Raw genomic sequence first — 202,787 nt, forward strand, 5'->3', positions numbered from 1 at the left:
ACCAAAAGATCAGCATAGTGTTTATGTAATGGGTTTTTTGACAGCACTGTATTTCATTCTGGAGTTTCATCACTTAAAAAAACCTACAGGCTCATAGCACATAGCACACCTGCCCTGAGAACCACTTCCTTCTCCAAAATAGGTCTTCCTAGATCCCACTGGACTCCTTTGCTTTGCTGTTCCCACGGAGAGCACATGGCCCTTGGTAGTTCAGGGATGTGTCTGTGCCAATTTGTGACATTTCTCCTTTTTCACTGTCTAGGGGTCCAGCTTCTCTGATGTTAGTGTCCATGGTTAAAATGATCATGAGTGCTCAGACATTTGCCAAACTTGCCTGGTGTGGGTGGCCATGGAGTGGCAGCCCTTCCCAGGGAACAGGAACTCCTCCACAGACCTGGCTGGTCCCTGCCTGCTCTGGTGCAGGTTGCAGACAGACCGTGATTGGATCAGTTGGATATATTTGGGTCCAGAGCTTCCTCTCACATAGAGGAAAGCAGTAAATGTGGACAAACCAAGCTTTTTGGCCTAGGAAGGAGCCCAAACTGGTGAGAACAGAGGCAGGCAGCACTACTTTCCTCTGTCCCCTTCATCCATCAGGCCCGGCCAAGATTTTAGGCAGAGACTTCCTTGCTCCCACCCTTGCTGAGCTGCTGCAGTTTTGCACTGTGAACTTCAGAGGATTTCTCTGCAGGGATGTCACCGTGCTGGGAATATCTTAGTCCATGCCAGCTGAATGTGGTATGGGGCTCACGGCCCCGGGGGCTGAGCAGGACCTGGGGCACAGGGAAGCTGGGGCACAGCCGATGCTGCTCCTCCCCTGGCCAAGATGGAGAAGAGCTGCAGCTGGAGCGTGTGCCAGAAACAGCTTTGGGAGCCCAGGAACACCATCCCTGGGCTGCACCCCTCGCTGTTTCCCAAGAGCCCTGTGGGGATCAATCACTGCATCTCCAACAGATTGCTCTGCCTGTCTTCGCCTTTGTGCGAAGAGCGAGGCTGGCAGGGCTCTGCAGTGTAAAAGCTGCCCCTAGGAACCAGACAGGCTGGAGGAACGGGCACCAGAGATCTCACCAAATCCAGCCAAGAAGGGGTAGGAAGTGAGAGCAAACGGGGACAGCAGAAGCCAGGGCAGGAGAGACTGGGAAGGTGGCAGAAGGGTGTCTGGGCTGAATGGGAGCCTGCTGAAAGAGGAGGAGAGGGATTTCTCTCAGCCTCTATTTCTCTACTGTTTCTCAAAATGTGAACCAGGAATTAGATGTTGCCAGGGATGGGCCAAATATCCAGTTTACTGCAATTTCCCCAGTTGTGGCTGCTTGGCCATGACAGGGAAGAAGCCCTAAAAAGGGAAAGAGGGGAAAAGCAGAACCTAAACTGCACCCCTTTGGTGGGGCAATTTCTCCCATCCCTTCCTGTTGGTGAGGAAGCTTTGCCACACAGAATGACAGGACAGGGGAGGGGGAAGGGGCGTGTGGACAGGACAGGAGCTCTCAGAGCTGGGTCACAGGGAGGGGGTGGCTCACAGGGCTGCCCAAAGGAGTCTCCGGGCGCACCAACCTCCCCCGAGGCGTGGTGGGCAGATTCTGTGTGACACAGTGTCAGCACATGATGTGACAATGCACTGATGTGACATCACCATGATGTAACAATGCCCTTAATGCCCTTGGCTATATTTAGCAAAGAGGCAGCTGCTGTGTCTCTGGAGCAAGAGTAAGAGTGGGATCACAACACCATGAGAGGTCTTGGCAAGAGCTGTGGAGCACCGTCCCACTGCTGGTGTCCTGCCAAAAGGCAGAGGCACTGCTGAGTGCCCTGGGAATCAGGGGGGAGGGGACCACTGGGCCAATATAGAGGGCTCTGCTGGGGAGCCTGGGACATGGCATGATGCTCTAGGGCTCCAGGACTGCCATGCAGGAGGCTTGTTGGGCAACACCTGAGTGTCTGTGTCTTCCTATCTCAGCCCCAGAAGACCACACCTGGGAGAAGGAGATACCAGGAAAATGGACCCTGAACTGCTGAACCTCCCACTCGCAGTCAAGATCCCTGTGGCACCTGGATCCAAGCCTGTCTTCTGCAGGGGAAAGCTGGGTGAAAAGGCAAAGGAAATAGAAAGGGATAGAAAATCTCTTTCATAGAGTCCCTATCATGCAAAGATTTTCTTGAGGCCACCTGCTCTACAGCAGGAGCTGCAGCCCTTCAACTGGACAGAACTGGGCAAGGGAAACTCCAGGCTCCCTGGAATACAGAGGAGAAAGAACTTGTCCATCTTTGCACTGGTTTCTGGCACTGTGCATGTGTGTGGCCGGGCCCCTGCCTTCAGCAGACAGCTGTGTGTGTCTGGGTGCCAAGGCAGCTCATTCCTCCAGCTCATCCCACAATGTCAGGCCCCCTGGGGCACTTGTGAGGGAGATTCCAACCTTCTGCTTGCCTTCTTGGCACCTTTGGAATAACTTGGCTTCCCTGCCTGGGGTATACACCCACTGTTGTCCTCCAGTTTGCGCTGCAGCTTCCCAAGATAGAGATTTTCTGGAGGTGGAGGTAGCCAACACAGCCCTTGGGCATGCCTAACCCAAGGAGACTGGCTTCATCCACTCTCCACTGGCTGCATTTGAACCTTTGAAGGTTAATTTGTGGATGGGTCTGCAGTTCTTCCTGGTGGCCTAAGATACCTATTTGCTGGTGGGGTTGTTGTGCAGTTTGTCTTTTCTCCCTTAACCCATGACAGCCCAGCCCTGTAGTCTGTCTGTGCAGGTCTCTGTGCCTACAGAAAGATGGAGAAGACCTTTACCTTTTCACAGGTACCATGTGGTACCTCTTCACTCCACTCTCCTGCCTCCTCATCCTCTGGAAACTCTCTTACAGCTCCACCGGCCGCTTCCTTGTTTCACTCTGGATGATCCCTACTGCCACCACCTCAGCCCAGCATACAACTGCCTGCATGACCCTGTCCTTCAGGACTACCACAAGCGCAAGGATGTGCTGCATTTGCTGAAGAAACGGGGCTTTGTCACCAGAGAAAACAAGGTAGGTTTGGACATCAGGCTGATCAAGAACAGCCCTCTTCAAGCAGGGCTCCCACAGCCCTTGCTGCAGCTGCTGCTGCTGCCAGAGGAAAGGGCTGTGCATTGCTGTCCCTGGGAGCAGAAGCAGCACCAACATCCTCCTGGCAAGCCCCAGTCCTGCCCTTCTCAGCCTGCCCCACACTGCCTGTTCAGCCCTGGCTGGGGGGACAGCAGTGGCCCCAACACCAGGGTATGGGGAGAGGGCTTGGGGGCAGCTCCTCTCCCACTGGGCTCGGGTGGTTCTGGGGAAGGCCGACTGCATGGCTTGACAGTTTTGGGGGATTCTGCCCTCGTCCCTCCATAGGTGATTTGCACTGTGAAGGAGTTCAACGAGTACAGGCAGTACCTGACCAGGATCAAGCTACGGTCAGAGCAGATCTTGGCGCAGCAAAAAGTAGGCAAAGCGTTGTGTTCAGGGGCATGGGACTGTGCAGGGCGGTGCTGCTGGGCCGGGCACTGTGGTGGGGAAAGGACTCCAGGGCTGGGAGCTGAGCCAGCACAGGGAGCTGAGCTGGGCACGGGCAGCAGGGCCATGTGCAGGCACACACCGTGTTGAGGGAAACCCTTCTCCCCTGCCCTCGTGCCTGGCTAAAGCAGAGTGCTGGCCTGGGCCCTCAGGAATCCTCAGCATGCAGGGGCCGAGCAACATGACCCACAACCTGGTGTCATTTTTCAGGAAGATGTCACCTTTTTTTTTCACTTTTCACTTTTTTTTCCCTTCTGTCATCCTGGGCCCAATTTAAGCATGGCCCCAGCCTGCCAAGAATCACCAACACTTCCTGTCAGGGGAAGCTGCAGCCTCAAAAGCCTTCCAGCGTACCCAAGAGCCAAAAACTGGGGGCATGCAGAAAAGGGAGAGCAGCTCTGAACAAGGGCCAAACTTACTCCAGAGCTAAGCTGGGGCAGAAGGATGCCAGCACTGCTGCTGACTCCCAGAGGAAGCCAGATGGCACTGACAATGGCCTCTTGAATGCTATGTTTGAGCAACTAACTGCAGCACAAGCCAAGAAGCTTGAAGAGCTGGTTGAGACTGTGGTGTACAGAGTGTTTGAGAGGTTGAAGATTCCTAGGAATCAGCATGGCAGCTTTTTACAGAGGGTTGCCCAGGGAATCAGAGAAAGACTTTTAGGCCGCATGAGAGTAGAACTTTTGGATACTTCTCTAGATCACCATCAGAAAATGGAAGTGATGGCGAAAGAGCTTGTAGCAACAGTGTTGGAGATCTTGGGGGACCGTCTGGCATCCAGCACATCCAAAGCTGCTGAGGCAGGGGTGGCAGCCAAGTGGGATGACCTTGCTGGAAGAGCCACCCAAGCAGACAAATCCAAGGACACTGCAGACAGAGTACTTTCAAAGACCTCCCTTGACACACTCACCAGAGAAGTTGTTGAGAGTGTTCACTACACCTTGGAATCCTCTGTAACTTCTCAGTTTGAACAAGACACTGGTGGTGAGTACACTGAAATCCTGAAGCTTCCTGGGGGAAATGTCTTCAACAGACAAGTGCAGTCATCCCAAACATGTCCAAGGCAGGACATGGAAGCTGGACAAGGATTCCCCAGAGCATCTGAACAGCAGAGCCTGAAAGCAATGGTGAAGGAGAACTTGGAAAGAAAAAGGAGCCTTAAGTCAACAGCCTTAGCCAACACTTTGGAAATAAGGACCATGTCAAATCGGATTGCTGACTCAGTATTAGAGCGGATCAGTCAACCAGGGCCTGCAGCAGCCCTCAACAAGAACTATCAAGGGCCTGTTGCAAACCCACCCACATCCCAAGGTGGAATGGAGAGCTGTGCCACTGAGGACATTCTCCCTACCGTGGACCCATCGCCTTCCCAATAGCCCATCCCTCCAGCCCAGGCCAGAGCACAGCACCAAGCAAAGAGCCCAAAGTTCATCTGATGCAAGTAAGGTGTGTGACTGGAGAGCTGAAGAGCCCTCAGACAGCAAACACAGACCACATCCTTGTGGTGGCAATAAAGAGTTTATTTCCAAGGCCTTGTTTGTGCTTTCTTTAGCTAGACCATACTGTCTCTGGGCATTTTCCTTAGTGTAACCTGTCCTATCTTTCATTCTTCAGCCTCTGTCATGCTGAGACCAAATTTTATAGGGAATTTGAGGTAGGGAGGCCAGAAGTAGCCAGCATTTTTGTCTTGTTTAGCAAGCTTTGCTGTTGAGCAAGTGGAAGGATCAGTTTGGATCTTCTCTGCTTTCTCTGCAAAGGAGTTCAGGTGTCACCTGTAAATCCTTTATTTATGCTCAGCATGAGCAGAGTTGTGCACTCCACGACTCACTGTCAGAGAGCAGCAGGAGCTGTCATAGGACAGCTGAGCAGGAACTGAGCTGGGAGGGCACTGCCCTATCCAGCACAGGACAGGCCAGTGGTACATGGGAGCAAAGCAGGGACAGTGACCAGATGAACACTGGAAAATCCTACAGCGATGAGGCAGCTCAGGGGAGGAGATCCTGGCTTGGACCAGGATCTCTATCATCACAGAAATGGCTGACTTGGCTCAGGCAAGGGCCTGAGGTCCAAGGGCAAAGGTCTGTGTTTAGGCAACATTCCTGAGAAACAGGGAGGAAATTCCCAGTGAGGTGTCCTTCAGCTACTTCCCCTCAAGGGCCTGGCTGTTGTGGTGCTATTGGGAAGCTGGCCCTGAGCTTAGCAGCTCTGCTTTCCTACATTCCAGCCGAGACAATCACACTCGTGGCAGGGCAATGCACCCAAGGAGCAGCCCCAGAGAGCTGTCACGAAGGCCTCAGTGCCTGGCTGAAGCAATTCCCTGCCTGAGACCCTCCACTCCTCCCTGCTTAGCCACTCTGGAGCCTGCATGGCAGTGGAAAGGAGGAGAGTCTGTGCCAACAGGGTCTTTTCCTGTCTCTAGACCTCTGCCAGAGCCCTCAGCTGCCTCAACACAGCCCCCATGAGGGCCCTGCAGTCTGCAGAGCTGCTGCAGCATCCCACTCTGGGGCAGGAGCATTACAGATTCATCTGGACGTGGTCTCCACCCTCCACACCAGTGTGCAGCAGGCCAGGGATGAGCTTTGTGTCCTGCTCTTCCCACTGTGCCTCATCTTGCTTGTACTTGTTTATGTCAGAGTGCTGCTGGAGGTCCCACAGGTCTAGCTGACCTCCAGACTGCTCCCAAGGTGCACACAAGGATGGGAGCTGAGTGACTCACCAGGTCAGTGTGCCACCATCACAGCAGAATTCCACTTCTGGGTACCTTCTACTTTGGGACAGTTTCTCACCCCTTCTTTGTTGACCAGAGCACCAGAGGCTGGGAACTGGCTACATATCTCCAGAGATGGGTGCCCACCCTCACCCTGTGCCCTTGGCCAGAGCAAGCACAGCCCCATCCAGGGAGTGGCTGGGAGGGACACACAGACAAGCAGACGTTTCTACATCACCGCACCCAGACATCCCGATTTAGCTGGGAGAAGGGAGAAGGCTGAAGATTCCTCACCTCCTCATTCTTTACAGGGCTGTCCATTTGCAGAGGAGGCTCTACAGGCCTTTCTGTGGTCCCTGGGGTTATGGGGTCTGATGGACATGTCCCGAGAGCAAGGAATTAACACCCACCAGGGGACACCCTAGCCCAGTATTTGGGGCTGTCTGCACTTGCAGTGCCCTTGTCTTCCCCAGCAGGCACCACGGCCATGTTGTTTCAGGGAAGCCTGTTTCAAGGCAGCTGAGGCAATCCAGCAGCTCACTGAAAAGGAAGAGCCCCACTCCCTCCTCCATTCCACACCCCCTACATCCCTCATGGACCACCTGATCTCCCACCTTACTTGTAATCTGAACAAAAGACCAGATGTGGCACAGACGAGATGGAAGAAATGTGTCTGTGAGCGGAGGTGAACTGATGTAACCCACTAGTTCTTCTTTGGGAGAAGCTGCAGCTTTTAAGAGCCTTCACCTTCCTAACACCTTCATGACTTCGGGCCTCGATCTCTGCCAGCATCCAGCCCTGACAGCAGAGGTCACACAGTCCTCCAGTCCTCAGACACAAGCTCCCTTTATGGTACCTGTAAACACTAAGCACTTCAGACAAAATGGATAGTTTACATGATGAGACAGAGGAAGGTCCAGGCAGAGGCTGGGGCAGGAGATGCAGGTTCAAATCCTTGTGGCCTGGACAGAGTCCTCAGCTGGTGTCCCCTGCTTTGCAAGGAATAGTCAAGAGGATGAGTGAACTCCATATGTCCCAAAAGCTTTCCTGCATGGCTACCTACAAGCACTCAACTCTGGTCAGGTTCCTATGTGGTCCACCTCACTCAGAACACCCATGCTCCTTCCTGTTCCCTCGTCATGGGATGATGAATGCCTGAGCTGGTTTCCCCACCCCACTGCATCCACAACCAGTTCTTGCCACTGTTCACCATGGCTGACAAATGGTATAGGACAACAGGACCTCTAAAAGCAATAACCTCAGCAACTAATTCAACTTTTCCCATGTCTTTTTTTTTGGGTGTCCCGCAGACAGTCCATGGGTGTGGCAGAGCCAGAGCCCTGCTCCACACAGCCCCAGCTTGGCACTGTCTCCATGGGCCAGTCCTGCTCAATCTGCCACTGCTGTGCTGTACCCACATCAAATCAGCACTGGGGCAGAATCAGGACAGGGAGCCTCCCATCTGTGCCTCCTGCCAGTGCCGCAGGGCTCCCAAAGCAGACCTGCCTGCTCCTCTGGTCTCTATCTTCCCACAGGGCTGATTTAGTGCAAAGCTCCATGTAAGGATTGGACTAAAAACCTACATGAGGATTATACTAAAAACTGGCCTCTCATTACCCAGGAGCTTTGAGGAGGTGGCAGAACTTCTGTGCATCTCTGGTGGACAAGGGCAGGAGACCCTTCACATTTTCAATGGAAGGAAAGACAGCGGGGAACTTCTCTATAGAGGGGTAGCCTTGTGGTTGCCCTGTCCTGTAAAACATCAGGCAGCTGCCAAAGCTAAGCCCTTTCTCCACCTCAAGCTGAACCTACAGGCAGGTTGTTCTGGTTTGAAAGCAAAACCAGTGAGAGACTGCAAGTAATACAATTTATTAGGAAAAGGGAAAAAAAACAAAACAAAACATGCAATAATACAAAAGAAAAACCACTGACAGAGTCAGAATACAACCTGACACCCTGTTGGTCAGGGTGTTGGTAGCAGTCCAATTGGAATGGTGGCTGCAGTCTTCCTGGAGTGGCAGATGTGATTATGTTGGAGCAGTGATCCTGTAGAAGAGCGTAGTCTTCCTCTGAAGATCCAGTGGAAAAGGCAGCTGTTCCTCTGAGAATCCAGTGGAAAGGTTGATCTGGTGTCCCAAAAACTCAGATTATATCCAGTTAAGAATCCTTGGCTCCTCCGTCTGGGCGGGGCATCTCACAATGGGATGCTGTAATTTTTATCAGTCATGCAGTGACATTCAACAGCCCATTAACAGCTAATGTCTCCCCAGAGGGAGGATTGGTTTGTGGAAGAGATGAAGAGAACTGCCCAATTAACAGAAGATAACTGTCAGACCTCTAAAAGATGGCAAATAGAATACACATTGCCTTGCAATCTAGGACACAGGTCCAAAATCCACCTGTGATCCACAACATCTGCCCAGCCTTTTCAGGAGCTGAGTTGGCACATGGGCAACAGACATGAGGGCATGGTGTCTATCAGCTGCCATGAGCAGAATTGCTTTCACCATTTCTGTTTGCAGGCATAGCAAAAAGTTCTTGTAAGGATCTGTGAAAAGGAGAGTCAAACCAGCCGGAAATCCAACAGCACAAGCAAGAGCACCCGGCACTGCAGGAGTGCTGGCCCAGTTGGAACACATCAGTCTCTCACAACCAGCAGCAGGTAATGGACAAGCCACTGGTGCCTCCTCTCAAGGAGCTGCGTCCCAGCTGCCCTCTAGCGCTGGCTCCAACTGCATTGCTCATAGAAGCCCAGAACAAACCACAAGCTTGTTCCAAGGCCATCACTTCTTTAACCGATCCAGGTGTCAGGTCATGGTGACTGCAGGAATGAGCCTGAGTCTTGGAGCCTGAGCTGAAGCACTTGGTTTGTGGCCTTTTCTGATTTGGCAAAAATCAGCTCATTTCACAGAAAAGTTTTGGGGAACACTCAGAAATTGGGCTGCAGACATCCCCCTAGGAAAGGGCTGTGTGAGGTTACAATGTTCCTGGTCTTCCTTCTGCGTTCCATTGCCCCACAGCCCACCTACAACACTTCTGCCAGCCAGACTGGTGGGAAAACTCAGTGGTATGGTCAGCATATGTGATCCTTAACTGCTGGTGCGACAGAACAGTCCTCATTGGCTTTGTCTGAAGTGCAGCAGCTTTTCCTAGTCTGACAAGACAGCGACCACCCCCCAGAGCACCAGCAACACAATCCAGAGCCTGGGGTCATTCCTATGTGGCTGAAGTAGCACAGCTGGCATCTGCCCTGCAGCTCCACGACACTGCGCAACCAGCACGAGTCTCGAGCACCAACAGACTGCTCCCAGTGGTTTCTTGGATGACCAGCAAGGAAAGATGAGAGAATGCTCTAGTCTGAACATAAAAATGTCCCCATCAGGTCAGCCTAACAGCCCAATTAATTACATCTGCATCAGCAAAGACCCCGTAGGAGGCCATGCAGAGGATGCCTGTGTGGCCACCTCCTGCAGTCCACCTGCAGCACTCCCAGCTGCTGGAGAAGGGACACAAGCAGAATATCCCTCTTACCCTCCAACTGCCCATAAACTTCTCTCATACCTTTATGACCCTGAAAGGCTCCAGAAGATATGTGTAAAGCAGTATTGTCTCTTACATGTTTCAAACCATTCTCTTCCAAGATTCATTAAGTGTCCTTTGGTAGTTGCCTGAGAATTAAGAACAACAGAAGCAGCCCAAAGCATGGTTTCCAAATGCTTACTTCATGTTGATTCTCAAGTCTTACTCAAGAGCACTGACATTCAGGCTGAAATGTGCAGCCCCACGCATATGTAATCATGCTGCAGAAATTCCCAAAAAAGACAATTCACAAAAGATACAGCCATGAAGATTGTATTTATTACTATTAGAACAGAGGAAAAGCTACTTTACTGATTGATATTTACAAATCTGTTGGCAAAGACAATAATATCCAGTGTCTTTTATGAGCATGTTTTACAACCCTTGCCAGAATCATTCACTTTTACTAGCAGCAAATGCCTATGGTTTGACTGACTGCCACTGGCTAAGTGCAAGAAGTAACATGGATCACCACTGCAGTGGCTGCAGGCAAAGCCTGACACAGACACAGACACCTGCAGCCCAAAGGAGGGCAGGTCCCACGTGGCTGCTCCAGCCCTTGGCAGGCAACAGGACAGCCTGAGCTTGTTCAGCAATTCAAATCTCAGGACAGCATGTCAGAGCTGGTAACCTCTGCCTGTCTCTACACTTCTGGGGGAGTAGCTTCACATGTGAAGAACAAGTTGTTCAGCACTACAGAAGAACAGAACAAGCTGAGAGGCATCAAAGCATGGAGATGGGTGTGCATGTGAAACAAATGCTGGCACATGTCGCAGGCATGCTTGACAAAGCTTATTTTGACACGGGAGCAAGATTTCCTGGACCACAGGGTCATCTGGTATGAGGAACCTTTATTCAGCTGGGCACAAACTGAATTCCTGTTCTGGAGTTCATTCAAACTCATCTGAACATAGGCTCTGGGAACCCTCTTAGAAAGACTCTGCACATGGCACCACACTGGCACTGACTGAGGCATCAGCTCTAAACCTCACTGTGGGCAGGGCTCAGCTCCCCACTGCAGTCTGGAGAGGATGATCCCAGGTGCCCACTGGAAAGGGAGGGGGATGCAGAAACACAAATGCAACCTTGCATGATACTGGCAGACTTTGCACTGCAACAGTAATCCCAAAACACACATTTTTGCAGCAGACCTGCCTCCAGCAAGGAAAACACCTCAAAGGAAGAGCATGGATACCACAGTTGACTACAGGCAGTACCAGCATTTCTCAAGCACACAGCACTGCTGCTGCTCTGCCTGGAAGGGTGTACCTGAGCACAGGAGCACTTCTGACTGTTGTGGGCTTTCTTTAGACCTGGGCTGAGCCTGAAGGGTGGGTCAAACTGGTATTTAGTTCCTGGCAGAGTAGTCTGGGAAGGATGTGGTATTAGGAAGGGGGGTGCAAGGAGCTGGAGCTGTGAAGGCTGCTCTGAGCATAGGCTCAGGAGCTCCTCAGCAAAGCTGGTGTCAGTTCATGCTGTCTGTAGCAAACAGGAGCTGCAAGGCCACTGGGGTCACTGCTCCAGAAGATATGGCCCTCATTAAGAGGATGCCAAAGTGGTTGTTTACCTGTTTGTTGTTAGGTGTGTGGCCTTCCTGTTGTACCCAGCATCATGGTGTGGGTGGGTACTCAGCACAGGGCTGGTCTTACATGCTGCTGCACAGCCCTACAGTTCTTGAACCTCTGCACTTTCACAGCCCTTTACCAACAGCATTGTGGGACGTCAGAACAACTCTGACACCTCCAGCCAACAGTCTGCAGAGGTGAACAAGGCTGGCCCTAGAGTAGTAGGATTATTCCTGATGAGGCAGCACCTTCCCTCAGACCAGATCTTGCCACAGCACAGGAGTGATGTTTTCCTACCTCAAGTCAACTCTGCCTCCAGAAGGAAAATGAAGAGTCTCACTGCCGCATGTAGCAGTTCCTCACACGTGTCACAGTGCTTTCACTGAGCACCCAATCTTGTGGCTCTCAGGAAGAGGACTGCACACTGAAAGGCCAGGAACTGCTAAACCTGACCTGGCATGCCCAAGGATCTCCTGGTGCTGACAGAACCAAGCCTTCCAAAAATGTCCAGTCCTTGTGATCATACATTGGGAGATGCTGAAGGGCTAACCCAGGGCATGACAACAGTAAGGACAATGGAAGAAACCTAAGTGGAGAGGAGAAGACTTAATCTAGCAACTCCTTAGAGCAACGTTTTGCAGTGTGGGGCCAGTGGCTCAAACCAGCCCTTTGATGAAGCTCGTGTCCAGGTGTACTATCAGCATGCGGAGAAAAGACATTTCTTTGCGTGTGTTCTCAAAGATAATGCGAGGGTCGTCGGACTGGCAGCGCAGGCAGTTGGGGGCCATCACCATGGCCAGGTTATTCACATCCATCTTTGTTCTGCCCACATTTGATGGCTGAGCAAAGATCTGCAGATAGCAAGAACACATTCAGATGAAGCAGTGGGAAAGGGCAAGGAAGTCCAAACACATGGCCCAAGAAAAGGTGCAAGGAGAGCAGACGTAAAGCCTGCCTGAAGGACAGTGCCCCAAGTGCCACGCATCCACAGGGAAGAGCACTGTGCTCTGACATAACCAACAGAGCAGCAGCCTTGGCAGACAGGAAACCAACCCCAGGCTCTACAAGATCAGGATCAGGGTTTATTGCTCCCATAAGGAACAAGGCCAGCAAACACCCCTCCATCAATCCCATCTTAATACAGATTAGAGATCTTAAAATTGTGCTGATGGTCCTGCCACAGCTGTCCCACTAACTGAGCCTCACACGCTCCTGGCCCCAGTGCAGGGCTGTGGGGGCTGCCTACCTGCAGGAAGTGTATGAGGTAACACAGCACCAGTCTGTTGAGCTCCGGCAAAAGCTGCACCACAGCCACAGCAGCATCAGGGTTCTCATAGTTGTTGATACACTCTTGGTAGAACTGCTGGGGGATCACAGGCTCCTCCAGCTCCCGATACCACAGCTTGAGGAGAGAGGCTGGGCAGAAAGCAGGTGCATGAGAACAGCTCTGGTCACTTCCCCACCCCCTTCAGGGGCAAACATGGCAGTGAGAGAGATGGCAGAGAAGCGATTTCTGTGCTTGTGCTGCTTCACCTTGATTCAGTATTGGCTCTGAAATGCTCAGGGACCCAAGCAGACCAGTTAGTGGCAAATACTGGCTGCTACCTACCTGCTCCTCTAGGAAGCAGCTCTGGGACTGTCTAAAGAAGAGGACAAGGAGACCTGAAAGACTCCCACCACTCTGCCCAGCTTGCACAGCCTTACTACATCACAGACAGAGATTTCTCCCCACACCCAGTGTTTCCTCTATGGGCAGTGTTTGGAAAGGCAGTGAAAAGACACAGAACAAAATGCAGTGAAAAGACACAGAACAAAATCCCGGTCAGCGCAGATAGCTTGTGTACACCTTCCTAAGCAGCAGCACACACACTGAGCTGCTCTTGCACCTGCCCCTCCACACTGTACCGTGGCTGAGGCTGCAGCAACACACCTGCAACAGTCCTGTACCTGGTATGTTGGGGTCACTGAGACTGTTTGGGATTCTCCACTGATCCACCTGCAATTTCAATGCATTGACTTCATCTATGTCACCTGGTATCCTGCAGAGACACAGAAAAGGTCCTTTTGAGTGAGCCAGGCAATGTGCTTGGTGAGGCAGCAAAGCATGGCTCCGAAGCTGCTTCTGGGGCCTCAGGGAGAAGGGAGCAGGGAGAAGGCCTCAGGCACCAGTGGCAGCTACAGCAGCAATTCCTCAGAGAGAAGGGGGTGCTTATTTTTATACACCATCTTGAAGTGGGGGCTCTAACTAGCTCAGATATCAACTATCTCTGTTCTCAGGAGTGAATATTTTCTGTAACCAGCCTTCTTTGCAGCGTGTTCAGACCAAAGATGAGCAGCATCTCTGGCTCAATATAGTTATATATATACACACATCTATCTATCTGTTATCTATCTACCTATCTATCAAAAAATTTACCCATACAAGGTAAAGTGGGCCTTTTAACAACTATCTTAAGTTTAGGTACTGAAAAACTAATTCAAATCTTAAATGCAATACAAAACCACACACAAAGAAAACAACAAAGAAAACCCAAACCCAAAGCAGAGTCCCCCATGCTCACCACACAGATTCTGTGTCTCTCTTGACTCCTTGTGTCTTGTGCAGCACTGAGATAAAGAGCTCTGCCAGGATGCCAGGGAGGGAACTCCTCCCTCCCCTACACCGGCTAACCACCATTGCCAAATCTGATGAAAGCTCATCACCCTGCCTGGGGATGAGTTGTCCACATAGTTAAGTCACACCTACACCAGTCCCCTCTGTGCTAACACATGCAAACTAGCTAATGACACTACAAGAGGTGATTCTTGAACCTGAGGAAAGTCAGATTTTGTCCAGTCCACAGTGAAGTGCTATTCTTAGGGAAGAGGAAGCTTGTGGAGGTCGATCTTGACTTCTTGGCTATGATGACTGACATGCGGTTTGCTCAAAAGTAGCACAGTACCGCAAAAGCTCACCTGAAAATCCCCTCAGTCTGTTCCCCTCCCAGGGCCAGGACCTGCTGTGATAGCTGTGTCTGCACCCAGGGGAGCTTGTTCCCTGGATACATGTCCTGCTGCCGCAGCATGATTTCCTCCAGGGAGCTGCCAAAGAGCGATGGCGTGAGGATGGCATTCCTGGCATGCGTTATCTCTTCCACTGTTGGCTTACGGAGGCCCTGAGGACAGAGAAAAGCTTTGTGCAGCCATGACACAGCCAGCCCACAGAGAAAGAGTGACCCAGGGATGGGGATGGTGAGTGGACAGAGAAGACTGACCCCCAGTGTGGGCACCTTGTCAGCCTCCTGGCAGCATGGTTCTTGTTCTGCTGCCTAAAATCAGGGGTGGGTCTATTCATCAGGCCCAGGAGGAGCAGAGGAGACCACTTTGGAGAATTTGGGCCGGTTTTGCAGAGATTCTGTTGCTGTGTTTTGCACAGCAAGGGGACTGCTCTGGCTGCAGCTCCACCTGCTGCAGGAGGCAGTATGGAGTGGAGCCCAGCCCAGCCCCAGCTGTGTGAGATCAGCAGAGGGCACCCATACCCCAACCCAGCATCTGGCGAGTGCTTAAGCCACCGACAGGTGTAAAACAGTCCTTTGGAGATGGGAATTCCAGGTATTTCCAACTCCAGGGAAAGCTTTGCTCTCAGAGGTGCTAAAACCTGAAAAGTAGGCATTGGTACCTGTTGCTTCTGACAAATACCAACACTTAAAGGGGGATTTGAATGTCCTCTGGCAGCAGTTTGGAAAAGCACAGAGCTGTCACAGGGGGAACAGGCTGCCCAGCACAGTGGCCTTCAGCAGTGATCCTGCAGCCAAGTGGGGAACACGACAGGGAGAAGCTCCCACTGAGCCCTCTGAGGGTCAGTGGCCAGGGCTGCACTTGTGTGCAATGTGTGTTTGGAGGCTTACTGTCCTACCCCTGGCAGGATGCCAGGAGCCTTCACCCCTCTCAAGGTATTTCAGCTAATTTGTTCACTATGCAAAGTTCAGATGGCAGGGAGTCCCCAAAGGAATTTCCAAAAAAAAACACCCCAATGACCAGATCTGGCTCAGTGACCTAGAACTGACAGGCCATCTACCACTTTTCATGGCCACAGGCAGAACCATGCAGAGGGAAGAAAGGAAGATTACAGACAACACAGAGCACAGACTCCCCTCTGCACCACCCATCTCTGCTGTATGACTGTTTGAACTGGGAATGAACAACTCTGCAGTAAAACAGCTGCAAGACCCAAGCTCTCAGTGCAAAGGGAGACTCTTCTCTCACCTGAAGAAACAAAATTATGAGTATCCCGTGCACAGACAGCTCCTTATACCCTGGAAACAGGTAAGTGTTGGGTTTGTCTTTGTCCCTGAGGCCAGGAAGCAGGCAGCCATGCAGATACCTGCACAGCAGGCACTGCTGTCTGCCAGAAGGACGGCAGGAACTGGACAGCAGCCCTCTCCCACACATTCATGGGGAAATGTACTCTGAGCAAGCCTCCCCTGCTCACTCTATCTCCATTTCCCACCACTGAATCAGTGGTGACCACCAGAGTCCCCCAGGCAGCCCCCAGGCCCCGCAGCCAGGGCAACTGCTCACCTTTTTGCCTCCAGTGACGGCTACTTTATGGAGTTTCCGGTAGCAGTACTTGGCGTAGGTGCTAATGGGTAGACCTGGTGGGACAGAGGAAATGAGTGGTCAGCCCACAGCACCATGCACTGAAGCCCTTCAGAGAGCTCCAGCACAGCAGCTCATTCTGGCACAAGCAGCCCCCTCAATGCACAGCCCACTGCAGCAGGGCGGGACTGCCAAAACTTACATTGAGCACCTTGAAGTCTCCCAGTCCCACGGCAGACAGTGTCAGTGCATGCCAGGGCTTGAGCTTAGAAAGATTAATCTCCAGAGTGAAGGTGCATAGCTCTGCACCTCCCATCCCTGCTCCTGCAAATCTCTGCCTCTCGCACCCGGAGCGCACCTGCCCCACCCTGACTGCACGCGTGGCACCCATTCAGCATTCACAGCCTGGGCACACACACATGCCTAGGCCCTGGCCTGCTGGGCACAGCCAAGGTTGTTTATTATTTGAGAACTTCGGTTCCTTTGCTAGCGAGAGAGGAGCAGCAGAGAAAGGTGTGTGGGGACAGAGTGGCAGCACCAACAGTGACCTCAGGACACAAGAAGAGGCATGGGGAGCTGATGGGATCTTATCTTCCCGGAGATCTGCAGAAGATTTCCTCACATTCCTGCCTGCAACCTTTTCCAACACAAGCCTGTACCAAGCAGCTCAGGCATGCTCTGTGAGACAAGGAAAATGGGACACGCCAAAGCCTGGGAACTGTACCTCAAAAGCTGCTGCCCTCCACAAGAGCACCTGCTCTGTTTGTGCTTGGTTCAGTGTACTCTGAAGGCAAGTGCAAGCCACCATTCACAGAGATAATCCTCCTGTGACACCAAGAGAAATGTTTGCAATGACAGAGCACTGACTGCTGAGAGAGTTTTTCCAAAACCATTGGCCTTTTGTTCTTGTTCAAGTAAAACCCAAAACTGCTCACTGAAAACAGTGAATAGATCTGCCCTATTTGACTCCCTGCCAGGCCCAAAGCTTGCAGCACAGTTCAAATACTTGTGGCAGTGAAAGTCTACATTCTAGTCAGATGCTGGGCATTTCACATCAGCCTTTCACACACCCTATGGCTTAGGTATGCTGACTGGGAGCTTGGACGTTTTCAAATCCTCTTAATGCAGAGGGAGGACAAACTCTTCCTAAGCAGACGTGGGAGATGTGTTATCCTCTCAGCCAGCAGATAAACCACAGTCTTTGGCTCCTCTCGATGAAACAAGCACCTCCTGCCTTCATCAATCTGCCTCACAGCTGGAGCCACACCAGAGCAGGTACAACAGCATTCCCATCCCCCACAGGCAATGGGAAGGAAAGCCAGTTTTGGGAATTTATCTCTAGGGAATATCTAATGCAAAATATTCACTGTAAGCAAAAATCCTGCTAGGCATGACTTACACTGGGAATATCTAAGGATTAAAAGGAAACAAACCAAATGAGATGCCCTGTGATGCTTTACTATCCCAGGTTACAGCTTCTGCTGTCCAATGTGAGACACACCCTGAAGAGAGGTGTCACCCTTCTCAGAGGGGAAGGGGAAGAAGCTGGACTGCGTCTCTGCATCCCAGCAATTTTGCAGGAGACAGCACATTCACAATTAATAATAAGAATTATTTTTTCACACTGTATTTAGACCATGAAACACATAATCACCCTAAAAGCTTAACAATGTTTGCAAATGAAACTGGTGTCCTGCAGATTCTGCATGGCTGATGCATGGGCAGCAGTCAGACACATCTGCTTGAAACCTATTTTGGATTTTCCCAGGAAGCTCCCAGTCTCTGAAAAAGCCTAAAACCTACATCCAGCACTTTCTGCAGCGAGGCCTCCTGCTCCCATGACAACCATGTACAGCCTCTGACCCAATGGGGCCTGCTGGGGTCACCTGTGAAGCTGACCAAATTTAAGTAACTGAAAAATAAACTTGCTACGTGCACAGGAGGATGGAGGAGTTACTGTCCACAGACCTGAATGGCCCAAAAAGAGGCAAAAGCCCTGAGGAACAGGGTAAGCAGCACTCATCCCAGAGGGCACAGACCAATGGCTTCCATGCAGTCTCCCTGCTCCAGAGCAGAAGCCATCTGCCCCAACATAAGTGTTCCTGGCATGTGCAGAGTGGGATGGGCAACAATGGAGAGGCCAGGAAGCACATGCTGAGCTGCAGGAAGGCACATGAGGGAGAGGAGTAGAATTTAGCTTTAGCCTCAGCTTTTCCAAACCAGCAACTTGTCCCAACCATCTGCTGCTTTCAGAACGCTCAGCTAGAGACTGACGACCGGCACTGAGCTCATCACGCACGCTGACATCTCCAGACATGTGGGCCCGGTACTCCCTGCAGCCTCTTGCTGCAGGGCTGGGCAGCTTCATCTGCACTGCCTGGAAAGGGCTAATCCTGAAGGCAATTCTGTGAGCACATAATGAATCTGAGAAATTCAAGACGATCTGTTATTCCCTGTGGTATCACAGAAGCCTCAGGAGCTCTGGAACAGAAGACTACTAACAGCCCACATAGTGAAAAATAGTTTTCAAAGGAAAATATTTCTCCATATTCCAGCCTAGAAACACATGTGGACAGCATCTTAAAGAACATCTCCTTTTAGAAAAAGTTAAAATCCAGACTAGACACATGCAGGAACATACCTTCTGGAACTGACTTAAATGCTTTCCTGCAAAAAAAAAAAGTCCTAAAAATTCACCAAAGAGTGTGGATTTAGGACCTGGCCATAGAATATGTATTTTAGCACTACAGAAAGCTGTTGTCTAGATATTCCTCTGATCTACCACAGCATTTTGGATCTCAGCCTGGCACAGCCAGAGCAGGTTCTCAGACCAGGATCCCATCTCACTGCACTCTATAGCATAGGGGTAGGTGCTCCTGAGCAGGTAAACTGGGCTTCACACCAGCAGTGCTGCTCTCCTGGCTTAGATCTGCCCAGGATCCATTTTACAGCACTGCTTTACCTCCTCTTTTTCACACCACCAGTGTTTCCTTCTACACCCCAACAATGCTTCTGGATCACCATTCCCTATATGGGAAATGCCATGTTCATGAGCCAGACAAGCCAGCAGCCTGCACCTGTCACCAAGATAAGACACAGATACAGGATGTCTTAAAAATTGGTATCTCCCTTCAAAAAACTCCTAGCTAACAGCAGGTGGGCAATACCCTCAGGCAGTGTTGTACCTGGACCATTAACCATCAAGAGACAGACCTCCCCTCTTTGCATTTGTCCCATTTCTTTCTAAGCCTCTTTATGCTCTGAACTGTGGGGGCTGGTGGGCCAACAAGGAAAGAACCCACAATACTCCCCTGGACAGAAAACCCCTCAAGCCACAACCGCCCTTTTTAGGGTAAGGAAAAGAGTTTCTCCCAGCAGGCCTTGCTGTGATGGGCAGACTCAATGCATCCCATTGGCCCTTCCCACTCCCTCCACCCCTGTGTCCTCATGCCATTGGCCCTGGTGTTCTGCTCTGCCCCTCAGGATCCCTATATAAAACCCTGCTTTCGCTGCCAGAGTGGCTGCTCATGCCTGGATCCCTTTGACGAAGCAGCTCAATAAAGGCTCTCCTTGGAACCCCACACAAAGACCCCATCTCTCCTTCTGTATGCCTGGATCACAGCAGAACTGAAATCACCCAGCATGAGCATAGATGTGCCTGTGCCCCTGAGATGTCTTCTTCAAGATGCTTCTTTGGGAAGGTCATGGCAATCTGAACAACGTACTAGCCCTTTGGGATTTCATTCTGTGCTTCAGGACAGACCATTACTGAGCCTGCTGCCCAACACCAAAACCAGGCAGCTTTCAGCTCTGCTATGGCACACAGTGAGAAATTTTCCTCTTGCTTTCCCCAGGTAATCTTAAGTTTCTTTCATCCCATTGACCATCGCCCCTCTTCCCTCCTCCACGTCCAGCTCACATGTCACCTTCCCTGCCTCACTCATCAGCCTGGGAGGGACCCCTGGGCAGGACATACAGAGTAGGCACAGCATGACTACAGCCAAGAGCTGCTTTGCTCTCTGTCCCTTCCCTGCAAGCTCCTGATCTCTCTTTTGGTTTCTGACCACTTCCTAGCAATGTGTATGTGTTTACAGAAATTCATATACTAGCTGGAAAATGTCTTTCCCTCCTCAAAAAGGCTCAACTGGGACCTCCCCCTGCACTTGCAGTTAGAGACCTCTCCCCCATGTAAAAACATTGCTTTTGGTGACACAACATTCTCTGCTGCTTGATCGCTCCATTTGTCACTCTCGCCAGATCCCTCTGCACCCTTCATTTTTATAGCTGTTAACAATTTTCTATCAACACTGAGCTGTCAACTCATTATTCGTCTCCTTGTACAAATCCAAAGACCAGCTCACATTTCTGTGGGATCAGCAGACAATCCTCCTTCTGAAAACACAGCATTTATTCCTACCCATTATTCTTCTGCCTGCCAACAGGTTATTCATGCATGAAAAGACCTTGAACCACATTTATATTTCATTTATTCACAGAGAATTAAGCTAGAAGATGAATACTGCAGAGGTCAAGTGTGGGAAACTTCAGAATTCTTTCTTTGGGTATATGTCAGGTGGTAAATGTTTATTCACCTATGAGCTTCTGGACTGAAAGCAGTATGTGCACATGTGTGGGGATTCACTGCTTCAACTCAACTTTTCACTGAAAGACTTACATAGATGCCTACTTATCTTCTACTCAGTTCTGACCAAAGTCAGTGCATTTGATTTCCTTATGGATTTCCCCACCAAACTGATGCTACAGCATCCGTAAGCATCTTAGTATTTCAGAGCCACTAAGAAACTTCTCACAACAGCCTTGCAGCTTCAGGTGCATCCTACCCACCCCTCACACATCTGGAAAGCAGGGCTGGTCAACCAGAAGTAGGTGCTCCAGGGAAAAACCTGACCTTTCCAGCCAGCAGCAGAGAGAACATGGCATGTTCCTGCAAGATTTCCCCTTACTTCAGGTGCAATTCTAAAGTCAAGTCTCTAGGAAAAGTCCTCAGAGTTTCAGTCACTGCGAAAAAGCTGTTTTGAGTGAGCTGCCACCCCTGCTGCGTCCTCTGTTAAACCCCTGCAGAACAACTCATAGCCTGGTCCCTGCCAGAGCAGCCTCCTGGGCCAGAAAGACAGAAAAGAGTAAACAGCCTCAAGCTGCGCCAGGGCACATTTAGATTGGATATAAGAGAAAATTTCTTCATTGCAGGGGTAATTAGGAACTGGAACACAGGCTGCTCAGGGCAGAGGTGGAACCTCCATCCCTGGAAGTATTAAGAAAATATATCGATGTGGCACCTCGGGACATGATTTGGTGGTGGCCTTGAGAGTGCTGTGGGAACAGCTGGACTCAATTACTTTAGAGGATTTTTCCAACCTTCATGATTCCATGATTCTATGAAAGGTAACAGTGTGTGTGACCTGTCACCAGAGCCCCAGCTGAGGCCACACAGGTACACAGGCACAGCTGACTTTCAAGTGCTTCCTTCTGGAAACTCTATAAAGTTATCTTAGCATGCCTTTTTCATAACATTTTATATATATATATATATATATATATGTATCTAAAAATACGTATCAGAGGCAACATAGAAAATCCTGAATTGGAAGGGACCTACAAAGAGTCTAACTGTTGGTTTTTGTATTTTGTTTTAAATTTTAAATTTAATGTTTGTTTTTAGGTAAAAACTACATCTGTTTTCCTAAGCACATCTCCAGCACACACAATTTAGACACGTTATTGCACAGAACAGCCCACTCAGCCCACATCATGGCCTGCTGAACAGAACAATCTCCATGGAGTTGTCTCATAAGGATGTCTTAGTCCCTCGGAGCACATGCAAAATTAATTTTCAAAGGCTCAGAATGGCCTGAACTCTCCTGGGCCTGAACAGGAAAGAAAAAACACATATTCCTACCAGAAATATAATCCTTCAATGCAATTGCAGGTCTCTGCTCTGAATCCCACCAGAGAGAGAGAAACAATGAACACTGTTAGTGCAGGAGCTACAACCCAGGGCTGTCCTCATCCCTACCCCTTGACTTGCAGCTGCCTCATGAAACAGGGTGACACAGCAGTGACACAGGGAAGCCACCATAGGCAGCAGCTGTCTGCTGGGAGTGCTCAGGAATGCGGGAAGCTGGACTCCAGCTCTCACAGATTAAAAACACGGAAGTCAATTGATATAAACTGCTGCCTGAGAGGAATTCACAGGGCTAACTGAAGTTTCCTGAAAGCAATATAAAAAATATTGAATGGACTTTGCCTAGTAAGGCTTTAGCCAGATAAAGTGTTATCCTGCAGCCAGCAATTAAACTAAGTCTGGAGCAATGTGCGAGCTCTTGTTCATTCCGCACAGATACCAAGGCAAGCCCTGGGCTGCAGAGCCCAGAAAGTGTGGGCAAGGGAAGCCAGTTCTGGAGAGAAAAAGACAGTGTCCTTCACCAAGTACCAGCATCCTCCAGAAAGAGCCTCAGGTTAGGCAGTGATTTACAAAATCCATTAAGACAACTGAGACAGGTTCTTTTCAACACATTGGCTCATATGGCTTCTGGCTTCTAGCACCAGAATATGCTCCAGGAAATGTGGCATGCACAGATCAGAGGAATTACAGCACCAAATCTGCATGCAACTTAAAATCCCTCACACAACTTGCACAATTGTGATGGAAAGGGCCCCCACCTGTCCCAAATGTAGCCCAGCTGCCACTCGCACTGCTGATCCATGCTCTGATCTAATCTTGAACACCAGCCTGCCACCAGATAAATTTTCCCAAACCCAAGTCTCTGTATTTAAAGAAATGGTTTGATTTTCAGCAGAGCTCAGCATTGCTGCCTGCCTAAAGTCAGCGCGGACCTCTCTCTCAGCTTCCTGTGCCTCTCCCTACCTTCATCCTCTGTGTTTTGTTTTCTCTTTTTCCTGGATTTTGTGATCTTCTTGTTTTTCAGATCCACAAGCTCCTTGATGTGCTGGGCAACTGAAAATTCAGAATAGAGTCTCAATTAATAATGTGGTATATACTAAAATAGCAAAACACAGAACTGCCCTGAGATATGGCAGCCAGCCTGACTCCAGCAATAAGAAGCTCCGTCAGGGGAAAGGTCCTGCACCACAGCCAGCTCCCAATGAACCTGAATGAGGGCTCAGAACATTCAGCTTCTCCAAATGGCCAAACAGTTGAAAAGTTTATACCTAATTAAACTTGCTAAATACCAGCAAAAGAACCATCTTCTCAATATCTCAGAATACTCTTCCTTGTTGCCTGCACTCTAGACAAAGCACAGCTGGAGGAAATGTTTTTGGACAGAAGTGACAATGGCTGAAAATCTTTATAAGACTTAAATTAGTGCTGCACAACAGGCAGTTCAGTGAAGAAATCCCACATTAAGGCTAAAATCATAAAAAAAGAAGGCAAATATTGCCAGTGTAGCACTTGCCCCTTGGTCCGACCTCTGCCGCCATGCTCATGAGCAGGGGCAGAACTCCAGTAGCCACCCTGGAGATCTGGGGGGGCTTCAAACACAGCAGGTCCCCAGAGATCAAGAGGAAAAGAGGTGTCTAGTTTCTGGCCTGAGATTGGACAAGATACAGTGCATGTGGCTGAAATAGTGGAAATAAGCCAATAAATACCAGTTAATACTCTCCAAGCTGGTACTTTGCTTTTTTTCTATTCTTCACACCCCATCCCCCCACCCTCTCCAACCAGATGCTATAGCAATTTAAAATTGGGGTAATAGCGGAATATAAGCTGGGCTGGTCCCCAAACTTCTGAAAGACACATAAATTTCATCTCTTCACACTAAAAGCCTGTGTTCTTCAGGATCCCCAAACAGGCAAGGTCTGTTCTCAGTGTCTGCAATGGCTCCCTTAAAAATTTAGATGCTAACAATCCTTTTATTTTGCCAGCTTCAAGGATCTTAAAAGCAAATTATGTCATCAGAGAACACAGAAAAGCTCTGCCTTTGGAGGGATGACATCAGCTCATTTCAGTGCTGACGGGTGAGGTAAGCACAGTCTGGGATTTGCAATTTTTTGCCAGACACGAGCTGGTGGCAGCTTCATCCCACCGATGAAAGATGAACTCAGCCAGTACACTGTGCTCTCACTAACAGAGCCCACAGCACTAGCTGGGGAACTACCTGTACTTTTAAAACCCAGACAACCTTGGCTATGTGGTACAACTCACAAAGATGCTGCTGCATACAGAGGAGGTGCATGAGGCACTTACTCTTTTCATCACTGTCAAGGTGGCGGTAAATGTAACCTTCCAGGTAAGACTGAAATTTGGGTGATGGGGAAAAAAAGGCCAGACTGATGGCCATCAGTTCCCAGCCCCACGCCAGGCTTCGGTAGCACATGTTATCTGTTGTCTGCCGGATCAGCTGTATGTAGAGCTCATCCCGCAAGCCTTGCATGCTCCAGCACTTGGTGACCGTGACCAACGCCACGTGATTGCGGTCCATGCGAGTCTGACGATCTCCCATGTAGCTCTGCACCAGTTTGAACATTTCACATGCCTCTTTTTTGATGGTCCGGTTGCTAGTGATGAGCATTGGCTTTTTAATGGAGCCACCATTCCAGGACAGCATGTTGGAGATGGAGATCCTTCGTCGGAAGATGCCTTGTGTGTGCATGTTCAGGTTTTTGGAAGCCCAATCTGCCATGCTGCTCTGAGAGATGGGCTTCCGTAGGGTGCTGTAAGGGAAATGGCATTCCACACAGCCACCACGCTGGCTGCTGCCCTCCTGCTTGGGCTCCAGCTCTATCGTCTCAGGCTGCAAAGAAGAACAGACATGTTAAAAGCAGCTTAGGTGACTCCTTACCTGGCTAGGAAAATTATCCACAGTGAGACATGAAGCTGCCAGCAACTGCACAGTGGTGAATCTGTACAAACATGACTTGGTACATGTAGAATTGGTGGATAACACCTGTAGTTCTGAAAGAGCCTGGCTGGCACAGCCACACACTAATGCTGTCCCTAAGGGAAGTGCTAGGACATGGAGCAACAGGGCTGAGCATCCCAGCTGTTGCTGAGTTTACAGGGATAGACAGGAGTTGAGTCAATTTCCAGAGCAGCAGCACAGCTCTGTGGCACCAAGGACACATCAAGGAAACAAGTATCTCTGCACTCCTCAGTTTCAATGGAGCTCCAGAAGCCCAGGAGGAGGATAAGACAGTGTTCTACAGTTAACCCCAAAATACACATTAGTTCTTAGAAGTTTAGAGCAAGTCAGTGTTTCCTTCTTAGTATAGAGGAACTCCCGAATTCAGGACAGAGGCTTCTGCAGTCCAACCCTTTCCCATCTCACACCCCACATGTCTCTGTATGCGGATGATGGGATTAGCACACATCACATTCCACCCCTCACTGCCAGCCTGGGGCACAATAATCTCTCCTGGTTTTTTACTTTGTTCTTTTTATCCCTTGAGTTACTCCTCTACCTCCTCACCCTCTGAATTCACTCAACACACTGACTAAAAATCCCCACTTGCAGCTCTCTGCCATCTCAACATCCTCAGTCTCCTTCAAACCACCTTACCTGTCTGGAGTTGGTTTCCCTTCTATCACCCTACCTGCTCCTTCAGCATGTTACTTCTGAGGAGTCACCTCCTCATACTATCTTGAGGTTCAGGAAGCTCTGGGTTCTCTCCTCTGTTCTCTCTGTGGCTTTTCTCTCACATCTCATTCACAGCCACCTCTGCTTAGCCTGTCCCAGAACTTCTGCCCACCCTCCTCCAATACTGAGTTTTCTTATCTCCCAATTTTCCTCTCTATCATACAAGCCCAGCACAAAACATTACTGCTCACTCAAGCCACTGGATGTTATTCTCAGGTGAGGCAGTGATTCTGCTGCCAAATTTTCTGCAACTTCCTCCCTTCTTTACTTGGACTCTTGAGTATTTTTGTGAATATTTTAATTGACTCTTTTTGCCTCTACCACAACATCTGTCTCTTTTAATCTTCTGCTTCTCCATACTACCACATATAAATTATTTTTCTTCACTTTCAAGGATATTCACAGCCTATCCCCAACCCACCATCTCTTGTGCATAATCAAGTTTCAGCTCTCCCTGTCAATGTAACAAGGTGTAATACAGCCAGAAGACTGGAGAGCAGTTTCCTACCAAGTCTAAAGAGGCTATGAAATGAAATTGTTGAACTATTAATAGTAACATGTAAGTCATGTAAACTTGATGTGTCTCTGTGCCTGAAAAGTGGGAACATGATATCAGTTTTCCAAAAGGTTTCAGATGAAAGCAAGGCACTTATTGATCCAAAATAGCAATAAAGAGAACACACACAGATAAATCTGATAGAGCGGAGAGCTGTCAGCCTGGCTTTCAAAGAAAAGTTACACCTCACAGGTCTGCTGGAGCAATCTGGAATAGTCAAGGAGCTTTCCCAAGTTTCTTCATGAAAGACTTTGTACCAGCAAACAGAAGAAAAACTAGAAAAAAGAAGCCACTTTCAGCATGGAGGATGATTGTCAGCTCTGCCTTATCAAATTGATGTAGAGATCCTGCTTGTTCAAAATGGGAACAGAGAGTGAGCAAAGACAAAAAAGGGAAAAAGCTTCAGGAGATATAAAACTATCTACAAAGAACCTAAATCTGAACTAAAACCAGGAAGCAGGACATTCCTTTGAATCCAAGTAGGAAAAAAGATGGCAAAATAATCCTGCAGAAGTGCTGTATTAGAGAGAAAACTACTCCCCTTGTGCAGGCACACTAATGGGGCTTTAAAACAGCTATTTCCAACAAGATGCTAGAGCCACTGACACCAATCTTCTAAATACTGCTATTCCATGTTCAGGAATTGGGAAGGAGAATAGCATTATGAGGAACCATTTGAAAAAGGAGAGAGAGAAAAAGAGGAATTGCTGTCATGTGGCTATGCAAATCTTGATGCCATACCCACCAACTCAGATCATTCCAGTGAAGAAAGTACATACAAGGGAAGACATGAGTGACAGTAACATGATCAGGCAAGCACATTTACCCAAGTAGCAGAGCAGAACTACCCACAGTGCTGAGGCCTTGCTGGACATGAGCCCCATCCCACAATTCTCCTTCCTCTCAAGCCACTGGCCTCAAACAGGGTTTCCACGAGCAAAGATGTGAAGCTTTATGACCTGTTTGCTATTCTGCAGGAACAGATGTGTCTTGCCTGCAGCATACCCCTGGGATTAAACCCCCCAGAAGCAGGCTCTCTATGATGAGTCTAGCAAGTCTAGCAATGAAAAAAAAAAAAATTTAACATGGCACAGATGGGGAGGCACCTGGGAGGAATGGCGTGTAGCACCTGATGAAGTCACGCTTGTCTGGCTGGTGACATTCTTTTCTAAAGAATCTATTTTCTCAAAAGTTCTCTTCTGCCTCATTGTGTCCTGTGGAGTAGCCACACTGCTGGGAAAGAATTCCCTAATCTCCAGGTCCTGTCTGTACAGAGACCTATTGCTGGCTGCGACATCATCCCTGGAGCTCTGGCTGATGGATTTTTTCAAGCGGTCAGACTGAAACCTGACCTTGCTGCTCTCTGCTGGAACACCGTTCTCCAGGCCCTCAGCATCCAGGCTGCCTTTGCTTCCCCTGCAAGCTGCTGACCTACCCACCACAGCACGCATCTCAGCAATCACTTTATCATTCAGAGCTGTGAGCTCACTGCTGCTGCCCACAGAGCCAGGTCTTGCTTGACCTGCTCCTTGCCTCCTTCCCTTCCTTTTTCTCAAGCTTGGAGAAGGACCAGTTGAATAACCAGAATCCTGATGGCCAGTTGGGTACTCCTGAGTCTGCAGGCTGTTTTGCCGACTGTGGTGGAGTTCCATGTTCTTGAGAACATTTGCTTCCAAGATCCTCCAAGACTCCTTGAAGCTGTCCTTTGAAGCAAGCTGACCAGGCAGTTTAGTGGAGGTATCTGTTGTTGCAACAGAAGAGTGGGAGAGTTTGGCAGATTGGTCAACATTAACCATATGTTTTATGTATTCTCTGCCAGCTGGGCTGTATTCAGTGGAAGAGGGATTTCTTGCATGCTTCTTTGCAACTTGCTGTTGTTGAATACTGGGATGCTGCAAAAATTTGGTTGGTTGCACCTGCTTTTTTAAGCTATTGCTTGGTGACCTTGGTGGAGACATCCCACTCACACAAATGCTTTCAGTGTCCATATCTACTGGTGGCTCATCATAAATTGGCAACTCTAAAGATGGCTCATCATATATAGGTGCAGGAGAGGCATATGTGGGGGATGCAGGCTGGGGGGTTCCTGTCCGGCTTCTTGGAGGTGTTTGAGAAGTAGGACCATTCATCATCACCAGGCAAAACCCACCACTCTCGGTCTTTTTGATCTGCATAGACTGCTTTGTTTCTCCAGTAGGCATTTGCTTTGTGGCTCCAGGGCTCTGGGATGTGGATTGAGGCTGAGCATATACAGCTCGTTTCGGAAGAGATTTTGGGCTGTTGGGCTTTGGAGTACCCTGCAGCTGAAGAGAACTGTTTGAAAAGTTCTGCATCTGCCTCAAACTGTTCACTTTGACCAACAAGGCTGCTTTTGTCCCTGACAGAGGCTGCCAGTGGGTAGGAGTCTCCCTAAAAGAAGAAAGATACAAATACACACAATTATTTAAGAATTATATTTACTGAAGTACCTTCTATGTCTACCCAAACTGTTAGTCCCAAAGTGCCTGAATAGTCCCCTGAAGTACCTGCCTTCAGATTATCCAACTATGACAGTCCTTCCAGACCATGCTATTTTTTTATATAAGTTTCTAGATATGCGTTTATTTGTAGAAAAACCTATGAGGTCTATGGGAGGCATATGGGGGTGGCCATTCTCCACTCACAGCTTACATTTCCACGCAACCTGCCACGTCTCCACCCAATCTTGTCCAGATGCACTAGGATCTGGTACCCTTGACCACACCAACCGGCCCTGCTCAGCTCCCATGGCTGTGAAACCCTCCTCTGCTGGGAGTGTCACCTCTGATCTGTGGCGGCACTCGGGATCCACCACAACCCAACATGCCCACTGCAACACCCCAGTTCCCAGGATATATTCTACAGTGTAGCAACAACCACCGGCTGTCAGGCTGTGACCACAGCCAGTCTGTGTTTGTGAGCTCTGAGTAAAAGGGAATAGAAAGGATATTAAACCAGCTGAACTTCCAGGTTTTCCAAGGCATCACAGTCCCCAGGAAGGTCCACTTGAATCTGACCCTACCTCCATTTGAATTGTGCCCTACCTCCATATATCTGCTACCAGCCATCACTGGGTAAGACCTGAGCGTGTACTGCATGTGTTCCATCTGAGACAGGAGATGCTCCCCTAACACCTTCATAGCTATTCTGCTGTTTGTACCTTGACCTTGCTCCCCACTCCACATTGCTGACCTGTCCTCTATGGCCTCTGTGCTGACAGACACACCCACTTCTGCTGCATGTCCAGAGGTGCCCCCACCATGTCTGGCTCTCTTGTGCCTTCCCTACCAAATCCCAAGGTATGTGGACACTAGCCCTCTTGCTACACTCCTGCTCTCTAAAGCACTTTCACCTGGCCAGGTGCCAGCCACCTCCTTCAGCACAGCTTCCCTGGGGTATTCTGCCTGTCCTTCCCCCATGGTTATCCTGCCAGTGCATTTGCGCACCCCCTGCTCTCCCTACACCTGCCCCCCATCACTGTGGGTGTCCTATTTCACCTGGTGCACTCTGGTCACCTTCCCTACATCCTCTGTCCAACAGCTAATGTCTCACATCTGTTCCTTATCACTGCCCTCCTAAAGAAGTGGTGTGCTCCTTCCCTATCCACTGCTTACCATATTTTTGGCAAAACATGCTCTCTGTTGGCAATGTGTCGTGAATCCCATCTTGATACAATGGCATCATGAGTGGCACAGACGAGGCTGGCACTGCCCTGTCATGGGCACAGTGCCTGACCCCTGGCCAGGGTTCAAAGGCCTCATGACACTGATCACACTTGCTGCACCTCTGTCTTTGCAGGGCTGGCTCCTTTCCCGCAGCTCTCTTGTGCAACTACTCAGGTGTGGCCAGAGAAGGCTGAGAAAAGGTCAACCTTCTCTGGTGCTTGTGGCCAGCAAAGGTCCTCTGCTTTGAACCCTGGGGCCCCTCTTGCTCTGGGGCCTCTTATATACCTCCCACAGAGGCACCAAGGATTTTATTTTAAGGGAGCTCCTGACACTACTTCAAGATGGTGATGCAACTGCCATGAGGAAAGCCTGTCTCCGAGCCTCCACCTTCATTCTCTTCACAGCACTGCAGCCCAATGCTGAGCTAAGCCCTATGCCAAGAGCAGCTTGGGAAACACTGACAAATTTGACATTTTCTCTCCATCTGCCCAAGCCACCATCCAGCATAGCCCCTGCTCTCCCATTCCTGTTTAGCCCTCAGTGGCTTGTCCTCCACATGCTTCTTCCTGGGGCACAATGCCTCATGCAGGGGTTGAGCGCCAGCGGTGCCAAGTGAGGACGCACACATGGAACCACCAGCAGTAACAGCACCATGAGAGTGGCATTCAGGATGACACCTAGCTCCACCAAGTATTCCTCCTGGGGACACGGCCTGCTCCTTGCATCAAGGCATCTCCCCTTGGCACACTCAAGCTTCAGTCTCAATCTGAAGACCAGACTCTTTCTCAAAGAGTGCGTGGACTAATAGGAAGAACCAGAACAGCAACACCTTCTAGGCTTTTAAATGAGAATTTCTGACAGCTCCATGGCTGGATCAGTGAGAGACACTTTGCCAGTCTCTCATTTCATGGCACAGAAGAGAGACTGGCAAAGGACAGAACACTCCACAGGCCCCTGACTCAGCAGGCAGGCCACAAGTGTGTGACTGGGACATATTTTAGCTCAACCCTACAGCAACCATCACTGCATCTGGACCAGCATTATCCAGTTGTTGGGTTGCAGAAGGATAGCCCAAAGGTGCAGATGTGTCCCACTGCCTTACAAAACCTCCAGTTATGGCAGGCCTGGAAAATAACCCTGTGCTCTGTGGAAAGGTGCTGGACGCCCACATATCACAAGCCACCTCCTGAAGTTTTTCCTCTCCCAGACATGTAGCACTGCAGGCCCAGCTAGCTGTGCACAGCTGAACCATCCACTCAGCCAAGGCTTGGCAGACCCACCTCAGCCAGATACAGCATGGCCAGACTTGTGCCCTCCATCCAGGCTCATCACACACTGCTACTGTCTGGCACCAGAAAATCACATGACCAGGAACTGAGCCTGAAGCTCTGCCACTTCCTTGCTCAGCTCTGAGACACAGGAAGGAGCCCCTCCCTGTCCATACAGCAGGCACTGGCACCACGTCCTGCCCCATCGGTCCCAATTCACACCCACAGAGCAGCACTGGGAACATCCCTGTCGGTCACTGCTCAGGTGTGGGCCTGGGCATCTGCAGAACATCACCAACCTGCCCATCAGAGATGGGTTCCTGCTCCAGCATGTCATTATAACTTTTAGGGCCCTGTGGGACCTCAACTGGCAAAAACCTCTGCCCCTCCATCTGTGATAAAGAGCACAGCCCAGATTTCAGTCCTCAGATGAGTGATGAGGGATTTGATCTGAAAAAAAAAAGAAGATATTGTGCTCATAGCCTCCTGCAGAGGCAAGCTACCTACCTGTGAGCCCCAGCAAGCCAGAGGGCAAAAGGCACTCCAAAGCACAACAGCTCCTCACTGCCCAGAGTCCCTTCATCAGGGACATCCCTCACCTTGGGCCTGCCCAGGACAGAAGATGCGCTGGGCCTTTAGCACAGACTTGGCCACATGGGTGGGACATGATGGAGAGCAGCAGGAGCTCTGCACTGGTACAGGACTCTCTCTGCACCTACCCTGAGCCCAGATGGCAGGACAGTAAGACAAATTAGACAGCCACAGCAAGGCAATGAAGAAGTGGCTCTGCCTCCCTGCAGCAGGATTTTGGCACTTGTAGTCCATGTCCCAACATGCAGCCCATGCTCCCTTCCTTCAGGCCTAGGCCAAGGCGCACACTGGGAGCCAGCCTGCTCAGGACTGCTGCACCTCCCTGGAGCTGGCAGAGCCACCCACTGACACTGCTTCTTTTTGAGGAAAAGCAGAAACATGTGGGATTGCCACAGCTAGGCTACCATGGACAGTGGTAAGAGGCAAAGCACCTAGATGCCCTGCAGAGGTCAGGGGAAACTGCGAAGCTGTGCTACTCCCATGTCATCAAATTGCCACCATGCTCCCCCACCCAGGAATGTGATGGTGAAGAGAAACTTCTAAATGTGTACAGTACCCCACCTCGCCCATCAGTCTCATCATGGACACATCATGCCATTTACAGCCTCCCTGGCTGCCAGAGATGAGAGGAAAGAAGCACCACCACAGAAAAGACAAAGTTGTCTTGAAAAGGCCATTTCCACAGCCATGAATGATTTCTTGGGGCCATGTCTGGATATAGCTTCCTTCAACCCAATTCCCAGGCTGCTGGGAAGAACCAAGCAGAAGAGAACAGGGACTTCCTGACTTCCCAGCACGAAGCTTCAGTCTTGTCCTTGTGAAAGCCATGACAAAAAGCAAAGCCAGTGGTGGAGAAGTGTCCCAATGCAGCCTCTCAGCCGAGCTCTTCAGCCAATAGCAGCAGAGATTCTGATGGATACCCTGGGACTGTTCCTGTGAGGAATGCTTTCAAGCAGCTCCAATATAAAGGCCTCAACTTGGCACTGATTTTCCCAGCCTGCACCTAGCTCCAACAGCATATCTAGTAGCTCTTCCCAGGCTCCAGATCTTCAGTGTTTGTTTTCCTCCTTCCCAGAAGCCTGGAGAAAAGGCCTTGCACCTTAGCTCTGCTCTTTCTAGTAGTTGTTTTCCTGGTGCTATGACAAAGGTGAGTGAACAGGGATGTTTGTATTGCAGCAGCACTGCTGCTCTGCCCCTAATTCCCACACTGGAGGCAGGGATACAACCTGCCCAAACCAAAAACTCTGCAGAGTTGTGCAAAGAACATTGTGTTTGTATATCCTACCCCAAGGTCAACTGCACAAGCAGGAAACAAGCCTGTATTAGGGATTCTGATGGTCTTTCTTGCTTATGAAAACTTAACAGTTGCATTACTTATGCTGTGCCTTGAGATCCATGAGCCCATGATGAAACAAACCAGAGCTGGAAGAGGCAGAGGTACTCTTACAGCCACCTAATCACACATTCCCTCTCACTGCTCTTCCAGCACATATTCCTGGCACTGTAACACCAAGCCCTTGCTCCTTCCCAGTCAAGGATGCTGAGCTGTGGGAACGGTGGGTGAGGAAGGGATAGGCAGCACAATCTACTGCCCATGGAGAACGGAACCTCACCTTCCTCTTCTGGGGGACAGAATGTTCCTAGAGAAGGTGGCTTTCTTACAGAGGATTTTAAGATAGCCTGTTATTGCAAAGAGAACCTCAGAAACAGCACTCTGAAACTCCAGTTTCAGAGTGCTGACCTTAGGAGAAACAGGGGAAGAGGAGTAAAGGGGCTGGTACTGCATGGATAGCAGGGCTGGGAACAGCAGAGCCTGCTCACAGTCCTGACCTGCAGTGTGCTGAAATGCTGCAGACCAGCACACAGCCTCCCAGAAAGACTGCCTTCTTCAGGCCTTGGCACTCCACCAAGCCCTTTTTCACCCATTACCTTGGAGTTCCAGAAAAGCTCAGCGTGGCTGCAGTGGCTCAGAGTACACTTCCAAAATGCTGCATTCAACCTCAGGCTGGACTGTGAGACCAAGAGAGTATATCCATCCTTTGCAGAGCTTTCCAGTGTGTGAAAAGATAATTTGGCCATCATTTCCCCTGAAGAGAGTCCATTTTGCTTCCTAACGGGATTGTAAGAGCTCAGGATGAGTCTGGAGCTGTGAGGCAAGTGCTGTTTGCTGTCCTTGTCCAGCAAGGGAGAAACAGAGCCAGCACTGGGCTGGGCAGCCCCAGAGAGCACAGAAAGGCATGAGTGGCAGAAAGACAACATGGGAGCAAGAGCATGGGCAGAGGAGCTTCCCCAGAAGGCTCCAGAGATGGTCAATGGCTCCAGTGCCTTACCCTGCTGCAAGAAGCTGCCATTTCCCTAGGAGGTCTACCCTCCTGTACTGCCTGGGGAGGCCAAAGGCTGATGTCTAGAGAAGGTTGCTCCAAGCCACGGCAAGAGCTGGAAGAGTAGCAGCAAGCTGTGGGGCACTGAGGGAGGGGTGGCATGGGCATAGAGACAGAGGGAACAGGTTTGGAGAGCTTCTTTCTTCTTCTCGAGGCTGCTGAGGGTTTCACAGCACTGAGGTGTGGCAGGGGGCACAACAAATTCAGCGGTGCTGATATAAGGCACAAGAGAGGAAAGGTGGTAAAAACCAGTTTACTAAAAGAAAAAACCTCGACCACAAAGTATAACTAAAACCAGAATGAAATCCCTTCCCCCAGATCTTTCTTGGATGGGCTTGCAGGAGACTTCTCTTGGGGACTACACTGGTCTCTGCTGGCCTCTCCATCTATCACAGAATGACAAACATGAAGGAAAGAAAACCACTATTTTTGCACTGGCATTAAGAGACAAAAGTGGAACTGTCTTGGGTGCAAGTAACTATAAAGATGTCAAATACTACCAACAGCACTCAGTGTGTTCACCCTCTGTTTACGCAGCTGCATTTCTCCTGAGCAGAGGAGGACATGCTTGAGGTTGTTTTTGAAGAACAACACAGACAACAGAGCTGAAAACTTTAGTGTGCTCATGCTGTTAGTATACCAGACATCCCAGCAATGGCATTAGATCCCACCTGAGAACATTTGCTTCTGGCTCAGCTCTTTGCTCCCCATTTTACAAGCTAGCAAAAGGCAAGAAATCTCTCCTTGGGTGTCAGGTTCAACTAGGGAAATCAAACTCTGCATTATAACCAGTTAACCTTGCTCACACAGAAGAGAAAACATATGATAGATGTGCAAGGAAACGATGCCCAATCTTCTGCTTCCAAGAAAGCACATTTTGCAGACGTCAGCTTACTGGTATGAGCCTTGTAATCTGAAAGAGTCTTGCATATCCAAGTAGCCTGTTAGCTCTCATGCAAGCTGCTACTCCATGCTTTTCTCAGCACTTGCCCTTTAATTCATTGCAGGCTCAAGGTGCCCCAAGATTGCTACATAAACCTCATCTAGGGATGGATCAATGGAGAACGCCTTCCCACCTCCCCTCCTTGCAGGAGAATCAACAGTGATGGTGGGTGATGCTGCCCTGGGAGATAAGGAAAGGTACAGCAAACTCCTGCCCACATTGCATCACCCCCCTTTCTTCTATAGGAGGGGACCCTGTAGAAGGGTCTTTCCTACTGAGAGGGCTGAAGAACTGAGGGATGGGTCAAAACTGGCATCACTTTTCCCCTGAGGCACAGCAACTTCCAGTACAAAGGCAGAGGAGGCCATGTTCCCTCCTGACAGACTGAGTCAGCATCCTGTTTGCAGACAAGCCCAGAGCTTAGTGCTGCTGTTACTCTATACCATGCACATCATGGTATAGAATAACTTTTTCCCTCCTGAACCACACACAGTTTCAGCAGGGAAAGCCAGGCGCCCCATCTGAAGCGTGGCATTTTGCCTCTTTCTCCAGAGAAGGGACTGTCAGCATCAACCCCTGCAGGACCCTGTCCCTTTGCTCCCCTCCTGCCGGTTCCCCTCCTGCTTTCTCAGTACACAACTATGGAACAGGGCAGGGCGTTGAAAGGGACAGCGGTGAAAATGCAAACTGATCGCAGCTCTGAACCAACAGCACTGGCGAGGAGGAGGCTGCTGGAAGGGAACAGTCCAGCAATGGGAGTGACTCCAATCCCGCTGAACCCATCAAGCCAAGCAGAAAGGAGCCCTGCCAAACTGAGCCTAAAGGAGTGCGTTTGAGCAATATGACAAAAAAGCAGCAGTGATCTGCAGGGCTGACCTCTAGTGAGGTGGGGTGGTTGAAATGGTGGCACGGTTACCTGTGTGGACAGCTGCAGGACCCTACTCAGACGATCCAGCTTTCAGGGGATATGTTACTGGTTTTTGTGGATTCTGGCTGGGAGTAGCAAACATTAGTCACAGAAGTTCTCCCACATCTTGCCTTTGTTCCCAGCGGCCACACAGGCAGCACATGAATGGCCACCACATTGCCTTTGCCCAGGAAAACCATGCAGATGCAGCTTACAAGGAGCATCTGGCATCTTGGTTTTGTTCCCAATAGTGAAAAACTTTTTGTGGGCATAACACCTCCTCTTTTTGTATACTATTGCTATTAACATTGCTGTTGTTATTGTGTGTGTCTTATTCCACTGCTTTATGCTTTCAGTAAATTGTTAATTCAACCCGTAATCTCTGCTTTTGTCTCTCTCTTACTGGAAACAGTGAGGGGAAGAGGAGTGGTTTAATTCCAGCTGGTGTTAAAACTGGCACAGTCATGAATACTTTGGACTCTGTGAAGCTCACAGTATCTTGTGAGCTTCACAGGGCCCTATCAGGGCTCTTACACTCATTTATCTGGAAACATGTAATGTAGTTTTGATGGTGCCCATCCTGGCTGCCCTGGAGTGCCAGACTGTAAACGGACAAAGAAGGAAAGTTGCCTGTCTCATGTCAAATCCCATGTGCCAGTAGCTCAACTGTGTGACCCCCTCCCAAGTCACTGGGGTTGACCTGAGAGAACTGGGAACTACTTAGGTACAGCTTGAGACATTTACTGGATTTCTCCTGGCAGGGCAGGGACCATTCTCTGGATGGACATGCAGCTCAGGGGGCAGGAAGCACAGGGAGCATGATAATCACCAGTAAAGTATTGGGTTCCTTCTGGTGCACTTTATGTGCATCACTAGTGTCTTGCAGCCATTAAGATCTGCACTGAATACAGGGAGCAGCAGACATGTGATAAGCAACCTCACTTCAGGGTGCATATACTTTCCCGAACTGCCATCCTCTGTGGCTTTCATTAACTTGGCATTTTTTTTCTATCCTTGCCTGCACCAGGCACGCAGAGAGGCAGCCTTGATCCAAAAACCAAGGTGCTAGCACTTGCTGCACTGCCCAGAACCAGAACAAGGCATCCCAGCATATATGGCAGGACAGTCAGGCTTACCCAAGAGCTGCTCTAGCTCTCAGGTCAGTTCTCAGTATGACCCAACTTTGCTTGCTGCACAGCCTCCCCAGCTGCCAGTACCACATCCTCCAGGGCAGGATGATGCCCAGACAGAGTAGAAGGGAGGCAGAGCAGCCCCACACAGTATCCCAGGCAGAGGGGCCAACCCAACAGAGATTGGGGAAGGGATACTTTTGTGCAACTGAAGCTGAAATAATAGTTTCAATACGATAAAAAAGTCCCCAATTGCTGTCAGACTAGTTTTAGTGTAAAAAAAAAAAAAATCTCTTAGTCAAACATAAAAATAGCGTCTTGTTATTGGTCTTTTATTTCAGGCTTGATGAGACCACACAACTGTGCCCAGGAGCTCTGTCCCTGCAGCCCCACCTCCTGCCCTGGCTGAAGTTACAAGACATCAGCAACTGAGCAAGGAGGAAAGGAAGGAGCCAGACCAGATGGGTTTACCCGCACCCCACAGCAGCCTGACCCCCTGCACAGGAGCTATGCCATCCCAACAAACCCTGTTGCAAGTTTTTGAGAGCGTTTTCATCACTACATGACACTCCTGCCTGTCCCCTCTCCGTCTGTTATAGCACCCAGAGCAAAGATTACCTTTTGACATGTATTTTTATGGTGACTCACACAAAGATGGCCTGGCCCAAGCTGGGGACATTCAGGTAGTGGTGGCAGCAGACAGCTGTGCCCCAAGAAGAGGAGACACATGGTAGTGACTGGGGGTCTGGCAGTACTTTGCCCCACTGTTGCACCTTCCTGGGGCACCACAGCACCCTCCTGGGAAGCACAGTTCCCAACCTGCCTAACAGGGCCGGCCTGGCAGCTAAATTCACCCCATAGATACAAAGAGAGAAGGCTGAAGCTCTCCCCATACCTGGCAGGATCTTTCCTCTTCTCTGCCACACTGTTCCTCTTGCCCTTCTCCATCTCCTGCAAGACGGCCATTTGGATGGGGGTGCTTCTGCCACCGCTGCCAGTGCTGCCTCGGTGCTCCAGGCCACAGTCAGGCTGGGAGCTGCCCTTCATGGCCTGGAGCTGTGCCAAGGGCACAATGTCACAGCCCTGGGGCCGGTGCCACACTGTCTGCCGCGTGATGGCATTGTAGTAGTAGAAGCGGTTGTTGTTCTGGTCAAAGAGCTCCCACCACTGCTTCTGGTCTGACTGGCGCACCTTCAGGTTGGGAGGGGGCTCCCAGCTGCACTCCCCGGTGGTCAAGTTCACGTACATCCGCTCCTGGGAGCGGGGCTCGATGATCTCCACCCAGTCCGAGCTGCAGGGACACAAGAGCCATATTAGTCTGGACCAGAGGCCCAAAGCAAACAGGTTGTCTGAAGAGTCCTACAAACCTGCTGCCACTGGGCCAGGCAGCCTGCTTGCAGATCAAAGCATTGCTTGGGGCTATTCAGCAATCTAACGATCTTAGGAGAGGCCAGGAAAAGGGTTTGAGATGGGGCTGCTACAAAAGAGCAGTCCTTTGGCACAGGGAAGGGGAGGTCAGTCCCATCAGCCTGGCCCACTCACTTCCCACTCACTAGCCCAGGACTAACCCACAGGGCTGGCGGGCACAGTCTGTTGATGCTGGGATGACTCCCATCAAGGGCTGGCCCAGTCACAGGAGTGCCAGTGCCTGGGAGATGCAGGGTGCAAGATGCAGAAGGGTAGGGGACTTAACTTTCAGGAGCAGGGTGTATCTGCAGAACAGGATCTGCTCCTTTTGAGAGCTGCACATTCCACCTGGGGAGACCAAAGCCCTGGCTCCCAACAATGTGGGCAACCTGCTCCATGCAAGTGCCTGCCTGCAGGCTCCACATGCTGTGGGGCTGGAAGGGACCTCTGGGTCCCATGGACCCGGCTCGAAGCCCACACTTATATGTCCAAAAGATGTATGTGGGGAATGACTGGTGGATGAGACCATCTCCATTGCAGGCTCTTCCCCCTACCCCTTGGCTGATGGGACAGAGCCTTCAGCAGGATGTAAGGTGACCCAAAGGACAGGCCCTGCTGCTGAAGCATAACCCTTTGCAGCCCTAAAGAACCCCTTGAGCCCCAGGGTCCTTTATCAGCACCCATACTGGCCCAGACAGTGAGAGCAAAGCAGGTAGTGCTGAACCACTGCTTTTCAGGCAGATCAGCACAGTGGTTTTCGTGCAGAGGTGTTGGGCTGCACAGCTGTCATACATGGCATATCAACCATACCACTGACACACCAACCCTAAAGAGCTGGCCTGAGGAGTTCAGCAAAGCCAATGCCTCCCCAATGCAGTAGCCCAAATCATTTTGGATAGCCCAGGTAAATGGAGGAAGGGAGTGCAAACTCAGCAAGGTTTCCCTCAGCAAAGGAGAGATGCTACCTAAAGTGATCCTGAACCAAGTTGTAAGCTCAGCATGCTGAAAAACAACATGAGCCCCTCCTGCTCCCACACCCCAAGGCCTGGCCTCCATCCCAATGCTGGTGGAGGCTGCAGGAAGGAGGGCCTTAACTGAAGCTACTTTTGCCATTAATAAAAGCCATATGAAAAGGACAGGTCCAAGGCCCCTCTTGAAACCTGTTTCTGCCAGGGGTTCCCTCTGACACAACCACCAGCTGCTCTTCAGCAAGGGTATGACAGCAGAAGCCATTACCAGAGCAGAAGCGGGAGAAGGGTGATCCCACTGCATCCCTCTCACACCCTCAGCTGCCAGCCTGCACATCCTCAGAAGGGTCAGGAGTGATGGTGGCAGCACTGCAGTGCCTGAAATGGCAGCCCAGGTTCCTGTGCCCAGCCCTGGCTGTCTGAGGAAAGTCAGCATGTCTCCTATCACCAGGCAAGTCGAGGTGAGGGTTTTGTTGCCCACTGCACCTCCCTGCTAGGAAAACTGTGGGTTTGATTGACAACAATCAATGCTGAGCAGTCTGGCATGCAACCATAAAAAGCAGGCCAGTCCTCAAAATTGAGGAAAAGCAAAGAATACATTCTTGAAGCAGGGCCAGCCCCAGGCTGCCACACAAGCCTCAAACATAACATCAAGAATTCTGGAAAGATGCGATAAACCCAGGATTGCAGAGATAAGGCTGTAACTTAAACACACAAAAACCAAAATTAATTCATATTCCACTTTACAAGGTTAAAGAAGTTTCCTGGGGATGGTTTAAATAATTCTTTTCTCTGTCCTTTCAGCTTCAAGTGCTGAGGGATGCAGCAAACAGAGTGGGTGCCCACGCTCACGAGCACTGCAGAGCCTGCTCGCACCAGCAGGATCACGGCAATGGTTTCGCTTCATCTCAGCTCCTGTAACTCAGTGTCCCCAAAACAAGACTTGCCTGCAGGCCCCATCTGCAGTGCGAGACCAAAGCCCTCCACTACCCGAGCACAGGACAACCAGCCTGCTGGCATGGCAATGGCTCCAGGGAACTACCTCAGTCACTAGAGCCTGCAAGGCAGAGGGATTTCAACAAAACCCCCACTCGCTTCCAAAAGCAGTCCACATTCCCAAGGTGCATCCTCCTGTACTGTCAGAAAGTCCAGGAGCTTTCTGTGTGTCCTGAGTAATACCTTCCAGAGCGAATAGCTGGGAAACAGGACACAGCTCCAGCTGCTCATTCTAGCAGGCAAAGGCCCCCAGCTGTGATGGCTTGTGCCTCCAGCATGCTGATGTTTTGGAGGAGTGGCAAGGCCATTGCAGGGGTCAGCCCCCAAGCAGCAGCATGCTGTGAACAGGATGGTGCACCAGGCATGGAAAAAGCAGAAGAAAGTGTAGGGCTTTTTGTGAATAATCACATCTTATGTAGGCAGACAGATTTGGTCCCATCTGAAGGCTTTGCCTCACAGATGGGCAGCTGTTTTTTTAATGAAGTATTGTAATAGACAGTACAGCTAAGAGACAAGCTGCTGTGCTCTGTCCTGCAGCCTCAAGGACACGGGATGGACATGCAACCAACTTTGCTCCTTCAAAACCAGCTCAAGTTCCTCCTGGCTGCCACTCCTGCTTTGTCGCAGACATTTTTTCACAGAAATCCTTTCTTTCAGATTTCTGCGTCTTCTGGAAGGCAGAGGCCTCAGAAGAGAATGTAAACAATTATTATCAGCTGCTGTGGAATGCAACAGGGACACCTTGATTGGCTCATGTTCCCATGTTTATAATTGGAGGCCAATCACGGGTGCAAGCTAGGGACAGAGTCCCTGGACACAACTTTGTTATAGATTCTTTCTTTCTATTCTTAGCTTAGCTAGCAGCTCTGCAACTTCTCTTTTAATTCTATTTAATATAGTTATAATGTATTACATAGCATATATCAATAAATTCAGCCTTCTGGTCAAGAAACAAGATTCACCGTCCATCTCTCACCACCCCCAGCGACCCACTCAGGTCACTGTGATATCTGGTGACCCCTCGTGTCAGAGCAGAAATTAATTTGATAAGACCAGAAGAGCAAAATTGCTGCACTGGGTAAAAATCCTGTATGTGTAGCTTGTGATGGTTGCTTTGAAGTGACCAAAGAAGCGGATTCAAGCCAGGAGCTGAAGAACTGAAGATCCTGATTTGGACAGAGTTCACAGCCAAGGCTGACCACAAAAAGAACCTTCTTCTGGAAAACCTTCAGGAAACATGGTAGGCAAGAGCAGCAGACCCGTGGAGCTGGCCAGAGCAAGCTGGACTTTTGAAAAAGGTACTGTTAACTTTTCTATCCCTGAGGGTTCAGCCACAAGAAAATTATGGCTGCTTATATGGGGGAGATACCCCTTGAAGTATGAGGTTGGTTTTACTCCTTCAGAGGAGAAACTTATTGCCCTCTGGCAACACTGGTGTAGAGAAGATGGATTTTTTTTTTGAAAAAACAGATCTCTATGAGTTCTTTCGATGGGCAAAGCTTTTTGGGCTCTTTACTGATGTCCTGTACGCTTTGGATGTTTTTGTCTGGGAGTGCATGGACTCCATTCTCCAATTCGTCTACAGTCAGGGAGGTCTTCTGCCTTCTATCTACCCAGCATTTATTAAGCTCTTCCCAGTGCTGAAATGCAGAGCAGCCGCTTTTCAATGGATTTCTAACTGCTATGGGCAGGCTCCGTTTCCACCGTCCCTGGGAGAAGACCCTGTGGGTGATGACTTTGGGCTTCCCGGCCCCCCCTGCTTCGCGGCGGGGGGGGGCTGAAACTTCGCTGCGCGAAGAAGTTTTTTTTACTCTTTCTCCCAAGCCTTCTCCTCTCCCCCCTTCTCCCCCGCAGGGGGGATGGGAGTGGACGGTGCTGCCACAGCCGGCCTCAGACTCCGCCTTCAGACATGGGGGTGGCACTGGTCTCTGAGGTTACTCCGCCTCTGCCAGCTCCGTCAATCCAGGCGATCCCGTCTCCGCCTCTCCAGGTGGTCCCGCCCACGGCTCCACCGGCCTCCCCACCCCTGCCGGCGCCTGCGTTGGAGAAGGCAGAAGAGGCACTTCCGGTCCCTGATGAGTTGCTAGGCAACAACGACGAGGATGCGTCTTCAGCTTCCTGCTCAGCGGAGGTGGAGATCTCATTGCTTCCTTCGGCCCCTCCGCCACTTCCATCGGCCTCCTCACCGCCTCAAGCCGAGACAGTCCCTGTTCAGGATGGTGTGGAAGACGGCCCCGAACCCGCGGGAACCTCGGGGCAGCCCGTGGTGGATCTGACACCTAGCGTGCTTCCCTCTCCGGCTCCAGCTTCTCCCCTGCCGCTTCCATCAGCCCTCTCGCCGCTCGGACTGGCCATCCCAGCGGCTCTGCCATTGTCGGAGGCTCTGCCCTCCGGGTCGGCGTCAGAGACTGCCCTGGCACCGGCAGCTTGTTCTAGCTCGGACCATCCCGGACTGGCTGCTGTAGCAGCCGCCCCGGCAGGGGGTCTCTCCTTCCATGGAGCGAGGGCTGCCCGCCAGCTGACTGTTGCGGCAGTCCAGCTGCCTGTTTTAAAGATCAGCATTCTTGGCGTTTTGGGGGGTGGTTTTTCGGGGATGGTCCCATGGAGGCCGCCGCCTCTCCTGCATCCTAGTGGCATGGAGGGGCAGGTGCATCCCAAGAGCCCTGCCTCTGGTCCCCAGCCCGGAGGGGGTGGGGATGATGCCATGGGGCAGATGGAAGATACACCTGCTGCGTTTGCAGTGCAGAGGGAGAGGGCACAGCTGGAGGAGACCATAGCTGGTTTACTGTGGGGAACAAACATCTCCAGACCCCAGATGGGATTTCTGGGGAAGGCTTCTATTTCCCTGCTGCTGGCATGCCTCAGTGGTTTTGGGGAAAGGAAGCATCTCACTACCCGTGCTGCCATTGTGCTAGCAGCAGGGTGCAGGCCTGTAGGAATGCAGAGCCTGTGTCATGGGTTTGGCCTGGGCCGTTGGGCTCAGGAAGTTCCTGGGCCGGGCCCACTGCGTGGCCTCCTTATGTTTCTGGGAATTCTGGTTTCCCCTACCGGTCCTGGTCCCCCTTTGTGGGCCAGTTTTGGGGTTCCTGGTCCAGCATGGGCCAGGGCCCCCAGGGCCTTTCCTTCTCTGGCACTGCTCTGCTCGGCTGCTGCTCTTTTGCTTTTTGATCAAAAGGGAAAAAAAAAAAAATTAAATAAAAAAGATTGAAAATAGCGGGCAGCAGCTCTGAAGCACTGAAGCATTGAAGGGCCAGAAAAGGACATTCCAAAGTTGTTCAAATTGTTTGAAATTGTGTGAAATTGTTGTAAGACTGTCAATGGTTTTTGATAACTATTGATGGTATTCTTTTGCAGCGAGTTTGTTTTCAGGACCAAAAAGGACTCTCAGATGTCCAAAAGAAACAACTTCAGCTGATGGACTGTTCCTGAAACTCAGCTGCTTGGACTTGAATTCTCTTTGCATTGTTTTTTGCATTGTTTTTAGATTGTAGGATTGTTTTAGTGATTTGTTACTATTGTATATTTTACAGGTGAAGAAATTTCCTGTTCATTTCACATCAGCATTTTTCTTTTATTTTATACAATTTAGAAAGGTGAGATGTCGCAGACATTTTTTCACAGAAATCCTTTCTTTCAGATTTCTGCGTCTTCTGGAAGGCAGAGGCCTCAGAAGAGAATGTAAACAATTATTATCAGCTGCTGTGGAATGCAACAGGGACACCTTGATTGGCTCATGTTCCCATGTTTATAACTGGAGGCCAATCACGGGTGCAAGCTAGGGACAGAGCCCCTGGACACAACTTTGTTACAGATTCTTTCTTTCTATTCTTAGCTTAGCTAGCAGCTCTGCAACTTCTCTTTTAATTCTATTTAATATAGTTATAATGTATTATATAGCATATATCAATAAATTCAGCCTTCTGGTCAAGAAACAAGATTCACCGTCTCTCTCTCACCATGGAGACCTTCAACAGGTCCCTGTAATACTGCTTGGCAAAGCCTTGGAAAAAAAATAATAGCAGTAATTTTAAAGAAACGGTGTTTCATCCTGAGAGGGCATCTGCAAGCATCTCCTGACCAGATCTTTCTCACAATAACTGTAAATGCTTAATAGGAGGTCTAGGAAGGAATAATTTTTTTTTTAATTACAGAGAATTGACCAGGACCAGAAATGGAAAGGACCAGGTGTGGTGGTGTTCACAGGGGTCTCAGGAAGAGGGAGAGACGAGGATCTGAGTCCATGTTTCACAAGGCTTGATATATTATTTTATTATATGTATATAAAATATTAAAACTATACTAAAAGAGTAGAAGAAAGGATTTCATCAGAAGGCTAGCAAGCAGAGGAAGAAGAATGGAATTACAAAAACTCCTGACTCTCAGACAGTCTGAACCAGCTGACTGTGATTAGCTATCAATTAGAAACAACTAACATACACCAATCAAAGATGCACCTATTGCATTCCACAGCAGCAGATAATTGTTTACATTTTGTTCTTAAAGCCTCTCAGCTTCTCAAGAGAAAAATCCTAAAAAAAGGATTTTTCATAAAACATGTCTGTGACAACCAAGTACAGGTGAAGAGTCAGTTGCAGGAAGAGCTGAGGAACCCCAAGAAGTCAAACAGCCACTTCCTCAGAGAAGAGCTGGTTTTCCTGCCACCATCACCCAAGTGACAACACAGCCCAGGCAGTCAAGCACAGTCTGGGACACCACAAGTTCTTCCCAAGGCTGTAAAAAGGTAAGAATAGTAGAGATGTTTTCTTAGCTGGAGCTGTCAGCTCAAGATCAGCTTGATGTGATCTGCAGCCCTGCATGTGGAAGCTGCTCAGCACCAGCTTGAGAAGGCAAACATCCACCAAGGGGAAGAGAGCACCAAGGATAGCCATGAGAATCAACTGACTCAGGGAGCTTCACACCAGGCTGCCAACAAACCCTTCTGCATGGCTACAAGGACAACTCTTATGACTTGGTCTTCCTCCCATTTCACTTCCATGCTCTGTAATTTCAAGCCAAGATCCCACCTCCTCCCCCACTTCCCTTCTTTGGGATGAGCCCTGCAGAGAGTTGGGGCAATACTGAGTCCTTCCTGGCCAAACATGGCTCCATACCAAGCAGGATTTTTCAAGACTAATGTCCTCAATGGAGGCCTGCAGCATACTCAAAGCCAGTCCCAAGACAAAGATGCCAGTTGTTGCCATCATCAGAGACCATCTAGCTGAGGATGTGCCTATGCCAAAACTAACTGCCTTGTTAACAGGTCCTCCTTGAGGAGGAGGAATGCATTTTGGCCATCCCATCACACACAGAGTGAAGTGTAATTCCCAGAGACTGGCCATGGTGTGAAACCAGCCAAAGGCAGGGAAGTGCATGCAGGGCAACCTGCTGTAGCAATCAACTGGGGTGATGGGGATGGGCATCTGAAATTATCAGCCCCACAGAGACGAGTTCAAATCCTCTTTCATTTGCTGTTAATGGCACACAGGACAAACAACCCATGAAAAGGAGCAGATCCAGTCATACAGAGAATGATGCCATGTTCACCATCTTGAGTCCTCTAAAAGGAGGCCCCTGAAGCAGACCATGGCAAGCCAGTTCAGGAATGGGGAGAGGGTACCAGCCCAGAGGCTCCACTGCTGCTGACCCTGCTGCTCCTCTGTGGGTCTAGGCTCCTGGCTGACTGAAAAACAGCACAGGTTGTGTTCAAGAACTCAAATATCACCACAGATTGTCTTTTTTAAGACAATCGTACTTGCCCCTTCACCTTCGGCACAACAGGCCTCAGAAAAGTTCACTTAGTACAGACGCTGAGAAACCAAGTGCAGCCTCCAGGTGGCTCCGATTCACTCAGATTTGCATATCAATGCCAGGACAAGCATCTTTATCCTCGAGCTTTATCCTCGAGAGCCTCCAGAAGGTCTCCAGCATCAGCTCCTTATGGTAATCCTCCTTCAGCTGAATGAGACAATTCAGGCTTTATTCACACACACTCTATAACTTCTTTTGAATACCCATGCCTCCTTCTAACAAAAATTATAGAGGAACAAAAATAAATATAATGTCAGGCTGCTCATAAAACTCTCCTGCTCCTGAAAATAAGCACTAGGCAAACAAACCAACCTCTGCTTTGCCAAAGACAGATCATACTGTGAAAATCCAGAACAAATGCTCATTGCTTAAAGCCTGGCAAAGAGCACATATGCTTAGCTCTAGCAAGAGCAGAACAGGGGCAGGCCTCTGAAAGCAGAGCCCAGCCTGGCAACACATTACATAAAGAAGAGAGAATAACACCATAGTTTGGGTAGGTTAGGGGAACAAGAGAGCCTGGAAAAGGTCTTATCACGAAAAGCATCTCATTATTTTGTTGTTTTTAATTAAAAAGAAAACAAAACAAAAAAAAAAAAAAAAAAAGAAAAAAGCCCCAAGCCTTCTGCTAGGTGGTATTTTCAAAGACAAAGATGTCAGATGGGAAACTTGGTGGCTTTCTAGTTGCTTGGACTCTGTCAGTTCTTGCCTTTTTCCTGGCTTTGCCAAACTTTCCCCCAGCCCAGGTACCAGCATTGCTGGCTCCATCTTGCTGCTGTTAGCCTCTTGATTCATCCCAAATCCAGAACAGAACAGACAGCAAAGGGGTAGCTCAGTCCAAGGAAGAAGGCTGGGGCAACACCAAAATTACCAGCAAATTCCCTCAAGATCCTGTCTCAGAGAGAAAGAAGTAAGTAAAAAGGACTTCTGGGACACAAGTGAGATGTCTTGGGGGTCTCTGCAAAAGGAGAGAGGAGGGGCATAAGGAAGGACAGACACCATGACAAGCCATGCCCCAATGATAATCAGCTTAAAATAAAGTCCAGAACAGTCTCAAAGGCATAAGGCCCAACAGCCCAAGACCAGTACCTGAACCTTGGGTGAAAAGGATGCACAGGCATCTTAGAGCTCTGTATGTCACCAGGCAGGAGGGAAGGCAGCACAGACACTCCCACATCAAACTTCATGTTTCTCTATCATCCACTCTGTGCCAAGCTGTCCACTAGGTTTGGAATGATTTGGGTCCTGAAATCACTCCCTGGGGCCACACAGAGAGCAGCCCAAGGGGAGGGGAAGACAGAAGGGCTTGAACTGCTGCTCATCCCCACCCCATCCTTCAGTGCCTCCATCACAGGATGGGCAATTCTGCAACAGAGGGAAGACCAAGGGACAGAAAACGTCCCTGTTTTCATGGCCTTGAGACAAAACACAAAGCACTTGCTGGACACTCTGAGCAGAAGGTGGTCATAGTGTCCATAGTGTCTCCATACTGGAGACACAGGCACCAGGGCACTGCCTGGTGACCAGCAGACCAACACTAAAGGAAACTGCACCTGAGGGCAGGAGGAGCAGTAAAATCCACTCCTGTTAAAAAAATCCTGGTGATGCAGACCGGGCACAGGTCTTCACCAGAGAGCTATCTGCTGCTTCTCTGGAGGCCAAGGGCCTCTCACTTCTCTCTGTCACCAAATTGTCATTGAGGGTGAGCACCTTGGCCTGTGTTATGGCTAGAGACGAGCTGTGGCCACTGCAGTCTCAGCAGAAGGCAAAAGACATGTTAAAAAACATTCAGCATAAAGAAGTTTCCAGGTGCTTTGCTTTACTCTTTGCAATCATCCACAGGCTGGCCAGGGACACATATCTGGCAGGCAGCCTCTCCTGCCTATCTGTCACATCCAGCCTCTGGGTTTCACATGGTGAGGAGCAAAATCATTTGTGGAGCTTGAGCCCCAGGCCACTGCAGAGAAGTGAGCTAGCTTCCTTGGGCTATGGGATCTGCCTTGACACCCTGTCCAGCTCTCACGCTGCTGTGATAGCATACCTTGGGTCTCTTCTGCCTTATGGCTAGAGTTTTCATTCTGCAGGTCACAGCACAAGCCCAAAACTCCAGTACTTAAACAGCCTCCCCAAAGCTCTGGTTTCCTCCAGATGAAGTAGCACCTTCTAAGCTCAATGAAAATTTCAGCAGAGTTATTATTCCTTTTAAGGGGCTAAATATTTAAGAACAAATTGCAGAAGATAAAAAGAACCTGGCAGTCTTCATCTCTTCTCCTTCCAAAATATACTGTGTGCATCCACAGCTGCCTCCAAACCACAGCTGCTGGAAGGCAGGTGGCTGTGGGGGGAAGCAGGACAGTCCCTGCCCAAGGGAAACAAGGCACCCTGGCAGGGAGCTGAGACATGGCACAGCTTGGTGCTGGCCTCCAACCTGCACAGCCTTAAGCTGCATCAATCCCAGGACACATGGCCAGGTCTGTCATTAGACTGGGACCAATATTAGCACCATAGCACCTGACAGTGACTGCATCCCATCTCAACATGCTCATAACTAGACTTTGTCCCCAACAGACAGGATTTAAATGAGAAAACTTCGATTTTATCAATATCATAGAGAGGAAATATTTGCTTAGGTAAAGGCATTACAGGACAACCTGCCAGTACAGCAAAAATGATGACCACAGCTGGGATGCGTACTGCTTACCTTCCACCCCTGGTGCTCCCCCATGGCAGCATGTGGGGCTCAGTCCCAAGGAGGCAGCCTGATGACTTCCCATTGCTCCCATGGTGATGCCCCTAGTTTCAGGGAGGATTCATGCAGGCACACTGCAAGCATGGCTCGATGAGTATCGCCATGGTCATCCCACCTGTACAGGATCCCACCAAAGGGGGCAGCAGGACTCACGCAAGGTCACCACCAGATGCACTAGCCACATCCTTCCAGGAGTGTAAATCTCTGCAGGCAGGTACCCAAGGTAATAGATCCACTTTCTCCACATCTTCTTGGGACACACAATCTAAGACACATGATACCAGCTGAAGCAGACTTGAGCTTCACTCTCTTCTGAGAGCATATGCAGGCACCACCAAATCATACAGGATCTGCCCACAATGGTACTCAAAACAGCTAAGAGCCTCCCAGCATGAAAGAAACTCTAAAATCAGGTCTGAGCTTTTTGTGTTTTTTTAAGGAGGATCCATACAAACAAAAGGAAAGGATGGAGATGGAACCCCTTAATCTCCCGCCTTCTCAATGGGCCCCAGCACCTCTTAGCACTACCTGCTGATTGAAACCCTGATCAGTGACTAGAAAGCTGAACACGGCTCCACAGATCTGTAAGATCCCAATACCCCTTGGCAGCTGTTGAACAGAAGTAAACTGGACTTGAAGCAGGATGACATTTCCCAGTGCCAATAAAACTGCACCCTGGGTGAAGAGCATCATGCTCTTCTTAAACTGCAGGAATGAGCTGAAGCAGTTGTACCTGCCAAAATGAGGTAGGGCAAGAGCCCAGAGCCCTGGAGAAGCAGCATACACCAAGTGCTCTCCCTGGGCCAAAGCAAGCAATGTCATGTCAATGATATCCCTGCTATTTCAAGGACACAGCAGCAGTCACTACCCTGTCATCCTATAATTACTGACAAAGGTCTTGATTTATCTAGCTTGCTGTCCAGCTGCTTCAGGACTGAGATTTACTCTTCACCGCCTCCTATGTCACCACTACTGATATCAGGGATTCCTCCCAGCATTGCCACGAAGCCCGTGCAGCCAGGGGCCCAGCACAGCAGCTGCTGCCTCAGAGAATTGATGCCAAAGAAAGCAGTGTGGGAATAGGAGACTCTCCAATCAGAAGTTGCTTTAGTAAAGCCCCATTACCACATAAACCCAGCAATTGCTCCAGTACCTTGGGAGCAACCCACAACCTGTACACTGTGGAAGGAGCAGGACTCAACAGTGATTGATCTTCCGTGATTTCTGTACACGGATCATCCTGGGCTCAGTGACATGACACCAGGCACTGCACAGACATAAACACACTGCAGTGCAGCATAGTTTCCCCATACAGGAGGGCAAAAGAACAACCATTCTTGTGTCATCTTCACTGAAGGGAAGAGAGAGCCCATAGAAGCCAGAACAGACCAAAGTAAATAGCCAGCTCCCAAGGCTCATTTGCATCATGCACAGGGATAGCTTTTTGCTGCAGACAGGAACACTGAGTAAGGACAATAAAACATTTACACAGATTTCTGAACAGTGTCAGAGGGTGAAGAGGAGGAAGACAGGAACAGAAAAGATACTTCCAGAACCACCAAAGGGAAACCCATCAGCCAGGTCCTCAGGACCAAGTGGCCACCATAGTGAGAGACTTAAGCATGCGGGGTTGGAGACTTAAGGACCTCTCAAGACACCCACCTCTGATCTAAAATAATTCCACCAGACCATCAAAAAAACATGACAACCGTAGCTTTTCTAAAGGCAGAACACGAGTTGGCAGTGGTCAGGAACAGCAGACTGAGACTGTAGTTATAGGGTGGAGAACCTGCACTGCCAGGCCATGGCCAACTGGACAATGTCACCCAAGGTGCCAACAGAGGATGCCCTACAAACAGCCAGATCACAGAGCATAATGCTTTCAAGCACCACTCAGCAAAGCTACATATCTGAGGCAGCTAAGTTCCTAGAAGTGGGACATTAGGAAAATAATGGCCCTCTGTCTCTGTTCATTTAAAAGGCTAACAGTCATTTATGAGCTGAAAAACAGGGTCCCTTGAAAACTTATGCACAACATAGCCACGGACAGCAAGGGACCAAGTCATTCCTCAGATAGCAGAGTCCACAAAACACTGGGGGCTAAAAGTACAAAACAAATATAAGTGTTTCATCATAACTTCTTTAGGGTTATTCATTCTTCAGCAAATCTCTCCAGCTGCAGCTGTCTCTGCCAATTCTGTTAAAAAAAATCACAAGAGAACAGATGCAGTGAAGCTCTTGAAAGTATTAGCTGTCCAAGCCTGTTATGTGTGACTCAAGTTAACCATTAAAATACCAGGCTAGCAGAGGAACTTGGTTTCAAATCAAAGGAAAGATTAGGAGAGTGTTGGCAGCAAGTCAAAGGAATAACCGCCTGCAAACAAACAAATATCTCCTGTCCTGTGAGATGCCATCAGGAAGGTCATCCCAACAGGACTCTGTGCAGAGGAGCCACAGCAGTGTCATCATTTTCTCCAGCCCAAAGCACACCAATTTCCTCTGGCGAAGAAGAAGAGATAGTAAGTAAATAGCTGAAAACCTCAGTCACAAAGTTCATAAGCTCTTTATAAACCAATAAGCAAGAAAAATAAATATATAATGGAAAAGAGGTCCTTCCATTTGTTTTGCCTACAGGAATTGCTGAATGACAAGCACATCAGACACAACAGAGTCGGGATGTTGCAAAGCCAGTGCACTGGACCCACAGCATCGGTCCCTCCTGCAGCCCCAGAGCCTCCCCTCCTGCATGCCTGCCCCACAGGGAAGCACATGGGTCTCTGCTCTATGCACAGCTCCAGCTCTAGAAAGCTCACCTATCCCTGAGTAAATTCTTAGTTTGGGATGAAAATCACAGCCCACGTTTGACTCTTTTATCTTGTTTTTTATTCTGATGTAATAAACCATGAAAAAAAGCTTCCTCCAAAAGGAAAACCATGCTTAACTGTTGCCCCAAACTGACATTCTTTTCCTGATTGTCTCTACAACTTTGCAGTGTGAGTAGGAGTCACATCCCATGAGCTGTGTTTCAGCCTCTGTTTTGTCTGCTACACACTTGCATCTGCAAGACCAGCAGGAACTACAGTAACACCTTGAACTCTAAGTAAACCAAAATACTAGTTACCTATAGTTCCAGTGCTTTGTCATTAACAAGCTCAGGCTTGATTTAATGAGAAACAAAGACTGAGGTGTTTGACCTTGCTTAAAATACAGTCACAGCTTTTTAAAAATTGAACATCTCTTCAATCTCACAGATGTAAGACTTCACAAAATAAAGCACAATTAGTTAAAGCCCCAAATTAGCCTTTGCTCTCACCATGTCACAGAAACAAAGGGGAGATTAACCAGGGAAGACCTCATTGTGGTCTTCAACACTCTTATGAGAGGAAGTGGAGGGGCAGGTACTAATCTCTTCTCTGTTGTGACCAGTGACAGGACTTGAGGGAACAGCATGAAGTCAGAGGAGGTTTAGGTTGGATATCAGGGAAGAGTTTTTCACCCAATAGGTGGCTGAGTATTTGAACAGGCTCCCCAGGGTACCGATCACAGCACCAAGCCTGTCTGAGCTCGAGAAGCATTTGGACAACGCCCTCAGGCACAGGGTGGGATAACTGGAGTGTCCTATGCAGGGCCAGGAGGTTGCAGACTCAGTGATCCCGATGGGTCCCATCCAATTCAGCATATTCTATGATTCCCAAGAGTTCACAAGAAGGCAGCTCGTGGCAAATGACTGCATCAGTCACCGAAGGTCTCAGTTGTTTCTTGGAGATGCTCAGGACAAACCAGCTGGGCTGCAGAAGAAGGCAGTCCTGCATGGCATATGATGCCTCCCCAGGAAGACTCAACCCTTGGCAGCACCTCTGGAGGTACTACCTTGAACAGATCCTCCCAAGAAATGGGGAGAGCAGCAATAAAAGAATGGTGCAGTCACTCACTATGGACATCACAATTACTCCTTGCTATGGACAAACCTTTTGCAGGGCATATGCTCATTTCTTTAGCCTCTCCAAGGAGGTCGGTAGGATAAAGAATTCCCTGTTTTCACTATATCTTTTTCCCTCAGTTAATGATAGGAGGCTGTCAATCCAGCAGGTCAGGGAGATCAGGGAAAGTGCAATATCTAAGACAGTGACATTGAAGCTGCAAGTTTCAAGTCTGCCAAAAAATTTTCAAGTTGGTGAAGAAAGGGAGGAAGGGTTGTACAGCCAACACCTACACTTCAGCAGAAGAAAAGTGAACTCCCCAAATGAGAGGAGAGTGATCTGGCAAAACAACTCCTTGCTCTGGAGGGATGAAACTGGTGAACTGTGACTTGCATACACCCAGAACCAGAGCTGGGGACAGACTCATGACCCTGGTTCGAACCCATTGCAGCTCTTCACAGATGCCCAGGCTCAAGTGGAACCACCCTCTTAAGCAAAAGCCCAGGTTTCACCTTTTCCACAGGTCTTTAAAAGGTTCCAAAAAACCATGCTGGTGATGATATTTTTGACACAGTTCCAACTCCAAGCAGATTCATGCAGGCATGCTAATGCACTCTGGGATTTTAAACACCACTAAATTCAACTAGTGCCAAGAACAGTTGAGCTGCAATTTTAAATACTCAGAGTTTATCTTGTTTGAATAAGCAAGACATAAGTAAAGAAATCATGTAGAGCAGAGCCTGGCCCAGACCATGTTTGATTTGCGCCAGGTTCTCCGCTTTACCAAGTCAGTCTGAGATAAACACTTAAGCTACTTTGCATAGCCAGAGAAGTAAATATGTATCATCTGTTTTTCCTGGTTTAAAGGAAGGGGGAGAAAGGAATAAGAGAAAAAAAGAAACTGAATTTAAAAGAAAATTGAGACATGACTTTCTTATAAAAAAGAGACAGTGCAGTGGGTGGCCGCAGAGCTGGCAGTACTAGACAGGATCTCCAGAACAAAAAAACCCCAGGAAATCCGCAGTGTCAATTCTCCCCACAGTTGATTTAAAATGAGCTTATTGCTTGCACTTGGTCTATGAGGAAGAAGCAGCTTCCGGGCTATGATGGGGGAAACAAAGTTATTAATAGCATCACAATGAGCAAGTATCAGAAGTTATGTTGCAGCCCTGGAAGATCTTGGCTGGTTCATGAAAATATGTGTTGCCATGGCAAAATTGCTATACATGGTAACAGTGAACAGTGGGATGAGAACAATACACTTCTTGATTTGGTGCCCAAAACAAGTTCCTTATGTTTTCTCCCACCAAAACCCACACATTTATTAGATTGTGTTCAGTCCAAAACTGAGCTTTTCACTTTCAACAGTGGCAAGGAAGATAGCAAAAAAGAGACAAATTCAGAAAGACATTAAAGCAGGCATCACTCTCTGTGATTCTGCAATGGCATGGTTGATGGATTGGGGCAGAAACTGGACCATATTCAACTTCACTTTTTATTGTTTGATATCCATCTAGACAGTCTTCATCTGCCAAACACTATGTACCCAATACATAGATTTTGCTACCGATAAGAAAAAAAAAAAAAAAAAGCAAATAAATGAAGAGGTGCTTAAAGCAGGGCGTCTTCCAAGATGGGATGACCTGACATTCAATATCCAACATGGCAGCAGATCACCATGCTGTGCTATTCTATCCTTTGCTTTCCTCTTTGCAGTTCTCAGCCCCCTCTTCCATCCTGCAGCACTGCCAAGCATTGAGCACACACAGAGTGCTAATACTTCCAGAACCATCTGTTACCCTAAACTCATTCCTGAATTGTAGTGCTAAGGATTTCTTCCCTCATCTGCTCTTCCTCAGCCACTACTTTTGTCCCCATTTCTAGATCAGATACAAACACTGTGAGCAGCAGAGATCCCAGCCTGGCTCCACCAAGAGTTCCCTCCTCTGTGAAGTCTGACCATCTACTCCTCATCTTTGCAGCCCAATCTTTTAACCATTTATCCACCCATGATGGACTTTTCCTCGATAACCTCTGCTGAAACATTTCAGCGAGGTCCAGTAGACCACTCCACTTGATCACCCCTGCCACATACTTGGAAACACCTTCCAAGTACCAGGGGAGTCATGTAGCTCAGTTTTGGTCTACAAAAGCCATATTGGCTCTTCCCCAACATGTCACACCCATTTATGTTCCCACTTAATACTGCTTCAGGAAACTTTGAAGCGTAAGACACGCACCTTTAGTAAAGCCAAGTGCTCCTTCCATTCTGCCTACCGGTGAGACACTCCGAGAAGTTTGTTAAGCAAAACACATAAGCCTGGCCATGCCCTTTCTCCATCTTCTCCCTCAGTGCTCAAGAACCCACACATGTATTAGAGATGTTAAAGGCAGATGGCTGGCTGTTCTTCCTAGTAACTATTTCAGACTAACTGTCTCTAAGTTTACCCAAATACTTTCTCAACCTGATGATGCCTTTTGCAACCGTGACCCCCAAGAACACTGAAATCAGAAGTCCATCACAGATTGTGTAAAATAAATGGCCTTCTTCCTTTAGGTTTCACCAAGTGCTTATAGTTCTAGGGTCACAAGACTTGGTAGAAAAAATTCAACTTACCCATAGAAAGGGGAAACACTCTCCCCAACTTTTAAAATAGTAGGAAGACCCTGGCAACTACCAGCCTGTCAGCCTCACCCCTGTGCCTGGGAAGGTAATGAAACAGACCCTCCTGGAAGCTCTACTAAGGACATGGAGATGATTTAGGACAGCCAGTATGGCTTCACCAAGGGCAAGTCCTCCCTGACCAACCCAGTGGCCTTGCACAACGGCATCGCTCAGTAGACAAGGGAGGGGACAGAGATGTCATTTATATGGACTTCTGTAAAGGCTTTGACACAGATCCCCACAACATCCTTCTCTCTAAATTGGAGAGAGATGAAGTTGATGAGTGGACTGTTAGGTGGGTAACAAAGTGGTTGGACAGTCACATCCAGAGAGGAGTGGTCAATGGCTCAGAGACCCAATGCACCTTAGTGACAAGTGGGGTCCCTCAGAGGTCCATACTGGGACCAGTGTTGGTTAATATCTTCATTAGTACATGAAGGGAACAAGTGTACCCTCAGCCGGTTTGCAGATGACACACCTGAAGGACAGGGCCATCCAGAGAGACCTGGACAAGCCTGAGAAGTGGCCCACAGGAATCTCTGAGGTTTAACAAGGCCAGATGCTGGTGCTGCATCTGAGCTGGGTATCAGTCCCAGTATTGATCCAGACCGGGGCAGGAACAGATCGAGAGCAGCCCTGATGAGAAGGGTTTGGAGGTGCTGTGTCGCAGACATTTCTCCACAGAAATCCTTTCTTTCGGATTTCTGCGTCTTCGGGAGGCCAGAGGCCTCCGAAGAGAAGGTAAACAATTATTATCAGATGCTGTGGAATGCAACAGGAACACCTTGATTGGCTCATTTTCTATGTTTATAATTAAGGGCCAATCACCAGTGCAAGCTAGGGGACTGAGTCCTTGAACACAACTTTGTTGTAAATTCTTTTCTATCTCTTCTTAGCTTAGCTAGCAGCTCTGCAAAACCTCTCTATATATTCTTTTTAGTATAACTATAATGTATTATATCATATATTAATAAATTCAGCCTTCTGATTCAAGAAACAAGATTCACCGTCTCTCTCTCACCAGCTGCGCCCACTCAGGCGCGGTAATAGTGCTGGTGGATGAGAGGCGGCACACGCCCGGCCGTGTGTGCTGGCACCCAGAAACCAACCATGTCCTGGCTGCATCAAAAGAAGTGTGGGCAGCAGGTCAAGGGAGGGGATTCTGCCCCTCCAGTCCCCTCAGCTGAGGCCCCACCTGCAGTGCTGCATCCAGCTCTGGAGTCCTCAGTGCCAGACAGACCTGGTGGAACCAGTCCAGAGGAGGCCACCAGGTTAATCAGGGGGATGGAGCACCTCTCTTAGGAGGAAAGGCTGAGAGAATTGGGTTTGTTCAGCCTGGAAAACAGGAGGCTTAGGGGTGACATAATTGCAGCCTTCCAGTTCCTAAGGGGGGCTTACAAGAAAGATGGACAGGGACTTTTTACAAGAGCATGTAGTGACAGGAAAAAGAGGAATGGATTCAAATGGAGAGTAGGTTTAGATTAGATACTTTGCTGTGAGGGTGGTGAAGCACTGAAATGGGTTTGCCCAGAATAAATATGGATGCCCATTCCCTGAGTTGTTCAAGGCCGGACTGAACGGAGCTCTGAGTAACTGGGCCTAGTGAAAGATCTCCCTGTACATGGCAGGGAGTTGAAAGTAGGCAATCTAAGATTCTTTCCAAGCCAAACCATTCTCTGATTCTACTACCTTCATGATTTGCATACCTTGATCTTGCTATGCAAGACTTTTCCAAACCAAGGAATCACAAATTTTATGCTCTCTCCTCATAAGGCAGCTGCTCTGTCCTTTAGTAATTTTAATTATCTTCACTGCAGTCTCTCTAACATCACTGTCCTTCTCACAATGCAGAAATCAAAACAGCATGCAGTCTCCAAGACATGAACAAAGTGTTAAAGAGGGTCAAATTGATGTCCTCTGCTTCAGTATTAACTCCCTTGCTGATGGTGATCAAAACTGATTGGTTTATTTGGCAAACATCACAGACAGAACTGATGATTTCAGAGAACTGTCAGTGACTCCAAGCTTCTTCTCAAGCTATAACCACTAGTTCTAGGCTGAGTATCAAACAGGTTCAGTACAGGTAATTTTTCCCTGTTCACCATGTTTTCCTATACTGAAGCTTACCTGTCATGTATCAGTCCACTTCCTCAGTTCTCTGAGGTTCTAATGGATTTCCTTATCTTCAGTGAGCTATTCAACCAACTGAAGAAACTGAGGATCCTCTGCAAACCTGGCAATGTCACTGCACCCCTCTATACCTGAGGTTACCCATAAGGTGCAAAACACTCCCAGCACCAGTTTCTCAGGCCTTGCTGCTGACTTCCCCAGGTTGAAAAATTACCAGTAAGCCCTGCCCTTTGCAGTCTATGCTTTCACCAGTTCTTTGTTCATAACAAGACCCTTCCTCCGTGCTCGTGGTGACTCTTTCTTCAAAGCCTTTGGCAGAGAAACTTGCCAAAGGCTGTCTGAAAACACAGACACATGAAGCCTAGTGGTCCTGCTCCCAGCATGCTCATCATGCTCATCACCTCCAGCAGGTCTGTGAGGCCGGGGCAGGGCTTGCCTCTACAATAGCCCTTCTAACACTGGTCCAAGCAGCTGTGCTTGGCCATGCCTTCAGCAAACTTGTTCTTCATTGCAAAGACTTAGGCACAGGGGTCAGACCCAACAGTCCATGGAATCCTGAATACTCTTCACAGCCCTTCCCTAGCAGTGCACCTGCACAAATACTGAGCCACTTCTCCAATTTCCTCAAGACTCAACCTTTTAAAATGCTACTGCATCCACCACCACCAATTTATGTGATACCAAGGGCACTTTAGAGTCAGGATACACATGAAAGTATCTCAACAATTTCAGTATTAAGATCCTTTGGCACTCTTGAGTAAACATTATCTGTTCCTTAGCTTCTTATCAGTTCGTCTTTTGCTCTAAAGCTATTTCTACTGATGTTCAATGCAAGACAACTTCTCCAACAGTTCTTCTGTAGCAAGCTTGAAGTTTGCAAAGCTCCTCCACAGGAGTCAAGATGGCCACAAATGGTTTAGATTTTTTTGTGATAGCTTTATCTTCTGTGGCTCTCATGCTTTGATCTCTTCTGCTGCCAGTTTCCAAAAGGCTTCAATGCATTTGAAAGTTAATCATATTTGGCAAATTCACTCCTCAAAAGTCTTAATCTGGACTGTTGAAGTGAGGGGGAGAACGACCATCCTATAATGCATCGAACTCCAACTTTATTGATCGATCAGTCACTTTAAATAACAGTGTTAATTAACTTCATGCATATTCCAAAATCCAGGTTTACGATAGGCTAACAGAGAAAACTCTAACCACTCCTTTTGTTTTACAATACCGTTGATTGTTTACATCAAACAAAATCAGTGTTCTCACTGTGATACGAACGGTTCTCAAAACTTCCATAACTGTTCCCAGGGTGCCATCTTTTCCCAGAGAGGATGTTACCTTTGTTATGGGAAGACTGCCTGAGAACTTTATTGTTTATGCAAGGATGCCTGAGAGAGACTAATTGTTTATAGAAGTCAGGCTGGAAACTGCTTTGAAACTGCTTCACAGCTACCTGTTACTTTTCTCTCAGCTGCATGGCTTCGTGGCCTTTTTCTTTAAGCCATGCCTGAACTAAACTCCCGACACTGGACCACCTTATTTTGATTTTACATGTAATCTGCTGAAATAGATAGGTTTTTTGGTCTTCTTGCCTGGATACAACTTCCCCTTTTTGGTAAGCCTGCTTCTCATTCTACTGTCCTTTTCTCCTCCGCACATGTCCCTTTTTTTGTGTCTTTCTTTAAAAGGCCAAACAAAAAAGTCTGATCTGTTCTTGGTGGAGGTACCCATTCCTTCTGAGCTGGTAATATAACCACTAAATACTTCCTATGCCCCCTCTGTTCCGATCAACTCCTCTTAAGCCAAGGAACAGATCTCAGGTTTCTTCCAAGGCAGCAGACAGCCCCTTTTTAGCAGACTCAGGAGTAAACACCATCTCTGGGGCGAGGCAGACAAGTCTCATTTATTTTATTTTTATGCTGCCAGTCATAAAGATCCCATCAGAACCCCAGGCTTCGCATTATTATGACTATTCAGCACATAGGTACTGAGTTTTCACAGGTAACTGCACATTCAGTTTCCAGATGCCCAAAACTAGATATTTTTCCGGCTGGAAACCATGTTACACAAACAAAGCACCTCCTAAGGCACCCACCAGGTGAGAGGTAGAAGGGTCAAGGCTTCTCCTTCCCAGGAGGAATACAAGATGACATCAATGGGCAGAAAAGATTCCAGGAGAGCAGCACCCTGCAACAGCATTTCCCTTCCAAGGAACTGCCACAGCTTGGACCTTCTCCCTTGCTTACTTTCAGCACTACTGAGCACAGAGCTGTAGCCAAAGTTGAAACCAGCAGGACCTTGGTGGGAGACATACAAGAGACAAAAAGCTAGGCCCAATGGCTAACAAATTGCAAAACAAGTTTATTCAGCAACAGGTTTTAATCTAAAAAATAAAAGCATCATGGATCAATTATTGCCTGAAGCACAGTAAAAGCGAGGATTACATCTCTCAGCTGTTCATTCCTTTTCTCATCTTCTTTCACAGCTTAGCAAGGTGTGAAGTTGAAAGATGAAGCCAAATACTTCCCTGCATCTTGAGCAGCAGAGAGCTCTGCTACAACACAGCTACACCCAAGAAGGGGCTGGCTGAACATCCCCTGTAGCGGTACCCAGTTTTCACAGTCAGCCACCCCAATATTGCTTTCTGTCCATGGGCCCACATACTGCCTGTCCTAATGAAAGCCCACGCTTCCCAGCAGGCCAACTGAGCAGTCCCAGCTCTAGCACAGACACATCTCACTGTTAAAGCTCTTCGTGCCACAGTTCACATTTGCCTTTCCCAGCAAAAGCAAACAGCCACACCATTCAGGAGGGTTTACAGCTATAGATCCATAGGCAAAGCAGTACAGATTCTTATCATAAGAAACAGACCCAAAATGGTAATTTCTGGGGAATACCGTTAATTCATCTCAAGTCCCTCAAACCTCTGCAGTCCGTAAAACCTCTGGGTTTAAGCCAGGTCCAGCTGGAATTTGAAGGGCAAGAAAGCTGCACTGCTGGCAGTTCCATGACAAATTTGTCTGTTCTCTGACCACCCGCATGTCCTTGCTTGAAAAAATAACTACTGTTGCAAACAGCAGAGGCTTGAGCAAAGCAACAGGAATTAACTGCATGCCCTCCTTTGCCTGCACCAAGGGCCAAGTGCAGGTCCTGGAGGCCCAACTCCACTTTGCAGTTGGTGCCATGTGCCCTGGCAAGACCAAGGTAACAGAGCTGTCTGGGCCAGCTGCAGTGGCTATTTTATTTCTCATCCAAAGTACAAGATGTACCGTCTATCAGGAGACACCCTAAAAGAGAAAACTTTGCTTCTCCCCAATGAGACTCCACAGCAGCACAAAATCAACACTTCTGGAGCTCACCCAAGCCATCCAGGCCAGAGCAAAACTACTAGAAGATACTAATTTTTGCATTTCCAGCTGAACTCTGGGTACTTTCACTAAACCATTTGATGATCACCATGCTGTTCACCCTTTCCCACCTGAAGTCTTTGCTTCCTGCTCCAGGGAGAGTGGGATGGACAAAATAGCCCAAGGTGAAACTTCCCTGTACCCCTGCAGCAAGTACAACTTCACTGAACAACAAGTACCCAAAAAGCTTTTCTCCATGTACAGACAGCTCTCACATCTCAGCAGCAGCTTTGCTTGAAGTAAAAATAGTGAGTGATTTCATCCCCCCAAGACCAAATAAAGTTTAAGCATTAAAGTGCTCAGCTATTAGAGCACTGGATGGCTGACAGGGAGGTGTCATTGGACATCGAGAGGCCACCTTCCTAGGGAAGAGTTATGGGGAGCCAGAAAGGCTGAAATCACTGACATGCCCCTCACTGCCAAACTCATCAGCCTTCCTGGTTTCAAGAACTAGATCAACCCAAAGAAGTGTCACCACTAAGGAAGTTATGCCCACAGTATCTCTGCCAGCCTTCCTCTTGTAGCAGCGTTTAGAATTCAAGGCCAAAGTCACTTCAACAGCATTACATTCAAAGCTGGCTCAAAAGACTATGGAGAGGGAACAGGATGATAACATCACAGCACAATGGCACACTAAAATCAGAGTGGATGATTCAGTAATATGTTCTCTATGACCCCTTCCCACTCTTTCCCCATCCCCAGCACTCATCACGTGAGGCCTGCAGAGCTCCTCAAATCCTTCACAGGGATAACTCAGCCTGCTAACTAGCAGCAGATGGTTTTCTCTTGCTTTAGTGAACTCAACAACTCGGGTAACAGGCCCCAGAACCAGAAGAAAAAAAAAAAAAAAGGTAAGGTGGCAGTGCACAGCTTCACCTCCAGATCATCACTGTCTTTTTTAATTTTTTCTGCTTATTGCCATCCCAAAACAGACTTCTACTTTGAAAGTCTCCAGAATCTTAAACATGTGTTTTAGACTAATTTCAAACTACAGCTTTAGTGAATTCAGGCTGGATTATCATACCACCACCAGGCATTTCCTCAGCAGCTTCTAAGCCCTCTATACAAAAAAAAAAAAAAAGAGTATATTTGCTTTTCACTATTATTTTCAGAGATTTTAAAATTAATTTAATGAAAATTAGAGTAGATTACTTCAGGGGCAAGCTCTCTAAGGAGTTTCCAAGCCAAAACTGCAATTCGTGGGCCGTTTGTACTCTAACTCAGGACTGCAGATGAGAGCCCAAGGGCAGCACCAACTCAAGCACAAAGTTGTCCTCTAAGCCCCAATGCTACTTCCTTCACACTCTTTTTACCAGGCTGATTAAATACAACTCAGCCATATCCCACCCAGACTATTCACTGTACTACATGGGCATAAATTGCCAAGCTCATACACTTCCACATTACAACGTGCTAAGCATCTGTCCTCTGGACTACATTAAACGCTCCTCATGCTGGCTCCATTCCAGGCTCTGCACCTCAGCTCACAGCCATTTCACCATCTCTCTTTGCTTCACCTCATGTTGATCAGTGATGCTCAAGAATGCATAAAACAGTTGGAGCTTCTCCTCTCACCCTAGCTTAGAGCAATAAATAGTTGGATGGTCTAATAAAAAAAATCCCAAGCATAACTACTGGATCTAGGGAGCCAAGAAGAGCTAAACAATGTGGTTGATGCACAGCTGGATAACTGTAGATATCAAAGGACTATCAAAGAACTACAATGTACACAAAGAAGAAATAGGTACAGGACCAGAAGAAGACCAAATATAGCATTTATCACTTTACAGCAAACTGACCACATTGAAACTAACAGCTGATCCTTGGGTTACTATTTTAACATCTGTAAGGAAGACTCAGTGCCTAGATTACAATGGGACCACCCACAGTTTACCTCAGGTCTGGAAACAGCCCTGCACTTGATATTTCCCACATGGCACCAATAGCATATGGGGATCAGCCCGGAGCAGATAAGACTATGTAGCAGGGTACAACTGTGCCAGCAGATGAGCAGGGGGTGAGAAGCAGGTGCTGGAGCAGGTGAGGTGGCCAGGACCAGCAGGCAGATTGGAGTTCCAACAGTATGTGAGTCAGCCACTCCAGCCAGTGCAGAGGAACCTTCCAAGCAAGACTCCACAGCACAGTTCATGCACTGCATTCCCTGGGCCTGTATTTAATTATTCAGCTAGAAAGTTTCCTGTAAGTTTTTCTCTGACTTTCCTTTGTGACTGAAAATATTTTACACCAATTCATCCTTTAACCTGAGCCCTGGCTGCTTGTACACAACATATTGCACTGCTTCAGAGTCAGAAAAACCCAAGACAGCTGAACTCCATGTGGTTAAAGGGGATTTGCTGAGCTCAATCTCAGCTCATCAGGCAGCATTGTGCAGGGATTTTCTTGGTATCACTAGCAATGGAGACAGTAAGCCTCTTTGTTTATTTTTTCCCAGATGAATGACACAAGTAAAAGCAAACAGAAAATACCAGACCTACACAACAAAGAGGCTATCCCTGCTACAGTGCACCTGGCCCTGGGCCACAAGTTCATGATGTCCATGATCACACAAAAATCCCACTATATTGAGTCTTTTCTGCCTCCGTAACAGGTTTCCAGGCAAAAAGCAGCAACCTTGTTTGCCCAGGTAGGAAACAGCCCCATCTGTCACAGCAAAGTGCCTTATGGCAGTGTTCCACAGCTGCAAAGTTACACACACAAGTGAACCCAGCACAAGTTTGTATGAGGAAACCTTCCTGCTTGGCTTGTTTGGTTTTGGTAGATCATAAACCCTGCAACTAAGAAAACACTTGGTTTAGAGAGGCCCAGGACTGCTCTGCTTCAAGTTGAGACAGGAACACACAGCAAATCTGGGGAGCACAGGGTGCTCCCTCTTCATCTGTGTTGAAGCACTTGCCACTGAGGAAGGCAAAGCATAGCAAGAGCTTGGTTCAAGGAGCTGGGCACAAGCAGAATACAAGAGGGGTAAGAAAATACACCCTCCTTAGAGAACCAGACTTCTATTTTCCTCTAGTGGTTGATGAAGATGTCAGCAAATAATTTTAATAAGACCCTTTTTTTCAGAAGTTCTAGCACTCTGCAGCATAGAGCCCTTGCTAGAATTTCATACAAGACCTAAAGCAAAAAGAGACAAAAGAGCCTGAAAAAACAATAAACTTAGCATCTCCAGCACTTTAGTCTTTCAGTGTGGTTTTTTCAGGAAGAATTTTCTACAGCTGATATTGTAGAACCTCAAGCCCCTTCTTTTTGCCTGAAGCATGTAACAGGGGGAGGCCATGTCTCCTTGCTATGCCAAGATTCACCTGGGAATCACAGAGTGCTTTCCCTCTCCCATGCTTCGCTGCAACCAAATAATCTGAACCTCCAGCACTCTCATTTTAAGTTTCCCAAATATCTTTTGGCTGTGTGAGTTGCATAACCAAAAAATGCCAGCTGACAACGCACAAAGAAAAAAAGCCTGGGAGAGTAGCTGGAAGATAGTTGACACTAGCTACACTGGAATTTACTGGGCTACACTCAACTGGAAATATAAAACACTTAATTCTTACAGCAGTAACTTCAAACTCACGGAACAGCAATTAGGATGAGAGAATATATGCCAAATAATGGTACCTCCAATATCCCATGAGACAAAGACCAAGCACAAAAGAATTTTCTCTTGACCTACAGTCTCTTCCAGATGTATGAGGCAGATGGACCTCAGAGCTGCTGCTTCAGTTAATGCTTTCCTGCCACTCCAAGAACTGACTGCTTTAAGAAACTATCCAAAGCAGAGTACTCTTTCTCATGAAAAGCATAAAACCCATCAAACAGACAGCTTGCTTCAATGGATACTCATGACTGAGCTACCAAAAAACACAAGAAATTATTTACTCATTAAGGCTGTCTTTCCTACATGGGAACAGCCTTCATTGGCAAAGGCAGGAATAAACATTAAATATGTAATATTGACAGCAGAACTTAGGAACCTCCTATGAATCCAGCTAAAACCAAATTCAGAACAGTGCCTGTTCTGGAATTTCTTTTTATTACAGATAAGAGGCACTTCCTGAACTATTTGAATCTGCCTGGGGGACTTTTTATAGAAACACAAGCGTATACACGTCACAGGGCACAAATAATTGCACTCCACTTGGGAAGAAGGACTGACCGAGCCTAAATGGAACATTTCCATTTCTAACCTATCTATTTGCTGAAAGCTTGCAAGCATCTCCTCCTAATTGCATCATCCACTGAGAAAGCCATTTCAGGAGTATAGCAGGAAAAGGAGACTACAAGACTACAAGAAGGAGGAAACACTGCTTTCCTTTGAACTTCTGATTAGTTTCCATCAAAAGACTCTGATCTGTCTGAAGGCGTTTCCCAAAGACCAGGCTTTATCTGCATAGGCAAACACTGGAAGGTTTGACTGCCCCTTAGGAGCTAGCTCCAGGCCATGCTGGACCTGCTGATGGAAGCACCTTAAAAAGGTTTTGGCAGCAATGGTAGACAGGACAACCACCTTGTCCTCTACAGCCCCTCTTCTGCTTCTGCCAGAAGAGCTACTGGAGGAAAACAAACTCCTGGCTTCACTTAAAGCCAGTCACCCCTAAAACATTTCATTCCAAGGAAACTTCCCTGGTAAGCTTACCAGGCTCAGCAGCATGTTTAGAGGAGTAGCGACAACAGGAGCAAGCATATGGCAGAGGTCAGGCTTGCTGATAACTTCTCCCACCTGCATTATTTCCACTGACTTTGCAGAGCTAACAGAGACTTTTGCTCTCCCAGTTTATTTACTGCCAAGTGAAGCACCACAATCCAGTCCATCCAAGAAAAGGCTCATTCAGCAGACAAGAGTGGAATGACCTGCTGCGGGGCATGGGCTTGTTCCGCACTCAAAGCTAGCTACAGAGAGGATATTTATACATGGCCTTATTTAAGCCAACTAAGAGGCTAAACCAGAACAGGGCACATGGACCCAGTTCAGAGGATGTGGAGGGCTCTGCAAGGCACAACAGTGAGAGGCTTGGATGCCCTGCCAAAACTAGAAGACCTCTCTACTGCAAAGTCACAGCTGAGTTTAGACACACAGAGCCCATCAGCAGCTCCAGGGCAGGGTGATGAAGTGTCAAAGTTTTCATTCACTCCTAAATGGAAGTTGCTAAAAAACATGGAAACTGGTATTCATGCAAATTCAAAGCCTGAATTAATCTGAATTAACTAAAAACAACAAAGTAGGCTAAAGTGACTCGAGATTCAATAACAAAATGAAGAGTCCTCATTGTAATCCCCACAAAACACATGAATCCCTTACATTTTCTATAAATCAAATTAAAACAGCCAACCAGAACAGCAGGTTTCCTGCTGAACAAACACACTTAGTACCATTCCCAGCCCTTCCACCCAGCTAACATGACTTCAGCAACCTCAGTATTTCTAGGTAGGCATTTCTTCGCACCCATCCTGAGGCAGTTTAATACAAACAGCCAAAAATCTGCTGCTAAAACAGCAAGCCCAAACTTAAAAGCTTTCTTCTCAATAAGTAAAGTGACAACCCAAGTAGTATCATTACTAAAGCATTTACCCATCAGGAAATACAGATATGACATATATGACTTCCAAAAAAGGGTTAATGAATATTTATTAAATGGCACTGCCAGCGGAAAAAAACAAGCCACGCTCACGGGCCAAAAAGTCAGACTCCTATAGCTGTTTATGCTCTCTTACCTTTAATTGCAGAAGTAATTCCCTTAAAGCTGATTTTATGTATCTTAAAGCTCTTCCCACAGTCCCTCAACAATGCTAATAATTCTTCCTCCACTGCTCTCAGAGGAAAAAAATCCCTTGGTCCCTGATCTACAAAACTTTACCGGTTTGTTATCAGGCAGTTACCCCAATCCTGTGAAGGCAGCCCCAAAAGAATGGCAGAATGGATTTGAAAAATGACTCAAAGCTCAGACACCAATACAAGGAAATCCACAAGATGTTCTTACCCCTTAGGCAGCTCACTACAGGAATTCCAGGCTTTCATCTTTGTACCACACATTATATTTTTCTAGGAATCAAGTAAGGCAGTTGAATGGGAGGCACTTCTTTTGTGTCCCTAAAGCAGGGCAGTACTCGGTAAGCCCTGTTCTGCATGGCATATTATGCATGCATGTCTCCCACGAGGATTTCTGCTGCAAATCCAGTCAGGGTGAGGCTGAAGTCAGACTTTTGCATCACAAGGATGACTGTAAAATTCTCTCAATTACAAAATGCACCAGATGTGTGGACTGAGATCTCACTGCAGCTTATGTTTGCCCAACTAAGGCCAAGATATCTGTTTTAGCTAGGCAAGCCTGTTGTGAATACAGAAGGCATGTGAACTATCTGCACAAAACTGTGGCTTCTAAATCTGCATTCCTACAATCCACTGTAATCTCAGCATCCCTCCAAACAGCCTCCATCCAACTGCTAGGAAGAGTTGTCTTGTCAACCCAGCAAAACCCAAATTCAAAAGCACTGAAGAGACAGCAAGGGATACACAGGTAAAACACACTGAAATCCAGCACATGAAGCTTTGTACTCATCTGCACCAGCTAGTGGAATGATAGTCTCAAATCTACAAGATTTTGTTGGCCTTTAGAGTTTACCCCAAAATGACGAATCTACAACCTCCATCTCCAAGCGCCTTTGGCTGTCACAAGCACAGAGGCAGAAGCAGCTGCTGTGAGGTGCTGCTCCTGGCAAGATGAGAGAATGCTGCTGTGCTCATCACTTTGCTCAGTCTGAATTCTGGTCTTTTAGGGCCACCCTCAATGGGATTTGCTATCCCTTCCCAAGATGCTCCTTACAGACTAACTTAAACCCTGGTCTGCTGCAGGAGATGCAGAAGGAAAAAGAAATAAAACAACTTCAAATGCGAGAGAAATAAAAAATTATTCCAAACACCTTGCATCACCAATGAGGCACTGAGTAAAAGGCCAGTGCAACTCTCCCCCTGCCAACAAGAATGTGAGAAGCCGTCTGAAGAGAGAATCACACTGCAGGAATTTTAAATCGATCAAGTATTTAACCTAGAATGAAAAAAAGACACCAGCAAAACAGCACAACTGCAACTGGCATCAGCAACAACAAGGATAGTGCCTCTGCACGTTCCTCCTGGCAGAATCAAACTTAATTTAACCACTTCAGGCCGATGATCCCAGACGCGGAGGGACCAGGAAGAGTTCTCCTTCAATGGGGTTATTCACTGGAGCCGTAAAATCCGCCTGAGTTTGTCGGAAGCCGGATGCAGCCTGGGAAACTGGCCTGGCTACCTGGTCCTCCATTTTCACTGCCAACAGGTCATCCTGTCTCCCAACCCACTTCCAGGAGAGGACAAAACCCTCTCCTGGCCCTGCAACAGCCACACCCGATAGTATTTTCACTGTCATTCTGTAAAAGCGCTTATTTTTTAAGCGAAAGAGAGAAAACTACGGGAGCACCCAGCCCAGGGCCAGCGAGCTCGGACTGGAACGGGCACAAAACCGTGGTGTGCTCCCGACGAGCCGCCCGTCTTTGCAGGTGTGAGGGCACCCGACAGAGTCCGGCCGCAGCCCCCGGGGAGGCGCCGGGGCCCGGCAGGAGAGAGGACTCCGAGTCAGGGCCGGGCCGGCTACGCTCAGCCGAGCTCATGGCCGCCCGCCTTGCTCGGAGGCCGCAAACAGCCCAGTCCCAGCCCCAGACGGAGGCCCCGGCGGGAGCCAGGACAGTGAGAGAGAGAGGTCCCCTCACAGACAGCCCAGCGCGGCGGGAGGCGGCCCGGGACCACCGCCCCGCACGAGTCTGACCGCTCGGCTCGGCACGGCACGGCTCGGCACGGATCGACTCGACCCGGTCGCATTTCACCTGCCGCGTCGGCTTCCCCGGCCTCGCTTCCACCCTGGCCGGGAGTTGCTCCTGGCCCCAGCCCAGGCCCAGGCCGAGGCCCACTGCCCCGAAGAGCGGCGACGCGTCTCTCCTCTCTCCCCTCTCCCGCGACTCAACAGGTCCGCGGCGACCGCACTCACCTCTCCGCCATGGCCGCTCTGCCCGCGAGCGGGGCAGGATGTGAAACCCGATCCCCGCCCCGCCCGGAGGTGGTGCGGCCGGACCCGGGACCCCCAGCCACTCCCCGGGTCCCTCTGCCGGGGGCTGCTGTGCTGGGACGGGCGGGACGGAGCGGGGCGGAGCGGAATGGGGAGGAGCGGGCCGGGACTGTCCGGGAGTGACGAGGCCGGCGTCAGTGGTGGAGCCGCGGGTCGAGGGCAGCCCCTGGCGGCGGGTGCGGTCGCTACGGAACCCGATCTAGTCCGCCGAGCCCTGCTCCAGCCCGAGGAGTGGAAACAAGGAGAGTGGAAGCGGAGCTGGGACATCAGTTTTGAGTCGCTGAAGCCTTATTTGAGCTACTGGTCAATGGCAAAAGTCAGTGGTCGTGACCTCTTTTGTGAGGAAAGCCGTGGTCAGGCAGGTCACATCCTGCTCTCGCCTCGGGGGTCTTTCGGCAGCGCTGTAGTTGTAGGCCCCAGGTACGGCCTGTGCGCGCCGCTGGATCACAGCTGCACCGGTGAACCGTGTTCTTCCGACGCTGCCTCCCGCTGCCCTGGGCACATGAGGCTTTATTTGTTCTGCTCTGCCCTCTGGTACTCCCGACATCCTGCAAGAGCGTGGATGGAAAGTGGCAAGGGGGACTTGAACCAGTGTGGAACACTAAGAGAGGAAAGTTCCTTTGCCAATGCTAGATGTTGAGCTGTCTCTGCTTCCAGCTGGGAGGGTATAGACCTTTGGGTCAGCCTGAGCTGTAAGGCTGCCATGCTCTGGGTTTGCCCGGATGTTTTCTCTCTCTCTTTTTTTTTTTTTTTTTTTTTTTTTTTTTTTGCCCCAGCAGCTTTGTCTGGGAAGATTTTGCAGACTTTCTGTTTCTTCTCTATCATGAGCACATAGTAGACTGGTCAAAGCTGTGCAGGAATATCAGGTGTGTCTCCAGCAGATGCACAGATCCACCAGCGGCGTACGAGCAGCATAGGTTCAGAGACCTCAAGAACTAGTAGAGCCCTGCTTCTCGGCTAGCATGAGTACTCTAAATAAACAAGCCATGCTCTAAAGGTCAGCCCTGCTAGATCAGCTTCTGTCAGCCACAGCTTTGGGGTATGTCATTTGGCATGGTGGCTCCTGTATATCAGTAATTGCTGCAATGTGCCACTTCTCCCAAGGAATCCTTTACTGTCCTGTTATTCTGGAATAGAAACAATCCCATGTGGATGCAAATCCTGGGGGTTGAGCTGCCCAGATTCCTCAGATCCTATAACTAGGGGTGCAAGATTTGACAGATTCTTGGTGGATTTTGCCACTAACAGAGTGGTTTGGGGCTCATGTTGCACCAGGGAGCAAATGTCTGCTACAGTAAGAAATTAGTCTGTTCAGCTTATTAATGACCCCATGCCAGCCAATGGTCAGGGTCCCACCCAGAGCAACTGCACTCATTTTCAGATGGCATTTTGGCACTATTGAGGACTTGAGGGTAACTTAATCTTAAGACATTCCCATTAAATTCCCACTGCATTTTTAAATAGCAAATAGAGAGACAGTGAGATCATGGTTGCTGCACTTTTGGGCTGGTCACACAGCTGCACTGTGCTTATGCAGGGGCGGGTGGGGGAAGATTGTGTCTCTGCAGCCGGGGGCCAGTGGCAAGTGGGGCCCCCACAGGGGCTGTGAAGCTGCTGGAGATGCCTGAGGTGCTGTGGGAAAGCAGGCAGGAGAAGTTGAGTTCTGTGGGACTGCAAAGCTCAGGGACTGAGGCACAGGCTAACAGGAAAGAAAAGGAGGAGTTGAACCAGGTCTGTGTTGAAAACAAAAATTTGCTGGTGTAGCTCTACTATGATTAAATTGGCATCCCTCCTTGTGGAGATGCAGATATTGCTTACCTTTGCCAGTACAGGTTATACCTGTCCTCAGGGAAACAGTAATACTGGGAAAATGCTTATAGCAGCCTGATAGTCTCTGTCTGTTCAATGGCTCCTGTAGACACAGACTTAGTGTGTAAGAATTTTAACAGTTTGATCATCATTTTTGTGCCAGCAAGGTCTTTTGGGCATGCTGAAAATAGATGCTGGGGACATGGGAGCTTCAGGGCCCCAGCTTCAGGGCCCCCCAAAATGAGTGACCTGCCACAGTAAGTGGGAAGTTGGCTGCAGGATGGACCAGACAAAATATTCATTTTTTGCAACATTCACATTTTATTTTGTGCATTTCAGGGCTTGATGATAATGTGTAGGCTGTTTTCCACCTACTCCTCTGGCAGCCTTGCTGAAGAACCTAAACATCATCACTTCGCTGCCACAGCTCAAACTCTTGGGATGTTACTCTGCAGTAAGAGATCCTGTCTCTCTTCAGGCTAAAATGGGCAAACTGGGGCCTCTCAAGGACGCAGAGGACACACTGACATGACATCTCAGGTTAGTCCAACTCATGAGCTGGCAGCTCTGTGCTGACCTGCACAAAGTCACACAGCAGAAGGGCATCAAAATGCAGAGCAAGGAAGCTACCTTGAAGGCAGAACCTCCCCACTAGAGGAGGGTTACACACCTGCTGACATCAAGGATACTCTTGGGAGCAGAGGTCCCCACCGCTGGAGAAGGAAAGCTGGGTTCAATTTTCCGACACAACAGACAGCTCTGAGGCTGAGCCTTGCACGTAGGTGCCATTGATGCACTAGTGACACAGAGAGGGGGAAAGCAATCCCAGAGGGGGAAGAAGCTAAAGGAAAAGCTTCTTTTGTGGGAACTTTTTCAGATACTTTCACAGCTCAGACAGTCAGGGGCTAAGGAAAACTTCTGCTAGTGGCAATAACACAAGGCAGTTCTTCTCCAGAGATACAGGTGGGTCACTGTGACACCTACTTGGGATATCAAGCTCACCAGTCATGAGACCTGTTATCAATACACCAAAAGTGGCAGCAGGAGGTGAATGTGAAGTGACTTGAGAGCATGGAAAAAACACTGCAGTGTCTCTGAGAACAGAGGGTCCTGGCTCTCTTGCTAATAAAAGAAGAAATAGCCTTCATTAATTGTAAGGCTAGTGAACACCAGATCACTGTAAGATGCGGTAAGAGATCAGTGTTTCCAGACTAAACCATCTCGTTGCTGCCTGTACTTGGCTGAAGGATATACTGTGTAACTGTCACTACAGAACTGCAAAATGAGGCAGCTTCCTGAGATCATACTTGAATTGTTTCTCAGGTACTGCTCCCAAGTGGAAGTAACTGTATTTGGAGTTGTACACCCTTTCATAAAACTGCTCGTCTGGTGCTAATACTTGGGCATACACTCCATGTCAGGAAATTGCAGGTGGAGGTCCTGGCATGAGAGTTATTTCTCATGTGGGGGTGTGGAATAACCAGTGATGCTAAAGCTATGGAAAGCTTAGGATTGCAGTGCTGCTGTCCTGCTTGTATGTCCCAGGCTGAGAGTTCTGGCAATCCCCAGGCAGATATACTACAGATGTGAGCGCAGTCAGCACATTGCCCTAGAGGTTTGGGCCAGCAGGCACTGCTCTTGCTCTGCCTCTATTAACAAACTGGGTTGCACAGCTTGGAACCAGCCCAGTCCAGCACCAGACCCACAGCAACTGTCTTCCATGTACAGCAAGGAAGGGAGTAACAACTCCAGTCAGGTCTGACAAACCTTTGTTGAGAGACTGGTGATACTGGTAGTAGATGCCTAAAATGCTTGGCAAGGTCTGTATGGCTAGGCTTACAGACAGCACTGCCCCAGTGCAGCTGCAGCCTTGGATCCACCTTCCAGGGCACCAGCAATGGTGGGAGGATGAGTTGGGAAATGCTTCACTGGGGACTCCCGGTGTTACTTCTGAGCTGCATTTGAGCTCAGGTCTTCAGCCTTGACCACACCTCAGCTGTACTCCACTGAAGCTTGTGCCAGGTCCACTCACTGGGTCAGCAGTCACTCAACCCTGGCTGACCCTGGTTATTGACACCAAACTCTCTGCTCCTCTTGCATGGTGAGTATGGCACTGTCGTGCTGTCACCTTGTCTCCTGTCATCCTGTCACGTCACATCTGTCATCCTCTCTTGCCTCCAGCACCCCAAGCCCACGGCTGTAAGGGGGGACAGGAGCAGGAGCCAGTCAGTCAGTGTGCTCTTGTGATGAGGGAGCCAATAATACCAAAACACATTCTGTGAAAGCCCTGTGTTAAATAGGTCAAACTACTGCCCAGATACTCCTATGAGTGTTTACATGTGGGCTCACCATGGGGAGCTCTTTGCTGCAACAAGGATAAAGTGCTGGGCAGATTGGTGGGCACAGTTCACTCAGAGATCTCTGTCCTTGGAGATTTTCAAGGTTTGGCTATGCAAAGCCATGGTTTATCTGATCTAGTATTGGTGAGGGTCTCATTTCAAGCAAAAGTTTGGGCTAATGCTCACCAAAGGTCCCTCCCAACCAACACGTCTGTAACTCCATATCAGGGAGCTAGACATTTGCACCATATGTGGTGAATTCTTCAGTATTTCAGAACAGACATCTTGTATCCAGTGTCTTAAAGATCTTATTGTATGGAACCAGGCTGACTTGGTTGCAGGCGTTGCTGGCTGAAGTTCTTTGGATTGTGTGCTGTGAGAGTTCTCTCTGGCAAATGGTCTTAGCAAGTATGAGGAAAAGAAAAAAACATCCCTGTTCTTCATTAATCCTGTCTGTTTTGTGAAGATGATGATATTGAATAGCCCAGGACAGTCCTTTGGAAAAGGATAGTTGGCGATATTTGACCATTTGTAAAAATACATGTTTTTGAGCATCGATCAGCAGGTTGTAGTGGTTTGGTGGTTTGTTTTGGTTTTTTTTTTTTTTCCCATAGCAGGTGTGATGTAAATTTATATAACTAGCCAGGTCTTTTGCAATGGGCTTTTAAAAAATCATTGTGTCCTAATTTTTTCTGCCTTACCATCTTCAGCTCCTTTGCAGAGTAAGCAGCAGTGCTATCTTGTTACTGCTTGGCAATGCAGCAGCTGTAACCCAACTGTGCAGTATGGGACATGGAAACAGATGGAGCAGCAAATGCTCTTTGTTTCCTCTCCTGCTTTCTAAAACAGATTGTGAGTAAAAACATACAGGGGAGGTTTTTGCCATCTTCCCTGCTGCTGTGGCTTTCTGGCTGCTGACAAAGCCATGGCATTATATAGCAGGGGTAACATCTCCCTTCAGCAAAGGGAAGCGGTGTCCTTTGAGAGGAGAACTGCCAAGAGCAGAAGGGCATTAGATACAATGTCAACATGCCCTTGCATGGGAAGGAAGGGTGCAGTGGGTGAAATAGCTGAACTGAGCCGAGGGCCCAACAAGTCCTGCTTCTCTTGTTGCTCTGAGTCCTGATTTTGGTGTTCACCTGACCTTGGGTGAACCCCATCAGCTCATTAAACTGGCATGCATCAAAAGTGGGCAGTGTTTTGACAGTTAGGAACCTGTCATGGCCTGATGGATGATCTGGCAAAGCAGTGGGATGAGAATGAGGAAAGCAGCCACACTCCAGGATGGGTCAGAAGAATAGGGGAGGAAGGTGGAAGTGGGATGTCCCTTGTGAACCAGATTGACTCTGCTGTCCAGGGTAGTCCTTGTTCCAATACTAGACAAGACACAGGAAGGAGGTCCATGCTCCCAGGTAGCTTTCTAGGAGCCAAACTCTGAGGTTGCTGGCAGTGAAGGTCAGGAAAATATCCCCAGCAGAGGTTTGCCTGCCTTACTTCAAAATTCCTGTGGGATGAAAACTCCCCAAAGTAAGGTACTTATGTTCTTGACAGGTTTCCAAAGGACTTCTACCGTATCACAGCCTCCCATACTTCTCTGTTTCTGGTAAACTCTGCTGCTCTCAAATATATTTCTGCTAAGTTGGCCAGTAGTGCTCTCTACCCTACAGGTGACCTTATACTCTGGAAAACATGGAACTGTTTCACCAACAGCAGCCTTGAGCTGGGCGACACCTGCCCAGAGCAGAGGACGATTGCTGAGAGGCCTGTGGCCAGGGCTTATGACACAAAACTGAGCTAGAACCGCCAGTGCACCCAAACAGCAGCATGAGCGGAAGAGACGGAGCTGTGCTGTTGGGAATTTAGCTGACTAGAGATTGGAAAAGTACAAGGCCGTGGCTAATTCCAAGTCCTGCACCTGCAAGATAGCGTGTCCTTGAGCCTAGCTGGGTATGATAACAAGTGGACAGAGAGACGTGGGGAATAGGGAATGTAGGCCCAAAGGTGCGGCGAGGTGTATTTGGCCTTCAAGGGCAGAGAAAGTCAGAGTCCAGCTAGCTGAGGTTAAGGCCGACACCCAGCTGCATATCCTGCCAGCACCCCTCAGCGTCGCAAGGCCTCAGGCTGTGCTGGTTGCGGACTGAATCGCTGCTAATCGACGAGAAGGAAGGAGTTGGATGCTCGCTGGGGGCGAAATAGGTTTATTGCAAAGCCCACAATGCCAGCCAGGGAGGGAGCCCCTGACATACCAGCGAATGACCCAGAACAAAAGGTGCATTAGGGTATAAAGGGAAGGGGGTGGATCCGGGAGGGGTTTACAAAAACCAATAGGGGGAGAAGAGGGGATGAGCTTAACACAAATGACATAGTGGAGAGCCCAATAGGTACAAGGTATGGGAGGGACCCCGGGACCACAGCCAAACACAACCCCCAAAGAGCAGAAGCTTCTGGAATACTAGGTGGAGTGGGGGGTGATTGACTTGGCCCAGGGAGGAGAAAAAGCATACATGTAAGGGAAAAAGGGGAGGAGGAATTATATAACCTAAAAGATTGCCGATATAACTGGCAGGGCTGTGGCGGGAAAACAGTGCAGAACCATTTTGCACAAAATGGGGGGGAGCAGATACATAAAATGGGGGAGGAATTAAGTGAACTTAATGAACACACTACAACACAAAGGAATGAGGAAGAGTTGATGGTATAGTTTAACCAATAGATTGCTTGGCTTACAGAATATTCATAAGCTTATTATTTGCTGTATAAGTGTCTGATGCTCTCTTCAATAAATGGAACTTGCTTATCACTCATATTGAGTGTCTGAGTTTCCCCTCACCGACAAATGGCTCATCCCCGACAAAGGCCTCATTCTGCAACACTGTGCCACCTCCTTGTGCCTCCCTGCTCACTCTCCCGCTGGGCTGCACAAGCTGCTTGGCCCATGGATGTGGTGTTACATTTTAGTTAAATGGTGTGCTCTGTCTTGCCCCTCGAAAATGTACAGTTTATTCCAAGCCTGTGATCCTCCCCTGCAGGATCATGCATCTGTAAACCCATTGGCCCAAGTCTTATTCCGTGCTCACTTTGAATCTCCCTGTTAAGCTGTGTGGGAGAGACCACAGATGCTCTCTTGGCCCTTTTCTCCCTAGGCTCTCCCTCTCTCCCTCTTCCCCCCTTCACCCTCAGGAACCATGCTGCTCCCGGGGGTGGGACCCCCAATAAACCCTCATCTAATCAGCACCCTCAGAAGCCGTGTGGAGTCTCCTTGCCTGCCTGCTGCTACCAGTGAACACACAGCTTAGGGGGCCCCCGGGGGACTCCCGGGGACCTTCAAACCAACTGCTACAATCTGGCTTTGCTGTGGTTGACGTTTGTGCTGCACAATGTAATATTCTAGGTTCTTGGCAAGAACTGAGTTTATTGTTTAGCCACAGGCAGAACCTGTAACTCCTCAAGTTAATCCTATAGTCTGATGTTTTTTGACAAACTAGCCTTGACAAACTAATTGAATACCCATTTCTGTGAGTAACTTGGAAAGCAGGAACCACAGTCAGGTCTCAAGACATAAAGAAAGATAGGGATTTGTGAGATTACTTTCACCATTTCTGACCAGTGCAGAGACATTTCTGGGGGTAATTCTTCCTAGCCTTCTTGTCTCTGGGATGACCATTCAGACACCTATCTGAAATCCCACCAGGGTGTTTTGCCTAAGTTTTCTCAGCTCCATCCCATTAATTCCTGTTCTTTTTAATTAGCAAAAAAAAAATTGTTCCGTTTTTTTGTTTATAGGTGTCCTCAACTGAAATTTATGCACTTTGTTATTTCTTCCTGTATCCTTTCAATAAAATAAAACAGATTTCATTGTTTAAAATTCAATCCCTTTTGCTCTTGGGTATTGTCTTGACCTCTGTCTGCATACTTACTTATACACCTCCTTACTTATACATAATGAAAACAGAAATCCTATAATGAGCACTAGAAGTGGGTTATAACTCTTAATCTGTTATCCTCTCTCATACAGTCAAGGGTTTCAGGACCAGCTGCGTTCCTGCTGAACTCAGTGGGAACAGCAGCAAATTCTTTGCTCTACCGCATAACTGAAGGGGGAAGTGAAGTTTCCAAATCTGTTATTGCCAGCATTGCAATGCTCAGTGTCCCCCTATGCTGCGCTGACTGTGACAGGCAAGCTGGGTTCCTCTCAGCAAAGAGGTATTCAGCTTTCGGCAAACCCCTTTGGAGGCTGTTCTTTGTTAGTTTTTTAAACATCTTGGAGATCTACTAAGCAGATCAACTCAACCAACGGGTTCTTATATTTTAGTTTGAGTGCTGTGCACTCAGGCTGGGTGCTGGCAGTTTGAAATTGTGCATCTCTGTCCATCTCTGTACCTCTGAGGCTGCTCATTGTGAACAGCTGCTGTTAGAGGAGAGAGAAAACACCTGGGATTGCACCAGAGCAGTGTCTCAGGGGACCACCCCATGCAACCTGCAGGTAGTCCCTCAGAACAGCACATCTGCAGGAGGTTATGGTCAGCCCCGCCATGGTGGAGCTGTCTCATGGGTAGCCCAGACTGTTGAGCAGCTCACAGGGATGAGGCAAGTCTGAGGTCAACTTGGAAAGTCAGTCTGAAGGCTGGGATCAGCATAAGGCCAGTGATGGTGACCAGGAACAGCCCCAGCCCATTACAGGTCTGTAGTAACAAGGCAGAGCTGAGGTTAGGTCAGGCAGGCAGGCTCCAGGTCAGGGTCAGAGGCTCAGGGCTGGGCATGGCCATGGGCATGGGCAATTGATGAGGTGTGCACTGGAGACAAGCACACCTCAACGCAGCTCAGATAGGGCCTGAGGGTCCAGGGCTGTTGCTGCAGGCCCCCAGCTGGTAATAATTGGCATTGACTCCATGATTGCAGAAGGCTGATCAATTGCTTTATTACACTATATTATCCTGTACTATACTCATTAATAAACTCGTCCCCTTCCAGACAGTCCAATACAGCTTTGACCTAATTGGTCAATCAATCGAAACACCATTACCACTGTCCAATTAAGAAATCACCCTTTGGTAAACATATGTCCATAACACATTCCACATATGCACAACAATAGGTGCAGCAAGTGGAGATAAGAATTGTTTCTCATTTTTTTCTCTGATCTTCTCACAGCCTTCCCCAGGAAAATGCCTGGGAAAGTTCTGTCTGCTGCTCTCTGTGGAGAGAGCTGCTGTCACACAGGGCTGATGTGAACTGGGGCTCCTGGGCAGGGCTGGGGCACAAGCCCTCAGTGAGGCTGGCCTGAGTGCTTGTTAGTTCTCTTGGGGCCCTGAGAACAACTTCACAGACAGATGAGATTAAGAGCATGAGCATGGCCAGTTGAAATGAAGCCAAAGTTCTGCCTCCTCCTGGTCCCGATCTTCAGGGATGGTTGACAAAGTCAAATGCCCTTCCTTCACATGCAATTCCTAAGCAAGCAAAATTGGAGTGGCATAGATGCTGGCACTGCTGCTCATATTGACATCTCACTAGGCCTTCTGGAAGGAGGAAGAGATTAATCTAGTTCTAGAACTAGAAGAGAAGCTGAGGACAGGCAGGTTGATACATAGAAGAAGCTCAAATCTCTCCACCACTGCTGTCAAGTCCTTGGGGAGCAAATTTCCCCCTCATGTCAGAGACAGACTAAGATCTTTGTGTGCCAAAAAAGCTGGGCTTGTCTGGCTGTCACCAAGTCCTTGTCCATGTCTTTAGCAACCTCATGGAGGTCAGTGGGCTGCATTTGGGATCCATGTGAGGAAAGAGAATCTGTTCAAATTTACCTTCTGTAGTTACTGTCAGATTAATTTGATCGTTTATAACCTATTCAGGATTTTCTCTGCTGGCATATGGACATGGTCTACGCCACCTTCACATTTTGAAGGGTATTTTATCTTTAATTTAATATTTCCATAACCTTTTTTTTTTTGGTGCTTTGTAGCCATAGCTTTTTCTTTGTGGTAATACAAGTGTTCTGAGTAATTTTAGAATCTCCCTGCTTCTTACAACCTTTCTGTTTATTCATTTTTTAATAACCTCTTGAGGCAGGAATTTCTTTGTTGACGTTGTTTTTTCAATGTCACCAGATAGAGTACATTATACTCACTGCTATGCATAACTGTTCTAACAACCCCTCACAAAACTCAGCATTAAGCCCAGTCGCTTGTTTTATGTTCTCCAACCAGCTATTCCAAAAATCAAACCTTTGTGATATCTAAATGTAGCAAGCACATGATATGCTGATGTAACATTTACTCACTCAGTGTGGGGGAAATTGGAGACTTTTCATAATGATGTTTTCTGCCTTGGTAGCAACTCTAACCTCCTAAATACATTACTGTCACCACCGCTGGTTTTACACTCTGTTCACTACAATAGTCCTAATTCTCTCCTTTGCCTATTTAGGTCTGAATTTTCTGCATATAGGGGTTCAGCTACATCTTGGAAGATTAAAATGGTTTAGGTACATTGATTCTGAAGTTTCTTCAACATCCAGCATTACTCCTCCACATGCTCAGCAGTCAGTTCTTCCTGCATATCCGCAGCCAGCCACTTCAGTGTGCCACCTGTTACCTGCCTTGTACCTGTCTGATAAGGTTGTCCTCGGTCAAAACTGGGTAGTGCAGTTGTTCTGCCTGCTTTTGTGGTTGCTCAGATTTGTTACAGAGCACATCGGTGGCTGTTGCGAAGTTTCTGTGCCTTTTTAGGTCGTACTTCATTTGTTCATCTTCCCATTAGTAATTTCCAACTTCTTCAGTTTTGTCAACTTCCAGCCTCATCTTTTAAGTAAGCGAGGGAGTGGCCGTGCACCCCTCACCCCACTCCCTGATCCTGACCAACGGTGCGGGCAGAGGTCAGCGAGCAGCGAACGGCGGGCAGCGGGAAACGAGCGGTGGGCAGCGCGTAGCGCGGACGGGCGGCGCAGGCGGGAAGCAGAACAGAGAGGGGACAGTGCAGGAACGGAGCTGTGCAGGAATTGGGTGGCGCAGGAAGAAAAAACCGGCATGCAGTCCCACATGGTCTAGCGGTTAGGATTCCTGGTTTTCACCCAGGCGGCCCGGGTTCGACTCCCGGTGTGGGAAAGCCCAACTTTTAATTTCCTTTGCGTGCTTGCTTTTTTTGCTCTGCGCGATCCCTCCTACCCCTCGCAGCGCAGGTAACACAAACTCCTGCCCGCAACCCTGGACCTGAGGCGAACGAACTTCCTGGCGCGAGTACGGAGCCAGGTTTAGAGTAAGGAACACCGGCGATAAGTCGGCATTATGTCTCAGCACTGCAGAGCCACTCTCTCCTCCGAATCAAGCCATCCCACAAACAAGAAAACCTTTTTTAGGAAGTATGTTACTGAGAGCTTCCCCTCAGCTCCAGAGGTGAATCCAGCCAAGTGTGTACTGACCACACCAACAGCCCTGCGGAGCTGAGCGTCGACAGCTGATGGATGGGTCGGGGCATTGCTGTGATACGCCGGGTCTAGCAACAGGGCTGGACATGCAGCTTGTGCAGCTATTTGCTAATCCAGGTCCCTCAATAGCCATCTTCACCCTCTCCGTGAGTACTGCTAGCGTGGGGTTGCATCCTTTCTCCCACACTGCCTGGGCACCAGCCATGGGCAAGGAGTGTGTTAGTGGAGTAGACAAAAAAACCCATGTCTGTGTACCCGTTCCAGAGCCTGGCTCCACAGGCAAACGGTGATAGAGAAAAGCCGTAGGTAAATCCACCAACGTGAGCCTATGCACATACTTCAGTCACAATCACAGCAAAGTGAGGGAACAAGGAACATGGAGATGGTTATACCAGACCTGGTATCTGACTGGAAGCCGAGAGGGGTAAGAGACAAGCAGCCAGAGCAGTGCATGGGAACAAATATAACAAACCGCATTTTGTCTGTAAGACTAGTAATTTTGTTTACAACCAAACGGTACAGAAATTATTAGGTTGGAAAAAACCCTATTATAGTAATGCTTCGTATTTAATTTTAAACAGATATTTTTTCCTGAATGTTCCAAACTCTACTAGTTGACTACTTCATCTTAGAAAGACTTGGGTACTGCGGGCAAGAGCTGCAGGATGATTTTCTGCTATTAACATTTCAGGAACTTAGTTAGAAATGAAATTAAATGAGACAGTAGCCTAGGATTTTCAGATAAAATTATAACTTAAGGAGGCAAAGTTTGTTTAGAATTTCTCTTTATGTTGTTTCGAATTTCTAAAATAACAACAACAACAAAACAACCTAAAATTCCCCAGCAATTTATTTCATGCTGATTGCAGCAGGAAACGTACTTAATGCTGTCTGTCCTACCTTGAACAATTGCCCCAAACTGTATTATTAAATTTAAATACAAATGAACAATTCTGTGAGCTCTGAGGGAAACAAAGCATTGTTAATGAGACAGCATCGAGCACTGTTAAAAAGGGGCTTTTTTCACAAAACACTATTTCCCTTCTGAGTTAAGCTTCAAGGCTCCAGCAATCTGCAGTGGCATGGGCCAAAAGCTGCACCTGAAGAGCAGGTCATTGACAGGTTGTTTTACTTGGAATTGAAGTGGCTAAAAAATCTGCAAGACACTGCTAGCCCATGAAGGGAGGTGGAGTTTCTGGCAGAAGAGTATGGCCGAAGGCGGGCATTGTTAATCTGATTGAACCACATCGAGCCCTCAGCCAAAAGGACGAAGATCAGACCACAGGCCTGATTTAATCATCGCGTCAGAACAATTTCTGGTGAAGGAACACAATAACCTCACCCTCCTGTCCACTCCATAACCTAAGCCACTTTAGATTGCTGGAAACCAAGAGTCTATGAAAGGCCTCGGCATGGGGCTCAAGAAAGTCCTTGAAGGATCTGGGACACGGCTCCTCCAGAGCCCGGGAAGGAACGGGTGCTCCGAACGCACCGGACCGCCACAAGGCCGGAGGCACCCGCACCGCGAGACCGCCGCGGCCCCGACGCCCTCCTCCGGCCCCGGCCCCTCCCGGCGGGCGGGCGAGCCCTCGCGAGAGCGCAAAGGCCCGTGACAAGGCCACAAGGCTACCCAAATCTCGCGAGTATTTGAGCCACTGCTTCCGGGCTCAATATCTCGCGAGAGGCGGCGAGCTCGAGCGTGTAAGGGCTTGTTTGGCCGTGCGTCTCGCGAGAGGCCCCTGCGCGGTGCGCTGGGCGCCCCCGTGCCGTGCGCGGAGCCGCGAGCGGCCGGGCGCCATTTCGGGAGCAGCTGCGGAGCCACAGACGGGGCCAGACCGGCACCGGGATCGACTCACGGTCGCGCCGCCCCTCGCCGCCCGCTCCCCGGGGCTGCCTGAGCGCCGCCGTCCATTTAATATTCAGACGCCTGGAGAAGGTGCTCAAGCCCTCGGGCCCGTTCTCGACCGCCAGGGTAGTAACGCCGGAGCCGCTACTGCCGGACCTCGGGGCCCTAGCGAGGATCGCACTGCCCGCGGCGCAGGTAACTCGGGTGGGCCCCGGGCCCCGCCGCCGGGCGAGCGGCGGCCTGCTCCACGGGGTGCTGCGGCCTGGGCGTCTGCGCCCCTCCCGCTGCCATGGCCGCCTCGGCCCTGCCCGCGGGGCCGCTTTGCGCCTCACCAGGGCTAGCGCGGCCGGCGGTCCCCGCCCTGCGGCCAGGCCCTGTGCGGTTTGGTTGTTCCCGTGGCCACGTCGCGGGGAGGCCCCGCTTCCCCCGGCGTCGTGCTGCCCCGCCCCGGCTCCCCCCGCTCCAGCTCCCCCTCTCTTCTCGTGATGGCGCTGTGCGGAGGGACCGGGCGTGAGCAGCTTGGGGCCGTTCGCGCAGGGAGACGGGGCGGACGTGGGGGAGCAGCGGCCGCCGCGGGCGGGGAGTGAAGGCTTTGGAAGAAGCGACGTGAGAGGGCGGCCGCGGCGGGGCAGGCAGCGCGGGGCATCGCTGTTTCTGGGAAAACCGAATTCGGTCCGCTCGATCCTGTCAGGAGTATGTGGGAATTGAGGGAATTGGGAATTGCAGGCTGTGGACCTGCCCGCAGATGTATGTATGGGTCCTGCTGAGAGGCTGGCTTCCCTTCTGAGGCGTCGGAGCCCTCCTTAAAGTTTCCTGATGTTCTTCCCGGACACTACATGAAAAACGTGTCGAATTGACATTCGTTGGATTTCTAAAACAAATAATTTTGAGAACGGGACCCTTTTAAATTGCTTTTATGTAGTATAGTTTAGCAGAAAGAGAGTGATTTCTTTCCAAATAGTGACTAGTTCCGTTGCAATAAATTTCATGTCCCTTTACGCTTTCTGTAGATCCACAAAGTTTCAAGTGTAGTTCATTTTTTAAAATATTGATGTTTTGGTATGTGTTTTTGTTGGTGTTTTTCGTGTGCTTGTTTGAGTGGTTTTGGTTCGTTTTTCCCCTTTACGAACAAGTTAGCCATACTTAGCTTTTTTGAGAAAGCTGAAAGGCTTTTAGGAAAATTATTTGGAGCGTTGTTGTTTAATGAAAGATACCTAAGAATCTGTCAGGATTTTCTAGTAATTTGAAATTATTAAGGGTTTTCGTTTGCGTTTTTTAAAAAAATACTTCGAGCTTTGTATGAAGCATGATTATATGCATTACATGTATGCATCGCAGGGCTGATAGCAGGACTGGTATACGTAGAGAGAAGGAATTCTGATAACATGGTATTGTCCCAGTGGAAGTGATTTGTAAAGAGTACAAAGGGTACAGATTACTAGGGTGAGGCCAAAGGTCCATGCAGCTCAGGAGATTGAATGCTGGTGGCCGGCAGTAAAAGCCAAAAGCAGAATGAACAGCGCAGTCAAACATTGACAGTTCTCTCTGTGTGCGCTTAGTTGTCAGTTGTAGTTCAGGGTCACGAGGCGTGCCTTTGTTTAATGAAAATCTTTTTCTTTAAACTTTTTTGGTTTGGTTTTTTTTTTAAACATTGCATGTGCTTCTTTTTCTTTGTTAGGATCCACAGTGCCCTTCAACAGTGAATTCAATGATTAAATGCTTTGTGTATAAGGACGATTGTTTTGAATCCACTGGATGATAGTTCATTCACTTATTATGTGGGGGAATGCAGTAATAGTCATTCTCTCTGCAATTTTCCATGCTTTTCAGGATTTGGTGGTCCCTATTATGGCCACCCCTCTTCAGGATGAGGAATTCTTCCCCAAGTGTAGCTCGATATGTTGGCTAAATTACACGTCTGGAAATGTAATTTTGGGTGGGAGTTGTCACCAGGGGGAATTTTTTTGTAGAAATCTGGGTTTGCCTTTTCCATGCCTTTAATCATACTGATGTACTATTTATACTACATACTGATAGAACAGCTGTGAATTAAATCACGTGCATGTATGTAGATGGCTTGAAAAGCTGACTATAAATACTGTAGTAAAAAGTAAAATTGAGCTCTTACACTTGAAGGACAGTCATATCTGTAAGCGATAACACTGTAGCCCAACAGTAATAATTTGAAAATGAGGTTAGTATGCCTCAATTAAGTATTGAATGTGAACTTCCAGTGTTGTGATCCTGCTTGAGGATGGTGTTTTATTCTGGAATGTATCCCTGGGCCAGGGTCAGGTGTGCTGCAGCTCTGGCAAAGCATTCTCAATTACGACATTATAAGTGACTGGTGTAAAGGATCTTGATGTGTTGGAGCATTTTTGTTATTCTGCTGAAGTCTCAGGACAGCACAGTTCTACTGCCTGTAGACAAGGTGCAAGAACTAATCTGAATAATTAAAAATCCATTTTATGGTGCACACACAAACCTTCAGTGTTGGGCTGTCAGACTCTGATCTAGAGGACTGGCCATTCTGGAGCTTAAGAAAGAAAAAGAAGAGAAACTTCCACTAAGAGATTTGAGGAAGTTGAATATCTAAGTTTAATGCCAAGAGTCTTGAGAGGTGCTTAATGGCATACCTGCATAGGGAGAGGAAATCAAGTGTCAAAGTGATTCAGAGTATAGTGAACATAAAATTATATTGAGGGGTTGAAATTAGAAGTAAGAGGAGCAGCTAAACCCAAAATGTCTATGGTGTCAAGTGTTACCTGGTGTGATGGATGTTTTTGTTTTGAGATGTGAAATTCCAGACTGGATGGAATTTCAGGGCTTCAGCAATCTGCAGTGGCTTGGGCCAAAAGCCGCACCTGAAGAGCAGGTCATTGACAGATTGTTTTACTTGGAATTGAAGTGGCTAAAAAATCTGCAAGACACTGCTAGCCCATGAAGGGAGGTGGAGTTTCTGGCAGAAGAGTATGGCCGAAGGCGGGCATTGTTAATCTGATTGAACCACATCGAGCCCTCAGCCAAAAGGATGAAGATCAGACCACAGGCCTGATTTAATCATCGCGTCAGAACAATTTCTGGTGAAGGAACACAATAACCTCACCCTCCTGTCCACTCCATAACCTAAGCCACTTTAGATTGCTGGAAACCAAGAGTCTAAGTGTCAAAGTGATTCAGAGTATAGTGAACATAAAATTATATTAAGGGGTTGAAATTAGAAATAAGAGGAGCAGCTAAACCCGAAATGTCTATGGTGTCAAGTGTTACCTGGTGTGGTGACTTTTTGTATGCTTTAGTAGCTCCTAGTGCTGGAATCATAACTGTTTTCCTGTGACCCCTGTAATGGATTAAGCTGCATTTCTTAAAGCACCATGGTGTCCCCATGCTGAGATTGCTAAATGATGGTGGCAAAGGCTAGGAGCTGTGAACAGGTTTGCCTGATTGTTCATTGTCCTTTGCTGAAGCTCTAGCACTTCTCAAGATGGCCACCAGAGCTGTGTTAGTGTCATAAATATGCTGTGCTCTTTGTTTTGAAAGAAATTCATGGAGTGCCTCTGGATTTCCTCTGGCTAATGGTGTTCAGTCACATTTTGTTGTTTGCAGCTGTAATTATTTCGGACACATTTGTTACTATCTCATTGGGCAAAACTTCATTCCAGTTTTTGTTGGAAATACCTACTGAATTTTTAAATGTTTAGTGAATTCGAGCCAGTGCAGTGATGGCCTCATAAACAAAAGCTTTTGGAATATAAAGCACAAGGGTGTTTTCCAACTCAGATGAAAGTTGTTTCTTCTTTCAGGTGTCCTGAAAAATGGCTGATGATATTGATATTGAAGCAATGCTTGAAGCTCCTTACAAGAAGGTGAGAAAAAATATGCCAGTGAGGTCCTGTTTACCTTAATTTAGCATTATTCATGAAACTACTGCTGAACTGTAAACTAACATCCCTGGAGCCCTCATGATTTATCTTATTGGACATACATTACATGTAACTTTCAAGTTAATATATACTGTTAATGTAATTATATTGTGCAGTAGTTTCACTTCAGCGTGATGAATAAATGCCCATCTATCTCTCTTTGTAGACTTGCCTAACGATATCTCACCTCTACTCCCATGAATTCACCTTTGATTCCAGTGTGAACTGTCAATCATAAGGTAGTAATTGAGTGACGTATCGCTGTACCGTGGTCCCCTAGGTTAAAAAAAAAAAAACAGCCACCAAACACAATCCAAACAAAACAAAAGAAATCCACCCAAAAACCAACTAAACAAAACCAAAATCAAACAAACCCCAGAAATCAAAATCCTAAAACCTTTCCTCTAAAATTATGAATTCTAGTTTGGTATAGCAACAAGGTGAATGCAGTGGTTTGGGAAAACAGCGGGGCTCCAAGAATAACCTTTTCACCAGTCCCATGGCAAGTAAATATTTGAACAATCTGCTCAGTGCAAGAAGAGTGGGACTTGCTTTTAATGCAGAAGGCTGCTGGCGGGTAATCTTTCAACAGGGCAGATGAAAATCAATTGCTGAGTGAATGAATTTACAGAAATTCTTGGATCCCTGAATAGAATGTTCTTAGCAAGTAAAAGACAGTATCACAGTCTGCGGTATCATTCTAAAAGAAGCTCTTGTGTTCTTCTGTCCTAGTTGTTTAATTAGGAAATGTCAATTTTTCTGTAAAATTTTTATCAATTAGCTTAGTGATGTCCTTCACTTAAACCAGCAGCAAATGAATACTGTCTTTTTTTGTTTTCCACCAGATGGTGGTGAAGTGTTAATAGACTGCATGCTTTAGCTACTGATTTTGGAAGAAACGTATATAAGTTTAAATCGCCTAGGAATTGTACTTTTGATGTAACCAATGTGATTAAACTGTAAAGCCAGTATATAAGTTATATAGCAGCTGTTGTCAGTCTGTTCTGCAGTGTTTATTACAACCATGTCATGAATTTTTGGATGAGCATTTGTAAGTTTTAAGTGGTATATTTAGTTAATGTAATATTTAGCAGTTACATTTACATCTTGAAGAGAAATTTGTGAACTGTTGTGTTAAAATTCTTATGTCCTGGCTTAACATGGATATTTTCCATGTAAACAGGTATGGAAATAGGGGATGTTTAGGCTGCACTGGTGGATTATTGATGGCTTTCTTGGGAGTCGACGTTACTAAAGCAGTGTGAATCCCTGTTTGCTTCAGGGCGAGATGTGTGACAGAGGTGACATCAAGCTCTTACAACCCTTCAACGAAAATGAGTGAAGATCTCGGGAATGGCATCGGTCACAGGAAATCGATAGTGGCTGGCTGCTAGTGTAGCCACGGGGCTTAGGCAGAGATATAGCCTTGGTACTAATCAGAGGGGCTTGCAAACACCTCAGACTTCCTCTTAAATTTTATAGAAATAACATTTAGTCACTTGAGTGCTGAATTCTACAGGATAACTTGCTCTCTAAACCATGTATGGAAGTATCTACAATTTAATACACACTTATAAATGATGTAAGTCTTGTATTTTGTAATTGTATGACTTAAATTTAAGCAGCAAAGTGGTTAAACATGCCTACCTAAATTTTCTAAAGCTTTCCACATTAAACTGTAAACAAGTAATTTAGTATTAAAATTTTTGTTTTTTATTTTCTTATTCCTATTCCCATTACCCTTTGACCACTTGAAATATTTCCACTTCGTCCTCACGATGTTCTTCTATCAACCCTGCTTAGGATGAGAACAAATTGAGCAGTGCCAATGGCCATGAAGAACGCAGCAAGAAGTAAGTATTTTCTCAGTTCCCTGCATTTGGGTAGAGGCTGCTGGTTTTTGTGGACTTGTGAATCCGTGTCAGTGGTGTTTAAGGAAATAGTTTGCAAAAGCTTGGAATTTGCAGTTGCAGCAATTTGGAAATTTTATTTTGTTTACAAATGTAGTTAATACCCTTTGCAACTGATGTAATCTAAATTGCAGAAACATTCACCTAGCATCAGATAAAAATGCAGACTTAGTATGTTCAGCATATTTAAATTACTTTTGTTAATTTACCTATGCAATGGATTTTGCATTTTAAAACTTATTTATTGTAGAATTGTGGTTTGGAGCGGTGGAAAGCTGTTAAAGACACCAGTGGTTTCTTGAAAAGGTTTAGGGTGTTGAATTGTCTTGCTCTGTTCTCTGCGTCCCTGCCCTTTCAAGATGTGTAAATTTATAATACAAGTTTTTTAAAAAACAAGAGTACAAGCACACCTTGCTCACCAAGCGTAATTCCAGGATGTGAACGCCTGGATGTGATACCCAAAAGATGTGTAGTCTGTAAAATAAATTCCTTACCTTATAAGCATCATTTGGTGAAGAGGTTATTGATGTAAAGAGAAAAATTACAAAGTTGATAGTTGACAAAACACTAAAAAGTTAGCTGTGTATTACAGAAATGCACTGAAGTCAGCATGTATGCTGCTGTCACCTTCTGAAATCATACAGATTACATGCTTGTACTTGTGTTCTAAATAATATGAGTGGGAGTAGCAAGTAGGAAGCAAAACTCTTAAGCAGCATGTAAAAGACAATTGGCAGGGAGTATTAAGAGGAAACAACCCCAGAGTTGCCTTTCTTTCTGTTTTTGTTGCATTTTGTTTTACTTTACTATATGATTTATTCTTAAAATCACGAAGTATGTTTGAACACCAGATGAGGTACTGCAACTGCTGGGTACTAGGTCTAACATGGGAAATGGGTTTTTAGTCCTTTTACTCCTCTGAAAGCACTCTCTAGCAGTTAAAAAATTTAAAAGAAAAATGTGCTGTTGCCGATTTCATGTGGCTCATGAAAGGAGATTGCTGACATGCTTAGCCTCCCATTTACAATAAAAAGTACAAATACCATCAGGTAAATGCTTTTCCTATGGGTGTCTGTAACAGAGACACTGAACTGTATGTGTATCTGAAGTTGCACTTTTCTTTGTCAGGAGAAAAAAGAGCAAGAGTCGAAGTCGAAGCCATGACAGAAAGAGGAGCAGAAGTAAGGAACGCAAACGGAGCCGAGATCGGGAACGGAAAAAGAGCAGAAGCCGGGAAAGGAAACGGAGCAGAAGCAAAGAACGCAGACGCAGCCGGTCTAGGAGCAGAGACCGCAGATTCAGAGGCCGCTACAGAAGTCCCTAGTAGGTTATTTGTTCAGAGTTGCATGTGTGCTGCTTCACTGTTACAATGTGGAAGGTTGAAGTTTCACTCTCTGCTTTCTAAATTGGTTAATAATTATAATTGAAAAGAAAGTGAGAGGTGAAGTTTAAAGAATGTCAGTAAATACAGAGTGAAAATGAGGATAGTAATATTCCTCTTCTAGTTTTCATTTTTAGCCAAGACAGAGATGGGAAAGCAAATGAAAGAATGTGTACAGCTGAGTGGAAAACCAAGTTTATCACAAAATCAATATAACAACCAAATTCTCTCCATGCCCTAACTATTTAAAGTATATGAACTTGATGGCTTAACTGCCAAAAAATTAATTGTAGTATGTTTATTTAGTTCCAGGCTCGTATCCTTTTTTTTGGGTATTACTAAAGATTTTTACTGTCTTGCTGTTCTTGAACATTAACTCCATAAATGGATATTCACACAAACATATTCCACGTTTATGCATCCAAACTGGGAGCATCTTGTCTTAGTAATGCCCGTGTGTTGCAAATTTGCCCTGCTTTTTTCTCAGGCTTGTTTAGAGGCTGACAATTCCTCTCAGATATTTAGCTTGATAGAACTTCAGCAGTAGGTAGTTCCAGACATTTGTAAATCAATTCTCAAAAGATGTTTTTTCATCAGTATTGTTTCTGATGGTTTGTACTGTGGCTCTCCCCTATGCTTCCCATTGCCTCTTTCTGCAGAAACTCAGTGAGAACTGGGCTGTATGCTTGACTGTCATTGATTACCTGAGGCTGCTGTTTGTCTCTGTTGTTGTGCAGGTCTCATCTCAATTGTTGTCAAATTTTGGAATGAAAGATGATGTTAAAAGAAGGCATTTGAAAAGAATGTATTTTTTTAATCATGACATATAATGCCATCCATGATAGAGAAATCTCTTCAAGATGTTTGAGCAGACAGTGTTTACCTTCTGATAAATTGTAGGCTTGTCCAGTTTTATGAACATGAATGTTTTTCTTCGGGCTTTTTGTACTCTTGGACTACAAACAAAAACTTCCTGAGGTCTCAGGGTCTCAGTCTGTGCCAAGTCATCTGGATGTTGGCATTTTCGTCATGAAAACCTGCTGCAGTTCCTGGGTCCTCTAGGGTGCAATGGCGTCCTGTGCATCATCAGCCCTGTGTATGTGGGGATCGTAATATATCAGCCCTGCTTTTCCTTTGTCTTGAGTATCAGAGCCTCTGTACACGGCTCTGGACTTCAGCTGTAAAGATTTCAGCAGTACAGAGTAGTTTTCCCACAACTGTTGCACGTGTAAGATGACAGTAGCTGGTTGGGTTATGCCAGTGCCACTGTTGTGGCTCAAGGTACAGACGACCTTGATCAAAAACTTCAGCCTTCTGTATGTGGAGCCTGCTGGCATCCTTCCCTCCAGTGCAGTGTTGTGTGGAGAGGATGTCCTTTGTTTCATCTTGTGGTTGCTTGGGAGCTCTTGGGAGTTGCTGCGTTCTTCCAGCTGTGTTGGAGGGTTTTATTCTTTGTTTTTCTTGTTGTCACTGGGTGAGAAGGTTTTTCACCTGGAGAAATTTGGGAGTTCCAATGTTCTGAGGTTGAAAGTATTGTTTTACAATAACCCATGCCTGTTTTAATGCTCTGAGATACCTTATGCCAGAAAGGTAAGTAGTTGCAAGGGGTCTTTTTTGCTATCCTGACACTCTCTCGTAGCTGTTCTGGGTGATTGCTCTGGTGTTGAGATACAGGGAGCAAGAAGCAGGGATAATGTACTATGCTCTGACGGTACATAGTTGTGCTGTTCATTTGATAGTTTGTTCACTGCTTCAGTTGCCAAATCATTGCTTTCACTTAACCAAGTAGAATTCTAGTGTGTTTAGATGGTTTTGTGGAAAACTGGTATAGGGCAAGCACATGTGTCCCAGAAGGTTTGGTGTTGACTGATGGCAGTCAGCAAGCAGTTGCTGTCATTCAGTTGCAGAGGATGAACAGTCCTGTTAAAATTATAAACATGCTAATGTGATTCCAGAGTTCTAGTTTTGGCTCCAAATGTGTGAAAGAGAAGGGATTGTGAAGAATTCCTGTTCAGGGCTCTTAAAATGCAGGGACTCACTTTTAAATCTATGTAACAGATGCTGAATTTCAGAGAGATGAAAACTTTGGTGATAAAGCCCTCCTGCATCACCAGCCACCTTTGGATCTACCAATACTGAGCTTTCATTTGAAGAAGTTGTCTCTGTATCAGTGGCATAAGTTCAGTGTTTCAAAAGTGACTGCCAGAATACTCTTTCTGGCTGGAGAATTTATTTCTGGAATCTCTCCTTGTGGGGCTGTTCCGGTAGTTTTGGGTTGGAGTTAGTGCTGACAGGGTTGTGGCTAACTGCAGTATCTAGATCAAATTGCTTAATGGCTTCTATTTTATCTTATTTTTTACTCTTCCTCCTCCTTGTGATCTTCCTCATGAGCTTTATAAAGGCTCATTTCGAGCTGATTTTCTGTAAACCAAGATGGTTTTACTGCTGGGAGTAGCTAGGAGGCATCTCAGCAGTAGTGAGGAAAAAAGTTTAGTATAGATAATTCTGAAGGAAAAGGAGAGGAGAGTGCTACAGGGAACCTGAAAACTTTGAGTTTCTCACTTTAGGCTTCAAATGTGGTTAAATGTTTTAATTTTAAATTAGGTTAAAATTAGGTGACTGTATTGCATTGCTTAGTGTTCATAGGGTTTTTTATCTCATGTTATTTTCACATATATTGTCACTTAAGTGTTACATAGCTGTATCATAAGGTCTCTTAGGAGAAGGAATTTGACTGAGTAGTCTTGCATAGACATCTGTTGGGGAAATCCCAGCTGCTGCTAACATAAAGTAGCAGTCACTTAGACCATCCTGTTTCTATTTTGAAATTACAAATTTAGACAAAGCTGTTAGGAAAACAGGTTTATTACAATGATGACTGAAAGTTCCTTGTGATTCTCCTGGACTCTGTTAGCCAGAGTTTGCCTTGTCCAACATTTTTTTGTTGGAATCTTGAATATGAGTGAGTAGGTAACAGCTGATAATTTGCTAGCTGTCTTCTGACCTGACATTATTGGGCCCGGTGGCATCTCTTAGGTTTTGTGGAAGTGTGTGCTTTGGCTGCACACGGGACTTTGGCTTACAAAGAAGGTGACTCCTAGACATAGAGATTAATGGCTTGTGACATGGTGTTTACGTACAGGTTAGCAGGAACTGGGCAACAGTTGTAGAGACAGTGGAAGCAATGTAGAAACTTTACTTGAGATGTACAGCTTTATAAGCGAGTCTCCTTAGAAAAACACAGGGAGAGTACTGTTGAAAAGGGTAAATTGTTGATTTTGAGAAGATAATTTGGGCTCTCACCTTGCCCTAGGCAGTTTTCTGCTTGGTGTGTTCCAGTGGTCTGGGGTTTCTTAATGTTGGCCTCATGGAGTTCTGTAAATAAGATAGTACTAGTCAAGAAAGAAAAATGGAGATTTTTGGAGTTGTGATGGATTGTGGGTTTTTTGCTGCCCCTTTTTCTTCCTCCCTCCACCCCCACCCCCGCCTTGTGCATGCATTTGAAAACGGTTACTTCTCAGTTGTTTGTGTTTTGGTTTTGTTATTCATTAGATTTAGATGAGTACTTAAAATATTTCTTTCACCTTTTCCTTGAAAACTCCTGCTCTTAACTATTATTGTTTAGTTGGGTCTTCATGTTAGTGTTCTGGAGTCACTGTAATTGGTTTGTCTGTCTGCATTTGAATTAAAATAGAGAGCACCATGTTTTACATCTGATGTGAAAATGCAAGGTAGTCCCATGTCTGATAAGAAGGTAGCCTCTGAAATTAGTACCAGTATTTCCAGATGCAGCTTTTGGTAGTTGTTCCATAGATACTGAAGAACCTGAATGGACACTCCTGGCAATAATTTGTCTGGACTTGAGCAGGAAAGGGAGTAATTTCTCCTAGGCAAAAAAAAAGTCTGGTTTTGATCAATTGTGATCTCATCTCAACATGTGTCTGTGTTTTATGTCTTATTTTCTCTCAGTAAGTAGTTATCTTCTCTTCATGAGTAGTTTCTAAATGGTCTTTTTTCTTTATTTTTTTTCCAGTGTTGTACAGGGCCATATTTCCCTTGCTTTAACCTGGCCAGCACGGTTTTGGATCTTGGCCCACTACTTCCACCTGTGTCATGACATGCTTAAAAAAATGGGCATCCTCCTCCTTGTGGCGGATGCTGAGTTTAACTATAAGCATTACTGCTCCACTGAGGAGCAAGAAGACATTTTTCAGACAAATTGCATGACCAAACGGATTTAGTGAAAGACTACTTAATGTCTTCAGCCTGCCGTGTCTTTCAGGGTGTTTTACATCAATTTGTAGCAACAGCAGAAAGAATCAATTGTGTACAGATGGAAAGCCAAAGCCCAGTGCACAGTGTTCAGTCTGTGCAGAGTGCCTCTGCGCTTGGTGGAGATACAGGAAGAATGTTAACAGGTGTTGTTCTTTGCCTTTTGAACAACTCTCTACCAGGAGATCAAATTCAGGGAGAGCACAATAGGATAAATCTTACTGCCCTTGTCTCAGTCTCTTCATGGGTGCCCCCTTAACTAGCAAGAGGACTGTCCTGAACGTGGAAGCGAAGGGCAGATTACAGTTTGTTCTAAGAGACTCTGTGTGAGGCCTGGGGAATTAAATTAGATTCAGTCAAGAGATTGGATTCCTTTTGTGGTTATATGTCTGTATACAGCTGACTGCTGGGTTCACTGTTTCTGTGGTTTGATGGCCATGAGGAATTTTAAGGAAGCTTCATTTATATATTTGCAGCACTTCAGTGGTTAGAGCTGAGACACCATTAGTGAATGTGTCCCTTGCAGGTTTCTGCATGGAGCCACTTTTGGTTTGCTCTTGCACCTTAAATTTCTTGGAACTTTTTGATTTTAAAATGTTACACTTGAGCAAGTAATCCTGCCAGTACCACTTGGCATACAGCTCTGAAGCCGAGTTCCAGGCCATGAATGTTATGCTTTGCAGTCGTCAGTATGTAGAACTTGCATGTGGACAAAAAGACGGGTGAAAATAGTTATAACAGTAACTGTAGCTCAGAATAGTTTGCATATACAAATGTGCTATGGCTGACTGTCTCATGAAGAGTCCTGCATATTCTGGGATTTTGTGGTATAGATGAAAGTGGGAGGGGATCATATTCTGTGCCTTATGGTCTGAAGTGCTGCATGTATTGGTAACCAACTGATTATCTGATGCATGCTGTGAGTGCTGCTAATGGAAATGCTGACAAGTTCAGAGGCAAGGGTGGGTGAGCACTTGGAGTGTAATGTGAGTACAGACAGGAAACTTTGAATTCAAATACTCAGGTCTTTTGTCTTTTCTTCTGCCATAGTTCTGGTCCAAAATTCAACAGTGCCATCAGAGGGAAGATTGGTCTGCCTCACAGCATCAAATTAAGGTTTTTGACTTTTCTCTGTTTTTCATTGCATCATTAATAGATTTTGTTTAGAACCAGGAGTGGTATATTGGAAAGTTTTCTTCTAATCTTGTTGATCTTTCTTTTTAGCAGACGCCGCTCTAGAAGCAAAAGTCCTTTCAGAAAAGACAAAAGCCCTGTTAGGTATGACTTTTTACCTATGTTTGGGTTTGTTTGTTTTTGTCTAGTTGGAGTTGGAAAAGTGATGACGAAATAATGAATGACTACTTGCTCTCCAGCACTCATAAGTGATGCTGGAATTCATTGAGAAAGCTAGTGAGAAAAGGATATTGGTAGTATGTTGCTTTCTTCCCATGTCATAAAAGGTTGTAAATAATGTCAGTTTGCAAAACAAGTCTTTATTAGTTTGTGTTTCTGTATTTTCAATCTTCTCCCCATTAATTATGATTTAAATTAGTTTTTCTGCTGAATCCCCATTAATTATGATTTAAATTAGTTTTTCTGCTGAATTATAGTTAATAATCTAGAGTATGAAATGGGAAAGTACAAATGCTTCTTTTTGCTGTCCAGTATTTATTAGTGTTATTTGTTGAGAGGCTATATGTCTCTGCAGTCCAGAAGCTGCTTATTCATTCTTAGTCTTCTCATTTAAGGGAATAGGATTTAGATAGCTGCTAATGAGACTATTCTCTTACGTTAATGCAGTCAAATTTCACCAATCTCATTTTGTTTTTCAATGACTGGCAAACTCTTACTAAGATAATGATGTTTAAATTTTTATTGTGTTTTCTAAGTGATTAGTATCTGTGTGGTTAATTTAATAAAAATACATACTACATCGATGGATACTCAATCCAGGATACACCATGCTACTTCTTATGTACTTTGTACTTGAGTATGAGTCAGATTTGTTTAGATTTGAAGCTTCAATATGTTAACAGTGGTGCATCTAATTTCAGCTAATAAATAAAATTATTGTAGTTCTGAATGTGTCAAGGATCAAAGTAATTCTACTATTCATTCCAGTAATTCAATACTATTCATACTTCTTTATGGGTTAACAAGCTGAAACTGTGGAATGAGGACTGCGCGTTCTATTTACAGGGATGTCAGTCTGGTTTTATGCAGTGGCTGTAGTGACTCCAAAGTGACTGGGTAAATGCAAGATGTGAGTTAGTAAAGCCTAGCCCACACTACTTCTCTGAGGATTTGAATAGCCAGTCTGTGCTAGTTTGCCCTGTTTGCTTTTATATTCTTGTTCTTCCATCCTTTTGATGAAAAGGACATGTAAGCTCCAGTGGTATCTGGTACCAGTTCTGGACAGTAGCAAAATGGTACCTCAATTTATGGTTTTGCATATAAAATAGAATTTTCCAGTTATATTTGGTGCTCACAGGTGAAATAGGATATTCAGTCATGGAACAACTTGCCATGTTAATATTTGGTATTCCCTTCAGTTCTTTACTCTGCCTTTTTTTTAATACAGCAGGCTTTTTTTTTCCTATCAGACTATGAAGTACTGATTTTTTAGTGTATCATGTGTGGTCCAAAGATGAATGATCTCAATTCAGTTGATTTTTTAGCTGAACTTTACTCTTTCCAGAGAACCAATTGATAATCTTACCCCTGAAGAGAGGGATGCTCGAACAGTGTTCTGCATGCAGTTGGCTGCAAGAATTCGACCAAGAGACCTGGAAGAATTTTTCTCTACAGTAGGGAAGGTAATTGATAGGGAAGTTAAAAAAATTTTGAACTTTGCCACAAGCTGTCCTAGTACAACTTAATACAGGTTCAGTATTTTTTCAGAATTGTAAGCATGTGGCTTTCTGGAGCTTCTTGTGCCTGTGCAAAGAGGGATTAATGATGAACTAATTATTAAAATCTTTGAACACAAAAATGTAGTTTCTCTGTAGCTGCTTGTTCATGTGATGTGAGGCAGAACATGTTGATGCAATTCTGACTCAACTTCATTTTTCATATTTTCTTCTTTTTTTAGATAGGTCAGTCAGTTATAGTGTCATTTGAAAATTCATCTCACTTCTAAGTTGGAAAAACTTCATTTCTTCTATCAGCTGCAAGGTTCTGGTGTAAAGCATTAGAGTGCTGCAAGCTCTGTCACATACAAAAAAAAAACAGCTTTAGTGCTAGCTTGCCTCTGGGATATGTTTGTTACAAAAAGTGTATGCTGCTGTAGAGTTAAAGCTGTTGGCTTGGCAAATAATTCTCAGTATTAATATGTGTCTGAGAAATAGGCTGCGTTAGGTTTTTTCATCTTTCTCTAAAAGTATTTCCATCTCTGTTGTTGCCTTTCAGGTTCGTGATGTGCGAATGATTTCAGATAGAAATTCCAGACGTTCAAAGGGGATTGCTTATGTTGAATTTGTTGATGTTAGTTCAGTGCCCCTGGCAATAGGACTGACTGGACAGAGAGTCCTGGGTGTACCTATCATAGTACAGGCATCACAGGTAAGGAATTGTAAACCTCATTTTTGTTCATGCAGAGTTATGCTTCTTGTATTTTGATGAGAAACTTTGTTTGAAAATTTGGCTACTACTGAATGTTTGGAAAACCGTAACAAGGATGATTATTTAAGCTAATAAAATGGATTTTTGTTGCCAGTAGATAACAGGCAAATTAAAGTGATTGAAAGTTGTGTAAAGGTATTAGGAAAATGCTGACCTTAAGCAAATAACAGTAAAGAAATTGTTAATAGTGTTACAGAAGTGAAGGCTATATTGTGTATGCCTTCTAGATAATTTCCTAGGTAGAAGTCAGAATTTTGCATGAAGTTGTTCAATTTGAAGGCTTTTGGAGTCTCTTGTCTCTGTACTTGGTCATGATCTTGGGTTTTGTAGCTCTTAAGTTCAAGTCTGATAGACTGCAGATCATGCAACAGCTTCTGTATGTTTGGTGAATCTTCTAGTTTAGGTCTGATAGGTATTTACTTCTTATTTTAGGGGTTTTTTATTGATTTCTTATTGAAGGTGAATTTTTATTTTCTCCGTAGGCAGAGAAAAACAGAGCAGCAGCAATGGCAAATAATCTGCAGAAGGGCAGTGCTGGTCCTATGAGGCTCTATGTGGGATCATTACATTTCAATATAACTGAAGATATGCTTCGAGGAATCTTCGAGCCATTTGGCAGGGTAAACTTGAATTTGGCATGTTATGTTAGAGTAGTTTATTTGAAAAGCCTAGCTTAGTTGTAGAGCCTTAGCAGCTTCTGGAAATAATTCAGCTTCATACTCACAAAGCACTTGTCAGGCATACTGCTTTTCTTAGTTTGTAAAACAGAGTTTCTCAGCATATGAAGTGCCATGATGAGTGCGTTTCAGTTACGATCTGATTATGTCTGTGTGCTTATGCTGCTAGAATTCTGCATCAAGCCTCTACCCATAGATGAGCTCAAAACCCTTATGTTTACCTGCTTCTCTTACTATCCAAGTGCCTATTTAGCTGTCTGTATACTAATTTTGAAACGAGGAAGGAATGAGAAACTAATTTATAAAAAGTAATAGTTTCACATTCATGTCTGTGTATTTGACAATTTGACAGGGCTGTTTTCATGTTGTGTTCTGGTATCTTGGAGTTTGTTCCAAAATGTCTGTTAGTAAATAGCTTTTTTCTTATCTGCAGATTGAAAGTATTCAGCTCATGATGGACAGTGAAACTGGACGCTCAAAAGGATATGGATTCATTACGGTATGACTAGAATTGCCAGGTTTCTAAGATGATTTGAGTGTAACCTTCCCTTGCAGGAGTATATATCTCTATATGTCAACCTTCCTGTGTATGTTTATGTGGTTATATAGTAGCAATCAAAGCATAATAAACTAAGCGCAATCAAAATTTGTTACATATGCATGGGAGGTACTAAAATGCTACTCGATAACTGTATATGTCATTTCAGAAGTGTCATGCTGCAGGATGCAGCAGTGGCTTTTTCTTTGTTTCTGATGGTTGTCTGGGTATTGAGAATGAGCAGTGAATATGTTTAGATGGGAATAGTTTCCTCTGTAGTCAGTGCCAGCAAAAGTAAATGCTGTCTTCTGCAGGCAAAGTAACACCAGTAATGACTGGTGTTTTTATGGCTGAAAATAATTTAATTTGAACTTTATAGGGGAAATAATAGGGGCTAAAAATTTTTCAGTTAAAAAAATCTTTCGTCTTTACCCTCGGGTACACAGTTTTTTGAACTTGAGTTTCTTAACTGACCTGGCAATTTGTCATGAGGAAAATAGTCTCGGCTGGGACCTCTGGCACATGGACACAAATGAAACCAAACTTACTATATAGTTCATACTTGACGGTTTTAACACTGATAAAATGGCTTGTGTGTTTATTTTGATGTTTTGCAGCATAAAGCAGAATATCTCTTAGGAATAAACTGTAAATACCATGGCAGTTGTAAGGTTGCAGAAGAATTGAGTGTCACTCTTGAAAGACAGCCACAGTCATGACTTCTGTTGATTGCAGTATCTAGATGCTGTAACTTCAACAATATATTTAAATATATAGTACCTAACCATGAGAAAGTAAATACCAAAATATGTGTGTGTTTGGTTTAAATGAAAAATTCTGAGCACATGTACATTAGCTTGTTGCTATTCTCTTAAAGAGTTTCTCCTGTTTGCGTAATTGTGGATATTACATACAGTAGAAGCGTTGCTGAATCCTGTAGGCAAGCATTACTGAATTTTTGTTTCTCCAAACCACAGTTCTCAGACTCTGAGTGTGCCAAAAAAGCCCTGGAACAACTCAATGGATTTGAGCTGGCTGGGAGACCAATGAAAGTTGGACATGTAACTGAGCGTACTGATGCTTCCAGTGCTAGCTCATTTTTGGACAGTGATGAGTTGGAACGGACTGGAATTGATTTGGGAACAACTGGTCGGCTTCAGTTGATGGCAAGACTTGCAGAAGGTGTGTGCAATGTTGGATAACAAGTGTGTGAAGAAGTTTGCAGAATTTGAATTAAAACACTCCACAGAACTGTTTGGATAAATGAATGAAATATTTAAATGCATGGTATTTTTTATCTTATGACAAGAGGAATATTTATGATGCTTCTGTTACTGCATTCCTAAATAAATGAAAGGGCTTGCTCCAAGGTGTCTCTGTGTTCTGTTCCAGGTACTGGTTTGCAGATTCCTCCAGCTGCACAGCAGGCTCTGCAGATGAGTGGATCTTTGGCCTTTGGAGCAGTGACAGGTAAGAAATGATGACCTATATATATTTTTTAAAATTACTTTATAAATTTGAGACAGGCGGTACTTAACTATGTTTTTTTGTCTTTTAAAATAAAAATGCATTTTGGTCTTTTAAAATGAGGTATTGCAGCATGTTTTATGCACTGTAAAACACTGCAAAATCATAAGCAAGTAACTAATAATGGTATATCACAGTTTGGATGGGTGCGATTCACTTTGCATATTTTTCCAAATTTGCTGGTTTTCACCCCAAACCTTCCTCTCTTCACTATTCTCTGGGCTAGTGGGGATTTGTATGTTCTACTGCAGCATACGTGTTGACTGTTGAAAATGGCAGGCTCAGAATTGGAAGGGGATTGACCCCTGTAGAAAAATCAGAGCGGTACAAAGGGCAGGAAGGTTATTAGGACTCTATGGGGGACACATCATAAAGATGGCAGCAGCGTTTTTACAGCGTATGTCCTCGTGAGGAAAGACATTTTATGTCAGGGAATGTGTCTATTGCTTGGATTTGGCTATAGTTGTATGTGTGTTCTGCAGGTGGGTGTGCTGGAATGAGGCTGAGGGATGTGATTGCTGCTGCTTAGTTCATAGCTGGTCTGAAAAACTAACTATTCATGGGGTCTTCAGAACTAGAGCAGGGAGTAACCTCCCTGAATGTAATTTTTTTTTTTGCTACTTTTGATTAATACTATGAACATGGGATATGAAACTGTCATAACAGTAGAAAGGACCTGAATGTCACAAATAACCAGATGCTGGAATGTGTGGGATGTGTCAGAAAGTAGCAAAGAAAAGGTAGCATTCTTGTTTGCCTTCCAGCAGAGCTTGTGATGGAAATGATTCAGGCTTAGTAAGATAGGTCTGAATTGTGTTACTGAAAGGTCAGGTGCAGTCTTAAGAAGAGCATACATATGAAGCTGTAGACAGTTGCTAAAAGAATATAATAGAGGTGTTTTAGAGATGTGCCCTTGGAAGGAAAATGAACTGGCCAGTGACAGAAAAATGCTGGTTGCCTGTTTGAGAAGGATGAAAAACATACAGTAGTGAGGAAAAAGTGTGTCTAGTCCAGAAAGAGAAGGAAAGCTAACCACCGCTGAAGTTAGATCATAATTTATGCAGGTTATAAAGTGGTGTGGCAGTCTCATGTAGAAACATGTCAGCAATTAGAAATGAGAATAGTGTTTTAAAAAAACACCAGTCCATTTCCTCCCCTGCATTTGAAACAAACAAGGTCTAAAGAAATCCAGACTCACTAAATCAAGAACATGGCCATAAATGTCTGACACAGCTGAATGGTTCAGGTAGTATGCAATCAGCATGAGAAAACATGATTCTCTGCAGAGAAATACATGAGGCTGAATACAGATGTTAGAAAAAGATGCATGTTAGCAGCTGTGGAAATTAAGGTGGTAGGGTCCACTTGTATTGTACAAAAGCAATAACGCAGACATGTGCAACTTAAGTAACTTTGGAAAAAGATAAAGCTTTTTGCTGCCGTAGAGTCAATGAGCTGTCCCCAAAGTGAGATTTGGTTATGGATTAAAGATCTCTTTACTCTTGTTAGAGAAAATTACTACCAGGAATTATGTCATTGTGGGAGACTTTAACTTCCCCGATACAGATTGGAGAAGAATTGCTAGTAATAATGGTGGGGCCCAGATATTCCTGGATGTGATATCCGACAAATTTCTTCATCAAACACTCACTGACTCATGAAGAGGGGATGCTATTTTAAACTCAATTTGGTAAGTAATGAAGATGTTATGGATGAGAATAGAAATGACCATTGACTTGAGGGATCATGAGTTGCTCACATTTAAATGGAAGGATACACAAACAGGTCTAGCTGATGGTTGAAGAAACAAGGCAATTAAGTCATCTGGTCTGAGCAACTTGGGTGTTTGAACAGGCAGGATGTTTTACATTGCTAATGCTGTGTTGGATCTGTATTCTACAGAAAGAAGAAAAAGTTCTGTTAGTGTGGGCTCCACACTGAACCTGGGTGATCAGCTACCTCAAAAGAAATAAGGAATGACCACACAGCCTATGAAGAATAGGAAAAATGACTGATAATAAAACAAAATTTTTAGTTTGGGGGGAAACAGATAAAAAGATAATTGTCTGCCAACAATCCGATTGAGTTAGACATTGTTAAAGTCATGAAAGCAATAGATGAAGGTTTACCAACTCTTGAAGAAAAAAGGAAGTGGGACTCAGGTGAATGAAAAACTACTCCCAAGATGTTTGTATGTATTTAGTTGCCTCAACTTGCAGTGGGGATACTGGTCATAAAGTTTAGAATTTGAGGAAGGTAAGCTAGGAATATGTAGTTCAAAAATAAAAAAGGAAAAATACTCCATAGGTAGAAAGAAAGCTAAAAGTAAGAGGCTAATGTAAACAGGTCAGAGAAGTAAAAGTCCCATGAAATGAGTGATGGAATACATGTATGAGACATGTGGTCTCATCTCTGGTATTGTTGATAAACATTTTAAGTCCACGATGTGTACATAGCTGAAACATGTGACTAAATTAGACTTGAAGTACACTTGAAGGAAGAAGAATGTGGTCTGGCCAGATTCTGGTCCCGTTACTGAGTAGACTTTGCTCCTTCAGAGGTTATACTAAAGATGGGTAAACTGGAGAATATTATGAAAGTATAGCATACAGTCAGAAACTGTATTTAAAGACCAACAGTCATTGATTAAATTGCCTTTCCTTGGCAGAGGAGGAGCAGCTTCTTGCTGATCTTTAGATTCCTGTCATTTGCAAGTTATTAAACTGGAGAAGTGAGTAATACAGGAAGTACAAGGTGTGTCAGGAAGCTGGCTCAGAGAAAGAAGGACTTTTTTACAGGTGGAAGCTGGGAAAGTTGGAGGCTATTGTTAAAGCCAAAGTTTAGGTGTTGGTCTGGTCTTGAGTAATATTTACATGAATGAAAATGGTCAGTAGTAGAAATGAGGTGAATAAATGCGTAGGTGCTGTTGACAAGAAATTTTTGGGGTTTTGTATATTGTTCACCTCTTCAGGGTTAAATAAAATTCCAGTTGCATAGTCTGGGAGCTTAGCAATGGAAGAATGGCCAGGGAGGAGAAAAATATCTAAATGCTTCCGTTTATCAGAGCCAGAACATGACCTGGCAGCATGATATATCATTAAAATATTAGGTGTGTTCCTAGAGGCAAGTAGGCCTGAGCATCTGAGGTGTAATGTATACCTCTGCAAACACTTCTGATAATCCATGTTCAAGAGGGAGTCAATAAAACTAAAGTAGGGAAGGTAAAGAATTAGTTCAAGGGGATACCTGAGAATTTGGCAATCCAGCAGGAAAAAGAATTTGAAGCTGAACAGTTGTCGCTGTGTACTCCCTGTTCTCTTTCTCAACATAGGAAATTTAAAATAATCAGCCTATAGAATATGCTTCTACTGTTTTGTGGGACAAAGCATTCCTTTCTTGTGAAAGGAGCTGTCAGTTTATGGAAAAAATTGATATGGTGTGCTGTAAAAGAGGAAGAGATAGCTATTATCCTGGACCTCTATTTGGTCTCTGTTCTAAGAAATTACTCAAGATGCTAGGCAATGTTTGGCAGACTTTGGCTTATTTAAAGCCATCTGGATTTAAAAATAAACTTTTTATTTTAAGACACAAATTACTTTGATAGATTTGTCTGTATTTGTGCTTTCTGTGTACACTAAACATGTACTCCCATTGTGCTAAACTTGCTGCTCTTACAGGTGTTACACAAGAATATACTGAAAGAGTTACTTATATCTGAATTGGTCAGATGTATTAATTTTAGTTTCTGCATACTCTTTAAAACTATGTGTAGGGAAACATGAATTGACTATATAGAGTGACAATCAATTTCTTAATTTTGAGTGATTTTAGAAGTGAGAGGACAAGACTGTTCTTGAGTCATGAGCAACAAAAGAATCCAGTTTGTTGATAAAAAATCTGGTGAGCAGCAGGTTATGTTTCAAACGTGGTTAATAATTAACCTGTGAAACTGTTGCACACGATAGTGGTGGCTGACTTTGCTGTGCTTAGAACAGATCTTGGCTGTGGACAGAATTTGCAGTGATGATATGTGCAGGGATTTGGCTGTAGAGCCCCAGGCTGACCCACATAGACGAGTTCTGCTGGACATGATGGATTGGAATTGCAGCAGGAAAAGTGTCTCTCCTCTAAATTGGGAGTTTGGATATTTGCTGTTTTCTTTAAAAGGCCTTTGTTTTCACAAGAGTCTGAATATTAATTAACTAGGTAATTAGTTACAGATTTGGCCAAGACCATGCCGTTTCTTCAGAGAATACAGGCTAAGACAGCCTTTGCTGTTGTGATATTTCTCATTCTGTGGAGGTGAGGACTCTGGGTTCAGATCTGGATGGAAAACATGCCAAATATCACCGGCTCTTTTTACAACTCAACCTTCAGAGCTTACTCCTTCCAGCCCTTGCTTTTCAGTATGGTTCCTGGTACGTGTTCCTTGCAAAACGCTTGGAAAGGCACATCAGGAAAATCTAGAGAAAAACATTTATTTCTGTTGGTTCTTCAGTGTCGTGGAGGAGGTTTTATTAGAACGGGGAAAAGTATGTTGATACCTCGTGCCTTCAGGTATTTCCAGGTAAGCTTGGAAGCTTACTTGGTGCTCATCACTTTGCTACTCTGTAAATGAGTGAATTAAGGCAATTGTTTGCTCACACCTAGTGTCTCTTAAATGGAACCATGATTGAAGGGGCTTATACTTACAGTCTTGAATTCTGAAGTTTTATGTTAGCTCAAAGATGTCATGTTACTTGGAAATGGCTAGAAAGTCTGCATTTGTTTGTTCCCATCACTTTGGATTGGGACAAGTGTATGTTGTTAAATAAGTAAATCATGTTTTCTAGGCAAATCACATGTTCTGAACACTGGAAAATGTTTTGAATTTGAAAAATACCAAAGCTACTTGTATCATTATGCCATCTATATGAAAGCAAAGCAGACAAAATATTGCCTTATTCTACTTGAAATGAAATTTGATAACTGCTTTAAGAATGTCAGGTTTGGATAGCTGTGTGCTTAACTGCTTTCTGGTAGTAAAGATGTTGGTGTTGACACACACCTCTAATGCATGTCAGAATTGCTGTAATTATTTTCTCATGGAGTAAAACATGTCTTTTGAAGACGATCACAGCAAAAGCAAGTTGGGAGTGATACATTGAATTAAAGGTACATGGTCATGTCTGTCCTTTTAAGGTATTGTTGCTCTTTAAAATGCTTTGTTGTCACAGAATCTGTCAAGTACAGAACATTCTAGTACAGAAGCTGAAATTAGTGAAACTACTCACAACTAGAGAGGAACAGTGATACTGAAATAAGCTCTTAACCACAGAAAAACAAGCTGAACAACCTGGCTGGCAGGTGATGATACAGTGACTCTAGCAAGCATTATAATTAACTTCTCTGTATTTTTCTTTAGATTTACAAACGAGACTGTCCCAGCAGAATGAAGGTAAACTAGCATTTATTATGACTTGTAATTAGTAGATTTTATTTCAGATGTCTGTAGGGGAAATTCTTGTGGTATAGGGTTTGCCCATACCTGAGAAATTGTGTTCTCCTAGTTGTCTAGTCATCTGTGGGGAAGTGGGGAATCATCCTGTTATTTTTTTGACTGAAAATTCTTGGTAGCATTTTCTCCAGTGTTGGTAGCATTCTCCAGCCATGTACTAGTCCAAGAAAATGCGTGGACTGGTATTTGTGATTGGGTAGTAGTGTTCTCCCTGCCTTAGAGGGGTTATTTGAGAATCAGAAGTTTGGGTTTACTGTCTCAGAGTTTCTCATTATCTGACTGCACAACCCTTAATGTCTGAAGTATATGGGGAAGGCAGCTGTTATTGCAGCTCCATTGACAGAAGTCTGAAATCTGTGGAAGGGCAGCCTGTGGGACAGTGTTTAATGCAATGTACTGGCATGATAAACAGCAATAAATGACAAGTAATAATTTCACTGTTATAGGGAAAGAGCAATTTCAGGTGTCAAATGTTTCCTTCAGTCTGCGTTTTCAAGGGATGAAAGTGCAGGTACACTTCTGAAGCATAATTCAACGTGCTTAAAACAGGTTTTAGGAATTCCCCAAGGTTGTCTGTCCTTTGCTGTCCAGTCAGCTGGGGTGGTGCTGTCCTGAGCTGCTGCTGGGCATCTGCGAGGAGCAAAACATTAAAGGTGCTGACATACAACTCAGGCAGACATTTTAAATGCAAATGAAGATGCATGCCTTTTAATGTTCAAATGGAAAATCTGCCAAAATCAATGTACACGATGATATTTTCAATTTTCAGGTTCAACTGCGATTCATAGTGTGCTGGCTTTTGTATTGATCATTTTAAATATATCTATCATCAGTAGTGTCTGGTTTTGAGTTTTGCTTTCCTGCCTTCAGTTTCTGTTTAGTCAGAGCAGCTTCTATTATGCTGAATAAATTAGAGCCATGCATAGTGGGTTCTTAGATATGCTGTTTGTTTTTTTTTTTTTTTTTCATTACAACAGTTCTGGCTGCAGCTGCTTCTGTACAACCACTTGCAACACAGTGCTTCCAGCTTTCCAACATGTTTAATCCTCAAACGTAAGTGATTTATCGTTGTCTGTTTGGCATTTGTCAATGACTTGAACATGTAAGAAAGAAATCAGAATGTTGCAGGCATGTGTTTAATGGGTTTTGGGGGTGGATTTTGTGTGAATGATCTCTGTCCTGTTTTTCCTTCCCCTGTACAGTGAAGAAGAAGCTGGCTGGGACACAGAAATTAAAGATGATGTGATTGAGGAATGTAACAAACATGGAGGAGTTATCCACATCTATGTTGACAAAAACTCAGCTCAGGTATGCCTGCTTCCGGGGATGACACACTGAGCTGATGTTAGGAGCTCTGTTGCTTTCTTTTGTCCAGGGGGAGCATTACAAATATGGGGCTTTTCCTAAACTGTACCTAAATTTCTTAGTTTGTGCAGAATGTAGATGGTTCTCTCCGATTGTGAATCATTGTGTGTAACTTGGATGAGTAGCTTTCTGGTGCTGCTCTTGAAGGTTTACCCAGCTGAAGTTGCTGTAGAAGAGCAGTGACTAGTTCAGGCATTTGGCATTTCCCTTAAGCTGTGCCTTTCCCACAAGTCAAGGACTTCAGTTGCCTCTTTCTAGAGCACAGGCTTCAGTAGAAAAGAGCTCTTGCTCCAGATAATTACAGTATAAGGTAAATATGTGCCTCATCCCGTGCTTAGAAACAGTTGTGGTCACTCACGGACATTAGTCTTGCAATGGGCAGTCTGAGGGCCTGGAGTTAGAACAGGGAAGAGCAACACCGTTGCTGCTGACTGAATTCCAGATTAATACCTGCATCTTAAACTGGTAAATATATTTTTCTTCTAAATTGACCTTGTTTACATAAACCCCAGACTGGTTACCTCTTCTCTGTATTTCAGCTCTTAGACTGTATAAACTCTGGAAGGTCTGTAAATAGATTAATTCTCTTGAACCCTTTTTAAAAAGAATTCACAGCCCAAACAGAAGTTCAATTTTCAGATGGTTTCACAGTTGGGTTCATTTCTATCTCTCTGACCCTAAAAGTGTCATCTTGTGTTCCATGCTAAGGTATAAGGCTGAAACTCGTGTTCCTGCTGGTGTGCTTTGGTGGGATTGTTCTGCCCTGCACTCAACCATTGCTGTCTTGTGCAGCTGCCCCAATATCACCTAAAACCGTTTCTTATGGGTTTCACAGAGGTTAGATAGGAGCTGCAGTCTAGCACATAAAACAGTGTGCTGCCTTACCTAGCATCTTGTAATCTTCAAGATTACGCCTGTGGTCTTGGACCATTTGACTGATAAGAGGAAGAAACCTTCCCCATAATGGGTTTGTTACTTAGAGAAAATGAAGTGTTCTTTGACAGAAAAAAAAAATTCCAAAATAGCCAACAACCCATAACACTTCCCACGTCCAAAAAACCCTCTCAACAACTAAACACACAAAAAAATCACTGCACAACCCCCCAGAAAACCACCACCCCCAAAACTACACTAGCCCTCAGGATACCTCACATAGATTCTAAGCCCATGGAGCTGCAAAATTCTGTTTCATGTTAGCAGGTGGATTTAAAAAAAAGCAACTGCAACATAATAAGTAATGAGTTAATGTTTCATAAAAAATGAAATCTGTTTTGTCATAGTATCACAGCAGTGACACAGCTATAAAATACCCACTGATAGTTTCCATTGTACAATTCTGTTTTCCAGGCTTAGATTCTGGGCACTTTTAGGGCTCTGTCCCAGACTTCTGTGCTGAGGGCTGTCAGGGGTTGGTTTATGAGCATGTGATTTGTTGAGGATTAAACAGTTGCAGTCCCAGCTGAGTGTATGGCTCATGTACCACATCTGTCTGTTCTACCTGGTGTTAAGGAAAGCCACAGCTTTGTGTTCCTGCACCTCATCTGGGCATTTAAGCAGTCTAGGTGCCTTTGCAGGGGGAGGCTGAGAGCAGAGCTCTATGTGTTAATTGATTCCTTAGTGCCTTAAACACCAGCCCCTAAGCTCAGGTTCACCCCATGAGAAAGGAATGAGTTAGATTGCAGTGGGAAGAGTTAATACCAGCTGACTAAAGCTGCTAAGGAAAGGCTGGAATCTATTTTTTAATGTACTGTTTTCCTGAAAAATCTGTTTCAGCTAGAATCGATCTTCTTTGGGTATTACTGATGGTCTGTTTTTAAGCAGGCAACCAGAAAAATGCCACACATTACTGTGGGCATCTCTGTGTCTCTTGGAGTTGTTGGGTGTGACTGTTGTGGTTCTCTGGATTAGGGAGGCACAGTGCTTGATCTGCAGATGGCAAACTCCAGATGTCTCTGGTGAAGTTCAAAGATCAGTCTGTCATGTGCTTTGGGAACAATCTCAAGCTCTTCCTGCCCTGCGGGGATGGGATTTTCCCTTTGCCTCAGTTCTTGCTCGAGTAAAGACAGACATGCTGATGTTTATGGAGGAGAATTTTTAGGGAATCTGTCTCCCTTGAAGTGTTGCTTCTGTGTGGGGGAACAGGGAGTGCTTGGTTCTTGTGGAATATAGGCTGTGAGTTTGCATGTTGAGTGGAGCATATGTAGTTGAGGTTTGTGGCTTATAGACCTTGGCAGCTGGGCTGCCTTGGGGGCAGTCAGACCCCTTGTGCTGTTTTATTTCACATGGTTTTAATGATTAGGAGCCTTTAGATCCTTTCTCTAAAAGGCTCTCAGGAGCAGATCAGCCATTCATGGCTCAGTGATTGCTGGTCAAATGCATGTTTGGGCTATCTTGCAAAATCCTATTTAGAAAAATTGAAGGTTGCAGTAACTGCCATAGTGGAGTAGTGCCTGCCAGTACCACCGTCCCCTTCTCTTGTGCTCATTCTGTGTTACGGATTAATCCCAGCGGGTGCCTCGTGGAGCAGGTGTGGCTCTCTCCCAGCCAGGTCCAGGGGTGGCTGAGGGAACAGCATTGGGCAAGTGTCTCTGACTTCTCATGGGCTGCACTATTCTGTCTTGCAGGGCAATGTGTATGTGAAATGTCCCTCCATCGCTGCTGCCATCGCGGCTGTCAATGCTTTGCATGGGAGGTGGTTTGCAGGTGAGTGTTCCATGTACACGCCTACATTTAGTCATCCATTACAGAAATGACAAACACTGATGTTTACTTTTTTCCTCTTGTGATTAGGTAAAATGATTACAGCAGCGTATGTACCTCTTCCAACATACCACAGCCTTTTCCCAGACTCTATGACTGCAACCCAACTGCTGGTTCCTGTTCGACGATGAAGATTAATTTAGTCAGTTTTGTACATAGGTATTTTTTGGAGGAAGATTGAGTTATCTTTTATTTAGATAAAACTAAAAGAAAGGATTTAATGTCATTTTGTGTACACTTCCTGCTATCTTTAAAAATAAAATGAAGTAAGCAGAAATGCAGTGTGTTCATTCTCCCTAACTAGCATTTCCACTGTATACAAAGCTGTTGACTTCTTGTTCTGCCTTGTAATTCTTGTACATTGACAAAGGTGATCTGTAGGAACCGAGAAGTAGCTCATAGATAACAAATACTCTGTAAAAGGCAGATGGGACATAATGACATTTTTAATGTTTCATGAGCCTTTCTTTTAATGCAGCAAAGACATTTTACATTTCACTAAATGTGGGTGATCTGCTCAAGGGTAGTATCAGAGAGAGACTGGATGAAGGGACATATTTAGTGTTTTTGTATAAATGGAAAATCCAAAAAGCTACTGAATGCTGACTGCAGACAGCTACTCAGCTTGCTTTGTGCCGAATAATTGGTAAGAATAGGAGGATTGAAGGGTTTTACTTCTTGATGGTAACTTTTGATTATTGTATCTGTAAAAGTTTCTTTGTAAATACTGTGAGGTGTGTCTAAGTTTCCAAACAAAACATCTCTGCATTTCCAGATGAGTGCAGTGGGGCAGAGCTGGAGGATTTCAGCCAAGTCTGAAAATGGGTAGGAAATACAGAAAAGTGTTTTGTTCTGGTTGCATATAATCTTTGCTCTTTTTAAGCTCTGTGAGCTCTGAAATATATTTTTGGGTTACTTCAGTGTGTTTGACAAGACAGCTTGATATTTCTATCAAAGACTTTCATATTGCAACAATCTTTGTAAGAACCACTCAAATAAAATTCTCTTAAAAAGGCTTTCATGAAGTTTTATTTCTCTGCTCTCCCAATGTGATTTAGGCAGTGGTGTGCTTAGGCCTGGAGGTTAGTGATAGATGCTGTGCAGTGCCCAGTGTCTGAGATACGACTACACAGTATGCAGGTACGCCCTGGGATGTCATGTGCTCAGAGTACATGCAGAAGCTGTTCCCAGCCCTCTGTGCAGTGTGACCGTGGTTGCTGAGGATCTGGGCACAACTCCTGTCCTCCTCAGGCATGCTTAAAGTTCAGTCCAGAGACAAAGCCCTCCTGCCCACCTCCACTCCCATCCTTCACAAATGGCTGAGAGCCCTGGGGCTGGACGAGTCAGTTATGTTTGCTTTCAGTCTGGTTTCTAGGGAGAAGCTGCCCCTGTGCTTTGCTCTTTCTATCCCTGTCCCACCTCCCTGGCCTTTTTAACCACTAAGAAAAGACCAAGGTGGAGAGTAGGGAGAACAGAACATTCCTTGGCAGTGGGTGAAGGTGGGGCAGGCAGCAGTGCTACGGGTGTTCTGTAGTATTGCAGGGAGAGGATCTGCTCTGCAGCCTCTAGGGCTGTAGCTGTCCTTGAGCTGCAGTGTGGCAAGGGCCTGTCCTTAATCAAAGAACTTGGAGCAAGCAAAAGGTAGAAGTGGAGAGGGGCTGGGGATACAGCAGGATTCTGGGAATAGTAACACAGCGGAAGAAGTAAAACTGGCTGTCTAGGTGTGCTTTATCTGAGAAAGGCTTTGAGTCATGAATTTGTGTTTCTGCCTTAAAAACTGGGGAAAAGGCACTTGTACCAGGTCCAGGCTGTACAGGTGCCAGTTGAGGCAGCGCTATTGCTCACATGTCTTCCTTACACAGAACTAAAGTAAGAGCAGAAAAAGGCCTTATTTCAAAAGGCAAGTAGTGGAAGACTACAACACCCAACGCCTTTCCTAGGTCAGCTGTAGGCAGTGCTTCTGGGGGTGGGGAGGATGAGGAGGGATTCCCATGCTCTCCTAGGGAAGTCCTGACCACCTTGTAGGCCTGCTAAACCAGAATGAAAGAAAAGGCTTTGTTTCTGGGAGCACAGCTCTTGCGGGAGCTGCCTGGATCCTGGGGTCCCTTACGCTGTTGAGGGCACCTGCCCCATGACACTGTGAATTCAGAAATGTGACCAGCTTCAACCCACCTATTTTTGCAAGAGGACAGAAATTTTATAATTAATCTGAAGTACCCACCATCTAACTTTCCTAGACTGAGGACTGCAAGAAGGGACAAAGCAGCTCCACATCCACATCAGCAATGTGAGCTGCCCAAGTGCCAAAGGGGGAAACTTGTGTGGTGTACTTCTATCTGTAAAACAGGAACTTCAATGTAGTAAAAATTATTATTAATTCTCATTGTTTTGGGAGAAAGAGATGGGAAGAAAGTAGAAATTTTTCTAAAAGGTGTGCTTACAATCAGCAGAGCACAGAGGGTAGGACTGTGCTGTTTCATTAAGAGCTCTCACTTCCAGGTATCTAAAGATTTTATTATTGTACAGTGGAGGAATGGCTGGGTGGGGGCACTCTGGGATAAATCCCAAACTCCAGATTAGCAGCGTATTCCCATACCAATGGCCATGAACGTCCCAAACGTCCCACCGCTTTGCATCATCGTTTTGCCAACTCCACCCATCAGCTCTCGTCCTCTCATGCCAATCCTGAGATAAAGAAAATCACAGGGATTATATAAAAGCTGAAACCTGACAGATCACAGACATGCAGCAGAAAACATCTCAGACAATCAGCTCACGGTTGCAAATTGAACACTTCTTCAGTCTAAATCTGTGCAATTGTACAGCTGCCTCCCCAGAGACTGGGTGCAGTGCCCTGTGCTACTGCCGGGGCTCTTGGGTGGCCCCCACCTCACATGGCCTATGTGTATTTTTCCTGCAGTGGAACCTTCCTGCCACACCCTTAGCAGGCACAGCTTTGCATCCTGGTCTCCCAAATACCCTTAATATGGGAAAAAAAATGCTGGCCAAGTATTTCACTTGCCAGAGTACAAAGAGTTGTCTGAGCTGTTGTACTGCCATCCTCTCTAGCTGCAGTGGCAATCTTTTTAATATCACCTTAAAATTTTAACATCAACTTAAAATTAAATTTTTATTTACTACTGACTCTGTGTTTTTAATATGGGATACCTGAAAGGCCTAGAAACTTCAAAAAGTGTTTCTGTTCTCCATTTTTCACTTACCTGAGGTCAGACTAAAACAAAAAGAATTGTTCTGTCGCAAGAAACTCTTGTAATATTTGGCTTTTAAACAGTGCAGTGACTTAAGAGTCTAAGGAATTTCATGCACTTCATTCTTAAAACATGAGATTTTCTCTCAAAAATAGAACAGCACAAGTACTGCAGCTGTGTCATTCAAGTACAACAGAACCACTCTCACTGATTCTTCTAAATTCTGTTAATATGTATCTTCTGCCATCTTCTGCTTATCCTCTGGGAATTGAGAGAGATTAGAAAACTTCAAACTCCCATTGGATTAAGATTTGTACCTCTTCCTCCTTCACCGCACTACCAAATCATCTCCAATGTTTAATCACAGGTAAAAACCATCAAACAGAGTTCTGCAAAGTATGAAAGAGCTGACTTCAGTGATTCTTTGTCACAGATTATGTGCAACACCAGTCAACAGTGCCAGAGCAAACAGAGCAACAAACACAGCTTGTTTTCATGTCATCATGCTGAGTCGCAGGGGAAGGTGGAATTTTGTCACTCTCCATTGCACAGTGGGACTGTGCCAATGTGAGCCATGGGTGTACCCACACTCCTGCCATTCAGACTCAGGGTCAGTTTGGTAACTGCCTCTGTGCAGGGCATGGGACACACAAAGGGACCATGATGCAGCCACTGAGAGCTTACACAGCACTTCAGGGAGCCAGGAGAGGGCTGCACATGTATCTGCATTGACAATTCATCTGGTTCCTCCTGGAGGTGATCCTCCACAGCCTCAGCTTCCCACTGAACCTTCCTTACAAGAGGCAAGAAAAGGTCTGTGAAGCTGTGACCTCCCGGCATACAGGGCACCCAGGGGTGATGCTCTGCCAGCACCACACTCACATTTTGTAAGCCAGGGGCTTACTGCAGTAGCTGGGACTCACAGACGAAGTTCCATTCATGGGACCAGCACAGGACCAGACCCAATCCCTTCCCAACCCCACAGCATGACCATTTCTCTCTGGCTATCTCCCTGTCACCACTTGTCTGTGGAAGCCATTTCCTTGGCATACCTGAGGCAGGAAAATGTGCCGAACAGCGCTCCTGCAGCCATGCCCACTGCAAAGCCCATCATGAAACCCATCTTTACTCTGTCGAAACAGCTGGGCTGCGACTGCCCATATGGGCCCACGGTCACAGGCATCTAAAAAAGAAAGGACAATACCCATATCGATTTACTGCTTTGTCTAACAGACTTCTATAACCAAACTGGGCTGGCAGGCCAGGCTGTGCAGCTCAGAGCTTCTCGTGCGTGCAGCGCAGGAGGTTGTGCTGGCTCCCAGGCTTGTTTCCTTGCGTGTCAGATAGGAAGGAGGAGGGAGCGATGGCGTCGTTTCCCCTCAACAAGCTCCTGCGAGCGCCGCTGTGGCAACCGAGGCTCTTTCGGGGCCTCACCCTGTGTGTTCTTAGTCCCTAGCGAGCAGCACACGCGGCACCTGAGCGAGCCTCCACTGCTGGCCCGACCTTCCCGGCTGCCGCTTGGTCTCGGAGGCAGAGGAGCGGGCAGTGAACCCTCCCTTAGGGAGATCGAGGCCAGGCCGAAGACTTAGTGCAGATATTCAGGCCGCGGAGGCCGTGGACTCCCCGGGAACGGCGGCCATCACCGTTGCGAGGCGCAAGAGCTCTCGGAGGCGAACTGGGGTCCTCAGCGCGCGCTTCACCTCACTAGCGCCCCGCCCCCCTGCCCCTCCCCCGTTCCCGTTCTCGTTCCCGTTCCCGTTCCCGGGTCCCAGCCCCGCCCGTACCTCGCTAGGCCGCACCGCGCCTCCGCCTGTCTGGGCCTCGCTTCCGGCGCGCGCCGTGACGTACAGGAAGAGGGGGGCACGCCCCGCTCTGGCCGTCGCGCGCTATGCTGCTGTGGCGGCGCTTGGCGGCCCTGAGGGGCGAACGAGCCCCCCGGCGGTTCCGAGCGGGGGGACCGGGACCGGGACCGGGACCGAGACCGGGATCCGGATCAGGATCGGGTAAGGCCGCGGTCGGGCAGAGCCCCTGTCTGGGAAGGAACAGCTCCCCCGCTCCTGCCGGCCCTTGACAACAGCTTTCCCCCTCTTCTCCCCTCAGGGCGAACCATCGATGGCGGCGGTGCTCCTCGGCCGCTTTACATGGATGTCCAGGCCACCACCCCGCTGGTAAGGGCCGTACCGAGCACGGGAAGCGGAGCAGGGCCCCCACACTCCCGGTTCTCTTGCCCGAGCGGTCGCGTGTGTCTCGAGCTGCCGTGGGGGACAGAAGCGGCGTTCGGCGCCACCTGTAGCGACACAGGCTGTTCCTGTCACCACAGGGCAGTGCGGGCATCCCCCAGTAGGGCTGTAGCTACGCCGGGGCAGCCCCCGGGATGGGCAGCCCCCGTGCCGCAGGGCCGGAGCGTGGCCGAGCCGCGAAGTGGCTTCCACCGACCCCTGCGGGAGTGGAGACAGTTGAGAGAAGCAGGAAGTGAATTCAGCCAAAATACTGATCTGACATTTTTCTTAACATTTTAAGACTTTGGTTTTTTTTCTGCTCAGAAGAAAGGCCAGGTTGGATGGGGCTTGGAGCAACCGGACCTAGTGGAAAGTGTGTCCCTGCCTGTGGCAGGGGCGTGGAACAAGACAAGCTTTAAAGTCTTTTCCAGCCCATACTGGTCTGTGATTCTGTTTTCTCAAATGATGTTGTTCTTCTTTGACCTTCGGTGCAGATCAGGGTTATGTGCACAGAGCATAACTGCTGAATACTTGTGTTACACGTAACATGTAATAGCCTCAAGTTTTAAGGTCAGGTCTAAGCTAAAGCAAGACACTGCCACAGAAGTGCTGCTGATACTGTGGCAAGGGGGTCTGTCCAGAGAGGACAGATATAGTTTCCGTTCTCCTTTTCTAAGGCTGGGTGGTTTGTGTTCCACAGGATCCCAGAGTCCTGGACAGCATGCTCCCATACCTGACAGCCTACTATGGCAACCCCCACTCCAGGACCCACGCCTATGGCTGGGAGAGTGAGGCTGCCATGGAAAAAGCGAGGCGGGTGAGTTGTTGGTTGTTGTTTGCGTTGGTTTTCCTACTGTTGAGGAAAATCAGGGTCAGAAGAACCTAACAAAAAAAGGAAGAAAAAAACCCCTGTTCTCTGTGGGCTGGATTTAGCAGCTTCCTCTTTGCTTAGCTGTACTTTAGTAGATTTATTGTAGGAAAAGATAGACTCATAGAATACTTCAAGTGGGAAGGGAACCACAAGCATCATGAAGTCCAACCCTGGCCCTGCACAGGATGCCCCAACAATCCCACCACCTGAGAGCATTCTCCAAACACTCTTTGAACTGTGGTAGGCTTCAGGCTGTAACCACTTCCCTGGCGAGCTTGTTCCAGTGCCTGACCACCCTCTGGGTAAAAAACTTTTTTCCTACTATCCTACCTACACCTCCTCGACACAGCTCTATCTGTTTCCTCAAGCCCTGTCATTGATCACTGAGAGCAGAGAGCTGCCTCTCTGATGCCCCTCATGAGGAAGCTGCAGCCCCCAGTGAGGTCTGACTTCAGTTTCCTTTTCTTCAGACTGAAAGAACCAAGTGACCTCAGCTGTTTGTTTTACAGACTGTCCTCTAGACCCTTAACCATTTCATGGCCCTCCTCTGGATGTTCTCTGATAACTTCATATCCTTATATAGATTTGCCCCAAAGTGCCCCCAGGACTTGAGGTGCAGCCTCCCCAGAGCAGAGCAGGACAGGACAGGACAGTCTCCCCCTTGCTCGATTGGCAATGCTGGGCCTGATGTCCCCTAGGACAGGCTGACCCTTGGGGCTGCCAGGGCACTGCTGGCTCCTGTTGCACTTGCCCTCAGCCCAAACTTCCAGGTCTCAGATTTCTGTGCTGCTGCTCTCCAGCCTCTTGTTCCCCAATCTGTCTGGGCTCCCAGGGTTCTCCAGTCCCAGGTGTAGAAGTCAGCACTTGCTCCAATAGTGATATTAGAGCAACTGAAATGGCAGAAACCAATACTGTACGTAAAAGTGCCACAGTATTAGTGGTTTCCTGGAGTCACAAGCATGTTGCTGCAGTCATTGGACTAACTCCTTATCTTATCATTCTTCTAATCTTAGGGAAGGATGTTTTTCATTTTTTTTTAAGTAATATGTAGTGGGGTTTTGTCTACTTAAGCTTTTATCTGTGTTATAACAGGTTAATGCTTAATACCACTTCTAATGACTGTGGATTCCTTGTGTATTTTATAATTCAGATATTTAGACTATTTTTAGCATAACTTTGTTAGGTACCAGCTGTAATCCTTTGAAGCTCAAGGGAGTATTCTTGAAAACATTTCACATGTATTTTGCTGTAGTGAATTTATTCTATGTTTTCTTAACAAGTTAAATTTGTATTTCTTTTTAAACAGCAAGTTGCAGATTTAATAGGAGCTGATTCACGGGAAATTATATTTACCAGTGGTGCAACAGAGTCCAATAATATGGCAATTAAGGTAAAAAGTTCATACTGATTCTCATTTATTATGTTAAAATTTTGTATTTAGGAATTGTATGCATCTCTCAACAATTTAAACGTTAATAATATGTTGGAGTATAACATATTTGCATTTCTGGATTTACTTTTTGTGATACTCTCTTACATATGTGGAGGAAATACATGGATGAATGTTTTGATGCCTGGGACATGATTTTGAGGGCAATGTAAAATATTTGATGTTTGTCTCGCATGCACTAAATACATTCCTTCTGCTTATGTAATTAAAATCTTTATTGTGAAATATAGTGGACATGCAGATTATAAACCTTTTTCTTATGAAGACTAGGTTTTGTATGTGGTATGTGGTTGTTCAGACTTCTCAGTGTTTATGACTCCATTGCAAAAGTTTTCCAAAAATGCTTTGGTTAATGGCTTCTACAGCTTAACAGCAATAAAGATTTTCACAGAGTTTTTGAGAAGTAAGATGCATTGAAAAGCAGGTGCTGATGGAGATATGTAGTGTGGATTATCTGTCAGTACCTTTTAGATTCATGACTTGGGTCAAACAGGAAAGATCCAAATGAACTATATCTAAGTAGTAATTTCTTATTTCCGATCATACTGTGTAATGCCTGCTTTCTTCAGTGGCCAATTTCTTTTTCATGGACTGTGCCTGACAGGGTGTTGCAAGGTTCTATAAATCCAGAAAAAAGCATATCATTACTACGCAAACAGAGCACAAGTGTGTGTTGGATTCTTGTCGTTCCCTGGAAACAGAAGGTTTTCACATCACATATCTACCTGTTAAAAAAAATGGGCTCATAGATCTGAAGGTAAGTTGTTACTGACAGAAAGAAACTAAAAAAAGAAGAGGTTTTTGCTTCAAATTGATGCTCAAAACCTTGTGTCCTCTAAAAGGATAATAAATATCACAAAGTAGTATGAGAATCATAGCTAAATCTGTCAGACCTGGAAAAGGATTTTCTGTTCTAACATCCTACACTTTTTCTCAACCAGAACATCCACCTTCTGTCCCACCCTTCAGCTGCTACTGTGCAGCTGGAGCTGTTGAGTACCCTATAAGGAGCCCAGTACTTGAGGCATTGTTTCAGTGATTACAGTACTTCCTATGGCTGTCCATGAGCCAGCCCTTCTGTGTGTACTGGCTGCAGCCCTAAAATGTAGAAGTTGTATGTTTTTAGTTCATCGTTGACGTCCTTTAGCACAGGGCAGCAACAGTTTTATTCGCAGTCCCTCACCTGCCATGGAGAGCAGTGGTTTGTGATGGGACCAAGGGATCAGCCTGTGGGCACAGTAATGAGTGGTGTTTTCTGAGCATGTTGCTGCAGATGTGATGTGACTGTTTAAAGAGCAGTTCCTTTACAGCCAGCCTCACCTTGGCTGGAAGAGGCTTAAGCTGTACTGTGGGTGGTTAATTCATTAAAGAAAATAGTTCGGGGACATATATGGGATATAGCAAAGCCTGTTGAGATTTGATTTAATCAAGTGGGGTGCCAGGTGCATTGAAGGGTTAGGACATTCAGAGACACAGTTGATTCACTCCTCTTCCAACAGGCATTTGATGTTCACATGGGTTAGTGTTCTCCCCAGAGCGGTTTGTCAGAACCCTAGGTGTTTGTTGCAAATGAGGGACTGGTGGTTGAGTTGCTGGTAAATTGAAGATGTGCACTGAAATCCTGCTTCTCTGTTAGTCACAACTTTTGTCCTTCTGAATCTTTCGCCAGGAGCTGGAGGCTGCATTCCAGCCCGATACAAGTTTGGTTTCTGTAATGACTGTAAATAATGAAATAGGAGTAAAGCAGCCTATTCATGACATTGGTAAGTACACTGCGGCTTCTAGATGCCAACTAAGGTTGCTTCTGCTTCATTTTAGATAATGTTTTCATCTCCAAATGGTACTGATGCAAAAGATTAGGTGTAATATAGCTAAGGAAAAAATGATAACATATTTTAAAATAAAAAATGTACTATAAATAAATAATACTACTGTCCCAAATAAAAATTGATTTCAAAGGGAAATGGGAATGAAATGCACTACCTTTATGGTGAGCATTGCAGCAATCATTGCTCTGGATGGATCAGCTGCAATTCATTCGATTGTACGATGGATTAAAAAATTGTACAGAATAACTGGCCAAAATTGGCTTATATACTATAATGATTTATTGAGCGCTTGTAGTGTTTAAGAGGAGAATTGTGCAGGATTTGGAGTGGGATAGTGAGCACCACACTTGGACAATCCTTCCCCCAGTATTGCCGTATAGAGTCATGAACAATTGCTTTGTAGGCCAAAAGCCCACTGAAGAGCTATGCTTCTGGAACAGGAGGCAGGGAGAGGGTGAGCCAGGCTCTGAGCTGGCAGGTGGAGTGACAGGGACCTCAGAGCAGATGAAGGGAGACCCTGGAGAACCACGGTTGTTGGAGCAAGCAGGGTGAGCATGTGCCTCCCTGATGATCCTCCAGATCCCTGGATCCCAGGTGATTTGTTGATAGTTTACTGTGACAGTAGCAAAACATATACAGATACCCTTTCTGACCTAGTTTCACCCGAGCTGGCAACCAAGCACCTTGCAGCCACTCAGTCACTCCCCTACCAGCAGGACTGGGGAGACAATTGGAATGGTAAAAGCTAGAAAATGCAGGGATTGAGATAAAGACAGTTTAATCTGGAAAGCAAAAACCATGCACACAAGCAAAGAAAAACAAAGAATTCCATACTGCTTTCCATGGACAGGCACCTCCAGGAGAGCAGGGCCCCATCCTAGTGGTGACTTGGGAAGACAAACACCATCACTCCAAATGTCTCCCCCTTCCACCTTCTTCCTCCCAGTTTTCTGTACTGAAAGTGTATGGCATATGTCATACGGTCTGAAATGTCTCTTTCGTAAGTTTGAGTCACCTGTCCTGGGTGTGTCTCCTCCCAGCCTCTCACATACCCACAGCCCCCTTGCCAGTATGGCCATATGAGGGGCAGAAGAGGCCTTGGCTCTGTGCAAGCCCTGGTCAAGCAATATCAGAAACATCTGTTATTACCCCTGTGTTCGGCACAAATCCAAAACACAGACCTATACTAGCCATTGTGGAGGAAGTTAGCTCTACCCCAGCCAAACCCAGCACACCTTCATATTCAAGATAGCCTTTCATAAGATGTTTGAGTTTTTGGACAATATTTGGACTGCTCTGGAGTACATATTCCGTAGGGTATTGTTTTCTTAGGCTGTGGCAGGCATCTCATGTATCTGGTTTTCTTCCTTAGCTGCTGCATTTATTTCTTTCTTCTTTAAGCTCAAAACATTATTTTTGCCAAAGTTTTTCAAGGTTGGTTGTGTTTCTTTGTTGACAAGCATTTGAGCATCAGTGAGTTGCTTATAGCCCCAGGGATTCTTTTTTTCCTCCTGTGCTTATATTGTCAAGGTCCTTACTATGGTCCCGTGTTTAAATGCCAGAGACAGCTGGTGCCAGCTGTAGTTCTCCTGGTATGTTCTAACACCTTGAACAGGTCCAAAAGGCCAGGCCTGAGGCCTTGCAGAGGGAACCTGAAGCCCTGCTACTGTGTGATGTGTGGCCTGTGGCCTGACCTTGCTGGACCACAGTGGGGGTTACTTATCCTGTGAAGTGCCATGTTGAACCTCTTGTGCAGAGGAGAGGTCTCGGATGCAGCTGTGCAGATCCTGTGGAAGATGTATTGTGATTTTTTTTATGACACAAATAAATAATACTTACGTTTTCTGCCCATGAACAATACATTATTTCTTCATATATTTTAGCCTGGTGACCAGTTCAGCTGACTTCATGTGGTAGTAATAAGTGTGTGTGTGATAATTCTGAGAATATTTTTGAAGCTGAATGCTGGAAAACTTGGAAAATAGAGGGAATGACATAAAAATATATGGCAAATAGAAACTTGAGAGGAAGGCTGGCTTGTACTGGACTTTGAAAAGCAAAAGAAGCAATAAAAACCAATATTTTCCAACTGTGGAGTCATTTCTGTGTGGAGACTTTGATATTTCATGTAACCATTTGTTCTTAAGCTTGTTAGGTGTGGGTTTGGAAATAGTCTCAATTCTTAACAGTAGAAGACTTTTAACTTCTCAGCTGGAGAAATTCACTGTAGTCTTACCTGCCTAAACCTGTGCCAAGGCATCAAACTACAGTAGCCCCTGCACAGCTTTAGCCACTTCAGTGTAAAAGAAACATCACATCCCCCATTTCTGCCTTTGTCACCTCAGATAGCTCAATAACTTCCTCTTGGTTTAGATTCAGTCATGCTTTAGATCCAGTGCTGGAATCTTTGGGATCATAGCAATTAGTTAAGGTAATCTGGTTTTGGTTTGGTGTTTTTATTACAGGTGAGATCTGCCGTGCACGTAACGTTTTCTTCCACACGGATGCTGCACAAGCGATTGGTAAAATTCCTATGGACGTCAACAACATGAAAATTGACTTAATGAGCATCAGTGGCCATAAAATTTATGGGCCCAAAGGTACTCACTGAAGTGCTTTATAGGGAATTGTTGTTTCCATACCTACCTTAAGGTAACAACACAAGGTGTGAAGTCGAACCCATTTGTCACAGTGTCAGTTACTTGAGCTGTAGAAAGCTGTTCTGAATGGTGTTGGACAGACTGCAGAGTAGCTCAGGCACTGCTGCCAGCGTAGAGCTGCAGTAAGTAGATCTTCAATGCTAGATGGGTTGAGGTGGCTTCACTGAAAGAAGAAAGAATGTTGTATGATGGTGGCAGCATAGCAGCAGTGGGTTTTTCAGGAGTCATGTGCTTGGTGTGAAGCAGAACTAATGCTGAAATTATTGAAATGAAATCACTTGGTGATAGAGCAAAGTTTAGACCAGAGTGTGATTTGAAACAAGGAGACCAAAAGGTAACTGATAGATGATTTTTGATTGTTATCTACTATCAGTGGCTCCATTCCAACAACTCCATTTGTGCATTTTCTTTGCAGAATGGGGTTTAAAATCCAGCTATACATTTTCTGGTTGACTGACAAATACTAAAAATACAGCTATTATTATTGTCAAGGTCTATTTGGCTTGTGACAGTGGGTGTTAGAGAGCCAGAAATCAGGTTTGCTGTATGCTATACATACAGCATTTTAACTTATAACGTTATATTATATATAACATTATATATATAATATTATAACTTTTGTTATTCTATTCAGAAACAAAAACCAAAATTCTTATTTTTCAACAAGGGTTTTTTTTTCTGAGTTCTGCTGAGAGCTGAAGACATTATCTCTGGACAAGGACTAAGTTTTCAACTAGTAATTTTGGACAAGTGATAGACATAAATTTTCACCATTTGTTATGCTGAGAAGTTGCAACTGTCCTTCCTGTGGTGACAGTCACTTATTAAGTGTACCAGGGCACTCAAAGACATGAAAATTTGGTTTCAAGGTGAGGAGAGTAGAGCACTAAAGTACTGACTAGCAAAACTGGCTTATCTAATCCACTCGCTGAAAATTGTTGCCACTAATGAGTCTTCCTAATGAGAAGAAAGGGAGAGGACTCCTGGGACTGGTGCTGGTCCAGTAATCGAGGGAAAGAACTTGGAAGTCAGTAAGAGAGCACTGGTGAATGCCCATAAAAACTTTAGTGCAAGGGGCTGAACTTCAGCTGTGTACAGGAATTGTGGGAAGGAGGAGAAGCACTGAGTCCTTGGGTGACTGAAGCAGAGTGGAAGAAGCTGAGCTCCCATGGCTGAAGCTCTGCAAGCCTCAACATGGTTATTGGGGATAAACACCATTTCCTAGAAAACAATACTGAACTTGTTCACTTTATTTTTCTCCCATTAAGTGTTCACGTGTGTGTTTGCTGTGGAAATAAGAAATTTACCAAAGTTTGGAGTCCCTGTTCATAATTTCAGAACTCTGGGCATATGGTAAAACAGCTTTCCTTGCTTCCAAGGGGTTGGTGCTCTCTATGTTCGCCGTCGACCACGTGTCAGGCTAGAGCCCCTGCAGAGTGGGGGAGGCCAGGAGAGAGGACTGCGGTCTGGGACTGTGCCCACACCTCTAGCAGTGGGACTGGGGGCAGCATGTGAAGTGGCACAGCAGGAGATGGAGGTATGTGCAGCAAGATACTTTTCCTGGGTTCCAGAAAATAATGTAAAAGCACCATTTAAGTTATGGATTCCTTAGGTATTTTTGCAGCTATGTAACTGAATTAAATTTGATTCTCATATTTTAGCATTAAGTGAATGTTTTGAGAATTTAAGGGATGGTTTTGGGTGATTGTAAGTTCTTTCTAAAGTTTCTTTTTATTTCTTGAGTTTCTTGAATAGTTGTAGTTTTCTACAACAAGGCTACAATTGACAGTTTTAATGAAATATGGATTTATGTGCTTGTATTTACTTCTCCATTATGCACATCTGTATTAGCAACATCTTTGAAATGACTGTCATGTTTATGTAATGTATATTGAAAAAATAAGACTTCCCAGTCTGTTATTATATGTATTGCACCTATTAAGTATAATTTAAAGTTTACTGCAGCTTTGCAACTAAGAATTTATTTTCTTTTTTTTCCTAGCTTGGACAGTAAAGTTTACTTGCTAGGTCTGGTGTCTGAGCCTCTGTATGGTGCTACATTGGTTTGTGAGCACCAATGTCTTCCTTACAGCTGGAAAGTAAAAATACTTACAGTGACAATGGGATGCATAGGCCAGATACCTGCATCCAAGGATCAGGCTTCTTTCCAGGAGATAAGCAGAATTCCACCTTCTGAGCTGTGTGGTTATGGAAGTTGAGGCTAGGGAGCCTGCAGAGTCTGAATTCTGCACAAACCCCCAATCTGGATTCTCCTCCTTGCCTGGCAAAATTACGGCATTTTAAAACCAACTGGTGTTGGAGCTAGCCTGGTTTTCTTTTAACTTTTTCAAGTGTAAACAAGCATGAATTGCATGTGTGCATGTGGCCAGTCCTGTGTGCCAAAGCTGATCCTACACCTTTCTGCTTTCTTGGTTTAAGTGACCTCATTTTTCAGTCTAGAGCAAGACACTGCACATGGGCATGTGTCTCGCCATACAGGTTACTTATTGTAAAAGCTGAGTTCATAGTCATTTGCAAGTCCATGTCTTTCTGTGGTACAGTTAGAGAGCTCCTGGGAAATAAGAGGCATTGTCGTAATAGGAGCCCTTTCTTGTGTGCAAAATGCATCATCTTCTGCACTGCGTAACTTGTCTTTAAACCCAAAGAACTCAATGCTGTTATGAAAGTCGGTTTGGCAGCTTGTGTAGGTAGATCTTTCTGAGTGGTTTGAAACATTTGTGAAGACTGAGCTAGCTACAAGCCAAGGAGTTATTCTCTTTTAAAACAGTGTCCAGAGCAGGCAAAGTTTAACAGTTTAAGCTTCAGCTATGTTCATTCCCTTGTCTGGCCAAACCCAGTTACTTAATTCTGCTTGCAGCTAGTGACATGGAGCAGTTTGAGTGAGGTCTGACTGTATACTGTTTATTATTTGTGTCTTTTCTGCTTTCTCTGTTAGTATGACCATAAGCGAATCTCACAATTGGCAGAACGATTGGTTACAAAAATAATGAGTGAAGTTCCTGATGTGGTGATGAATGGAGATCAAAAGCATCGCTATCCAGGTAACTCATGCAAAATTCTGAGCCTGTTAGTACTGTCTGGCTCCTTGGTGTTAATGGCCATGGCTGAATAATGCACTTGAGCACATGATGCAAATCCTGCCTTGCAGGGGACAATTTGCTTGAGATTTCAGTTGATGGATTCTTTTTTCTATTTCATTTATGTGTATGTAGGATGCATCAATTTATCTTTTGCATATGTGGAAGGGGAGAGTCTTCTGATGGCTCTGAAAGATGTGGCTCTGTCTTCAGGAAGGTATGTGGAATGTATGGGAAGGATAGCAGTTGTATATTTTTGAGAGAAAATAGCATCTGCTAATGAAGGTAAAAGCTAAGTAGTAGTTTCCTCTGTGCCCTGTATTCACATATTCAGTTAATGAGTCAGCCTGGCATTGATTACATTCTACAGTGGTGTTTAGGGACACATTTCAACTGAAGGTCAAATTTATTTATCCTGGAAAAAAAAACAACAAACAAAACTAAACAAAAACCAACCAAAAAAATATCCTAACAGAAAGACCCCCACAAAATTAACCCAGAAATTCCTACCTACTAGCCTTGCAAACTGGTTATTTGAGTAACCTTAACTTCTACTGGTGACACTTTTATTCTAAAGGCCACCAAGATTTGAACAACTTCTGTCCTTCAGCAGATTTTTACTGCGATTAGTGAAGCTGGGCACATATCTGAATTAAATCAGCTCATAGTTCCTGTGTTAAATGCCAAACTGAGAAAGAAAATTGCATGTGCTTTTATGGCGCTCTCCTGACTACAGGAGTGATGAGGAATATTTCAGTTACCCAGACAAACCTGATGTTCAGGATGAAATGAATGGAGTGTAAAGATGCCCCTCCTCTCCTTCTCTCACCTTTGAGAACAAAGTGGTCAACATATCCTAATTAGAAACTAGTTGGCACTATGAGGAGGAAGAGCAAGTCTCCACATGACTGCCCCTGAAGCCAAACACTTCTGTAATGTGAAGATCTCTTTTGAGTCTCTACTTAGTGCACTGGGGAGCTTTTTACAGCTCTCCAATTGGCACTGCATGTTGCTACCTGTAAAAACGGAGTCACGGCCAACTGAGTCATGTAACCAGTTCTGTATACTGCTGCAAAGTGGAAGCTCTCTCTATTGACAACTGCAATCATCTCGCTCTGGATCCTTCTGTGCGCTGTTTTTCATGTATTTGTTCTGCTGCCAAACAGCAGCTTGTGAAGTCTTTTTTTTTTTTTTTTTCCTTTTATGTTCTGAGTGTATTACTTTCTCCAGGTAGTTTCTGTCTTTTTTTCACAGCCTCTACATCAGCTACCTCTTAATCTGCATTCCTGCTGCCTCTATGTGGCATTGTGTTTATTCTTGTGTATTACCTGTATTCTCTCTCCTTTCCTTATACTCCTAATTTATTACTCTCATTTCTCAATAATGCCTGGTTCTTGTATTCTTTTTTTCTGCAGTAGCAGAAATATCACTTTACTTGCTTGTATTCACTTGTGGTTTCTAGGAGGCTGGGGAAGTAGATAGATGGTGTTGTAAAGAGGTAAGTGACCTGTTCTGTGTTGGAGGAGATTAAGCAAAAGTCTGACATTTCCCTGCCTACCCTTTCCCAGTGCTTGCACATCAGCTTCTCTGGAGCCTTCCTATGTTTTGCGGGCAATCGGAACAGATGAAGACTTGGCTCACTCATCTATAAGGTGTGTAGTGTGGTCTGCCCTTATGCTTCCAAATATTTTTCTTTCCTGATAAACATAAATTTGTTCCACCCTCTTCATGTACTTGTTATTCAGTTCCTTAAGATTTTCTTTTTCTTTAGGTTTGGCATCGGTCGTTTCACTACAGAAGAAGAAGTGGATTATACAGTGCAGAAGTGCATACAGCACGTGAAGAGGCTGAGGGAAATGAGGTGAGATATTGTCTCATTGAACACAAAGACTTCTTAGGTGTGGTAATCATGGGAAGAATTGGATTTATTTACTTGCAAGTAATTGTTTGCTTCAAGAATCTGCTGGTGTTTCTCCATATCAGCAACTTTGTCCCCCAGGTGGGTAGGAGCCTGATTCGAACATTAGTGACAAATAAATTTCTAAGGAAACAAACCTGACACTAAACCTTTTCTATTCAGAGAAAGAATATGAGTAGGGCAGGCACATAAGGCAGTACCTAGGAGATTTTAAGCCAGAGATGGTATTACTGAGTTAATGTATTGATAAATTGTTTTATTCTGATGAAACTGAAAGACTGGTGACTAATCTGGACAGTAAAAATGCTAGGGCTCAGTCTCAGAGACACCAGTGCTTTATGCTGAAAGTAGGAGCAGGAAATGAGGTGGAGCATCTGCCCTCTCATCTCTTGTATTTTTGGTTGAGAACACAGTTGAGGGCTGATCACCTGAAGCTCACTGACCTCCAGAAGGGCAAGACAGGCAGATAGATATCTCCTAATTCCTTGTGTCATTGAAAAAATCTGTTTAATTATTGTTGATGATGTCCTGTGCATTTTAGCTAGCCCTCAGTTTTCTCCTTTTCTTTACAGCCCTCTCTGGGAAATGGTGCAGGATGGAATTGACCTCAAAAGCATTAAATGGACTCAGCACTGAGAAAACATTGCTATCCATGGACTAGATATGGATTAAAACACATTTTTCTGCACAGTCTTGAGCAAATTATGCAGCACTTCTGTTTTCTGACACTTGCAGTTTGACTGGAGAACTACCTTTACAGACCACAAGCTCTAAGAAGCCAAAAATAAAACTAGTTTTTAACATGGAGAAGGGCAGGCTGATCCAACATATACTGTGCTTCTATTGACACACAGAAATTTATGCTAAAATGTAATTTATTCAGAAATTAATTTTCTAATGAGAAAATTAAATCAGTGTGTTACTCCTAGGCCAGTGAATTCTGGCAAGAGGTTGCTTCTTGGTGTGATTCATCCCAAGTCACTGTTGTGTTTGCACCACAGACCTGTTGCAAATTTGTTCTGTTTGAGGTAGGTATCCTGCAACATCAGCTGGGTTTTGCCTCTCAAATGCCTTGTACTGCAAGAAATTCTCAGATAGGAGGACCCTTGGATCTCTAGAGGAAAACGATGCCTCAGTGTGGCTATGTGCCTTCACAGATAAGTTTTATGTATAGTTAAGAACAATTTTTTTCCTGAAATTTAGTATTTTTGGCCTATTTTCCTTGGTTTCTTTGTGTGTGCATCTTTTGTGTGTGTGTGTGCATTAATTCAAAAGGTTCTTCTGTGTTCCAGAGTTTATGATACAATCATGATGCACTTTGCTGTCTCCTCCATTGGTTTTCTTCCATGCAATTTTTTCTTAGTGAGGTTAGAAAACTTGAATGACTGGGGGAGGGTATAGGCAGAATATGTCAGCTTTGGTGGCAGCACCAGTTTGGTGGGAGCATGAGTGGTAGAGGTGGTGGGGAGAGCAAATAGAGTGCAATGTCTTAAGGCAGTCTGGGGGTTTGGGTTTTTTTTCCCTCCCCTTGTCATGAGATCTTTGCTGTTACTTGGTTTGCCTATGGGCCCTTGTTTTCTGTCGCTGCAAGGAGTCTGCCCAGCTCAGCCAGTATATTTTGACTGGAAATAAGAAAGATAAGAACACCTGGCACTGAAGTTTTCTTTGTCTCACAGACTGTACTGTCTGACTAGAGATTCGCATGGGAATCCATTCCCTGCACATGCTGGGGGAAGTATCTGTTAAAGAGGGTTTGATGAGATAAGAAACCCAACCCTGTGTATGGCAAAGTGCCTTTTTTTCAGTGCATAAACAAAGAGCTCTCAAATTAGTTGTGCTGATTGATGGATGCTGTGTGAGCTGCTGAATTTGGTATACCCCATAGACAACATGTTCACCTTCAGTATGGGATGGAATCTACCTCGAGGATCAACCGTGTTGTGCAAAACCTGAAGCTGAATCTCACAAGATGGACTGTGTTACAAGAAGCTTGTGCATTTTTTGTAACTAAGGACAGATTTAGCTGTTTGTAATGCAAAGCTAATCCTTGTTCGTTCTATTCAAAATTATGAGCTTTAGCAGTTTTAATATTGTAGTGCTGGCACCTTATATTTCATCACAATATTTTTTAAAATACCATATGCATAAATACATTTTAGAGGTGTTGTATGTACTCTTTTTCATCCTTGGGCCCCACATATTTTCTGGACTAAGCATGTGATAACATGCTTTCCTAGCATGTTTTAGAAATATATGTTTATGAATTGTTCTTTGTGTTTTGAGAGTGATAAAAAATTGCACATAAGAATTAAACTTGGCTACTGTCAGTCTTTTTGGATCCGCCTTTTTGGGTGAACCATGCAGGACAATCAATAAGTTGCTGTATTGCAGGTTTCATTAGGCAACAGAAAAGGGTAAGCTTTTCTGTGAACATTGTAAGAAGTTTGCCATCATCGAGGTGACACTTGACTTCTGAAGAGTCATTCTTCTCAAACTCAGTGCCTGTTCTGAGCTAATTTTTTTTAAACTCAACCTAAATTGTGGTTATTTTGACAAAAGGGAACCTCAAATCTTGAAGATTCTGACCACTTCTTATTTGATAAGATTTAAAATAAAAATTCTGCATGTAAAGGTTAGGGAAACTCATTCATACTAGTAACAAATGTTTATTTGAAATGTTTATGGGACAAGATGAGGAAAAATGTATAGTGGAGATACTTCCCTCATGACAGAAAGAAGTAATGCTAAGGATGAACATCTAGCTGTACCTCACTGAATGCAGATAAAGCCTTTGGGGAATGGGAACTTCAGTCTGTCCCACTCTTACCAGCTGGATGCCAATAAATGGTCGTGCATCCCTCCCCAGGCTGCACCATGATCTGAAAAATGCTTACTAGGCTTGGCCTTGAACAACCCTCAGGTTCAGTTCCTCTGGAGCTTATCAAAAAAACTGCTTCAGGAACTGGTCCTGTATAATGAGTTCCTGCGATTTTTTTGGTTGGTTTTTTGTTTGTGTTTTTTTTTTTTTTTCTTTTGTTTTTTTCTTTGTTCATTAGTTTTGGGGCCTTTTTGTTTGGTTTTTTTTTTTTTTTTTTTTTTAATGGCATAATATTCTCCCACTTTCAAATAAAGTTTTTGACCTGAAGTGGGGCCAGGATGAAACACTGTTGTGACTAAAGCACATCTCTTGTGGCCTTGTAAACAGCGGCCCTGAGTGAGACCCTTGGGGCTCTCCTGGGTTGCAGTGACCTCCCTGTGCTGGGGCCTCTCAGAGCCGGGAACTCTCCCATTTTCTGTACTCAGAAAATCCCCAAAGGATGGGTCCTGGGCCAATCCCCCTACTCCTCAAGGCTCTGCCCTTCACACAGTGAAAAAAACAAAGGTATCTAAAGTGAGAACCATTTCAGTTAGAACCATTCATGTGTCTGCACGGCTGTGATCTTATTAATGACAAGGAAATGTGTTGGGATGACTCTTGCAACTGGAGGGTTGGAATGGAAGGATACAGGCAGGGGAGAAGAGAAGCAGTGTTGCTCTTTATGCCAATGACCAGCAGAAGTGCATGGAGCTCCACCTGGGGATGAATGAGGAACTGACTGAGAATTTAGGAGTCAGGATTAAATGGAGGGCAGGGACAGGTGACATCACAGAGGGGGTCTGCTGCAGGCCACCTGAGAAGGAAGATGAGTCAATGAGGGTCATCACAGACAAACAGGAATTGTCTCATATTTACAAGCGCTAGTTTTCATGGGGGAATTCAACCACCCTGACGTCTGCTGGGGGGAGAACCCAGCAGGGCACAGGCAATCCAGGAGGTTTGTCGAATACACTGATGTCAACTTCCTTCTCCAAGTGGTAGAGGAGACAATGAGGAGAGGTGCAATGTCACCATATTCTCACCAACAAGGACAGGCCAGTGGGGAATGTGAAGCTCAAGGGCAGCCTGGACTGCACTGACCATGAAATGGTGGATATTGAGATCCCCGGGGCACTGACAAGGGTGAGAAGCAAGCCCACTGTGTTCAATTCAGGAGAGTAGACTTTGGACTCACATGAGATCTGCTTGATAGGGTCCTATGGGATAATGCCCTAGAGGGAAGAGGAGCCCAAGCAAGCTGTAGCAATGGGAAACAAAGCGACACAGATCCCCTCACGCATCTGAAGGAGATCCCTTTATTACAGAAATTGCCCCTTTTTTACACCTTCAATCTCCACCTCCACACCTGAAAGCAAACCGAGGCCCAACCAAACCTAAGAGAAAGAGGGCACCCATTGGCTGGCTCAGTGCTGTCACCCAATCAGCTCCCTGCTCATACACTGTCCTTGCGTTCCTCCAGTCAATCACAACCTCGCTCCCAGCTGTCACTCAGCTGACTCTCTCCTCACTCATAAGGGCCCCTCAGCCCCTCAGCCGATTTGCCGCACCGGGGCCTTTCCCACAGGGCCTTCTCGTGAGCATAAGCCTCAAACACTTTAACAATTATAGCCTGGTGTCCTACATCAAACTGGTTGATATTAAAGGATCCGCTCTTTGAACTCAGCAGCAATGCATCCCAACAAAGACAAAGTCAGGCAGCAATGCCAGGAGGCCTGTACGGAACTGAGAGAGGAAATGACTAAACACCATTCATCAGCTTGAGAAGTTATGGCAGTCTGGTGAAGTTTTCACTGACTGGAAAATATCCCCCATTTTTAAAAAGGGAAATATGGAAGCCTTGGGGAGCTACACCTGCCTGACTGGCTGGCAATTCTCTCTCTGCTGAGACATCAGTCATGGGCCAACTGTTTCCAGTCAAATTGTATCTGCTGACATGTATGGTCTGTGCTTTGAAGTGGTACAGTTTCCCAGTGCTGAGTGCCAAAAAACTGGCCTGAGACCTCTACTATTGGCAGCTTTGATGAAATTTCAGGCTGGCAAATAAGGTCCTGCACTAGAAGGAAGAAAATGACAGTTTTTAAAATGGACAATGTGAGTGGCTAGGAGAAATGATCCCTCTGACAGCTGATCCAAATCAGAGTCATAAAAAAGGCAGGTACAAGATGCTCTTACAAGAAGCAAAGCTCATACTAATGAACAATCAGAGTGGGCTTGTGCTAAGTAGGCATAGTAAAACCAACAAAGTGTTGATTCTAAGAGTACCTACACAGGATCATTAAGCCAGATCATATCTGACAGGTTTTAAGTAGAGATTGAGATGAGGCATGAAGAGAGTGTTTCTGGGAGATTCTGTGAGGATTATTTCTCTTGAACAGTTTTCTAAATGATTTGGAAACAAGATTTGTGGTTGACATGTAGTTATTGGAAAGGAAAACACAAAGTAGTACAAATCATTTAGCAAACTGAGTTAATTCGTCCAAACCATAGATGAAGGAATAGGTTTAGAGGCTGTATTTATGGAATGGTACCGTTAGGGTCTGGGGAAGCAAAGAACCCTGGATTTGGGGGTAATACTTCCAGACTAATGGTGCAGCAAAACTAATATTGCAAGGAGGAAAATATATTTATTTAATATGTGCAATTGACACAGTGGATGCTGGTTTCATCAAGCTTTACTTTAAAATGTCTTGTGTAAATTTTCCTCCCCTGGTTGCATACCTAATACCTTTCTTCAGTTTTGATTTAGGTAAAGGAGACATAAATTAGTGTGCCCTCAGTGTTTTCCTAGTGTCTAATAAGGGAAAAACCCATTATTTTCTAATGCTTTTTTTCCTCTGCCTTTCCCCACATGCATGTTACAGGGAAAATACTGGACATGGTTACATGATCACTTGTCCTATAACCTTCTGTCTATCAATGTTTTGCTTTCCACAGATACTTTCCTCTTGTTGTTGGTAACTATCTGCATTATGCTGCTGACTTGTCTTTGGTACTCTTGGTCCCTTGGCATGCTCCTAATGGTCCACACAGTAAACCTCACAAGTATCTTCACCATACTTTTTTTGACCAACAAAAATTAACGTGGTGACTCATCACATTGAACATAAACTTGTTATCGGGCTTGCAAGGGTTTTTCAGGGTGAAGAGAGAGACGAGAATCTTGACTCCATGATCAGAAGGCTGGATTCATTATTTTATGATATAAGTTTCATTAAGACTATACTAAAAGGAATAGAGAGAGAAGTTCAGAAGCTTGCTAAGCTAAGAATAGAAAAGAAATGAATCAACAAAGGAGCTCTCTCTGATCTGTCCCAGAGAGAGCTTGGCCCCTGATTGGCCCTTAATTGTAAACATCCAACATGGTCCAATCACAGGTGCACCCGTTGCATTCCACAGCAGCAGATAACCATTGTTTACATTCTCTTTCTGGGGCCTCAGCCTTCCAGAAGAGGGAGAAATCATAAAGAAAGAATTTTTCACAAAAGATGTCTGTGACATAAGCTGAAAAGTCTTATTTTTCCTCTGACCTGGGGTATTCCAGCACTGTCCTTTTGTTATGCCACACTGTCTCCCCACTGCAGGGTGGCTGGTGCAGCTTGGGAAGTGCTATGGTGTCACAGAGTGAAGCCCTGAACTGCAGATGCTCCTGCTCGAGATCCCTCGCATGCTCTAGGCAACCAGCTCTCCAGGGAAGCTGGCAAGCCTGGCTATTGATGCCTCTGGTGACTTCACTCACCTGCTTTTCTGGGCTGTGTCAGGGTGCATGGTGACAGCCAACCCTATCTATTGTCACTAGTGCTATAGAAAGGTGAACTACTGGATACTGCCCACACTTGGCTAGACGAGAAGGAGATATTAGCTTGGCAGAACTAGTATTTTCAGGCCATATATTATCATAAATACCAAATAGAATACAAAATCTTAAAACTGGAGTTAATAGGGAGAAGATAAGCACATGTATGCTGTTGCCTGGGAGGGGATGAGAGTAGTAAAGTAGAATTTGAGAGTAAAAAGAAGGGATATACAGGAAAACAAATGGAGTGGGGATGATTGTGCTGCTGAGCAACCCCACGCTGGATCTCTCCACCTCAGGAGAGCACAACCGTGACTGTTTTCACCCCTTAAGAGAAACCAGGGCCAAAGTAAACTGAGTTGTTGAACTCCAACATTCACTGCAAAAGCATTTTCAAAGGGAGGCAATTATTTATTTTTATCCGTTTATTGCAGAGAAGTAAACGGGGATTTTTTCCATTGGAAATGGCTGGTGCTGCTGTGCCTGTGTCCGTTGAAGCGCAGTGACGGAGAACCCAGAAGAGTCCGGGGGTCGCTGAGCTCAGTGCACTGCCTGGTTATCAGTGTTGCATTCAGTCAAGCCAAGGAGACAATCACAGCACGGGGCATCGGCTCCCAGGAATCTTTCATTTTTATTCTGCAACTTGGTCGTACATCCAGAGGTTAGAAACAGCCGCTCTCAGGGTTGTTTTCCTCCTTGTTAGTTCAGCGCTCTCCAGGAGTCCCCGTTCCCTCAGCAACAGTCCTCAGCGGCGCCGCACGCGCAGTGCAGGCCCCGCCCCGGCCAGTCCAGTCCAGCGCACGCGCCACCGCCCCCGCGCGACCCCGCCTTCGCCGTGCCGCTCGCCCGGCCCCCGCGCCGCCCGGGCCCCGCCCCCCAGCGGCGCCGCATCGCGGCGGCCATTTTGTGCGGCTGCGGTCGGTGCGCGGGGCTCGGCGCGCCGCGGGCCCGGTGGGGGTGGCTCCGTTCTAACCCTTTTTCCCGTACAGATCCCTCGGTAAGAGCGCGGCGGCGCCCGGGCAGGCCGGGTCGCCTGCCTGATCCGGCGCTGCGGGCCCGCGGCGCGGCGGGGAGACGCGGGGAGGGAGGCCGGGCGGACGCGTTCCCGCGCACAAAGGGCCGGGCCGGGCGGCGCCTCCCGCCTGCAGCCCCGGGGCGCCGAGCGGGGCCGCTCCCGCCTCGCCGCAGCCCGGCGCGCTGAGGCCCGCGGCTCGGGCCGGCCCCGGCCGCTCCCCCGTCCCTGACTCCCTGTCGCCGCCCGCGCACGCCGGCCCGCGGAGCTGCGCGGGCAGGTGAGTCGGTGCGGGCCGAACGCAGGCGCCGCTGGCCCGTCCGGCGGGAGCGGCCGAGTGACCTTGCGGTGGCGCCGGGGCCCGAGCCGTGGCACGGGCCGCATGGCGGGGGCTGTGCCGGAGCCCGAGGCGGGGATTTGACGGGTGCGACGGGGTACTCTGCGGTCCCGTTGTCGGCGCCGGGCCCCGGCGTGTCTGGATCCCGGGGGTGCTGAGGCGGAGCGGCTGCGCCTTGCCCCGCCCCGCCCCGGGGGACGAAGCGAGGCAAGTACTCCGCACCTTGCGGAGAGGAAGGTCCCCGGTGTCTGCGGCGCTACCAACGCTCGTCGGGTGCACCTTATAAACACCAGCGGAGTTGCTGTTCAGTAAAGTCGCTTCTGCTAGAAAAAATCAGCTCCGCTAAAGAAACCCAAAACAACCAAACAGCAACAACCAACCAAACAAAATACCACCCCACTCCCCCACGATCGATAAACGAAAAAATAAAAAACCTTAAAGCCACCTTTCCAAGAAAAAAAACCCAAAGCGAATTAGCGTTCAAATGAGCCCCGGAAATACACACTGTGAGTTTTCTTTCGATAAAACCTTATGGCTCTGGTTTTACTCACTCCTAAACTTACTTGTTATTAGTGGTTTATTTCCCCACCTTGATCTACTCGTGTTAGTCAGGCAAATCGGCTGATTGTTTCCTTGGTGGTTTCCTCTGGTTAAATAATTTGTTGTGTCCAGTGGATGTTGGATCTTTCTATACAGCGGACAGGGTGTTGTGGAGGTTTCTCCAGAGAACTCTCAGAGATGGGGTGCCAGCTCTGTGGGAACACCTGTGCTCTAGCTGATTCTTGTCTAGTTAATGTGCTCTTGCATATTCTGTTGATTGGAAAGGTAATTTTTACCTACAGAAGGCATGGATGGTTTTCTTTAAAGTTGGGAGATGTGACACTTGAAATTAAAAGTAGATGGTATTTGGTGAAGAAGTTAAACATAGCAAAGTGGAGTTTTGCTCCTATTCTGAATGCTGCCTGGTTTTGTTTGCGTTGTCTTAGTCCACTGCAGATCTTCAGCTTGTTTTCAGTGTTGTGAAGGGGAACATGGTTGCTATACTGGAAATCCATCTAATGATTTAGGCTTTTCTTCTAAATGGGAAGTTCCTTGTGCATGAAAGATTTATCTGCTGCTTGAAGCAGGTGTGGTTTTGCATGAAATGGTTTTTCAGGTGGTTGCATTTCTTTCTTTCTTTGCAAACTGCTGGTTGACGCTGCTATACATGAAACCATGTAGTTGAGTTCTTCTAATGCAGGATTGCTTGTTTCTCTTAAAGGTCTAATAAACAAAAGTCTTATTTTTCTAAATGTGTTTGCCATTTTAATTTAAGTGTAGTGTTATCTTTCTCACTTGTAAGTCTGCCGTTGATATCCTGGAAGATATGTGAATAGTTACGTTTGTTTTAATTCTCTCTCTTAGGGAGTTTGTGAAGGGTTTGTTAGTACTTCTTGCTCTTGCTCTAAGTTCACTTCAGTAATGATGCTTGTAACTGAAACCAGCTTGTTGGGGTTGTGTGAGGAGGCAGTTATCTGTTCTTAGTGAGATTCGTTCCTCAATGACTTTCCAAAGAATCACAGTTTAAGTGTGAGGTGGTCTGCCAAGTAATGAAAGAGCAAAGGTTTTCCATCCTATCTTTCAATACAAAATAGTTGTGTTGCCACGTAAAATGCTTGGCTTTTTTGTTGAGTTGTAAACCTGGGAAGATAATTTTTATAAAGGAATGAAAAAAATGGGCATTTGATGAGGATTTGAGTAATAAAATGGCAGATTACAAATGAAAGTAGAGTGTCTTATGGGAGTTCTTGCTGTGTGCTCTGTGGAGTTGACTGCATAGACATGGCTGTGAAATGTCACTTAGTTTTACCCAGTTAGTGTGACTCTTGAAGAATTCTTCAGGTGCAATTCTGGGGTGGTTTTCTTAGGCATGGCTTACTCTACCTTACTTTGTTCAAGTAAGTAGGTGCACCATTGGAGGAAGGAATACCATTGTTAATGGAGCAGGGTTTGGTAAAATTCAGGGCTTTCAAGTATTTAACTCTTATTCTTTGCCTTTGAAAGAGAGATTTTTTTCACCTATTGGTGATAGGAAAATTTGAAAGACTCTTAAAAAGCTTTCTGGCTCTTTCTATAGTCTTTGTGGAAGGCATTTATGTCTTGAAACCATACAAAAACTCTACAATGCAATTGCCAGTAAGTCATATAGAGATAATCTATAGAAAATGCACCCTTATGATTCTTTTATGTTGCAGTGCCTTGTGGTGGTTGCAGGTTTGAAATTCTGTGTATACAGTTCTTTGTGGACTGTTACTGCTGTTGTGTTGCCTGCATTGATTTTTGCCTCCATTTATTCTTTATTGCAGTCTAAAAGTTGGTTTTAATTGGTTGCCCACAGGATTGGCTTGGCTTCTGCTACTTGTTAAGAAAAAAACATCTGTCTTTGCAGGTAAGAGCTTTTGAATTGAAGACTTCTTTTTATGCCTATTGAGTATATCCTAAGAAACAAATGAAGGTTTTGGAATCAGTAAATTTGTGTCAAAAGACTTGAGTCAGATATTCTATAGCTTGTCTACTCACCACCGGTGGTGGTTGTTTTGGCAATGTTTTTCTTGTAAACAATTTTCTGCCAAACTAATGTTTTGTTGTTTCATCAGCATGTGGTAGACTGGAACACTCTCCCATTTATTTTGCACTGTTGGCAAATGCAGTTACTTTGCTGCAAGCCACGGGTCTGTGTGTTTGTAATTGTTGGAGTGTAGGAGTGTACATCAATTGGTTCTGATTAGGTTTTGCAGTACTTAAAGGGGTCAGATAGTTTTGAATTGGCTCCAGGATGACTATTAACAGGTTGATTTTAGCCTTAAGTAAAAGACAAAACTGTAGTTTGCAGTTTTAACTTTTGTGAGACAGTTCATTCTTAAAATTCCTCCTACAGGAACCAGTGTTCCTGCAGTTCTTAGTCTTCAGTCAAGACCTGCCAAATATGTTTGTGTGTGTGTGTTTGTGTATCATGTGGGTATTGTACTTTAAATACTTCCCAGGGACTAGGAGGAATCTTCTGAACTTTTCTATTGCAAAATCCATACATTTTAAAAGGCTAATGTGGTGTGCTTACGAATTTAAATGTTTGACCCAAATAATTATTATTTTACTAATGAGCACATTGATGAGATAAATAGTATTGTCATCTTTTACACCTTTTTTTTCCCAGTGTAACATCAACATTTTAAAAGATATTACTGTTAAGGCGTGTTAAAATTCATTAAATGAGTTGAATTAGGTTGGTTGTCAGCAGCCTGTAAATCTCCAGCTTTGATCACAGCTAGCTAATGGGGATGGATTGTCCATAGTACACTCATAGGATGTTGTCTTTCCACAAATATATGAAATGCAGAAAATGGCAATAAAACCCACTTTTGCCTTGAAGTACCTTTTTGTACTCAGAGAAAATTATGCAGTCTGAGAACTGACAGCCCAACAAAAAGCCTTCAGTGCCTGCTGAAATGATGTGTGGCCTGTTTTGTGTCTGAAATTAATGTTGCCTCTGCATGTGCTGGTCTCTGCAAGTCAACAGTGAAATATTGGAGCAGGCTTTGCATTTTCATTGCTTGGAAAATTTGAGCAAGTGGGTTATTGTCTCCTAACTGCATTTTGGAAAAAATGGGGTTTGTGAGTGTTTAGAAATTTAAAATTTGGCCCTTTTTGTCCTTGAGATTTTTCTGTAATTAACAGAACTGACACTATTACTTTGTCTAAGTATCAAAATTCTGAAAAAATGAAGCAGCTGTGTTACATGTTCCTTTATCAAAAATACTTGATTAGTCAAGTCCTTAAAACTCTTTTTATTCAGACCATGGTATTGTCAGCTCTTGCTTAACATTAAGCAAGCATTTGCTTAACACTCTGCATGGAATTAACTACACTGAAGTCATTGCAGATAGGTTTTTTAGTAATTATATGCCTAAGCAGCTCTTTAGATTTTTTTGTCAATAGTGATTTAGTGGATCTGAATAGAGTACTTAGTAACAAGACTTCAAATACTCTCTTAGTGTTTATTATGAAGTTTTGAATTTAATGTGAAACTGAAAGATTTGCATTATCCCAGAATTTATGTAAGTGTTCAAATGCTTGAACTCTTCTGTTACTTCCTCTGTTGATTTGTCCTCTGGGCTGAAATAATTTATAAACGCAGTTATCTAGTAGGTGCCAGTTCTCTTAGAGAAAGTAAGGTGTTCCAAAGCAGCAGACCTTAGTACAAGGTCTTCCCACACCTTCCCAAGTTGTCTTTGTTCCACCAATGGCTATATGAGATCGTCATCCCTTTTGGATTAAGGAAATAGCTAAAAGTAGTCTCTCACTTAACACAAGACACTTCAAATGTCTTTAACTTCTGATACCTAAAAATTTCTAAACTAATTTCTATCTATAACAGGTAGTAGAAGAAATCTAAATCTCCTGGCAAGATTTGCTTTTAGTAGTATTCCAGTTTTGAAAGCATAGGTGCCAAGCCAGGGATATTTTTATACTGCTTGCTTGCCTCAGGATCATCTAATTCAGAAGCAATCCTGTAGCACAGCATAAACCTTGGGTTTACAATACTCTTTAATATGGCTTCTTAAAGGTGGCAGAATTTTAATTTTAACTTTAATTTTGGAGATTGTCATCAATGCTAGGCAAGTTTAAAATAAAACAACAGAATCATTATAAACCACTACTTTTTAAAGCAGTTCAAAAAGTCCTAGATGTGTTTTTAGATGTTTTAGATAGCATAGGTGGTCCTTACTTTGACTTCTATTTTTTTTTCCTCATGGGCAAGTTATTTTGTTGTTGGAAAATGATTGGGCAGTGAATTTTATTTTCAGATTAAATGTAATTCCACTATAAGAGTTAAAGGCAAGGATGTTGCTTCTGTTGCCTCACGATGGAGATGAGAAAGTTGCTTTCAAAAAAAACTATCCCCAAAGCTTAGTACAGTATAAGTCTTAGTATAGTATAAGCCTTTCTGTTGCAGTCTTTCCTTGGTGGAATAGGGGTTTTCTTAGTGGTATTTTTTCTTTTTTTTTTTTTTTTTTTAGTCTTATATTATGAACTGCAAGGATGGTGCAGTAAGGAATCCAGTATTTATGCACAGTGACTAAAGCTGCAGAACTGACTTTGTGCAAATGGACTTGTTTGCTGCTTCCTTGAGGGAGAAAGGCCCTCCACACTTTTCTGGTGTCTGGTGATAGTTGTGGGGCAATGCCCTATAATACCCCAGGATGTTGCTTGAGTTCATTAGTGTGTTGGAGGACTTACTTCTGGTGTGTTGGTCAACAGAACAAAATACTTAGGACACATTTTAGTAATCTGAGGTTCCATTATGCAAACAAAAGAATTGTTGCTTCTTCACCCTGTAAAAGAATTGTTACTCTTGTTTTCATTAAGTACTGGATTCAGCCTTACCTGATTAAATTGTGGCTTTACCTAGTCATTCAAGACTTGTCTTCTCTAATGTGTTTGGATGACCTGGACAAACAAATGGAGCCAATTTAGAGATTTGACTGTATGCTGGGATATAGCTGAGTTGCTGGGAGATGGTTATTGATTGTGGTTGGTCAGAGCTTTGGTAGTGGCTGGGAGTCTTTGATGCATAGCTTTGTGGTGTTGCATTGGGGCATCTGGTTAGACTTGGTCTTTAAGGTCTTTTCCAGCGTAAACAGTTCTGTGATTCTGTGATCTAGTTCATCCTTGATTTCAAATGATGAGTTAACACTACTGGTATGTGACTTAGGGGAGCTTTGGAGATCTTCCATACAGATACTGAACTGGCTTGTACTTAGGAAGTTCAGAAGTTTCAGAGATTAAGTGGCTCAAGTGAAGCATGGTGCTATTGCTGATAGTTTAGGATGAGAGACTGGCTTCTGAGATGTTGAATTGTGCTAATATTATTTAATATCATGCTTTCAGCCTTTGCTGAAGGTTTGCCTAAGTGACAGCTATCTAGTTTCCTCTTTATATTCAATTTCTGATATGAGAAATACTTCTGAGGTCACAAGGTAACTGTTCAGATCTAGCTGTTCAGAATTACCTTAAGGATCTATTAATGGCAGCTGTGGAAATAAAATTCATTTATTTACATCTGAGATGTAAGGGGTCACAGTAGACAGAATATCTGCAACTTTTAAAAAATACCTTGTTTTTGAAAATTGTGAAGGTCATTATCTAGATATGCATAAATGTTAATTTAGGTGAGGTCTCTATTGTCACAAAACGTCTGGGGCTGGTTTATAATAGCAAGCTTCAGGTCACCTGGACCTCTTGCCTTTGCTAGGAGAAAAAACATCAGGTCAGTGTAATATATAGACGCTCCCTGTCAGGATGTCTTGTGAGTCTCACAGTTGCTAGTTGTCCGTAATGGGTTTTTGTTCTTTCCCAACCCACTGTTATGTTTCTAATTGTCTTCACCTGGCAGGAGGTAAAATCCTTCCCCAAATTAAAGGGAACTGTTTGTTTCCTATAGCTGTGCAGAAGTTTTCAGCCACCTTGTCAGGTAGAGTGGATACCATATCAGGGTAATGGTAAATTAATTTTGCTTTGTCTGGCTAAAATACTCCTTTTGCTTACATTCCATTGATGAACTACTGATGTAATAGTTACGGTTTTTGATGTTCCTTTGTTTTTTTTAACTGACACTTGTGGGTCTTCGTATAACAGCTATTTTGGAATTTCTCGTGCAAAATGTATACTGATTGTGTTGATAAATGTTTAATACTTCAGTCTGTATGAAGTAAACAAACATGAATAAGGAACTTGGAATATAAACACGCTTAATCTTTGCAAGATGTTATTAGGTGTATATAAACAAATATAGTAGATGGTATCTGTAGGTAATTGCATGATGCCACGAACAGTAGTCTGACATAGCCGTTGCCTTTTCTCATCTGCAGGTGTGTGTTGTTTCAGCGCAGCATGGCTGTGGTCATCCGCTTGCAAGGTCTCCCGATTGTGGCGGGGACCATGGACATTCGCCACTTCTTCTCTGGATTGACCATTCCTGATGGGGGCGTGCATATTGTAGGGGGTGAACTGGGTGAGGCTTTCATCGTTTTTGCCACTGATGAAGATGCAAGGCTTGGTATGATGCGCACAGGTGGTACAATTAAAGGGTCAAAAGTAACGTTGTTGCTGAGCAGTAAAACTGAAATGCAGAATATGATAGAGCTCAGTCGTAGGCGTTTTGAAACTGCCAATCTAGATATGCCTCCAGCAAATGCTAGCAGGTCAGGACCACCACCTAGTTCTGGAATGAGTGGAAGAGTTAACTTACCTACTACTGTACCTAACTTTAATAATCCTTCTCCTAGTGTAGTAACTGCTTCTACTACCGTGCATGAAAGCAATAAAAACATATCCACTTTTTCTACTGCCAGTATTGGCACTGCACCTCCAAATCTTGGGAGTACCTTTGGTAGTCCAACATTTAGCTCAACCATACCTAGCACAGCATCCCCAATGAACACAGTACCTCCTCCACCAATCCCTCCAATTCCAGCTATGCCATCTTTGCCACCAATGCCTTCTATTCCCCCTATACCTGTTCCACCTCCTGTACCCACACTGCCTCCCGTTCCTCCAGTTCCTCCAATACCCCCTGTGCCCCCTGTACCTCCAATGACGCCTCTGCCTCCCATATCAGGAATGCCTCCTATGAATCCTCCACCTGTAGCACCCTTACCCACTGGAGTTAATGGGTCTGGAGCAGCAGTGAATATGAACAGCGGCTTGAATCCATTGTTTATTGGTCCCATGAATCCTGTAAATCCTATCCAGATGAATTCTCAAGGTAGTGTCAAGCCAATTCCAATCAATCCAGATGATTTGTATGTCAGCGTTCATGGAATGCCCTTTACTGCAACAGAATCTGATGTGAAAGACTTTTTCCTTGGGCTCCGTGTGGATGCAGTCCATATGCTGAAGGATCATGTAGGTCGAAATAATGGAAATGGACTAGTTAAGTTTTTTTCTCCTCAAGATACATTTGAAGCACTGAAGCGAAACAGAATGCTAATGATTCAGCGCTATGTTGAAGTTAGTCCTGCAACAGAGAGACAGTGGGTAGCTGCTGGAGGCCACATAACTTTCAAGCAAACCATGGGTCCCTCTGGGCAGGCACATGCTCCTCCCCAGGCTCATCCTAGGTCCAAATCTCCCAGTGGACAGAAAAGGTCGCGGTCAAGATCTCCCCATGAGCACGGTTTCTGTGTTTATTTGAAAGGTCTTCCCTTTGAATCAGAGAACAAACATGTGATAGATTTTTTTAAAAAGCTGGATATAGTTGAGGACAGCATTTATATAGCTTATGGACCCAATGGGAAGGCAATTGGGGAGGGGTTTGTTGAGTTTAGAAATGAAGCTGATTATAAAGCAGCTTTGTGTCATCATAAGCAGTACATAGGGAATCGCTTCATTCAGGTACATCCAATTACTAAAAAGGCAATGTTAGAAAAGATAGATATGATTCGTAAAAGATTGCAGAACTTCAGCTATGACCAGAGAGAAATTCTGATGAATGCTGAGGGAGAATCAGGCTTGCAAAAACTGTGTGCGCATATATCTAATATTCCATACAATATAACAAAAATTGAAATACTTCAGTTTCTAGAGGGACTGGCAGTGGAAGAAAACTCTGTGCAAATTCTTCTTGATAATAATGGGCAAGGTTTAGGACAAGCACTGGTTCAGTTTAAAGCTGAAGATGATGCTCGTAAGGCAGAACGCTTGCACCGTAAAAAGCTGAATGGAAGAGATGTTAATTTGCGTTTGATAACTGTAGAAGAAATGAGAGATATTGAGAGAAACCCAGCATCTCAAGGAAAAAAGATCCTGAAAATACCGATCCAGGGAAATGCAGCTGTGCCAGGAGCACAGGGCCCTGGTGGGGATGAGCATGCCTTCTTGGGGGGAAATGCTAAAGAAGCAAATAATGGTCCTCCGTTTAATTTCCCTGGTAGTTTCAGTGGGTCTGGCACATTTGGTCCGCCTTTACCGCCACCTGGAATAGGTGGCTTTCCTGATTCTAGACCAGGAATACCAACAGTTGCAGCTAGTGGTTTACCTGGTGCAAGTATTGAGGTACCAGGTTTTGCAGGTGGTCCTGCTAATTTAAGTGGACCAGCAGGTTTTGCAGGGGGTCCTCAGACGTTTGGTAATGGTCCTGGCAATTTAAGTGGGCCCCCTGCCTTTGGTGCTGGTCCTCCAGCAATTGCTAGTGGTCTTGGACATTTGAGTGGACCTCCAGGGTTTGGACCTGGACCGGGAAACATACATATTGGTGGACCCCCAGGTTTTGGAACAGGGTCTGGGAAGCCAGGGCCGACTGTCATTAAAGTGCAGAATATGCCCTTTACCGTTTCGGTGGATGAAATTTTGGATTTCTTTTATGGTTACCAAGTGATCCCTGGTTCAGTGTGCTTAAAATATAATGAAAAAGGCATGCCAACTGGAGAAGCAATGGTTGCATTTGAGTCTCGTGATGAAGCTATGGCGGCTGTTGTTGATTTAAATGACAGGCCTATAGGTTCCAGGAAAGTAAAACTTGTATTAGGGTAGCTGTTCATCAAGTAGTTGTAGAATAGATATTCATAGTGCTGTGACAAATGCATCTGGATTGGTTTTTATAGTATTTCCAGGATAGAACCTGTGGATTGTTTAAATTGTAAAACAGATGGGTTTTGATAAGACAGAGCACTGGGTTAGCCATTACATGAGAAACACTGCAAGGAGAGAGGTGTGGTGGATTTTCCTCGTACAAATATGTGGAGAAGCTGGAGAGATTCTTATTCGTCATAAAAGTTTGGTAAACTCTTCTGGACACAGTGCTTATTGAGAAACTGAGATTGGTTTGACATAGTTTTGGATAAGGGAAATAGATGAAGTCAGTGAAGCTCTTCAGTGGTGTTCTTGTAAGCCATTGTAAATTAGATAGCTATTTTTAGATTTGGTTATAAGCTGGCTGAATTCGCTTTGTTCACAGGTCAAGCTTTGTTTGAAGTCCTGATTTTATTCTGCGACTGAATGAATTCTCAGTGTACACAGATGAATTGTTTTGTATATGTATCTTTATTTTTTTCCAGAATTCTCACTGTATGAACAGTTGAATTATGCCCTTTGCTGATATGTCTACCAAACTAATTCCTATGAGTATGAGCAGAATCGTTCTGTAAAATTCAAGCTGTTCTGTGTGGTATAACCTTTAGTTATTTATATATTGCAATTATAACTGTGCAGAATAAGACTTTTGCCACAAGTGTAGCTAACCTCAACATAAGCCATATGAGTTTTGTAGTACATTTAAAATGTTTTCAGTTGAAAATAATCATTATTGTTTAAGTAGCTTGATTTGTTAGGATTACACAAATCAGTTGAGAAAGGATCTTTGACACTAGTTGGATATTGGTGTTTCTCACATGTCTCTTGAACTCCTCACATAGAGTCTCTGCTAAGAGAACCAAAGTGGTGATTGTTAGTAGAAGATTGGAGTCCATATAAAGTTTTTAAATTAGGTTATAATGGAAGAAACTTGTATCTTCAGCAACTCTGTTGTGAATTACTGCCGTGGGTGAATTCAGAGATAAAATTTATTTTTCTCCAAAAATTGAAAGTACTGAGTTTACTATATATTTTTGCAATAAAGTTGTTACGTTGTATTCAAAGTCTGTAAAGAGTTGCCATTTTCTTTGTTGTGCAGTGAAACCTTCCATGGAAAAACAGAGAAATGGAAAGGAAGTAATTACGCAAGTGAAAAGTAGAATTTTTTTGGTTTATCCTTGCTTGGCTTATGATAAATTTTAAGACTTGGGCATTGCCTGAAAAAAATCCTGCTATTCCCTGCAAATCATTGTACTTAAACATAGCAAACTTCAAACTGTTCTTGGTTTTTTTTGACAAAGAAAAACACTGCTTTTTGGTGTTGCATTCCATGGAACACTGAAGTGCATGGGCAGGCAAAATTGAGAGGTGCAAGTGGCAACAGTTTTATTCATGTGGTGTGTAGGAGAGATTTGCAAACCTGTGCAGCGCTGCATCCTGAGAGGATTTCACAGTACAGGAATCCGTGGAAGGATTGTATAAAGGTGTACTTCAATAAAGAGGCTGGTTGCATTACACAGATGCTTCTGTAATTCATTAGCATAATTTTGTTTTGACAGATTACTAGGTGGTCCCAACTTTGGAAAAGTCATGTGATTTGTATATACTGTTTAAAATTAAGCCTCCTGTTAATAAAACTGTCTGTCTCTGAAGCTTCATGTTATGCATTTCAACAGTCTTTGGGAGTAATGTTTCAACAGCAGATCTTTGTTTCTTTCTTTTTTTTTCCCGACAGTCTGAAAGTACTCTTCCTGATGTCAGAAAGATGTGTGTGATTAGGAGTCAAGTCAGTTTATTTTAAAATTTTGCTCTTTGTTTTTTAAGCAACTTTTATTAAAGTTTCATACTATATTGGAGTTTTTTGGGTGCTTGTTTCTTCGTGTTTCACATTAGAATAAAATCACTGAAAAGGAAAACTTGGCTTCATTGTTCACAGAATTGATTTAAGATATTAGTGTGTGTTGACTCACCAAAACTGGTGATAACTGCTTTTTCAAGTTCAAATGCATCACAACAATGCTTGCCTTGTTGTGAAACGTAGTTAAACTACAGGTGTCTGGAATTAGATACACAGTTCTGTGTTACTGTCTTTTGATTTCACATCGTGATCCTCTTGGTAATGGATCCAAGGCTTCTAGTGTTTGTGTTAGACACAGCATATGCTGTGAAACATGCTTGTGTGCCTGTTCCTTTGGACTTGCTAAAAGTGCAGGTTTGTTTTGGAAAGCTTTTTTCTGATTCTTGGTTTTTCAGTATGGTCTAAAGATGTTTCAATGCTTATCTGAAAAAAAGCACAAACCAGAAAGCCATGGGGGTTGGGAATGTTGACTTGGATGGAATGTTTAAATGGAAGATTTGGGGTGGGGCAGGGGCTCTTCATTTTGCCAAGCAGTTGATTCTTCTTATCTTTTAGCATAAATTGGTTAGTAAATATCCCCTCTTTCTTAAGAGTAGGCTCTTGGAAAAAAATAGGAAGTCATAGCATGCTTAGGTTTTCTGTATGTATCAGAAACAGTACATCAACTCAAATAGTTACAGTTGATCCTTTAAAACGTAGAGAAAAGTTCATTATCAAGGGTCAATGCAAACTGTTTACTGTAACAATGTGGTTTCATGTTAGAAGTAGCCTTAAACTGCTAAATTATGAGCAATGCCCATAGACTACATGTCTAGAGTTCATAAAATTGCTTACCTTAGCACTTGTCTATATTCATGAACAGCCTTGAAAATGGGGTAGGATCTCTGAGGTCCCATCCCCTATGTGGAAGGTGTGAAACTGCCATTGGATAGAACACCCCAAGCTGATTGCTAGCGAGAGGTAGCAATAGACAGAATCAGCTGATGAATGCTGCTCAAATCCCCAGTTGTTTTAACCTTAATGCCTTGAGTGTCAGGAAGTTAACATCCTTGATGTCCCAATTTCTCCAAATAATGGCAAGAAGGTACTTGTGTTTATGTTACTGGCTAGGTTGATATTTTAAGCAGTTACTTATGTGTGTCTAAGTACTACTGCTGAAAGAAAAGTTGGGAATGTAACATTTTACCACATGATTTGTTTAATGTATGGGGTTTTCCCCACCCTAAATAGTAATGTAATTAGTCAGTGATAAAATTATGACTTACATGAAAGAACTTCAATAGTTGGGTGACAGTGTGACTTAGTATTACCAGATTTCAAGCAGTTATCCATTAATGTGACAGTCAGATTTTGTTGGCATTCTGTAATATCAGCATTAAAACCAGTTCTTTACCAATGAATTGTTGCTGTGATCTGAATGTGGATTTATGAGATGTTTGAGGCTTTTTAGGTTTAAAGAAACCTGAAGGATGATTTAAATAGCATTCCTTTCATAGCATGTAGTATTTTCCTTGAGTGTCTATGCTCTGAATTTGTGTTGAGTGGAGAGAAAGATTGATGCAAAAATGAAGACTGTAGTTGTGTAGCAAATGACATTGAAGGTCTGCCTTTTAAAAATACATGTACTGCTCAGTTCCACATTGCTCATGCTTGTCCCTAACGTCATTGCCTATACTCAGTGAAATCAACAGCTTGTTTTGCTGAGAGTATTTTGGAGTGCTGAAGACTGTAGACTCTATAAAAAGAGTATGTTTCTAGTTTCTAGGCACACCAGTGGTGCATTAAATGTAAATAATGATTCTGGTTTCTTTATTTTGTTTCTCCTTAGTCTTCTGCTGTGGTGGTTCCTAAGTTGCTGCTTGTAGCAAGTGCCGTTGACCCTCAGCGGGTTGTTCAGCAGCACTGAACTGTGTTGGTCTTCTGATGTGCAAAACTGAAGCTACTATGTATTATGGACCATTTAAAACCTCTGGTTGGCCAATAAATCACTGTTTGAGAGCAGTTGGTTTAGGTTCATTATTCAGATACATGGATTAGACCCTGAAACAAAGGATTGCAATTCCTGTTCAGTATGGACTCTAGTGGAAGAAAACAACTAGTTGCTATATTTGCTAATTGATTGGAAAGAAACAGTTTTGAAACTGGACATATTAGGAAACATTTAGTTGGAGTTCAGGGAAATAGACAAATTAGTTTTATGTCGGTTTGCTGCTTTAGATGTGCATGTCTTTGAAAAGAAAATGAGATGGTAAATTCTGTTGCTGTAAGGTTTTTCATAAACTGCTTTGGCCTGGAGGCAGTTGCCAAATACATTTGGTTGTCTTTGCTCTTTTCCAGGTTTGCTGATGCTGCTTGCTGCTCTGTGGCTGTATTTTTTTTAATGGCTTTGGGAATACTGAGCTAGAGTTTGTGTACAGAAGGAGGAGAGGAAGGGAGGCTGTTTAATGCTTCTGCAGGAAGAGTAACTTCAAAGTGTTCTCTTCCTATCTGTTTTTTTGCAGTGAGAATGTGATTGCAGTTCAAAGATTTGTTTTTTCTACAGTCTGGATTTTCCATGGAATGAAAACCTGTTGGTTGGTAGTACGCACACTGATTTGTGGCTGTATACTGAAATCCACCTCTCTTTCCATATGTCATGATCAGGTAGGTCTAACTGCGGCTAGTTTTCTATACAGATGACATTAGTAATTTTTTTGGAGCTTTGTTACTGAGTGGAATGTTTGGGTGTTGTTTGTGTGAGGAGTGTTTCCCACCTCCCTGACCTGGATGCTTTTCACTCCTGGCTATAAACACCAAAAGGAACAAAAACAGCCCTAAAAGCAGCCCAGTTCTTTTTTGGTAGCTCCAACCTGAACATGGGTGTCAGATGGTTTGGCTGTGACTCCTTTCCCTTACTGGTGTTCACTTCTGTGCAGATTCCTTTGTTATCATTCTGGGTTTCTTTGTGTATTCACAGCATGGCAGCTTCGGAGAGAATTAGCCAGATGAGTTCCTTTACTGCTTCTGCAGAGGCAAAGCTTACTCCTTTGTGGCTATCTTTCTTGTGTGTTCTCGTGTCTACGGCCTGAAATTCAAATGGTCTTACCTAGTTGCTTCCCAAATACCTTAGGTAAGCTTTCAGAAACAGGGAATGTGTTTTCTTTCACCATGAGTTCCACAAAATCAGTTTGAAACTCTGTTTTTGCTATTCTCACATCAGTTTCACCATTTTCCTCAACTTTTGAGTTCTTTTGCTATGAATCAGCAGTGAATTAGACCTGGTTGATCATAGTCAGGAAAAACTTGGGGCCTGGAGTGGAGGTTGCCCTTATGTTGCACAGTACACAGGAGTGCTAATTTAATTTCCCTGTAAAGTTTAAAACCAAAAAGTAAGGACTTGTAAGGCTTTCACAGGGAAAATAGGAATTAATCCTGCCTAAAACCGTCTCTGGCATAGTGTGGCCTTTTGGGCTGGTCACTACTTCAGGAAGACTGGTGACACTTACAGCTTTTCATGTTGTAGTTACAGTATGGTTAAACAAGGAATTGATTGGATTGTATGACTCTGATTTCTGACCATCTAAAGGAAGGTGGAACTTCCAGCTAGCAATTTCAGAGTTTGGAACAAATAGTTTAATGTCGACTCTTTTCCATTGAATGTGAATATGTGGATGTAGCACTGCTCTATGTGACAGTGGAAAGCTTAGAAATGCTTTCTAGTCACTTAAGCAAATTTGGGGAGGAAAACAGTGATATAATCGGAACCTAGACTACTTCAAGAATTCCTTCTAGATAATTTTGGTTGAGTGCGTTTTATGATGAAATTCACAGGATCTCTCTCATTAAAATTTGAAGCCTCTGTGTAGCACCCATTTGTTTAGTGACCTTGCTGTGGTGGCATTTGGCAGAATGTGCTTCTCAATGAGCTTTTTATGAAACTTCTTTGTTTTCAGCAGTATAGCCAAAGCACTGCTACTTGTTTTGAGGGGAGGATTGATATGGGTTGTGGAAAGTCCTTGCTTGTTTGATCAGGAAGCTGAGCTCTGAAGTGCAAATGATGGTTGCCAATACTTTTTCATTATTGGGCAAATGTTTCTAATACAAGGGTAGAATTTATAAACCATGTGTGTTTGAGCAACACTAGTGCAGCCAGCTATGAAAGTGAAGAGGCTCATTAAAAGTAACATTAGACACTGGCAGTTCACTGACTGAATGTATGGGAAATCCTGTTCCTTAAGGAGGGGAGGCAAAGTTATTAAATACCACAAATTCATCTGTCTAGAGTTCCCCCACTAGACTCCATGGCTGCAGAGCCAGTTTTCTGTGTTGCATGTCCAGTCTTACATGAATACATGACAGTGTTTTTAACAGCTCTTAGAGATCTCTTCAAATACTGACTTGAGTGCTCTTGGGAGGTATGTGTCCAGAGTGGTGGTGGTATAGCTAATTTGTCTCTCAGTAACCAGTATGCAAGTGGCAGAATGTTTTCAGCCTCACTTTAAGGGGACTTCAACTTTATCATCAGAGATGAGGCAGTAGGCGGGTTAATTGAAAGGTTGAGGCCAAACCGTCATGCTTTAGCTATAGTGAAAACAACAAGTGTTGCACTGATCTAATGAAGAATGGACACGGGTTCAGAAACTTCAGCACTGAGTTTGTGTGAAAAGGAGCACAATAAATCAGTGACTAAATACTTACATTGTTAAACTGATTTGAAATGTAAATTCAGCTGTTATGATAGAATGGATGAGATAGGTAATTGATCTAAATGAGTTGCTGTTAAACTTTGCAGAGTCTTACGTTTTCTTAGATTGTAAATCAAAATATTTTTGATGGTAAGTCTTTATAAAGTTTTTTTTAAGACAACTGGTAGTTGTTATCACTTAAGTCAGCGTGTATTTATTCTGGATGCATCTCTTCAAAAAGTCTTTCGGGTATATGTGGAAAATCACATGCACAACACCGTGACCTACTGCACAAAATGCCCTGAATTTTTGAAGGCCTTTTTTTGTCATCCAAACACTTAGCTCTAACTTTGGGTAACTGACGCTGTAGTTTTGTTAAGCTAATAACCCAAATAGCGCTTCTTCCTTGCAGCGCAAGCACTGCATCATGCTACTTTTTTGAATGAGTAGGCAGTATTTGGCTACTTTCATGACTCCAGGAACAGAAGACTTTGTAGTCTTTTTTCTGCATGATAGCTTGTGTTACTTTTTGTATCAAATTTTGTCATTAGCTAGGTCTGTAAAAACAGCTTCAAACAGAAGCGACAGTAAATTTTCTGAAACCTAAAATGTTTAGTTTTAAACTAAATAAGTGAATGTACTATGAATCCTAATGAATCTGCAGGTAATGTATCTGTATGAAATACCAGCTATTTCAGTGCAGTGACTGGAATGAATATATAACTACAGGATCACTTAATTTTGTTATTATGAAAGGTGAGAGGAATCTCTGTAACTGTGTTCTGTGCCAGCCATGGTGTGGTGATGTAGAAAAACCTTCTTCTCTGTCTTGTTTAGATTTGAAGAAGTAATTTAGGTAGGAAGAACCTGCTTTTTGAATTTCTTTGGGCAGCTCACAGATACTGTTTTAATATTTTTGTGCTTTTCAAATCCCCCTGCTCCTGCATTAGGTTCACATAAAAGCTCTGAATCTGTGATGGACAAATGACTCTGGTGCTGAATTCAGTCTGATGTTTGTCCTGACTGCTGCCTGGTTGAGACAAGTAGTGCTCTGCAGTTTGTAACCCAAGTTTGCAGGTTCCACCTAATGGTGGTAACTCAGAGTCTCTCTGCTTAGAGGGAATATAATTTCATTATTTTGTAGCTGTTAAATTTTCTCTAGATTTTTCATCAGAGAGGTTGCTTGGAGAATTTGGTCTGCTTCAGTTCAGTCATGTTTCTTACAAGTTTATTGAAACTTTTCCTTTCATTTTGAGGAAAGAAAGAAGTTCCCTGGTGGGAGTTGTGGGAGTTTTCAGGTGCTTGGCTTGCAGAGATGTGCTTTCTCAAAGGTGTGGAACACCTTTGTAACAAATTCAAACCTGATGACAACAGATTTCTTCAGGGTATAGATTAGAAACTATTACAGTGCATATACTGTGGATTGCAGACATGGAAGAGCATTGAGGAAATAGGTGACTGCCTGCATTTGTGTAGTCTCTTCTCCCTTAATGCAGGAAGATTCATTTGGCCCACTTGTCTCTGGCACAAATGGAGTGGCTTGAACCCACAGTTGTAATGGGTTTGTGCTTTTGTGAAGGCACACTGGCAAGAGAAGCTGGATCTGGAACAGAAAGGGAACATGAGGTCTGTTTTGTGTTTGTGGCCTTTAAATTGTTCTATTGCTAGTCTGAATGGGCAAGAGAAAAAACAACTTTTAAAATCTCTTGCTGTATCCTTCCCTTTATCCTACTTCCTTAATGTCAGGCTTTTGTGATGGTGGTATTTCATTTTTTTGTATGTTTGTTTGTTTGTTTTGAAATATCATTATTTTGTAACAGATTAGGATGGAGAAGTTAAGATGTTCATGTTGTAGGTGGTAATCATTAGTGACAGAAAAGTAGAATGAGTGTGAATCTCTCTCTTAAAAGGGAGCATATACTCAAAAGCAGAACTGAAAGAGTTTTGGCAATTAGGCTGAACTTGCAATGAATAAGTCAAAGACATCAATTTTCCAGGAGTACTGCAGAATTGATACTAAGGTTTGGGATTTTTTCTGGATCATATTTAGTGAGCTAGATTCAGTACTAAAGTCTATAAAGAGGAAAGCCTGACATATAATGTGAAGGGGTAATGTTTTTAAAGTGTGAGAAAATGAAAGGTTCTGCTTTATGTCCTTCCTAATTCTTTAGGCAAGAGTTGTCACTGTGCCATAATAACTTCAGGGTGACTGGGAATAGCATAAAGAATTCCTGTAGTATTTCAGTATTTTCTGGTGATTATTCAACAAGTGCAGTGAAAAGAAGCTGGCATGACAAGCTTGTCATTTATTAAATGGCTGTTGGTACAATGTAGCCACCAAAATTCTTATGTGAATTTGATACAATAGCAAAGATCAGTAAAATGTATTGCTGGCATATTTGTATTTAAAGTCTTACTTTGAACTCATGATGTTCACACAGTATGAACTAGTCCAGATAGATGGACTTACTGAATTTCTGCCTTGAAGTCACCAGGCCTAGTTTTGGAGATGTAGTTAAAATTATATCAGTGTAGTATAACTACAGGACAATGGTGCTATAGTTTAGATTTCCAGAGTTTGGGAAGGGTAGAGGTTGTGAAGGGGAAAGCAGAATTAGTGCTGAGGAATCACTTCAAAAATCATGGGTGCATGTAAGTAAGAATTGGTGTGTGGAGGTACTTGCTGGTGAAGCTGCAGTGTAGTTGAAGAACCAAAGAAGAGGAATATGGTGAAGTCATTGATCTCAGCGTAAGGAGTTTGGATGGAAAAATGGAAGACTGAGTGATAGACAACTGGATTTACCTGGGGAATGGGACAGAATGTTTAGGCCTGAAGTATAAATAGCTAGAGTTTAAGGGAAAGAACAAGACCTTACTGGAGAAAGGCAAAGATGATTGGCAATGTAAAATATGTGTTTGGGGTTGTTACAAAGGTCTGTGTGGTGGAGATGTTAAGTCTGTTTTTCAATTTAGTTGTTCTTCAGGTTTCAGTAATAAATACTTGAGAATCATGGTGAGGAGAAGGAAAAAGCAGGTGAATAAATATGAAAGGAATGGAAAAAATATCTTACTTGGTGGGAGGAATCAGTGAACACTTTTAGGGCTGCAGTTACTATTGTAGCTTAAGTCCAGTGACTGACTCCAAAGTTATAGCCTGTGTCAAGTTACTTTTTCAAGGAAATGGTTTTGCTATTCTGCTGTTAAATCCTATGAAGAACTTTGAAATGTTTTCTTTGTGTGAAGAATTTGGTTTAGTAATAGGTTTTGCTTAAGTCCAGGTGCTAATTTGAAACCTTTTGTAATTTAATATGTTCCAAACGAATATTTTAAATAGTTTCAGTTTTGGCCTATCAGTTCTTTATTTCTCAAAAAAGTGGAGAATATATCTATAGTGAAGGCATGCATGATCATTTCTTTGACTTTATTGATCGTGATTAAGGGGCATATTGGTGGTGTACAAGTTAACAGTGAACGTTGTACAGGTGGAAAGGTGAATTTGTAGAAGGTACTTTTTCCCCAGAGCTGGGACTTGTCTCTTGGGTAGGGGGGAAGCTGCAGTAAAAATGAACTGAGTGAAGTTCCTGTTTGCATTTTTTCCTGTAAATTGCCATGCCAATTGTGATTGTTTGGCTTGGTTTCAAGTTTTATTTTTTTTTTCCCCCCAGTGTTCTAAGCTTGTTATTTTTGTTATAAATGGGAGCTTTGCCTCCTCAGTCAGTTTCTGGGAGCTTCGTGGAGGTTAGGTTGTCAGAGCTTGTACCCGTTGGCTGACTTTGGACACACTGCCCCCCCAACCCCCCCATTTTCAGGGTGATACTGGAGCTTCAATGTTCCTGTGGAGACAGCTCAGTGGATAGAGCCAGGCTGTACCTTCCTGCGTGTTCAGTGGGCCCACAGGTCTGCAGTGGTCAGTAAAGTGTTTGATGAAGCCTGCAGTCCAGTTCTGAGCTCAGGGGCTGGGCTGGGGGTCTTACCCTTGGTCATGGCTCAGAGTTTCAGCATCAGCACAGCCTCCACTTGACCCTGCAGCAGTTGTGTCGGTCCTCTCTGGGAGCTCTCATCCCTGGAATTAAGGCTGGCTGTACCATGGGCACTCTTTACCAGGACTGAATCAAGTTGACAGTGGTTTGTTTAGAAAGTTGTTCTTCATGGTATTCACCATTCTTTTATAACAAGAGATGCCTTTTGTTTCAGGTTATATGTCAAATTTGTAACAGCAGTTAATTAACCCCTTGTATCTATGGTGACAGCTTGGAACACAGTGTGGAGAGTATGATTTATTCCCTGCCTGTAGCAATAGTGATCTTAACGCATTTGCATCCCCGTTGCAAACAACCACAAATAATGAAATTATAGAAAAATTGCAGCCATTTATATTTTCTGCAGAACATCTCAAGCTATGGAATGAGGTTCTGTGGCCCATGGAAGAGCTGAAGTGCTGGAAAAGGCCTGTATTGACGAATAATTTGTGCACTGTGGTCCTTCTCATTAGATTGCCTTACTGTCAGTTTAAAATAAAGATGCATTTTAGTGCATCTTTACAAAACTAGCTATATGATTTCTTTTAGAGCCTTATGGTGTTCAGGAAAGAAGGATCAAATGATAGCTTTTATTCCGATAGCATTCAGCAAGTGATCCTGACCTCAGCACTAGGATCAATTTTGTAATATCAAAACCCAAAATGTAACAAGCTGCCCCCTCAAAATTGAACTAATAATAAGACAAAGCATTGCTTCTGCTGGTCTGCATATTTTGGGATCACAGCAGAAAAAGAGAGAAGGAGTTTTGAAAAAAGTTGGCTGATAACTGGAAGATGTGGGATTAAACTAAGCAATAGACAAGGGGGAGAGGGTTTTTCATAAGTGCAAGATTAATTAATGGAGATGCTGTGTTACATGTGTTGGGTTAATTTCTTGAGTTGTTGGATAGCAAAAGGCTAGGATGATGAAAATTGCAGTAGGGACATCTTGCAGGTATGATTGCTGACAGTTGTGCTGGGTTTGTAAGCAGAATGTAAGGCAGGAGTTATGGCCAATCCAGTACAAAGTAAATTTTTTGGAAATCAGTTGTCCTGGACCATATGCATTAAAACTTCAAGTTTGAGTTAAACAAGGTGCTAAATTAATGTGTAAAGTTTGGTGTACACTGCAATAGAGCTGGTTGGGTATTTTGTACAGTATTTAATGTGAATTTATTAGTGTGTTTAAATACAAAAATCCTGTGGATTTTCTTGGGCTGAATCCTTGCTTGTATTTCATTTTATGCAGAGGAGCGAAACCAGGCTGATCCACGAGACTTGTATTCAGTGATAGTACTACCGTTTTCTCTCAAGAAGATACCACCTCCTGGCACTGCTAAAAATACTGCTGATGGTGTTTGATGCCATGAAGTTATTAGAGTTTTTTCTTGTCCTCTGGGTGACTGTGGCTACTGTGACTTGCTGTGCTGGGGTGATCACAGTGCCCCTCTTGCCCAGTGCTTGCTGTCTCCAGCTCATCCTCCCAGCCTGAAGAGTAGCTTCTGGCCTTAAGGCTTATTGAGGGATGGAAGTATATAAAACAATGTAATTCAATAATTCTCACCTTAGAGTGTCCAGCACTTGATCCTTAGTTGGCTAAATGGTGGCACTCAGGGGTAAGTAAAGAGAAGTTTATTTATGCTTCAGGCACCCATATGTGGCATTTTGGGGAAATGCAAGACTCTCCAAAGTTCTAAACTGGGACAGTTAAAGCCTTCAATCACACTTGGTTTGGAGTTTTCTTCAACCATAAGTGTACAGTGCTTTCTTCTCTTACAATTGACTTGCTTTAAGCTTTGGTTAAGCTCAATCACTAGAGGAATAATAAATTTAATGCTATAGAGACTTGTAAATGTGTTGATTTTCTTTATGTTGGAGGTGTTCTTTTTTGTGTGGAAAGAGGTTGCTTTTTCTGCAGGAATGTGAAAAAATTGGAAGTTCTGAAATGCCTATATGAAACTCCAGAAAGTAGCGGGTAGTTGCTTATTCTTCTGAGTGTGTAGCGGTAATTTTCCTAGAAAGCAACTTTTTATTTTTCATCTTGGTTTGATTAGGACCGTATTCATTACTTCTGTACTTCATTTCTGTGTAGAAAAATTCTATTGAAAAGTTGAGATTTATCTTTTCGTATGTATTATACAGCTATTGGAGTTTATGATCATCTTTACAGGTAAAAGCTGGTATGCATAGTAAAAATAATTTTGACTTTTTAAACTGGACCTCAGTTTGGTTGTCTGAGCACTTCTTAAAGTGTACCTAGTACGGAGGCATTCTGTGTTTTACTTAAACAAGTGGGAATGACATCTGGTTGGGTAGTGAAAGACTTCCCTGAAATATGTGCTTGGGATCTTGCAGATTTCTATGGATAGTATTTTGCTGTAGTGTTGGTAGGGATAAGATGGGTGATATATTTTTTTTCTTCAAAATTTGGTGTTATATCATGTGCAATTCTAAATAAGAGCAAAAAATAGAGGTACCTGATGGATCTGAAGCTGTATGTTGGAAACTCTTCCCTTGAAGGAGTGTACAGAATTTGACTCAAGATGAAACTTCATGGGTGATGTCTCTCACCAGTAAGATCCCCAGGTGGTGGGAGCAGTGGATCAGATGTTTGTGGCTATTGTCCCTGTAATCATCGATCATGAGGGTATAGCACAGCCTCAGCTGTATTTTACAAGCTCTTTCAAGCAACAGCACTTCCCTGGTGGCTTGTTTATGGTGCCTTTTCGTTAGAAACTACTATGATGGGATGTACCCAGTAGGTCAGTTTTCTATATTTTAAAGAATGTTTGAATTTATTACTGCTTTTGGAGTTAATTTTCACCTGGTAATCTGAATTCCTGTGGCTAGATTAGTTTTTATACTTCCAGACCATGCTGTACTTCAATGAACTGATGGCAGTTGGAGGTTGTTAAACTGTTGCTGTTGCAAGCTGATCAGGATCAATGTATAATAAATTCTTTGTAAATTAAATGTGATAACTTTGTGGAAAGTAGTTTGCTCTAGCTGCTAGTTTTCCTTCGGAAATACCTACTGTCTTCCGTAAACCAGAAGATTCAAGTAGTAGACATCAGTATTAATTATCAAAGGTGGTTGTGAGGGGAACAACAGGAAAACAGTGCATTTTATAATTTCTGAAACTGTTGGAAAAATTTGTGTTGCAACAAATGTAAATAATATTTTGTCATTATAAATACTGTTGTAAGTCTAAAAACTAAGTTTCTTTTTTGTGTATGAATGAATACAATAAGTATGCTCTATGAAAATTCAGTGAAACAACATAAAATGTGGTTTTGAAATGTTGATTCCAGTCTGCAAGCTGAATACAGTTGATGTTCTTGAATGCATGCTGAGGAAAAAAAGGACGGCTGTTAATAAAAATAATAAAACCCCAAGTCCTTTCAGTATAATTGCAGCAAACTGTATGTTTAGCCTGAGATCAGAGCCTTTGTACACTGTTAGAGCTTAGTAATCACTAGAAGATTGTTCTCTGCTCATGTGTCATTGCACAGCACTGGTAAGTGGTGAAGTGTTGCTGCTCCGACAGTGTCAGCACGGAGGGGTGCCATAGTGCCTGTCCCTGGCAGTGAGCTGGCATGTGCCAGCCTGGCAGCTTGGAGTAATGAAGTGCCAAGATGGCGTTGCAGCGTTGTGTGGAAGTGGAGAAAGCATCATAGGCTCCAGCTTAAAGAGGAACAGAGTGGGGGGTTGTGTTAGGTGTGGCATATTTGAAGACTTTTGGAATTGTTACTTCTCTTATAGGAAAATAACTGGGACTTTGTGGAAAGAAGTGGAGATGAAAGTCAGCAGATAAATTTCACACAAACTATTCACTTTTTTATAGAAAGAGAGATGCAATCACTATAGTTTACTATGAGAAATGAAAGTAAAGTCTAGAATCTTACTTTATGGAGGAAAAGAAAAAAATTAAGTCAATATTATCATAATGAAATCCTGTTAAAAAAAATCAAGTTGGAGGTAGATTTTCTAATTGGTGAGGAACTTCACTATTTTTTCTTCCCATTCAGTTTTTTTTTGTTTGTTTGTTTTTGTTTTTGTTTTTTTGTTTTTATATATATGTGTCTGGGGATGAAAATATGTTAAGCTTTTAATCTTTCTAAGCTTTTCAAATGCAGGCAGATTTCCAGAAATTTGTGCTGCTCAGTTAACTGCATGAGCAGGGTAACTGAGCAAAGTTGCTTACTTGCAGACTAAGCGGGTCTTCAGGCTTGGCTGAAATAGATACTGTGTTTTAGCAGACCAACTACTCGTTGCTCTTGCTGCTGGGATGTCTATGACCAGGATTTTCTTCTGCTGCTATTCATGGAATGGACTGATACTGTAGAACACCTTACAGTGTGTTTGGGTAGCCATGAGGTGAAAAGAAGGTTGTGTGGGCTCTTTGAGGACATCCATAGGCAGTAATCTATAAATAATTGCTGGCTGAGGTTCAAACCGGTGTCTTCAGGTTAATTTTTTAAAAAAATCTGAATCTGTTAAGGAGCTCTCCCTCTTTTCTTAAGGATTCAGTCTGTAGTTGTTAAACCTGTTATCTCCCGAGCTGGTGAGGAAAGGTGTACAGCCAGTTAGGACAATTCCTGCTCAGCTACTCCAAACAGCTGGCCTGCTTTGCTGTGTCTTGGTGATTATGTGCACCAGTGAGCGTCCTGTGATCTCCTGATGGAGCAAGAGGATATAGTGGGAAAGGATCCCTTGTAGTTTGTGTATGTCCCCAGTGGTTCAGCAGAACATCTGGGATGTATTTCAAGGGAAATCCTATGCCATTACTAAATGTAAAACAATCAGATGAGATAGCCTTCTGGGTGTTAGGGCACTGGAAGTCAAATCTTTGAAACAGTGGAGTATTTTCATAATTTCATTGTTGCTGATCTGGAGAAGAGATTCGGGTACCAGTTAAGAGGTGATTGGGTTTGAGGACTTGCGTCCCTTCAGCTCCTGGCTTCATTGTGTTTAACAGTTGCTATCTCAAACTCTTCCTTTTTGGTGTCTTTGTAACATGGAATAAATATATGTGGGCTTGTTCTGTATGCAGCTTAAGATCTGCAGTAGCGGTTTCCTCCCAGAAAGAAGCCACTGCTGACTGGGATGCTAAAGCTTATGGGGAGCTGTTTCTTTGAGGTCAACTTAACTCCTGCTTTGAGCTCTACTGGGAGGAAAGGTATCTCTTGGCTAGTACAGAACTCTCTGTTGCAGTAGAGAAAAACAGAGGCAAAATGTTGGCAAAGAGCCCAGACTGGATGTCCTAATCTTGTTGTCAAATAGTGGGTGTCAGACAAAGTTTTGCTGTTGTCTGTTTGCACCTATGTGAGTCTGGGAGATGAATGCTGGTCTGGTAGGACAATATGTGTCAGTAAAGAAAAAACTTGATAACTGTGACTTGCAATTTTACAAGAAATGTATTTATTAAAGTCAGTGGTTTCTTTGTGAATCTTGTGGTTGAAGGCAACTGAGTAGAAAATGGATGGCTTCTGCCACTAGTTTTAACAGCTGACCACCAGACCACTTCAAACAATTTTTAAGAAATATTCTGGTGTTAAACCAAGTGATGATGATGACCTTAGTTTAATGCTGCACTATGATTGTCTTTGCCTAAAGCTTTGCTAAATTTTACTGAGTGCTGGTTTTGTCCTGTCACTATCACTGGAGCACCATGCACTGGCATGTTAAGTGACTTCGTTAATATTTGACCAGGGTAGATTGCTGACTGGGATGTCCAAGGGATTAAATGTTGTACAATAAAAGCTCATCTCTTTGAGTTAAATATATTCACCTTGCAAGTATGAGGAAGCCATGGGTTACTTGGGTACTAAAAAGCCAAAGCAAGTATTTCCTTATTTTTGAGACTTAGAAGAAGAAGCTTCTCTATGAAATAATCTCATTTAAAGGTCTAGTCCTCAAACTGTCCAGTCTCTGAAATGTTTTGGTGCTTGAAGGCTTATTTTCTAATTCAGTTTTGAGAATTATAGCTGTTCCTCAAACAGAAACGTCTGCAGTTTAATGTCTAAAAAAATTTAGTTATCCCCTGTTTGCGGGATGATGTTGCGGTGTTTTGGAAGCCAGCACGGCAAGGCACGGGGGCTCTGTGGCTCCCGTGGGTGAGCAGGGGGAGCTTTGGCAGTGCTTTCACCGCGTGGGGCGACTCTTCGGCGCGGAGCGGTGGCTGCGGCGCTGGCGGGACGGAGGTCCCGGTCCCTGTGCTGGGCTGTGAGCGGCGGTCCCGGGGAGGGGACAACAGGCCCGGCCCTTTGTAGAAACCTGAGGCAGCAGCACGCACCGAGGCAAAGGGAAGGGCTCCTGCGGGGGGAGCGGGAGCAGCGGGGAGAGGCCGGTAGAAATAGGTGAATTCAAGAGGGAGGGGCGAGGCGGGCCGCAGTTGGTGCCCGGCTGCGCGGAGGTCCCGCGCTCCTGCGCACCGCCCGGCCCGAGGCGGGAGGGGCCGCGGAGCGCCGGTAGCCGCGGCCCCGCCCCGCCCGCGCGTGCCTCGATCCGCCGCGTCGGGGGCACGCGGGGTCCGGGCCGGGCCGTCTGACGCTGTGCTCTGCCCGCAGATGGCCGCGTGCGTGTCCCGGGTGGAGCTGTCCGTGGCCTGGAGGAGCCTCCTCGACGGGACCTGAGCTCCAGGTCGGACTCCCTCTGCGTCCTGCCGCAGGACGCGGGGCGATGGCCGCTGGGCTGAGGTAAGAGCGGCCCGCGCGCTGCCGGTGGCTGTAGAAACGCTGAGTCTCCCCTTTTCCATCCCGTAGGTTTTCCTGGCAGGTGTGTGACATACTTAATTCAGATTTACGATTGGTGAGCAGTCACATTGCCCACACTCAAACCTTCAGTGTTTTCTTTAATTGCTGACTTGTTTGCTCAGAGTTGCATCAGGAGGCTCATTTGCCTGTAACGATGTGACTTGCTGTAGAGCACAAGCTCCAGAATACATTGTTTCAGCAGTCTTTTCCCCCTAGTTTCCAGAATTTTCCCATACAATAGCGTTTTTCAATGCCATTTCCTTTCTCGGTGAGCCATTGGTCAGCCCAGTTTGTCACTGAGCATGAGGCATGGTGCAGTGTGTGTAGCCTTGCTGGTGCCTGTGTCCACCTGGTGCAGGTAAAAAGCTGTGTAGGAGAATATGGGCTTGTTACTCATTGTCAACAGCTTTGCTCCTGTGTTGTTTTGCAGCTAGATCACATGGAAAAGGTCAAGAACTGCCAAGACGCTGAATTCTGCAAGAAACTGGTTGTGGACTACTACTTTGAGAAAGTACAGAAGCTAAAATTCAGTGTGTATGATATTGATAACAAGTCCTTTGATTTAAATGATGATGACTACCTGGGAGGGATTGAGTGTGCACTGGATCAGGTACGTGTAGACGTGTTAAATGATGTACAAAATAGCAGCGAAAGTTGGCTTTACTATGAAAAATGAAGTGAAAATATGCTTTGTCAAAGGCTGAAACATATTCAAATTTGAAAACACTGTTAAACATGTTTGTTTGTGTTACCATTGAATGTGGTTAGAAAAATCATGATGTCGATCAAAGCAAAGGTTAGAAATACATGTATTTTGTAATTAATTGCTTAACTTAGGAGGCACTTCAAGAGTGATTCTTTCCTCTTTGTCTAACATGATATTTTTATTATTATTTTTTTATTATCTGTCTTCTAACCTTAGGTTGTGTCCAGCTCAGTGTTCGCCCAACTGCTGGAACTGAAGCAGGAAAAGCCAGCAGGAAAGGGCACTATTACAGTAGATAAGGTTTTTGTTTGAAAAAACTCTCTCAATGTGTTGTCTGGGATAAAGTGGCTTTCTTTTCTGGTTTCTTGTCAGTATATCTTCAAACGCTACATATATACAGGAGAGAGATATTTAAAAGAAATTACAGTTTCTTTTATGGACAAAATATAAGCAAAACTCTGTGATTTCTTGTTTACACTTTTTCCCCCCCTAAATTTCCATGGCAGGGATTTCAGCAGAGAAGATTAAGGATACCAGGGTTGTGTACCTGGAAATTGAAGCCCAAAACTTGGAAAAAAAGGTATTGATTTTAAAAATAATATCTTGCATACTTCTCTAGTAATTACATTTTGTGCCTTTTGGTCAGGAATCTCTGTGTTTGCAGACGTTAAGCTAAGCCAGTAATCCATTTGTGAGCAAAGGCTTGCTGTATTTTGTGTTATTTACAGTGGAGTAAGTTGGAGATACAATTGCATGTTGAAGTCCACAATGTCAAACTAGAAACTCAACTGCCAGGTTTAGGTTTTAAGGTATTATTTTGGTTTTGAATATTCTGTATGTGAATACCAATCACTTATATAATTGTCTCAAGCGAACTGATATTTCAGTAATTTTGTTAAAGAAGAAAAGGTGGAAATTTAGGTGTTCTGCTCAATGTTATTTTAAGACCAATACAGGGATTTAGTCACCTAACTCTCAGTTAGCAAAATGATGCGATTTGTAGGGACAAAAGTGGTTTGAGGAGGAGATCTTGGAATTGGAGCTTATAAATGCTGATGACTTACAGAGTGCAGCAGTTTTTAAAAGGAAAATAAAAAAGGAAAGAAAATTAATGCACAGTTTGTTTGACTTCATTCTTTTTTGAAGTATTGTCTACTATTTAGTTAATTCTTTACTCATTTTGGTAAAATATAGAGGAGGCTGATTACTTCTGGGTTTTTGTGTGCAGGATTTCTTAGGTAAATCAGATCAATTTCTGGAGTTTAACAAGCAGAGCAATGCTGGAGCATGACAGCTTGTGTACAGAACAGAGGTAGAATTTCCACAAAGTGTTTTCCTTGAGTTGATCAGACAGCTTATTCTTACTCAAAGTGAGAGAGACTTCCATTCCTGGTCACGCTTTGCACCAGTTTTGTAGAGAAAGTATCGTATAAAAAGGTATTCTGCTCACTATGGCTGCAGCAAATTGTTTATTTGCTGCCTGGTGACTGGATGGAACTACCTGAGTAAGGAGTCTGACCACGGACAGCAAATGAGAAGAGGGTCTCTCTTCCTTCTCATTGGTGTTGAGCTTGGCTGTAAAATGTAACTTCACTGAGAGCATCAGGCTTTTATTTCTTGCAGAGCTGTTGCTTGGCCATTGATACATGCCCAGATTGAACTGATTGAAGCTATTCTTAACTTGCCATGAAGAGCCCTCATGTCATCATTCCTTGTGAGTTGCATGCTGTATTCCTCATGTGACATTATGCTGTCATATTTTTAAGGTCATCAAGAACAACTTAAATCCATGCTGGAGGAAGTTCAGTTGTTCCCTTGCAAACTTTCTGTGGTGGAGATTTTAATAAACCTATCAAGGTACAGCCTTTAGAAATTCTCTTTGTTGTTCCATGGCATCAATTTTCTGTTGATGCTAACTATGAGTTATCAGGTTGTCTAGTCATATTTAAGTTATTAGATTGCCTTTCTAGAATTGTAGTGCAGCAGATGAGGGATTATATGTCTGTTTTAAAATATGATGAGTTGTCAAATTGAGAAGTCAGGAAATGCAGAAGTGACACAGTTTCCAATGATTAGTCATAAGAAGAATTGTAACTGGTTTTTTTTCACTATTCTGGCCAGGGTTTCAAGTTGAGCTTTGGTGATGGTGTCTTGGTTGGTTGGGTTTTTTGGGTTTTTTTCATTGCAGCTTTCTAGCACTGTTTCTAAGTTGACTGAGAAACGTGCAGATATTGGACAAACTTAAGTGCCTTGGGATATTAACACAGAGAGGTCTTTGAGTTATCTGTCAGATTTATCCACTCAAGAGACTGGAAGGTTTTCCCAACTCTTTTTCTATCTTTTTCAAGTAGAAATTTAGTTTTGAGTCAGAATTGCATTCCCCTGTGGTCTTGTATATGATAATTAATTCTTTGTGTCCCTGGCTTGTGGAGGTATAGCAGAACAACTGCATATTTAAGGCATTTAAATACATAGATTGTTCTGTGTGAGTGTAATTTCTTTCTACTTTTCTAACACCTAAATGCTTTACATTTGCAGAATTTTACTTCTTCATCCTCTCTCTGAAGAAATCTCATGCTGAAAGCTTGATATGGAAGATTTAGCAAACACATGCATGCTAATGTTGTTCTTTGTGCAGTATGGTAGTTCCTAATAATTACTGAGATTATTAACCTCGAAATAGGTGTTCAGGTGTTGTCTTGGTGTAAAAGACAGGTGTCTGCCAAAGAAGGCAGGAACCTCCCATGGAAAGGAGACTATGACCCTCTTCCCTCTGAATTATTATAACTTTGAAATTACAGGGCTTTCAGGCAAAGATAGGAGAAGAGGAATAGCAGTTCCTTGCTAGCGTGTGTGTGTGTATAACGTGGCAAACCAACCCCAAGGCGGCAGCACCGACGAGCAGACGCAGAGCCCCAGGGCCGGCCTTGTCCCGGCTGCAGGCCCCTTCCCCTGCGGTGCAGTTCCGGGCACAGCCAGCAGGGGCGCTGGTGGCTCCCGGCCAGGCAGGGCAGGGCGATGATTCCCCCGGGGCTGCAGGGGGCGCTGTGGCGCGAGCTCGGCCGCCTCTCTGCGCACGGCAATGGCGGCCGGGCTGGCGGAAGGGATGCACAAGGGGCTTCTTTGGCGAACTCACGGGAAGCAGCCAGGCAGGACCCTCAGAACAGCAGGCTGGAACAGCAGAGGTGAGCAGACCCTGGGTGGCAAACAAAGTGGAGCAAAAAACCCGAAGCTGTGGCAGGAGCAATGGGGGTCCAGCAGTGGCAACCAGGCTCCCACAGGCAGCAGGGAGCTGCTCCCTCCAGAGGGGGAGAGGGGTCCTGGGTTTCCCCTGAGGCACTCAACAACTTGATGAGGGTCTCTTCCAGTGAGGTTGGTTGCTGAAAAGGTCCCAGTTCAACAGCTGCTCTTACGAGCAGAGGCTCACCCAGGGTTAGGAGAAGCAGTGAAGGACAAAACTCCACAGTGGTGAAGCCTTTGGGCAGCAGCAGTTCAGCACCAAATTAGTCTTGGTATCTCTGCACTTCGCAAGAGAAAATCTCCCCCACGTACCAAGCTCACTCCCCAGCTGAGACTGCAGCCAACTACACCCCTTGTCCCCTCCTCCCCATCTTGGCCACATCTTTTGTCCCTCGTAGGCAACAAATGGGAGGAAAATTCCCTGAGAGAAAGAAAAAAAAAAAAAAGAAAAATCCAAACCTTGAACAGGTGTGCTGGGCTTATTGATTGGTGGCAGTGTTCTAAGTGGTGTTTGTGAGTTGTTATTGGTGGGGAATCAACAATCTTAGGTCAGAAAGAAGTCATCTTTGTTCAAAAGTGTGCAGCAAGCATATAGAGGAGGTGACTAAGAGGTGCATATTGTCATTGGTTAGAACTGACATGATATGGTCTACACATGCTGTTTTGTGGGGCTGTATTTGCTATAGCCCAAAAATATTGTGTTGTTATTTTGTTTTGTTTGTTTTCTAGAAGCTTTCTATGCTTTGGAGTTCACTTCAGAATTATGTACTTCTTCAAAAGGATAGCTTTTTTCTGTTAGTTCATTTAAGCCAAAATTCTTGATGTATGGGCAAATAATCTCTGAAATTTCCCAATGTAGCTGTGAAAAAGGATTAAGCTGTTCATATCCTTAACATGCTGGGGAAGTTAGTCAGGGGAGTCTAGACTGATAGTCCGGAGTTTCACTAACAACACTGAAGTATATAATGTTGCACTACTGTTTTATTTTTAATTTGGAATTTGTTCCTCGAAACCTCTTGTTTGAGGCTTCCAAAAATTTACCTAGTGGTGAAACTTTGGGCAGCATACACCATTTTGGTGTATGCCCTAAACAACAACTTTGCCAGCTCTGTGTGAGGATTAAATGCTGAATATGTGTGTGAACATAAATCTTTTGATCAAATGTTATGTACTGTTATGGCAATTCTTTCTTCATTGTGATTCAGAGTGATGTTCTCCTTGTTCTGTGTTAAGAACAGCTCATATTTGTGACACAGCCTAATCTTTGTTCTGGTCTTACGAAAAATAAGTGAGAGCAGCATCTCAACCCCATAGTTACTAAATAGAAATAACAAATGTAGCAAATAGAAGTAGCAAAATAGAAATTTGTATTTGTTGGTATTCTCAGGTTTAGTGGCATATACACAAAGGCAAAATAATTTTATGTGGATTTTGAAAGTTCCTCCTGTAGATGAAAGGGGCCTTTTTCTTGCTGACTGTATTCCATGGCTTGTAATGAGTATTGGAGAGTTCATTTGTGAAGAAATAATAAATAAGTCAATACAGTGTCCTGCAGTATTGGAGGGTTTTGTTTGCAGCAACACCACTCTTTGGGCTGCCTGCAGTGAATCTTGGCCAGTCTTAGAAAAAAGCCCTTGTAAGAAGAGGTTTGTTTTAAACCATACCATGTTGTGAACTAATAACTGAACTGGTCCTTGGCATAGCTGTGAGGGGAGTAGGAGCAGGAAGGAGGGGAGAAGAGATATGTGGAGATGGCTGGATTCCCTGAAGCTCTCCAGGGGTACTGGCATAAAGGAGACTCTTCACTGGGAGTCTGCACCCTGGCTTCTGCACAAGAGAAGGCCTCCCTGGCATGATCCAGTCACTTTTGGGTGATGTGCAAACATCAGAAATGTTGGGAGAAGCCAAGTAAAGTTCAGGGAGGAGGGGTGGGAATTGCTTCATGGTGGAGTGTTTAGATGAGAAGAGCAGGAGTTAGGTGGGAAGGATGGGGGAGGAGAAGGGGAAACAGTTTCTGTGGTATCTTTTGCCATTAAGACACTGGATGATGCCACGGTGCTTCCCATTTAGGTGACTACATTAAGCCATAATTCACCTGGCTGTTTGCATGGGTTTTCCATTGATACCAGTGGAAGACACCCTTTAGATCTGAATAGTCCTGTAAAGAGCCCTATGTCAAATTCAGGTATGTAGCCATTGAATTTGACATCCTTATCAGGGTGTGAAATTACCCATGGGTTCATCTTGTCCCATTGTCCTTAGGAGAAAGCTGTCACTGTGGTTTATACTGGAGTAGCGTCAACTTGATTTCTGAAGGCAGATCTCAGAAAGAGAGTTCCTGAATCTGTGTGGCATGTGAGCTTCAGAGGAGGAAGAGGCAGCTGCTTACAACTGTCCCTTAGTTGACTGCTTCTGGAATTACTTGTGTTCTGCAGTTGAACATGTTAGAAATGCTCCTCGCTGGTGATTTTGTGGAGAGCTATGACACCATGTTCCTGTAAACTGGTTATTAATGTATTTTTATTTGTATATGCATTGCTGTTCTGCATTATCTAGTTCTGAAGCCTTCATTCTGACATAAAAATTACTGTTTATTAATAAAGTATTTATAATTTGGTTGGTATAAGATGCAGAAAGAGACAGACTTACTGTTCCATGGAAATTGGAATTTCCTTATAAATTGATACTATTGTTTGACAGAAAAAAGGAACACAGTTTGAATAATAAAGTTTTAATTGCTTGTTCCCATTACCCCATTTGCATATCTTGTCCTGAATGACCTCACATTTACACATTTGTACTGTGAAATGTTGGGGGGTTTTAATGTTTCTTTAAAATATTTATTTATTTATTTAATCTCTTCCATTTAAACCAGGGGAAGATTATTTTTTTTAAGTTTTCACCATGCATACTTAAATGGGTGAGGAAGTGAACATGTTCCTCTCTTGAGATTAACTGTGGCCGTGTGTCTTTGCTCCTGAGTTTCAGTTAGTGGTGTGGCCAGCATCTCCAGTCCTGATGGCATGGGGGAGTTCACCAGCATTGATGCAGAGCTGTCAGACAGGAGATGGGGCAGTGAGCCATGGCCTGCTTCCTCCTCCTTTCAGGTGCAGTGTGCAGATCGTGACAGTGATGGCTCCCATGACTTGTTAGGCGCTTTAGAAACGACCCTGGGCACATGCAGACAGCTGGTGCTGCCTCTCTGGTGAACTTCCTCAGCCCCTGCTTAGTCCAGATTTCAGCCTTTCAAACCCTTTCTAATATTGACCTTGGACATGCCCTTTTAGTTGTTGCCTCCAAATGTGTATTTTTGTATTATTAAGCCAACATTTAAAAATAATAAAAACTGGTGTGGGAATTATATTTCTTTGTTTTCTTTGGGTTCTGTTACCATTCCTATTTCTAAAAATATCCTTGAGCCGGTTATCTGCTGATCCTGTTGTCCGCTGAGCTACTTTTCCCAGCAGTTCAGCTTGCTTTGGCCTCTGCTGAGTCAAGTGAAAATAGAAGTGCGTTTTGATGTTGTAACAGGTGAGTCCAGAAACACAGCTTGTCTCATATAATGTATGTGCTGGAGCTGGTCCCCCTCCTGAGCACTCTGGTCACCTTGCTTGCTAACAGCTAACTGTAGTCCTTCCAAGGGGCACTTGTCTTGGTCATCCAATACTAGAGTAAGTTGAGTCACATGCTGGTGGTGCTGGTTTTGGTTTGTTTGCAGTGAAAACCTGACATCTCATTCTCCTGGAGACTGAGATTCACCTGAATTGAGGCAGCTGTATTTGCACACAGGACGTAGCCCAGGACTACTCCAGTTGCCAGCCAGCTTGATTGGGCATAATACAAAAGTGGATGGAAGTTTCTTGCCTTTTTTCTAGGCCTTGTGACTTCAGAACCAATGTGAATGAATCCAAGCAGGTAAGCACTGCCACTGGGAACCTGTGGCCCAGGCTTTTTTAGCCTTCCCACCCTGAGAATTTTGCTTCCTCTGCCTAGTGCTGGTGGCAAAAGCACTCTGTTTAGCTCATCAGATAGTGGCCAAAGTAGTCACAGACCTTTCAAAATTCAATTTCTTAATTCTGCTGGGTATTTTGGTAACTCTGAAACTGGGGGATGTGTGGCACTGTCTGTTTCAGTGATTTGCTGTCCTGTAAAGGCACATATTTTGGAACATGCTTCTGTGCTTGCTTTCTGTAAGTGGAATATGAATGCATTCATCCTGAGAAAAAAACAAAAGAAAAAAACTACAAAAACTCTGGCATTATTAGGATAAAATCCTGCAAGGTAGGAAGATTTTTGTTGGGTATCTTTTTTTTTTATTTTCTGATTGTAGTGACATGAGTAGATGATATTATATCTATTCCTCTAGATTGAGACAGAATATTAATTTCTGGACTATGTGATGGGAGGCTGCCAGATTAACTTTATGGTGAGTTGTTCCCTACTGCTTGTATTGGTAGATGACAGGACAAAAGCAGTGAGGTTGTGTTCAGTACTTTTATTGGCAGCATGAGTGACTGCAAATGCAGTATGAATTTGCAGTGATGAAGTCTGCAAAACACTAAAGGATACTGTGTTTTTGCTTTTTGTGATCAAATAGCACTTTAATGGAGCTAGGGCTTCTTAAATGTCTTTTGAGAAATTGGTTTGGTCTGTCAATGGAAAGGATTGCTATGGGTTGGAAATACCTGTACCCAAGTGGGAAAAGGGGTGCAGACTTGTGTGCATGTCCCTGCGTAGGGTTGCTGTGTGCCTGGGAGAAAAGGAACTGCGTGGTCTTGAGCTAACCCCCTGTTTCTGGATATAGTTTGTTCTTCTCATTTGTTTGTGCTGACATATCAGTGACTTGCTGCCATCATGTTGCCTGATCAGGTGGGTGTAGACTTCACTGCCTCTAGTGGAGATCCCAATTCACCAGATTCTTTTCACTACATCAGCCCAGATGGGATAAATGAGTACCTTGATTGCCATCTGGAGTGTGGGAAGTGTAGTCCAGAATTATGATACATATGTAATGATCTTGACTGATCTAGTCACCATGTCAAAAATGTGACTAGAACAGCTTGTTCTAGCCCTGCACTCTTTTAAGGATTGAAGGACTGCCTTTCCTTGGGAGATCCCTTTAGGAGCTGCTACTGTTTCCTCTTGCTTCTGTCAGTGCTAGGGAGGGCAATGGCAGCCCTTCATAATTTGCCATATTTGCTTGGCTTGTCCCTTCTGAGTCCCTTGATGCTTCAGCTGGGCACTGATCTCTTGTTGCAGATGATGCATTGCAAACATGAATACCCTATTTAGTTCAATGGGAATGGACATTGGGAGCAATGGGAGCAGTCATGTTTGTCTGCTTTGTCCTGTAGCCAGGCTGGGAGTGGTCTGGCTTTTCTTTTGCTACTTTGAAATCTCCTGAGAGTCCTGTGGGGTGCTGCACTGAGAGAAATTATCTAACTCTCAAGCCCAAGTCTGAAACCATTGGATACCTGGTGCTAGGCCATGGGCAGCTAGATGATGTACCAATTCCTTGTGGCAGGAATTCTGCCTTGGTCTCCAGCTACTTTTGGTGAATAAAACTGAAGAGTGAGTTATTACAGAATTGCTCTTTCTCATTTTTATTGTTGCCCTTTCTTTCCAGTAACAAGCTGTTTCCTGCATTTGGGTTTGGAGCTCGGGTTCCTCCTAGCTGGCAGGTAGGGCGTTCACCATGCTGGGCCCTTGCTCTGTCCATGTCTGCATTCCCTAACTGTTTGTAATGTCCCATTTCCCAAGGTATCTCATGAGTTTGCTTTGAACTTCAACCCCAGCAACCCTTATTGCCAAGATGAGAACACCTTTTTATTAATAATGCCACTGAGTGGGGTGTTGCCTTCTGGATCAAGGCAGGTGACCTAGTTCTGAGGATCAGCACGGCGGCCCACTCTCCAGGGCTGCTCGGGCCAATGACACACGCAGACACCAATATGGTGGACGGTCAAAAGGCGTTTATTACTTCTTCTCGTGGGGTCTTATAGTCTAAGGGGTCTCTACGTCAAAAGGGGGTTTGTCCTTCTTATCTATGGTTAGTAGGGAATGGAAAAGTACTGGGTAAGGAATGGAAAGTTACTGGCATTACTGTTAGTGGGGCCACATTCCTACTGTTAGTGGGGCCACATTCTTAGGGTAATCTCTTATCTTAGAGGAACAAAGGGTCCTGGCTTTCCGTGACATCGCGTGATCTTCCGCAGCGCCTTTCCCTATCTACCACATCTCCCCCCCCTTTTTCACAAATGAATGAGGTAGTCATATACTAAAATGAGGTATAAGGTTGTAACTTGACAAGGGAAAGGGGTTTTGGAAAACCTGAGTAAGCTTTTGCCAGACAAGTTCAGAAAATCTTGTGACTGGCAGTGTTCCCTGGTTGAATTCACAGCAATTGTCGTCGCCCTACGAACAGGATGTTGGTCCGTTCCAGGCGGCTCTGAACGAATGAGACCAGCTTGTTCAGCAGGCATGGTCCGAAGGTAACTGTTAGAAACAGCATCGCCAATGGACCTATCAGGGCAGAAATCAGAGTGGTTAGCCAAGGTGATTGATTGAACCAGGACTCGTACCAGCCCTGTTGGGCTTCCCTGTCTTTCTGTCTCTGAGCCAGTCGGTTCCGGAGTTCTGCCATGGAGTCTCTCACTACTCCCGTGTGGTTTGCATAGAAACAACACTCCTCTTTCAAGGTGGCACACAGGCCTCCTTGCTGCATGAACAGGAGGTCCAGGCCTCGCCTGTTCTGCAAGACCACTTCTGAGAGTGAGGAGACTGACTTCTCTAGAAAGGAGATGGATTTCTCGATCCTTTGCAGGTCCTCATCAATGGTCTGTTGCAGCTGGGACAGTCCTTGGTGCTGGGTCGCTAGGGCTGAGACACTCGTGGCCGTTCCGGCTGCTCCCAGGCCGAGCAGCATTGCGATAGTTATACCTGTCATTATTTCTCTTTTGTGGATCCGGCTGGGTTCCTCAAGAAGATGGTACATTTCTTCGTCTGAGTGGTACAGGACCCTAGAAACAATCAGAACTTGGACACAGAAGTCGTTAGAGTCATTGAATTTGGGAAGGAACACACGAGGACTCACTTCCGGATCGCTGGCAAACCCACATCCCAGATGCGGATGGGAATACCCACTTATTGTTTTTCCTGTTAGGCTTGACAATTTTGGTGCAGACGTTGCCTTTCTGCCTAGCTAGGGTTGCATTGCCAAAGCATCTGCCTCGGCCTGTGACTTGACTCAGGGTGATTCCTTTGCGAGGGGTATCCCATCTGCACTGGTGAGGGGCGTCGGCTGTGGAGTAACTGAAGGGAGTGTTTAGAGCGACTCCTTCGTAAAAGGGGGGTTTGACGTCGTAACAAAGCCAGCAGGGTTCGGTTAGGTTAGGGTCGGTTTCGTTCAGGGATACAAAGGTAGCTTCTAACATATGAAGGATTGGGTCTGAGTCTGACTCGGTTAAGCGGCTCATCTGAAAGGTTTCCGCTTGACCGGTCGGGACATTGCTGACCCCTGTGGGTAAGGTTTTGGGGTAGGTTACATTTCTCCCTTTCGGCACGCTTTTAATCGTTTTGTTGGGTCCGACCGCTCGGGGTGCCGATGGTTGGAGCCTGATAATTTGCACGTTCACCCTCTCTTTTGACCCTTGAAGGACCACTGTCCATGTTTTGCCTGTGGCCCAGCTAGGGTGTTCTGGCTGCAAGACCGTCATATTGTAATCAGTGCATGCCCAAAATCTAGGGATTTTATGTTGGTTTCGATGGAAGTTTCCGTGAGAGAAGAAGGGTGTTTTGCAGCCGATGGGTGCCCAGGTGAACTGTAAGAATTTGTCTGGTTCTTGTGGATCCTACCCAGGCCCCGACGGTCTGGCATCTGTAACTATGGTTTTGCAGCCCCAGTGCCCACAATATCCCCACCCTGGGTGATTGCAGTAGCTTTTCCCAGGGTTTGAAGCTGGGCACCAGTAGGATAGGTACGAGTGTGTGACGTGTGGGGAATAGGGGTTTACCCTTGGCTGTCCTGGAAACAGGTCGGTGATGTGGAGCACGAAGGATGGGGTGTTTGGTGTGGTGATTTCTCTGAGTACTTTGCCACTACTAAGGTGTCGCATGACCCACCTGAAGGGCCGATGGGGGTAGTGGTCTGGGCTGGCTTGCCCTCTGGCAACAAGCCCCAACAGCAAAATCGCACAGAAACACCCTTTGTGCTTGGGTCTCACCCGTGCGGGTCTCTCGGGTTCTGCCTGATGGCTTGGTGGTCTGTCACTTTCGTCTGGAACCGGGATGTACGCGTCACGAGGACGTCCCACGAACAGGTCCTGTAAACAAAGACTCGCAATTCTCGTCAGTCTCATTCCGCTCGCTATGAAGGTCCGGTTTAATCGACTTAAGTGGACACCAACTGATTTTGCCATCCTTTTTGACAGCTGCGTACCCTCGCCCCGTGAGCATCAGCCTCCAACCCCGTTCCCACTTGCCTAACTCATTTCTAATTACCACCTGTGGGCCCTCTTCTAGCGTTCGAGTGGCCCAGTGTTTTTGGACGGGACTGTTTGTTTCATCTCCCCTAGGGAATTGATTCAGTGCCAGCAAAGCGGTTGCCAGCATACGTGCCTGCTCTCCTGGGGGAATGGCATTGGCAAAGCCCTCTGCTTTTGCCAACAGTTCTATCTTGGTTTTCAGGGTCTGGTTTGCTCTCTCAACTATGGCCTGCCCGGTACTGTTGTATGGGATGCCTTGCACTAACGTGATGCCCCATTTCGAGGCGAATTCCTGTACTGGTTTGGAGGTGAAATTGGAGCCATTGTCCGTTTTGATCTGCTTGGGGATACCAAGCCAAGCCATGGCTGTCAGCCAGTGCTGAATTGTGGTTTTGGAGTTAGTTTTAAGGTGCTGTGTGGCTATGATCGTTCCGCTATAAGTGTCCACTGTCACTGCAAGCCATGCTTGGGGCTTCAGCAGTTCGCACCAGGTGAAGTCTGACTGCCAGATTTCTGAGGGCTTGAGACCTCTCGGGTTGACCCCGTAGGTCCAAAGGGGTGACTTCTGGCAATAAAGGCAGGTGGCTACCACATGTTTTGCGTCCGCTGTCGAGATTTCGCATTTCTTCGCCAGTGCTTTGACTCCGATGTGGAGTGACTCATGCAGTTGACGAGCTCTTTGCAAGGTCCAAACGCCTTTTGCTGTGGCGTCCGCTTTGTCGTTGCCGATCTGGAAGTAACCTTTGACTGGGTCATGGCTGTTGATGTGGATGACTGACACGGTGCCCTGTCGCGAGGAGAGTGCTTCTTCCAGCATTAGGGCTGCTGCTGATGTTGACACTCCTGGTCCTGCCATGGCTAGGCAGAGCCTTGCCACGAATATAGAGTCCGTTACGATGTTGAGGTGTTCGTCTTGGAAGAGTCCGCACGCCAAAACCACTGCTGCTGCCTCCAGTTGCTGCACTGACAGTGTGGGGTCACACGCTTTGACGCAGTGCCATTGCTCTCCTGCCTGCCACACTGCTGCTGCGGTTGAAGTCGTGGAGGAAGCGTCTGTGAAGACCGTTGGTCCTGGCTGCGGTCTGTCCTTGACATTCGGTGGCATGTCCATGTCGACTACGGTCAGCAGCTTAGTCCAGGGTGGCTTGGAGGAGTAGGAGATTTCTCCTCCGAAGCCAGAGAGAGCAAGGGCCAGGTACTCCGATATTGTGGCTGACTCCACGGTCGGCTGCTTGCGAAATGGAAGGTGGATGCTTGTCGGCTCGGTCCCTAGGTGTTTCAAGGCGAGTCTCCTGCCTTTCATGATGAGGCTGGCAATGCATTCGATTCCTGGGGAGAATGCATGAGCGGGTCTTCCGAGCACCACCCATTGGATCGGTCGGGCCTTTTCAGAAGGTCCTTGGGCCAGTGCTCCCACTCCCCCCTTCGGTGTAAAGTGGACGTACAGGTCCAGTGGCATGGCTGGGTTCCACCTGGCAAGCGTGCCAGTGGACATCTGGTTTTCGATGAAGTCGAGGGAGCTCGTTGCTTGCGGCGTCAGCTCCTTGGGTTCCCAGGGGTTCTTTCCTTTCAGGAGGTCGTACAGAGGGTCCATGACCTCGGGAGGAATCAGGACAATGTTGCGAAGCCACTGCAGCGATCCCACCAGGCGTTGCATGTCGTGGAGCGTCTCGACGTCTCGGTTGACCTTCATCTCGGGGGGTGTCACGTAGGAGCTTGTAATTCCTACTCCCAGGAAGGTCACGCAGGGTCCTTTCTTGATCTTTGCGCTCGCGATCTCGAAGCCGTTGGCCTGAAGGGTCTCCGTGATTGTGGACACCAGGTCATCTACTTGGCTTGTTGATGGTGCTGCGACCAGGATGTCGTCCATGTACTGGATGATGGTTGCGGTGGGATTGGAGTGTCGGACCGGCATCAGTGCTTTGTCCACGGTGATTTGGCATATGGTCGGGCTGTCGACCAGGCCTTGTGGAAGTACTCTCCATTGGAAGCGAAGGTTGGGCCGCTCGCTGTTTTGAAACGCTACGGAAAAGGCGAATCGTTCTTTGTCCTCAGAGTGCAGAGGTATTGAAAAGAAACAGTCCTTGATGTCCAGTACTGCGCATGGCTGCCCTGCGGGTATGGCTGAGTTCGCGGGTAGCAGTGTCTGGACTGGACCCATGGGTCGGATCGTCTTGTTCACTTCTCTCAGGTTGTGGACGAGACGATAGCCTTCTCCGGACCTTTTGGGGATCACGAATACAGGGGTGTTCCATGGGCTGGTGGAGGGTTCTATGTGACCCTTTTGCAGTTCGCGGTCGACCAGTTCCAGCAAGGCTGCCATTCGAGGCTCTGTCAAGGGCCACTGCTCAACCCATACAGGGTCTGATGACTTCCAAGTCAATTTGATTGGCAGTGGAGGGTGTATGGCAGTGGCCCTCATGATAAATTTGTAATCCGAAATCCGAGCATGGAAAGGACGTCCCTTCCTAACAGGGGTGGAGAATTTTGCAAAATGTAGGGGTAGATTGCTACTGTCTGTTCTGGTCCCTTTTTCGTGTGAAGTGTTATAGCCACCAGCTGGGTGCTTTTCCATGCCCGGGACTGCCCCCCCACTCCGTTCACTGGGGGAACTTCTTTGAATTGCCAATGTCCGGGCCAGTGTGCTTGGGGAAAAATCGTGCAGTCTGATCCCATGTCCGCCCAAAACTGAAACCCTATGACATGGGGATCCTGGCTGCCGTAAAGGCGGCATGTCCCCCACACCATCAGGGGCTCCTTCCCTATTTTCATGACCAAGGCCACCCAGGGATCCCACTCTGGGGCGTCCCCTGCTGTTCCTGTGACACCGGCGCGGCTTGTGGCGGTAGGGGGTGCGAAGGTATTGAGGGTGCTGCACAACTCTGCCATTGTATTGCTGGGGGGGATGCAAAGGTGACTGCTCCCTGTGGGGGCATAGGGTATGAGGGTCCCCTGCCCCACTGGGGGTTGCTGTAGCTGGGCCGCTGCATATTCCAGGTGGGAGGGGGCTGGCTGCGGCCCAGGTGCCCCCTCCCTCTCCCGTTTCCCTGGGGCGTGGATCTGCATTCCTTAGCTAAATGCCCCTTCCTTCCACACACCCAGCATGGCCCCCTACCTCCCCCTTGGCGTGGTGGAGCAGCTGCTGATAGGCACCTTGGCTGGGGGCAGTTTACTGCCAAGTGGCCTGCCTCGCCACACTTAAAACACGCCATCACGCTGGTTATTGCAGTGTGAACTGCTGCTTGAATGGGAGCTAGATGTTCCTCCTTTGCAACGTGTCTGATCATGGCAGCTATATTAGACCCCTGTGGCAGTGACCTTAAAATGTCCTTGGTGGCTGAGTTGCATTGCTGGCGTAGGCACTCTGCCAGCATGGGACCCTTCGCCTCTGAGGGTAACGCAGAGGAATCTAATGCGGCCTGAAACTTGTCCACAAACTGAGTGAAGCTCTCACTCTCACCCTGCTTTATGGAAGACCACGGCGATGGTCTGGCTACCACTTGGGAAGCATTACGGATGGCTTCTCGGGCAGCACGGGTTGTCATAACCTCATGGGCCCGCAAGCCCCTCAGCCTGTAGCTGGGGGGTGATCATAGTGGGGTCTGTGCCCATTAGCCTCTGTATGCTGGAGCTGTGCAGTGGATGGTCTGCCCCTGTTACCAAGGCTAGCTGTTTGATGCAATTGTCCTCCCATTCTTGTTTAAAAACTGTCGACGGAAGGAGACCCAGACATCAATTTGATCATCACAGGCCAATTTTATTGATCAGTACGGCGGGTTAAATACAGTTCATAATGAGCTTCATACATATTGCAAAAGTTGAGCTCAGGATTGGTCAGTTACATATCAGCACCTACGCCTACTTCTGCATTCCTATGGTTCTACTTTTGATACTTTTCACATATTCTCAGGATATATTCAGGACTAATCTCTACTCCCTCTTCTCATGTTGCAGCAAGGTCACTGCTGACCTTTCCTTTTAGCTTGCTGACTGCTGGCTTTTCTCCTTCAGCTTAACCAGCGGCATTATTTCAGCGTGGCCTTTCTCAGCTAGCCAATTATTAATAATACTCTCCACAAAAAACTATCATCCCTGCACCATCAAATATCATTCTACACGTCTGCTTAATATCAAAGGGAAGCATATCGTCCCCACCGAAAAGGCCGTCAATAAGTGTGCAAACCATGGCAGAATTAATTCCCTTATCCGCAATCGCTTTAACAATTGCCTGCACATCTTTTGGATTGACTGGTGAATAAGTCCTTTGGTTTCCGCCTGCCCCCCCCCCCCCCACGGACCGGGAACACCAAAGTGGCAGACGGAGCCCATTCCGCGCAAGCCATTTTTATTTTCCGCCAGTTTGTAAGCGGGGTTCAGTTTTTCTCTGGTAACCCCTTCACCCATGCAGGAGCGCTGTGGCTAGTGACCTTACATGCCGCTGCTCTCTCTCTGTTAAAGCTAGAATCTGAGTCGGAATCCTCCGACCCTATCTCGGGCTCAGAGCTCAAGTCCGAGTCCGAGCCGGAAGTCGAGTAACTAGACGCTTCTTGGGCTGCTCTGCCTTTTCCTCAGGCTCTGACCCCGCCCCTTCCTGCGGGGGTCGGGCCATTCCCTCCCCCTGGGGTCCCCCTGCCTCCTGCTGGGGGAGGTCCTTGCCCTACAAGGACTTAATTTGAATAAAGCGCTCTGATTGGTCTTACGCGCCTCCGTGGGGGCCGCCCCATCTCCCCACTCGCCCGTGCGTGCGTTGTTAAGTGGGCTGACTGCGTTTCCACCTCCCGCCTCCTCCTTTCCGCCCTGACCACGCGGTCCGGCGCCATTTTCAAACGTATATGGTGGGGGGGCGTTTTTATCGATCCCTATGGGGTCCGACAATCCGGCCGCGTTCCGCGCCTCCTCTGTGAGCCCCTGCCAGAACGCCTGCGCGTGCTCCCCCCCCTCCGATGGTGAGTCCGCTCGCTGAGGGGGATCTGGCGTTCGCGCCTCCACGCGTCCGCCCGGGTCAAGCACCTCCGCGGTTTGTGTCGCCGCGCCCACCCCCAACTGCGGCACGGCTAATAAACAAGTTCGCGCGGCTGTCCAGGTTTCTTGCTCTTGTCGAGCTTTCTGCAGAGCCTGGACAACTCTGCCCCACGATTTTAGGGCTTTCCCTGAGCCCGAGGACATAGTGTCCTCCGCCAGAGGTTTTGTACAATTATCCCACACGTCCGAATGTAGGACGTCCACAGGGCTTTCAGTAGCCCCAAGCTTAATCAATCTCAGCAATGCGAGAGTTAAATCTCTAAGTTTACATTCTATACCCCATTGTGCATGCATCTCTGTTACGACCTTCGTGATGGCTTCCATGGTCCACGCTGGTCCGGAGGCGTCCTTCCCGCTGTGGTCAGACCTGCTGCCGCAGCCGCTGTCCTTTTTCCAGGAGAATCCCCGTTCCCCGGGCGCAAGCTGCTTCCTGGGTTTTGGGCACCAAATGTTGCCTTCTGGATCAAGGCAGGCAACCTGGTTCTGAGGATCAGCACGGCGGCCCACTCTCCAGGGCCGCTCGGGCCAATGACACCACCAATATGGTGGACGGTCAAAAGGCGTTTATTACTTCTTCTCGTGGGGTCTTATAGTCTAAGGGGTCTCTACGTCAAAAGGGGGTTTGTCCTTCTTATCTATGGTTAGTAGGGAATGGAAAAGTACTGGGTAAGGAATGGAAAGTTACTGGCATTACTGTTAGTGGGGCCACATTCTTAGGGTAATCTCTTATCTTAGAGGAACAAAGGGTCCTGGCTTTCCGTGACATCGCGTGATCTTCCGCGGCGCCTTTCCCTATCTACCACAGTGGGGGAGATGTTTGAAGTGCTGTGTTTATTTCACAACTGGTAGAAATCAAATGCAGCACCAAGACATGGGGCAAATATAGCTTTACTCTCACCTTGATGCTGACAAAAGCAGATGTGTGTTGATGCGGGCAAGCTCCATAACCTTCAGTGAAAGGGTCTAGATTTAATTGGTTGTCAGTCTGTACTGAAATTTTTGTTGCTTCAAATTGGTTACTTCTGCTGGGTTACAGGTGCCAGTGGATTCAGCTCAGCCCTTTGCCTGTGCTTGTTAAGATTCCAGAGCCACCATCTGCTGAGGCTGTTAGAAACCAGGATTTCCCCACCAGCAATGTGGATATGTTTGACCACTCTCTTTTCAAGTTTGTCTTAAAAGCTTGCTTTTCTTCATAGCCATCTTCTTCAGAGGAGGTGGTTTCAGGTTATATTTGGTTTGTATGGCAATGTTTTGGTAGTGGGGGCTACAGGGGCAGTTTCTCTGACAAGCTGCCAGAGTCTTCCCTGGTATCTAATGGAGCTGATGCCAGCCAGCTCCAAGACAGACTCATCACTGGCAAAGACCAAGTCCATCAGTGAGGGTAGGATAACAGATTTAAGAAGGAGGAAAAAAACCTTGTGTGACAGCACGCAGAGGGAAGGAGTGAGAATATATTAGAGGATCAATACTAGAGACACCAAGGCTGGTAAATAAGAAGGAGGAGAAAGTGTTCCAAGCACTCAAGCAGAGAATGCATCTTGTGGGAGGGACCTACACAGGCAGTTCATTAAGATCTGCAGCTTGTGGGGAGGACTCATATGGGAGACGTTTATTGAGGATTGTTTCCTGTGGAAGTGACCCTTTGCTGGAGCAGGGTAGGAGTGAGGAGAGACTTTCCTCTGAAGAAGGAGCAGCAAAGATGATATGTGAACTGACCACAGACCCCATTTGCTGTACCCCACTGAGGAGGGAGGAGAGAGAGAATTTGGGAGTGAATTTGAGCCCCAGAAGAGGGGAGGTGAGGGGAAGATGTTTTCAAGATTTAGTTTTTACTTTTTTTTATCCTATTCAGATTTGATTAGCAACAAATTCATCTGATTTCCCCATGTCAAATCTGGTTTGCCTATGATGGTGGGTGCTGAGCAATCTCCCTGTCCTTATCTTGATCCATGAGCCTGTTGGAGAATTTTGCTCAGACATGGCTTATAGAGTTTTGTTCAGACATGCCATAATAATATACAGCTGATTGAAAAGTAAAAGGCAGCTGTAAGCAGCAAATTCTCAAGCATGTTCCTGTAAACAGCAGAGTTCTCAGGCTTGTTTTTTAATAACAAGTAAATACCTTGTCCTTGGATAGTTATGGGAAAGCAGAGTGACAAACATGGAGGCCTTGAGAACCGTTCACAACAGGATGAGAAAAACAAGTCTTGGTCTCAATAACAAACCACAGGTATTGAAAACAAAAGGAGGGGTTGGTGTGTAATCTGTAGCCAATGATGAGCTCGGGTTTTGCAATATGTATGAACTTAATTAACACGGTTATAAAATGTGCATGTTGTATCAATAAATCGGAGTTTGATGCTGATCAAAGGATGGGTCGTCTCCCTTCGCCTCGTCAAATGGTGACACCCGATCGTGACACGGCAATGCACCACGGAGGAGGGAAGACACGGGTCAGGTCCTGAGCAGCCGGGATGGCAGTAAACGCGAAGAAGAAAAAAAAAAAAGGGATAAAAAAGAAGCTGAGACGCGTCGTGCCTCGGGTGTCGTACAGGCGAGCACGACTGATACGTGCTGCACGGACCTTGAAGAGGCTGCAATCAGCGCTGACGATTTTAGGTATGGAAAGGCAAGCAGCATATGATTTATTTACTGCCTTTTTACAAAAACGGCAGGTTAAGGGGATAGATTTGCAGAAGGATTTACCAGGGCTTTTATCTTATGGCTATGATAGGGGAGTTTTCCTTAACCCCCATATGGTTCACGAGTTAACGGAATGGTGTAAATTTGGTGATTTATTATGGGAAGCTACTTTAGAGGGTGATAAAACTGCCAAGAAGTTAGGTAAATTATGGTGGGTCGTTCGCAATTAATTACTGCAGTTTCAGGTCGAGAAAGAGGCTGCCCAGCAGGCTAACGCTGCTCATGGGTGTAATAAAGGATACGATCCGGACAGGGGATTACCATTAGCCCCTGCAATGAGGACGGTTTTATTACCTGCTTCGCCGCCCTCTTCAGCAAGCCAGGCTACACAGAGCACTTCTGAGGCTTCCACACCCCCTGAACAACAGCAGCCATGGCCGAGACCTCCTGATCATCTCCCGAAAATCAATGAGCTGATCCCTGGGGCGGAAAACGACCTAGTGGGGGCTATTGCAAGGGAACAGAGGTTGGCGTGGGCTGCGCTTGCCACAGAGGCAATGAAAAAGGGTGATAAGGAAATGATCAGCGCTGTTACCGAGCTGGCTTGCCCTGTTGTATTCACCCCGCAGGTGGGAGGGGGCATGCAGGCTACTATTACTGCTCTTGATTGGAAATTGCTGTCTCAACTGTGATCTACTGTTAGTCAGTTTGGAGTTAAAAGTGAGCCAGCCAAACAGATTATATTTTTGATACTAGTCTCCTTCTCGTTAACAATTGTCGTGGATTAGCTAAATTGGTTTTTACTCAACATCAGCAGTTGTTATTTAATGCTCATTGGCAAGGGCTTTTTAACGAGTATGTGGCGGTCCAGAGGCAGCCTGGAGACCCTCTCCATGGCATAACTGTTAATGAGCTTATGGGCCTGGGACCTTTTCTTCGTACTGAGGCACAAGCTCTATTGGGCCAGGAGAAGTGCCGGGAGGCTGTGAGGTTGGTCAGGCTTGCTATAGAGAGGGTAAAAGAACCAGGAGGGATACCCATGTATATGGGAATTAAGCAAGGGGCAGAAGAGTCATTTGGGTCATTTATTGATAAGGCTGCTGCCGCAATTGAAAGGGCTGGGGTGCCAGAATATCTTAGGGAGGCATTACTCAAGGAGTGTGCTCTCCAAAATTGTAATTCTGCTACTAGGAGAGTGCTTAATACTCTGGGTGCCAATTGGACTATAGAGGAGGCATTAGAGAGGATGGCTTTGGTGCCAACAGGAGCAGAAGCCTTTGTAGTAGATGCAATCAAACAATTAGGGCTAAGCTTACAAGAACAGGCAAAGACCTCTCAGAATCAGGTGTTAGCTGCTCTTGCACCTCTTCAAACGTCAGCAGCACTGCCTCCAACGGCTAGTTGGTGCCAGAACCGCAGTGACCACGCACCAACAGAAGTCGTCGCTGCAGCATCAGCACCCTTTCCTGTCTCCAACCCGACACCACAGGGAGCTTTGGCTTGGAACCACCAGCCACCGTAGAAACTATGCTGATAACCTCGCACCCACGGAAAATTCCGACAGGGATTCATGGACCTGTGTTATACAGGGTCAAGCTGGGTGCTCTGCTGTTCGGAAGATCATCTGCGTTGGGACTATTTGTTTTGCTTGGTGTCATTGGTTGAACTATATGTTATGGTGCATACTCCTTTCCCACCACTTCAAATTAACAAAGGACTGAGAATTGCTCAGCTGGTGCCACTTGAGCCAAATGACTAAGGGATTACAGACTGTAAAAGGACAAGAGAGGGGAGAAATGGTTTTGAATCCACCGGAGGACTTACCTTACTGACTTTGAACCTTTCTGAGAGACCCAAGAAAAGGGTGGAAGTGGAATTTCAAGGACAGAAAGGATCATTTTCAGGCTTGTTGGACACTGGGGTCGATTCCAGCATTATTAGCCCTAGCTGTTTGCCTCCTCTCCGGGTTCGCATGAATGAAAACAGCTAACAGCTTTCTTTTCTTAGTCCAATTACCACCTACTGTGCAATGCCTGATAAGGCAGGACATTATGGCTCAGTTGGGGGTGGTTTTAACCCTTTGGGGTAAAAGCCATTGCTCGGACCGTGGCTGGGGAACCTTATAGAGATACTGGGTGTGCTTTTAAATGCTTTTGCTTATTTTACTTTGTGTTTTTAATTGTATTCAAGATATGGTCAGTAGAATGATAGAGAAACCCTGGCAGACTAACCTCCTTGTGCAAAAAAGAAAAAAGGGGGAATTTGTTGGAGAATTTTGCTCAGACATGGCTTATAGAGTTTTGTTCAGACATGCCATAATAATATACAGCTGATTGAAAAGTAAAAGGCAGCTGTAAGCAGCAAATTCTCAAGCATGTTCCTGTAAACAGCAGAGTTCTCAGGCTTGTTTTTTAATAACAAGTAAATACCTTGTCCTTGGATAGTTATGGGAAAGCAGAGTGACAAACATGGAGGCCTTGAGAACCGTTCACAACAGGATGAGAAAAACAAGTCTTGGTCTCAATAACAAACCACAGGTATTGAAAACAAAAGGAGGGGTTGGTGTGTAATCTGTAGCCAATGATGAGCTCGGGTTTTGCAGTATGTATGAACTTAATTAACACGGTTATAAAATGTGCATGTTGTATCAATAAATCGGAGTTTGATGCTGATCAAAGGATGGGTCGTCTCCCTTCGCCTCGTCATGAGCCTTATTGTGTTTTCTCTCCCTTGTCCAGCTGAAGAGTGGGGTGATAAATGGCTTTGATGGGCATCACATATCCAGCCAGGGTCACCCCAGCACACTGCTGTATTTAAGGGCAGATCCCAATGCTAGATCATGACCTTTAAGGGCTGAGATCTCTCAGTGTGCTGTCACACAGAATTGTTCTTGAACAAGCATTTTTCACTTATTTTTTTTTCTCTGGTCTTAGGCCAACAAAAAGTTGAAGTAGAAATCCAGTGCTAATATCCAAGCATTTCTTCTCAGTTCAGCCTTGTCTGCCTCACTGGGATCTGGGTCTGTGATCTTTTAGAGTCTTTGTGCAGCAGTTTTGAGCAGTACCATGCTAAAACCTGATGATGGACAATGTAAACAGTGACAAATGAAGCTTCATTGATACAAGCCAGGAATAGGCCAATTTAGATGGATCCATAGAAGAGTACGTACCATCTAAAATAGGACTTAAAAAAAAATTGTTTGGTTAAACTGAAAAAAGCTTTTTGCATTAGAAAACCTCTTAGAGATTGCCATTTCTGTTACAGAAATGGTTGAATTTTCAATCAGGGATTGTTTTCTCACTTCTACACAAAGAAAATGAAAAGATAGTGTTCCCAAGAGCTTCTGACCTTGTCTAATTAGGACATAACCAATTAAACAAGGTAAATAGACAAGGTAGAAAGGAGGAGTAAACATAGTCTTCAGCATATCTTTGCTAGGTTATTTTTCCTGCAATTTCATAGAATCAGAGAATGGTTTGAATTGGAAAGGACATTAAAGATCATCTAGTTTCAGACCCCTGCTATGGGCAGGGAGACCTTTTGCTAGACCAGGGCTGCTCAGAGTTCTATCCAACCTGGCCTTGAACACTTCCAAGCAAGGGGCAGCCACAACTACTCCGGGCAACTTGTTCCAGTGCCTCACCACCCTCACAGCAAAGAAGTATCTAATCTAAACCTACTCTCCGTTTGAATCCATTCCTCTTTTTCCTGTCACTACATGCTCTTGTAAAAAGTCCCTGTCCATCTTTCTTGTAAGCCCCCCTTAGGAACTGGAAGGCTGCAATTATGTCACCCCTAAGCCTCCTGTTTTCCAGGCTGAACAAACCCAATTCTCTCAGCCTTTCCTCCTAAGAGAGGTGCTCCATCCCCCTGATTAACCTGGTGGCCTCCTCTGGACTGGTTCCACCAGGTTCATGTCTGTCTGGCACTGAGGACTCCAGAGCTGGATGCAGCACTGCAGGTGGGGCCTCAGCTGAGGGGACTGGAGGGGCAGAATCCCCTCCCTTGACCTGCTGCCCACACTTCTTTTGATGCAGCCAGGACATGGTTGGTTTCTGGGTGCCAGCACACACGGCCGGGCGTGTGCCGCCTCTCATCCACCAGCACCTCCAAACCCTTCTCATCAGGGCTGCTCTCGATCTGTTCCTGCCCCGGTCTGGATCAATACTGGGACTGATACCCAGCTCAGATGCAGCACCAGCATCTGGCCTTGTTAAACCTCAGAGATTCCTGTGGGCCACTTCTCAGGCTTGTCCAGGTCTCTCTGGATGGCCCTGTCCTTCAGGTGTGTCATCTGCAAACCGGCTGAGGGTACACTTGTTCCCTTCATGTACTAATGAAGATATTAACCAACACTGGTCCCAGTATGGACCCCTGAGGGACCCCACTTGTCACTAAGGTGCATTGGGTCTCTGAGCCATTGACCACTCCTCTCTGGATGTGACTGTCCAACCACTTTGTTACCCACCTAACAGTCCACTCATCAACTTCATCTCTCTCCAATTTAGAGAGAAGGATGTTGTGGGGATCTGTGTCAAAGCCTTTACAGAAGTCCATATAAATGACATCTCTGTCCCCTCCCTTGTCTACTGAGCGATGCCGTTGTGCAAGGCCACTGGGTTGGTCAGGGAGGACTTGCCCTTGGTGAAGCCATCTATGGGTCCCACAGACTTAAGCACATTCAGATACCTCAGGTGATCACACACCCGATCTTTACTTACAGTGGGAGGGACTTAGCTCCTCCAGTCCTCAGCCTGCTGTCCATCCACTCAAGAGGTGTGGAAAGAGAGTTTGCCATTGAAGGCTGAGGCAAAAAAGCTATTGGGTACCTCAGCCTCCTCATCTGTTGTTACCAGTTTTCCGGCATTGTTGATCAGGGTCTAACACCTTTGACTTTTCTTTTCTGGTTAATGGGCCTATAGAAGCTCTTCCTTTTACCCTTTACCTACTTTGTCAGGTTCAGTTCCAGCTCCACCTTGGCCACCCCTACACAACTGAACTTTATACTCTTCGTGGGTGACCTGTCTTAGCTTCAACTGTCTATGCATTTGTTTCTTTCCCTTTAGTTTGACCAGCAGTTCCCTACTCAGCTATAGTGGTGTCTTGCCTTCCTTGCCTGATTTCTTGCTCCTGGGATTGCTAGCTTTTGTGTTCTATGGAAAGCTTCCTTAAAAGTCTGCCAAGCTCTGTTCTTCTCCCTTGTCCCCGAGGGCAGTATCCTAGAGGATCCCACTGGTTGTCTCTCTGAAGAGCTGGAAGTCTGCTTTCCTAACCTTCAGGAGCCTAATTTTACCTGACCCATATTTGTCAGGACTGCCAATTTCATCAATGCAGTCAGTGCAGGTTGTCTCTGATCTTGATGTTCCCAATTTGCTGCCTTGCGTTGGTGACCAGCAGATCCAGTAATGCATCCTCTCTGGCAGGGCTGTTGATTATGGGGGTCAAGAAGTTATCTTCTTCCATGCATTCCTGGAGTCTCCTGGATTGCCTACAGCTCACTGTGCTACTTTCCCAGCAGACACCAGGACAGTTCAAGTCCCCCAGCAGGACTAACAAGAGCCTCCCGTAGCTGGAGCAGAAAGGTTTCATCAACAGGCTCCCCTTGATCCGGCAGTCTGTGGTGGACCCCAACCATGAAGTTCCCTTTGTTGCCTTGGTCACTAATTTTTACCCACAGGCTTTCTATCTGATTTTACCCACATAGCTGCTCTTCACACTCAGTCCACCTCTTGGTATAGAGGGCAGCCCTTCCACCTCTTCTTACTCTCCTGTTCCTTCCTGACAGCCTGTAGCCATCAATAGCTGTATACTCTAGTGACAGGGTTCCCATGGATGTCCCACCAAGTTTCAATAAGGGCACAAAGTTGTAGCTTTCTAGGAGCACCAATGGCTTCCAGGTCCTCCTGTCTGTTGCTTGTGCTCTTTGTGTAGGTGTAAAGCACTCAGCTGGGCTGTATCGCCTTCCTGGAGGAATATTCATCATTCCTTTGAGATAATTTTCTGCTGTTTCCCTTTTGGCTTTTATTACCATAGGAAAGCCTGGCTTGTCTCTGTAAGTGTGCAGGTGTGTTCCAATGATACTTACACACTTCAAAGTCAGCAGGGTATAGATGCACTTTAGCTGGGCTTTTGATTTCACCCCCCGATGCTGGCATGTCGGTCCTAGGCTCATGTCTGCCAAGTCTGGTCTTATTGCCTTCCCCTTCAAACCTAGTTTGAAGCCTTCTCAATCAGCCCTGCCAGCTCAAAAGCTAAAATCCTGAACTTTCTGATGTTAAAGGCACAAAAACTAATGTGAAGAACTGTAGAATGGGGAAGAAATGTGCAAATCCTATCTCTGCAACTGTCCACTATTTTCATCTCTATGCTTCCTGTATTTCCAGTTACGCCGCTGCTTTATTTTCCCTTCAGGAGTTCACAGCTGTGTCAGTTGTCTTCTGGCTATGCTGTTTAGTAATGCTTATAAAATAATGACTGGAGGAATTGTGGGCTCTTGTGCAGCTTTCCGTCCTTGTGTTGTAGGGATCCAAGGAATAACGGATGCCTACCACCGAATTCTGCCGCAGATCCAGCTCTACAGGCCAACCAACTTCTCTCCTATTATAAACCATGTGGCAAGGTTTGCAGCACACTTGCTGCAACAAGGAACTGCTGCAGTAAGTGCAAGGTCTTTATTGTGGATATGCTTTGCGTTGATGTTTCTGTTTTCCATGTTGATGGTTGAATAGAATGGAATAGTAAATTGATGTTAACTTCCTTCCTTTGAATTCCAAGTTTGGTCTTCTGTTGTCAGCCTACAGAGAGCATGTCGATGCTCTCTCTTGGTACATACTCATATGAACCTATACTGGGTAGACACATTAGTTTCATTGCTCAAGTGATATTTATTTCTCTCCCAGTTTGCTGACACTGTTCTTACTGTTGCGTTGTACAGGGGTGCTGTGTTGGCTGTTCAGCCAGTTGGACTGAGGCAGCAGTTGCCTTGCTCTAATCTCTCTTACCAAGCTCTGTTACCTGTAGGGCATGCACATAGAATAGAGTTTTGTGCTGAAAAATTTTGCTCTCAAGAATGTTGAGAAAAAACCTCTAAGCAGCTACCAGAGGGCTTGACTGTCTGTCCCACCATAGTGGCATGGAGTCTGAGAACTGTTCAATCACTGTGCTGATTGCAGAGCATCTGTGCTTCTCTATGGTCATGGGCTCATTTGTGTGCTGGTGTGGCCATGTTTGCTGTTAAAATTTTACTTCATTTCTTTAAAACTTAATTTGTTTTGCTTAAGAATGAAGGACTTGGATGTACTGATAGATTTTAGCTGATTTCATTCTGACAGACCAAACAGAAAATTTTGACATATACTGTGCTACTTGTTTTATCACCAAGCTCTGTCAGTATTTTGGTGCTCCTTAATGTTTGTATGTATATCAAATATATTTCCCATGCTGTGAGCCACTTGGGCTAAGGAGATCCATTTCTTGCATTTCTGAGGGTATTTTTTAACTTTCCCAGCACTTTGGGGAAATATTCCTCATTCTTGTAATGTGTTAAATATCTCTACTTTTTCTTTCAGATTTAAACCTAACTATTTAAATAAAGAATCAGCATTTGGGTACAGCAATTTGTATTAACTGTGCTTTGGAATTGGAAATTCAGTTTTCTCTTATTTTCATTGTGTCTGCCTCCTTTTAAGTCTGTAAATAGCTGCTATAAAACAGCAGTTGCTCATTTCAAAACCAGGTACTGAACTTCAGCTTCTGGAAAATTATAGAAATTTTAAACACTTTACCACACTAAGACATTGGTTTGAGGTACTCCTTTCTTTCTGGAAAAGCTCTTGTTCCCTTCATGTTACCTCTAGAACCTCTCATGGTTTTTATCACTGCTGTGTTTTGGATATCTAATACTTCTAATGCTTCTAATTAGACACACCTGAATTAAATTATCGATAAAAAAAGAACCAAGGCTTTTTGAGTTATACTGCAGGGATATTAAATATCTCTAGCTTTTCTGAATGCCAGTCAGTAAAACAGCACCTATCAGTGAATTTCATATGCAGCTGTGTTTATTTACTAGTACTTTTTGTCTCTAGTACTTTTTGCCTATTGATGTAACTGTTCTTTATAAATTGAACTTAATACTTTCTCTTTTTTCTAGTACAGAGAATATTGGAAGTGCACAGTGAAAATCATTAGGCATAGGAAAAATGCGAATGAACATAAGTTTCTTTAATGTTCTGGTTTTGTCTCATGCACAGCAATATTTGATTTCTTTCTTAGCATAAGGGAGTGCTCTATCTGCCTTCAGTTATGTGAGCTCTGATGTTGAAATACCTAACTGTATGCTTTCTCATGTTTTTCAGCAATACTTTATCTTGCTGATCATCACAGATGGAGAGATCACTCATCTAGACCAAACTAGGCAAGCCATTGTTAATGTCTCTAATCTGCCCATGTCCATTATCATTGTTGGTGTTGGTGAAGCCAGTTTTAAAGCAATGGAGTTCCTTGATGGAGACAGTGATGTTCTGAAATCTGTGACAGGAGAGCCAGCTGCACAAGACATTGTCCAGTTTATGCCTTTCCAACAGTTCAAAAATATATGTTTTTTTTTTTAATTCAGAAGAGTCCCATTGCCAGGATGTATGCATCCTAAAAATGACCACGGTCTTGACAAGGCAGCAAGCTGCATGCTCAGAGGACATGCCTGTGCAGCTTGTTCCCAGTGAGAGTTGAGATGTTGGCTTCTATGTTCAAAGCTGTATCTTGCTGTCTTGCCATTCTTGAGAGCCTTCATTGTATAATTGATTTCACATACTATCTCTTGGCTATTGCAGACTTAAAGGGGATGCTCTCTGTCCTGGGATATGAACATTTAGCAGAGAACTGAGATCATACTGTCAGTCTCTGATGTTGAGGCCCATGAGTGATTGAAGATGAGGTCAGTCTTTGCTGCTGTCGAAAGCAGTCCAGTCACACACCAGCTCCCTGACTTCCACTGTTGGCATTGGTGTTCATGCATTTTGCATAGTCTATTGGCTTGAGTGATTCAAATGAAAACCCAAAATGAGAGACCTTGCTAGTGGCTAGGGCAGTTTTCACTCAGACTGGGGCCACATAAGGGCTATGTGAGTCTGAGGTTGAAGTGAGAACAAGTGGTTTTTCATCAGCAGCGTTCACTGAGACTGACTGGAAATGCTCCTAAAGCTGTAGCAAGCAATTCTTAAAACAGAATGAGCAGGGGAGGTGTTCTGAATTCTCTAAGAGAGTGTTTCACTAGGCTACCAAATCTGTTCTTTGTGGTATTTTTGATTTATTCTCCCCATTCTCCTTTCAGGCTTCCCAGGAAGCACTTTCCCAGATAGTTCTGGCTGAAGTGCCCAAGCAGCTAGTGTCGTAATATGAATGGCCAGGATGGCCCCCCCTGAAACTGCCAGAAATCAAGGTGATGTAGATTCAGCTAGCCCTGGCTACCTGTAGCACTGGGGTGAAGGAGAGCTGCCTGCAGCCACACTCTCTCTTGCACACTGTGGATGCTCGGTGCCTTGAGATTGCACCAGTCACGCCACTTCTTTCACCTATTTGCGCTGAGTCTTTGATCTTTCAAAGATTTCTATTGAAAGAAGTGTAAATACAGAAAAACCTCCAAGTGCTGGAAGTTTTTGTCACAGAAAGATTGACCTTGTTTGTTTTCCACCTTACAACAGCGACACTTTGTGATACATCACACTGCACATAGTTGCTTGACACAGCCCATCTGCTGCTCACTATGAGGGTAGGCCTCTGAACTGAGCTGCTCTAGTGCTGACCTTGGTGATAGAAGTGTTGCACCTGTGTTTGCTGTAATGACACTTACCATGTGCTCCTGGATAGGTGTCTTTTATCAAGCTGCCTTTCAAATGGATGTGACCAAAGACTGTTGGTCGGATGCCTGAGGTAGTTCCTGTTGTCTTCATAAAGTGCCAGTATATTTTTTTTATGTTTCAGTGACCATACCTTTCTGACCATACCTTTCTTTTTAATCACATTTTTCTATTAGCAAAATTTCTTTCTGTGATGAACTCCTGCTTGAAGCCATTGTTATAGTTCAAGAACACGGCACTTGGCTTATTTATGTGGGTTAAATGAGAATTAATCATTAATTAATGGAATTGGGGTGAGATTAATGAGTCATATTAATGTGACTTTAAAAATCCTGCAGATGGGAACACTGAAATGAAGATGCTTTGAGTGAATTCTTTATATTACACAAGTTACAAAGTGAAGAAGTAACTTTTCTGTGGAAGTCCAAGGAGGTGCCACCTCAGTAGTGTGAAGTGTGTATTACATGATCTGGGGACTATAGAACAGGCATATGATAGCAAAGCACAAATGTTTTGAGGAAGTTGGTTTATTTCAAAGTAGAGACAAAGAAGCTTGGGGTTGTCATTGCACTACAAGTTTCAACACTTTCAGTTATATAAATAAATATCCTACTTTGACTTAGATAACATGTCTGGACTTTGATTTCTTTCCTGGACTTTTCCCTTTGTTTTCCAGCAATGTGGATGGTGATGTTTCAGTATTTGAGTGAGCCTAGGTTCAGTGAGATCCAAATAAAAAGCAGAGCCAGTTGTCCATCATTGTTAATTTTGTTCCCCTTTAAGACTGCTGAATCCCACAGCCCTTTCCTGCAGCAAAATAAGATGTTCCTTTACTGAGAAGTTGCAAAATGTATTCTCACCATCTTCTGGTTTATCTACCTGATAAACCAGAAGATGGTGAGAATACTTTGACAGACTGCATCTGTGATCCAGGCCCTGAAACTTAAATTACAAGCTTGAGTGAAAGCAGAACTTGGGGTTGAATTCCCAGAATTCACAGAATGACTAGGTTGGAAGAGACCTTCAAGATCATCAAGTCCAACCCATGCTCTAACACCTCAACTAAACCATGGCACCGAGTGCCACATCCAGGCGTTTTTTTAAACACATGCATGGATGGTGACTCCACCACCTCCCCGGGCAGGCCATTCCAGTACTTTATCACTCTTCAGTAAAAAACTTTTTCCTAATGTCCAACCTATATTTCCCCTGGTGCAGCTTAAGACTGTGTCCTCTGGTTCTGTTAGTTGTTGCCTGGAGAAAGAGACCAACCCTCACCTGGCTACAACCACATTTCAGGAAGTTGTAGAGAGTGATAAGGTCACCCTCAAGTCTCCTTTACTCCAGACTAAACAACCCCAGCTCCCTCAGTCATTCCTCACAGGGTTTGTATTCCAAACCCCTCAGCAGCCGTGTTGCCCTCCTCTGGGTGTGCTCAAGTGTCTCAAAGTCCTTCCCAAACTGAGGGCCCAGAACTGGACGCAATACTCAAGGTGGGTCCTCACCAGTGCCTAGTGCAGGGGCAGAATGCTCTCCCTGCTCTTGCTGGCCACACCACTCCTGAGCCAGGAGCCATGGGCCTTCTTGGCCACCAGGGCACACTGCTGGCTCACGTTCAGCTGGCTGTCAACCAGTAACCCCAGGTCCCTTTGTGCCTGAGCACTGTCCAGCCACACCATCCCCAGCCTATAACGTTGCAGGGGGTTATTGTGGCCAAAATGCAGAACTGGGCACTTGGATTTGTTAACTTTATCCTATTGGACTCTGCCCATCCGTCCAACAGTTCCAGGTCTCCCAGCAGAGCCCTCCTACCCTCCAACAGATGGACGCTCCCAGCTTGGAGTTGTCTGCAAATTTACTAATGAGAGACTGAATACCCTCATCCATGTCATCAATAAAAATATTGAACAGAGCTTGCCCCAGAACAGACCCCTGAGGGACACCCCTGGTGCCTGGCTGCCAGCTGGATACAGCACTGTTCACCACCACTCTCTGGGCCATCCAGCCAGTTCTGAGCCCAGCACAGAGTGCTCCTGTCCCAGCCCTGAGCTGCAGCTTTTCCAGGAGTGTGCTGTGGGAGACAGTGCCAAAGGCCTTGCTGAAGTCCAGATACACATCAACATCTACAGCCTTTCCTGCATCCACCAGGAGGGTCACCTGATCATAAAAGGAGACCAGGTTGGTCAAACATGACCTACCCCTCCTAAACCACTGCTGGCTGGGTCTGATACCCTGGTAGTCCTGCAAGTGCTGCATGATGACACTCAGTATAAACTGTTCAATTACCTTACAGGGTACTGAGGTCAGGCTGAGTGGTCTGTAATTACTTGGATCCTCCTTCCCACCCTTGTTGTGAATAGGTGTCACATTGGCCAGCTTCCCGTCATCTGGAACCTCACCAGGACTGCTGGTAAATGGTGGAGAGCGAGTTCATAAGCTCATCTGCCAGCTCCCTCATCACCCTGGGGTGGATCCTATTTGGTCCCATGTATTTATGAATATACAAGCTGCTCAGCAGTTCTCTGACTGCTTCCTCTTAGATAATGGGGGGACCATTCTGCCCCCTGATGTCATCAACCAATCCAAGAGGACAGCTGTCCTGAAGGCAAGTCATCTTCTCACTAAAAACTGAGGCAAAGAAGGTGGTAAACACTTCTGCCTTCTCTTAGTCTGCAGTTATTAAGTTCCCTTTCAGATCTAATAAAGAATAAAGCTTGGTCTTACCCTTTCTTTTACAATGGATATATTTGCAAAAACATATTTTATTATCCTTTACAGAAGTTGCCATTTTAAGTTCCAACTGACCTTTGGCCTCCCTAATTTTTTTTCCCACATGCTCTAGCAAGCCCCTTAAATACTTCCTGAGACACCTGACCCTCCTACCAAAGATGATACATCTTCTTTTTATTCCTAAGCTCCTCCAAAACCTCCTTGCCCATCCAGGCTGGACATTTGCCTCATCAACTCATCTTTCGGCACATAGGGACAGTCGGTTCCTGTGCCCTCAAGATCTCTGTTTCGAAGCACACCCACCTTTCATGAAGTCCTTTGTTTTTAAGGGTGCTTCCCAAGGAACTCTCTGAATAAGTCTCCTAAGTAGGCCAAAGTCTGCCCTCCGGAAGTCAAATGTAAAAATATTATTGGTGTTCCTCCTCATTTCACCAAATATCAAGAATTCTATAATTTCATGATCACTGTGCCCCAAGCGACCTCCAACCACATCTCCCACCAGCCCACCTCTATTTGCAAACAGCACATCTAACACAGTCCCTCTCCAGTGGGCTCATCCACTGGCTGCAACAAAAAGTTGTCCTCCACACACTCTAAAAATTTCCTGGACTGCCTTTTTTCAGCTGTATTAAGTTCCCAGCAGATCTCTGGCAAGTTGAAGTCTCCTACAAGAACAAGGGCTGATGAACCTGAAATTCTAGCTGTTTATAGAATAAGTTGTCCACCTCTTCTTCCTGGTTGGGTGGACGATAACAGACTCCAAGTAGGATGTCAGCCTTGTTGGCCTTCCCCCTAATTCTCACCCACAGGCATTCAGCTTCATCGTCATTAGTTTCAATACCTATGGCAACAAAAGCCTCCCTAATATAAAGGGCCACCCCTCCACCTCTTCTCCCTTTCCTGTCTCTCCTGAAGAGCTTGTAGCCATCCAGTGCAGTGCTCCAGCCATGTGAGTCATCCCATCACGTTTCCCTGATGGCAATTATATCACAGCTCTGCTGCTGGACCATGGCCTCCAGCTCTTCTTGTTTGTTACCCATGCTGTGTGCACTGGTATACATGCACCTCAGCTGGGCTGCTGATTTCACCCCAACTCAGGCTTACCACCCTTGGGTCTGCTTTCAGACAGTGCAGATGCATCTCCTTCCCCTTTCAGACCTAGTTTAAAGCCCTCCCAACAAGTTCTGCCAGTTCATGAGCTAAAAACGTTCTGCCCTTAACAGAGAGATGGAGCCTGTCTGGTTCCAGTAGGCCAGGTGCTGTAAAAGTTGCCCCATGATCAAAGAATCCTAAGTTCTGCCAATGACACCAACCCTTGAGCCACTTACTGATAATGTGAGCTCTCCTATTCTTTCACCATTTTTCTCAAAAGGACTGAGGAAAAGACTACCTGCACCCCTGTTCTATCAACCACTTGTTCTAGTGCCCAAAAGTCTCTTTTAATTGTCCTGTTGTGCTTCTTTTCAATCTCATTACTGCCAGCCTGGAGTCTCAGCAGTGGGTAATAATCAGAGGGCTGAATCAGCCCAGGCAGTTTCTCAGTAATATCCCGTACCCAAGCCCCAGGTAGGCAGCAGACCTCCCTGTGGGGTGGGTCTGGTCAACATATGGGGCCCTCTGTTCCCCTCTGAAAGGAGTCACTCGCTACAATTACCCTTCTTTTCTTTTTCATATTGGAGGTGGTGATCCGTCTTACAGATGAATCATAATTGGGAGGCTCACTGGGCAGATAATTTTCTTCTAAATCATCTGTTTAACTCTCCAGATCCAGGGGCTCATACCTATTCTGAAGTGGCACCTGGCTAGGGGATGGGGGTCAGGAGGAATTTTTATTATTACCTCCCCAAGCAGAGACCCATTTCCACTCTCCTTCATCTACCAGGTGTCCTTCTGTTGTCTGACAGTGGGAGGCATGGGTGTCCTCTGACCCTTGGTGGGCCTCTCTCAAGGATGGAAGGGCAGAACTCCCCCAATCTATTTCGCTTTCACTTTCCCTGATACTCCTTAGTCTTTCAACCTCCTCCCTAAGCTCAGTGAAAGGAGATCATTCACCTGTTCACACCGCAGGCAAATTTCTTCTGCAATGCCCCCTGAAACCACTGATAAGCTCAAACACTCTGCACAGGAATGGGTCTGGACAGGTGGATTCTTTTTGGAGGGTTCCATCTGGTTACATACACTATTACTGACTACAGTTTTCGATCGCGTAAAAGCCATTACTAACAGAATCCTAAAACCTACCAACCAACAGAAACACTGCAAACAATACACAGTACCCTTACTAGCAGGAAAAACCTGCAACCCTGCCTGCTTGCCCTCCCTGTGCAAACTGCCTTACAAACTCAGAAACGTGCCACACCCCTGTTTGCCCGCTCCTGTTCACTGCACTCAGCGTCACTGCGCTCTAGCTGGTAATGCACGATGGAGGAAGCTGCACTACATCTACCATTATGTAGCTTGTGCTTGAAGGGCTGTGCGATTAGAACCACTGCTGAGCCAAGATGAATCTATTCTAGTTTTTAATTCAAACCTATTTTGACTATGTTATGTTCTCTCACGTTACATAAATAGCAGCCAGCTTCCTCTAGAGAAAGTTGGACTGTCTTTCTTGACACCTAACCTGCAGAACCCCATTTTTTTGCACTTCTTGCACTGTCATGCACTTCAATACTTAGTCTTGAAGGAAACCGAGCAACCTCTCATCTTGAGTGGCTAAACTGAAATGTGTTAGAGGTGTGGAAGAGAGGGAAGAAAGCTGCCAAGTCATCTCTGAGAAACTTCTCCTTTGGTTGAGAACTTGTGTTCTTGATTTTTCAGCTGCTTACAGCCTGTAGACAGAGCTCTCTTTCTCTGTTATACATACAAGAAACCTAAGGCTGTTTTTTTTGTCTGTGTGTATTTTGAAGCCCATTTTACTACTCCTTGTTAAACCTCTGCCAGTTCCCATGCAAAAGGGAGTGAGTCCTCTGTGTCTGCCCTGTAAGGAGTGAAGTCACTGTTCTGCAGCAAGCTGAGGTATCTCCAGGTATAGGACTCGTTTATGGTAGAAGAGACCTTTCCTGTTTTGGGGAGGAAGAGGCCAAGAAGTGGTAGAGGCAGGTCTGAGTGGGGTCTGGGGAAGTTCTTTCCACTATGGGAGCAAACCAGAATTTGAAGGAGATGCTCCTAACCCACAGGTAAGTGGCTGAAATGTGAGCAAGAAAAGGGACAAGTTCTGTAGTTGTAACTGAGGAAGAAGAGCTACATGGGTGTGGGCCTGTGTGAAAAGCCATGGGAAGCTAAATTTAGAAGCTACTGACCTAGGATGGCAGAATTTTGCCTGTTTTCTGTGTTTTACTCTCCTTGGGGCTTCAGGTTTTAGAGGAAGTGCAGACATCTGCTGGGCACTTTGGTGGAAGGATGGTAGCTCTGTTTCCTGCCACATGCCACCCTGGTTGTAGCTGGAATGCAGATTGATGGCACGGCATGGCTGTTGAGTTAGAGGAGAGGTCAGGTTATTTTCCTCAGGACAATGTGTTGTGCATGCTCTCTGTGTCCCCCAGTCACTGGCTTGATTTATCTTCCTGGTGAGCACAGGGAACACCCCAGAAGTCTTTTTACCCTTGCCAAGATTAAATGAGCACCTTTATACTTGTGATCCCCAAGGGTATTTCAGCCTCAGGGCTTTGAAAAAAATCAAAAGCTGTTGCATGTGGGAGCTCAGTGGGGAGGGTTCCTTTTGCTTCCTGGACATATGGTAATAAATATCAGTGACATTTCATGCCAGGCTATGCCACATTACCCAGCAGGCAGTGGGAGATAATGCCTTTTTTGCCTGTATAACTGGTTGGGTTAATGTCCCTCCTTGAGGTCTAAAATACACAGTGGACAATTTTGCTAAAAATGAGGCACTGTCTTCAGGTGGGTGCAGTCATGAGATTGCTCCAGGTGCTTGAGGAAGCCTCAGAAACTCCATAGTGTTATAAATGATCAATTGAAAGCCAAGTTATCAAAAATGTGAAAAAAATTTATTTACCTTTTTCTGTGACCAAAATACGGTCCTCAAAACAGCCAAAGAGACAGTGTCAAGCCTGGGATTGGCGCTGGGTGAACCTGGATCCGACCTCTATCGCATCAGATCTACCCCCGCTCACGAGCGCTGCTTTTTGCAGGGCTGTTTTATACAATTTTTTATGCCTGAGACAGAGAAATCCCAGTTTCTTTTGTAACTCTGCATATTCAAGACAGTTTCTTTCACTGTGCAGAGCTGGACAATCGCTGTTTCCTGGTTGATAGCCGGTATTAGTCATGTCCTGGAAGTCGCGTATTCAGATGTATCTTTCTGGCGACTCCTGCTATCTTGATTGATGGTATCAACAGGGCGATGATTGTCCTTGGGCATCTTCTGATCACTCAGGATAGCGGTGATCATTGCGCTGGCCATGTCTATTCATAAGTTAACTGAGTGTTGTTCTCCTGCCACCTTCAGGAACCTTGGAATTCAAGTTGATGTCTATCTTTGGGCTGCTTGTGGTCAGAGACTTGTTTGGATTTCACAATCTTATAAAATACATCCTCTCTATAAAGCATGAATTATTTCATAACATGTATTACAACAGGGATGTGCTTTCTTCTGACCAACTTTGAGCAGGTACTGGATCCACTCAGCAGCAGCATAATTTGATGGTGTGGATGTCTCATTAAGCTTCCTAAGTTGCACTCCTCACTCCACTCTACCGATGACTGGATGTGGGATCAGCATATTGAGCTTTCAGTTTGTTTTAAATTGATGAGCTCCCTTGGGTTCACAAAAGTTTTGCCAAATGCTGTCAAGTTTGCCATGTTTTGTTGTTGCATGGTCATGCTGGTTTGAAAGTAAACTGGTGTGTCAAATGAACCCCACTCAACAACCTTAAGAGAGATTACAGGTCAGAGTTAAAATTTATTAAAGAGATCACGATAAATACAATAATATAGAGAAAAGTGGTTTTAACCCACAATGACTGAATACAACCTGGCACCCTGTTGGTCAGGGTGATGGTACCAGTCCTGTTGGAGTTCTGGTCCTCCTCTAAATCTATCAAGTGCTGGTGCCAGAAGTTCCCAGGCCTAAAGATTTTATACACTCATGTTTGTTAGGAAAATTAATCCACAACGCCAGAGGTTTATGTCTGAAAAGGACACAGAGGAGTCCTGTGGCTTTATTTGTGAATGAAGGGGGAGACAATGGGGCATTTTCCATAAGGTCTCTCAAAATGATGGAGGATGCAGCCTCCTTTTTATCCTGATTTCCCAGCCAATTTTCCCTCTCTTTTTCCCAGTTGGCTGAGGTACTTGAGAAGTACAGACTTCCCTAATGGCCTAATACAGACCCCCTTCCAATGCGCACACACCACAACCCCAAGCCCCCACCCCTCTTTTCTTTATATCTCTGTTCTGTTTTTTTAAGTCCAAGAAGTTAGCAAAGCTTGGGTGAGCAACAGTGTCAATTGGTGGAATTCCTCTGGAATTTATGTTTCTTCCCATTGTTTTTTTCACCTATTGATATCTGGCCTTATCTACAAACAGGTCCACAGTTTGTAAAGGCACGTCCCTCTCATTCCTTTCAGGTTCAGGTGGGGATGCTCAGTACCTCCCTCAGGGTGGAGAGTTTCAGAATTCATGAGGTAACACTGTGTGAGTCATGGGATATTTTGAGAGTCCTTGATAGTTTAAGTGTTGCAGCTGCCCATACTGCTGTCCCATTGAGTCCTTTATGGCCCATTAGCAGAGATGACCCCTCAGGCTCTCACCTCACAATCTAGGTGTGACTGTGCTGATGTTTCCTTGGTGGGAGTTATCACAGCTGAGTCATTGGCATGAAGAAAAAGGAACTCTGCCCCGTGTCACAGGGTTTGCCTCTCCTTCTTATTTAACACCCAGCTCATAGGCCTGAGGGGTCGGCTGTGCATTGGGCAGCTCCTGCAAATGATCCATCATCAACAGTTCATCAGAAATGAAGTAGAGGGGCATGGAATACACCTGTAGCTAGGACAGTGGTAAAGCTGCATCCTCCTACAACATGGAGTATGCTTCACGTAGAGATAATTCATGCTATATATGTATAAAATATTGTAGAATCCAAGGTATGTCTTTGACTACCCTGGCTGGGGGCAGTCTTATGTTTATTCAAGTAGTTCCTGGACAATGTTAAGATAATATCAAGTCTGTTAAGGTATGAATGAAACCTTCCCGGGCCATGATTGCTGACTTCCCTGGAATGCCTAAGCCACTCACAAGGACCTGCACCTGGGAAGGTTGCATCTACCATACTCAAGCACCAGCACCACTCTGCTACATGTGAATGCAGACTCTTCTGAAGTGTTCAGACATCCATCTAGACACCTGGACTTAGTTTGTCTATTCCTGCACATGTATGGCCCCAGTTCTACATATGAAGAGACACAAAGGAACATTCAGTCATTTCTGCCCCAGGCAGAATAAACTGTATATAAGCTGGCTGCATGGAGCAGTCGGTGTGAACCTCTGGGGAGATGCTGACACTTTGTTGGTTGGATCCAGGTTCACCCAGCGCCAATCCCGGGGTTGATGCTGCCTTGGCTGTGGTGTTTTTTTTCGGAATTCTATTTTTGTTAATGATCTAATAAATCATTGTTAAATTTTCTTATAAATGGCGGCTGATTTGATCATTTATAACACTTTGCCAACATGTACATGCTTCACCAACATGCACAACATACAGCATGCTTCCACCACCCCCAGCACTGCTTTTCAGGTGGTCCAGGAAGTGCTTGTGCAAAAGGGGAATAAAGGGAATATCTGCAGGGCCTGCTTTGAAGCAACTGGCATTACACAGATATGATTCATTCTTTGGTGTTTGTGGAGCTGAATAAGCTGCTCTGGCCTACTGCAAAGCACTCTGTACAGCATGTGTTCATGGAGGTGTATGGAAAATCATGCTATGAAAAGCCAGTGTCCGCAGAGGAGACAGAAGAATCCTGAAACTTTATTTCAATAAAGGGAGAGAGTCCGCTTTTCTCTCTCGAGGATTTGCAGGCCACAGCCTCCTTTTATCCTAAACTCCTGGCCACATATTGCCCTCTTCCTTTGCCCATTGGCTGAGGTACCAGGAAGGTACAGCCCTCCTGAATCGCCTACCACGTATTCCCCCTTGAACCTGTCATTTTACTGCAAACTTCAGAAGTTCGGGCTTGTGTAGACCTACTTGTCTGTTTCAGGAGCCAAATTGTCTGGGCTCTGCAACAAACTAAATTTAGTAGAGACATTAAGACCCATTTCAAGCTAACACCCATACCTTCACTCATCACATTCTTTGTAAAGACATTAGCACATCTTTCCAATAAGAAGTGTTTGGTGCAGGGTGCTGAGAGAGAGTAGCAGACCCTCAGGAGGAAGAAATGCCCTCCAAAATCTGCTCAGCTCATGATTGTTTGACTGCTTTAATCTGGTCTGAATTTTTGCTTTGAAAGAACTCTGGCATCTCTATCAGCTCTTGAGTAGATAGGATGAGCTGGATTAGGCCTGGGGGCTGCAGCAGGGAGCACAGCCAGCTTCTGGCACCAGGTCTCCCTCCTATACCCCTCCTTGTGAGGTTGCCAGCACCCTGTGGAGTAGCTGAAGCTCCCATACCACTGCCTGTGGATTTTGATGCTTGCCTCTGCCCTGCAGATATCTGGCAGCTGGTGTGCTGTCCCAAAGTGCTCTGGCATCCTACCTCCACTGAGCAGCACCTTAGGTCCCTGCTCAGGAGGCTGCTGAGCATGTACTGTTTCCTCATGTCAGAGAAGCCCAACCCTCACAATCTGAGCTGCCCTTTCCCACCCTCGCTCTATTTGTTTTGGAGGGTTTTAGCTGCAGGACCTGTGAT

General features: G+C 45.4%; 6 protein-coding genes and 1 non-coding gene across 30 annotated transcripts; 5 read left to right on the forward strand and 2 right to left on the reverse strand.

The window, feature by feature from the left end:
* Positions 1-8,082: 8,082 nt before the first annotated feature.
* LOC132078622 (rho GTPase-activating protein 39-like) lies at positions 8,083-69,211 on the reverse strand. Of its 3 annotated transcripts, XR_009419280.1 has the most exons (11): positions 69,102-69,211; positions 37,923-38,318; positions 27,231-28,533; positions 24,179-24,725; positions 22,838-22,927; positions 15,934-16,007; positions 14,329-14,528; positions 13,321-13,412; positions 12,620-12,789; positions 11,671-12,224; positions 8,083-10,029 (listed from the first exon to the last, which is right to left on the reverse strand). XR_009419280.1 is itself a non-coding variant. In XM_059480878.1 (10 exons), the coding sequence occupies exons 1-10, from the start codon at positions 69,110-69,112 to the stop codon at positions 12,030-12,032; spliced, it is 2,832 nt and encodes a 943-aa protein (XP_059336861.1). In that variant the 5' UTR covers positions 69,113-69,211; the 3' UTR covers positions 10,066-12,029. The 3 variants fall into 3 exon arrangements, 2 of the variants coding, with proteins under 2 accessions (XP_059336861.1, XP_059336859.1); XM_059480878.1 differs by lacking the exon at positions 8,083-10,029 and having other exon boundaries at positions 10,066-12,224; positions 27,477-28,533; XM_059480876.1 differs by lacking the exon at positions 8,083-10,029 and having other exon boundaries at positions 10,066-12,224.
* Positions 69,212-80,352: 11,141 nt separating this feature from the next.
* On the forward strand, positions 80,353-80,424 carry TRNAE-UUC (transfer RNA glutamic acid (anticodon UUC)). The gene has a single exon. It is a non-coding gene; the product is annotated as a tRNA-Glu (tRNA).
* Positions 80,425-82,551: 2,127 nt separating this feature from the next.
* RBM39 (RNA binding motif protein 39) lies at positions 82,552-111,077 on the forward strand. Of its 14 annotated transcripts, none has more exons than XM_059480914.1 (19): positions 82,613-82,785; positions 86,394-86,456; positions 86,680-86,752; positions 87,697-88,095; positions 88,317-88,370; positions 89,555-89,746; positions 95,127-95,192; positions 95,301-95,354; positions 96,775-96,892; positions 97,485-97,637; positions 98,180-98,317; positions 98,808-98,873; positions 99,890-100,094; positions 100,305-100,382; positions 105,844-105,876; positions 106,914-106,989; positions 107,139-107,244; positions 109,926-110,004; positions 110,092-111,077. In XM_059480914.1, exons 5-19 carry the CDS (start codon positions 88,342-88,344, stop codon positions 110,190-110,192), a joined length of 1,494 nt encoding a protein of 497 aa, XP_059336897.1. In that variant the 5' UTR covers positions 82,613-82,785; positions 86,394-86,456; positions 86,680-86,752; positions 87,697-88,095; positions 88,317-88,341; the 3' UTR covers positions 110,193-111,077. The 14 variants fall into 14 exon arrangements, 10 of the variants coding, with proteins under 10 accessions (XP_059336892.1, XP_059336893.1, XP_059336894.1 ...); XM_059480917.1 differs by having other exon boundaries at positions 95,304-95,354; XM_059480918.1 differs by lacking the exon at positions 87,697-88,095 and adding an exon at positions 93,838-94,222 and having other exon boundaries at positions 88,317-88,366; positions 89,552-89,746.
* A 1,477-nt stretch (positions 111,078-112,554) lies between these two features.
* ROMO1 (reactive oxygen species modulator 1) lies at positions 112,555-115,129 on the reverse strand. 2 transcript variants are annotated; one of them, XM_059480615.1, is made up of 3 exons: positions 115,055-115,129; positions 114,323-114,453; positions 112,555-112,746 (listed from the first exon to the last, which is right to left on the reverse strand). In XM_059480615.1, the coding sequence occupies exons 2-3, from the start codon at positions 114,451-114,453 to the stop codon at positions 112,638-112,640; spliced, it is 240 nt and encodes a 79-aa protein (XP_059336598.1). In that variant the 5' UTR covers positions 115,055-115,129; the 3' UTR covers positions 112,555-112,637. The 2 variants fall into 2 exon arrangements, with proteins under 2 accessions (XP_059336598.1, XP_059336599.1); XM_059480616.1 differs by lacking the exon at positions 115,055-115,129 and adding an exon at positions 114,746-114,939.
* On the forward strand, positions 115,070-129,628 carry NFS1 (NFS1 cysteine desulfurase). The gene is made up of 13 exons (XM_059480614.1): positions 115,070-115,273; positions 115,371-115,438; positions 116,190-116,306; positions 117,667-117,750; positions 118,415-118,567; positions 119,480-119,573; positions 122,105-122,239; positions 123,679-123,836; positions 125,256-125,361; positions 125,533-125,614; positions 126,966-127,049; positions 127,169-127,258; positions 127,888-129,628. The coding sequence occupies exons 1-13, from the start codon at positions 115,159-115,161 to the stop codon at positions 127,949-127,951; spliced, it is 1,350 nt and encodes a 449-aa protein (XP_059336597.1). The 5' UTR covers positions 115,070-115,158; the 3' UTR covers positions 127,952-129,628.
* Positions 129,629-134,870: 5,242 nt separating this feature from the next.
* RBM12 (RNA binding motif protein 12) lies at positions 134,871-163,510 on the forward strand. 8 transcript variants are annotated; one of them, XR_009419268.1, is made up of 6 exons: positions 134,891-134,983; positions 137,681-137,763; positions 142,244-142,386; positions 162,054-162,182; positions 162,670-162,849; positions 163,452-163,510. XR_009419268.1 is itself a non-coding variant. In XM_059480535.1 (3 exons), exon 3 carries the CDS (start codon positions 142,266-142,268, stop codon positions 144,903-144,905), a length of 2,640 nt encoding a protein of 879 aa, XP_059336518.1. In that variant the 5' UTR covers positions 134,871-134,983; positions 137,681-137,763; positions 142,244-142,265; the 3' UTR covers positions 144,906-146,800. The 8 variants fall into 8 exon arrangements, 3 of the variants coding, with proteins under 3 accessions (XP_059336518.1, XP_059336520.1, XP_059336519.1); XR_009419270.1 differs by lacking the exon at positions 142,244-142,386 and having other exon boundaries at positions 134,871-134,983; XR_009419271.1 differs by lacking the exon at positions 142,244-142,386 and having other exon boundaries at positions 134,941-134,983; positions 137,713-137,763.
* Positions 163,511-166,027: 2,517 nt separating this feature from the next.
* On the forward strand, positions 166,028-192,817 carry CPNE1 (copine 1). The gene is given in 11 exon segments (XM_059480568.1): positions 166,028-166,130; positions 169,174-169,292; positions 169,653-169,716; positions 170,381-170,466; positions 170,552-170,611; positions 171,055-171,147; positions 171,149-171,186; positions 171,809-171,866; positions 171,946-171,995; positions 188,854-188,989; positions 190,691-192,817. Coding segments are annotated over 11 exon segments (1,062 nt in total). The 3' UTR covers positions 190,946-192,817.
* The last annotated feature ends 9,970 nt before the right edge of the window (positions 192,818-202,787 follow it).

The sequence above is a fragment of the Ammospiza nelsoni genome, chromosome 12 (genome assembly GCF_027579445.1).
Source record: "Ammospiza nelsoni isolate bAmmNel1 chromosome 12, bAmmNel1.pri, whole genome shotgun sequence".
In the NCBI taxonomy this organism is placed as follows: Eukaryota; Metazoa; Chordata; class Aves; order Passeriformes; family Passerellidae; genus Ammospiza; species Ammospiza nelsoni.

Excerpts from the sequence above, each read along its gene's own strand:
- LOC132078622 (XM_059480876.1), bottom strand. Across the intron at positions 28,534-37,922 it reads AAGAGGAAAGATCCTGCCAG|GGAGACTCCTACCCACTGGC; the intron begins GTATGGGGAGAG and ends TTCTTCTTTTAG. Across the intron at positions 13,413-14,328 it reads CAGACTGAGGGGATTTTCAG|GATACCAGGTGACATAGATG; the intron begins GTGAGCTTTTGC and ends GTGTCTCTGCAG.
- RBM39 (XM_059480909.1), top strand. The coding sequence starts at position 86,406 with ATGGCTGATGATATTGATATTGAAGCAATGCTTGAAGCTCCTTACAAG. Across the intron at positions 97,638-98,179 it reads TCATAGTACAGGCATCACAG|GCAGAGAAAAACAGAGCAGC; the intron begins GTAAGGAATTGT and ends TTTTCTCCGTAG. Across the intron at positions 105,877-106,913 it reads ACTGTCCCAGCAGAATGAAG|TTCTGGCTGCAGCTGCTTCT; the intron begins GTAAACTAGCAT and ends TCATTACAACAG.
- ROMO1 (XM_059480615.1), bottom strand. The coding sequence starts at position 114,453 with ATGCCTGTGACCGTGGGCCCATATGGGCAGTCGCAGCCCAGCTGTTTC. Across the intron at positions 112,747-114,322 it reads GGCACATTTTCCTGCCTCAG|GATTGGCATGAGAGGACGAG; the intron begins GTATGCCAAGGA and ends TCTTTATCTCAG.
- NFS1 (XM_059480614.1), top strand. The coding sequence starts at position 115,159 with ATGCTGCTGTGGCGGCGCTTGGCGGCCCTGAGGGGCGAACGAGCCCCC. Across the intron at positions 115,439-116,189 it reads TCCAGGCCACCACCCCGCTG|GATCCCAGAGTCCTGGACAG; the intron begins GTAAGGGCCGTA and ends TGTGTTCCACAG. Across the intron at positions 125,362-125,532 it reads TCAAAAGCATCGCTATCCAG|GATGCATCAATTTATCTTTT; the intron begins GTAACTCATGCA and ends ATGTGTATGTAG.
- RBM12 (XM_059480535.1), top strand. The coding sequence starts at position 142,266 with ATGGCTGTGGTCATCCGCTTGCAAGGTCTCCCGATTGTGGCGGGGACC.